This window comes from Rhamphochromis sp. 'chilingali' (genome assembly GCF_963969265.1).
Source record: "Rhamphochromis sp. 'chilingali' genome assembly, chromosome: 3".
Lineage (NCBI taxonomy): Eukaryota > Metazoa > Chordata > Actinopteri > Cichliformes > Cichlidae > Rhamphochromis > Rhamphochromis sp. 'chilingali'.
Window position 1 is genome coordinate 34,355,917 of NC_137931.1, and position 243,793 is coordinate 34,599,709.

Here is a 243,793-nt window from a genome sequence, read left to right on the forward strand (position 1 = left end):
AGTCAAACTCTTGCTGTCCCTGGGAGGTCCCTACTAAGATAAATACATATTCATTAGTTAGACCACTTACTGTTATCTTTTTGTTTACACTGAGATTACAAACAGTAAAGGTCCCCAAAATACAGCTCTTTATTTCTCCATCTGTCATTAAATACAGTTCACTGAACGCGTTTTTGCCCAGTGGTTCCCAAAGTGGGTGAAGATGACCATAGGAAAAATATATAATATTATGTATAAGTATATAATACATATACTCATCAACTCCTCGTGAAGTGGTAAAGAAACTGAAAAGTCTAGCAGGAAATAGAGGCCCTTCACCTTCAAACTAAAATCTACACCTTTTGAAACATGTTGGTTTCAAAGGCACTTTTTCCGTTTCTGGTTTGATTTTTGGTTTTCTTTCACAACCAGTTGGTGGTTAGTTGGCAAGTGTTTGCAGACTAATTGGCATCATCTTGCAAACTATAGATAACAGCAATCAATAAAAAGAAGAACGCGCAGGATGTTCCATGAGGATGAAGTAATGCTTCATCAGCATGAGGTCCAGGACACCATTATCACACTTGCATCTAGAAGGTTTCAAAGTATGGCAAACTAGCTACTGTAGCAGCTTATTAATGTTAGTGTGCTTTATTGCCAACGCTTTCAAAGCCACGTCACTATTACTTTTTGTCTTGTGTGCAGTTTGTGTTGTCACCTGCTGACTTGGTGGACTCGGTACTTGAGAGTGTTTGGATTTCCACTGGAAAAAAATCAATTTCCATAACATGTGTTAAACTTCCATAACTTTTTTTTAACTAAAATAAAGAGTCAAGGGGCAACTGCTGTTGTGCATCAGTACCACAGAAAACAGCATTCATGCTGAAACGCATTCACAGGCTTTCAGAGGCGTTGAGGACGCTCTCATCTTTTAAGATTTGTTACAGTCTGCTGACATAATGGCAGTAAAAAAAACTTATTTTTTTCATATTCATAAAATTCTTATATATATTCTTATATATTTAATTTCAGCCCTACTTGCCTTCATTAATGTTGCCAGTTACTGTAGGAATAGTGAACGTCTGTGTCCACAAACAGTTTTTTATCTTCTTTTTTTTTTTTTTTTTTTTTTGACATATTCGATGAAGCCCAGCATTTACACCACTCACACTTCTCACTGCCTGTGTGGTTGGGAGATGAGGCTGATGTCACTAACATGACAGTAAATGAAAACGTTTGGAATTACTTTACCACAGACGCTGATACTAAAATACAGAAAAGCAATTACAGAGTGTAAACGGATGAAAAGGTTTTACAAAAAAAAAGAAATGACAATGATGTATATGTAGTATCGAAAACGGGTTCTGATGTTATGTCAGCAAATTTCTTTTAGGGTGTAAGTAGTTAACTTCATGGATTATCACTGACTGAAAGCATAACTTTTTCTAATGTATTTCAGTGTTCCTCTCAGTAATATTAAACATCGGCTGTAGAGAGAAATAATTTATAAGGGCCCGCATTCACAGGAAGCTGTATGTGATCTGCATAAGGCTGACTCAGCTCTTGTATTTTTAGAAATGCTATACAGTACTGTTCAGAGGTTTTTGGCTCTTAAAATTAAGTAAAAACTCTTCCAAAAGTAAAGATACTTCATACAACATGCAGTAAGCAGAAATAAAATGAGGCAGGTCATTTGTTCCAAGCATCTTGTGGAACTTTCTGCAGCTGTTCCGTGGATTTAGTCTCCGTGTTTTGTGTCTTTGTGTAATCCATATGTAATCTATGTTCGACTCTGTGGTGTTGTATTCAGGGGTCTGTGTGCAGGCAAATAATTCACAAGCAGCTGTGAGACTCTTTTCAAAGGCAAACTGAGGAAAGTTTCATTACTCACTGTAGAAATACCTGAAAGGAAAAATAAATTCTCAATATTCGCTTATCAGATTTCCTCTGGAGGCGTTCATTTATCATCCGAACGAAGCAATTTATAATTCATCTATATATGTGCCAACATAAATTTGATAATTAGTAACAATCTCTCAGAACATTAAACTTTAATGAAAATAAATTAATGGCAAAAACCATCAATAAAGAAATTTTAACTGGAACTGTTGCATTTTATATGACCAGACTTCCATTAACTGTCACGTATCTAAATATCCTTATACGTGTTCACAGTGATACTGCCCATTGAGGGCAAGGGCAAGTATACTGACTGTGATGCTGGGAAATAGAGGCTCACTGCACAGTGCTGCCTTTATTAGATTCAACAGTAGAATTACCTGATCTTGTTTTTTAATGGCTGACAGATTACATGTTACTCCCCGCTGCCTGCCTGCTGTCTTTAAAGACATGTGATTGTCAGCCAGGTGGAAAACAAAGTGATGATTATGATTCTGGTCTGTAGTTCTCGTGTTACCCTAACTCACAGTTCCACCTGGCTACATGTGCAACAGTATCTTTTCATTTGCCATGTTTAAAAAAAAAAAAGAAAAGAAAAGTTAATACTTGTTACTTTATTGGAATTATTATTTAATAATAAATTAATTATTATTAGTTATTATTCTGTAACATGGCCTGAAATGTCATTATCACATAATTACTCATTAACAGTATAAACTACACACACACAAATAAATATATAAATGAATAAGCCAAAAAAACACTTCAAAGTGATTAATCTGATGTGCAGGTAGAAATGCAGACTACGTTGCTCATCGTCACACACTGGTTTTTGGTCAAGTAGTCAATATTAATCCTACAGGATTTGTGTTGGAGCGCCACCACTGGTTTTCATCCATTCTATACTGGGCCATAATTGGACAGATTAGGCAGCCAAACTGTAAAACCAGTATTTAATGCTATAGCAATATAAACATCTGTATACTTAACTTATTTTTACATAATCTGTTCATAACTATTCCACAATTTATACTACCCTTATCTGTATATAATCTACTCTTATAGCATTTTCTGCTCTTGCACTTCTGATTAGATGCAAACTGTATTTCGTTACCCTGTATTTATACATGTGTAATGACAAAGTTGAATCCTAATCCTAATTAGAAATTTATGTTAAAATCATATACAAATAATGTATTACTGCACCAAATCTAAAGGACTGAAGTAAAACCACAGACAGCATACAAGAAATCACATATTGGCTTGTATATCAAGTCTTGTTATGAAGCCTCGATAGCAGCTTTTTAGCCATTGCCATCTTTGCGCTTTTAAACCAGATGTGATAAGGGGAAGGGGAAAGCGGGAAGTCATTAGCCAGTGAGCATACCCTGGATAATCTTCCTCTTGGAATGACCGAAATGTACAAAATGAACTTGATGTTTTAATCAGCATTACCTGATATAAGTTACTGAGCCCATAAACCAGAAACGGTACGTATTTATTTATACAGAAAAAGAAAGTCTTTTTGCAACAACGGATCACGCCCCTCTGGTGGCCTTTAAAATAAATGCATGTTTAGGGCACTTTTGATATACTTTTTAGACCTTTTTTTTTTAATGCAGTTGAAAAACTGTTTGCACATTTAAACGGAACTTGTGTAACTCGTGTATGATAAGTGACCTTAAAGGTTATTTTATTAATCTTTTTAGCTGCTTCACAGCGAGCTGTTGTCACTCACTGCTGTTTGTTGGTTTGTTTGGGACATTTATGGCAAATGGCCTGTATTTGTATAGTGCTTTACTAGTCCCTAAGAACCCCAAAGTGCTTTACACGTTCAGTCATTCACCCATTCACACACACATTCACACACTGGTGATGGCAGCTACATTGTAGCCACAGCCACCCTAGGGCGCACTGACAGAGGCGAGGCTGCCGGACACTGGCGCCACCGGGCCCTCTGACCACCACCAGTAGGCAACCGGTGAAGTGTCTTGCCCAAGGACACAACGACCAAGACTGTCGGAGCCGGGGCTCAAACCGGCAACCTTCCGATTACAAGACGAACTGCCAACTCTTGAGCCACGATCGCCATTTATGTACTTATTTAAATGGTAACAATGCAGGGATTGCAACAAAAAAAAAAGAAAGAAGAAGAAGACATTTGTGGACTTTTCCACAATCTTTGTTTCAGCTTGCATTCTTTGGCCAGATTTACTAATGCCCTGCCCCAGCACAAACTGGGTTTGGCATAAAAAAAGTGTTTTCTATTTACAGAGTGCAGTAACAAGTGTATGGGAAGTCACAGTTTCACAACTGACCCTGTTGCATGAAATTCCTTCTGAAGTCGCAACATATAGGGGGGAGAATATTTAAATAAAGCTTGTAAACTTAGTTACCAAAGGTTTGCGATATGTAGTTAATGGTTAATTGCACCAGTATTTAACATGTCTTATTTTTTGCACTTAATATCGAAATGAAAAGAACCACCCCATTGTGTGGAATTTTTTACATGATCAGAACAACTGATTGAACCATCCAGAAGTTTCACATGGTTGTTATTTTCACACACAGGCGACTACGTGGTGATGACCGTGTACTTTGACCTGAGCAGAAGAATGGGCTACTTCACCATCCAGACATACATCCCCTGCATCCTCACTGTGGTTTTGTCCTGGGTGTCCTTCTGGATTAAAAAAGATGCCACTCCAGCCAGAACAGCTTTAGGTACAGTGAACTGATGACACCTGAGGGTCTGTCTTTAAAGGAACAGTACTGCACCGCATTAAATACATGGAAATAATACAGGAAGCATTACTTCAACATCCCACTTACAAGATTTAAGTTTGCACTTTTTGGTTATGTGTTTTTGAGGATTCATCTTTATGTGCTTCTCAGATATTTGTCACTAAAATCACTCCATCTGTCTGCTCTTTTGTGTTTTTCTCTTTCGTGCATGCTTTCTGTTGTTGTGCAGTCCTGTGGAACATTTTTTGTGAAGGTAACAATTTTTATTTGCTCTCTTTTTCTCCATTATTCACATCTGAGTGAGGAAATATTGACCCAGCCTTGAGTTAAAGGATTGGATAAAATGCTGAGTTTAACCACTAAAATTTCAAATTTATAAGCCCTCTAAATGTAGCTGTGTAAGCTGTTTTTACCACTGTTGTGTGAAATTATATTTTTGCTGATGAATGTGCTGTTATTGGAGCTAAAAAGGAAAATGCTACAGCTCGGTGTCACAAGGCTCCCTGTATCGCCCACCATCACCGTGTTCGATACTGTTCGCTCACACAGAGTTAGAAAATGAACGAGTGCTTTTAATCTGTCATCTTTGCTCTAAAGCATGCCGATCAATCGCTTGCAAGTCGGGAAGAAGAATGAAGATAATGAATGGATCTTAGATGTAAGCTGATTGTAAATGTATCTGGCAAGCCAGGCCAGTGTGGGAGTAAAGATAAAGCCCCTTTAGGACTCAGTCAAGGTCAGAAAACCTTTCAGCTGACTTAAACACTTACACTTCTAACTTTGTTTAGTAGCATGCTTATACTCTATGAACATTTCTTTACAGAACCTCATAGTTTCACACTTTAAGCTGTCAGTAAAAAGTAAAATGCCTCCGAGACGTTCCTCTCATCCAGCCTGCTTTTCATGCTGTTGTTTAGAGGAAAAACTCTGTGTCACAGCAACAGCAGAAGTCAGGTAAGCAGTGGCAAGCAGAGGCTAAAGGAAAAGTGCGAGATGTCCGCCTAAAATAGATGGGGCCAGCCTGTTACCATAGGAACCTCAGTGAAACAGTAACGGATGTTTTTTTTTTTTCCTTTAAAGGCATCTCTTTAAAGCTCACAGAGGAGCGAGATTGGCGAGCGAACAAATGAAATTATTCAGAGATGCTGGAGGGATAGCGGTCTTCATTATATCTAATTAATTCATCGTTTGTCACATAAATGACACATTTGGCTTCTAACACGACTAAATAGCACAAGCAAAATAAAATAAAGGCCTACTGTAACTAATTTAATACAGAGCGAGCCACGACAATTAATAGGAAAATATGAATTAATACAACATAAGAAATAACTGTGTGTTTGGAGGACTGCACGTAAATACGCTTCTGTAATTTTTACATGGGATGAATTCCCACACGTGTTGCTCATTATCACTCTTCATGCCCATCAGTCGCATCAAACCCCAAACACAAGTGTTGTTGTTGGTGCTGACAAAGGATATGTTAATCAAAAACATTCGAGTGATTCAGTCACCTACTTTGTCACTTTTTTTGTTTTTACGTGCTATTAGTATGATTGCTCATGATTATTATTATTTATAATACAGAGGAGGTACAGGAGTTAGGACAGTCTCCTCACAACACGAGGTTCCTGAGTTGGAACTCTCCATGTGCAGTCTGCACGTTCTCCTGGCGTCCTCCCACAGGCCAAAGACATGCATGTTAGATAAATTGGTGATTCTGAATTGGATATGAATGGTTCTCATTGTCCCTTTGTTAACCTTGTGATAGATAGACTGGTAAACGGGTTGTACACCTCTCACCTGGTGACAGCTGGGATACGCTCCAGCTCCAACCCACCCACACCTGCCTTACACCCCATAAATCGAGATGGAGCTAGGAAAATATATAGAACTAAAACAGAGGATGAACTGAGAGGCCTGTTTTGAACACGCACAGCTACTCTAGAGTCCAAAACTAAATATGTGGAGCTGGTGATCAGCACTGAAAGGCAACTTTAACGAATGGGTAAATGGGTTCTTTGCTTGTGGTGATCTGTTGTGTTTAAAGCAACAGTATCACTGATCTCTTCACTGCGACTACCTTGTCTTTGTGTACTCATCGGTGTTTTCAGTGCTGCACTTTCATTGAAATGAAACCATCAGTGTTCTCTTGCGTCTCAGCGTCTAATGTGATCATAAAGGATCTCGAGGCAATCACCTCACAGATGTGTCGATATTTATGTCGATGAGAATCTCTCGGTTGTGTAATCCTCGTCCTGCCTGGCTTTTGCCGGACTGTCTGAGACACTGAACACGCAATGCTTTTTTGAGTTGTTTTTCCACAGTTATTGTTATAATTCTGCATCACCAGCTCAAGTGTCTGTAGAGATTTTAATGTCGGCATTGTGTCACTTTATAGTGATGTGGTTAGCAAGCGCAAACAACAAAACTCAGTTTGGACCAAAGTCACATTCCAAGTGGAAACAGATCCAAAAAACTTGTGTTTGACTGAGACGACTTTTGTTTGTCCTTCAGGTATAACCACAGTTCTGACCATGACCACTCTCAGTACTGTGGCCAGGACATCACTGCCCAGAGTGTCTTATGTCACCGCCATGGACCTTTTTGTCACCGTCTGCTTCCTGTTTGTCTTTGCTGCTCTGATGGAGTACGCTACGTTAAATTACTACTCGTACAGCGTTCGAAGACCCAGCTACATGGAACCGAAAAGACTGGTGAGCTAGTTTGTGCATTTCAAACAGATGTGTTAAATAGTCTCACTGAGTTAGGTCGGTGAACTCTGAGGGAAAAAAACGGTAAAATGTATGCACAGGATTATTGTCACATGTTAGAAAAGTAGTTTTTTTTCTGATAGTGCTTCAGTTCTGTTATCAAAGGATTGAAGTAAGAAAAGTGCTCAGAGATGAGATGATGTGATGGTGCCTTATCTACGCGCTTTGATGGGACCATCACTATTTTACAGGACAGGCGGGCCATCAAATACAGCGAGAACAGAGTCTACCTCATGTCCTGTGCTCTCATCTTACACTTAGTGTCGCACATGAAAATGTTTCCAGACACTGTTAGTGGACACACAACAGACTCAGATGTTCTTTTAGTTCGTCCACTCATGTCAGCAAAGTATCTACAAAGTATCTTTCAGCTTCTTTTATCAGCATCATGATTGCAGTGTGAAAACGTTCCCTGTCAGATTTTTAGACATCATTTCTGACAGCTTGCAGATTAATCAACAGGTGGAAAGCTGTTGAATTTTACTCTTTCATTTTGCCTCAAAGTTTCCTTACAGGGGAGGTTATTATGAACGATTATTTAAAAAATAGATATAAAGACATTTTAATTCGGACTTTAAGAGGCTACTGCCCGTGTTATGGCAAAAATGATTTACTGCCACTGCTGCACTCACTATTTCCCTCATGTCTGGAGAACATGTAGATATTAGACATGTTAAGAGTTTGTCCAGACTGAGCTGCCCTAACAAGGGTACAAAAACACACAGTTGAAAAACATAATCAATGGATATAAAGACGTAAGTTATTCTCCCTCAGAATACTTTAATCTTACTGAGACTAAATGGCTACAAATTGGACCTCAGATCTGTAACCATCAAACTTTCTGGACAATGTTCTGCTTTAAGAAAAAAAAACCTTCTAATGTGATGGGGGGAAAGCATTTGGTACTCAAAAGACTTCTTGTATTTTCAGAACTACTCAGTCCTCGATGTGAGACCTCCTCCACACACAGTCATCGCTTTAAACAACTCCATGTACTGGCAGGAATTTGAAGACCCTTGTGTCTACGAGTGTCTGGACGGAAAAGACTGCCAGAGCTTCTTCTGCTGTTTCGAGGAGTGTAAAGAAGGCGGTTGGAGGAGAGGCCGCGTCCACATAGATGTACATGAACTGGACGCATACTCCCGCGTTTTTTTCCCCACCTCCTTCTTACTCTTCAACATCGTCTACTGGGTAGGCTATCTCTACCTTTAGCACACTGAGGGTGCCTGCTCGGTTTCAGGAGATGGACAGTGCAGCTTAACAGAGGTAATTCAGTCTGAATAAAAGGTAACACCAAATAAACTCTTTCCTGTGGACCCTGAAGAAGTTACCTGGAGATGAAAACACAGTCAGGAGGACTGTGTGTTTGTGGTGTGTGTGTGTGTGTCTGTGTCTGTGTGTGTGTGTGCAGCCCTGTGCCTGGCAGAGATTTCAGCCTCAGTGGCTTCAGGTATGAGAATACATCACAATAGTGACTCTCTTCATATGCTGTACACAGAGGGATGTCAGGATGGACAGTGCACTAACGACGACTTGAAGACGAAGAAGAAAATGTGTCCCAGACTCCTCAGTCAGGAGGATGGCTTGTGTTGTAGGGAATGCTTTTATCCAGTCATCAGTCAGATCCAGATGATGAAAATCCAAGGATGTTCAAACCACTCATAGTGCCTTCCTCTGGAGGGGTAGATACTATCTGCTACAATAATCAGGGAATAATGATTTATTAAGAAAAATAGAAGAGCCTGGCTTTGACTGATTATGGCTATTCTCATTCAGAACCCCATTTAAAAAATGGCCATTTCTTGGAAAACACAAAGGATTATTAGATTCTTATCACTTCATTATGACTTTCAGCCACTAGACATGGCTCATCCCTCCTTCGTCACAACACTTTGAGTTCTCTGTATGTTATAAAGATCAGGCTGGTAAAAGGACGATTCAAATGAACTTGACAGCCAAGATAACAGCGTGTGCTTTACTGGTATATTTTTAATACATTTTATGGTGTTAAACCAATTCTTTCAATGGTTCTTTATACTGTTTGTGTTACTATAGTAACAAGTCAAACTGTGGGTTTTACTTATTCTAAACCCAGAGGGGAGAGGAAAATTAAATTACTGAAGAAAAGTCTGTCTTTGGCACAAAAGACCAGCCAACAGAGATCAACAACCACATGTATGCGCTTATGAAAAAAATACTTTCATTTGAAAGACGTGCTTTTTCTATATTCTGCGAAATACACCTGTTGAATTCCTTGTATTAGATAAGAAGACTTCTTCCAGGACCTATATATGAATTTAGAGCTCACAGCTGGATCGTTTAGGTTAGCATAAAGACTATCGTCTTGGAGTTTATGAATTTTTCCTCCCTGCAATTTGGTTTTTGCACATACGAGAATAAGTCTACTCTGCTTCACTTAGTTTGGCAGGACCAACATCAGTCACACCAATAAATCTGTAGGAACATGACAAAGATGTGGCTTCAGTTAAAATTATCCCATTTAACTCTAGAACACTAATGTGCAGTTTTGTAACATTATATTTAAGTATAAAACATACTTTCCATCAAAATATATTAAAGTACAACAATACATAACAAATTGAAGTACTCTTCCTTTATTTCCCCTATGATCTAATGAAATAAAACGGCTCTAGAATAAGTCAAAAATTTAGGAATCATTAAAAAAAATGAATAACAAAAAATACAAATAATGGAACTGGGAGCTTGTTTTTCGGTCCACCCAGTCCTGAGACATGTGAGCCTTGTCTGGTGAAGGCACAGTCTCCCTGCATTACAGAAAACAGTGAGCGAGAGAAACACAAAAGCACTTATTCTGAGAGGAGAAAATGATCTGCTTAATATTTTTTTTTTTACCATAAAAATTCTATTGGACATTACCACTAAATGATATTTATTCATTGTGTGAGTTAAAATCACCCAACATTCGTGTTCTAAGGTTGAATTTAAATACATATTCCTGGTACAAAATAAAGTATGTCATAAAAAAGTAAAACTTCATCAACTTTTAATGCAAGAAGGATCTAATAAAGCTATGCCAGCTCCAGATTAATAATATGCAGTTATTAACACAAATAACATTTATAATATCCAGGGATGCTAGGCCTGACCTAGACTCATTTTAAGTTCCCACCAAAACAATAAAAACCAGCTTCCCTCTTATCTAATAAAAACCCAGAGACAGCACAGACAAAATATACAAGACTGCAACCTACCAAACAGTAGCATAAAGCATATAACAATAACATGAAAGAGCTTAAATAATACAGCAGGTCAGGTTATAACAGGCCAAACGAAACCCAGAACCTGCTTCAATCAATCATCGAACTCTGGACACGGAGGCAAAATATTCTAGAATGTGTAATTTTTCCTTTAAAAGAAACCTTAGCAGTGAGTTGTTGTTGATCAATGTGAGTCACACATATGGAATGAACCTGAAGTTTTCTTTTACATTTGCAGTAAGATGTGGAGGCTTTGGAGGTGGAAAATTTTGGGGTTAAATGTATTTACAGACAGCAGGCGCAACAAAACTGTTTATGTCTACCAGCTGGATTGTCACAGATTGGGCTCCTTTGAGATGAAACACCCTGGGAGCCGAGGCAGCCATGCTTATAATGGAAGTGTTCTTTTTCTACATGAGCATATTCACACCGTGTATTGGCGTCACACAGCAGCCACTTCTTAGCGCACACTAGATAAAGTAACTAGGCAAAGAATAGTGTTTGTTCTGCTGTTTAACTAATGCCTAGGTTCAATATAATGGGTGTCACTGGTACATAATTGTAGGCACAAATACAATAATCCTGCTTATTACAATCACCAATCTCTGTTTGCATGCAATAAACAGTTACAATTACGCTGAAGAGGCTATGTTAGAAATAGAGTTATCGTTTTAATATGGACTGTTTGTATCATAATTTGATTTCCGTGTTTCCACCTGGCATTAGCGACCGTTGAATTGCCTTAGTGTAGCCCACCCTGAGCTGAGACGAACACCAGAAAGACGTATTTACCTCTGATAAATAACCTCAGCGTGGTGAAGACCTCACTTCAGCAACGGTTACTCCTTTGCTTTTGGCAGTAAACCAAGTCGGAACTTTTTATATCCCTTTTTCAGCTTTTTTCTTTTAATTATATTTGCTATGTTTGTGCCAAATATTTCACACAGGTGCCCTCTCATTTGTTTATTCAGACACGCCTGAGCAACCCTAAAATGGTTATTTTAATGTTTTAATACTGAGGAAACAGCACGGTGTGGTATGCTGGAAAAACACTCTACGAGCGTTGACACTGAGTTATGGTACAGGAACGCATACGTGAATAATGAATTCAGAGCTTTTCTTATTTCTTTATTTGCATCAGTTTAATTAAATGACATCTTAAATGGGAAATGTCAACTTGCAAAAGAATATTGAAAGAACATTTTCAGGATTTCCACACAGAAAAAGGGTAAACTATGTCAAGAATGGTGTAAAGTGCCGCCCACTATGCCAGCAGCTAAAATGAATGAAAATGAAAATGTTGGTTTGCGTGCTCAATGTGTTTCTTCAACAAACACAAAATGCTGAAAGCAGTTCTTTTGATCTCTTTATTTCTCAACTTGAACAGCCACGTATCATTTTCTCTGTCCTAATTTGGGGGCAAAAATGTACTTTTATGATCCATGTTTGTGTTAGCGGAGCTGCCCAGATGTGACAGTGCCCCGACTCCCTTCTGCTGACACATGAAGGGCGATGCAATAAGATTTTGAGTGGTGCTCTACCTTACACTCTTACACTACATTATCATGTAAAGATGAAAAACAAACAAACACATGCTTCAGTTCTTGCTTCTTGGAGGCCTCGCTTTGCTTTTGTCAAACAGGTGATTGAAAAAAAGGCGGACATGTAAAGGGGATCTCACGCTAGTTCTGTTTCACCGGCAGAATCACCAGGATTCACCAGTCGGTCAGTTTAACCTGCCAGATGAGATCTGCCTGTTCATGGACTCTCCACGCTTTGTATTATCAGGCAACAGAAACTAAAACAACAGAAACAGACATGGAAGTGGTATCATTTAACTCACTAACAGGTCAAACGTTACTGTGAGCTTGGCTCTGTATGATGTTCGGACGTTTCTGTAGGGGTTGTGTATTGCTACTTATGTCAGAGCTCATCTCTGGACTTTACATAAAAATGGAAGATGTTCTTTAAACTGTAAATGTGAAGCCAAAATACTGGCAGAGCCATCTTGTACTGATCATTTGTAACTGTGCAGTAATGACCTGGGTCTGGAAAACATGACAGTTTGCAATTAACACAGAATATTTCATATTTTTATCATTTCTAGTGAAAAATATTTTTAGGACGTAAGTAAGTTTCTGGCTGCATTGAGTCACTGAGCTCTTAGGTCACTAGGTATAATATTAACAGTAACTTAGTTAACCTTCAATGTATGAACGTATGAGCTCGTATGTCTGCCATCACCCATTGGATAGTGAAGCCTCGATCGAAGCTTTTTTTTTTAAATAGCAGATGTCAAAAGTCAGACATTTACAGTTACAGGCAAATGATAAATTGTCACATTAAAATATAAATAGTTTTTTGGCCCTTTTGACTCTAATGTGTACCTTAATTTACAAAATTTTTGTTGTATTTGTGAAAATGTTAAACTTGCAGAGTTATCAGTTAACACTATAAAATACTACAATTTTACTTACCAAATCGGGAGCGCAGACATTTTGGGCAATCTCTTTGATATTTGCCTTAAAAACGCACAAACATGCTATAGAGGTCTAACTCAGTGGCCAAAATTGGCTGAGGTGAAATCTAGCAGATATCTAGTGGCAAAATCAGCAATCACCAGCCACTCAAAGCAGCCACACACCTAATAATGTACAACTTCAAGCCTTAATTAAAAAAACAAGAACAACTCCACTGCAATTATTATGGAACAATAGCAGCTGCTTAAGCCAGGCTGGCTGTAAACACGTTTATTTCTGCAGCAAAGCTGCCCAAAACAAACCTCATGTGGAAAAATGAAGAATATGACAGAAAACATGTTGTTTGGCTCATGTATGAATTAAACTCCAGCTGGCCGTGTCACCACTAAGATAATTGAGATATTTTGGCTTCACTTCTGAAGAATTGTCTACCATCAAGAAATTCTTTTTTTTTTCATGATATACATGATAAAACACTTATGAGTCTCCATGAGGCACAAAGCTATGATTTTATTGAGCATAATGAAAACTAATATCCGGTCGTTAAGTCTGACGTCACTAGCCGTGTCTGGGCCTAAACTCCGCTGCAGGTCCATATATCAAACGATCACTATGGCATTACTGAGAGTTGAAAAACTGTCTAAAGTCTTTCATCTTTAATAAAATGATCAGCGTTCTGCTCTACCAGGTGTAACAATTGAGTTTAACATCCAGGCATCCATGAAAACGGAATTTATGACATTTAACGGAGTTAGAAGTTAGCAGGAAGTTTGCTCGGTAGCTTCTATCTAAATACAATATAGCATGTCCTGACTGCGGGGTTTTGGAAACAAATTAAAACATACAGCTCTGTTATCACTTCCAACATAAATGAAGACAGAAAACTAAGCAGTGACGTTTGTAGGGTTACTGAAGTTGGGCTAGCTGGTATATAATGATGTGCTACGTGACCGCTAGCGACACAGCTATGTTAGCATAATATAAACACGCTAACTTTTTTTCCACTCGATAAAAGTTAACGTGAGTGTTCTCAGGGGTCAGGAACAAATGTAATCGCATGGCAGGATGCTGTAAAAGGACCAAACGTCAGCCAGGAGAACAACTGAGATAATCCATCCACAATACGAGGTTAGTCATTCATATACTACTGCATGGGCTGGGCTGTAGCTACATCCTAAGGTTTTAAAAACTGAGCTTAAATAAATGATTAGCGGTAATAAAAACATTAAACATGTTAACAACACAAAAGCCATATTAAACGCAGACTACTTTAGGCCCGGAAGTAGGATTCGTCACGTCATCACTTAACGACCGGATAGTGTGCCCTTTTAAATTGAGACGTCATTTTCCACTGACTCTACCGTGTGCTCTCTCCAGTGGCATTTGAAAAATTCTAATTTCTACCATCAATGTCATATTTTCTAGTTTTCCATGGACAGCCCAAATTATTTGGTATTAACTTTTGAGCCTGCTGGAAAGGAAAGGGGTAAACACAGGGAGAGCTACAGGCTGTGATTTGATGCTGGGCCAGTACTGGCATGTGTGTGACTCCACACTGAACCGGTGAACCAGCTCTGGGCTCTGTGTCATCTGAGGATGAGCAGGTCTCAGGCAGATGGGGAGGCTGAGCTGGTGACAGACAGGAAACGTATCCGTCACCAATGTGCTGGGAAAGCTCTTGCAAAGAAAGCTGTGTCAAAATCTTTGCAGTATCGGCGCAGCTTTGATGAGCTGAAGTATATCAAACCACCGAACTTACTCAAAGCCACATTCGGAGTATTGTTGCGACAAACAAGCCAAAGACATTTCTGTTTCATATTCTTCTCCGACGGCTGAAATAATGCTCAAGGAAGCTGGACTTTTTTTTTTCTTTTTTGATAAATGCTTTCCATGTGCTCAGTGCAGTACAGTGAAGTGTCATTGGAATGAAATCTATGAGTGTAACAGTAATAATTAGCCTATAAATGCTCTGAGGTGGTCTGTGTCTTTTTTCCAGTTTGTCCACAGCTGTATGATTTGCAGCAGAAACCCCACTAACAGCTTCTGTAATTGCTGAAGAGGCTTCAGTCTCTGCTGATGTACACAGTGTTTTTTCTACCACAAGCTTTCATTTACAGCCACGTTTTTGCTCTCGCCAGTGTTTTTTTTCAGCAGTGGTTTCATATTTTGGTCGTCTCTCCTATTTAACACAAATTGAACTGTACACTTTTCTCCTGCTTTAGGTTTTCAGATTTGTGGCTCAAGTGTGACATACAATAGATGTTTCATTACTCAGTGGTATAGTCAAGTGCAAGTGTTGAGACTGTACTCCTCTGCAGCGTGGTGTCCTGTGAGTTGGGTTCTTTTGTTGGGTTGTTGTTTTTGCTCCTTTGGCTCCACTGCATCTACAGTCCATTTCCGATGCTCATGCTATTTTCATACCCACGGTTCTTTTTATATCTAAAATGTGCATTACTACTGAGGACCACAAAATATGGAATAAAGTTTCTTTTTCATAAATGAACATCATTGTGCTTGATTCTGATGTTTTAATGTTAACGTTTTAAGGCGTTTACAACCTGGAACAGAGGAATAGAGCGGAGGGCATTTGCTCAAACTGGAACAGACATTTTTTTTTAACTGAAATTCAAATATAATCATTGGATTAATTTACATCTTAAATATATTACACTGAACAAAAATATAAACGCAACACTTTTGTTTTTGCTCCCATTCCCCATGGGATGGACGTAGAGACCTAAAATTCATTCCAGATACACAATATAACCATCCCTCCCAAACAGTGGTCACAAATCAGTCCAAATGTGTGGTAGTGGGCACATCTGCCATATTGAGATAATCCATCCCACCTCACAGGTGTGCCACATCAGGATGCTGATCTGACATCATGAGTAGTGCACAGGTGTACCTCAGACTGCCCACAACAAAAGGCCACCCTGGAATGTGCAGTTTTGTCTCACAGCAAAATGCCACAGATGCCACAAGCAATGAGGGAGCGTGCAATTGGCATGCTGACAGCAGGAATGTCAACCAGATCTGTCGCCCGTGCATTGAATGTTCATTTCTCAACCATAAGCCGTCTCCACAGGCGTTTCAGAGAATATGGCAGCACATCCAACCAGCCTCACAACCGCAGACCTCGTGTAACCACACCAGCCCAGGACCTCCACATCCAGCAGGTTCACCTCCAGGATCGTCTGAGACCAGCCACCCAGACAGCTGCTGGAACAATTGGTTTGCACAACCAAACAATTTCTGCACAAACTGTCAGAAACCGTCTCAGGGACGCTCAACTGCATGCCCGTCGTCCTCATCGGGGTCTTGACCTGACTCCAGCTCGTCGCCGTAACAGACTTGTGTGGGCAAATGCTCACATTCGATGGCGTCTGGCACGTTGGAGAGGTGTGCGCTTCACGGATGAATCATGGTTCACATTGTTCAGGGCAGATGGCAGCTGAGAATGTCCCAGTTCTTGCATGGCCAGCATACTCACTGGACATGTCACCCATTGAGCATGTTCGGGATGTGCTTGACCGGCGTATACGACAGCGTGTACCAGTTCCCACGAATATCCAACAACCTCGCACAGCCATTGAAGTGGAGTGGACCAACATTCCACAGGCCACAATTGACAATCTGATAGACTCCATGCGACGATGTGTTGCACTGCATGAGGCAAATGGTGGTCACACCAGATACTGACCGGTTCTGGGTCCCCAGACCCCCAATAGCGCAAAAAACTGCACATTCCAGGGTGGCCTTTTGTTGTGGGCAGTCTGAGGTACACCTGTGCACTACTCATGATGTCAGATCAGCATCCTGATGTGGCACACCTGTGAGGTGGGATGGATTATCTCAATATGGCAGATGGGCCCACTACCACACATTTGGACTGATTTGTGACCACTGTTTGGGAGGGATGGTTATATTGTGTATCTGGAATGAATTTTAGGTCTCTACGTCCATCCCATGGGGAATGGGAGCAGTAACAAAGGTGTTGCGTTTATATTTTTGTTCAGTGTAAGATAATTTCCAGAAAAAAAGAAAATTTCAAAGTTATAAAGTCAAAGTTTTGAGATGGCTCTGCCAATCAGGAAGCTTTGTCATGGTATGTCTTTTCCTTGTTACACAGGAGCAGAAGGTGCAAGTCATCAGCTATCAGTGCTACAGCTGCTGGTCATGAATGAGCAAACTGGTTTTAAAAAATAATGTAATCCTTGTGTTACTAGCTAAATCGCATGCCGTTATTAGCACAACAGCAACTTCTTCATGTTTATATTGCTAGTTTACTGATGCCATCACTATTTGATTTTGAGCGCCTGTATCTGAACCATCTGTTTCCAGGTACTAAAGAAATGATGTTATTCACGGAGCTTCCTGATTGGTACACCTAACTGCAACTTAGTAACTCCAAATTTGAAGAAAACAACAAAGATAATTTTGATTTATTCATTTGAGTTCTTCCTTTCAGTGGTGGAAACAAGCTTCCACGTTAAAGCGAGCTAAAAGAGTAAAATAAATTTGAAAAGTTAAAAAGATATTTGTCAGTGAATGACGTCACTCATGTCTCTCAAGGCTCATTGTTGTAATCCCAGAAATTATCTGAAAATCCATAAATGAAAAGAAATGTAATAAAGTATAAAACTTACAAAAAAGAAAAGTAATAGCACAAAAATGCAGAACATTTAGATACTGCAAAGTATGTGCAAGTAGTAAAGTGCCAAAAAAATGAAGGGCACCAATAATCTTAAACACCATTTACAATGACAAGGGTTTGGAGTAAGTGTACAATGATCTGCCACACCACACAATAAACATAGCAGAACTGACAGTGTCTATGAATTTGTAGAGCTGGGAGAAATTATTTGTAATAAAATGTAAACATTTTAGGTGCAAACGCTGAAAATGAGCAAATCAGCCAAGAGAGTCTGAGAAAATATGGAAACACAAGATCATTCAACAATGTCTTGCTGCATGGTTTTAAATCTTTTCTATTTAAGTCTTAATCTGCAACAGAAATCTGAGTTTGTGTCTAGATTTGGCCTCCAGGAGCTGCATGAACTCAGCTTAGAGGTTTCCTGCACATGAACAATGATGAAAAAAGCTGTACAGGACTGAATGACAGGTGAATAGGTTTAAAACACTCAAACAATAAACACTGGACTGTAATGAGCATGACGACTAGATCCACTTTCATGCAAACACACCCACATCTAAAAACCGCTCTTGGGGAGCTCAGTGACGTCTGTGATTTTTTTTTATTTTGTGGATTAATTGGAGACCTATTTTTTTGGCAGTGACACAGTGTTCTCGACATGCTTTATGGGTTTTGTTTTGTTTTTTTAACAGTTTTCACAAAATCAGCTGCTGTTTAGGATGTGATGGATTTCATCATTCACTTCCATTAGCGATTACGCTACATGTGTAGCATGCCCAGATCCAACTGAACCCTGCACACACTCTTAATGCAGGCCAGCACATAGCCAAACAAACTTCAACCTTTAGTCTTCAGGCTTCTAGATGAGAACAAAAAGCTTCAGGGATTCAAAGTTAAAATAATTAAGGAATCCTTAAAAAATAAATTCAAAATGCAAAAGAGGATGAAACCAAATGGGGAAAAAAAAAGTCACACAAGCCAGGGAGCATAAGCAGCAGCTGTGTGAAAAAGTGTTTGCCCCCTACCTGGTTTCCTAGTGTGTTGCATATTTGTCACACATGTCTCAGATGAACAAACAAATTTTAATATTAGAAAAAGATAACAAAATGCAGTTTTAAATGATGATTTCATTGATTTATCCAAACCTACCCTGTGTGTGTCCCTGTGTGAAAAAGTTATTCTTGTCAAATCATGAATTGTTAACACTTTTAGAAAGCTGAGTTCAGTTTTACTAAACACACTCAGGCCTGATTACTGGAAGAACTGTTCAATCCAGAAGCCACTTAAATAGAACCTGTCGGTTTCTCGGGTGTTTCTTTTGATCGTGGCATGATGTGTTGCTTTTTGCGATCTTTTAGCTTGCTTCACTTTGTCAAAGTCACTGATGGAAAGGATTACAAAGCCATTTCTAAGGTTTTGGGACTCCAGTGAACCACAGTGAGAGCCATTATACAGACATGGAAAGAATACTGTCACGGCTGCCGAGGCGAGCCGTGTGGATATAGAAGGAGGACCCAAGATGCAGGCAGTGGATGAGATACCGGTGGTTTTATTTACAGAGGTGTAGTGGCAAACAAACAGTGGGGCATAACAAACAACTAAAGACACCTAAACTGGGAGAACTAAAATAACAGACCTGGGAGCATATGACAACGGATGATGAATAGCAGAGAGACGCAGACGAGGAACAGGACTCCGTGGAACACAGGGTAACAGACTGAAACAGAGTTACACAGACTGACACGGAGGAACACAGACGAACCGGCAACAGGCAGGAGAACACACAGGGCTTAAATACACACACCAGTAATCAGGGGATGAGAGACAGGAGGGCAACACAGCTGGGAGGAATCTGGGCTGACGGGACAGGGGAAAACGTAAAGTGATCACACTCACATACGACGCGGACCTTCACAATAAAACAGGAAACTCAGATACATGGAACCAGACAAGACATTGAACTAACCAGAAAGATTCACAAACAGATGGGATGACACCATAGACAGAGACAGACTCAAAGGCAGACCAAATATAACACACAGAACTCAAACAATAATAATCATCATAAACTAGAAAATGATAACTAAAAGCGCTGGGTCACCGACCCAGGACCATGACAGTACCCCCCCCTCAAGGGCTGGCTCCAGACAGCCCAGCAGAAACACAAAAACGGACCAAAACCAAAAAAGAAAAACACCCGACCAGGGCGGGCGGAGGGGGCCCAGGACGGAGGGACAGAGTCCAAAAAGGCCCAGACGGTCAAGTTCAGGAGGCCGACCATGCAAATGGCAGCGGGGCCGGTCCCAATGCCGGCCACGCAGTAGGCAGTGGCGTGGAAACAGTTCTGGGGGCCGACCGTGCGGACGGCAACAGCGGCGTGGAAACAGTTCTGGGGGCCGACCGTGCGGGCGGCAACAGCGGCGTGGAAACAAGTCCGGAGACCGGCCACGTGGAAGGCAGTGGCGGCGTTCAGGAGGGCGTCCACGGTGGCGGAGATGCCCAACAGGCGGCCAGGCAGATGACTGACGATGTGGAGGTGGTAGTAGGGGACCTGAAGGCTGCGTGGCCCCTGCAGCCCCAGGTGAAGCGGAGGCTGGACCAGACGGGGACGCAGAGGCTGGACCAGACGGGGACGCAGAGGCTGGACCAGACGGGGACGCAGAGGCTGGACCAGGTGAAGCGGATGAAGCCGAAGCATGTGCTGGACCAGGCGACGCTGAGGATGCTGAATCCGGACCAGGCGACGGCGTGGAGGATGCAGACGGAGGCGCTGCAGCAGGTGGCGGCATGGATGAAACTGCTGCTGCAAGCGTGGATGAGGCTGCTGGTGGAGCAGCTGGTGGCTGGACGGGCTCCTCGGGCCCCCCAGCTGACGAAGCAGAAGGCTGGACGGGCTCCTCGGGCCCCCCAGCAAAAACAGTCTCAGAACCAGTGGGCACTGGAGCCCCTGGCACACACAGAACAGAACCAGCAGGTGCGGAGACCTCTGGCAGGAACGCAACAGAACCAGCAGGCACACGGGCCTCTGGCAGGAACGCAACAGAACCAGCAGGCACACGGGCCTCTGGCAAACACATGGCAGACTGCAGCTGCACAGAGCATTGAGTCTGCTCAGGCAGCAACGGCCGGGTGCGGTCCTCAGCTGGCTTCTTAACCGCCAGGGGTCCAGAGTCTGCTGGGGGCAGAAACCCAGCCTCTGGGGAGGCCCTGGAGTGAATCTCAGTCTCAGAACTGGCCAGCTTTTGAGGACTGATAACAATATTATTTGGTTTGTCTCTCTGATTAGGATTCAAGGTTGTGGAACAGTTCTGTAAGGGTTGGATAGACATAGCTTGCTGTACCGGAGGTGTAGGGGAAAATGATGGTTGTGAAGTTGGAAACCGAGCTGACGATAAGGCTGATGATTCCTCTACCAACTGAGCTATTGACTGGGCTAAGGATTGAAATAAGGTTTGTAGTAAGTCAGGCTGTGGATGTGACTGTGCTATGGGAAGCGAGGCTGAATGTGGTGGAGGTGGCGACTGAGCTTCGGGCCGGGCGGCTAACAGAGCTACCTGCTGGGCAGCTGGCTCAACAAACACAGCCCCGGAACAAACAGTCATTCGAGCCGGCGAAACAGACGGAGTGTCCCTTCCACTCACCACAGCCGGCAGTTCCGAAGTCCCACTCTCCGGCTGTGGGGCGACGCGCCGACGGCGCGACCGTCGCCTCCTCCCGGGCGAAACCTCCGGCGGGCCGGGCGAAACCTCCGGCGGGCCGGGCAAAATCTTCACCGCCAGGCTGGGTTGGGAAGCGGTAGCGGCTGGAGGGCGAAGGTGCAGCTCATGAAGGAGGAAGTCCCGTGCCAGCGGGTGAAGCGAGTCTAGCAGCCAGGAGTGTGCAGAGAGTAGCTGCTGTAGCCTGGCTTCTACAGCGCGGTGGAACTCTTCTTCCTCCTGCTCGAGCCACAGGTTTACCAACCTTGCGACCGTGTCGGTTACCTCCTCCCGAAACTCCTGGGTAGGTGTGAATGCTGCTGGGTCCATGTTGGCCGGTTCGTACTGTCACGGCTGCCGAGGCGAGCCGTGTGGATATAGAAGGAGGACCCAAGATGCAGGCAGTGGATGAGATACCGGTGGTTTTATTTACAGAGGTGTAGTGGCAAACAAACAGTGGGGCATAACAAACAACTAAAGACACCTAAACTGGGAGAACTAAAATAACAGACCTGGGAGCATATGACAACGGATGATGAATAGCAGAGAGACGCAGACGAGGAACAGGACTCCGTGGAACACAGGGTAACAGACTGAAACAGAGTTACACAGACTGACACAGAGGAACACAGACGAACCGGCAACAGGCAGGAGAACACACAGGGCTTAAATACACACACCAGTAATCAGGGGATGAGAGACAGGAGGGCAACACAGCTGGGAGGAATCTGGGCTGACGGGACAGGGGAAACGTAAACTGATCACACTCACATATGACACGGACCTTCACAATAAAACAGGAAACTCAGATACATGGAACCAGACAAGACATTGAACTAACCAGACAGATTCACAAACAGATGGGGTGACACCATAGACAGAGACAGACTCAAAGGCAGACCAAATATAACACACAGAACTCAAACAATAATAATCATCATCATCATAAACTAGAAAATGATAACTAAAAGCGCTGGGTCACCGACCCAGGACCATGACAAATACTATGTGGACTGATGAGACAAATAAACTTTTTAGAAGGTTTGAATCCTGTTACATTTGGCATAAAACTAACACAGCATTTCCGAAAAGGAACATCATTTCAACATTAAATTATGGTAGTGTTAGTGTGATGGTCTGGGGCTGTTTTGCTTCAGGACCTGAAAGACTTGTAAATGGAACCATCAATTCTGCCGTCTACCAAAAAGTCCTGAAGGAGAATGTCCGGCCATCTGTTTGTGTCCTCAAACTGAAGTACACTTGGGTTAACCAGCAGGACAATGATCCAAAACACACCAGCAAGTCCACCTCTGAGTGGCTTACGAGAAAACAAATGAAGACTTTGGAGTAGCCTGGTCAAAGTCCTGACCTGAATCCGATTGAGATGCTGTGGCATGATCTTAAAAAGGCAGTTCATGCTCAAAAACCCTCCAATGTGGCTGACTTACAACAATTCTGCAAAAATGAGTGGGCCAAATTTCCTCCACAGAGCTGTGAAAGGCTCCTTGCAAATGCTTCATTGAAGTTGTTGCTGCTAGGGGTGGCTCAACCACTTATTAGGTTTAGGGGGCAATCCCTTTTTCACACAGGGCCATGAAGGTTTGGATTTATTCCCCCTTTAATAATAAACACCTTCATTTAGAAACTGCATTTTGTGTTTACTTGTGTAAATCTTTGTCTAATATTTAAAATGTTTGATGATCTGAAACATTTAAGTGTGACAAACAAAAAAATAGGAAATCATGACAGGGCAAACACTTTTTCACACCACAGTATCTCTTTGATTCCTTTCCTTGCTTCCTTTACTTGCTTCTCTTAGCTTTGTTCCTCCACTGCATTTATCAGCAGAGGAGGTTATGAGCAGAGGAGGTGAGGAAGGAATATAATGAGAGAAGAGTCCAAGCAGCAGGCAAAATGAGCAAAATGAGGTGGTGATACTGTAATATTTATCTGACCTTTGCATTGCCTTTAGTGGTCATTATGAGTGTGTTAACAAGTCGTTAACTCAACTGAGCTGGTTTATAACCAAGCCACAGAGGAGGAGCAGTGCGTCACCCAACATTTGATTTGGAAAATAAACTTCTACAGCTCCTAAATCAGATCCTTCCACTCACTAACTCTAGTCCATGAGCCAAAAAGGGTAAATTTGCTGCTGTTCCTGACAAAACAAATGACAGAGCCATTGATTAATTGCCTTAATGCTGAAAATTAAGCACCACACAGGGAACAAAACAGAAAAAGCTATTATATTTTACCCTAAATATCATAACAGATAATAGTCTTTATTCTTAATGTGCAATTAAAATTAAACTATAGCAGTGCTGATGTAGGTTTACAACAGCAAACAGGGCAAAAAAAGGAGCAGAGTTGCTAGGTCAAGACTATCCCCTCTAAGGCATAATCATAATTTTCATATCTAAATTAATGACGGAGTAAAAGCAAAGGTCTTGGAAAATCTCAGAAATGGTCCAGTAGGTATTAGCAAAGCGGAAGACATCAATCAGAGTAACAGTAGTGCAGCACTGATGTGCAGTAACGTCTGCTGTGAATTGTCTGTTGGGCTCCTGGTGCACACGTTGATTCATTCAGGAAACAGCGTGGCTGCACACTCATTAACGGTCTCCCTCTCTCTTTGTGACAGTGGTGGAGTGCTCCAGCTGTAGCTGTGTTTTGCTGCTACAGGATAAAGAAAAACAAGAGTAGTCCATTTCATTCACAGATCAGCACTGTGGCTCCGTTCCCCTTTAACTGCCAACAAATTGCAGGTTGCTATGGTAACAGAGATCTCGCAGACAGAGGTGGACAAAGAATAAGTCCAGGATGGGAATTTGACTCTATCCCATGCCAGCTTGCTCACACAGACAACACAAGCACTCCTTTTTCTTTCTTTCTTTTTTAGGCAAACAGTGTGCGTTGAAGTATTGGGTATCAGAGCAGATAGAAACAAAAACTAATTAGGAATACATCATCCACAGAACATTAATCTACAAGATATAGCTGATCAGGTCAGACAGCATGTTGGGAGTACTGAGATATTCCCAGTTGGTTTAAAAAAAAGAACATCACCATGCATCAGAAGTAACTCTCACCTATAGACATGTACACACTGCAATTTTAGCAATCTCCTAAATTAATTGCAAGCCACCTTGTGCAGCATGTATCCAGTAAACTCAAGTAAAACTAAATACATTATTCTCAACTCTCTCATATCTTCCCAAACTGCAGTCTCTGTATTAGTTGTTTAAGTTTAGCGAGCATTCTAGCAATGATTAAATTTTATATTGGATTCTGATGACTTCTCCTCGTCATCCTCCTTTGGGGAGGTTTTATCAGAGTCTGAAGCTTCCTCAGTCCTCTTAAGGTAACTTATCGATAGGTCTTCTTGTGTCTTGGGTGGTTGTAGCTCTGTATGCTGTATGAAGAGCTTTAATTGCTTGAGTAGAAAAGTGTTATATAAGAGCCAGTTCATTTATCATTCACCAAGGCTGAACAGGTGCACATGTCCAACTGTTAGATGTGTGATGTGTGTGTAAACCAATGCAGATAGCTTTCAGTTTCACTGGCTGCCATATTCATAAAGCTGGTTAGTTAGCTTGGTGATTAGGTACATGACCAATTGTGACTGTGACATAATGGGTGGATAAAACTGCTTTTCACTGGTAAATGTTAAGAAAAAAAATGTACCCACATGAAAAACACACTTTACTCATCCCAGTATTTTTATATACTACTGTTACGTTCCCCTAAAAAGGTCCAGGTGATGAAAGAAGGTAACAAAAAGTGTCCAGGTTGAAAAAAGGAGACAGGTAGGCAAATGGTTAAATTAAAGGGTTTTATTAATGTTTCTATTAATAAATAAACTAAAAAAGACAAACAAGCCTCTGTCACCTTTTAAAGAAATAGAACAACAAAACTCAGGTGTTGGTCAAGGAACTGAAAAGTAAGTCTCTCCACTGGTGCAACACACCAAGACTCTCTCGCACTAGGGCTACGTCCACACGTACATGGATATTTTTTGAAAACGGAGATTTTCAGTTTTCGTTTTAAAAAATTATACCGTCCACACGTAAACGCAAAAATGAAGGAAAACGCTGCTAGGAACATCCCAAAGCAACAGGTGGCGATATATTCCTAACCGTGTAGAAATGTTGGCCAATCAGAAGTCTAGAAGCCTTGGTGGGAAATAGTAAACAAAGATGGCGCGTAGAAGCAAAACCGAGTCCTATGTGTGGAGGGACAGTAACTGTGTGTGTATATGTAAGCATTTAAACACTGCAGAGAGTACAATTAACAGTATTTTGTCTAAGTCGCCCATTGTAGAAATTCATTTCACCGAAACAATAATGTGGCGCACAGTGTGACGTCAAAAAAGGCGCACACCTTTGACGCTGTGTTTAATGCAAAAATGGAGTTTTCGAAAATATCCACCCTGGCAGACGTTTTTGAAAATCTCCAAAAACGCCGTTTACGTGCGGACAAAGGTGCAAACGCATAGAAAAATCTCAGTTTTCAAAAATACCCGGGTACGTGTGGACGTAGCCTAGAGCTCACCTTTCTCTGGCTCTAAGTCAGACCTTCCCAAAGTGTGGGGCCCGCCCCCTAGGGGGGGCGCAGAGCCATTGCAGGAGGGGGGCGCGGCATGAAAAGGGAAAAAAAAAAACCCAATGCTTGGACACTGCTAGTAAGGGCGCCCACACAAATGCAAAGCAGGAGATGAAGCATCGCTGAATATGTTTCCAAACCAACTTCATTCTAAGCCAAAGACTAGAAAATATGGTGAAGCATATCTTCCCTTTGGTTTCACCTGCACAAGTGCCGAGGTAGGTCTCCCCTGCAGAATTGGTCTTTCCTTCGTCGGGAGCAGCGCTGGGCTGTTTAAATCACAGACAAACAGTATCCCACATTCTTGATTTTTAGTTCACAAACATTTCTTGTAATGACTAACTACTCCTGACATTTTGGAGATGTTAGCTCTTTATACAGTAAAGTTACAGCGGGATACAAATAACATCAGGCTGATCCTGCCACGATTTGTTCCCCCTGTCTAAATCACGGACAAACAGTATCCCACAGTTTTTTATGTTTTTAAACCCATTTTGCACAGAGAGGCATTTTTTTTGAAAAATTTATTGATAGCAATGTTGAATATTATTACACAGGAAAAAAACCAACTACATGTAAAATAATTAAACCCTGACGCCTCGGCCTTTCTAAATAGAGGGACAGTAACTGCATGTTTATATGTAAGAGTGTAAAACCTGAAGATAGAGACAAAATACTGTTTATTTGCCATTCTGCAATTCCTCTCATGTAACCAATAACGTGGCGCACAGCTGATGTGAAAAAAGGCACATTCCTTTGACATTGCATGACGAACTCTGTATTCCTCGTCCACACGTAAACGCAAAAAATGAGTTTTAAAAAATCTCAGTTTTTGGTGATTCGAAACGCCGTTTACTTGGACGAAACAGCTGCGTTTTCAAAAATACCCGTGTATTTTTGAAAACGCAGCGTAAAAGAGTTAGTAGTTTATTTTCTTACTACCTGCAGTTTACTTGTATTTGCTTAATTGTTTACTAAATGTTTGAGGTGTGAAATAAACCGCAATTGAGCAAAATATGTGTGTGTGTGGTTGTAGGATGTGATAGTGCGTGCGTGTGTGCGCACACACACGAACATTTTTCTGTAAAACATTTTTCTGTAAAACAAAGGGGGGCCCAGCGAAAAAAGTTTGGGAACCACTGCTATAAGTATTCCTAATTGCTGATGGAGGTCAGCTATACAAAAAAAGATGGCACCTAAGGCAGGAGAGATGTCAGGACACACCCACAAAAGGTCAGTTTCAAAGGAGGCCCTGCTAGGGCCACTGAATGCTGAACAAGTTGAAATGGCCTCCAGTGGTCACAAAAAGCATCTCCATCTTTAATTAATCCAGATTAATCATTAATTAGTGAAATCAGAGTCTGTTTTTTTAACTTAAATGAATGGACATTGTATCCGGGTGCAGCCGACTAGGAGCAGATGTAGCAGAGAAGGAAAAACCTGGAGCATGTAGATAGTTAGCTGCTGGAATAACTTCTTTCTCGCCTTGCTCTGTTTCTCACAGGAAGTCTAATCACGCCACATTACACAGACAGCTGAACTCTGACAAATTCCCAGGCAACATTTTCAGAACTACGTCTACAAAATCACATGATTTCATGTATCAAACCATTTAAATTTTACCTTTTTCATGTCATGTATGCATAAAGGGAACTCTGCAACAAAGTACTGAGCTCAGATCAATGTGAAGATGTTAGCTCAGAATACCCAGACTTCATCAGGAAACATATCTGCCTGCTCATCTCTGTTTTTTCATGCTTCGAGAGTCAACTGAAGACACGAGTTTCACCGGCTGGTGTTTCTGGGAGATATCTGCTGTGTCTTTTTTGTTTTTCTTTTTAATAAATTCTAGCAGACAATTATTCTGTAGAAAACAGACTGACTTCATTAATACAAAAACACAGAGTGTTACAACATGAAGAGCTACATAATGTAAAATCAAGACTGACACAAGTGTTAAAAAGGAGCTTTATCTCAATTATTAGCAGAGCTTCTGTATTTCCATTTTCACGGCACATGAGCATTCTTGATTTTCTCTTGTTGCATCAAACTTATTTTTCACAATAACAGCTTTAAAACCTTTTGAATAAAGAAGGCAAAGATATAATTATGGCCATACAAGAAATTCAGGAGGGGCTTTTTTAAAATATTTCCCTCCTGCACTGCTACAACATACCTTAGAGTTCCTCCACTTCACAAATCTTCTTTTCAGTCCTGGGTAGATCTGCAAATGCCACTGAATTTTGAAAAACAAACAAACAAAAAGTAGCCAAAAGAGTTTCTGAAAGTTGAACCTTGCATAGCGCGTGACTTTGACACCCACACAACTCAGCTTTTTCATCATGCACACAATGCCTAGATAAGAAATCCAATTAAGTCGATGCTGCTCAGTCTTTTTCCCCCATTTCTGCAATTATCTCATACATGTCTATAAACAATAAGCCATTGAGAGAGTAATACATTTTTGTCATAGATATGCAAATGCGCTGTTATTAGGGAATGGAACAGTAACAAGGCGCGTGAGTTTTGATCAGCATCGATCACAGTTCAAGTTCAAGCAGGAAGAAACCCTAGTCATGCAAACGTCTCGTCTTGCTGGTTTGGTGGGGAAACAAAAGGCCTGTGCTGACTCCTGCTTGAACGTCGCGTGCTGTGGCAGATAATTATCAGAAGTATCTTCCGCACACTGGAGAGGGGATCCAAACTGTTTAGCTTGAATGGTGTCTGTTGTGAGGCCTCCTGAGTGAAAGTGTGTAGGTTTGGGCTCCGACCGAGCGATTCACCAGGTGAATGTGTCTGATTATTTCTTCCTGTGTGGGTAAATGTGCAAATCAGTGAAAGCGGCTGCTTTAACATTCAATGGAAAGAATGCACACAGTGTCTTGACCCTCTGTGGCAGTTGACTGCAAGCCGTGTTCAATCACTGCACGTAGCGGTCGCCTAAGAATCCTTAACATGCAATGGCTTCTGCAAGCAAAGATTTGACATTTTTTGTCTAACCTTATCAAATATACAGTGTGTATACAGTGTGACACACTTTAAAGGCCATGGCGGTGGTTTTATTAAGTGCTGCTACTGTCAGCTGTTCCTGTGTGACAAACCACATGGGTCACCATATTCCACATTTTGATGGGGATTTCTGTGGTTCCAGCTGGAAACTACTAGTCAAATGTGTAAACCACTAAGTTATGAGGCCACCAAATTACCAATCCTATATATATGTACATCATTCCTCACCATTCCTCATTCAGATCAACATCCATCGCCGTGTTGCGGGGGGAGCAGCCTGAATAGGGGAGTCCAGACCTCCTTCTCCCTAGCCTACTCCTTCAGCTTATCCGAGTGAACACATAGGTGTTCTCTCCAGTGTGTCCTCTTGAGCCTCCTCCCAGAAGGACATCCCCAGAAAACCTAACCAGGAAGGAATCCAGGAAGCATCCTAGTCAGATGCCCAAGCCACCTCAACTGCCTCCTTTCAAATTCGACAGGTAATGGCTGAACTCATCACGCTATCTCTAACTGAGATCCCAGCCAACCTTTGAAGGAAGGTCACTTCCGCTGCTAGTATTCGCAGTCTCTTTCTCTTAGTCTCTAGCCAGAGCTCATCAGTATAGGAGAAGATAGGGAAGTAGGTTGATTGTTGAATTGTTGTAATGTTGCATGTTAGATCTAGTTTTTCTCCAAAGGGAATTTGTGCCTTCCGCTAGAATTTTTCCACAACCTCTGATTTGTCAAACAAATGTGTCATATCAAAATGTCATCCTACTTCTCTGCTAATGTTTTTGGTTTACTGGGATCTGGTCATCCTACAGCAGGAGGCTCCATACGTCCTTCATACCCGGTCTCTGGTGTTATTCAGTAGTCTTTCATTGTTAAAAATGAGGATGAATGGCAGTCACAAGCAGCCAAACAAAGCTGCACTGTTTTCCGTCATTTCACTAATTAGCTAATTATTTTAGCAAACAGTGAGGTGCGGACGACTTTTCATGGAAATAATCAATAACACTAAAAGTGTTATTCAGCCTCATTAAAACATGCTTTGAAATGAGCCTCCTGTACAACAGCAATTTGCTGTTTTCAGACCATTTCAGAATGAAATTCACAAACTGCATCTGCTTTGTCAATAATATTGAAAGCCTTTTTCACAGCAAAACTGCAAGATGTTACCCACCCACCACAACACAAAGCTGCACACAGCATGGGATTATTGTCATAGTAATCATCTTGTTTACTTGTAAAAAAAAAAGAAGAAGAAGAAGAAGAAACAAGTAAAAAAGAAAAAAAACCACCCATAGCTATAAAACATAAATGGATAAATGTTTTGGATGAGAACTAAAAACAGAGCTCAAATACCAGTTAATGCACACTTTAAACCATTCTGTTTTGTTTCCTCCTGCAGTTTCTCTTGCCATTGAAAATCATACTAAGGTTTAAGCAGCATGTTTCACTTTCTACAGAAATAACAGTTTGAATAGTTACTTAAATATTACTTAACTGTATAGTTTCACCAAGTTTTCATGTCAGCTTTAATGTCCACAGTTGTCATGCTGCTCCAGTCTGCCTTGCTAAATGTTGGTCCCAGGCAAAGCAGGTTTATGATGTAACTCACACCTGTGACGATCAATGAACCTAGATCCCTACTGCTGTCTCTGAAAGATGACTTATAATCTGATTTAGCACCATGTTGTTTGGTTAGTCACCCTTGACCAGACTGAACAACACCAGTAAAGCTGAAGTTAATTTACAAATACATCAGACATTCATGAAGCACAGCTGACAACAGGTCATTTTTGAAACTGTTGTTCACCCATGAAGCAAAGTACTGAATAGATGTTAAAAAATGTAAATGTTGTGTATCAGTTACTAACGATACAACCAAATCGAATGCCAAAAGTATGAAATCAGTTTCATACTTCATACTTTCATAATAAAATAAATGCATCTTTTTAACTCATATATTTTAGCCAACACATTTACTGAGTTTTCATAGTAAAGAAATATTACTTTAGGTATTGTGTGGCTTTCAGTGGCTAACTTAAATATAGACAGCAGCAGAATAAAAGTCATACAATAGCTGTGTCCAAATTCAGAGGCCGCATCCTCCTGAGGCTGCATTTGTAGGCAGATTATGTCACAGCGATGCGACAAAGGCTGTCCAAATTCGTAGACTCCGACAAATGCAGCCGACAAATGCGCCCTCCTTCTCCCCAGATTTCAACGATGGGCCGGGTGTAACTTTTGTGGCCCCACCTATCCCAGAATTCATAGCACGGACAAGCTAAGTTTTAATAGTTTTAATATTACTCTTTCTGGGTCACAAAATAAACTTTTAAGATATTTTCAGGCGAGGATGTAGCCGTGTAAACTTCAAATATCTGCTCGATTTATCAAGATATCACATATTTGCAAAAGTGCTCCGACGTTTTCGGAGACGTCTGTTACCCACCAGCTTCATAGGTGACCGGGAGGTCGAGGCTCACTAGAGGCGGCGAGAACAGTGAACTCATCATTTTCAAACCCCCCGCGGTCTTTCGCTACTCAGGTTAAACATGACATATAAGTCACTTAGATAACTTAAAAATGTTATTGGTTGGCTTTTTTCAGTGTTTTATTTTGAGTAAATCAGTTTGGGTGAGATTACAGCTGAATAAACGTCAAACAGAAAACTGGTTAAACAGAAGTGTGAGATGGTCGAGAATTTACGCCATTGTCCTGTTATATTTTAGTTAGCAAGGAGCAGACAGCTGAGCTTATTAAACTCCACCGAGACAGCTGGTGATGCAAATCTGAAGACTAGACTGTCCAGTTTCACAGCAGATCACTTCCGGTTTTCTCAGTCTTTCTCAGCCCACGTAGACCACGAAGGCCGGGTTCTCCGAAGGATGCGGCCTCTGAATTTGGACACAGCTAATATGCTGACACAATAGCAAAAGCTAGCTTTCACAGCAATGGCGTTTGACTGAAAAAAAAAAAAAAAGATGAGTAAGAGTCACACGTGTCACTAAATTTGTAGACTTTTGTAGATGGTGATTACCAAACAAAAATTAAAGCCGAAATAAAGTTATGTTATGAGATATAAGAAAAAGAAGTGCACAACTCATAAAGGAATCAATTTCTCATCCACCACATGTGAAGGGAGCCATAAAGATCCATATGTGCACGCTGAAAAACATTCTGCACATAGAATGAACTGAAGCGCTACAAAGAGTATTGAAAGCACATGCTAGAGCCCTTACAGCAGCATCATGAATCATTGTGCAGCTTGTTCATAACACAATGCATTATTGAAAGCTAATAATAGCTTAAAGTACACCTTTATCCACGCACTGCATTTATTATTTGTCATTCTTTCAAATGGGACAGGTTTTTCACACAAATGACAGCTAAAAACTCCTCATCGTCAGTAAATGTTAATCTAACAAAATCACACATGAAAGTACATACATAGCACACCGTGCAGGTTTACTACCCATATTAATTAAAAGGAAAGCCCTTCTATGAGGTCAGTCATGGGCGATCAAAGAGGGAAGTGTTTAATTTGGTCTATATCGTATTACTTTGTCTTGTAAGAGGGGATCAGGGTTTTTTAAAATAGCCTTTAACGTGAATCCTCTTAAGCTCCCTCACTCCACTCTTAATTACAGAGGGCAGAGCATGTTTAATCCCTTCTTGATGAGGAGGAGCATTAGCTGTGGATAGAGGAGACTTTTTTAGAAATCAAATGAATTTCCCCATTGAATCCGTTTAATTAAGAGAAACGATAGTATCACAAGTAACCCAAATACAGCAAGATCAGCAAACAGGCAGCAAACAAGATATGAGCAAATGTTATATTCATAAATAGAGATCTTCCCACCAAAATAATAAAATAAAAGTAAACTTATTGTGTGTTTATTGTGCATTTTTCTTATGAAACATTTGTGAATATCTTTGTCACAAAGTAGTACATTTAAACTTAAACTGATGAGCATAGTCATTTCAAGAATGCAGTCTGGTGATGAGAAGTTACAGTAGTCCAACTGTGAATGAGAAATAATTTTGTAGTGGTTTTGAGTATTTTAAAATGGCTGTGATTAGGTTGGGTTAACTGAAGGCAGCTGTATAATCACACACGTTACTTCTGTGCAGATATGTTATATACCCCAGACTCGAGATGATTAGGAATAAAAATGTTCAGTGACAGTTTGCTTCTATTGTGTGATCGTATTTATAAGATGCAGAATATCTGTTTCTCTATTTTCTGTCTCTCTGGGCAAGCTAGGGTCTACATGTACCATATGCTACAGCCTAAGGGCAGAGTTGTAGTTCAGGGCATTGGGTTTGAGAGGACAACTGCTGTTGCCTGCTAAAGTTGTCAGCATGTGGAGTGTAGCTCATTTGTGGCATAGCTGCCATTTCCCTTGGACTGTATGTGTTTTTATCCCTTTTATGTGATGAATATTGTAGCTGGACTTGTTTCCCATTTCTCTCCATGATTTGATTCATTATAATTTAGCATTTTTACTGGTTGTCATCTTTTGCCCATGCCTGAGAGAGTTGGTCAGACCTAGATCTGTGTGGGAGATGAAGACTCCTCGTTGTTTACGTGAACACACTGGAATTAATCAGATAACTACACGCATATTTCCTTTAATAATGGTGTTCTGGCCTCTGTAGTAAAATGTTGTGAGCATCATGAGTGGAGTGCTCATTATGCTCACAATAATGAGCATAATGAGCACTGAGTTCTAGCAGGACAAGAACAGAGATGAATTCACAAGATACTTTGTAACCTTCACTGGTGCTTGTTTCTCTAGTATGATGAGCTCTAACTCCTGACTGAAACTCTTCAAATAAACAAAAGAAAGGTATTCAGAGGAATCATTCACCCTGGACTGGGGATGAACTAATAAGACACTACTTTAGAGTACAGAAAAAAAGATATGGAAATTCAGCTTGGAAAATTGTGGTGAAATAACTCAAAAAGAAAAACGTATCCTGTGTTAAGGAAAGATTTTTTATTTATTTATTTTTAAACATGTTTACGAGCTTAATTGGAGTGACAAATTGTTTTGTGTATTAGTTGAAGTTCTGATAAAACTGGTATGACACTCAGGCTTGAGACACAAATGATCTGATAGACGACCAAATAAAGAATATAATTATATACACACAGGATGGGCAACAACAGACAGCTAAATCAAATCTCTTAAGAGGACATGGGAAGTAAAACTAAAAGTAAGACACAAATGACTATCAAAACACGTCAGAGAGTAAAACAAAAAATGCATAATGGAGAGTAAGACTTGCCAACAAGATACAAGATGATAATTAAGAACTTTGAAGACAAGAGAAACAAAGACTAACCAGACGCTACTATTAAAAATAAATAGTGCTGTCAGCATTAATCTCGTTAAAATGACATTAAGGCCATAACCGCATTAACGCGGCAAAACTCTGTTAGCGAGTTAACGCGGATCGCCCCGTGCAATGGGCTGCACGATGCTAACGCTTTAAAGAGCTAACCACGCTAACACGTTGACACTGTGCACGGGGCAATCTGCATTAACTCGCTAACAGAGATTTGCCGCGTTAATGCGATTATGGTGTTAACGTCATTCTGACAGCACTAAAATACATAATTTTTTTTTAAAAACTACAAAATAATAAGTTCAACATCAACACTCAGATTGTAATTGTAACTGAAAATGCTAAATACTAAAGAATTTAAAGTTCACGAAACGCAAAACTCTGAGTTTCAAAACCAGGGCCATTGCATGCTGGTACCCTTTGGTACGCTGGTGCCTAAATAACTACATTTCTGTTAGATGACAGCAAAGCTAGCTAATATTAGCTTTCCAATATTTAAGCTGTAATGACTTCTTTTATCATTTTGCTGCATCCTGCTGTGTGAGCAAACATTACTGATGTGAAAACTAATAGAATTAGTTGTTATCTAATCCCATCATTTCTAGATCCACGAATTGAAAATGTCACGCTTGGTTAATGTGAATCCTTTCATTTTTATAACATAAGCTGTATTTGACTTTAACAGCCTACTTCTCTTTTTGTATGCGTGCGTTTTCTGTTTGTTTTTTACATTTACAAATCTCACTTGTACATAATCAAATAAGTGTGTGATTTCTACATTTAATATCTGGTGCAGTAATTGTGCTTTTAAATTGTTTTTGTTGTTGTTGTTGGGGTTTTTTCCACAGTGGAAAAATTGATTTGTCATAAAAAGAAAAATCCTTTCCGCAGAGACTGGGAAAACTGTTCCACCAGGGCTCCACTCATAATATTCATATTACTGTACTGCAGTGGGTGGAAAAAAATGAATTTATTTGCATTTCTTTTTGCCAGCTACATGAAAACATGTCTAAAATCTGTGCTATACTTGACTGGTCTCCCAGCGAGACATCCCAGTGAGCGCAGTGAGACTGTGGAAGTGACAAATCAACTGTGCACACAATGCAGCAATTTTGATTCTATGCCTGTGCTTCAAGAGTTAAAATGTCGAGTGCAAAAAATATTGTCGGGGCTTCAGTGAGCCTCTCTCTTTGGTCTTTAGACTTTGAGTAAAGTGTGACAGGAAGTAAATCCATCTCTGCTTGTGATGTGATCAACAGTAAATAATGTGCAGGAAGCCGAGGGAGACGCACAAAGTATATTTAACATGCTGATCACTGGGATCCATCAATCATCCAGCACAAAAACGAAAATAATCTCTGGATGGCTGGAAATGTTTGCAGAGTCAGGCCAGTATAGCGTGTGCACTAGTATCCATTGTTTACTGCCGCTGGTACAACCTGCTTTGTCGTCTCCATGAGCAAACTGTGTATTCTACCAGTGTGGCACAAGCAGCACACGTCATAGTGAAGAACCTGTCCAACCAGCGAGCTGGCACTGTTGTGCTGTAGATCTCTGGTGCATCTATTAATATATATTGCTTGCTTGATTGAAATTCAAGTCCCCGCTCACCCACATAGGGCTTTTGAGATACTCGGCTTATCTGTCTTCTCCTCAGGTTGATGTTGAGTGGAGCAATTACGGGGATTAAGCAAGGTCATAAAGTTTGTGCAAGACTGATAAAGGCTTAATAAGTGCATCAAAACTGAGAGTATTGAAAGAAATGTGAACAGACACACCCTCCAGTCAGAAAGGCAAAAGAAATGGGGCAAAATAAGTGAAAACACCTGTTTGGGTGGAGTTTGGAGCAACATGAGTAAAGAATCACCTGTGTGACATTAAGGGAATTAAAAATAGGTTTGTACTGCAAGTCAGTACAAAGCACATTAGGACCACTTTAGCTAAAAAACAAAACAAAAACAACAAAATTGTTATCCTCTCTGCAAGGACAGTAGGAGGATCTGAAGTTTGAGTCAGCGTTAGAAGACTCATTTTATTGTTCTATAAGCATTAATATGTAATCATAATAGAGCATCTACTTTAGACATTAAATATTTAAACATTTTAAACATAATTTAATGAATTACTGGAATTAAAAAGAGTGAATGTTGTCTCCAGGAAGTTTAACTGGTTTAGAGTGGCAAGGTAGAGTGGGTTGTGTTCAAGTTAAAGAACACGGGTGCAGATTTCCAGTTAAGGTTGATTTATTCAGCTGTGGTTATCAGCAGCTTTATCACAGCCACACATGGTATATGGGTGGCACGTTTAAGGAGTGTCAGTGTTGACATGGTGATTTCAAAAATGTAGGACATATCAAACTTCTACAAAGAAAAGTCTATAAATGGATGAAACATACCACTATACACAAGTGATTGTGTGTTTTAATGATAGAGTTGTACCATTGATAAGACTGTTAACCCACACAGTTTACCTTTCAGGCAGCTTTTTTCCCACCTTCAGATATGTCAGACTTTTTTCATGTACCAGCTCTTTTCCAGTTTTATTGGCCAAAATATTTAAAGTGCACACTTTTAAAACCGCTGCTCTTTTTATTGTACTACTTTGCTTCTTTGTCTGCAGCTGCTGCACTGCTCTCAGTGTGTATTAATGTATAATCTGTTTAGATTGGTTCCCCCATGGTAGCTGTAGTTTATAGCTGTGTCCCAAAACGTAGGCTGCATCCTTCGGAGGCCGCATTTGAAGGCAATCACAGCCAGGCCACGAAGGCTGTCCCAATTCGTCGACTCTTTCAAATGTGGCCGACAAATGCGTCCTTCATTTCCCCGAATTTGAAGGATGGGTTGGGTGTGTCCTTCATGGCCCACCATATCCCAGAATTCATAGCATGGCCCAGCCAATTCCAGTTTCCAACAATGGTGGCCGCTACTAAGTTTTAATATTACTCTTATTAATCTTTCTGGGTCACAAAATAAACTTTTAACATATATTTTAACGTAAAAATGTAATTGTTTGGCTTTTTTCAGTGTTTTATTTGCTCCGGAGTAAATTGGTTTGGCTGAGATCAAAGTTATTAGATTATTAGATTAGATTAAATAAAACTTTATTAATCCATCGGGTGGGTTCCTCCGGGATTTTCACACAGCTGAATAAACGTCAAACAGAAAACTGATTAAACAGAAGTGTGAGACAGTCGAGTATTTACGCCAGTGTCCTGTTATATTTTAGATAACAAGGAGCAGACGGCCGAGTTTATTTAACTCCACCGAGACAGCAGTGACGCAAATCTGAAAGCTAGACTGTCACATTTCACAGTCTCGCACTTCCAGTTTTCTTGGTCTTCGAAGGACCCGGGCCACGTAGACCGTGAAGGCCGGGTCCTCCGAAGGATGCGGACTACGTCCTTTTCTTGCATTCATCAATGCTGGGTTAGTGAAAGATGGCAGCAGCTTCCACTCTTCTCTTAACTCCTCCATTAGCTTGTTAGCATAGCATAGTTCATCTCATGTTTCGCATTTGTCAGCAAAGCATTTCTCAGTGTCACTCTGACAGAGTATGTCTGCTTTAAACCTGAGTAATGCATAGCTAAAAAAAAAAAAAAAAAGTATTTCACAATGGGTTGGAAAGACACAGACAATCCCAAGAAAAAGAAGGTATGAAAAGGTGAACAGGGCTGATATTTTCATGAGCATCACAAACTGCTACAGTTTTGTTATCAGAATGTTATCTGTTCAGTCCATTAACATATGGGAAGCCCAGGAGAACCAGATGAATATTTTATTTTATCTGGTACACGCAGGCAGGCTGCCTGACTCAGCCTGCTCAGCTGGAGAAAGGCCCAAAAGTGCAGAACTCTGTGGAAACCTCCTGAAACATGGCAGACATTTCTCAGCGTATGCATCAGTGAGCAGCTCTGATAGGAAGTCATCCTGATCTTTGAATGTCATCTCCAGGTCTCCTTAACGCAGCCATGCTCTGTCTAATCAAAGGAGCTTTTACATCTGAATGTTGTTCAGGCAAAACAGGAAGGATCATGGTTGTGCGTCACTTCTGAGCGTTTAAAGGTGAGCACATCACATCCAGGGAGGAAAACTAAGAGAGCAAAGGCCATGAATTCTCACAGTAGTTGTCTGATAACAATAGTTTAAAAATTGTCCGTTTATTGTAATACTCTCTTTGGATTTCTGGAAAATATTATTGGGGTCAGTGACCACAATAAATATGCTTCAACTGTCATTGAGAATGACCAAACTGAACACCAGATAAGTGGCTCACAGAAGAGCTGGATTAGCTCCAGCTCTAACAAAATGTCAGCAGTTATGCAAAACAGCAAAGCAAACAACAGAAAAAGTGTCTCCGTGTCAGCCAGGATGCAAGCCTCTGCAGCTGTGTCAGCCTAATTGGACAAATGTTGTCAGAGACCTCAGTCATTAAAAGAAAAATTAAATGTTTGTCGGTGCTGAAGAAAAATCTTTGTTTTGTGTATGACCTATGAAGCTTAATTCTGTAATAAAACAGTCAAAAAGTCCAAACTGGACTAAGAAACAGAGATTATAAACACCCAGAGGGCTTATTGCAAAATGAGAAATGGATAAGTAAAAAGCACATGTGAAATTAAACTAGTAACACTGATGAGATCAGAAGGGAAAAAAGCAGGAAGTAAAACAAAAACAAGATGCGTGAGGAAACTAACTTTCAGAGTAAAACAGGACGTAACCTTGTAACAGCGTTTGCCAGAAGTGTGAGATGAAGACCTAATGCCAACATGAAGACAGAGATGGGGGAACACAGAAGACGTGAGAGGAAAGCACTAAAAACTCAGTAGATATGACAGGGTGCAAAATTCAACCAAAAACAAGAGCTTGCTGGCTCAGAGATCCCCCTTTGGGATTTTGGATGTTTTGCAGTATCGATCACCTGAGGGAAGGTGTGAGTGCAGGTTGAAGCGCCTGGGAAGGGATACCAAGAGTCACCTCCACAAGGGACAAATTAGATGAATGAGGGATCACTTTTACAAATTTTTTTTCATCATCTGGCAACCACAACTCTCTGTTTAAAGGAAAAAAATCAGGGTGATCCACTGAGTAAATAGTGAAGTATTTCAGATCCTGGTAGATCTGCTGGCAGACGGGCTGTCATTGTCATCCCATGCTAAAAACACTCTTGACAGCATGTGACTGTGTGTGTCAGAGAAAGAGAGGTTTTAAAGTTTAGTGGAGATGAAAAAAGCAGGTTGAGCCTCCAGCTATAGATGACTCTAAATCCTGAAACACATTAAATACATTAATGTATAATGATAGAGCTCTCTGAGGTCTTTAATTAACTACCCGTGATCCTGAGCACAGTTCGACAGGGGCAACAAAGTGGATGCTACATATTTCCAGTGACTCTAACCAGCTGAGGTGTCCCCCACTTCACGTTCCCCTGGGAGTAAAAAGTGTTAATATGGAACAGCAGTCCTACAGGAACTGCATGCTGTACATCGATCTGTGCTGCTGGAGTTTTGCTGGCCTGGAGCCTGACTCATTAAAGGAAAAACAAGAGTCAGTTTTACTCTCTCACTGCTGGTAAACGGTGAAAGTAGAGCTGTGAATGTAGCTCGAGAGAGTCAGTCTAACTGAAGAGCCAGAAAGCATTTCCCACACAGAAACAAGAAACGCAGTTTGTTTTCTACTGTACCAAAACCCTTCCTCTTCTTCATTCAGCTGCTTCTTTTCAGGTGTCGCCACATCTGCACATCTGAGCATCTGCTTCTATCTCACCCTATCCCTAGCATCCTCCTCTGTCACACCAATCATCTGCATGTTCTCTTAACTACATCCACGAATCTTCACCCTCTCCTCTTTGTGTTCAGCAAACAGTAGCAGTTTGCGGTGGCACCCTGATCAACTAACGATTGATTAGGGAATCACATTCTTCATGAGCTGCACGTTTGACTTGGCAAAGATTCTGTCCCGGATCCCATTTATCTGGGCTTGGGACCGACACTAGGAGTACACTGGCTTGTGCAGGTTTTGGGCTTATCCAAGGAACTTCAGGGTTTACTCTGCTAAGTAGGTGGTTCACTTACCAGACTATATCGCCATAGTACCTTTTGGAGCTGGTTAGGTTCCAGATTAGGGATCAACAGTCAATCCTCTGGAAAATAGCATCACCATTCCTGGAAGGTCTTTTGACCTCTGGCTGCAGAATAGACGAGTCTAAAGTTTTTCAATAGTGTCTAAAGTCTGTGTTTCCCTGATGAGCATCTGTAATAAATATAAATTCTTACACGCAAATTTATTCCTCGATTTATTTTTTCGTTCTCCTTTTGGCTGTTCAGGATGTTGGGCTGTACAACGCATACAGAAAAACAGATAAAGTAAGAAGATGCTGTTCAGTGCATTGAGAGCATTTACATGATGAATATGATTGCTGAAATAAATCAGTGAGTTTACATGTACACAATCCACTAGGTGGTATACAATGCTTCGACCACAGTCTACAACTGCTTTCTTGTCTCATCGGTTCTTTGCAGTTAAATTGATGCTGCCTTTGACACAAACCATTAGAAAATCCCTTTCACTGGATCTTGTTGTAAATATAAACAGAAGTTTGGTAAACCACTGGTGTAATGTTCGTGATTGGTTTTCTAAACAGGCCACTTTTTTCTTTTTTTGTTTCTTTTTTGTCTGTTTCCAAAAGAACGGACAGTCTGACATCAGCGAGCACACCTTCAAATGCTTACACTAGTTATTTTACCCTGTGAAGCCATAGCACCATGTACACCATAATGGACTGGTGACATTTTTGTTTCAGAAATTTCTTGCATTTTGGTCAAAGCTCAGATAAATCTGGTCCCTGATGGTCTACACTTTACTCAAAGACACCACTTTTCCGTGCTTTGAAAAATATGGCTGCAATGCTTCATATAATGCCGGTAAACTGAGCAGTCAGGTTACACATCACGTTACAGTGAACTCAGACTCTTGGAGGAGTGGTCACACAGTTTCTTTGGATTTCTGTGCAGCAGGTACAGTTCACATGTTCCATCCCAGTCCGATGTGCGTGGCCAGCAGGTAGCACATGCCGATCATGCATGTCATTATCATCATGGGGAATCCCAGCCTGTACAAAACAAGAGAAGAGCAAGTTAGTTGCAATGATCAGCACTTCAGTCAGGATTATTGGAATAAAAAGATTTACGGGCTGCAGTAACCTGCATGTGGGGGCCTGTCTCTGATCAGGGCATATACAGAAAGTCAGAAACAGCAATAAAGGAGGAGCAGGGGGACAGGTGGGTTGTCAAGTGGCTTGCAGATGTGCCCTAGATTAGCCATTTGAATTAACAGGATAGTATGAATTGTCCTGGACTAGATCTATGCTTCACTTGTTTTCTTTTGTTGAGATAAATATAGTTAGCCACTCAGAAAAGTCACAGAGCTCAACCTCCACCAATATGACCATTTTAAGGAAAATTATTTGGAGTCTCACCAAATGCTCCCTCTGTCCACCAACTCTTGTGTAATTTGTCTCTTGCCTTGGAGAAGGAGCTGGTTAGCAGTGTTTTTGTAGTTGTTGTCATCATCTTAAAATGTATTCATTGTTCCCATCAGTGTGTGTCTTCTATTATTTTGCTATTGTTGCATGATTCAATGGAAGCTGTTAGTTTAGCAGGAATGTAAGCTCCAGTACACACAGAAAAAGAAGTCAAGAAATGTTGTTTACTACTTTTATTATTTTCTACTATATACCTTTCACTCTTACTGAAGCAAACAGCAATTTGCTTCAATAAGTGTAAAGCATCGTGTAATGTCACATGAAGTCATAGCTTCCATTTATATTTATCCTGGTTTATTCTCTCAAATTTCTCCTTTAAAAAAATATATTACCAAAGATGGCATTAAAAAAATCCTGGCACTAAAGCTAGGTTTGAAAAAGTAATAAAAGACCTTTATCTTACAGGGATTTTTCTTCTCTTTATTATCACCTCTCTTTGTGAGAGACATATTTTGACCTTTGGCAGCCACAGACAGTCCAACTCCTCATATAAAGAAAACCAAATTATTGCAAAATCCAGTCTTATTGATGTGTGACACTTTGCTGAGCTCCACAACTTACTCTGTCTTCACTCAGCCTGCAGCACAGGGAGGTCAGAGCTGCACAGCCGCTCAGAGCCGTTAAAAATTCAGCGTCTTGATCAAGGACACATCAGCCTGCAGGTGAAGGCTTGTCTTCCTGCACGCTAAAGCTAGCAGATGCTCCGAGACATGCACATTGCGTACAACGGAACAATCTAAAAAGTCCTCGGCTGCATGCACACATCTCATTAGTCCAAAGTTGTTTATTGAAACAGAAATGGCTTCACATGGTGACATTTTTAAAGGCCAGCTTTCTTCTGAATGTAATGACTGAAATGTAGTCCCCTGGATGAAGCATTGGTGGTGACTGCTGCCATGTATGTTTCTGCTTCTCACCCCTGAATTAGTCTCCTTAATTAAAATGTGTCCTTAGATGACTCCTGAACTGCAGATGGCTCGTGTTTGGATGTCTACCATGTCCTATATGGACACATGGCAGCTCCGAGGGCCAGAGATCTGTTCATCCTCACTCTGTGCCACGGATCACTTTGGAGGATAAAAACTGCATGTATATTCAGCGTGCCAGCCATCAGTCTTCATCAAAGCAGAAAAGGACTAATTAAGACTAAAAAATAAGAGAACATATCATTAAAATATCATTGAGAGCAGATGTTGCTCTCACTCTGACAGCCTGAAGAGAAAAAGTTTGGGCCAAATCAGCCTGGAAAAAAAACATAAACATACAGCTGCTATATTATCTGTGTTAATCTTTATATTAGGATTAAAGACAAAATGATGACAGTTCATTCAAATGCAATTATTATGACGATAAACATTATATTTGGCTTACGTGTGGTTTTATGTGTATAAAGCACACAGATGCTTATATGAAATGGCAAGGTTAACCGTGCAAGTCTGATTGTCAGTGAGACAAAAGGTTACCTGTCTCTTTGCTGTGTGTATTTTCAGTTAACCTGGACATGACCTCTTCTTAGAGGATCTCAAGGAACTGAGATGACCATTTGGGTTCAGAATGAGTATCTGATGATCACTGCAGCTGCCCACAACTTTGTTTTCTTTTTCATTTTCTTATGTTTAGCTGCCTTTACGGGTCACTACGGTAGTCATATATGGTTGTCTGCTGAAGGCCAAGGCTTTTAAAGTTCTCATCAGAGAATTATCTTCCTCTGATGATGCAACTCAGAGAGGTGACACTGACCTTCAGCAGCTCATCAACCAGTTTGCCCATGCCTGCAGTGAGTCTGGGCTGGCTATCAGCATCAAGAAAACCAACAAAATGACTGATTATTTTAGCTGTTTGGGTTCTGTCGTCGCCAGCAGCAGCCTATAGTATCATTTACTAGGCAAAAAGACAAACAAGAGAGTGTGGGAGATCAAAAGAATCACCTAGAACCATTTCACCTTCACTGCCTACAGCAAATAGTCGCTAACATAACTGTGCTTAAACAAGCCAGCTCTCAGAGCATGCTTCTCCACCTCCTGTCAGTGTCGATCGAAGCCTATCTCGATCGACATGAACATCAGGTGACCAGATGTCCCCCAGCATCTCAGCAGGTCCTGTTTGCAGATGGGACCTGAACATCAGGGGAACGACACTAATCATCACAGTTTGGCGTCACAGTGCTGAAGGATTGAAGAAGGGCAAAACAAAAAAAGCTGCAACCAATAGCTAAAGGACAGGAGCCACAATAGCAACCAGAGACAACAAGCTCGAGCCCTTGATCCACACTTCAGCTATGTTTGCAGCACTTGCAAGGATCACATTACTGAACCACTGTTGATTCATGTTATATGATACTGCCAAAAAAACCTACATTACTTCTATGATAGCATGTAGGTATTTCCACCACACATCTAGTGTGTGTGTGTGTGTGTGTGTGTGTGTGTGTGTGTGTGTGTGTGCGTCAATGCAATATAAATATTTGCCAGTTCATCTACTGATTGAAATGAGACAGCTACCATCTATTTCCTGTTCTGTTCAAAAGCGTCTGGATGCATTTCTCTCTACCGAGATGGGTTTTGTTTTTATCCTAAAAGGGTACATTTTGTCAATTTAAGCTTTTTTTTTGTTTCTTTGTTTTATATGTCCTCTTATAAATACAATATGGGGTTATGAGATTTGTAAATCATTGTGTTCTGTTTTTACCTGTTTTATACAGTGTCTCTACTTCGTAGGATCTGGGTTTATATGTGTAAGTGCCTGTGTGAAAACTGCAGTCAGTGTACCATGTCTGCTGCTCAAACTAAATTATGAGGTTTCCAGTGAATATGCTTGCAGAAATGGCAAATAAGTACTTGGACTGAAGAATATTAAGACTTTATAGGCACTTCAGCACTTTCATGATTTTAAGACATTCTGCATTTTAAGTGTAACAAAAAACCAGTTTCAAAGTTTCTCAACTGAGTCATAATGGTCATTGTCATTTTTGAGTGATTATCATTATTTACGCATCAGTAGCAAAAGTGGGGGAACTGTGAAGAAAAGATGAAAATAATATAAGATTTACTAAAAAGATTTTAGATAATATATATTAAGTTTAGAATTTATAATTTTCTTTTTTCTGATAATAAGTAAATAAGTAAAAGATCTACAGAAGAAAGCATCTTCTGTAGTACTGGTATCACATCTCTAAACTTTCAGTATGGTGAATGTCTTTTCTCTAGAAGGTGTAAGCATTTTGCAGTAGTAACATTCTTAGTTTCCTAACCAAACGTTCTTCATTTTCATGCACCTGAAAGGAACTGTCTTTTTCTTTTCTTGTCTACCATCGCCAGACACTGCTAGTTACTGTGGTGACCTAATCAGATGAAAAGCACCACCTTCAAGACACTGAAAACTCTGACTTCAGGCTCAACATATTTCAATAACCTATTAGTCTGTTTTCCTGTTGGCCCCCCAGCTCACCAGTGGTCCCTTCCAAGATTTAGATCACCATGTGGCGCTCTCAATCTTGGGGTTGAACTGCAGCTGCAGCTGCCAGAGTAGAGCCAGAGCCAAAGAAAATAGTTCCTTTTCAGTGCTCCATAGAATGCCTTTCACCTTATTTTCCATATATTAATAAAGAGTTTCCTAAGTCCAGTCCTTTCTCATCAATTTAGGTTTTTGCACATGACAGTTTGCAATCAAGCCGTGGTAGATCTGCTGCATGAAATTCTGTCCTGATTAAACAAAGACAAAAGCAGCCGATGATCTGTGTTGAATTTGTTGATTAAAATGGAAGCTCTCACAGGTTTTATTAGCAAGCCAAACACACAAAACGTTTAGTGTAGCTGTCAATATGCACCCCGACAGCTACTGGAAATAATATTGTGCAAAAAGATGCAAAGTGGTTAATGCTACCTATTTTGTGCAGAGGTCAGCATCCTCATATGTTGATGAACCACAGAGAAGGCATGGAATAGAACAGGTCTGTCAGTGCTCTGAAGCACCTCCAGACTGGACAGTAACGCAGCATTCAGCTGCACAGATGTAGGGCCATTTCAGCTTTGGTGTTTATATTGATTTGTAATGTGAGAATTCAGTTCTTTGACTACACTGCTCGGTTTCTGTTAATACCACATGCTTTTCATTTAAACTACACTATAATCACATATTGCTTGTGGGAAAAATGAGCCTGTCTGGCTGTTATCGCTGTCAGACAGCCTGAGGTCACCTCTGCATGAGTGAATCCCTTTCTACGGAGCAATACCTATTTCCCGATCACAGGCACATCATGAGGGGACACGGGGCACATGAAAAAGACACCACAATATACCACAGAGAGGAGCAGGGTTCACCTTGTCTAAAAATCCCCATCAAACCTTGTGATCTCACACAATGACTTAATTGCATATGATGGGAGCTCTTTGAAAGTCCTGATGCAATCTCAAAGACTCTTTAGATAAACCAATGGGCCGCGCTTCTCTGACTGTGGAGGCTGTAGGACAGAGAGAGCAGCGCTGCTCCCCTGTGATAATGGTTGACCTGTTCTATTCAATGAGCACAAAAAGCACACTGGTGCAGTGTTTAAGCTGTGAAGCGGTACACAAAAAAACCTCCAAAAATATGTATGAGCGTGATTGCAGTGTTTATTAGAAATAAAGCTAAAACACCTGCCTCTGTAGTGCAGAGGCAGCTTTTCTGTATAGATTTCCTGCAGGTGACTGTACATGAGCAACATGTGGTCCAAAAGAACAAGACACTCTGAAGCACCTTACATTGTCTAATGTCATTTGTTTTTGTGTCTCAAAACTGTAGCAATTTGCTACATTGATAGGCATTTACAAGTACATTTTGCAGTGGGTCTATTCTAGAGTGCTTGTAATGCCACGGGTGCATTACAAGCACCCGTGGCAGTTTCTATTCAACCGACCAACATACAGAGCTGTTACTTTAGTGATGCACTTTAGGTTAATGGTTTGTGGCGAGGTGGATGATAAGGGCCTTGAGGCACGAAGGAAGCAACAGGGACCATGCTAACTGCTGAGCTATTCGAGGCTACTCATTTTCCTTTGTGATGGCTTATCAAAAAGGCATTTGTGCCCCCGTGGGCTCATCTGGCCCCTGAATTCATCCTCCTGATACAGCACTAGTCAATCCCAGCTGCCCAGACTTCGCTCCCCCTTGCCTGTCTCTCTGAACAGCAGTGACCCTTGCCACAGACATCCAATTACAGACAGTGCTTCAGCCAAGAGCAATGCTCCTGTCCAATAACTGTAAACACAGCTAGAGCGGGAGAGAAGTAGAGCTGACGGGTTGCAACTGTTCCCCTCCATTTCAATGAAATCCTTTGCAGACAGACGTCCCAGAGTCTTTTTAGTGCACTAAGAAATTTGTCAACGAGCTTTAACCAACTCTGACACATTTTCCACCAATTACTTCACTGGCTTTAGCGGCGTGTCAGAGCCAACTGAGCAGGTAACGAAGGCTGAAAAAGTAATGGTGGAATTTTCTTAATGCCAAAGGTCACCTGAAGTTGTTCTTTTTCTTCTCAGCCACAGTCTCATTAGCTGTAAATAGGAATATCAATGAAGCAACCTGCTACAGATCAGATTACAATATTAAAACGTAGTAGTAACATAGTAACATATCCTGTAGCTTAGGTATGTGGGAAGTACAATACTTCTGCAAGTCTTTAGAATAAATTACAACTCACTGAAAACAACAAATTGAGCATAGCGTTAGTTGAGTTAGGCCACAAAGTCACAATCCTGGCTGATCAGCTGAGCTGATTAGGGTGTGCCTTTCAGAGTGATGCTGTGCACAGTGTAGACTTAAGGACCCAAAATGCTGAACGCAGGAGGATTCCAACAGAAAGCTGATAGTAAAATCCACAAGGTAACAAAAAGTCCAAATACAAGAGAAAATAGACAGTGTAGACAGCAAGGCAAATACGAGGAGCCAGAGAATTTAAACAAAAGGTGAACAGGACAGCACAGAAGAAAACACACACACACACACACACACACACACACACACACACACACACACACACACACACACACACAGGAACATAACAGTACAAAGAGGAAGTCTATTTATGGCCCTTGGTCTATTGATTGGAATGAGGGAAAATGGGCGAAGAATTACAACGAGGTGAAGACACACAGGATAATCACTCAAGGGGAAGCAAAACCACACAGGGAATTGAAGAAAACTTTCACAGTAAAACAAGAGACCGGTACATGGAAACTAACTTCTAACAAAATATCAGACCAGGGAACACACTAAAACAGAGGAAGACAATGGGAAATGTAGGAGCCATTCTTGGGTTAATACCTTATGTGGTCACTAAAGGTCACCTTTTTCTGTTTTGATTATGTAATGTAAAGGTATTTAAGGTAGACGCACGTAATCGGCGTCAGGTGTGTCATTGAGAAGGCAAACAGTTTGTGACGTTGCGCTGTTATGCTAAGTCGATACAGAATAAAGACCAAAAAGGACAAGATACATACTGCTGGAGTTATTGGGCTGTGAACTTAATTCATGCATACCAGTGACATCGCGTCACCCCCGTTAACGACCACCTCAGTGGCTTCAAGCGTAGGCTTAGCCTCTACAGGAAACATCTGAGAACTAAAAGCTAGAACATTTGGTTGGTCCCTGTGGACCTATCCCTGACTCCTCCGGTCCACATCCTTTGGGCATTTAATGGTGTGAGAATGTGTGTGTGTGAATACTAGAAAGTACTGAGTAGAAGGCATTAATAAGTTCCAATCAATTTAGCATTTTCCTTAAAATCAAGCCAGGATTACACAACTTAAACAACTGCAGCATCTGCAAACCTCTTAGCAACCCATCTCTTCCTCAGCTCCTCCTTTTTATATCACAGAATTTTATCGCTGTTATATGATGAAGCCCAGTCTGTTCTGTCTGGGGGTGCTCGGTCCTGCTCTCCTCGTCTCCAGATTTTCACATGGAAGGACTGGGAATGGGAACATCAATGTTCTTTAGACTACAAACTGAAATGTCACCTTCACGGCGGCGCTTCAGAAAATGTTAGGTGGTAAGTATAGATAGAATATCAGTATAAATGTTGTCTGTGATTGATATGATGAAAGCACTGTCACTCCATCCAGTGAAAACACTTTCAGATCTTTGATGACAATAATCTACAGTAAGCCACAGACACCGCGTTCAGTCATAAGTGTCACAAGTTTAATGTTAAATCAAGTCTCTGTTCAAATCTGTTACACAAATCCCAAAAGAAATCCTCTGACTTTGTCTCTTTTCAACCCTCACGGGCATTACATTTCCACTGTTCCTAAATAAAATAGCGATGCAGTTCCAACCCAATGGCATATCAAGTCTAATCAGACTCATATTCATGCTTTTTTTCAACATAACTGACCCCTTCGGCTTCTCCAACATGCAAACCATAAAGCGTGTCTGACTGCTGTGTCGCCAGGGTGCAAATTATCAGTGAGCAGGTGGCAACCTGATAGGAAGCCTGCTGACCATCCAGCCTGCGATATAACCACATTTTCTGCCATTCATTCGACTTTTTTTCTTGTAACCACCCTAGAGTTCTGAAATCAGGCTCCACGGTTGGACGGTTTCACTCAGTATCAGTTCAATCAGTCACACATATGTTACACTGTTTATGCCTCTTTCATGGTTCAGCGTGACTGGGGGACTTCTATTTCTGTTGACATGAGAGAATATTGCTGCAGGTTGACTTCCTCCACACTCACTGTAGTAAACATTTCTCTACAGGGTCACTGAAGAGGACACAGACTCAAATCACTGCTTGCACTACATAACAAACCCGTGCGTGTCGTGTTGTTTCCTGGAGTCTGCTCACAGAACGCTGCACCTGCTGCACAAAGACAAACTAAACGTGTTCTGTCACATGATACTCAGTGCAACACATTTTCTCTAAATGTTCTCAGGCTATTCATACACACTGTTGGCAATTTCTAATGAAACATATGACGGACATAAATGTGTAAGTAGCCCCTCAGGCTGAATAGCCTATCGTATTTCAGCACCACAAACCAAGAACAGAGGAACTTTTCAAACTTGCTGTTTATGACCTCTTTGTGCATGGGACTGCTTCGTGCTGTTAATGGCGCCTTTGCTTACTTGAAGAACTCCATGAAGGAAAAGCCATATCCATGTTGCTCAGCGATGCCTGCACACACAACATTGGCTGATGCTCCTATCAATGTGCCATTTCCTAAACAGAAAAGAGAAAAAAGTCAGAGAAAACTTTTCTTTAATGTCAGGTGTGTTTCCAGAACCACTAAAAACTGTAATTAAACCTATACTGAAAAAGGACAATCTTGACAAGACACAAATGAGCAACTACAGGCCGATCTCCCATTTTTAAGTAAGATCATTGAAAAAGCAGTTTCTCAACAGCTCAGTTACTTCTTAAAACAGAATAACTGCTATGATGCCTTCCAGTCAGGTTTTAGACAGAGCCACCGCACTGAAACCGCTCTGACCAAAGTGTTTAATGACATATGTCTGAATACAGACAGTGGAAAAATGTCAGTCTTAGTTTTGCTGGATCTCAGTGCAGCATTTGATACAGTTGACCACAACATATTACTCAAACGACTGGAGAACTGGCCAGGTCTTTCAGGAACTGTACTAAACTGGTTCAAAACATACTTAGAAAACAGGAAATACTTTGTATCAATAGGTAACTTCACATCTGAGCAGACAAGTATCACATGTGGAGTCCCCCAAGGTTCCATCTTGGGACCCCATCTGTTTAACATTTACATGTCCCCACTGGCACAGATTATAAAGAACAACAAAATAAACTATCATAGCTATGCAGATGACACACAAATATATATCAGGCCCTGTACAGGCTCTTGGTAAATGCACTGAGGAAATTAATGACTGGTTGTGCCACAATTTTCTCCAGCTAAACAAAACTGAAGTAATAGTCTTTGGAGCCAAAGAAAAACGATTACAGGTCACCTTCAATCTATACACCTAAAAACCACAAACCAGGCGAGAAATTTGGGTGTAGTGATGGATGCAGACCTAAACTTAGAAAAACACATTAAGACAATAACAAAGTCAGCTTACTATCACCTCAAGAATATTTCAAGGATAAAAGATCTGATGTCTCAACAGGACCTGGAAAGACTAGTCCATGCATTCATCTTTAGTAGGCTTGATTACTGTAACAGCATCTTTACAGGTCTACCTAAAAAATCAGTCAGACATCTACAGCTCATTGAGAACTCTGCTGCTCGAGTCCTCACTAAGACCAAAAAAGTGGACCACATCAGTCCAGCTCTGAGGTCTTTATGTAACCCAGTGTTAATTTGGTTATCTGATATTGTGTGATATCGTTAGCTTCATAGCATAAGTGCCTAAGTCATTGACTTAGTCAAATGACTTAGGCAATTATGCTATGAAGCTAACGATATTCAGTATATATGTATATACCTATATTGGGTGTTATAAAATGTTCTTCAATGATTTTGAGTTTTTTTTTTTTATTGCTATTGGTTTGCGGCTGCTTTACGACAGTCGACTGTGGTAGTACATCCTAGCGGGAGGGGCTATGAGCTCACGTGGCTTGTAGCTGTGCCAGAGAGCAAGCTGGGGTGAGCTAGCGGGGAATATCGCCTTCTGCAGTAGCCTTGAAAAGGACTATTGTTCGTTCTCCTGCCAGACGCTTCGCTGCTGTGCTGCCTTACTGCTGTGCTGCCTCGCTGCTGTGCTGCCTTACTACTGTGCTGCCTTACTGGTGCCATTAAAGGACAAGCGGCCGCCATCCCTTCATCCATCCGGACCTTGATTATTTGGACCGAAGTACTCACACACACGCCCGCACTCAGTGCCATACACTCTCTTTATTTTGCTGGCCAGCTAATACCATTTGTTGTTTTTTTTGTTTTTTTTGTTTGCATTCACAAAGACTATCCAAAGACATTTTGGTTATTGTCAAATAGACACTCTCTGATTACAGACTGAGGAGGTTGTGGTGTTACAACCCCAGGACTGAGAAAAAGGACTCTTTACATAATATATTCACTTGTCTCCTGGTTAGGAAAAGTGACTATTGATGGAAATATTTTTCTTCTTCTTGTCTTTGTTTACATTGTATCCCAGAGAAGTTTTAAGTTGTTCAGGTTGAAACATTTGCATTTAAAGTCGGTTAAGTTTCCTTTGATATATCAGTGTCAAGCTGATGTTTAAGAGGGTATGTTAAGGACAGATGTGCTCCAGTCCATCAATCCTTTAAAGTGCTGGACACCGATGGTAAATTGCCATCAGACCCTAAATAAATTGTCCTCTGCTGTTATCCATATTGCTTCACTCATTCTTTGGTGAGTAGACGTATTGGTTACAACTAAGAGTAGTAGGAAAAAAATTGGCGCCCGAACAGGGACTGGAGCGCATCACTAACTTTATCCTGAAGCACATGCACAGACATCTGTGAATTCATCTACTGCTTTGCAGAGAGAGACAATGGAGTTTTGTGACAGGTATGGTTTTGATCCAGAGTACACTGTTTTGTTAAAAGGGGCTAAAGCCGAGATTAAACTACAAGAGGTGCAAAGAGCATTCGCTTTGCTGGATCACGTTGTCAAAATTCAACAAATAGATAGTCTCCCTGACACTATTTTGTGTCAGTTCATGGAGTGCATTACCCCAATGCTCTTAGATGGAGAACATTCAGCAGATGGGGAGTGTTGGGAGGTTATTCAGATAGATGAGTACTGTCCTCAGGGACCTGACAGTTTTCACCTGGCGCATGATGTGGTCCCCCTCGCTCGAGCAATTGATGATGTGACTGCTAGTTTCAGAGAACAAGTAAACGAACTGGCATTAGCATATAATGTGAGCCCCATGACTTTAAATCAGGCTGCAGTGAGCCACATGTGTGGGAAAAATGATACATATAAGGGGTTAGCTACCTCAACTCCTGCCTTGGGAGTTAAAACTCAGTCCACACCAGGTCCCAGGTCAACTGCCGCCTGTGATGATGGCCATGTGCCCAAGGCTAAACAGGCACTTGATGCGGACTCCCTGCTTGTTGATCCTTTGCCAGCGGAGGTTCAGAGAGTCATTGTGGAGCACATTGTAAAACATGACTCGCCCATGCACACTCCCTCTGGTTTTGAGCTCCGCTCATTTTCAGGAAACTCTCCAAAACCCCCTAATGAGGTAGAGTACAGGGTATGGCGACTTAGAGCTAAACAGGTACTAAATGACTCTACCCTTTCCGAAGGGCAGCAGCGCCGTGTTTTCCTCGATAGCTTGGCTAGCCCTGCTTTGAATGTGGCCCTTTCTATTGGGTCTCAAGCATCACCAAAAGACTATCTCGATGAGCTTGACAAGGCTTATGGCAATGTCACTGGAGGTGAAGAGCTGTATATCCAGTACCTAGAGACTCATCAGAATAGTGGAGAAAAGGCATCTGATTACTTGCGCCGACTCCAGACGTTGCTGCAGGAGGTAGTTGACGGTAATGGCATACCTAGAAGTGATTTTGATGTTCAGCTACTAAAGCAGTTCCTCAGAGGTTGCTGGGATGACTCTCTAATTGCCACTCTGCATCTAAAAGAAATAGTGGGATCTGTACATCATGTTATTCCCACTTTCTCAGAGCTGCTTTTTAAAATCAGAACGCATGAGAAAGAGAGTCAGTTAAAAGAAATGCGCAGGAGACGTTACATGAGCGGCACCTCAACTAAAGTGCAGGCTCGAACACTCGTAGCCACAGATGACGGCAGGCATTCTGGCACACCTCCCACAGCGCTGGATGCTTGTACCAGAGAGCAACTGGAGGAAAAGAAAAAAAAAAGAGGAGTGGAGGAAGTATGTTCGCCCCCTTGTACATGCTTATAACTGTACAAAACATGACGCAACTGGAGAAGCGCCCTTCCTTCTGATGTTTGGTAGAGAGCCACGCCTTCCGATTGATCTCTGTTTTGGACATAGTCCACGTGGCCACAGCACCAGAACACATATTCAGTATGTACGAGAACTAAAGAGTAGGCTGAAGTATGCATACGACCTAGCCTCAAGAAATGCTGAGAAGAGACAATTGTTGAACAAAAGACGCTGGGATGCTAAGGTTACTGCCCTTCCATTGGAAGTGGGTGACAGAGTCCTGGTAAGGAATCTGAGCCTAAGAAAGAAACACAAAATCTCTGATAAGTGGGAGCCTATTGTGCACATCGTTGTTAAGCAGACGGATGAGTCTATCCCGGTTTATGTGATTAGGCCAGAGGATGCAGAGGGCAGAGAGCGAGTTCTGCATCGTGACATGCTTCTTCCCTGTGGGTTCCTACCGGTTAACCTGCAATGTGACAGTCAGGATGTGCTAACCAGTTCGGTTCAACCTCTCATGAGAGTGGATGCAGGGAGCAACACAGAAGAAACTCGGCTGGAGGAGGAGTTTGGGCAAGACGAGGAAATAAACTTTACATCCAGCCAATTTCCTGACAATGACTTGTTGGCGGATCAAAGGGATGTTCTGGGAGAACAGGAGGCGTCCCAGCCACAGTATCCTCTGAATCCTGGGGCACCTGAATTCATTGTAGATCTGACAGGATCGGAGACAGCAAACGATGAGGAGGTGCTCAGCCCAGCCCCAACATGTGGTAGGCCACAAAGGAGGAGAGTGCCACCGGCTTATCTCAGTGACTATCAGGTCGGCTACAAAGTCGATTGTAAGCATCACAGTTTCAATGTGCCGATGACACTTGCATTGCTCAATAACTTTTTCCTGTCATTACAACAACAGATTGCTGGGTTAGTGCAATCTCTGTCGGGTGATAGTGACGGGGACGTCACACTTTAAGCAGGGGTGGATGTAACCCAGTGTTAATTTGGTTATCTGATATTGTGTGATATTCAGTATATATGTATATACCTATATTGGGTGTTATAAAATGTTCTTCAATGATTTTGAGTTTTTTTTTTATTGCTATTGGTTTGCGGCTGCTTTACGACAGTCGACTGTGGTAGTACATCCTAGCGGGAGGGGCTATGAGCTCACGTGGCTTGTAGCTGTGCCAGAGAGCAAGCTGGGGTGAGCTAGCGGGGAATATCGCCTTCTGCAGTAGCCTTGAAAAGGACTATTGTTCGTTCTCCTGCCAGACGCTTCGCTGCTGTGCTGCCTTACTGCTGTGCTGCCTCGCTGCTGTGCTGCCTTACTACTGTGCTGCCTTACTGGTGCCATTAAAGGACAAGCGGCCGCCATCCCTTCATCCATCCGGACCTTGATTATTTGGACCGAAGTACTCACACACACGCCCGCACTCAGTGCCATACACTCTCTTTATTTTGCTGGCCAGCTAATACCATTTGTTGTTTTTTTTGTTTTTTTTGTTTGCATTCACAAAGACTATCCAAAGACATTTGGACCCTAAATAAATTGTCCTCTGCTGTTATCCATATTGCTTCACTCATTCTTTGGTGAGTAGACGTATTGGTTACATTTACACTGGCTGCCTGTCCGTCAGAGGATAGACTTTAAAGTTCTGATGCTGGTCTATAAAGCTCTGAATGGTTTAGGACCAAAATACATCAGTGACCTCCTGACGCAGTATGAACCTTCCAGATCCCTCAGGTCATCTGGATCCGTTTTTTTATCAGTTCCCAGAGTCAGAACCAGACACAGAGAAGCTGCATTCAGCTTTTATGCTCCATATATCTGGAACAAACTCCCAGAAAGCCTCAGATCAGCTGAAACACTCAGTTTATTTAATTCTCAGCTGCATTTGAATAAAACACCAAATCCACACTTTTAAGCTTAAAATTCAAAACTTATATTTTAACTACTGATTTTATCTACTGTTTTTTTGTTTTGTGTTTTTTCTCTGTAATCAATTTTAAATCGTGCTTTTTATTGTTTTTGTTTTTTAATGTCTCTGTAAAGCACTTTGAATCACCTTGTTGTTGAATTGTGCTATATACATAAACTTGCCTTGCCTTGCCTAAACTGCTTTTTATTACTTCCCAGCAAACAGATAATGCTACAAAGCTGGACGCTCATATTAAACATGGCTAAAGTTGCAAATAAACAGGTCAGTGTCTCTGAAACGCTGCACTGTTTCACATCCTGTTTCAAAAACATTTTGTTTTCTATTCTTGGATCTGATTGGCATTAAATGGAGGGTCTCTCTTTGTACGGTTACAGAAGAAGCTCTGCTCTGATCACAGCACGCCCACCCACCTGCTCAGTCTGACTCAGAAATACTTCCATCAGTTTGCTTAAAAACATTTTTGGAGGTTGACCAGAAAAGAAAACTTGAAATACTATGCATTTCCTGAAGAAGTAGAGCCGTGGGTATTAGTTTTCTTTTTCTCAGAAAAAAAACAAAACAGCTAAAGACCAGAAAGTCAGCTTCTGCAATCAGAGCCCACTATGAAGGTGGATCTTTAGCTGATTAATGTTAGAAGATGATGATTTTTTTTTATCTGTAAAGGGAAATGAAGACGAGTTAGAAAAGCACATTTCAGTGATGTGTAAATAACCAATCTCTGAAATGTTTGTCTTGTATTGACACTTGAAACAAATCTCTACTGTAACTACTATTTCAGAATGGGAAATTATGTTTCTCAGTTGGTTTCCTCTACTGCTGCAAGAGGAAGACACACTGCACAGAACCATCACAGCCTGTTTGCAGAAGCTCAATAGAAGTAACAGGAACGTGTGCTTTTAAGGAAGAGAGACCATAAAGAGACAGGATGCTTGTTTTAGGAAGAGAGTGGAGCGAGTGGCTGCATCAGCGTTTAGTAGAAGATGAGTAAGGACTCGTGTTCAACTCGTGCAATGCTGCTCTAGAAGAACCCAATAATAAAAATATAGAGCTGAGCAAAACACAAGTTAACGTAAAGTATTTCATCATTATGAGCATGAGTACTTTACAGTCTTATAATACTGTTGATCACTTTTCTGACTTAATCTCATAAAGCATTGCTTTAACAGTCAGCACGCGTACCCATCCTGCAGTTCAATACTGCCCACATCTCAAAAGGTGTCAGTGTGAGGATGGAGCTTGGCAGGGGCAACATCACACTGCCAGTCGATAAAGACCTGCCACAGTGCAGTTGATTAAACTGAAACACTATGACAGCTCTCTCTCTCCATTTGTGTCCTTCCCATCGGAGCAGAGTCACAGTCGGATGAAGGGCTGGCCACTGGGGCGCAGAATGAGCCTGACTGAGGCGATCTCTGAGAGCCCTGAGGCTGCTCCCACAAAGAGCGCAGCCTGACCTCCCCGGGGAGCGACACAGCTGTACAAAGTGTGGCTGTCACCTGGAGCATATGTTGTCTTCTTCTGGCAGCCGTCATCAATAAAGATCCACACCTTTCAAACAGGGATAAACTATAAAGTCCCTGATGTCTGTGAGGGAGTCTGGAAGGCTGTTGTGTATTTTTCCCAAAACTGACATGCAATGCACTATTTTTATAATACAGCATATGAGGCCCAAGAAGCAATACTTACCACCCAGACAGGCTCCCATAGCCAAAGCAAAGATGAGCGGTTTAACTGGCAGGTTCACATCTGCATCCTGACTCAGGTTGATGAGAACAGGAATCTGCAGAGACAGATTTAAAATCATGAAAACAGCTCTTTCTTGAAATTTTACATACTCTGTTTTTAATATGGCGAAATGTTTTTTTTGCTTTTTTTAACTACAAGAAGGATGTGTGTGTGTGTGTGTGTGTGTGTGTGTGTGTGTGTGTGTGTGTGTGTGTACATGTTTAGACACCTTTGTGAGGACAGAAAATTGGGATGTCACTATACTTGTGGGGACCAAGAGTCACCACGAGGCATTTTTGAGGTTCAAAATGTGGTTTTAGTGTCAGGGTTACAATTAGGTTATGTTTAGGCTAAAGGTTAGGCATTCATTTTTGATGTTTAGGGTAAGCGGCTAGGGAAAGCATTATGTCAATTAGATGTCCTCACTAAGATATGAAAGTGTGTGTGTGTGTGTGTGTGTGTGTGTGTGTGTGTGTGTGTGTGTGTGTGTGTGTGTGTGTGTGTGTGTGTGTGTGTGTGTGTGGTTATGACGCAAGTGCTATACAATAACATGTTTATGGACTCCATGATGAATAAAGCCTGACTGTTCTCCTTTTGGAAAAGTATTATTATTTATCTGAATTCTTTCTAATACCCAGCAGGGGGCGACTTCTCCAATGTGAAAGTACATGTATATGAGTGTCATGACCCTGTGCCTTCTCGGCTGACTCTGTATGGCTACAAGTGTTTTTGTTGTGCTGCATCTCTCTCTCTCCCCTGCACTGCGCTCTACCGGGGCGGAGTCATGACGGCTCCAGCCCCTGGCTCGAACACCTGCAAGCAATCATATCACTCACTTCTTAAGGCGGCTGCTGAGAGTGCTTCCTCGCTGGATTATTGTGTAACACTCGTCAGTGTCATCACTTATCTGAGCCTTTTTCTGAGTTTCTGTCGTGCCACTACTTACCTGCCTTTCCTCTCTGTGCCAGGATTCTCGCCAGCCTGAGGACCGCCGTTGGTGAGCTAAAGCCGGAGTCCGAGCTACCTGAGCTTCAGTGGATTTTGTACATAGCCCTCTTCTTCCCGTGCCTGTGCTTCCCGGAGACCCTCTTCCTGTGCCCCCTCACCTGTATATATTCGCACCTGGTGTCTGTGTGTGTAAATAAAACGTGAACTTTAGTGACGGTCTGACTCCGAGTCCCTCCTGAGCCTGACAGAATAATCCAGCCATCGCTATGGACTCAGCAGACCCAGCCGCAGCAGCGACAGCCCCCATGTCTCTGGAGGAGCTTCTGCACCGACACGAACAAATGCTAGTACGGCTCAGCGGAGACGTGGCGTCTCTAACTCAGGCCTTCGCCCAACGGATTCCACTGGCCGACGATCAGCCTCCTGCGGCTCCTCCCCAGGTAACACACGCTCCTGCCGTCACTGCAGCAGCCACAGCTACTCAGGCTGCTAGCGCGGTAGCTTCAGTAGCCTCCCCGGTTTCGCTGGATAAGCTTTTACCTTCACCTGAGGCTTTTTCTGGGGAGATGGGAAAATGTGCGGGATTTTTGTTGCAGTGTTCCATGCAGTTTCAATTACTGCCTCATGTTTTTGTTTCTGACGGGGTAAAGATCGCTTACGTCACCCAGCTCCTACGTGATCGAGCCCTGGCCTGGGCGCAGGCCCAGCTACAGGCTTGCCCCGGAATGTCTTATGATGACTTCCTGTCTCGCTTCAAGTCGGTGTTTGATAAAGGCTCTAGTACGGAGGCTGCTGGCTATCGTTTGATTAATCTGAAGCAAGGTAGGCGAAGCATGGCTGACTTTTCTGTTTTCTGGACTCTAGCTGCACAGACCAAATGGGGACCTGAGGCCCTGAAGACCACTCTGTTAAATAATATCCGCGAAGAGCTCAAGGATGAGATAATGATGCGGGAGCTTCCTGCTTCTCTAAATGCTTTGATGTCCCTGTGTATTCAGGTGGATGATCGCCTGCGGGCGCGCCAGAGCTCACGAAGACAGCAGTTTCGCGAGCCCCTGGCTTTTCGGGAGCCCCAACCCGACGCACGGGAGGCTAGAGCTTTTGGAACCGAGGAGGTACCTATGCAGCTGGGACGTTCTCGACTCACCCCTGCGGAGCGACAACGCCGGTTTTCCGCGGGTGAGTGTTTGTATTGCGGTCGCAAGGGGCATTACATCTCTGCCTGCCCGGCGCTGGCAAAAGGAGGCGCCCGCCAGTAATTGAGAGGGTACTGGTGGGCGACCTGTCCAGCAACAAGCCTCTTCCCCGTCTCTTGCTGCCTGCTAAACTCACCCTCCGGTCGTTGTCCCATTCCCTCTCTGTGTTAATTGACTCTGGTGCAGAACAGAATTTCATTGATGCGTCGCTAGTCTCCAAGCTCAGCATTGGCACACGACCACTGCCTCATCCTCTCCGCGTGTCCGCCCTGTCTGGTCACCGGTTGCCTGACATAACGCACGTCACCCTACCTGTCACACTCACTCTCTCCGGTAACCACGTTGAGAACGTTTGTTTCTGTGTGTTTAAGGCTCCAGTAACCCCGCTTGTACTAGGTTATCCATGGCTTTCACAACACAACCCACACATCGACTGGAGGAAGGAGCAAGTTATGGGGTGGGGTGTGGGCTGCCACATGACCTGCCTTCGGGCCGCCACGCCATCTGCTCCCTCTCTCCCCCCCCGGGAAGCCTTCAAAGTCACCAGAGCTGTCTTCGGTTCCTTCCGTCTATCATGACCTCGCAGCAGTTTTTAGTAAGGATGAGGCGGGTTCGCTTCCACCACACCGGCCCTATGACTGTGCCATTGATCTTCTCCCTGGGGCGCCTCTCCCCTCTGGCCGCCTCTACAGCCTCACACAGCCCGAAAGGGAAACCATGGAGAGATACGTCAACGACTCTCTGGCTGCTGGGTTAATTCGCCCGTCATCCTCCCCCGTGGGGGCAGGTTTCTTCTTTGTTGCAAAGAAAGACAAGACGCTCCGGCCATGTATTGATTACCGCGGCCTCAACAAGATCACAGTAAAGAACAAGTACCCTCTTCCCCTCCTTAATTCTGCTTTCGAACTACTCCAGGGGGCCACGGTGTTCAGCAAACTGGACCTGCGAAACGCTTACCACCTGGTGAGGATCCGGGAGGGAGATGAGTGGAAGACCGCTTTCAACACTCATATCGGACACTATGAGTATCTCGTCATGCCCTTTGGCTTAACCAATGCGCCCGCGGTCTTCCAGGCCCTTGTTAACGATGTTCTGAGGGATTTTTATTAATCGATGTGCTTTTGTGTACCTTGATGATATTCTCATTTTCTCTAAGTCCCAGGCGGAGCACGAGAGTCACGTGAGGCAGGTCCTGCAGCGCCTCCTGGAGAACCGGTTGTTCGTGAAAGCGGAGAAATGTGAATTTCACGTTGACACGGTGGCCTTCCTTGGCTATATCATCTCTCAGGGGGATCTCAAACCTGACCCCGAGAAGGTCCGGGCCGTGGTGGACTGGCCTCAACCGCCGAACCGCCAGCAACTCCGACGGTTCCTAGGATTCGCCAACTTCCACCGACGCTTCATAAAGGACTACAGTAAGATCGCCTCACCTCTCACTGCGCTTACCTCTCCCAAAGTTCCTTTTCAGTGGGACCTCTCTGCTCAGGAGGCCTTTTCCCTACTAAAGGAGAAGTTCACTACCGCCCCCATCCTCCGTCAGCCCAACCTCAGGCAACCGTTCGTGGTGGAGGTGGATGCTTCGGACTCTGGAGTGGGAGCAGTTCTGTCTCAACGATTTGAAGGTACGCTCCATCCCTGTGCATTCTTTTCTCGTCGTCTCTCACCCGCAGAACAGAACTACGGCATCGGTGATCGGGAGCTGCTAGCGGTCAAACTGGCCCTGGAGGAGTGGAGGCACTGGCTTGAGGGCGCGGAACACCCGTTCATCGTGTGGACCGACCATAAGAACCTTGAGTACATCCGGTCCGCCAAACGCCTAAATTCACGACAAGCCAGGTGGGCCCTCTTCTTCACAAGATTCAATTTCTCCATCACTTACAGACCAGGGTCGCGCAACGAAGCCCGATGCACTCTCCCGTCAGTTTTCCAGTACGGAAGGAGACTCCGATCCAGAACCGATTCTTCCAGCTACCTGTGTTATTGGAGCTGTCACATGGGAGATCGAAGCTCTCGTGCGCGAGGCCCAGGATACTGACCCCGACCCGGGGACGGGCCCCCCTGGTCGGTTGTTTGTCCCTGCTGCTGTCCGACCTCAGGTACTCCACTGGGGCCACACTGCCCGGTTCACCTGTCATCCAGGAGCCCGCCGCACCATCACCTTCCTCCAGCGGTTTTTCTGGTGGCCCACCTTGGACAAGGACGCCAGGGAGTACGTTATGGCGTGCGCCACGTGTGCCCGGAACAAACGTCCCAACCGACCACCCGCCGGGCTTCTTCAACCACTCCCCACGCCAGGACGGCCATGGTCTCACATAGCGCTGGACTTCGTTACGGGGCTCCCACCGTCATCCGGTAACACCACCATCCTCACTATTGTTGACCGTTTTTCTAAGTCTGCTCATTTCATCGCCCTCTCCAAGCTCCCTACAGCCCTGGAGACCGCCCAGCTGCTCACCACCCACGTCTTCCGGCTTCATGGCATTCCGATGGACATAGTTTCCGACCGGGGACCCCAATTTACCTCTCGGGTTTGGAAGGAGTTCTGCATGCAGATCGGCGCCGCGGTCAGTCTCTCTTCGGGCTTCCACCCTCAGAGCAATGGACAGGCCGAGCGTACCAACCAAGAGCTCGAAGCGGCACTCCGCTGTGTCGTCTCTCTCAACCAGGCCACTTGGAGAGAGCAGCTCCCCTGGATTGAGTACGCCCACAACTGCCTGACCTCTTCAGCCACTGGACTGTCGCCGTTCGAAGCCTCATTGGGCTACCAACCTCCCCTGTTCCCGGCCGTGGAGGGTGAGCATGCAGTCCCATCAGTACAACATCATTTCCGCAGGTGCCGCCGGGCCTGGCGGTCCACCCGAGCCGCTCTGCTGCGGACGGCGGAGCGCAATAAAGAGATCGCTGACCGCCACCGGATCCCTGCGCCTGCCTATACAGTTGGGCAACAGGTATGGCTCTCCTCACGCTTTGTTCCCCTTCGTGCAGAGTCGAAGAAACTTTCCCCGGCCTTCATCGGTCCGTTCGAGATTGAGGCCCTGGTCAATCCGGTATCCGTCCGTCTGAAGCTGCCTCGCAATATGCGTATCCATAATGTTTTCCATGTCTCCCAGGTCAAGCCCGTGCTCTCCAGCCCGTTGTGCCCTCCTTCCGGGCCCCCTCCGCCCGCCCGGCTCGTGGATGGGCAGGAAGTGTTTAACATCACCCGCGTTATGGACTCGCGGGGGCGGGGCGTCCAGTACCTGGTGGACTGGGAGGGCTACGGGCCAGAGGAACGTTCCTGGGTGCCCCGGTCGGCGGTTCTGGCTCCTGGTCTGCTCCGCGAGTTTCACCGGCGGCATCCGGGTAAGCCGGGTGGGTCGCCGAGGGGCTCCCGTTGAGGGGGGGGGGGGTACTGTCATGACCCTGTGCCTTCTCGGCTGACTCTGTATGGCTACAAGTGTTTTTGTTGTGCTGCATCTCTCTCTCTCCCCTGCACTGCGCTCTACCGGGGCGGAGTCATGACGGCTCCAGCCCCTGGCTCGAACACCTGCAAGCAATCATATCACTCACTTCTTAAGGCGGCTGCTGAGAGTGCTTCCTCGCTGGATTATTGTGTAACACTCGTCAGTGTCATCACTTATCTGAGCCTTTTTCTGAGTTTCTGTCGTGCCACTACTTACCTGCCTTTCCTCTCTGTGCCAGGATTCTCGCCAGCCTGAGGACCGCCGTTGGTGAGCTAAAGCCGGAGTCCGAGCTACCTGAGCTTCAGTGGATTTTGTACATAGCCCTCTTCTTCCCGTGCCTGTGCTTCCCGGAGACCCTCTTCCTGTGCCCCCTCACCTGTATATATTCGCACCTGGTGTCTGTGTGTGTGTAAATAAAACGTGAACTTTAGTGACGGTCTGACTCCGAGTCCCTCCTGAGCCTGACAATGAGAGTGTACAAAAGTATGAGAAAACAAACCTACGCCTGAGTTGAGTTAAGGCCTCCATATACCTCTAGTATTTCCTGATAGGATCTTATTTGCTGGTCTTATTCATTATTGTTCATATTTTGAAATATGTACCAGTTTTGACAGCTGCTTTATATCAATCTACATGTCTGCCCCTTGTTAGGGAAGCAAACTTTAAATGTATTTTTGCAGGAATGGGTAAAATAGTTTAAAAAAAATGCATTTGAAATGATTATGAACAAACAGTTGGATGTTTTTAAGGAGAATATTTGTTTGTCCTCTTCCGATGTACCTCTTGTTTCGATGCTCTCACTGCAAGATCGGTAATTTTTTTTTTTTTATATATACAGACATGAGTGAAGTATCAATAGTTTCCTGTAACTCTGGCACAGAAAGCAAATAAGTGTAAATGCAGAACTGTTGCTTTGAAAATGCTTCTAAATTGATTCATTCATACATAAATTTCCTAATCTCAATCACTGCGGACTGAAGGGGGAAAACAAATCTTTCCTCAGCCTCACTCTATTGTGCCAATCAGGACATCTTTCTTCTTATCAGCGGTGCACTGAATTGAAAAGTGACGCGCTTTGAAGTGCTCTTCTTTTCAGGTAGAGCAATTCTTGCATGGACCTGAAACTATGGGCGAAAAAAAAAAAAAACAATCAGAGAAAAGGACATTTTCAAAAAACCCCATGGACACACTGACTAGTCAAAAAATGTGATGGTTTAATTCTCACAGGCAGCATCTCATTCTGTCAGTGGGATAACGTCTTTCTCCTTTCTCAGTGTCATTTTAATTGAGCACAGAGGCACTCCTCTGAAACATTGATCTCTGCTGAATCTATTAATTTGGGGGGAAAAGACAGCTGACAATAGACGTGGTGAGGCAGTAGCTGTTCAGACAGTTTTTACAGAAATAAACCTCCAATTATGAAATGATTAACACATGTTGAGCCTGTTTTTTTCCTCCCACATCTGATTAATACATAATACAGCCCTAATCCCTGGTTGCATCTCTGCCTGTTATGTATTTTTTAATAAGAACCCCCCTCCCCGAATGATACACACCTTTTAACTTCTGTATCAGCATTTAATTGCTGTAGCTACACATTATAAATCGTCTCTCTTCCATGTCACAGAATCTGCATGTGACTTGTTTGTGTAAGAGTGTGATATGCTGCAGCTGTGATATCAGGCTCAGGGCTCTTACCATGGTGGCAGTGAAGGGAATGTTGTCAATGAGAGAAGAAGCCAGAGCCGAGACCCACATCACCAAGATAATGGCTATAGCCAAGCGCTGGTCTTCTGGCACCGCCTGACAGGGGAGATAAGAGTGACAGATAACTGCTACTTTTATTGCCGCTCACACGCACACACCCTCTCTCCGCCTTCGCTGATTTAAATCAAACACAACAATTATGTTCAATCTCTGACACCGAACCCCTCCTCGGGGAGCAGAAGCTGAGAGGATGAAGCTGTTTGAATGTGTGACACAACCACAGGTGGTGGCTTTGAGTGTTATCTGTGCTGTAGGCGCACAGCGAGGCTGGTTCACCGCATGCGGTGTGATTTGAACCCTCTTCATGGCGACAGTAAGGAAAACAGAGTCTCCTCCTTTATTTCAGCTGTCCTGCAGCCCTACGAAGAGAGAAAGGCCATGCAGCTCTCACAGCATGTTGTCCATGGTTCTGGGACACCGAGTGGGTCACAAACCACAAATAGCACACTACCTGTCATGTGTCATTATTAGGCTCGCAGGGGCCCGCAGTCTAAACACAAGCTGACGTAGCTATTACTGGTGCAATTCTCTGCTAAGAGACACCTCGCTTGCATGACGCACAGAGGCAAGAATATGGGTGAAAATTACTTCAGACCCCTTCAGCTGCCTGCAGGAGTCAGATGCAAAGAAAATAATTGAATTCCGAGCCAGGCAGAACAAAAGGATCGATATGCATGGAATGCAATATCGCATCACCTGTGCCCAATTATCAGCGATGCCAGTCGCACAGAGACCTGAGAGATGACTGTAAAGGTTCAGAATCAAAGGGGAAACTTACTTTTATAAGCAGTGCTGTCTGTTCTCCGATATAGTCAATAAGCTGCAGCTGGGCTAAAGCCTGAAAAGGGAAGAGGAGAAGATTAATAAGGGAAAAAAAAATCAGAAGAGAATCACTTAAAGGTGAGATTAAACCGAAAGAAGAAAAGCAATTTGGTTTCAATTTAGTGGCTATTAAATAGACAGAGACAGATGTATCCTTGTTATCATTCCTGAGATTGAATATTATTCATGTGCTGGTGAGCACTGCTTCACTGACTCTACACTGTGTTGTAGTTTTGCCCACAAAGAGAGAAACAACAAAGCCCTCACTGTGCTGACAGGACACTTTTCTTTGCATCCTTTCATTGAAGCTCATGGGTGAAAATACAGATAATTACTTTGCACATTGCGAGCTGACTGCCAGCTGCACTGTCAATTGAATCTATGCATTGATTCTGTTTTTCCTTAGTGTCCTGTGAAGCTGCTCGTCAGAGCAGACCCCAGCTAAACCTACATTTATCTTTGATCTGGATGCTCTAATTAAAAGTTGTTGTTTGGCATCAGTTCTTAGTTTTCAATGTTCAATTTGTGGTCCAAAATTTCCTTGGAAAAAAATAGAAACAAGCTTTCCGTTAAATGCCAGAAGCTTGGCCTGTATGTTAAATACCTCCATCAAAACGAAGAGGCCGGCAAAAAACAGCAGCGTGGCCCACTCCACTCGGTGCAAGATGATCTCAAAATCCTGAATGTCTGCCAGAACCAAAAGCCAGAGCGCACCCAAGATAGCGATCCAACCTGAGAGAGAACAAGAAACACCATCTGACATCTCCCTTTACAGCAGGAAAACATGTTCATATACATAAAAACTCTGAGCACTGACTAGCAGATTTTCACAGATTTATATTAGCAGATTGCTCACACAGTAAAAAACAAAACCTTTATCACATGTTACACATGCAACCACTGTTTTTAAATATCTATCCATCTATCCATCTAGATAGATAGATAGATAGATAGATAGATAGATAGATAGATAGATAGATAGATAGATAGATGCCGTTAATGATTAAAAAAAAGAAACTAGCTGGTCTTCGACTTTCTCTCAAATGGATGAATTTTTATGAAGTTTGATGGATTTGTTTTTAAGGTCCCACCACAGGATTTCAGTCAGGCTGAGGTCTGGACTTTAACTAGACCAGCACCTTGATTCGTTTCTTTTTCAGTCATTCTGTAGAATTTTTGCTGCAGTGCTTGGGATCATTTTCCTGTTTCATGAATCGGTTTAGGCAAGTTTTAGCTGTCAGAAAAATGGCCTCATATTTGATATGAGTTTAGTACACTTTGGTATACAGAGTACTTCTTGGTCAGCGTTTGTAGTGTTTGTGTTTGTCCTGATATCATGTGTTTGGTTTACTTCAAACATGTTGCTGTGCACTATGGACAAAGATCTACACTTGGGCTTCATCTGAAATTGTTCCAGAAGTCGTGTTGTTTGTTTAGATGTAGCTTTGAGAGCCTAAGCCTTGCTGCCATGTTTGTCTTAGAGAGAAGAGGCCTTCTCCTGTCAACTCTTCCAACCAAGCCATACGTGTTCAGTCTTCTTCTAATTGCTCTGTCGTGGACTTTACCATTTTAAATGGCAACCAGGGCCTGTAGACTCTGCAATTAAACTCTTGGGTTTTTTCCAGTTACTCTGAGCACTGGACAATCTGAGCTTTTTGGTGAATTTATTGGGATGTCCAATTTTTTGGAAAACTGGCAGCTGTCCTGGATAGAATGAGCCTTATAACTGTTCACTGATTGGTGGACAGCAACAGTTGCTTGGCATGGTGTTAACACACACCTGAATGACCCAGACCAGCAAACCACCACAACGTCTGCTTTTATGGAGGTGCTCACGCTTACTGATGATCAATCAGCTGCATTTGATTAGCAGCACAAGGCTGCTACTTGCCCTCTTAATTCCTATGGAAAAAGTAAGGATGCACTTGGTTTTTCAGCACGTTGCAGAGTCCTGTGAAAACTACATCCACAGTAAGGAGACACTAGATCAGGGGTCCTCAATCCCAGTCCACGAGGGCCGGTGTCCCTGCAGGTTTTAGATCACACCTAAATCACATGATTAGTTCATTACCAGGCCTCTGGAGAACTTCAAGACATGTTGAGAAGTTAATTTATCCATTTAAATCAGCTGTGATGGATCAAGGACACATCTAAAACCTGCAGGGACACCGGCCCTCGTGAACTGGGATTGGGGACCCCTGCACTAGATGAACAAAACTGTCTGAGAATATTGAGAATATTTGGGTTTTGGCACATGTACTCAGTAGGATCTAATAAACAGATCATCGCAATGAAGTGCTACCCGCTGGAAACAAAGACCAAAGTATTTGGTTCGTCTGTGTGGGACTGATGAAGTGTTCATTATCACAAAAATGTCATTTCATGACATTGCATTCAGGTGGATGGGAGTTGGCACCAGCCTGCTGATATTTACAATCAGTGTTTCTGAATGAGGGAAGGGGGTGCATCCACTTGGAGAAAATTTGATTAAACAGGTGAGCACCAGTAATTGCCTTGGGTGAGGCCTTAGGGGAAATAATTTCACAACTAAAGGGAATTAGTGAAGAAGGAAGTGCCATGGAAGGACACAAAAGAGAAAGCAACAGAGGGTGGTTTATGTTCAGAGAGGCTGATAAGAAGATGGAAAAACAAACAATATTGCAGTTTAACAGCATGTTTACATGTTAATAACCTGCTAAATTTCTGTTTTTATCACCAATTTTAGTTCTCCAAAATGCCTTTACTCTGAAGGCAATAATAAAAATGAAAAAATCATCATAAAGTTAAAAATAGAAAGTGATTCTGAACAGCTGGGCAATGCGAAATGAGGTGCAGAGAGAAACATAAAAAGTTACATATCAATATTCAGTTTTGGGATTCGTAGCTTCTGTTTTGCTCAGACTGCACCCACCTTACATGTATAATCCATACACTGCCTAATTTATTTATTACATTCATATAGCCTTAACCAGAGCCTTTAATTCATACTTCAGTGGGGAAACAAAGAGACCCTGCAGAGGCAGGATGACCAAAGTTCATTAGGCAAATAGCATGAGTCCAAACGGGGTAAACACAACAGGAGGAACAATGAGTAAAGTGTACACAGGGCACTTTGGGAGATAACGATTTAACAGACTGAAAAAACACTAAGGAGAGGAGCATAACAACACACAGGAGACACTAATGAGAGCAGGAAAATGAACACAGGAGGGAAGTACAAACACAGTGAGAAAGACTGAAGGAACAAAGACAAAAAATAGGAATTTAAAATTAGCCAGAAGGGCAGAAAAACAAGTCCCGTATGTGAGTGACTGCTGTCTGGGGTTGTTTTACGCTACGCCTTTAAGCACTTCTTTTACCAAAATACTCAGGTACTGATGAATGCATTGGGGGGCTATTTGGGGTTCAATATTTTGCCCAAGGCCTTTTTGTCATGCAAACTGGAAATCAAAGCACTGATGATTGAATTGGTAGATAACCTGCTCTATGTCCCAGGCCACAGGCTCCCCCTGAGGTTCTGGCCTCTTCAGGAGTATCCTGAACTACCATCAGGCAGAGTTATGCGAGTCTGTAACAACATTACCCTGGCCGTGCATGTCAAAATCACATGAATGCCACGATCCACAGGGATGCTGGGCACTCATCAAGTGTTTCAGTGTTGCAGCTCATCAGTGTAGTTTCATTTGACACATTTTAACGCTCAGTTAATGAAAGTCAACTTCCGCCATAAACTTTAAACTAGCTCTGGTTCAGCTAACGGAAAATAATTACAACTCCACTTCATGAATTTCTATTTCTCATCACTGTAAAGACACCTTTGATTTCCTCTGTGCTGATTTTTACCTGATCTGTCTTCTGTACGGGAATAAGCCGCAGACACGCCTAAAGAGCTCTCCAATTAAGAAGAGCTTTAAGGTGAGTCTGAGCAGCTGACAGCTGCTGGGAGCACAGCGTCTGAGACAAGAAATATGCTGTAAAAACGTTTCATCACTGCTGTCTTTAAGGCATAGACCAAAGAAAGTGAACACAAGGCATCCTTTAAATGTTAGAATTTAACCAACATAAACAGTTTCAGTCAAATAAAAAAAACTAGAAATTCTCATGAAATTATTCACAAATTACAGATGTAACCCACAACACTGCAGACACATTAGAGGGATCAAACGAGCAGCCAATAATCAGACTGAAATGAAATCTTAGCGTGTAAAGTTAATGAAGCTTTAGTGAGGCTCAATTTTTAAAAGCCATGTAAATGAACAGCCTGGGACTGCTGCAGTAGTCGAATCTGACTCTCACCTGCGTGTAATGAGAGCTGTGTTTGGACCTGCTCCTGTCCCTCCACGGGGACAGAGAACATGCAGCTGTGGGGTCATTCCCATTTAACAAATGTCGCGGCGCAGCGACCTGAGCAGCACCTGTAATTAACCGAGCGTGTTTGGTGGCTGAGTGGCCTCAGCGGCGAGGCGGGGGGATGACAGCAAGTGTATGATGACGGCCATCTTCATTTAGGGACAGTGTTAGCATTATTAAGATGCTGTTAAGATCAAGGAAGTGGGACAGAGGATGAGGGAACGTGGTGGGAAAATAGAAGAGAGAAAGAGAGGATGGGGACAAAACACATAACAGCAGTTAAAAATAAAAAGATACACACAGATATACAAAACACTGGGAGTAAAAAGATGTGATGGCAGATGATATGCTCAGTGCATCATGGGAAGCGCTCCAGCAGCCTAAGCCTATAGCAGCATGAGTAAAAGATGGCGCCGGTGAGGTCGGCTGCCGTCACGACTGCTCCGACCACTTTTTCTTTGTCTTTGTTTTTTAAGTTAGTTTTCAGCGTTTCTAAATCGGCAAAATCATCACCATTGGGTACATTAGGTATGACAGTGACACTCTTGTTTCTATTGGTATACAATGTACTCACAATTCGAAGTTTTTAACTCCGGATCCGAGCTGGCCGAGTGAGCTCTCGAGGGAGAACAAAGGGAAGCCGCAGCGGCCTAGAGGGAAGCAAGCCGGCGTCAGGAACAGGCTGAGAGCTCGTGCACACCGCACACCTCTGCCTAGCATCCTGCTCGCCAACGTCCAGTCACTGGAGAACAAGCTTGACGACCTCAGGGCCAGGATAAAGTTCCAGAGAGACATTCGGGACTGCAATCTCCTCTGCTTCACCGAGACATGGCTGAACCCAGCGGTGCCGGACCACACCATCCAGCCGGCCGAGTTCTTCTCGGTTCACCGCATGGACAGGACACGGGACTCGGGGAAGTCAAGGGGAGGCGGCGTGTGTTTAATGGTGAACAACAACTGGTGCAACAGTGCGAACGTTGTTCCTCTCACACGCTCCTGCACACCAAATCTGGAACTACTGTCCATCATGTGTCGTCCTTTTTATCTACCTCGGGAATTTACATCGGCCATTGTAAGTGCCGTTTATATTCCACCACAAGCGGACACGGTCACCGCCTTATGCGAGCTGCATGAGGCACTCACACAGCACCAGACACAACACCGGGACGCTGCGCTTATTGTGACGGGGGACTTTAATAGCGCCAACCTCAAACGCCTCAGCGCCGAACTTTTATCAACACATCACCTGCCCCACCAGGGGTGAAAGGACACTGGACCACTGCTACACTACGGTCAAGGACGGCTACAAGGCACAATCCCGCCCCCCGTTTGGCAAATCTGATCACGCCGCCATCTTCCTCATGCCAAAATACAAACAAAGGCTGAAACAGGAAGTTCCGGTTCAGAGGAAGGTCGCGCGCTGGACGGATCAATCGGTGGCCGTGTTACAGGACGCACTCGATGACGCAGACTGGGGCATGTTCAGAAACAGCTCCGACGATGACGTCAACGTGTTTACGGAAGCGGTTGTGGGATTCATCGGGAAACTAGCGGATGATACCGTGGAGACAAAGACTATCACAACGTTTCCCAACCAGAAGCCGTGGGTGGATAAAACCATCCGCAACGCTCTGAGATCCCGCACCGCTGCCTACAACACGGGACTCACAACGGGGGACATGGACCCGTACAAAGCCGCGTCATATAACGTGCGGAGGGCGGTAAAAGAGGCGAAGCAGCGCTACGGGAGGAAACTAGAGTCACAACTCCAACAGAGTGACTCTAGGAGGGACTAAGGACAATAACGGACTATAAAGCACCAACAACCGGTATGACGAACGCGGCCGTGACTCTGGCAGACGAGCTGAACACTTTCTATGCTCGCTTCGAGGCTGCAGCTAAGGTCTCCAACAATGCTAGTGTTAGCGGCGGTAACGGCTGCAGACAGGAAGATACTGCCAGCACCGGAAACGTGCTCGTCATCTCCGAGCATGAAGTAAGGAGAGCCTTCAAAAGAGTGAACACCAGGAAAGCAGCAGGACCAGACGGCATCCCATGTCGTATCCTAAGAGACTGCGCATACCAGCTAGCTCCTGTGTTCACTGAGATATTCAACATCTCTTTATCTCAGTCGGTGATCCCCACATGCTTCAAAGAGTCCATCATTGTTCCTGTCCCGAAGAAACCCCACCCTGCTTCTCTCAATGACTATCGCCCTGTAGCCCTCACCTCAGTAGTGATGAAGTGCTTTGAACGCCTGGTCAGAGACTTCATCATTTCTTCACTACCAGACACACTGGACCCACTACAGTTCGCTCTCTCATCTCCTCCACACATCACTCACTCACTTGGACACTAGAAGGGGGAATTATGTTAAAATGCTCTTCATAGACTACAGCTCTGCATTTAACACCATAATTCCCTCCACACTCACCACCAAGCTGGAGCATCTGTCATGGTCGGACGGTCCTTCCCGGAGCGACCTGTCTGTGTGTGTATGTGTGTGCTTCTCTCTCTCTCCTCCTCCACCCAGTGGCTGACACACCTGCACCTAATTTGCCATCCAGCTGTCACTGATCATCCTCGTTGTGGACTGAGGTACTTAACTATGTGTCCGGATGGCAGTCGACGCTGGATTGTACTGGAGGCTCGGTAGTAAAGAGTGTTTTCTTACTTTTAACATAGCCTTAGCCGGCTACCCTTCTCACCTGTAGCTGTCGTCACTTGTTTATAGGAGGAAGTGATACGGAGCAGAAGGTTGGAGAGAAGGAGTCCGCTGGATTAAGCCCTCGGAGGAGAAACACACTCAGATAATCACTTGGGAGACTCACCTGCACACCACTGGGAATTTGGAGATGATCACCGTTGGATTTTTGTACTTCGCTTTGTGACTGTTTTTGAGCACTGTAAATAAACGCACTGTTTGCTTCGCATCCAGAGCTCCGCGACTGAGTCTGTATTTCCCCCATTACCCGTGACAGCATCTGGGACTCAGCTCATCTATGTGTCAGTGGATCTCCAACTTCCTAACTGGCAGACCACAGGCAGTAAGGATGGGCGGACATGTCTCAGCCTCCACCACTCTCAGCACTGGAGCCCCCCAGGGGTGTGTTCTGAGCCCCCTGCTGTACTCTTTGTACACATATGACTGTGTGGCCACTACCAGCTCCACCACCATCATCAAGTTTGCTGACGACACCGTCGTGGTGGGCCTGATCTCTGATAACAACGAGACGGCCTACCTGAAGGAGATTAGGAATCTGGAGAACTGGTGCCAGAGGAACAACCTCCTTCTAAACGTCAGTAAGACAAAGGAGCTGATAGTGGACTTCAGCACTAAGCAGGAGAGGAACTACCAGACCCCCGTCATCAACGAGTGCCCAGTGGAGAGAGTGGACAGCTTCAAATACCTCGGAGTTCACATCACGCAGGACCTGTCATGGTCCTGTCACATCAACACCGTGGTGAAAAAGGCCCGTCAGCGTCTCTACCACCTCAGACGCTTGAGAGACTTCCAACTGCCCTCCAAGGTGCTCAGGAACTTTTACTCGTGCACCATAGAGAGCATCCTGGCAGGAAACATCTTAACCTGGTTCGGGAACAGCACCATGCAGGACAGACGAGCTCTACAGAGGGTTGTGCGGTCAGCTGAGCGCACCATCCGCTCCGAGCTCCCTGACCTGCACTCAATCTACAGCAGGCGGTGCTGGACCAAGGCCAGGAAGATCGTGAAGGACCTCAGCCATCCCAACAACAGACTGTTCTCTCTGCTGAGGTCAGGAAAGCGATTCCGCTCCCTGAAGACCAACACAGAGAGACTGAGGAGGAGCTTCTTCCCGCAGGCGATACGGTCTCTCAATCACACCACCACACAGTACTGACCCACACATATGGTTCTTACACACACACTGGACTTTCTGGACTTTGTTTTTGCACAACACTGGTCACTATATTCTTCATTTCCGGTTAATACTTGTACAGCTGCTGTTATTGTGTATATATTTATTTATATTTAGATTTCTTCATACATTCTTATATAGTTCTATATTGTGTATTGTGTATTTTGTTGTACAGTTATTTTATTTTCAACTTTAATTTATATATTTTATCTTATTCTTTCCCAGTTAAATTTACCCTTCATTCTAATTTGTGTTGTACAGTTATTTCATTTTTAACCTTAATTTATATTTTATTCCTTCCTAGTTAAATTTACCCTTTTTAATTTTTCATATTTATTTCCTATCTTATTCATAGCCTTTTCCTTTTTTGTTTTCTTTAGGTCACGAGCAGTTGTCCAAGCATTTCACTACATATCGTACTGTGTATGACTGTGTACGTGACAAATAAAATTTGAATTTGATTTGATTTGATTTGAGTAAGGGATGTTTCCACAGCAGTGGTACCTGATAGCTGAAGGCTCTGCCTCCCATTCGCAAACTCTAGAAGCACAAATAAACCTGCAGTCTAAGAGAAATGCTCTGTTAGGATAATATGGGATCTTTAAAATATGACAGAAACTGATTATCCAGGAGAAAGGTTTTAAATTCAATTCTGGACTTAACAGGATGCCAGTGAAGAGAAGCCAGTATGGGGGAAATGCGGTCGCTCTTTCTACTCTCTGTTCAGGAGCTTTTAGTTACTCTGAGATGGGGTGTTTCTGATTTTGGCAATATTGCACGATTTTAAATGTATTTTTGATAGGAAACATTTTTCATGTCTGTGGCTCTTCGGGGAGAACCCGGACATCCAAGTAAATTGGGTCTTTCAAAGAAGTGGTAGTAAAGGTGGTAATCCATGCCAAGCAGCACGAATCAGAATATTAGAGATGACTATTTCGCAAACTGCTGTGAGATTGTGTTGAACTTGATAACCTGTTGGTGATAATCTCATGTTAACTCTACATGCTGCAGCAGATATTGGATACTGAGGAGCAAAGTCATGGTGTGCTGTACTCTCCTCTTTCTGTCTTTATCTGTCTTTGGGTTACTTTATGTTTTACGTCATCGGTTTGTTTTCTCGTGTGACTTCAAAATCAATGCCCAGCTCACATTAACTTTAATCTGTGATTGTATGCTTTCAGATTTGCATCACTGAAGTGTGGTTTTAAGCTATATTTTACACAGCATCCTAACTTTTTATTATTTTGTCTTTTCCTTTGATCTCGTCGGATTATTTGCTTGCCTTTCATGTGCTTTCTTTACTTGTTTCCTGGTTTCTGTTTTTACCTTTTGTAGCTGTTTTCTTGGACTGTGGTTCATCATTTTATTTTATTCTAAATTCTGGACCACGTCTGTACCTTTGTGCAATCTCCTAACACAAACAGCTGTAAGTGGTTAAAATTTCTTCTGGAAACCTAAAATAATAATACTTAATTTTTAAAGCAGCTTTTTATGTTTTTGGCTTTAAGGAAAAAACATGCAAAGCTGTCTCTATTAAGAGAAGCAGAGACATATGTGCAATAATGCATCTATGGAACAGCAGAGACAATCTTTCCAGCACTCGCTGTTGTTTAATCAACATTTTATAATATACTGAAACAGAATGGAATAGATGCAAGTCGTAGTTACTGCTTAACCCTGATCCAAATATATAACAGGCGCATTGGTTAGTCAAGCACAAACCCTGACCTGCAGACCTATTATCAGCATTGAAGGAAATGATCTTTGGAGAAGCTTTGGAAAAGTGAAAAATCCCACCGGGCAACAGAACCTTTCTCTTGTGACTGTGATTACACACCTGAGAGAGTTTTTAAAAAACAGAGAATTCAAAGGGATCGAGAAAGCCCGAAAAGAAAAAGGGATTTGATTTCCAGCAGTATGCCTGAACATGTGGATCCACTGGGACCCCGGGTTATCCGGCACTGCTCAAGAGGTGCAGTGAGAGCTACAGAGACAGAGATTTCCACTTGAATGAGGGAGAGAGCACCTCATCTAGCTGTAGGGGAGGCAGTGGGTAGCAGCTCACTGTGAGAGCAGGGATAAAAGTCCAAGCCAGAGGGGGGGTGCTGGGGGTGGAGTGAGACCGCACCGCAACAAATCAGGATTCAGATTTGGGGGGAAAAAACTGAGGATTGTAGTGGGTTAAGGTCGTAAACTAGGCTTCATGACTTAATTAGATAGAATAGCAAAATAATAATGTAATAGTAATATAATGGTTCGCTATCACACACACACTCCAAAGGATGTATGAGCAATTACAGGGTTCAGTTTCTTGCGCCAGACTGTGAGGAGCCAGGAATCAAACCACCAACCTTTGGATTAATAGGTAATCTGCTCTCCCCTGTGGCTCAGCAGCCATTGACTCATGAGTCATCTGAAACAGTGGAGGGGAGTTTCCACAGCAAGCTCCTCCTGTGTGTGTCTGGGTTTTGAATGCTAGTTACTCAGAATCTGATGGATTCATAAAACTTAAAGTTTAAAGCCCAGATTCAGGGTTCCTGCGTGGTCTGCAGGTTCTGCCCAGACTATTAAAAAAAAAGGTGCTGCTGTTGGTTCCTTCAGCTTCTCCTCTGCTGCAGAGTCCATGAGAGTCATATATCTGCTTAAAAAGGCAATATTTGCTAAGCAGATGATGAATTGCTTTTGAACGAAATGCCACAGGGAGTTTGCCACACTGAGGAGCCAGTGTGACCAGCTAACTTACTTCCACCTATAAACACTTCTGCAGTAGACCCTCAAGAATAAAGTGCACAGTAAAAGTTTTACAGGTGGCATAGCTCCAGAATGCAAAATGTAACACAACAGCAGCAATTAGACTTTCAAAGCGATAAGTATTTTACTCTTTAGTAAATATGTATATGAGGACGAATCAGTCAGGGGTGAACGGTTCTGAATGTAAGCAAAGAGTGTTTCGAAATCGTATGATGCTTTACAAAATGTATCAGAAGAGAGAGATTTTCTGTAAAAATGACAGGGGAGCTTGAACAAAATAGAGATTCTGACATATCTTTTTCAATATGTTACATCTAGTGGAGGTTTGTCAAACTTTGCACTGCCTATTTTTGCCCCAAATTTTGGTTGAGTGTCTTAAGACAGCCTTTTGCAGCTTTACTGAAATTTTGTTCATCAGTACAGGCTTAGAAGCTCGTGGAGGGATGGAACACGGTGGCCTTAATTGCAGCTTTGTAGCCATGTAATTTGTTGGTTTCATTTGCTAGTCAACCCATTATTTACTCTCTTTTAAATTGCAAGGGCAGAGGAAGCTGTGCTTCATAATTACATGACGGAACCCATAACCACCCAGTGATGCCCGTAACAACAGTGCAATAATGAGAGAGTGCGGGGCTTACCAAGATCGAGATGAATGCTGGGAACGAAGGAGTTGAGAAAGAACATGAAGATCACAACGCCAAGGACGGACACACACTTCACCAGCAGAACTTTGTCAGTAATTCTGTGCTGCGTAGGAGGAAAATGTATTTTTTGTGAATGGTGGAAAAGCTGATGTTATCAGAAGAATGACAGGATTTGTCTTAAGCGAACTTTCAAAGACTAGACCTACTTCATTACTGAGATTACATCAATGCACCAGTCACAGTGATTGAGGAAAATGTGTGAGGTGAAGAATCAAAGCCTACCTTCTTCTGCAGTTCTTGGATGTTTTGCTCCCAGTTCTTATCCTCCTGAGAAATTTGTCTGTCAGACACAACAACATTTAAATCTCACATTAGGCGAATGCACAGTGTCAAAAAACAAACAAACAAAAAATGGAAAAAGTATCATCTCATAGAAACAGGGTGCTTATTTTTAGCAGTTTATAACCGTATGCTGAGCGTTGTGTAGTGTGAAGGATTTATTTCTGCATTTCCTGCCCTTCAAAATTTGTATTTATTTTCTGTAATTGCTATGATGGTCCGGAAAGCAGGCACAGAAAAATAGGAACAGGAAAAAAAAAAAACTATTTCTGGACTGAACTGAACATGTCATGCTTGGTGCCATGCTTGTGTTTTAAATAATTAGAGGGGACCTATTATGCTCTTCTCCAGCTCCATATTTCTAATGTTGGGCTGCTAGAGTTTACAGCTTTGTGTGATTCAGAATTAGGAATAATCCTCATTTGTTTGAGCTTGGATTTGGAGCAGCACCTAGTTCATCCAGTGTCTGAAAAAGATATTTAAGCTCCTCCTTCCTTTAGCTAACTTTCTTCCGATATATTGATATTGCACAGATCCAGGAGCAGTCTGAAGTCTGAGCTTCAGGGTCATGGGTCTAACATACATGCACTGACGTTAGGGAGACACACTTCTAGATTTATACTTAATTTCAGAAGTAAAAACAAATGCCGTATTTTTCGGACCATAAGATGCACCGGATTATAAGGCACATTAAGCGAAACAAAACAGTCAGATAAGTCAAACTTTACTCAATTCATTATACTAATATAGCTGTGTCGCTAGCGATCACGTAGCACATCATTATATACCAGCTAGCCCAGCTTCAGTAACGCTACAAACGTCACTGCTGTTTAGTTTTCTATCTTCATTCATGTTGGAAGTGATAGCAGAGCTGTACGTTTTAATTTTTTCAGGAATCTCTCAGTCAGAACATGCAATATCATGTTTAGGTGGAAACTAGCGTGCTAACTTCCTGCTAACTTCTAACTCAGTTAAATTTAATAAATTCTGTTTTCATGGATGCCTGGATGTTAAACTTAATTGTTACACCTGGCAAAGTAGCAACGCTGATTAAAGATGAAAGAATTTAGACAGTTTTTAACTCTCAGTGATGCCGTAGTGTTCGTTTGACTTGGGGCCTGAAGCGGATGGAGTTTGGACTCAGATTACTCCACGAGGCTCCTGAGTACAGTAGCCATAACGCTCCGACAATCCATCAAGCGGTGTGGCTTCGTAGCTTACCAAAGTCAGACTAAAACATTTTTGACAGATTTCTGAGCGGCGTGTACTACATAAAATCCATTCGAGGTCTGTAAGCACAACCAGAATTCATACATAAGGTGCACCGGAATATAAGGCCCATTGTCAATTTTTGAGAAAATTTAAGGATTTTAAGTGCGCCTTATAGTGCAGAAAATACTGTAACAGTGGAAGTGGAACGTGCAGTTACAGTGTTACTATTGCATGCAAGAGTTTTATATGATTGCTACTTTGTAACCGACCACACATCGCGGTGCTATCGTGGCTATGTCACATTTCTAGGCTTTAATGAGCCTTTTCCTTTTTCCTTTGTTACTACAGCGGCCCCTTGTGGTCAAAGTCAGTCTTATTCGTCTGTTTTCTTGGTGGTCTCGATGTGTACACCAGCCAGGTTGCGTCAGTGACGTGTGTCATCATCCCAGGTCTTTTGTTTAGTTTTTATTGAGTTCTATCGAGTTCTTCTTGTGTTCTGTCACCTGTTATTATACAGTGGAACCCCGACTTAATTAAATTAATTTGTTCACAAAGTATTTGCAGTGTGTGCTTTCAGTAATCACACCAGCCATGAATTCTCTTGATAAATCATGTATTATTGATTAGTACTGATAACTGCATCTAGTGAAAAGATCTGTACGAAGCAATATACAGCAGGTTGGCTTTTGAAAAACGACATTAACAGTACAGACAATGTGATTCTTAATGTTCTGTGTTCTTGTGCTTTCTTTAACCTTTGGAAGGTCTTCATCATGTTTCGCAGCAGACTCTCCAGGTTGAGGACTTTTTGCATTAAAAGACATTTCACAGCTGTCTCCTCTCGGCTGGCGGGGTTTATGCGCTGAGCCGTTTGCCTCCAAACCAGGATCTCATGCTTGAGTTCTGCAGGGCAAAGAGAGAACGGCACCTGTTCAGTGCATGTACGACACACAGACTTCAAAGTTACAGTGATGAAGCTCAGCAGCAGAATGCAGTACGCTTATAACGGATATTTGTCTGGTAATATCTTCTACAGCTGAGAGAACATGGTGATGTTTTCAGTCAATATGCCCAATATGTGAGCCCCCACAGAGGGCCTAATGCAGCCTGGCGATGGGTGCATTGACCAACCCAGGAACCGCCAGTGCTCAAACACAGATACAGCCTGAGGATATGGGACCCTTATGTAGATATCAGTAGGTGCCATCCTTTTTCAGGAAGGTTGCTAGGTGACCATAATAGGATCTAAGCAGTGCAGGGGGAAAGAGGAAATAAAAACATTTCCTGTTAGCAAATCTGCACAATTACCAGCCGTGGCGGGGGGTTTGAGCTGATCCAGCCACATGCACTCTTAGCAAGACCAGGCTGGCAGGAGAAGAAGAAGAAACTCCACGGGGTCAGATTTAGGCCAGCATCGAACGGTCACCGTGGTGATGGGTAAAAGCTTGCTTTAGTTTGCCCGCTGCTCAGTGTGACAGAACAGCTCCGAACAGTCGGTGTTGCTCACAGCTTAAATGTGAGGATTGTGGTGACCACTGAGCAGCCTCATGGTCTCTGCTTCAATCATCCCATGCTGGGGTCATCTCAGAGGGGGGAAGTCTGATAGTGTGGGTAAACAATGATAGGAGGTGACTGTGTTTCCGGAAGAATTCTTAACAGTTTCAAACAAAATTTTTTCTTTTATTGTTGTTGTTGTGTTTTGTTTTGTATGCTTTTTATCTATCTCCCCAGAGTCTTACAAGCCAGATCTACAGTAAGTCAGAATGATGGAGGACAGTCATGCTCCAAACCACCACAGTCTGTCATCCTTTCTCTCTCTCTGAACATTGTTCCAAGTCTTCAGGGATGGCCAAATCATTTTCTTTCCTGTTGCTGGATAATTAAGAAGATACATAAAAGGGCTGTGGTACACCAGATTAGATGAATAGTTTTTTAATAGAAAAGAAAGGAGTCCCGTGTCGCTATCAGGCTGCTCTCTGGATGAGTGAGTCTGTTCACTGCCAACTAGTCAGAGCAACTAAAGATCAGAGTAAAGGGGTTTTCTCACATGAGCCATGTGGTGTTGGACACACTGTGAGTCACCAGACCCTCGAGGGATGTTAGCTGGTGAAAAAGGAGATAAAGGCATTCTACCCCAGTAAATGATGTCTGAGTTAGGTTATCATCACAAATACTTTTGAATTTTAAAGGTCAAAAAGTTAGTTTTATCAAATTGATTGTAAACTTTGTTCACCAAGAGGCCCAAACTTTGGCATCGAGGCTCTGAGCTCATGTTTCCACCGCTGAATCCCGTGCAGGTGTGTTTTTAGAGTTTCTTTAACCTGCCTACATTTGAAGAGCATCTGCAAGCCACTTTGCAACGCATCTTCACCCCACTTCATGTCAAACCTTTATACTGCTGCACTCCCCACTTTCATGCTCATGCGTACACATGGAAGGGTCCCACAGCCCTATCACCAAATATACCGTTATGTGAAAAGGTTTTTCACAGGTTTCACAGTAGCTTGTAGATTCAGCTTTAGTTTTCTTTTTGTTAACTTTAATACTTAGCATGCTAACGCTTGGGGTTTTTCCAGTTTCTCTGAGCATTGCACGGTCTGATCTTGGGACCGTCCACTCCTCGGAAGATTTTGGGTTCAACAATCCTGAATACTCAAGAGCAAAAAACTGCACAATTTTTGTTTTTACAGAGGTGTTCACATTGTTGATGATCAGTGCACCTGACTTACCCTCTTATTCCCTATTCAAAGAGTAAGGCTTTACCTGCAGAGAGTCAGGAAAACTTTCTTTTTCACATATAAATGACTGCAGAGGGAAATGAGCATCTTTCAACTGTAGTGGTCCCGACTGAGGTAAAAACGTTGAAGACAGAGGTGGTGGATGGATCGAAGCAGCAGGCAGAGATGGAGGGCAGCAGCACTGCCACTGAGGCTTTTATATATGATGTGAAGAGATTGAAGAATGTTACACGTGCATGATGGGCAGCTTGGTTTGACTGTCGAACTGGATCACAGGCTTTGTTCCAATTATAAACTTTTTTTTTTAAACCTTGACTGATGTGGAAATCTGTATCACCCGGCTCTGAAGACTACTCTTCAGCAAAAAGTATGAATATTTTACAATTCCACTCCCTTCTCAATAAGGCGAACACAGTACTTTTTTTGGTTATTTTGTATGTTTTTGTTTTTTGTTTTTAGTATAAAAAGGAACAGGGAGTTCTGTCCTGTGTTCCTAAATAACAAACCTCCAGGAGAGGCTCCATTGAGCATGACCTTTTCAGACCTCTCCAAATTAAGTAACCTACTTTAAATAATACAATAAAAAAAAATCACGCACACACACAACCATGAACTATTACATCACACACACAGAATCTTTTTGCAGCAATATATGATCCAGAAATGTAATATCGGAGATGGCAGAGATATCTAACAGTGTGAGTGGAACAGTGTGGAAATTGAAAAAGTGAAAACTGAAGGCAGCACGCATCTCAAGTGGAAATTAGAGGGATGAGGCTGTAATGCCGAGTTAATTATGTTTGTGTGAGGCCAGTGCCTGAGAAGGTTTATTGGGAAGCTATTGTGTGCAAAGATGTTATTGGGAGTTAATACTCTTCTTAATAATACTCAAAAACCATCACAAATGATTTCAGGTTGTGCTGTATCCAGCAGGTAACTATATTTTTTATAACTCGAGTCCACTCAGCTTAATAACCATCTAAAAAAATATTTTTCATGTAGAAAAACATAAATTAACCCAAAAAACTACTTTTTAAACTGAAAAAATGTTAAACTCGGACATGTGACATCACCATTTTGATTGTTTGAAACCATGTTTGACCATAATCAGTGGATCTGACTGAGAAACAGAGGGATGCTGGTAGAGTAGCATCTTGTCAGTCAAAGCTCCGCCCTAAGACACCACAAGTATTATCATCTTTTTTTACTCTACTGCAAACATTAGAACATTAGAGCCAGAATTCATGAAAGTTAACTTTCTTACAGTGTTTAAAAAATTACAAAATTACATGTAATTACATGTAATTATATTACTTAGAATTTTTTGAGTATAGGTGTCACCCTCAGCAGTCTACAGGATTAGAGTATCAGTCTATGAAAAAAGCAGTGCTACTTACCAACTATTTCAATGGACTCTTTGTTGTAAAGTTTTTTGTTCCAGTAGAGCATCCGCAGGAAAGGAAATGAGGTAAAAAGGACGAGGCATATTCCGAGGAACATGTAGCCTGTGAAACTGGCAAAATCAATCCCCTGTAGGAAACATAATGAAAATGTGTTAGACATTTGCCGTCTGGTCGAATTTCACCCAAACATGACAAACTGAGCCTGGGCTTAGGCAAAAAATGTGTGCATGCAGCGATGGACTTTTATGGAGAGACACAGTGTGAAAAAAGTCGTGTGGTGTTCTGAGGAAAGAAAACTCAGAGTTCAGGAAAGCAGCTACCTAAAGTGTCCTCCCACACAAGTGCATTATAATGATGTCAGACTATGTTCCTTACTATATAAAGGGCCTTGAGAGCACTGAACTCTTGAGGATAGCAGGAGGTGCATTCACACTCCAAACTGTAAGTATGAGCCGCACAGCGTACCTGGAATTTTTGATTTAAGAGCGAAATGACACAGAATTTGATTATTGCACACAAATCGGTGCGATCTTTCATGTTCTGTCTACACTCTCCTTTGTAATTCCTGCTGCTCTATTTTCCTCGTCGCTTCAGTTTCCCACGCTGTCAGATTCACTTCACTCATCAGCCTCTGTTCCCCGATCAACCCTCCTCCTTCCCGTCTCCACCTCACTCACTGCATTTCACTCTTTATCTCCATCAGCCATCTGCTCCACCACCTCTAGCCACTATCTCCTGCCTTCATTTGGGATTCTGCTCACTGATGGTCCTCTCATGTGACTCCCAAAAAATACATTTTTGGGATAAAATTTTCCTCTTTTTTTCCAAATGGTCTCTCCCTGTTGTAAGGAAACTTAAAGTGACAGAAAAACAACAAAATATAAATAAACACTTGGGTGTTTCTCATTGAGCAACATTTAAAGACACTGCAAGTAGCTCACGCTGCCTTTATTTCACATGCTTTCACAGTATAAAGAACACGTTTCTGATATTCAGTGATAAAACTGGTTAATAGTAAAAGGGTGATGCAACTAAACATGAGTGGAAGTGTCTGAATTATTAAACAGCAGATTTAATCCACATATTCCCTTTGGATCACAGAGTTAATTTTGTCACTTGTAGCACATCCCGGCTACATCCTGGTTTATGCGCACCCCCATGGAGACCTGCTCTCCATCTGCAGTGACCTGCAGGGCAGCCTGGTGGACTGAGAACAGCTGCTTGCATGAACCTGCTGTTTATGAAAAAAATTCACAATTCCTGTTAAAATCTCGGTTTCAGCGATGAAACTAAAAGCTGAAGAATAATAAAATGTTGTGTGCCCGCAGCCTAATGAATACAATATGTGCTTGCGACGGTCACAAGACCAAAAAGAGAGAAACTTAAACTTGTTGATGTGATTGTATTTCTGTTTGCAGCCATAAACTGCGACCCCGGTATGTCCATATTTCAGAGCCAATGTCAACGATTCTGGTTGGAGGGGATCCAATTGGCAAGGAAAGTCCCTCTGTGAAATGATACCAGAGTTTTCATATGCACAGTGGTACCTTGGATTGCAACAAGCTAAAGAGACGGACACTGTGATGAGGAGCAGAACCTAAACGCATACACACTTTACGGACGTGCCTTTCTTTCCATCTCCAGATCCCTAAAATCCCCTCGCCACATACAAGCCAACAGGCAAACTAACTAACGGGTAAGCAGACCGCGCACGCACAAACAAGCTGTGCTTATCGCGGGCCAGACATGACTGAACGAGTGTGCCGTGGCTGTAACCCTGCAGTTCTGTCACCTGGGAAATGGAGCCAAGACAAACTGGACAGTGGGCTGTGGAAACCTGGCGCTACAGGAGCTACAGTAACCCAGAGACCACATATTGCTCGCGTCGGCAAAGGCCAAAATGTCACATGCACTGAACAGATGTCACATCAAGCAGTTGTGAAAATGTCATGTCTTGTAGAGATTTAGCATCATGCTCCTCTGAGTATACAAAGAGTGAAGGTTATGAGAGGAACATGCAAGTCAATGCCCTTTTCAGACAGCGACACTCTGCTCTGATTAGCTTAGTAAAATGTTGTCACTGCTGTTTCAGCTTTGTCCAAACTTGTGCAACAGATGACAACTTGTGTCTAAGTGGGTTTCCAAAAGGCTCAGGTAATGAATAATGGCTGGATTTTAGTTAAGCCAGAACATGGATCATCATAGAATACAGATCAACTTGACAAGGCAGTACTGGTGTAGTACTGGGACTGCAGACTGTGGCAGCTTTTCACTGGGAGTGACCAGGATGGAAAAGATCATACATCAGAGGGACAGCTGAACCTGAAAGTTATTGGATGTTTCTAAAAGTTAGAGGCAAGGATGAGATAGTGTAACATGTGCAAAGGAGGGACACGGTAAAAGGAAGACTACAGAGAAGATTTATGAATGAAGGAGGAAGTAGGGCATGCAGGGTTGGTGTGACAGAGGGCTAGGATGAGATGGAGGCTAATGATCCTAAAGGGAGCATCCAGAGGAAGCAGAAGGAGAAAGTAGTTATAATGTGCTGTAGTAGAGAACTCCCAATTTCTAAAAATGGGAAAAGTTCCACTTTCTGACTTCTTGGGCTTTCCAGAATAAATGGAGCCCACAAAAGTAAAAACAAGGGTTAAGACAATTAACTTTGGATTTTGTACCTGGTTTTGATTGCAGGAAATACTGTTTCTGTAAGTATGAGGGACATAATCCAACCACAAGCCACGTTACAACATTCACAAAACAGGAAGGAGCAGAGAGTTTTCTATCAACAGCTACATGGCGCAGGTGTCCATCACTACAGGCTGCTACTTCCACACACGTGGAGGTTTCTGCTTTGCTTTAACCACACTCCTAACATCCTGTCATAAAACCTCACTACACCGATCAGGATACGTAAGCAGGATGCTGGCATTTCATTAGCAAAATCAGCTTCATTGTAACAGCAATCATCAATACCGATTCAATATGCTATATTCCTGAAAAATAAAATAAAATGTGGGCTACTTAATAGAAGCACTCTGATTCATTGAGGCCTGACTCATTGCAAATACTGCTGGTTCATTTTGATTAACAGGAAGGGAGCCGGCTCTCCATGGATCTCTCAGAGGCTAAGCAGAGTGTAACAGCCACTTTTGAGGGGTTTCTGGTGCAGCCAGCAGATATCCTGCTGTTCATTCTGAACTTTATCCACTAAAATGATTTAGTTGAACTCAAACTGAAAGAGGGCTGCAAACCAGAAAGCTTCCGATACTAAAAATGTTTTCCGTTGACTGCAGATCCTGCATATCCTGACACATTAGCAGAGATGGGATGATTGAAAACACTTTTATAACACATCATCCACCACTGGAAAAAAGCTGGGTGTTACATGGTTTCACACATTATTGCATCAGGAGTGGCAGTCTTCCTCACAGGTTTAATCAGAGACTAACCCCAAAGCTGGGGTCACATCACATGTAGATGGCTTTACCAACACACTGTAAGCTTATACTGCTACAAACGTCACAGGAAGGTGAACGAATAGAAGGTGTTATGCTACACAGCTGTCACAGCTGCTGCAAATGATTACATGTAAGAAAATAAGGGAAAATGGCTGTATGGACTTTCACACAAACACTGTACATGTGTAAATGCAAACCTTTGACCAGGAACAGAAATAAAATCAACCTGTAACGCTGGTCAGCTGCACTGAAATAAGAGGAGGTAGCAGCTTCTTTTCCCACCGACATCTTGACATCTTTAATTCTTGTGATTTATGATAGCTGCTGCAAAAATATAAATTGGATTCATTGCCACTACATCTCCATTCATCACCTACACATCAACGTAAACAAGGGTCACCACTCACGACTGTATAAATACATGGACAGATTGCGCTAAACAAAGATTGCAGATGTACAACCCTGCAAACACAGATGATTACATTTGCTCACAGGACAGGAAAAAGTCTATATGTACAGTGTACATGCGTGTGCGTGCTGGAAATGCAGCATCAGGCTGTTAATTCCTCAGTTTGTATGAGAAAATATGAAGGCTTAAAAAACATGCAACCTTTAAGGAAACACTAACTGTACACAACTGAAAAATATTATTTTCATTATCATCTCCTGTAGATCGAAGTTACATTCAATTAAAAAAAATAATTCTGTCCCTTCAGACTGAATTATTGTACAGTCTAATACCAAGTTAAATATCATGACTGACTTTAGCAAACATTCTCAAAGCCTGTTTATAAAACCTCAGTATTCAGTCTGTTCATGCTGTAACACAGACGCTTTTCCTCCTCCGTGCAGAGATTTTACCTGCTGACTGAAATCCTCACAAGGTCCGGTTTGAAAAACAGATTTAAATAAAGGAAAAAGAACAGCTGTTCAATAAAATTTTAAAAAACTGATAATGATAAAAGAAAAGGTTTGTCATTATTTTTTAACCATTATTAATCATCATTTTTAATCATGAGCTTATAACTTAACTTTCTACCCCATAGCCCTCCAGTTGTGGTCCCCCCCAAATTCAGTTCAGTGGGTCATTCAGTAGGTCATTCAATGGGTCTTTCATTTGGTCACTGAGTGGGCCATTCACGGGGTCGTTAAGTTTATGGAGGAGGTTGAGTAGACATTTCCTGTGGTGATCATCAATGTTCAAGTGCATAGTGTGGAGGATGTCATGATGCCTTGAGGCAATCAGATGTAAAACACAATATTTCTGAGTGTTTTAAGTCAGATTTGACCCGAACACGACAGGGAGGCTAAGCTAAGTATGGTTACTTCAGGCTCTAAGAAGCCAAAAACGCAAAATGTGAGATTTGAAATTAGGAGTTCACAAGCCAGTGTGATATGCATCGTGTAAACTTTTACCAAACACCTGCAAGATGTTTAGCCTCAATCCTTTTTTCAGCCAGTACTAACAAGTAAATCTACCTGTCAGTGTTGTACACATCAGTAATGTCTTTGCTTTGCTAGATGATTACTGTATATTCGAGCTGTGAAGGTGCCTACTTCTCTGCGCAGGTCCTGATTTGATACTATAATCACATTGGGCGGATCTCCGACAGCTGTGGCGGCCCCTCCAATGTTGGTGAAGATTACTTCTGCAATCAGGACATGTCTGGGGTCTAGATTAAGCACCTCACACAACCTGCAAAATCAGACAGACAGAAAAGCCCTTTAGTCATGATTAGATTACAAAGGGTGGGGTAAATAGAGAAATATGAAAAGGATGTTGGTATTGATCCTTTAACCTTTTGTGCAGGACAGCCACACTCAAACCAAGTGGACAGCAGTATGTGTGTGTGTGTGTGTGTGTGTGTGTGTGTGTGTGTGTGTGTGTGTGTGTGTGTGTGTGTGTGTGTGTGTGTGTGTGTGTGGAATGTATTAAAAAAAAGGCACCTTATAGTGACGGGAGTAAAAAGCATCATAGTGGTCACGTTGTCCAGAAAAGCAGATAAAATGGCAGCAATGAGACAGAGGATGATGATCATGGGCCACACTCTTCCTCTGGCTAACTGGTAAGCCTGCCGAGTGGAGACAGATAATGAGGTTGGGTTGTTTATTATCGGCACCGCCAAAACAGCTGACTCAGAAAACACATCCGGCACAGCTTCGGACCAGTTCTGACTGTTCTTTGGTGTGTTTAAAAAGTCAAAAAATATGTAAATCTTTCCATAGTAGCACAAGATATAATATCATTAAGATTCATAAAGAACTGCACATGGATTCCCACTTTAAAACAGCACTCTTACATCACCAGGTCAGGATGGCCACCTTTCAAAGGTAACGGTGTGATGTGTGAGAGCTGCTGAGCTCTTCTCTGAGAATACATTTTAATTTGGCGTGGCTGCTTCTTCTCCAAGTCGCACTTAAAATTTACATGCTTGCATGATCTCACTGTTTTCCAGGACTCGCTGTACCTGACGCACAAAAGCGCTCGTCCTCGTTCACCATGTACAGCGCACATTCGGTATAAAAGTTTGCTGTTTTTCTGATGGGAGACTTTGACCTTCTTTGAAAAAAGAAGACGGATGTGTTATCTTCAATAGTAGAGCAAAAGAATAATTTGAGAATGTGTATTCCTCTGTCATATGGAGGACAGATAGGACTGTGAAACTGTAGCGCTTTTTTTTTTACAGTTGCAGTTAAAGAGCACTTCTTCCCGGAAAAAAACCCATAAAATCTGATTATTTTGAAGATTTAGTTTTCTGAACTTCACCTCGAAACACAACGAATGTCATCCTTGTCAGCCTTTACTGCTGTTACTGTATTTTTAGGTCAGGATGTAAAGATAGATTTGCAAACTTGATAGGTTGTCTGACGTTGGAAAGGTCCTCCTTTGTGAACCTTTGTGACATTGGATAAGTCAAAATCAAAACTACAGTCGTGTCGTGTGTTGCTGCTAATTTCAGAAATAGCTCAAAGCCTGTCGAGACATCTCACAAGCGGGCAGCTTATTTCATACACTTCCGCTCAGCATCCTACAGCCCCTTAAATATCTTGAGGTTATTTTTTTAATCTAGCGAGCGCACACAAGACATTCATCCGAAGTGATCATCTTGTGCTAAAATTATCTTATGCAAAAAAAACAAGAAATATTTTGTATCGACAAAAACTTGTCACCTTCCAAATTTAAGTAGGTTGAACAGGATCCCACGTGATTGAAAGTAAACAGAAATTTAAAATCAATTCGATGCTGTATGTGGGCCTTTGTGTTCTTACTTACAGTCATGTGACAAAGAGAGTTGTCATCAGCTTGTGGAACCAGCAGCAATAACCTGAGGTAAATGTGACTTCATCAATCTCTTTTGGCCCGTTTTTCTTTGCAGCATCGCTTCAGATCATTGAGGATTGTGGATATTCATGCAAAGCTCATTTCTTTCAGATCAGGGTCCATTCTGTTGTACGTTTGCTCCTGTGCTTGAGATCAATGTCCTGTTTCATGACTTGGTTTGGGCCAAGCTTTAGCTGTAGTACAGAGATGGCCTCTTATTTGACTTTAGAATACTTTGGTTTACAAAGAAGTCCACGATTAATTCAATGACTGCAGGGTGCCCAAATCATTACCCCTCCACCACGGTGCTGACAGTTGGTATGCGCTGTTTGGTTTTCTCCAAACATGCTGCTGCACATTGTGGACAAACTTCTCCACTTTGGTCTCCTCTGTTCAAAGAACATTGTTCCAGGAGTCGTCAGGTTTGTTCAGATTCAGCTTTGCAAACCTTAACCCTGCTGCCATCTTCTCTTTTAGAGAGAAGCTTTCTCATTCAGACTTTTTCTAATTTTCTCATCAACATCAATTAGTAATATTATCATTATTATTATCATAAATCAACTTACCTTCACTGCACAGTAATCGAAGAAGCCAGTCTCTGAGAAAATGGCCACCAGCACCATCTGTGTTGTTGAAAAGAAGAATTTTCCTTTAAGTAAGATTATATCTCCCTGTGAGATTTCAGAAACGGCCCCCTAAGATAATAAGATGCTGTTTATCTTGGATGAGATGGTCAGAATGAAATATGTGCCTGAGTTCCAGGGTTCATTAATACTCGTGTCTCTTTATTACCTTCCTTATTATCATCGCGATGAGTTCAAAAATGTTTTTACAGGTAAGTTCGAGGATTTGAAACTGCTTTTAAATGGATTCCAGAAATGTCTCAAACTCCCTCTTCATAATTTTATACCATAACTGACATATTTAGGACATGTTTGTTTCCATGGAGACTGGATTTTTTTTGTTGTTCGTTTCACTCGCCTCCATAGAAATGTATTTCGCTGTCAGACATTCAGAAGACTGATAGAAAGGGCGCAGAGTGCAGTTGAGAGAGTCAGAGAGCTCTTTTTTTAATGCTCTGAGATTTGTTGAGTCAGTGAACATGTGAGGAGTTAATCACCATGCCAAACAGAAGAGCCAGCGTCTCATAGTCGATCCACTCCACCACTGTAACAAGGCTGGGTCTCTGTGGGAGAGACAAAGAATGTAATTACACAGATTTATCAAGAATTTCTGGATCTGAAGGGGAAAAAACAAAAGGACAAGCTTAATAAATGATGATCAGACTCGTTAACAGCGTTAAACTTTTGGGTACGGCTGTGTCTGGATGCTGCTATAACTCCTCGCTGGCCCAGTTCCTGCTTCATTTGCCGAAGCAGACAAAAGCACAGGTGGAACTAGGACCACGAATGACTGCTCTGTTCCCAAAGCGTCCCGCTGAGGTGAAAATGTCCACTACTCTCAAACTTGGGCCAGTGACTAAATTTGGAAACACATAGATGTTAATGAATGACAAACTTTGAAATTAATCATGACATTTCAGAAATTAATCCTGCAGTTTCCACTGGTTTTGTCTGTATTGTGTGGCACAAAACGTACTTACGCCTGAATAACTGTTCAACCATAACTCAAATACATGAATCATATGTTAAAGCGTTCATAATATGTTCTGAATGTACCACTGCATCCCTAAAAAATCAGTAAAATCAAATAACGAGAGAGACTTACATTCCCGATGATAGACAGAGCAGCTAAGGCTGCCAAAGATCCCAGCATGGCAGCCAGGGTGCGGTGCACAATCTGAAAGGACAAAACATTTACCACACTCACTTCTAAACAAACGAGCACTCACCTTCACATTAACTCTGTAAATATTTTTAAGCAGTGTAACATTCCTGTTCGTTCTGATGCCGTCTCAGTCATCTCTCGACTGATCTGTGAGGCATCTCTGGAGGAAGGAATGGTTTGAAAAAAAAATTCTGCAGCCATTTCTTGAAAACGTTTATTGTTATACAGTAGGAGTCACATGCCTGGCTCTTTTGTCCATCTGCATCACCATCCTCCTGTGGCTTTGACTAATGAAAATAATAATCCTAATGTGAAAAAAAAACACTGTTTTTTAGGACATTTTAAATACAAATTAGTCTGTTTTGTTGGTAAATAAAATACTTCTTCATTTTAATTGTTTAATTTGAGGGAAAAGGGCAGAAAACAGTATTAGCGCTCCAAACAATCACAAATAGGCAGGCAAACACTGATAATTATTTACATCTGTTATTCTTGTGTGTTCTGTTTGATTTATTGTTACAGAGGAGGTCTTCTGTGAGGTTTTCTGCTGCTAGCATTACTGATATTTTTCTGAGGACTATTATATATAAGAGAAAGCACCTGCGTGAATGACAGCTGCAGCGACTGGGACGAGGAGTCAAGAAAGTCTCGTGATCCATAAGATCTATGATGTTCTGTCATTTTCATCTATCAAAGTCCACAGTGCTATTCAGAGGCGCTCATTACCACACATGCAAAAATATAATGCATCTTAAAATGAGTGCGTGATGAGCACAGATGATCCTTTAACATTTCATGTTGTGTTCAAAGGAGAGACGCTTGTTATTTTGGGATTTAACAGTAACATTTGTGTGAATTATTTATTATGTAGAACAACTACTGTGTATATAATGAATATAGAAAGCAAACTGTTTAACGATGAAAACGCTGCTTTTTTTTAGAGTAAATCAGAAATATTTTACTGACACAGTAAAAGTGCATTCGTGTTGCAAAACCATCAACATTTGACTCTAGGCACAAAAAGAAATGAATGAATGTTTTTAAAAGTCAAAAAAGACATTTTGACATCTGAATTACTCTTGATTTTTAAGCTTTAATTGCATAAATTAATGTGAATTTAAATGTGCTTAACATTTTTACAACATTTTATGCCACTCTGTGTGTTTCTTGCACAGCGTAAGAGGCTTTCTTTAGTCTATTTTATTTCCTTTAGTTACCATGATTTTATTGACAGATCTGAATCTAATTTTATTGGTAAAAATAAGATTCTGCTGTCAGTTAAAAACAACAGCATCACAGTCGCAGTGTCTTTAATGCATTACCGACCTTTGTGAACTGCTCAGCACTAAACTGGGTCTTTTCACTCACAATGAATAATAGCTCAGACGCTCTGTAGACATTTATAATCTATTTGTCTTAATACTTCTGCTTAAATAATGAGTAAAGTGGAACAAAAGCAGCGAAACTTTCTTCAGCCTCAGCCTGTCTCAAAACTGACAAAATAAAAATTACATCACAGTTCTTTACTTCAGATCTTTTAGAACATTTCACTGAAATGCCCATTTAAAAAAAAAAATCACAAACTGGTGCCCAATTACCAACACTGACAAATCCCTTTGTTTGAGCTCAGCATTCAGAATACCCTAAATGTGAGAGACTGCATATGCACTCACTCATTCGGAGGCTGCGTCAAGTTATCAGACTAGAGACTAAAAGCATAATTCTGTGGAGGAGTGAGACATTAGCAAATGGAGACCTGACAGCGCCGAAGTCAGACAGCATCCTGATGTCTGAGCGCTCGTGCACTGCATGCTCATCTCTTTCTGAGACGATCCCTCTGTCTTTGAATTACAGCTTCTGTGAGAGGATCTGTCAGTTACACAAGCGACGCATGAGCGAGCGTGCAGAGTAAAACTGCGCTGTCATCTCTCAAGGCCTGCGCTTGACTTTCATGTCCCAGCGACCCCGTCGGTACAGTTTAGTGAGTTCACATGCTCTCAGACAGAGGAGTCTGTCTGATTTAAACAAGCAAACGCTGAGTGGAAGTAAAACTCATATCTAAAGCCACAAACCAAGAACCTCCTCAAAGTGATAGCGGTTTCAGAGATTGATACTCATCTGATTATATAAGTCATATATTAATCATCCATTAATGATGCAGATCAGAAAAGTATCTGACTGCTGCCTGAAACATGCATTCTTCTTAGTGTCCAGCAGGGGGCAAGTGCTCTGGTTGCAAAAAGACTTGGTTGCGTGGATGTTAAAAAGCTCAACCAAAACAAGACATGATGCACTGCTGGTCATATCATATCAAGGTCTTGAGTCAATTTACAGTGTTTTGGGAGTTTTGTTTATCTAAATACTCTTGGTTTTCTAAGTGTTTGTATTGTTTTATGTATTTTTCCACTTAGTGCATTTAATCCGCTCTTGTTTTAGAGTTTAATGCATCTGTGTCAAGTCTAATGTTCACTCTCCCGCTGAAGGAGGGAAGCATGCAATCTGTTCTGTTTGTTTGTTTGTTAGCAGTCTATGGTCTACAGTTTCCAAGATATCCTGCTCAAATTTTGTGTGATGGTAGATATCAATAACAGCTTGAGCTGATTTAATTTTGGCAAAAATCAGGTCAAGGTCACACCAAATTTGAAATTCAGTACGAGCATTTGACCTTCATTATTAGCACCCAAGGTCAAAGTTATCCTTGGAAAAAAATTCAAGAAACCACCACTTAGTTTTTTCAATCCAATGCCCTTTGATGTCACAATGACTACAAAATATTGCAAAATCACACACTGGATATCTGAAAATGTCACGTTTTAACAGCTGAAGATTTCAGCCAATTCTGTTCCAATCATATGGGTAAAGATAATAAAATATATATGACTTTATTATGTAATGCTTAAAGCTCATAGGTCAAAGGTTGCATGTTAGCATGCTGCGATATAAACATTGTAAAACATCGAAGTTTTAGTATAGCCCTTGACCTTTAGGGGGAGCTCTATGAGCTTATTTCACTTCCTGCTTTATTTTGAGCTTCAGCGTTCCTTGTGCTTTGCTTTTGTCTCCTCTTCTGTGATTTAGTTCAGCTGTCTCTCGTTCTCCCCACCTGTTTCCACTTCCTCTACTGCCATACTGTGTGTAAATTTACAGTTGCTGCCTCCCCCTTTGTCAGAGCATCTGTTCTCCTTGGTCTAGTGATTCTCCTCAGTATGTTATCAGGTTTTCCTCATTGGGCTCTGTTTTGCAATCAATCAATAAATGACTTTCTTTAAGTTCAGCACAGTCTGTGGTGTCCACAGACCCATGTGAACAGAGTTCATCTTTTAGTTAAGTGAATTCTTATTGGAAAATACAACATATAATATGAGGAACACAGTCATTTTATAGTAATGACACAGAAGTAGCTTTTTTAAAAAACTAATAACATAGCTCCCCATTTCTGTTTGGCTGCTGTCATCTGTCTGATTTAATTGTGTTGGGAGCGGTCATCATTCAGTGTTGCCAAATCCCAGTCCAGTACTATGTGCAATCATAGACACACTTCAGCACCATTAACTGAGGAGGGCAAAGTTTAGTCAATTGTCCCGCTCTGACAGGTGCATCGAATCTAATAAAGTTAACACAAGTGGGGCGGCGCTGCCACTGAGGCACATACTGCACATGCTCACTGGCAGAAGAAGTCTAATCAGGCGAAATAAAAACACCTGTGTGGCAATGAGATACCGGTGAGGCTCTTTTTTTTCCCATGACTTGGCAGAGTAGGAAAAGCACAGGTGCTGCTTATACCGTTAACGATTGCTCTGCTCTATTTCAAGTGTCCCTGCAGGCCATAGGAGTGTGACAGTGAGCCAGCATGAACAATACCAGGAGCCTGAAAGTGGAGCAGCTGAATGGAATTCAGCCATAATCAATTTTATAAATCCCACCTGTTTTCTTTTTCTCTGACAGTGAAATGTTTTTAATTCTCGGATTAAAAAATGATGTCTGAACTAAACGCAGCTCTGGAGATTCAGTTTCCCGGTCCTCATTCTGACTCAATGAGCATACTTCTGTTTACTTTGTGCTCGTAGCATAATATCACACATGCGGTCCAGTGTTCTTGTGTGAGTGTGTCGTTGTTGTTCGCGGGCCGCGCTGAACTGTGCGTTTCACATTTCAAACTCTTCCACAGACACCGAAAACAAGCTCGTTCATCATCCGTAGAAGAGCGTGAGCACCACAGGCTATTTACCTCAAAGATGATGAGAACATAGACCCCAGCTAGGATGATTCCAGCGATGGCCACCTGTGTCTCCACGCTGACGTAAAGCGGCTGGTGGGTCATGGATAGCGGCACCACCTCGTTATCCTGCAGGAACGCCTGAATTGTGATGGCGATGGGATCACTGTGCAAGAAATTAAATGGCAACAAGAATGGTGGGAATGATCATCTTTCATTGCTTTTGCTGGAATTACGACCGTCTGTCAGAAATCTATCAGCAAAGACAAAACACCAGAAACACCTTAAGTCAAGTTATATTGTTTAATTTGCTCCTTTTCGGTGGGTATCATAGCGCTTTCAAAATCAATGCCACCTATCAAACACATTTTATTCAATTAATTGTTTTTCATTTACATTTATTTCTGTGGGACTAATTCACAACACCAATCATTATAGTACATCACATTCAGTAAAGTCTTTATAAAGAGACAAAAGGACAACACGCTATGCAGAATTCCCTTTCAACAGGAAGAGACCTCCAGCAGAACCAGGCCCAGAGAGGTGCAGCCATCTGCCATAACTGGGGGGAGTGAGGGGGAATAGAAGAGGAAAAGAGGGACCACAAACAGCACAAAACTCGAGCTGCAGAAGAGAGAAGTTAATGACGACAAGGCGCAGCAGTGAAAAAGGTCTCAGTGCATCATGGGAAGTCTCCCACCAGCCTGAGCCTATTGCAGCAAAACTAAGGGATGGTTCAGCCATAAATATATGACCTTTATCAAAAAGGAAAGTTTTAAGCCTAATCTTAAAGAAGAGAGGATGTCTGTCTCCTGAATCCAAGCTGGGTTCCAAAGAAGGGCCTGAAACCTCTAGGCTCTGCCTCCATTTCTATTTTTAGAAACTGTAGGAACCACAAGGAGCTTCTTAAAGCTGATAATAAAGAATTACATCAGTCCAGCATAGAGGTAACAAATGCGCGAAATACTTTTTCAGCATCCCTCTGAGACAGGATGTTTGTAATTTCAGTGATATTGATAAGATGAAAGAAGGCCATCCTACAGAGATTTGTTCAGTGTTTGAGCCCCAGAAGCCTCAGAGCTCAGACACCCAGGAGGGATCTAATCAGATGCTCAAGCTGGCTCCTTTTAAAGTGAAGGAGCAGCAGTTCTACTTCAAACTCTCCCAGAAACTCATCTCAGCCATTTGTATCTGCAGAGCTCCTGACCAAAGGAACGTAGATCAAGTCGAAAACATGTCCAGGCTTATCAAGCAAAAAAAAAAAAAAAGGTCAAAGAAAGTGACTTTAAAAAAAACCAGAACAGAGAGTAAAGAGTTGCTCTCTTGAACCAGCAGACTTGCTCGCTGGATATATTGTGCATGTCTCTGACACCAGTGGCTTCTAACTGGGATAAATGTTACACACTCTAAATGATAAATGCACACACAAAGAGTCAGAAATATGACAGTAAAGGTGGTAGAAAGCGTGCAAACTACACTGCTTTGAAAGTCAGAAAGGTTAGCTTTAAAATTATTATTGGTTTTGTTGTTTTTGTATATCACATAAACAACCCCAGTGATAACCAGAACTATTTTAGGCCCATGTGACCATTAAAACCGAGGCGGTCATATCAATACACTGTCACAGTATTCTGAGTACCTGTTGAGCATCTCAAAGGTTTTTGTTTCCACTATCTGGTCGCTTCTTTCTGCATGTAGAGGGATGGTCCAATTATGAGTCACCTGTTTACAAACAGCACAATATAAATGAGGCAGAATCTCATTAGTGTAATAATACTGCGAGGAAGTTGGAGCTCGAGGCTGCTCTCACCTGCTGAGTCCTCCTCCGCCGCTGTCCTGGCTGCTCGGTCTGCTCTACCTGAATGAGGATGTACTCCTGAGTGGTCAAATCTATCATCCCCCCTGCAAAAGGCCCGGCCACCTGTAGCTTCAGTAAAGCATTGTCCCGAAAATCAGTCACATTCATTGCTGTGAGACGTGGGTGGTCAAGAGAAAAATCCAGACACATTGAATGGTTGGGCATTTGAAATGAACGGGGGCATTAAATCCACACCTAGAGTGTGTTAGCATGGCTCATACTCGATGTAAAACAACCCTGCTTCATTTTCCAGCCCTCTCCTCTTTGCTGTGATCTCAGAACTAGTAGGGCATGTCTACGGTAAGTCACTGGAAAGGATACAGAAACTCTCTGTGGGAGAGACTGCCAGCATCCTCCAGGGGTTGTCTCGATCAGGATACATGCTGAAGAACAGCTGGAACCAGAATAAAGTCATCGATATATTTTATAAAGAACATATTTTAAACAGGATCATAGCAGGTAATTTTAGTGACGACACACTGTGCTTTATTTACAGTGTTTACAACTGAAAACAGCTCTGATGCTCTGCATGGCTGGAGCTGCACTGTCTCTGCAGACAGCTCCGCTTCCCCCCTGCATCCACTACCAGCCAGTCATCCTGCCACACCTCTCCCTCCTATAGCTGAGCCACAAACCACACCCTACCACCACAAAGATGCACTACACAGATTCAGTGAATGCAGTTTTTATGAAAATGGTCTAAAATGTGGTGTTTTATTTGATTTAATCCAGTGAAGAGTAAACAGACCAAGAGGTGATTAGCTAAGGTTAGTATTAAAAAACAGAGGAAAGCAGCTGACCTAGCTATCATTAACTTTCAGTGATTTCAGTAATACCAAACAGCTTTTTTTGTAGTAATTAGGTTTTTACCATGTTATACTTTCCATTTTATTATGCGGTGGTGTCTGTTCTACGGGGACATATATACTTACACTGCAGAGAACAACAAATGCAAAGATGGTGGCAGTTTTGGAGACTTTGAAGCAGCATCTGGAAAGACCAAAAAGTGGGTAGTGAGTTAAATTGAATGAGCTTGGTGTGATACTATTGGTTTTAAACCAAGAGGCTCAGGCCCCATAAAACGGTTTCAAGATTAATCTGTAACATGATAATAATTATCTTTTTCCACTGGCCCTACTTTTCCTTAAGCACTTTTATCTGTTTCTCTGAGGAATAATGGCATCACACTGAGGGATCAAATGGAGAAAAGAAGTTGGGACTCACTTCACATTGCTTGTGAACCTGAAGCTGAGGTTGAGGTTGTCCAGAGGGTCGTACTTCTCCGAGGAGCTGGAGTGCGATAGCGACAGGCTGGTGACCTCGCTGCCCAGCCGGTACCGCCTCTCCACGTCCAGGGAGCCGTTGTTCCAGGGCTCCTCCCCTCCAACAAAGCTGGGGTCATGTAGGGTCATGTAGGTTATGCTGGAAAATGAATAATCACAGTCTCAGCCCCTCATCAATCACTACACCTCAATATAAAAAAATAAACACAACACTCAGCAGCTGCAGATCGCAGAGGTCTAAAATTAAAAAATGTTTCTCCCATCATCCCATAAGTCTGTTGTACAACCCTGTAAGAAGGGCAGTACAACACACTTGTAGGATGAGTCATTTCATTTAATACAACCACTAATGGTCCCCACAAGTATTCAATTCTTCAATTCAATTCTTTATTTATTTGTCACATGTAGTTATAACTAGTACAACACACAGTGAAATGTTTTTTCCGGCTAAAAAGTACTCCCCCCCCCGACTGTGCATCTTACTAAACTTATAATAAAAAATATCTATATAAAAGTATAAAAATGTATAATATCGTGCAAAATATTACGCTGTAATAGTTAAGAGCTAAAGTGTACGTATTTACATAAATACAGATGTATATGATAAAATACAAATAAAAATAAGGATAAAACTCAAAGGAAAATTATATACTATGTATGGAATTGTCCATCATGTTGTCCGATTTGTGTTTTGATTGAGGAGTCTCACTGTTTGTGGGTAAAAACTCCTCCTGAACCTTTCAGTTCTTGTTTTCAGGCTACAGAGGCGTTTCCCTGACCTCAGTGGCCTGAACAGTTTGTAAGCGGGATGGCTGGAGTCGTTAGTGATCCTGATGGCCCGGGATCTGCACCTTTCAGCGTAGATGTCCTGCAGTGTTGGTAAAGATGTTCCCATAGTGCGTTCAGCTGTGCGCACGACCCTCTGCAGGGCTTTCTGTTGCTGTACTGTGCAGTTCCCGTACCACACCGTGATGTTATTACACAGGATGCTCTCAATGACCCCGGTGTAGAATCTCCTCTGGATGTTCTTGGAGATCTTAAACCTCTTTAAACGCCTCAGATGATAGAGGCGCTGTCTGCCTTTGTTGATGAGGAAGTCCGTATGTGTGTTCCAATTAAGGTCCTCGTTGATATAAACACCGAGGTATTTAAAATTAGAGACTTTCTCCACAGGGTTTCCATTGATCTGAATTGGGGTGTGAGTTTTCTCGCCTCTCTGTCTCCTAAAATCAATCACCATCTCCTTTGTTTTGCTGATATTCATGGAGAGGTGGTTTGCCACACACCACTTTGCTAATCCGTCCACCTCGCTTCGATAGGCCCTCTCGTCATTCCCGGAGATGAGTCCTACCACCACAAGTATAGTAAACTTCCAATTTTTGGTCCCCACAATGATATGAATGCACATTCACTCACACACACACACACACACACACACACACACAGTCCCCTTTTAAGGAAAAATATTCCCGATTATAAAACTGCTTCTGTAAAAACCTTGGAGTTTAACAATGACAATTTCCAGATAACATATAATAAGACATTACAAAAAACATGTTTATAAATTTTTTTTAAACCTATTAGTCATTTAAGTGTGTTTTTTGATTACTAAAGCTTATTTTTCTTGAAGCTACAGCAGATCATCTGCCTCCACCTCACCGTATTCCAGCATCCTCCACTGCATGTCCTCCATCACTACATCCATTAATCTTCCCTGTGGTCTTCCTCTCTTCCTCCCTCCTGTTACACCTGTCTCCCTCGCATTCACACACATATATTCTGTCTTGCTTCTACTGACTTTAATCCTCTTCTCACCAAAGTATCCACCTCTACAGGCTCTCTTCCAGCTGCTTCCTTTTCTCACAACAGATCACAATATCATCTGCAAAAGTTAATCGTGACTCCTGGCTGACATCATCTGTCACAAAATGGGCTGCATGTCCACATCTGTGTAACTGTTTGTAGAAAGCAGTGTCACAAATGATAGATTCTGATATGACCGTTGTACAGGTCAGTAGTAGATGGAACAAAATTATTATAAGTGAGGTTCTAATATCTCAATTAGCTGCTCAGTATTAAAAATATATATTAACTTTTGCAGTATTAAAAATACTGAGCATGTCAATGTAGCATAAAACTTGAAATTTCTAATACATTAAGTTGCTGGCTGGTTGTATGTTGTCTGAGAAGCCTCCTTAGAAATACTGCATAAGTAACTCTGATCATATTGTCTTCACTCTGATGCTGACTGATAACCCAAGCTCAAAACTAGCAGAGTAAATTTGCACAAGTTTTTGTTAAGCTCAAATGAAAATGCTGGCTTCACACTGCATGTTTGTATGCGTCTGCGTGTGTGTGTGTGTGTACATAAACTATGAAGCATCAACCTAAAAAGTCAATGAAGCCCAACAACCTGCAGTTCCAGTTCTGTCCACTAGAGGCTGGCTCCAAAGCTGAGCCAGTGCCCGCACACTCCCATCTTAAAATTCCTTTAAAAATAGTTTCATTCTACATGACAGCTGAACTGAACTGTGCCTGTTTGTCCAAATATCATCACTTCTGGCTTAAAATAAAAGCCTGACAGCAGCTAAGACTCACACAGCGAGACTCCACAATCAGGATGACCTTGTTTTGTTATAAACTTATATCCAGTTTATGACTCATGCACTGTAACAGCTAAGAACTGCTTGCTAACAATTGCTAAGTAGCTAAATACGGTGGAGATTTTATAAGAATCAACTAAATAAACTGATTATTTATCTTTTTTACCTAATCCCACGTGTAATTATTATTTTTGTTTCATTTTGAGCATCTTAGGGTTTAGAGCAATATGCCCATGAAAAGCCTGAGGAAAGACTCACCTGTCATCTTGAGAGAATCGCAGCAGAGGCGACCTCTCTGTGAGGTTGGCTGAGTTAGTTTTTCCTCTGAGGATGTTGACAGCACTGAAATTTTTCCTGAAACTACAAATGCAACAGAATACAATTAGTTTTTTAAAAAGGGGTTAGAAAGTAACCAAACAAAGCGTTTCTGAAATATGATCCATTGAAAGGCTTTATCACCCTGCTGCTGCATCCAGTAACCTCTTATAATCAACAGCCACGCATACACACTATATTTGTTTTCATCTGTCATATTATCACATGCTGAAAGTGCAGCATCAGTGGTCAAGTTTTAAAAAAAAACCTGTAATCCACTGTTTCAGGGAACCTATGAGGTGACGGCTGTTATAATGTGTCCAAACTGACGTAAACCTTTGAAAATGTAAAGTCCCCCACAGCTAATCCTATAATCTTCAGGTATTTTAACCTTTGCTTGCCAAAAGTTTTAGGTGATTAAACCAGTCTGTGACAGAATCAAGTTCTTTTCTTTTATATAACAATATTTTTTTACAATGTAATGGGCATTGATTACTGTATTATTATAAGGCTCAAGAAGTCGGGCGTCTTTTTTGTGACATTTCTATTAAATTTCTATTGTACTGAGAGAGAATTCTCCAGTTATAAAATATACCTCCTGTATTTGTTGTTATTGAGTTAGTGGGCATCATTGAACTCCTCACAGACAGTTTTGTGAAGGTGTTTTGAAGTAATGAATGTGGCAAGTTTAGTGGATAAAGGACAAGATTACATCTGGCAAGTCCGCCCCATTAATCCCTCTGATACTTTTATACACCCATAAAGAGATTTACTGCATGTCTACAAATGTTTTCACCTCCCTTTTTTCCATATTTCCACTCTGATCCTGTCTAGTAGATGTGACTTAGCAGAAACATTTCCCTTCACTGCGGAGTATTTAAAGGATATTAAGCAAAAAATAGTTGGTCTGTTTGGAACACCTACAACCAACAGCCATCGTGACCAACTCACTGATGATACTAGACTTAATTTTCACTTGAGAAACTTCTACCATTTGAATTTCCTGCAAAAACAGTGTCTGTTTTTTCAACTTTGTCTAAACTATTGTTTTACCTTCTCTTTGGAAGTGGCTTAAACCTGTATTCTATCAGAAGGTCACTAGGGGGTGAGAGCAGATTTTGATCCTGTAGAAGTTTATGGGAAAATAAATTTTTGACCTCTGACCTCTGTAAACACTGTACTCTTGAGTTAAATATTTTCTGTAAATTTTGGTCATACGATGTTTCAAAATAGGGGATTATCTATGATGTGAAACATCAGTAAGCTTGCAGGTTAACAGTTCCTCTTCACATTTTCTTTTTTTTCACTGCGCACATTTTTCAGGTCAAGAATTCAGAACACTTGTCCTCTAAATGAGCATCCCTTTATGTTCCCACGGTCTGTCATATTTCCTTGTTTTAGTCTCCCTTTTGTTTTTTCCTGTTTTATTTTGTCAGTTGATTTTCCTGCCTCCAGGAAATCTTTGTATTTCCTCTAATTCCTTCATTGTTTCTACTTGGGTGTTGTCCTACAACCTTGTGTATGTGTAGTGGGAAAAAAAGTCTGTCTAGTTTTTTTTTATTATTAGTCCTTTATTTAATAAAAAATAGCTCAGCTCACCATCGTCTTCTTATGTCTGTATAACTGTTAATACTAAAACTATAGCTAACTATAGTTAGCTTCGTAACCATTAAGTCATGTGGCCCGATCTGTCACATGACAGATGTTCAAACCTCAAAAAGCTCAGAGAGAAAGCTGCCCTCTGCTGGAGAGCACCACTTATTTTATTGAGCACCTACTGTCATGGTCCTGAGTCTTTGACCCATTGTTGTTGTGGTTTTGGACTTTTTGACTCTTTGGATTCTGGTTTATTTAATATTCTAAAGTGTAGTTTATATTTCTGGCTTTGGTTCTTTTGCTTTGTGTAGTATTTGTATGTTCTGGTCTTTAGGTTTCTGTTACCATGCCTGCCCTGTGTTCCACTTTTTATCATTTACAACTTTAATTTGGTTAATGAAGCAGAAAAATACCTCACTTTAATCCCAATACCACCACAGCCACAGGTTTGAGATTAACCCCACCCCACCCCGGCTATTTTAGCTACCCACCGACACACACACGAAAATCAGGCCTTATACATGTATATTCATGCATCCATGAGAGGATTTGGCCAGCAGAGCATGTGTAATATGTTTCTGCATGTGTGGTTTAAATTCTTGTTATGTGTTTATTTCAGATAATCCAGTAAGAGAGAATGAGGGCTTCTGCTTAAAAACACAACAAACAGTCTTAACCTGCAGGTTTTAGATGTGTCCCTGATCCAACACAGCTGATTTAAATGGCTAAATTACCTCCTCAACATGTCTTGAAGTTCTCCAGCTGCCTGATAATGAACTGATCATTTGATTCAGGTGTGTTGACCCAGGGTGCGCTCTAAAAACCTGCAAGACACCGGCCCTTGATACCTGGAGTTGCCCATCCCTGCCCTACAGTATCTTTCCCCTCCAATGGTGGATGTAATTCATGAATGATCATGAGAACACAGTAGTTACCCGTCCTCTTGTCGAATGGGGACGAAGCCCTCAGTGTGGATGACGCATTGTCCTGCAGACTGCTGCAGCTTCTGGGTGTCTAGCCTCTCCGAGATGCCCTCCAGCAGACATAGTTCCCCGAAGTTCCCTGCCACCGCCTTCGGTGACCTGAGGCTGCTCCTGCTCTGGTGGCCTTGGGATGCCGTCTGAGACATTTCAATCTCCAGGCTGGTTTTGTTCTCCAGATACATGGTGAGACTGCTGCAGGGGGAAAACAGTGGCTTTATCCTTCTTTAAGATGCTGTGACTTACACAAAAAAGTCACCGATTGCTGTTCACTCACAGACTGTGTATATAAAAGAGCAACTCCTCATGGTGTCTCACAGCACTTCTTTTTGTTTATTGACATATAATGATACAGCATTGATGTTTTTGGAGCAGAGAGTTTTCACTGTTGCCTTCTTAGCTTTTTAAAACCAGGTGTCAAAACCATGGAGTCTGTCCAACAGTGAAACTGTAAAAAATGCAGTGTCAGTCTTAAGTTAGGCCAATCCTAAGGTATCCCCTGCTTTATGTGCATTTTTAGCTCTAATGGGGCCATAATTTCACAAAATCAACACCATGTTTTATTCAGTAAGGTTTGGAACCTGTGACTGAGACCATAAACGCAGCAAGAAGGAGTTTACTGTGCTCTGGGGATATGAGGGGTGCATACTGGCGACAAATTCTTCTTGCAACCAGAGGAGTCGCCCCCTCCTGGACATTAGAAATAGTGCAGTGAAACAATAAGTGGTGATCCAGGCCCTTCAAGGACTTTGACAAATGTTTTTAGGGCCTAAAATTGGGATGTGTCCAAACATAATGAAGGCCATGAACACCAACATTGCTCCTCAATTTTAAAGCAATATTAAAGCAGCACAATAACTCGTGCTGAGCAGCCACCAATCCCACGTGTTGATATGCTCCTTTGAATTTTTACCCAGAATGCACTTTCTGAAGGAAACAATGAGCTAAAAGTGCTTAAAGGTTTTAAAGAGTGAAGAGAGAATACACTGGTGTCATCACTGATTTAATGAAGAAGTGGTGATGTGATCCATGCTTTTGTTGTTGAACAGCAGCTATAAAATCCCAGCAGTGATTGTGGTTAAATCTCTAAATTATACTTTGCATTCATGTGACGAAGTATTACATCGCAGCTTTGCATACCCAGACGGTTACATTTCCATTGCTGAGTTTCCTCTGTGAGTGAAAGGGACCAGCAGAGATCCTCAGAACTGCTTCATGCCAGAGTCTGATATTCTCTATGATGGACATTCAGTGGTTTTCATGATAGAACAACACAGCAGACACGGTCTTCATCCGTACAAAGGCTTCATGAGTTTAAGGAGATTATTTCTCACATCAAAGTCTACAGGAAGTCACATGTGACTTTTCCTGCTATAACACCACTTTCAAGGAAAGACTACACCACAGTCCTGCCACCCAAACACTATTTCATACTGATCTGCATTGACCAGTTGCATCATAGAATCAACAAATATTTCTATAACAGAACTAAATATTCATTTAAGTTGTTTGTTTGTTTTTTAGGGGGAAAAGCCAAAGGAGTCTGTGCATCTCTGCGACATTTTTATTATTTTTGATTGTGATCATTCCTGTAACAATTTTCCTCATTCTAAATTTGGACTAGAGAAGTATAGTCGGACGGTAACAAAGAGAGGGAAGGTAGTCAGAACAGAGGGGATTGGACTACCAGAAGGCAAAAGTTGAGGACAGGTACAAGTACCTAGGAACCCCACAGGCAAACGGGAGCCATGAAGAGGCCATTAGGAAAGCCACAACCACTAAATACAGTGGGGCAAAAAAGTATTTAGTCAGCCACCGATTGTGCAAGTTCTCCCACTTAAAATGATGACAGAGGTCAGTAATTTGCACCAGAGGTACACTTCAACTGTGAGAGACAGAATGTGAAAAAAAAAAAATCCATGAATCCACATGGTAGGATTTGTAAAGAATTTATTCGTAAATCAGGGTGGAAAATAAGTATTTGGTCAATAACAAAAATACAACTCAATACTTTGTAACATAACCTTTGTTGGCAATAACAGAGGTCAAACGTTTACTATAGGTCTTTACCAGGTTTGCACACACAGTAGCTGGTATTTTGGCCCATTCCTCCATGCAGATCTTCTCGAGAGCAGTGATGTTTTGGGGCTGTCGCCGAGCAACACGGACTTTCAACTCCCGCCACAGATTTTCTATGGGGTTGAGGTCTGGAGACTGGCTAGGCCACTCCAGGACTTTCAAATGCTTCTTACGGAGCCACTCCTTTGTTGCCCGGGCGGTGTGTTTTGGATCATTGTCATGTTGGAAGACCCAGCCTCGTTTCATCTTCAAAGTTCTCACTGATGGAAGGAGGTTTTGGCTCAAAATCTCACGATACATGGCCCCATTTATTCTGTCCTTAACACGGATCAGTCGTCCTGTCCCCTTGGCAGAAAAACAGCCCCATAGCATGATGTTTCCACCCCCATGCTTCACAGTAGGTATGGTGTTCTTGGGATGCAACTCAGTATTCTTCTTCCTCCAAACACGACGAGTTGAGTTTATACCAAAAAGTTCTACTTTGGTTTCATCTGACCACATGACATTCTCCCAATCCTCTGCTGTATCATCCATGTGCTCTCTGGCAAACTTCAGACGGGCCTGGACATGCACTGGCTTCAGCAGCGGAACACGTCTGGCACTGCGGGATTTGATTCCCTGCCGTTGTAGTGTGTTACTGATGGTGACCTTTGTTACTTTGGTCCCAGCTCTCTGCAGGTCATTCACCAGGTCCCCCCGTGTGGTTCTGGGATCTTTGCTCACCGTTCTCATGATCATTTTGACCCCACGGGATGAGATCTTGCGTGGAGCCCCACATCGAGGGAGATTATCAGTGGTCTTGTATGTCTTCCATTTTCTGATGATTGCTCCCACAGTTGATTTTTTCACACCAAGCTGCTTGCCTATTGTAGATTCACTCTTCCCAGTCTGGTGCAGGTCTACAATACTTTTCCTGGTGTCCTTCGAAAGCTCTTTGGTCTTGGCCATGGCGGAGTTTGGAGTCTGACTGTTTGAGGCTGTGGACAGGTGTCTTTTATACAGATGATGAGTTCAAACAGGTGCCATTCATACAGGTAACGAGTGGGGGACAGAAAAGCTTCTTACAGAAGACGTTACAGGTCTGTGAGAGCCAGAGATTTTCCTTGTTTCAGGTGACCAAATACTTATTTTCCACCCTGATTTACGAATAAATTCTTTACAAATCCTACCATGTGGATTCATGGATTTTTTTTTCACATTCTGTCTCTCACAGTTGAAGTGTACCTCTGGTGCAAATTACTGACCTCTGTCATCATTTTAAGTGGGGGAACTTGCACAATCGGTGGCTGACTAAATACTTTTTTGCCCCACTGTACCTACAGAGGGTCAGGCAAGACCTGAAGTGAATGGGAAAGATACAGACAATTGGCACCTATGCCCTGGCAGTGACCAGGTACACTGCTGGGATAATAAGCTGGCCAAAGGAGAAGACAGAAGCCACTGATATCAAGACGAGGAAGCTCCTGACCATGCATGGTCAGGTCCAGCACCCTGAGACTGTATGCTAAGCCAAATAAAGGAGACCAAGGACTGGTGAGTGTCAGAACCATGGTCCAGGTTGAGAAAACAAACATTCACAAATACATTAGGAAGATGGCCCCAACCGACCGCCTGCTCAGTGAATACCTCAGGCAGCAGAAACCCAAGAAAGAGGAGGAAGAGGAAAGACAGGCCCTTGCATGTTATGTACCACCAGCAGATAAGGGAAGTGGCTGACATCCAGAAATCCTACCAGTGGCTGGACAAAGCTGGACTGAAAGAAAGCAGAGAGGCACTAATCATGGCAGCACAGGAACAAGCTCTGAGCGCAAGATCCATAGAGAGTGGGGTCTGCCACAACAGGCAGGACCCCAAGTGCAAGGCTGTGTAAAGATGCCCCTGAGACAATCCAGCATATAACAGTAGGGTGCAAGATGCTAGCAGGCAGGGCATACATGAAACGCCATAACCAAGTGGCCGATATAGTATACAGATACATTTGTGCTGAAAATGGCCTGGAAATCCTGAGGTCAAATGGGAGACACCCCCTATGGTGGTCGAGAATGACGGAGCTAAGATCCTGTGGACAAGCAGAGGAAGATGGCCGTAGCGATAGTGAATAACAGCAACATCATGAAGAAGGAACACAAGAAACTTGAGATGTACCAAGGGCTCAGAGAAGAGCTCGAGAAGAAGTGGAGGGTGAAGGTAACAGTGGTCCCAGTGTTAATCGGAGCAGTTGGTACAGTGACTCCCAAGCTAGCAGAGTGGCTCCAGCAGATCCCGGGACTGCACTCCTGTTCCTAGGAACAGCTAAGATACTGTGCAGGACCCTCATGGCCTCTGGTAGAGGACCCGAGCTTGAAGGGTAATGACTGCCCACAGGGGCGAGAGTGGAATTTTTAATCAGTCATTTGGCCATTCAAGATATTTGGGTTGACTGTTTAAATCAGTTGATAGATTACTAAAATATGAATCAAAACTACAGTGAGTATCAAACCCTGGTATGACTTGAAACTATGTTACCAGCTCTAACCAATAAGATTGCTGGAAAATTCCAAAACATGTGATGGTGGTCAGTGTTAGAGTTTGTATTGTTGATTGTCATTTATGCTTAGAAATATTTAACCATATATGCTTAGAGGTGTATAATCAATTGTGTAGTGATAAGTTGTGTGATCTTTAACAGGCTACAGAGGCTTGGTGTGTATTCCACACTAGAATGCACACCTACATCCTGGGAGCACGGGAAGAGGTCGCATCTTGTCTTAATTGTTTTATGGTAGGATTAACGTAGCTACGTCTGTTCTAGTCTAAGTGCTTTTCTGTTTAGATGAACTGCTGGACTTCCTCACCGGGGGGGGTCTAGTCTACCCTCTTCCTGACCAAGGATGTTTGACCCTTTGATCAGCAACACACACACACACACACACACACACACACACACACACACACACACACACACACACACACACACACACAGGCAAGGTACTCTTTGTTTGTATGTAGACGTCGTATGTTAATGAACCTATGCATATTCATGTAACCTCAATAAAAGGACAGTGTTACGGGAGGACGGACGAGAGCAACTGGGGTCAAGCGAAGGAACGGTGCCTGTCCGGTTCTCTCCCGTGCACGAGAAACATGAAGAAGCTTGCCTACTTGTGTCTTGCTTTGCAGTGTAATTATATTGTCTTCAACGTTCCAGCGGATGGGTTCAAGCTACAAACCTATCAGTCAGCTGACCTCCATCACATGTTTACATTGTCTCCAGCAGTGTCCGGATTCAGACCTAACATTTATAGGAATTTTCTTTGTGGAATAATAATGTTTTGTTTTGTTTTTTAAAAAGAAGAAAGAAATCCAGCCAGGAAAATTCTTTCTTCCGGGTAGAACCAGAATTACTGCCATTTATTGTACATTTCTTTAACCCGTCTTCATCTGTCGCTGTTATATATACTTCCCTCACCCACTTAATACAGACATAAAAGGGAAAAGCTGTCAATGAACACATTCTAGATGCCAGTTTCTCATGGATGCTCCCATCTACACATGAATAAATAATATTCATGATGCTCACATCAGATTTCCTCTTAGTTTTAATGTTTCCATCAAAGAGGTGGCTCAGCCTTTTCGTGTTCAGTCATTTGTTTCAGCGTTAAAGTTCAAACTTGGACCACTTATTGTTCGCATGCATTTCCTATGCCTCATATTACATTTGTTCTGCTTGTCCCATGCTTGTGATGTGCCTCAGAGAGGAGAAAGAGACTTCTGTGTGACATCTTGCCTGCAGGCTGCATGTAAACGCAAACACAAACTGCTTTCTTAAATTCTCCACCCTCGTTCACAGCAATTAGAAATTCAGCAGGACAGGAAGCCGTAACGGCACGGTTCTCTGACTCGGATGTTTGTTACTAGTGGTTTCTTTCAGTTGTAGTATTAGGTAATGTCTAAGCTGTGAAATATAAAAGAGCACGTTTCATCCATTGAGCAGACATCATTTAGAAATCAGTGGAATGACTGAGGGGATTTTTACAAAGCTACAGCACTACTTATAGAGCAGGATTAGGGCATGAGGCTTAAAGCCCTGAAACAAAGGCCAACACTGTAGTGTAACAGAGGCACATCCAGGCTTTAAATTCAAGCTTTTATTTTGTCAGGAAACAGGTGAAAAATGTCAACCTCACCTTGATGAATGAAGACAGAGAACGAGGACGAGGACTAAGACAAACAGGATGATGATGAGGAGGAGGATGGCAGTGCTCAGTTGATGCTGATGTTGAGCCAAAGAAAGCGGAACTCATTCAAACTGATAATCCGACAAAAGGTAAAGAGTGATGGTCTCACATCTGCTGGGGCTCGTTCTTTTCGATGTTATTTGAGCACAAAGACGTGATGGAAGGCTAGAGAGGCTGAGGTGTTTCGTGTCCTCTCGGGTGCTCTCCCAGAAAGGAGGGAGATGTTCCTGAGGCGCAGGCTCTAGAGGCGCTGAGGAGGGTGGAGGTTCTTAACAGAAAGCTTTCCCATTCAGTCGCTCTTACTCCAGTTTTTTTTTTCTTTTTTTCTTACAACCAAACCGCTCCCACCCCCCTGCTTCACATCCGCCCCGAAAGCACATCCGCCCCTGCTCTAAACAGAACTTGAAATGTGCATATAGATGTTTTAATGTTAATGCTGTTTTTGTGTGATAAATTATCAGAATATTTGCAGTTTTTCTTTTTTCTTCTGGGATGGGGGGGGGCTGTCATGTGGAAAGCACTGGGTCTAACTCATCACAGCAGGGAGCCTCAAAGCCATAGATTTAAGGTGAGGAGGGGTCAGCGAGGTCAGAGACGGACAGGATTCGGACAAACCCAAAATTCTAGTTTCAAAAACGTCATGTTCTTTGTTAACGTCATTTACATCTCATCACCCAAGAGAAAAAAAAATCTCAAAAATTGTGGTGCTGCGGCTTCTATGGTGGATGTTTATGACTAAAAAATGAGAGAAAATGGCTTTTTTTAAATTATTCTTTTAACAAAAGAGAGAAAATGATTTGAACTGTTTGTGAAAGTGGAGAAAGAAAAACTGATTAATTAAATATCATTGAAAATGGTTGCTGACGCGAAAGGTTACTAACATTCCTTTTGTTAGAAGTCAGGGGTTTTTATATTTTAAAAATGGGAACTTTAATCAATTTAAATGAAAACGCAGAATTTAAAAAGACAAAAGAGAGAAAAAAGATTCACAATAAAACTTGATGCATCTGAAGCTTTTTTTTTTCTTTTTCATTGTGCTAAACAGCATCTAAGGTCAGGACTGGGCAGAAGGATCTGATTTAAAAACTATTTTTTTTTAATTTCATCTCTTTGTTTTGTGACCTTGTTTTTCTACATTTTTTCTCTTTATTTAAATAAAGAAAATTGAATTTTAAAAACAACTGAGGCTTTTTAAAATTCAAGGATTTGCAGAACGCTTCAACAAAACCAGGGACTGTATCTTTAATTTAATCTCTTAATATATTTGCATTTGACCCAACACAGCTGAGCAGATTAGGATTTTAACATCCTGCCATCCATGAGTAAAAGCTAGTGAACCAGACTAACAGGACCTAAGTAATTAGAAACTCCCACCACTAAAACCTCCAGCCTATAAAAATGATCTGTTCAGTGAACTGAACACAAACAGCGATACAAATATATTTCTCATAAGTCCCCAAAAATGACCTTAAAGAGTTAATTCTCAGAAGTCTGAAGACAGCGTCTCCCATTGAGCGGTCTGAGTCACCTGGTCTGGACTCGGGGCTGCCTGTGAGGATAAAGCTTGACAAAGAAGATGTCCCGGGGGGGTGAGGGCGGCTACGCTCTGGTCTTGTGGGCTGATGTGAGATGTCGTAGTGAGAACAGAGAAATCACATGAACGACAGAGAGGAGAGTAAACTGGGAGTCTGACGGAGGTTTAACCGGCGTCACCGCGGCGTCAGAGTGAAGGAGCTTTTCGCTGCTTTGTGTTCATCTCATCAGGACTGAGTGCTGGATGCTGACTGGTCATGACAACGGAGTCATGTGATGCAGGCTCACACAAAGCAGAAGTTAATGTGAACTCGCTTTAGTTACACACTCATGTCCATGAGCCCGGCTGAGCAGCAGGCGTTCAGAGATGTTCACTCAGTGCCTTGATCTGAATGCTTGTTAGCTGTCTGCTGAGCCAGAGAAGGTTTCTGAGTTGGTGGCACATGATCCTCTTGATCTACAGAATACAAGAAGAGTAAAAACAGTGCAGGCCTCTGAACCGAATGTGAAGACACTATCTGATTGTCAGCACTCTGCTGAGGAGCCTGATGATGTTCAAGTGAAATATCTAAGGGTCAAAGTTCACTTGTACACTGTTGAGGCCATTTAGACGTTGCTCTAATCTGCAGCAGTTTGAATGTATTCTTCTCCTCACTTCCTGTCACGTATCTCCTGTTTCACCGGTGGAGCTTCATATTAGACAAAGTTTCTCATGATGAGGTCAGTGTGTGCACAATATTCCCTGTGAGCTGCAGACTGCTCGAAACACTCAGTTTATCCCAGTTTTTTTTTTTTACTCTTTGCCGTGCATGAATTCAATCTCAGAAACCTCTAAAAGGGTGACCAGCCTCATAATCAGAAGACAGTTTCTCAAAGAGAAGCAGAGAAGTCAGAACAGCTTATTTAAATTTCTGGGTGAACTAAGGGGCTGCAACGAGGCCCAGACAAACACCCGAGGATCCAAACATTACTCTTGCATAAATGTTTTAAGATTTAAAATTTTAGTTTGTCTTTTTGGGATGAGGTGTAAAGTTTGGACTGTAATGAGAGAATCAGAAACATTTAAAGCTTTCTGAAACCAAGGAATGAAAGGAAGATATTTGGGAACTGAGGAAACCAGGTAGTCTCTTTAACAGTCAAACCTTGTTAAAAGAATGCAGCACGGCATCCAATTCCAAATGAGCTTTTCTTCTTCGAAAACCAGCCTCATTTCTCAGTTTAACATTTGGTACTTTGTCTTTGGCAATAAATTTTTTGCAGATCATTTCATTCTGTTCTTTCATGTGACACAAAAACGTAGTTGTATGACCAGTATGGAGTTTTTAATGTCACTCCCCACCCCAACACTCTTTCATGTGTTGCCTTTCCAGGAATTTTTTCTGGTTCACTGATCCACATGACTTCAGCCACTTTGAACACGTACGTTAGACTGCACCGATCCGCTCCGTTCAGCTGAAGAGACTAATTCACGTGTTTGTATTCGGCATGTCTGACTGCTTTGATGTTTTTTCACCAGTTTGTCATGTGTCATTCACACACAAAGCATTTCAAACTGCTCCACCCTGTATGAAAAGTGACATGCCAGGAGTACAATTTGGCGGTTTTGTGGGTTGAAAAACAGGAAAGTGCTCCTGACAGGAAGACTACGGCACAGAAACGGCCCTCTTATTTTACAATGCTTATTTACAGTGATGAGTAAAAAAAAGAGGGTTGGAGATGATAAAAACCTTTGCCACCCACATGCAGTCACATGGGCTGCCTGCTCACCCCGAGCAGCATCCCTCAGTCCACATGATCTAAATACAGCAGCCAAAACCTTCAGCCCTCTCCTGAGGAACCTGCTCCCAGTTCAGGAGACAGACATCCTCTTCACTCTTAAGATCAGGCTTCAAACTTTCCTTTTTGATGAATTTTGTAGTTCCTTTGCTTCCATCTTTTCACTCCCTGTGCATTTATATGACACCACTGCATTCAATGATTCAGTTTCATCTCGGTGCAGGTACCTGGGGCTTCTTCTTCACTACAGTGTTGCCTCTACACACGACTCGCTAGGTTTCCCATAATATTATGTCTTGACCTTACTGTGTAAAGTCCTGTGACATAACTTGCGTTATGTTTTGGTATTATAGAATTAACATTAAACTGCTTAGCATGATGATTTGCGGAACGCAGCGCACGCTCTCACATGACCACGGGAACCTTTTTTCTTCTTGCTGAAACCTAAATGGCTATACTTAGCTGTAATTCCCCAGTAACAGGTTAAAGACTGTATCCAAAGATGGACATAAACATTACCGTTTTGCAGCCTTGAGTGTTTCGGTTGAAACAGTGCATCAGAAGTGATGTCATTCACAGGCCACACCCTAAACAATCATTGGTTCATCTTGTCTTTTACACTGCATGTTCTGGAATTTACGGACCATTCTAACCAGTTAGTGAGTTGAAGTCCCACTAACTCATCTTGTATTACCTTCCTGTGGATACGATTTTATCGTGCATCATCACAATGGACGGGTACTTATGAGTTTCTGCTAGAAGCCTCATTCACAGAGTCATACAAGCAGTACTTTCAGTACCGAAGCACTTTATCCAACATCCACTCGTACTCCGACAGATGCACTTTCAGTTCAGTACTTTGCCCAATTCAGCTGTGGATCGAACCACCAACCTTCCAACTGGTAGGCGACAAACTTTCTCCTGAGCCGCAGGGTGCAACACTGCAGCCTTGAATGAGGCGCAGTAGTTTTTTTTTTTTTTTTTAATTGTTCTGTTTTTTTTTTTTTTTTAAAATACTTCATCCCATTATTTTGACATCGTTGCACTGAAATGATAACAGAGGGCTGGTGTCACCCCAGGTCACCCTTCTGCTACTCCCCTAGATCACACTTCTAATTCCAGTCCTAATAATCCCTTGCAAAGATTTGAAATTGCATTTATTCTTATATAATATTAAACAAGTTTGCCACTTTTGCCTGACAGGACACTTTTTCCACAATTGAGGCAGGAATCTAATCTGAAATAACCAAAACTAAAAAACAAAAACACATTATGACTAAAGTGCTTTAGTAGAAATATGGCGTTTCCAGAAAGTAATCCGCTTGAATAAAGGTCATTTAGGGGGAAATATTAACCTCCACTTATGTTACAGACTATATAGGAAACAGCTGGAGATGAAGGGCTCAGCCATCCTCCCTCTCTGCCTGAAGCCTGGACTGTAGTGAAAAGCACCTGACTCCCAGCAGAGTACTGTACGTGGTGAAAAAAAGGACTAAGTCCACAAAGAATGCTAATGATTTCTAAGCCAAGCCTTCAAGGCTTCATAAAACAGAGGCCTTTTTTATTATTTTTTTTACCTCTCGTGACGCCACTTAACTGTGCATGATTATGCAAGGTGGAAGTCAAAGCCGAAGACATTTCAGAGCGGTTACTGGAGCTAAAGACACCATAAGGAGTCTGTACGATCGTGTCTGATTGCCTTTTTCCCAGGACATGAGAGAGAGGCGCTGCTCTCCCGGTGCTCAAGCAACAATCCCCCACAAGTAATCACGGGAGACTTCTTTAACACTCCGCCGCCATCAAGCTGGGATGTTTGTGCCGCATATGAAAACGGATTCTTCCAGAAATCAAAGAGAAAATCTGATCGGCTTCTAGCTAGAGCACCTCCTCTTGTAAGACGAGGACAACAGAAAACAAAAGGATAGAGCGGTTTCATTAGGGCGGCCTTCAACTCTTTCCAAACATGACATTTATGCAATAACCTTAATCTGCAAAACGATGTCTGACAGGAATAAAACTGAGAACTGAATGTCATTTTGATGTGAGCTTGTAGTGATTTGTGTTTCACACAGAAAACATGGGATTAATCAGATTACATTTAATAAGCAGGAATGAGACCTGTGAATACATGGCACAGTCGCATTATGTACATTTGTTAAGGAGATGGTGCACAGATATGGTTGTGGGGAGGGGCGGGGTATAGGAATCTTAAAATGACCCTTCAGTGGGCTCGGACTGAGCCTGGTGAGAAACACTGACTTTAAGTTAAAAACTTTTTTTAAATTTATTATAAAGAAACACCAAGAAACAAAAACACTACTGTTTTTCGCACATGAACTTCTATATACACCCTACGGAGAGGAAACTCACACAAACCAGATGGGATCTACCACAGTGCTAGGCTAGAGCCTGTTTTTTTTTAGTTCAGCTGGAATAATACACAATTCTGTAACACAACAATCAGAAACTAACCCAGAGTGAGGCCGTGTTCGTTCCTCTCTTTAGCTTATAACGCTTTTAAAGCTCATTGCACACCCCCGCCACCCCCACACACAGACATTTGTGTCTTTGCAGTGTTTCTATGTATGTGTGCATCGACACACGAGACCAGCAGTCTCTCTGCGGCCCTTCAGTGTCCCGTTAAGTAATCCTGGGTGGAGTCGGACGCAAACGAGTCTGCGTCCTCGTTGTCGGAGTCCTCGCTGCTGTCGTCGGCTGCGGGCTCGCCGGACAGGGCGATGCGGGCGTAATCGTCTGTGTCAATGGACTTGCAGAAGTGAATGGCGTACTTCAGCTTCTCTTCCAGGACCTGTTTACACGAGTACCTGGGCAGCTTGAGGAGGAAGAAACACGTGTAGGACTCTGGCAGGAAGTGGTCGGGGGGGTTGTACTTATCCAGCACCTGAAGACAAACGCGGAACATTAGTTTTATATTTAGAGCTTTATTTTATGTATTTGAATCAGGGCGAGAGATGTTTCTGCTGATTCTTTAGTCGAGAAAAAGTAGTAGTAGAAAAAAAAAAGTGAAACAATTTCAAGAACAACGTTAAACATAAATGTTCATCTTTGCATGTGCACATGCGTCAGATTAGTTGCAGCCTGGCTACATGTCACGGTTACACGTCAGTTTACTATGACAGTATACAGTACGACATTTATGCAGGTAGTTGGTGACGCAGAGTCAATCATTTCACTCACGAAAAGCGTGAAAAAGAATCAGGGGACAGCTTTTAGGTTTCTCACCTGGACCACAAAGTCTCTTCCTCGGAAATCAGCGATGGTGCGCGGCAGACGTGTGCGGCCCCAGACGAACCTCAGGAATAGAGACCTCTCTGTGTTTGAGAAGGACTCCATCACGTCCCAGAACCACTGAATGAGAGGTGCTGTCGGCTCCACCCCTTTATAAGTGGCCACTGACTTCAGCAGGTGCAGCGGGATGTCCGGGCTTCCGCACACCTGCGAAGAAACAAACGCACTATAAAATCTGCACACAACCTGGGGACAGATGTGGCTTCACAGCCTAGAGCTGCTCTCCCTCACCATTGTTTCCAGCTCGTAGCCAGTGAAAAGTGACAGCAGGGGGACGGGGACCACTCGAGCCATTCCCTCACGCACTGCAGACACTTGCTCATCGAACTCGTGGAGTCTGCAGGAAGACAGAGGGAAACTCAAACAAATGCACAGCTGTTTTCACACATGCACTGCAGACCTCAACGTTTATAGGCCTTAGAATGATGAGATATCAAGCGACCTTTAACCTGCCAGCTACCCAGGGCATCAGTTCAGATTTTGGTGCATTAAAACTCAGTGAGTGGGCGTCATGATTCACTTTATCCAGAAACCTCCATCACCTAAACCACACAGTATTTCCTGCAGTATGAACAAGTCTGAAGCAGACTACTTCCTGCTGTGGACTTAATGTGAGAGAGGAGAGCTGTGGGAGATTTGTTAACCTGATGCTCTAGAAACTGTCCAGAGCTTATTTGTGAAAGTAGATTATTTGTATGCAGTGAGCATGTTCTCTTACCTGTAGTTGATGGCCAGGCGGACGTATTCTGCGCGGTTCTCCAGGGTGATGTGGGAGTACTTGGAGCTGAGCTGGATGTCTTGGCCGCTAGCATTGGGCACGGTAAAGGGCAGGGTCAAGGCCTCGAACTCCTCAGGTGTGGCCTCATTGTCCCGAATGTACATCAAGCCAGGAATAAAATCCTTATCAACCTGGGGAAAAAAAACAGAGCAAACAGAGCAAATCACTGCTGGGAATTTGAACTAAACTGAGTAATAAACGTACAATTTAGCTGAACTTTATCCGCGTGTGTGTGTGTGTGTGTGTGTGTGTGTGTGTGTGTGTGTGTGTGTGTGTGTGTGTGTGTGTGTGTGTGTGTGTGTGTGTGTGTGTGAGAGAGAGCGAGCATGTGCCCACATCTCATTAACACAACACAGTTCCCGTGAGCGCTGGAGTGATCCATTTTTTGGAGTCTTGTGCTAAATTCATTTCCCAGCTAACCTTTCCAATATCTCAGGGGCAAAACCACAAAACAAGGGCAGCTTTGTGAGGTAGAAGCCCTTTTTTCCACTCCACTGTTCCCCCAAAGACGGCTCAGGAGCTCATGATCAGAGTTTAAGGGCAGGAGTCGACTCACACCATCTCTGAGACAAAAGCTGAGGTTATGCCTCGCGACATTCTTCACTTCAGCAAGTATAGATTCTAACCTTTCTGAGGAGCAGCACAGTGTGAGTTTCGAGAAACATCTAGAGAGGTCCGTACCACTGCAGAACAGCGGAGGGGCTTAGGTTTTAATCTCAGGAGGAATATATACGAGTGGGTTTCTCCTCCATGTTATAATGCACGTCATGTGGTTTGTTATGTCAGATATTATACAACATTTTCAGTCTTTCACCTTTCCAGCTGCAGGGAGGAGGAAAACCTGAATTCTGAGCTTCTGTCTGAGTGTTTTGTGGGTACCGGCCCCAAGAAAGAATGGACAATATGAAGCTATAATACGCTTTAAATGGCCCTTGTGTGAGAACAGATGTGGCTTTGACTCAGCAATGATTTTGCTGCCTCGTGTCAGAGTTTAAGAGTTGTTTATTCCTTTTACAATCATTTGTAAATCAGGAACAAAGACACAAAAGCAAAGAGATGCCTGTAGCACGCAGCTGATGCTTAAGTGCATCGGAGCTGGCATGCTGCAACTACAGAAAACCTGACTGCTTTCCATTTTGAGCATTCACCAACATTAAAAAAACAAAAACGGAAACGTATCATTTTAAATGCTCCTGAGTGTCCACGCTCTCTGCTCTGAGTGCATGATCACTTCAAATTCACTGTGGTTTTGCTTTTGATCTCTTTACTTTCTCCTTTTCCCCTTTGTCGCTTCCTTCGATGCAGACTCTTTCCACTTCTTGCTCTAATGCTGGGTCAAATTTACTTGCTCTATTGATAATTACATCTGGAAAAGAATTAGTAACTACAACACCGTCATCATTTTAAGCCTTTTTGTTGAGAAGCATTACATTTTATAGCCTGCATGAGTGAAATGGTTATTGTCCATGTCTGCACTTCCTTTACTTCACTAACCTTTACTTCACGAAACTATGTTTTTTTGTTTGTTTTTTTTGGGTTTTTTTGTGTCCCGTTTGGATCTTTAGCCTTCAGAATTGTTGTCTTAAGGCCAAGAAAGAAGCCAAGCGGATTTATTTTACCAAGTGGATCATCATGGCCTTGCCATATTGGTCCATTTGATTGACCTTTATTATAATTATGAATTTATTTTATTTTCAGTTGCTACAAACGGGACAGACATGACTGGGGGATAGGACAGGGAGAAAGAATGAAAGAAAGAGGGAGAGAAAGAAAACCAAAGGGGAGAAACTATGTTTGTTAAGGGAGGGCAGCCAGTTTGCTTCACAGGTGAAGTCAGAACTAAAAACGGCCAATGAGCTTCTCCTGCATTTTTGTTATTTTTAAACTAACCACTGGTTATGTGGAAACCTGCTACATCCCCTTTGCCTTTTTTGCCTCCTCAGACAGCAAAACTCTTTGCCCAGCTGTTCTACTTATTGCAGCATCCATCCTTCCAGCTTCAGACAGATAAAGAGCAAAACAGAAGCACGGTCCTCTTTTGGTTGTGGTCCATGTAAAAGGAAAGACAGTGACAGCAGAGGGAATCAATCCAACTCTTAACCTCTTAGGACCTGGCGTCCACATATGCGGACATCACATTTTGGGTTGTCTAGACCAAAATACTAATGGAATAGTTCAGGTCTTAGGAGGTTAATAGTGTCTTTAAAAAAAAAAAAAACAAAACCCAAAAAAACTACAAAGTATACTTATTTATTTTATAATAAGTTAAAGCAAAAATGAAAACAAACACGCCTGTGAGGGGGCTGTGCACGTACCTCACTGAGGTCAGCGATGGTCAGATTCATGCCTGCCAGCTGTTTCCAAACAGGCTCTGCCAAATTCAGGCTAAGAGGGCTTCCAGTCCGGATTGCAATCCCTAGGAGCACTCCTGCAGACGCAGCAAGGCAGAGGACATTACCCACAGATCAAACATGAACACTGAGCTGTGCGAGGACGCGTGAACCAATAATAAAAATTATGTGTACTAAATAAAACAAGCCAGGTGCTTTATCAGTGAAAATGCAGATGAAATATTTACACTTTTTATACTAAAAGCATATTTTCAGAGTTGGTTTATCTGGGATTAACACCCCAGTCCTGACTGGGAGATTAACTGGATTATACCTAGGAAGCGGAACATGCTCATGTGAAGAGCGGACTTGGCTGCGGGGTTTAGCAGGAAGCAGTCCCTGTTGGCGCCCGACTCGTCGCGGCCATTTGGGGTGACAATGAGCAGAGGAGTCAGTGCGTTCTGCAGCTCCTCGCACATTTCAGCGATGGACTCGCTGTAGCCTCCACCGCAGTCATCCACAGACTCCCCTGAGAAAATAGGTGCAGCGTATTTAAAACAAGGGTAAGAAAAAGTTTCTGACAGTTCGGAGTTTAAAGGGAGGCGTGGGCATCACAGCGTGGACACGTACCTACAAATTTGACCTTCCACACGCGATGAGGAAGCAGCAGGCTGTCGGGGCTAAAAGAGCTCATTTTGGCACACATCTGACCAAACACAGACTTTGTTCCATCAGGACCTGCCAGACCTCCTTTGCTACGGGAACGCTTCACCTGTGGGGTGAAGAAGAAGGGGAGGAAAGAAAAAAAATAGAGATTAGTTTGATCTGGTTCTGTTGTGGGCTTAACAACTTCCTGCTAGATAGAGAGGAAGTCCTGATGTGCATGACCAGCTCGTTATGACAGCTCCCACTACAGATACAACTCAAGTTAGATGAAGGGGAAAGGGGTGGAGGAGGAGGAAAGACTCCCTACAGACAAGCTGGAGAGCAGATCACACACCATGAAACAATCCCCTTATGAAAGACATCACATGTAACAGTCAGGAGCCAGTCTGGAACGCAGCCTCACAGGGAGAGGGAACTACAGTAAGGGGGGCCGGAGACTTGAAAGTAGACCAAAGTGAGTGATTATGTGAGCTATATGCATGTGTTTCTAAAAGTACCTGTATCCTGTTCAGCTCCACCACAGGTCCGTGCTGTCTGTCCCTCACCATCGTGGCTTGAACTACCTTCCTGAAAGCCGCTTCCTGTTCAAATAATTTAAAGAAATGTTTTAGTGCCTGTCACATCATGGAATTGGTTTCTCAGTACCGTGCTGTCCCACCTTGCCCTGGGAGATGAGAATGCCCCTGAGTGTGTCGAATCCCACCGAGGGGCCATGGCCCGTCTGACCGAGCCGGCCCTCCAGGTCAAACATCGGTATGCACGGGCAGAAAAGCTCTGAGATGTGATGCAGCAGCACCAGCCTGTTCCTCAGGGCCATGATCGGGATCTCCTGCAGGTGGTTGTACTCCATGGGAACCTGAAACACAGCACACGCTCATCTGGTTGGATCTGGCTTTCATTTTTTTTTTTTTAAATATATTTTTATCTGCACAACTTTAATGCCATCTACTGGAAGCTGAAACCTAATTTTTTTACCTCAATTTCTACCTTAAGTGAGTGTAGTACCTGGGCAGGCAGCTTTCCTGCATTAGTGGGCTTGCTTGTGGACCAGGCCAGAGTGTGAGCAGATCCACAGGCCACCCTGTTGATTTTCTTGCCCTGCAGTGCAGCCACCAGCCGCGGCCTCTGGATGGCGTTCGTAGTCCCATCTCCAAGTTGGCCTTCATCGTTGTCACCCCATGTGTACACTTCTCCTGAGCCAAACAAGCAACAAAACCTTTTGTGAAGCTAAATCTAACTCAACATAACCGATCTGCTAGGTTTAATGATAAAGAGAATTTGTACCAAAAAAAGCACGATCGCACAGAAAACATTCTTCCTACCATCCTCTGTGCAGCACACACAGTGAAGGGACCCCGTAGCGATGGCGATGACTTTCTTCCCTTGTAGCCCTTGGACCTGCCTGGGCCTTCGAACGTGGTCATCAGAGCCATGGCCCAGCCGATGGTAGTCACCTTTTCCCCTTTAAAAGGACACATTAACACACCACAATGAGCCACCTCATCACAACCAAATACAACACCTGAACTTGACAGCTCGTCTCTGTACTTACCACGTATACACAGCTCCAGACTTCGTGAGAGCCACAGAAAACTGCGAACCACACTCGACTTTGACCACTCCAAGGCCGGTGAGAGAGTCAATCTGAAAAGCAGAGGGACAGGTTAACTTTCAATTTTTCAGCATTGAAACGTAACTCACGTTTGTGGCTTTTAAAACACCTTGATAAGGTCTTCCTCTGTAGAGCCGACATTACAGGAATAAAACGCAGAACTACGTCATCATTTCATTTGCACTCTGCCACTGTTTCTATCCTGTTCTGTCATTATGAGTGAAACAGTGAAGCTGATCATGTTAGGGTGAGGAGCCGAGAAATCCTGTTACATTTACTGAAAAACAAAAAGGCGACAAGGCCTCAGAACCAACCTGTGTCTGTACACACAGAGCTTTAAAAATAAGAACAACGCTACATATGTCTAAACAAGCAAAATACTCATTATACATTAATATAACGCAGCACATTACATTTTGGTTCCCTGTCCTTTTGTGTTTACAGTGTACAAATATTACCAAACAGAACAACAAACCCTTCCGTAAATTCAAAACAATTTCGGTAATGAAAAACTGCAAAGCTAATTCTGGATTCAAAAATTTTTTGTGTACCAATTTTCTCATGATAAGTATGGTCAAAGGTTTTGGGGTTTTTATTATTTGAAATTAATCCATCCATCCATTCGCTTCCGCTTATCCTTTTCAGGGTTGCGGGGGGCGCTGGAGCCTATCCCAGCTGTCATAGGGCGAGAGGCAGGGTACACCCTGGACAGGTCGCCAGTCTGTCGCAGGGCCAACACACAGGGACAAACAACCATTCGCACTCACATTCATTCGCACATTCACACCTAGTGACAATTTGGATTTTCCAATTAACCTATCCCCACAAGCTGCATGTCTTTGGACGGTGGGAGGAAGCCGGAGTACCCGGAGGGAACCCACGCAAACACGGGGAGAACATGCAAACTCCATACAGAAAGACCCCGGCCTGGTGTTGGAATTGAACTCAGGACCTTCTTGCTGTGCGGCAACAGTGCTATCCACCGTGCCACCGTGCTGCCCATTTTGAAATTAATATTATTTGAAATTTAAATTATTTTTATTGAAATTCACAATCTTTAAACTGTCACGTTCAGCAATTTAATAATTATGTGGAAAAACAAAAATAAAGATTATTAAAGCAAGTTCATATCTCTGACCCTTTGATATGATCTCAACTTTCCAGGGTGGAGAGTCAGAAACAGAAAGTTGTGCTTCCATTACAGCCTTTTCATGGTCTTCACCCTCAGGACCTTTTCTAACAGTCTTCATCTTTGCATATCCAGGTGGTGCCAGCATAACTGTTGTACACCATGACAGGTGACACCATTCTCTTGCCGTGGCCTTTAAGTCATCTTCAAAAGCCAATCTTACCACACCAAAGAGAAGATATTTGGCAGCATGACACACCCTTCTATGTATTTAGCAAAGCTGCTACTTAACAAAATTGGTAGTACCTAAAAAAGTGCAGTCTGGCCCCATTTTACATGAACCTATTTATCTATTTTTTGGGGGCACAAGAATTTACAATAAATACCTTTAACTAAAAGTTGTGTATACTGACTTTACAAAGAACAGAAAACTGATTAGGTGATTCAGACTCTGGTCTCCCACATGAAATAACTAGAAAACTGAGGTATAACTGATGCCTCTGTTCACCTCCAGTACACACTGCTCTGTAATCCTTCTTACCTTCATGGGGATTTTGCAGCCATCACTGCCTCCCCGGCCCAGTTTGCCATAGTCCCCATCTCCCCAGGACCAGACCATGTCATCATCAGTTAGACATAGTGTCTGGGCATCCCCGCTGCCGCAGGCGACATCAATGACTCTGTGACCCTGCAGTGCATCCACCTGGATAAAGCACACACAGTTACTCTTTACAAGTTAAGCACATTTTATTTTTATTTTTTTTTTGAGTCTTGTGAGAAACTGAGTCGAGTGACCACAGACCAGCTTGGGTTTAAGCTGGTCCTCGCTGTCTCCGTGTCCCAGGCGTCCATAGCGACCCTTGCCCCACGTGAAGAGCTCTCCGCTGGCAGTGATGCAGGCACTGTGAGCTCCTCCGGCTGCAATATCCACCACTTCCACTCCCCTCAGAGACTCGATCACACGGGGACGGTCACAGGGGCTAAAGACAAAAGGACGCACAGTTAGCACAAAAATTTACTTTACTGTCCAAATTTTTGAGTGAGGTTTAGTTTTATATATATGTATGAACTATAAACTTAATATGAAAGAGGTTTTCTTATTTTTAGTGCATGTAGTCTTAACCTTCTGTTCCCATGGCCGAGTTTCCCGTCCTCAGCTTCACCCCATGAGTAGACTTCTCCCTCAGAGGACAGTGCCAAGCAGTGCTTTCCTCCAGAGTTCACAGCCACCTTTCTGATGAACACGTGCTGAATCGACTCCAGCAAGGTTGGGGTCGACACAGACTCAGTGCCACCGATACCCAGCCTGCCCCCTGCACCATATCCTGTGGCATAGAGCTGAGCATCGACAGAAAATAAACTGGTGTTAGAACCCAAAGCAAAAATAAAGGTTGAGCTGACTTTACGTACACAGTCTGTCGTATATTTAATCAAGCCATGCATTTTTACATGACAAGTACATGACTTTAAATTGCGATACTTGGAGTATGAAATATCACACGATTAAAAAGGCTGGTTCTGTCCTGGGTGTCAGACTGGAGAACCTGGAGGTGGTGTCTGAGAAGAGAATGCTAAAAAAAGCTTCTTTGTATCATGGACAACCCCTCCCACCCCATGCACGCCTCCATGATGGACCATCGGAGCATATGCAGCAAAAGACTAATCGCCCCGAAATGCAGAACTGACCGCCACAGGAAATCCTTTGTGCCGGTGGCAATAGGACTGTACAACTCATCCTCGCTAACAAAGTTATTCTGTTTCCATTCAGACCGTGCAATATCACCCAACAGTTTTTCATCGAACGTTTGTTTCATCTCCCCATCATAATGCTACTCTCTTTTATTCATTTGCACAATACTATGCCACTTTTAGAATCACCTTCACTGATAGCTGAGATATTTATTTTTCAGGATATCATTATATTGTTACTTGTTAGAGTTATTTGATATTATATTTTGCACTATCCTACTGTATATTACTGTATACTAGTATTCTATTGTATATCCTATTCCTCTGTCCCTCTTGCTGCATTGAGCATGTGTATGACAAAAGAATTTCCCTCGGGATAAATAAAGTTCTTCTTATCTTAAAATTTTCTGCACAGATTAAGTTATGAGAGCTCAGAAATGCTGGGGGAAAAAAAAAATATTTTTGTACTCTGAGGAAAATATTCATAGTATTAATTTACTTCCTTGAACGGCTTCATTGAATATACTAAAGCTGGGGGAAAAAATGTGCTAAAGTGGGAGGTAGTGATGCATTTTTATGAATGACCCTACAGTAGTCGTGCAGCAATGGTTCAGCTGATATTGTCGATGTATGCTCTGTGAAGGGTTACTGGCACAGAGGTTTTCATGACAGGTAAAAGCAAACACACCTTTCCATCAGCAGTGACAGCAAACAGAGTCTGCTCCCCACCAATAAGCTGGATTGGCCGCAATGTGGCGAGGGCTTCTGTAGATGTAGGTACTTTGACTTTTGCCCCCTCAATGCCCCCTAGCTGCCCTCTGTGGTTGTGCCCCCAGCCGTAAATGGTGCCACTCCCCCCGGCAGAAAGCGTCCAGTCATCTGGGCGCCGGTTCATCCACTGCACAAGCTGCTCGTCGTGCTCGCGCTTGAATAAGTCGTGACTCTCATGCAGGGTGTTCATGCTCTCGTGATCTGCCATGAGCTCGCGAATTTTCTTTGTAACCTTTAAAAGGTGAAGGAAAATGGATTAGAGAGATTTTCAGGGCAAAATGAAAGCTTGCACAGACAACACAGCTGTGCAGACGTACCTCATCCAGGAAAGGTCTGGGTAAAGATGTTCTCTTATCTAGAGCCACAGCCACTCTGGAGGCAGTGCAATATCGGCGGAACCAGGCCCACTTATGTGTCTCCGCACAGCAAGGTAAGGTATCGAGCTCGAGGTCACAGGCAAGAGCAACCAGTACCTGGGCAAAGTGTTAAAGTTATGCTCTGCAAAGGAAAACTATGGTGTTACCGTGTATTTAAGAGAACAACTGCGTGTATACCTTGAAAAATGGACTGTGAAGCAGCTGTTTCCCTCCGCGGACAATCGGGTCTTCGTACTCATACTGCCTCTGCAGAGCCTCAGGCAGCCCCTTGACCAAAGCAGCCAGAGCACTACCTGTGAAGCTCTGAAAAAAGAAAGGCCATCGGTCAGTCGCATGTGCTGAGCAACCACATGTATAACTAACACTCGTCTTTTCTTCAGGAAGAAATGTTTTTTCTGGACTTTTTCTTTTCTTTTTTAGCTACAACATCTTCACGAGAGTCAAATATTTTTTAGCTCTCTTTTACAGGCCAATAATTTACCATAATAAATGGATAACAAATATTCCAATTAAGCCATCGGGCAGATATCTTAATTATGACAGTGTACTCACCATAGAGCGAGCCTCTCCTTCACTGTCGCCCAGCAGCCTGTTTATGTTGATTGACTGACCGAACTCTGTGGTCAGAAGCTTCCGTAGCCTCTGCAGAGCCCACATCCTGTGACCAGCAGCTACACAAAACAAATTTAGTTCTGTGAAAATTTATTTCGTACTTTATTAAGAAATAACCTGGTGAAGCAAGAGCACAATTCTGTACCTAGAGCACTGAGCTGAGCACAAGCAGCAAGAGAAGCGGCTAGACGGGGCACGATGCTCCTATTGGATGCAAAGTTGAGCCTAAAGTCCAGGAGACATATGACCAGATCCATGGAGGGGCAGGACAAGATACAGCGATCAGACAGCAAGTCTTTGGGACCTGAAGAAGAAGAATGAAGTCTGACTGTCACAGACATACACTTTAAAAAATACCATCATATTATCACCAACTGGTTTCTGGACTCTACATTTTAAAGTCTCAACATTAGCTTTTGGGTACCACAGTGCTGTTGTTTTTGGGCCATATTTGGATGAGGATGGAGGTCCACATCAGCTGACACCAGAAAGCCTGGTTAACAGACTGCGTTCAGATCAGAGACTCTGATTGGCAGAGCTGAGGCCTGACTAGAGCTGGGCGATAGAACGATAACGATATGTATCGCGATATAACTTTTACTCGATAGAGAAATTAAGCTATCGCGATAGACCTCGTCGCTCTTGTCCTCTTAAAAAAAAAAAGATCAGCCAATCCAAATTAAGTAGCGCAGAGCCGAACCAATCACAGCCGCAGCGTCACGTCGCGTGACTTGTTACGTACAGCACAAGTGCCAAGCCGCACGTGTGTTTGTTTGGGAAGCAGCCAGCGGGTAATGGAGGAAATGAGTGTGCCGACTAGAAAAATCAACCGAGCGTGACCGAAGAGAAAACAGATGATGGTTCCAACGCCGGAGAGATTGTCGAACGGAAGAGCCATAGAAGTTCCGTAGTGTGAAGGTATTTCGGCTATTTCAAGTCTGACAAAAAACAGAGTAGCGTGCACTGTAAATTGTGCCGAAAGCAAGTCTGGAAATACAATGAACTGGTGCATGCGTCACACTGTGCGCCACGTTATTGTTTCGGTGAAATGAATTTCTACAATACTGTTAATTCTACTCTCTGCAGTGTTTAAATGCTTACATATACACACAGTTACTGTCCCTCCACACATACGACTCGGTTCTGCTTCTATGCCCCAGCTTTGTTTACTTTTTCCCACCGAGGCTTCTAGACTTCTGATTGGCCAACATTTCTGCACGGTTAGGAATCTAGCGCCACCTGCTGCTTTGGCATGTTCATAGCAGCGTTTTCCTTCATTTCTGCCTTTATGTGTGGACGGGATTATTTTTTAAAACGAAAACGGAAAATCTCCGTTTTCAAAAATACCCGTGCACGCGTGGACGTAGCCTCAGTCTCTGACTGGAAGCGCTAATTCATCATTCGGCTTTTGTCAGACTAAAGTAACTGTTAAAACTGTTTGAAAAGCTAAGCTATACAACAAGGAGAGATTGAGAATTTCCTTTTAGTTCTCAGTTTATTTGATATTGACAAAAGTTAGTCAGTTTTGTCTGTTCTTCTGTAACACAAACTAAGATTTATTTTTAGAATTAATATTTTGTTTCTAAGTGGAATTGACAATTTAGTCTGTTTCGTTTGTTCCATTTTGAAACTTAAACGCTTTAGCGGCTGCCTTTTGTGTAGTTTGCAATATTTGCCTTTATTTATCTGAAAAAGTCTCATGTTCCTTAAGTACATCTACCCTGTTGAACTTATTATGGGAAATAAATATTTAAATCAAAACAAGCTGCTGATTATTTCACATTTTACTTGTGAGCAACGGCACATTTAAATCTTACAAATATAGTTATTTGGCTTATATCGTGATAGATATCGTTATCGCCTGAAATGAAAAAAACATATCGTGATATGAAAAAATCTCATATCGCCCAGCTCTAGGCCTGACACAAAATTAGTAGCTACCATCCACTTGATGCTGAAAAATAAAATCAACGCTGAAGTGCCAAAAGCTAAAGTTGTTCAAACGTCCACTTGAAACTGGCACCAGCAATGAGTGAGTCCCTACTGACACCAAATAAAAAACAACATGGGTTTCCATCCTACAAAAAACATGTTTAGCCTATAAAGCTATTATAAGAGCTGTACAAGGTGGAGGCTGCTGCTTGGGCACACACCATGACAGTGTTTGTTCAGCATCAGTGCAATAGTAAACGTTTACAACCCTAATAATAAAGAACTATTATCAGAAAAGTTTGTTATCCATCATGTCTTACCCGCTGCAGGCATGATGGGGTAGACTGTGAAGCGCCAGCCCCACCCATTAACCGACCCATCACTGGTAAACTTCCATTTGAGTTCATCTCCGGGGATCCTTAATTCACTTGACCAGTCAGACCACTCCCGACCTGAAACGCAAAGCTACATTAATTTTTCATTTCTTGTATTTTGCGAGAGTAAAGTTTAATCTCTTCCCCTCATCACCTGATCTGACAGAGACAATCCTGTTGGCTCCATCCATGATTGTTAGCGGGTCGTGGCGTCTCTCGGTCGAACACTGTCGGTCAAACTCTATCCTCAGACCCTCGGCACCTGAAGAGCAAAACAGAAGTTGCTGTTTATGTCCGAGAGAGTGATTTTACTGAGATTCAATAAGACCCTGATAATGATCTCTGCCTTTCAAAGGTCTTTTTTTTTTCCTAACCTGGGATCTTTACGGTGCCGCTGGTCGATGTGTCGTCTGTGTAGGGATGGCTGCTTTCTACGACGACTGGCTGGGAGGACAGACGGCCGCTCTGAGAATCTGTAGCAACATCCTCCAATTCAGTGACGCATAACTCCAGCAGCATGTCAGCAACCTGCAAGGACCCACATACAGAATGTTAACAATTTGCAGAGCGATGCACGCACAGCTTCCAGGGAATATATGACAGTACCTGTGGATACGCTGTGCCCATGCCAGACAGCACTGCAGACAGGACCTCCTTGCCTTTCTCCCCAGAACGACAGGATACTGCAAGCTTCAACACGTCCACCATTACTCGTGTGTCATCCGGCACAAGCAGACTGGTGAACTCATCCAGGTACTGAGGCTCCGGACCAACCACTTTGCTCTGACTCTCAGAGTCCTGAGGAGAAGCAAACAACAGAAAAACCTTTAAGCTAACAACACTTGGCTCAGGGCAAAGTCTCTGCTTGCCACCAGACTGACTTACTTCTTTGGTCTTCGCCATGGTCTCAGCTATGATGCTGGCTGCTCCGGGGTCATCAGTGACAGGGATGAAAGGACGTGAGGAGGCTCCACAGGCTGATGGAGTTACTGCTGATGACGGGGTGATAGCGTCTTCAGATGAGGGAACCTGTTCATACACACCAAATTCACCCAAGTTCACCAAACGCCAACAAACAACAATATTTACTGCACACGGTTAACAAGCTCCCACTAAGAATCTTCATATCTGAGAGTAAATATACATCTAATATACTGTTTAAGGTCACAGACATTCCAACTTTTCCAAGTCCTATACTGCCTCGTTCTTGAGTTACTGTGTTCACAAAGTTGGATGTCCACGCTGCCCCTGTGAGGTGACGGCAGTATCCCATCAGCTTTTAACAGCTCAGGGGTAAAAACCACACAAATCTGTTCTCCATAGAGAAGGGCCCATCTGGGGTTCAAACTCAGGACCCTCTTGCTGTGTGGTTAGGCTGTGAAAAAAGTCAGCTTCACCAAAGTCTCAGTGCTGTGAGGATCAAAAGAAAACTATCCACCCCAAAAAGTCACAGGCCTGTTTGTTATAGGCCTGTTTGTTGCGGGTGACTACTACATATTTCAGACACACCACTCTCTGAGAGGAGAGGAGGGCTCTTTGCACAACAAGGAAGTTTAAAAACATGGATAAGTAATGGTTTCAGGTTGTTTAAATGAAGCTGGATCATGCTCAGAGATAACCATAACAGTTATCTTTAGAAAGAACACCAAGAATGGAAATGTTTGCAGAAACTTAAAGTCATAACTCTCATCAAGGTCCTGTGAGAGCTCCAAGATTGGACCCAAATGCAGTTTGCTGATGACTGCATCCCCACACCTGGTTGTCATGGACAAAAAATGCACACTGAGTGTTTTTACAATTTAACAGGAAATCAGCAGAAAGTCCAGCTGAGGCAGCGCTTCAAAAACCCAAACAGCACGAGAACAGCCTCACTGACATTTACTAAACCGTGAGGTTTTTAAGAGGCAAGGTGTATTGTGTTCCTGACCTCTCCCTTCTTGTCTTGCCAGGGATTTGGGCTGACTCGCTCTTCAGCTTCTGGTGGAACGGGAGGATCTTCTTCATCGCTCACGCTGGATGAGGATGAAGAGTCTGATGGGGGAATAGGTGAAGAGGAAGGACACTCTGTTGGCAGGATCATGCTGGCCGGCATGAGTGCACCCACCACTGCATCTCTGAGGGAACACACAACACAGTCTATCAACGTTTAACGCCAATTAATGATGACGACTCCTGCCAGTCAGATACTTAATTTATTCAGAAACATCATCATCTTCTCCTGTTTAGAACGGAGTCAGCCAGTTTGGTCATACATAATTAAACGAACAAGATAGAAGTTACAGCATTCAAGCCCTGAATAGCTGCAGGATATAAGTTTCATATCATGTATTGTTAGTTGAATTTCTTTACCTGTTTTCTTTTACTTCTCACATTTCTATCATTTAAGGAAAGTACATTTTCCATGCAAGTCTTCCTGCACATTAGAAATAGATTTTTCAAACCGTGCACACAGCCTACCTTGCATACATGATTTGAAGGGCTGACAGCACATGAGACAGAGCCTGCTGTTTGGCCAGGTTTCCATCCAGACTGAGGAGAATTTTGGCCAGTGAGGGTCGATTAGACTTCACGCTGCTCTGCCCACTCAGCTTGTTACTCACTGATGATGAGTCACTGTCTGACTGGACACCTACAGAGTACAACACCAAAACAATGAGACGCACTGTCATTGATGGGAGGCAGCGTAAAATAGCTCCAGCTTTACTTCCAGGCCTGTGTTTTCTACCACCTGCAGCTAAGAAAAGTAACTGCTGCTGAAGCCTGATGCAGATGTTGATATGGTCGTGTTTGGGTCCTGCACACAATGAGGGAGACAGACAGACTCTGTGAAAGATGGATGTTGAGAGCTTCCAGATTGAAAAGCAAAGGCCGTACAGAAGAGAAATATATTGTTAATTTATTGCTGTGATGACCCATACTGCCCGGACGTCCTGAAGGTTGTGCTTGTTTTATCTCTGTTGTGTCGTTCTTTGTCGTGCAGCTCTTGATCTGATGGTAACTAGCTAAATGAGCTACACCTGGGCCCACTGAGAGAGACCATAATAGGAAATGAGTTTGCTTTTTAGTTTCAAATTTGAGTCAGCTCTCAGATGGGTAACCCCCATTATTTCAAGTGTTAGACAGTCCTAAATCTCCTACAGCACAAAAAAGGTCCAGAGATGCAGTTCAGGGACTCCATTAGCCGAGGGGCAGCCTAGCAAAAAGCTAGCAGCTAAAACCACAAATGTAACCATTCGCCTGTCAGTCAAAGTGTGATAAAGCAAACTTTAGGCCTTAAGCCAATTTAAACAGGTGAGTTAAATAAAAAAGTCACGATGCTATATGATTGTTAAAAAGCATAAAATTAGATGGACCTTTTAGCATCTTCCCCTGTCTATGGGGGACTGACTGACATTAAGAGCCTACTGTACACAGAGGAACTGCAGGCTTTTTAATACTTCAAAACTGAAGGTGAAAAATTAAGCCGAAAGGTTGACGTCTGACACAGTGTCGTCTTATGGAGGTGGTTTTAGCACTTTTTGTTCAAGAAATGGTCGATGTATGCCCCATCGTCTCAATATCCAACCCCTGCAGTTGCCCTACTATTACCACAACTGGCAATATAGGATGTGCAGAGCTGGGCGCATATTTAGAAAATAAGTGAACTCAAGAGCATCCATCAGATGTTTTTTAATAGCATATATTTACCTTAAATGCTGATTAAAAAAAAGACTCTTTAAAGCATCATTGCTGAAAAATTGCTTGGCTGCACTGAATGACTGCACAGCTCCACCTTGTGGAGAAGCTGCATGTAAACAGCAAGGCTTACCCAGGTATGACGCTCCGAGGGAGTCCCTGGCTGTCTGGAAAAGAACTGGCTCATGAACAGAGGGGGTGGTCACATCCACTGTGGTCCAGGCCACACTGTGGGATGAGCCACATGCCACCCGAGTGATTTTCTGTCCCTCCAGACCCTGAACCAGGGTGGGCTTCCTGTTAACTGTGGTAGTACCATTTCCCTGCTGCCCGTGGTCATTATCACCCCACGCATACACCTGACAGAGAAGCATAAAGCCTTTAATTAGATGGAGTTTTTATTACACCTGTTATTCGTGTATGTCACAAACAAAAGGTTACGAGATACCATCAAACATTTCACACCACCTTAGATTTCTGTACATTTGACACATTTCTGAATCGCTTTGTTTCCTGTAAAGTGAAGGCTCAGTGCCAAGCTTTTACTTTCAACAGTCTCTTAAAAAACATTGACCAGCTGCCTCTTATCATTGGAGGTGATATGTTAGTATAATCAAATTTGTACTGAGGAAAACTATTAAACAAGGTGAAGAGAGAAAAAAAAAAAAATCAGTGTGAGAGCAAAAGGTCAGAGCTAACTGCTCAATAAATCAGGTCTTGCTGCAGGAACACAAACTCACATCTGGAGCAGAGCCACGGCACTAAATGATCAGACTTTGAAGGGTGTGCTCTGGTTTCTAACACCATTTGTTGAGGTCAGTACAAACCTGTCCTGTGTCTGTGACAGCCAGACAGTGCAGCGCTCCGACAGCAACGTGGACAATCTTTTTGCCCCTCAGTCCCTCCACCATCTGGGGCTTCCGCACATGGACGTCGGTGCCGTGGCCCAACCGGAAATAATCGCCTTTGCCCCTGTTTGGAAACAGTTAACGGTCAAAGAAAGCCTGAGGACAGATAATGAATGATAACCTAAACGTGGAACACATTCATCTCACCAGGTCCACACCACTCCAGATTTAGTGAGAGCCAGGGAGAACTGTGCTCCACACTCAATCTGGCAGACGCCCTGCCCGTTGAGCCTTTCGATGTTCTGTGGTACGTTGCAGCCTTCGCTTCCTCCACGACCCAGCTTCCCAAAGTCCCCATCCCCCCAGGAGAACACAAATCCTGAAGAAAAAACCCCCAAAACATTACGGACTAGAAACTGGAACCCAATTGTGTCAAAAAATTTTTTTTTTTTTTTTTTTTTTTTTTTTTACTGGAACCATTTACAAGTTCAAATTTTGCCTCTCCTGTCAGCTTTAGCACTAGTGATAAAATAACCAAATAAAGACAAGAAAAAGACTTAACAAGACGAGCCTATAAAGTTTGTAAAGCTTCTCTTGGCAAAGCAAATGGGTTTGGCACAACAGAGCACTCTGGGGATGGTTCGCTTGCTAAAGCTGTCGGACAAGACCGTTTTAAAAAAAAGGTTAAAAGTTAAACACTTGCATGAGTGTATTTTTTTTTTTTAAGAGGAGGCTTGATCAAAGTCTAAATGCTGCTCTTCACTGTTAGTTGGTCGTATTTTGCTGATAGAAGAGAACAGACTTCACTGATCCATTACAAAGCCAGAAAGAGCTGCTGGGATTTCTGCCTGTTGGACAGTTTTTAAATGACAGAAGTGATTGAAGATAATATAGTTACTAGTTATTTTGTAATCCTTTACAGCACTTTGGTTGATGTTGCTTTATACAGCACATTAAATGTGCTGTATAAATAAAAACAACAACGATATTTTAGTTTCAATCCAATTGCATTAGTCGGCGACAATCACAATGTCAACAGTACAACGTGACTATGTTGCCAAATCCAACAGCTGTTAATCTGTAGGGCTACTTTTAAGGGCAATAAGAGAAATACCTTCATCAGTGAGGGCTAGAGTTTGAGCATCCCTGCTCCCACAAGCCACTTGGATAACACGGTGTCCCAGAAGTACTTTCACCTGAACGACAGACAGAAGAGTAAGACAATCAAATCACACGTCATGCAGTTAAGTCTGTATGTAGCAAGCAATCTGTCTGCTGCTTCAAAGCTGTGAATTCTACTGTGTAAAGTGTGTGAATTCATCATAGACTATACTGGATGCAAATTTCATCTTTCTTTGATCAGCTGATGACACAATGGGCAGCCATGTGTGTAAAGTAAACAAAGGCTGAGCTTACCAGTTTGGGCCTCAGCTGAGTGGTGTTGTCCCCGTGTCCGAGTCGGCCATATTCACCCAACCCCCAGCTGTACAGCTCCCCGCTGGATGTGATGGCAGCGCTGTGAGAGCTGCCACAGGCGATGTCACGGATGCGCTTCGTCTTCAGCGCCTCAATAAGCCGGGGCTTGTCACAGTTCCTAAAGGAAAAAATAAAGCAAACAAATAAAAATCAGACTCTTCTTAATAGTCCTTACTTATTTCTATTTCATTAGAAACTGCTGTCCATGAAGCACATATGACGATATAAAAAATTAACTACACATCTCGCTGACACAGCCTGCATCAACTAAACTGCTTGGAACATTACGTGGTAGAGGAGTTAAAAGGAGTTTACGGTTAGGTCATAAGTTGCGACATAGACTTAACACAGCTTTAGCCCCTGTTGGCCTGCCTTCACTACAGCATATATCTGCACCCAACAGCTTTAGCTAACGTTATAAAGAAATGCCCAAACTGACTGACTCCGTTCTAAACAAGAGAAGATGATGATGTTTCATGACAAAAAGGTGCATTGTAAGTGTAATCATCATATTGTGCTGACTGTCTTTTTTTTCATAATCAGTGCATGCAACAACTATAATTAAGATTTAAAGCTGATAAATCATGAAAAGGTTTATTTAAGAATAAATCACAATGACGATTAAGGACGAGTACAGCTACAAGACTATATGAAGGCAGTAAACTGTCAAATCAAACTCCTGAAGTTGGAACACAGCTTGTGAAATCATGAGCTCAATTTATACTTCAACCTTACACTGAAGAAGATCTACAGGACCTTCAAAGCTGAAAAGATAAAAGCTATTACCCTTTTAGGAGTGTTTTATTATAATTAAACTGAGCCAATCGGCGTGTAGCTCCACAGTGTATGAGCTGTTGACTGACTGTTGACTGTCTGAGAAACTACACACATTTTTGTTATTTCTTTTATTAATTCATCACTTCATGTGGATATTATACAAGTCATAGTTTGCTAAAAATACACAGTGAGTTTAATAAAAGGTGCGTTAAGTATCTGGGGTGTGCACAGTGGCCACATTCAATGACTTACATTCTACTAAAGTGCCCAAGCTTGCCGTCGTCTCCTTCGCCCCAGGAAAACACCTTCCCGTCCACAGTCAGGGCCATAGCGTGGCGTCCTCCTGAATGCACAGCGACCTTCTTTATCACGTAGTTACTGAGGGCGGTGATCTGACGGGGGATTGGGATGGTCCCACTGGAGAGGCCCAAACCCAATCTGCCATTAGTTGCCTCACCACATGCGTAAATCTTCCCCTCGACAGTCACTGCAACGACGACATATCAGTTACACACTACTGTAGCACAACACGTGTGAATGGACAGATCTTCAAAAGCATTTCTATTCATTCCTCACCTGCAAAGAGGCTTTTGGAGCCACCAGCCACTTGCACCACATTGAGTGCAGACAGGGTTTCGGAGAAGGATGGCACTTTGATCTGTGAACAAACCGAAAGAGATTAGAGAGTGCAGCTCACTCACACCCAAAGGATGTTTTCCTGTCCATGCTGTGTACACACACACGCACACGCGCACACACACGCACACGCACACACACACAATATATATCTGGAAAAAACAAACATCAGATGTTAACGTGGAGGGGGAAAAAAGTTAAAATTTGAAGCGTGTAAATCACTGGTTAGTGTTCATACTACATAGTTTTTAATTTGGGACAAAGGCACACAAGCCCTAAACTTTCAATTACTGATTCATTAGGAGAAACGGCACCTTGGAGCCTTTGAGTCCTCCCAGTTGGTCCTTGTCATTCAGACCCCACACAAAAACTTTGGTCCTGATGGTGGCTGCGGACTCCAGTCCTGACGGCTTCTTCCGAGCAAGACTGAAAAGTAAAGCGAGAGAGGCTGAATATGGATTCACATTTTTCCTTGTTTTAAAATAATAATAAAAAATTGTAATAAAACATTGTTGCACAGTTACGTTTGTCACAAGTTTAAAACCACTATCAGGGAGTGCTGGCAGACTGAAATAGCTGCTAAATAGAATTTGATAGTAACAAAGGTCTTACTCTTTTTAACCAGAGCCTGAGGAAATAACAGAATCACTGCCACAGAGCACAGTAATGGGATGCCCTGTGATTCTAAGTAGCACTTATGCCATTTGTGCTCATGTAGCTTGTGAATGGCGCTCTAACACACTGAACAGTGTCAATAACACTATAAAGGAGCCCCAAGCATGCTCAGGTTGATCTACTCAGGCCAGGGCCGAAGAGCTAGCCTCTCTGGGTGGACGTGGAATATTTCCCCCTGTGCCTAAAAGTCTCTGCACAGTAGCAAAGGCCATGGTGAGCTGAAGAGCAGCAGCTGAAAAATTTCTGCCAGCCAGTGTTTACCTGGCCTAGTGTGGGCGCCTGTCCCTATCTGGCCAAAGCTGGGGGAATGAGGGCCACTGGGGGAAATGTAAAAAGGAGGGTCCTTGGCCATTCGTAAGCCCCCAGTGTGGGCACTGAACACGCTCCACTTACTCAAAAACGTCCACAGGCAACTGAGTGAACTGCAGCCAGATCTGCTTTACTGCTACAGTCTCGAGGGCAGTGGTTTTTTTCCTTTTTTTTCCAAAATCCATGGACAAGTTCAAAATTCTCCAAACACAAGTCGCTGTCAATGACTATAGATGACTGCTGACTAACAGTCAGTGGGCCAGTGTGTGTAATCTACGTGACCTCAGATCCCCATTTCTATTGATATAAGCCATAACAGTGGAAGCATCTGACCTCACTAAAACATGATGCCCTTTCAGCCAAGAGAGCAAATGTTTTAGCGACTGATAAACTGCCAGCAGTTCCAGACAGTTTATGTGCATGAACTGTCTGTGGGGGGCCTAACAATCATTCACTGTTCTCCCCTCATAAGTTCACCCTGGTCCACAAGGGAGGCATCTATGGAGACCACCTTCCTGGCTAAAACCATGCCCAGAGTCTGACCTGAGCAGTCCATGGAGGGAGTCACGATGACGGTCTAATCCCAGTGAGGCCACTCAGAGCTGAAAACCTCTCATGTACCCAGCAGTATCTCTGCTAAAGAGGAATCCATCAGGCTCAGCAGCCTCTGGCACTGTCTGAGGGTAACAGAGCTGCCCTGCAACAAAGAGCTATGGTTGACTGCATCGTCACCAGTCTGTCTGGAGAAAGTCTTCACTGGAGGGCATCAAGTCTGAGCGCTGTGAAGTTAATATGTTCAGTGGGTCTCAATACGCTCTGTTCCACATTTATCTGGAAGTCTAAATTCTCTTCCTGTTGACAGGTAGGAGCTGGCAGCAGCCAGTTTTTGATGTGTGCTGCTACTCAAATGTCCTTTTGCTGAGTAGTACCCACTGCTGCCTCAGTGCATCTCACAAACATCATTGGGTTCGGTGACAGGCCACATGGTAGAACCACAAACTCACAGGCTATCCCCTGGAAAGCGAATCGCACATATGTATGATTGGAACCTGGAAATAATTCTGCCTCATCTCACCTCCCAGCTGCAGTTTTTTCATCATCCTCTTCTTCATTGTCAGAGGCCAGGAAAGGGACTGTAGCCAGGTCTTCATCCTCAGCTCTAATGCGTCCCACAATGCCGAGTCCGTGAATCTTGCAGTCGATACCAGAGCTGCGGCATTGCTTGATTGCAATCTCAATGTACCTGTGATACTGTTGGGGGTGTTTATATAAAGTTATTACGACACTTGAGCTTAGGGGGAAAACAAAAACAATTAGAAGCTGTCAGTTATTGAAGCAGACAAACCTCAGTGCAGTCACAAAGGAGGAGGACAGTGGTGTCAGTGGGATTGATGTTAATTGTCTTGAGTTCAATTAAGTTGTTCAAAGAGTTTCCACCTGCGTGATAAAAATGTCAGAATGATCAAAATGCTAAAAAACAAACAATTGGTCTCAAAGTTTAAAATTAAAACTGTCATCTGCTCAAACAAAAGGGAAAAATACTAAAATCAGTACAATTTTACATAAAACAAAAAACATCTGAACTCACCTGACACCACCACTAACGAGGGCATGTAGCTGCTGTCCGCCGGGTCTACGATCATCTTCAGCCTGTGAACAAGAACGTCTGGGAAAAGCTCAAGACGAATCCAGTGCTGCAAAGAAAAAGAAAATATTAAACGTTAATAAAGCAAACTAATCAGGCTGTCATCCGGCCTATTAGACTATGCAATTCGCTCTTACCTTCCCCTGTGAGCCAGAGGACTGCCAACACTGATCACTGCAGTCGATGAGGCGCGAAGCCTGGTTAACCGACGACGACACGTTGAGGCTCTTGACGGCTCGAGACCAATCGTCAATCAGCATCCCACGCTGGCTGCTGTGGTGCTTCTTTAGCTGTTTTCCTGAACGCCCACAGAAAGCCGGAGACTGGCCTGTTTGTGGAGAAGGTGGAGGACAGGTTTATGCACACGTACGTAGAACCACCACAGAATTTTATGTTGGCGAATGTAGGACTAACCAGGCTCATTGATCCTGCCAAAGGAATGTCTGGTGTTGTGTTTGCGTGTCTTGAAGCAGTTGTCACAGAAGTCAAAGTCGTCACAATTTTTACATTTAAATCTGGGGCCATTAATAGGAAACATCTGGCAGCCGTCACATCTGGAGAAAGCAATAGGGTTTCATGTAAAATGTTCAGTTCAAGCAAAATCTAATTCACCTATTTTCCTTATGGGTCTTGGTCCATTTATTTCACTGCAAGTTTCTTAGCTTTGAAAGCAAACTATAGACCTCCCTCTTCTTGAATATACTCACTCTGTGCTGCTCAAAGCATCAAAAAATTAGATCTGAATACCTCAGCTTCAAATGTACCTTTCCAGAAATAATGACTCGGTTACTCAAAACCATGTGCAAAGACTACAGATATATTTAAAATAAATAAAAATAAATTCCCACGTGAAACTGCTCAGAACAAGGTAAGTGGATCTTCTAGAAATATTGGCCTCGTTGCTCAGAAGGAGACTTTCCTCGCAGGTTAATGCTGAAACACCTGTGTGGGATGTGGTTACTGCTCAAGTACAGTGGTCATTTTATTCTGATGATGTTGATTTTCAACATCTGCAGGAACTTCATGTAGCTGTGATCTGCTTGACTGACCCCTTCGTCTAAAGCTTGTTAACAAATTGACACCAAGCTAGTGGTGGATGATGTCTTAGCAACTGTTAAAATATAAACAATTAGTTTAACCAATAAGTATTTCTGCTACTAAGCAATATATAAAAATCTGGACAACTAATCCCTCACATTGCTACTCACAACATACTAAGATACCAATTTAGTACATCTTTACCTCACTCCAGGATGAACACTGGGGACCAGTTCCATCTCAGACAACAAACCAGTCCAGTGGGACTGCTGTGGAAAGTCGACAATCACATCTTTTCCATTGGCACTGAAAGCTAAAAAACAAACAATGAGGCTCTATTAGCACAATAAACTGTGGATTCAAGTTACAATAACAGAAGAAAAATCTGTTGTTGTTGTTGACTGAAATAAAATTTTCAATTCAATTCAAAGAAAAACAGATGATACTCTGTCTTAAGACTGGAGTGACTCTGCTTACCTTTAACCACCCCCACACTCCTGTGTGTGACAGAGCCCCACTTGTACTTTGGTGTTGTGACTGTGGGCTTCACCCTCACTTTGTCACCAATCTTTATGTGAGAAGGAGAACTCTGTGGTGGGAATCCTGAAACGGCAAAATCAGAGACACGGGTTTCTTATGTCTATTTACTTCCTGTTATTAGCATGCCTGCAAAGCATCACATTAACTGTTATCTTACCAAGCAGCTCGATGTGGATGTAGCGAACCCAGTATGTTCCTCCTTTATTTTGCCAGTCACACTGCACATTCAAGTCATGAAGCCCATCTCTGTCCAGCTTAATCACTTTGCCCACATCGCCATCATACACTTCCTCGTACGTTCTGCAGCACTTCACCATCATCCCCACCTGTAGGGAAGCCGCTGAGTCGTAACACCAATTCATCATGTCTTTAAGGCAGATTCAGAAAACATACAAAAGCAAACACTCTCACCTGAATGTTCTCTCTCACATAAACAGCGTAATCATCGTTGCTTTGGAAATCAGATCTCTTCTTAAATATCTGGCTTTCAGTCACAACTGCACCTGAAGGCTAATGTGACAGACACGTATTTTAATCATATATGAAGGTATTAATAATTGAATCTGACAAGCTGAGGGACAGGTAACTGTGAGGGTCACACCAGAAATAAAAGAGTAAGGAACACACCACAGAGAATGCCGGCTCTGCCTCCTCCAGCTCCTCCAGCACCTCCTCATCTGAGTATTCATCAGACACAGTGTCGGCATCTGACAGCTCAGTGACATGAACGTCTGGATGGTCGAGCAGCCAGCTCACCAGAGTCTCAACACCTGATGGATATGCTCAGTTACTCTCCTGAGGTAAATGTCTAAACATCATGAGGCAAGCAGGCCTTGTTTTATGAAAAACAAATCGGTATCTCATACTGTATCTTTTCAAAATCAGCTGTTTGTTTTTTTGTTTTGTTTTTAAAATGCACAAGAACTTTAATATATATTTAATGGATCCACTGAAAAATGTTACCTTCATATTATTAACATTTCCTGACCTACAGGCCTTTAATGTACGTGGGTACCTTTTCCAGATATGTGTAATTTCACATTAAATTATCTATAGCGCTACCAAGCACTCATGTGATAAGATACCTGGGATACCGGAGGCATTGCCTGTAGTCCCAGACAGAGATTTCAAGGCAAACTCGATGTTTTTCCGAGGGAATCCCATCTCCATGAGCTGGCCAACTATTGGTAAGGGCGGGATAGGGGAGGACTTCTGTTTCTTCTGTTTGGGTGGTCTGATGTGCTGCGTGGTGATGGGTGTGGTGGCTTCACTAGAGCTGCTTTCCTCAAACAGCGGCGAGGATGGGTGGGCAGATTCCACAGCCAGGTACTGACACACTGCCAGAGCTGCCGCCTGCACATACATATAACGTCAAAGTCACACCGAATACATCAGCAACATTACCGCTGACACCAGCTGTCTGCAATCAGCTAGACTGACATACCTCCATCTCTTGCCTGTCAAAAATGGCTTTGATGGGAGAAGGCTGTGTGGCGGCAGAAAGCAGCTGCTGCAGGAGAATCAGTGGAGGCAGAGGTCCCTCAGGAGACAAGTCGCCCACATCAGGAGATGAAACCACTGGATCCTCTGCACATAGAGAGACAGACAAGTTCTGGACAAGATCTAGATTGAAAAAAAAAAAATTCTGGTGGCTACCAGTGGTACCCCTCAGCCTCATAGTAGATGCACCTATGGTAGAAATTTTAAAATCCTATGTTGCCTATTTCTCAAGTTATTGCATTCACAAGATTTTCCTAAACTTGATCCGTGCCCTCGACCTTAAGGTTAAATCGAACTCTACATTTTCACTTCAAAGGTAAGCAAATAAAGATTTAAACTCTGATCAGCAACTTGCTGTACATTTTAAGAAAACACCCACAGTGTGCAAGGCCTTCAAACCTTAAATGGCTAGAATTTGCTCCAAGTATGGAAACACATCTGATATCTCAGTAATGTCCTGTGAACTGAACCTTGAAATCACTAAACTGCATCAAACAGCAGTAATAGTCCCTAATGATCAAACTTCCTCAGTCCATTTTTAAGATGTACTAACCTAGCCTTTCACTGGGTGAGGTCTTACCACTGGGATTGGGTCCTATGTCCACCACTGCAGGTTGGGAGAGGATCTGCCTGAGTTTGTCCTGATGAGACAGCAGGGCCCGAGCTGCCTTTAAAACATAAAGCCTCAGCTGCTGGCACCGCAGCAAAGAGAGGTCCACCTGGTCGGCTGGAAACAACAGCATTGATTACACCCACTAAACTTTCAGTCTGTGACCAAACAAACGCTTTCAGTGTCTCAAATATTGCCAGAATACTATAAAACATACTGCTGTAAACAGAGTCGATGATTTTTCTTAAAAATTGTTCGTTTGTTTATTTCAGTTACATGCAAGGCAATCAAGTCTGCACCTGTAAGCCCTCGGCTAAGTGACTTTTTCATGCGTTGTTTTTCCAGTTTGCTTCCAGCCAGGCTGACCAGCTGGGCCCAAACAGCCAACATGGGTTCAGTGAATGGCAGGTTCTGCACACTGAAGGATATGGCAGGAAGCTAAAGAGTAGAAACATTAAATAAAGTCAGACTGCTAAGTGGAGCCAGTTTCAATGCATCTGTGAGTATCTGAGCATTCCCGCACCGTTTTAAGATGGCTGAGCAAGCAAACTCTGCAGGTTCTCATCTCATGAAACTGGACAGTGATGCGCCCTTTTGGGGTGATGCGTGTGACCGTTCCCTCTCCATACTCCTCGTGAACGACTTGGCCACCAAGCCTGAGGCGCCCGTCGATCCCACCAATCACCGCCAGCACTGCCATCAGACTGCCCACTCTGGGACCCTCCAAATCAGGGAAACACTCCTCCAGGAAACACTGACAGTTCTGGACATTTATAATTATCGCTTTGTTAGAGCTGACTGGCAGAATAAAAGCACTGTTGTAAGTTAACATTTAAGCAACACGGTAATTGGACTCATAATGCCACAATAAATCTTACCACTTCAGATTGGCAGCTTGCCATAACATCTGCGATGGAGCTCAGCTGGTTGTTGATGTAATCATTTATCAGGCTGTTCCACTGACTGAGAGAGTGCAGAGTACGCAGGACAGCCACAATCTCCTCTGCCAGCGTGCTGCTGTGAGTGGCTGTTAGAGACGCCTGTGGGCGGGACTTCCTCCTTCTCAGGGAACCTTCTGAGAAGGAACAACCAATTAAAAATACAATGACAACAACAGCATTGCATTTGTTACTTTAAGCCTGAACCATTGCAGCACCTCGGAGGAGTGGCAGGTCTGATGAGCAGGTGCTCAGCAAGCTTCCCAAAAAGCCAAACAACTTCTCCACCAGGAACTTCATGTCCTGAGAGCGCTCCGTTTTGTCCCATGAAGGCAGGACTGCCTGAAGGAGACGTAGTGCCAAGATCTGGAAACACAGGGTGAATGAGAGAAAAGATGACATCTCCACTCAGATTGTGTGGCTAATTTACTGGTTGATCAACAAAAATAAATTATGTGCTTCTGTAGAAACTACAAAAGCTGTTTCTTTAACTTGTTTTTGGACTGTAGGAGTGAGAAGAAGCAAAACCTTTCATCTAAACTACAGTTAATGGAAAGATTAACTGTAAATGTTGAGAATCTAATTCTTCGTGATTTTTCTCTTAGTTTGACAAACTGCAGTTAACAAATCTCTGTTTAGAACCCAAAATAATTTAATAATATGCTTCCTATAACTATATTTAACAATGAACAACACATTTCTCTACGTAACAGGATAGAGTTTTCTAGTACTAAAGAATGGCATCATTAATAGCAGAGGAAGCAAATCCTGGTACTCAACCTGTCTCTGCAAGGTAATAGCATTGAAGGACTGGTGTCCCTCAACAATTCGGATGAGCAGTCCGATCCACGCAGAGGTACTGAGGGTGCTGCACATCTGCGGCATGAGAGCAATGCTGCGTATGAAGCCGAGGGTACACCAGCTCCTGTGCTGCTCCCGAGACACCAATCTGTGCGCGTGACAGCCTGACAGCACAAAGGAGGTCAGGTTAGAATAACATGCTGTTCAATATAAGACCTTAGGAAAAAGAAAACGGCAATCCAATTACCAGACTTGTCATTAGCGCCACTTTCCACAAGCATCCTGAGAAGGCCACACAGGGTCCGTGTAGCATCTGACTGAAGCACCTCAGCATGGATTCCAGCTGAGAGTGACAGTGTCTTCAGCAGGTTGACTGTGCTGGTTAGCATCATTGCCGTAGGATGGCTGCTCTTCTCAATCAGCTCTCCCTCTGTATAAAGGACATAACAGGTGATTACTGGAACATCACACTTTACCTGTAGCTGTGAGGATCTCTACTGAGCCTGTCCTTTAAACTGACCTGTGTCGTCCTCTGTGTCCGAGTCCTCAACAGGGGGCTGTGCTGCTGGTGGTGGCTCTGCAAGTTTAAGGTCATACTTTCCCTCTTTGCCCATCCTGTAGGAGTTGGTGCTGCCTGTATCCCACTGAACCCTGATCCAACCGTCCTCACCCAGCTCCCCAATGACCCTGCCAAGACCTGGTGCTGGGCCGTCCTGGACAGACCACGCACATAATGTTAAATATGTCCATAAAATAAGCAGCTAGAGTAAAAACTGATTTAGGTACCTGATCGCCCCATTTCCAGTCGACTCCCCTCATGACTCTGGTACCTATCTTCATCATGGCAGCCAGCTCTGGGCCAGAGGCAGGTAGAGGTGCGGGAGCTGCCTCTTTTCTGGACTCCTCCAGGACTGTCGCTGAGCCTCCATGTGCACATAAACTCAGGTCCTCATCACTGCTGTCTGTACTCGGTCCTGAAGCATCAGAAAAGAGGCATCAAACACCGAACAAACAATATGTACACACTTCATTTCATTCTGGGTTGCCTTTGACTGGACACTACTCACCTATCAGTCTGAGAATACTCTGAGTGAGGGCCAATATGCCTGAATTCAGCAACAGACTGAGACTGTTAGAGCCGTGTTTCAGGGACAGCATGTGTATCATGGCCAGAAGGAAGCGGGCCTGCGGAATGGTTCCAAGGCTTGGTCCCGCCGGGTTCTCGTTTGTGATGGTTTGTAAAGGAACTGGCTGCACACCTGGTCACAAGAACAGGTGGTCATTCAGCTGGTTTGTCTACAACAGGTCAAGAATAGTGTGAAATGAATTAACCACTTATTTTTCAGCACTCACCTAGCTCTTTGAAGCGAGCGCTTGCTTCAAGCAAGATGTTACGAACGTTCTGGATGGCCCAGGAATACAACTTTCCAAACGTCACCTCCAAAAGCATGCGGTTGAAGGGAGGGATCAGATCTACATCCTTCAGGCAATCAGACAAGGGCTCTCTGAGAAAAAAAACACAAACACAAAAATTGCACCAGGATTACATCATTAGAATAACTGTCATGTGATTATTACAAATAACTTCAAAAGAAACAAACAAGAAGTGTAATTTTAACATGGATTTGAACCAGGTGATCTACCCAATGTTGGTCCCTTCTGGTATGATTCTTTGCCAGCCGCAGAGCATTGCATACTGCACAGACGGCAGCAAGAAGCTTTTAGAGGCCAGCTTCAGCATGGTGTCAATGCCTTCCAGTCTCACTTCAGCCCTCTCCAGCTATAAGGAAACAGAATTAATCAAATTTCCGCCTGTTTTATATACTCTGCTTTAAAACATTGTCACACACCGACTCCCACCTGCTTGAGAAGACACTTCCTCATTTTCTCCACATCCAGTGGCTCCTCTTTCAGTGCAAAGTCCACGATGGTGGCCATGAGGCTGGACTGAGAGAAAGCACCTTGAACGCTGTGCTTCAGCCAGCGATACTTCTGGACGCTGGCCACAGTGTTAAGAAGCGGCTGCCACTTGTCTTGCTGCCAAGACATGCAATAATAGGTTGACAACAAACTCTGTAGACACACACACTCCACTGTCCTGCTCTGATATTTTAGCTACAACTGCAAGGGATGAAAGTGCAACATAAATGTACATAAATAAATCTACAAATTCAGACTGAGCCAAACTTTCGTTGTGTATGAAGGTGAATAGATTTTAAACTGAAGCCATCTTCTTTATGTTTTTTTGGCCATTTTTTTTTATCTCATGAACTAATCCTGTTAAACTACCTTGGCTGTTTTGTCAGTGGGTGATTTCCTGTCAGCAGGAGCGGGGCTGATGTGAACATTAAGTTCCTCTTCATTGGTCCCTTCATTCTCCAGCTTTGGCTCTTCAATATCAGCCGACTCTGATTTCTTAGGCACTACAAAAAAAAAAAAAAGAAAAAAAGATAACATTCACATTCAAAAGGAGTAGATGGATTATAAATTAAAAAACCTGTTACCCTGCAGTAGATTCTTGATGCCCCACCTCTTTTTTTCCTACGATCCCTGATGAGCTTCTGGGTGATGCTCCTCCAGCGTGGCTGGGAGCTCAGCAGCTTCAGTTTGGACACTATAGACAGGTCGTTGCTTACAGCTGGACGCAGCTCATTAAATAAAAAGCGCAGACGCTCAATAACAGGGGCGCACACCTCCTTATAAGAGCGGCCTTGGTCCTGATGGGTCTATGATAAGACAAAGCAATCATTGCATTAGCATTTCCGTTCATCTTCCTGCTTCCTTTTGCATCACAGCTTAACTGCGCATAACGTGTAAATATTTCACAAGCAGAAAGCATACCTTAATTAGAGAACACTTTGCCTGGTAGACCATGCGGCATACATCAATCACAGATTTAGGGAGGGATCTCTGCTTTCCTTGGTCCACACCCAAGGCACATTGACTGACAAGTGAGAGCGCAACGTGACCTGTGACAGGAAAGATTTTTATTTAAAACTTCACATGCAACTCACCATCGATCAGTTTCATTAGGAAATATCTTTGTGTGGTATTAGCAGTGTTACATGAAGGAAACTCATGTGAATCTCAGTATAATTAAATACAAGAAGAAAAAACACATTTTAGTGAGCCATAATTAGCCTCTAATTTCTCCTCAGGTGACCACTCTGGGTTCAGTTGCTAAGTTACCGAGGTCTTGATGCTTGAGGAGGCAGCAGAGCAGCAGGCGACCAACTTCTTCCACAGGGTGCTCTGGGAGGAAGGTGATGGGCGCAATAAGATGGTACTGCTTACAGCAGCGCTCTATTTGGCATAGGAAGTCCTAAAATATTCCAAACAAAAAGCAAAACATGACATTATTACCCATCAGCCTCCTTCTCACTGTGAAACAACCTCTTCAGGCATTTCTGCCTTGCTTGTACCTTCACAGTATGGTCCTGAGTGTTGTTGTCAGCAATGGCCTGCAAGAAAGGCTGTGCGTGATCGCTGAGAGTTATTCTGCGGGAATAAAGTTTGGTCTTATCAGGAGTGGTTGTGCCCAGTGAGCTGCAGTGGTCTTCGTCCTTCTCCTCATTGTAGTTGTAGTGGATCTGACTGGTCTGCAAACCCCCTGAAAATATGGAGGACTGGAGCCATTCTGTGCAGAGAGCAAACACTTGTGTTAAATTAATTCCAACCTGAAGTGTGAATTTTTAAACCAGGCTGATGTAAAACCATTAAACCTACTGGCACATTCAATCTCCATGGGGGACAGGGGGGTGCTCTTGGCCAAGTAGGAGGCGTGCAGACCCAGGAGCAGTCCCATGTTCCTCTCAGTGTCAATAAGTGGAGAAGAAAGGCTGCTGAGGTCTGGAGTAGTGACCGTCTCCTGGTTAGGCTGAAAATGATAAAAAGTCCCAATATCAAAGGCTAAAGCCACCAACAAAGAAAAGAAGTTGTGTTTAAAATAAAAGTACAACTGGTACCTCCATATATTGGCCAACGCAGAAGGCCTGCATGGACTCTCTAGTGTCTTCAAACTGCAGAGCAGCTTCCAAAGCAACCACAGGGTCCTCTCCTGCAAACTGGGCTGTTAAACCGCAAAGAACAAATGGCATGAGTTCTGACATCAGTTCTCTTATAACCCTTTGACAAAGTCCAGCCTCTGAGCTTCCATGTTTACAACACTGAGCACTTAGGGTGTCCCTGTGTTACTTTAAATAATCCTGGATGTCACATTACATTCCAAAACTACTGTTTAGTCTTACCCAGGACACTGTTTCCTGTCAGTGACTGGGACTGGGCCTGAAAGTCTTTGATGTCATACACTTTTCCATCTATTACAGTCCAAAAGCCACCATCTTTGTTGTGATTCTCCAGGTCAGCCTTGCGGATGAGTGAAACCTCCTCATTGTTCTTGGAGCTCTGCCCTGTAAAGAAAGACCCTGCCAACACAGCAGAAAGTCTAGTTACAGTCTAAAAAGAAACGCACAGAGTAGCATCTCATCTTTGCCCTAAAATTTAGGATGTCACTCAAGTAAAACATAGATGTTGTTTTACCCATAATTCCTGGCCAGGCCAGATCCTCATTATCGTCCCTCTCGTGTCCTGGAGCCAGGTGGTTGAAACGGTCCAAGTGTTCCAGGAGTCCAGCCAGGAGAGGGATCGAGCCGGTCTCCTGCATCAGACCAGCGTCAATGGTGAGGAGAAGGATGATGGACACCACCAGCTCAGGGAGAAGCACTCCTACCAAAGAACAAACAGTACAGTATTCAGTACTGTGTTGCAAACATCTCTAAAGCATAAATATGCTGGAAATACAAATCTGAGGGAAATTTTTTTTTTTACCAGTTAGATCTCCTTCGATGACACGAGAGACCTCGGCAAAGTGGCGGCAACCAGTAGAAGCGATACTTATTGCCACTGGGAGGATGTCTCCAATGTGAGTGCACAACAAAGCGATGTACTTTTTTAACAAGGAACCAACACCCAGGAGCTCAGGATCTAGAAAAGCACCAGAGAAATCACACACTGCATTTCTGCAACTCATTCTTAATTAGCGGTGGGGACTAAAACCATTAAAACAATTACTGTGAAATAACATTTCCTCAATAGATATGAGATAGTTAACAAAGTCAAAAGCACTCATCCCATGCATGTTTGGACACCGGGCACAGTGCCGAACCAATCAGCTGGTTGGAACAGAAGGCACATCAGGTTAGGTTGATGTCAGATTTATGGCCAAACCACACATTGGATGCATATGAGCCTCACTGTCCACCTCACTGAGACAGCACTGCTTTGCTTGTAACCTCTGTCTACACAAACGAAAGAGCTAGAAGAGACTTACTGTATCCATTAACATTTTCTGTGCCATTGACTCCCAGGTAAAGCTTGCTGACCAGCAGCCTCTGGAAGCGCAGCAGTAGGTCCAGAGATGCAGAGCGCTCCTTACTGACATGCTCTGCCTCCAAATAGTTTGAGATGCGACGAGCAACATCTTTTAGCCTTGCAATGGTCTGGGAGGCGATGTTTCTGCAGAAGTTAAATCCATGAATATGCTAGCAGGGAGTGAAGTATTATACCACATTATAGGAGTATATGCAGCACAATTTGTGAAGGTACCTCAGGAGTTGCTGTACAAGCTGCACAAGGGGCAAGCTTTGCTTCCCTGCCGACTCATAGATGCCCGTGTTGATGAGGTCTTTGTCCAGCATGGTGCGACACCGGTGTATGGTGGAGGCATTAGCTTCCTGTTCATCAATCTCCTTCTCTTTCTGAGCCTCCTTCTTTGCTTCAATGTCCTATCATGAAAAAAAATATAATACACAAAATTATTACCATCATTTAGGATGTCAGGGAGCACATGGAGATGTTCGATGGGCCGGTTCTGGTCCTTGGTCACAAATTTTGTCCATGTGTGCTCTAAAGTGGGATTTAGACATTGTTAAATGTATGCCACAGGCAAATTGTAATTACAAGTGCTTTTGAAACACTACGCTGTAACCTGATGTGCACCTCCCCAGAAACGCAATTACGCATTGTGGCAACACAGCCTTCAACAACTGTCAGAGGCCCATAAGGTACCATTATTTCCTTCTATGCACTTCCAGCTACAACTTCTGCTGCCACTTTTCACACTGAAAAAAAAACAAAAAAACAAAACTAAAATCGCATTGCACTGGCATTCTGTGCCGGGGGTGCCAACAAATGAGTGAGCCTTGTGTCACATATACAAATATCAGTCAAGAGAGAATTTACTCAGCATTTCAAACAGACAACCAAGTGCTGACTCGTGCATTTACTACACTGACCTGTATCTCAGCAGTGATGGCTGCATTGAGTGCAGACTCCAACCCTCCATCAGCCATTAAGCTGCTGACCAACAGGTCGATCATGAAGCGCCGGCCGGGACTCACACTCATCTCATTTCCAGATGCTAGAAAATAAAAATTAAAAACTCAGCCTTTGCAGGCACTTCCATCAAACCGATCACAGGTAATGGACTATTAAATGTTTATTTTCATACTGAATCAGTGTTACCAGATGTTTTGATTTGTACTCACCAGCATTAGGCAGGAGTGAGGACAGAGCCCTTGCCCTTTCCTCAGCTGTGGGTAGCAGCACGGACCAGCCGCTCTGGAGGACAGCCTGGGCAGCTGCTTGAACTGTGTTGAGCACCCCAGCATTGCTAGCTAGGACCACCACTGTTTGTTTCAGGTTGTTGAGCAGCACACTTCCAAGGCCCAGCCCCAGCTCCTCTGGATCCACCTGATTACTGATGGCTGCATGCAACTGAGGAAAAACAGTGAAGGTTTAGGGCTGCAATAAATAATTATTTCCTTTCATTTCTTTGATTGTTCAGTTCGTTGATCATTTAATCTTTGAAATGGGAACCACAGGACAGAAGTATGACCAAAAAAAAGAAAAATAAATAAATAAATAAATAAATAAATATAATTTGGGGAAGTCTAAGACAAATTTGGACTTTTCACTGAATCATCCCTTTAAGCATGTCAAGAAAATTTGAACCAAGTCCAGCACAACATGACTCAGGCCCGACTATCAAAAAAAAAAAAACCCCCAAAAAATAAATAAAAAAAATAAAACTCACACAGTGAAATTCTTACTAAAGAGATGGAGTCTTCTTCCACTGCAAAGTTATTAATGTTAACTAAAAAGTAAATGCAGATGTGAAAAAAACAGAACTGCTGTTCAAAAACAGCACATACCCACCAAAACAATTCTGTTCCTCTCCAGTAATATTGTATGATATAGACTTAATATCAAATAATTTGCTCCATCACAAAACAAACATGCAGAGGAAAAATTCTACTTCTACAAGCATTTCCAATCAAACCACACCCGTTCAAAGGCCGTTTCCTACCTGGAGCCTGAGCAGGTTGAGTGTGGCGACTACCATGCACTCCTTCTCCTGCGGAGGGGGCCAGTCTGAGCTGCCATCCATGCCCTCGCTGACCTGCCGCAGGAGCAAGTCCAACTGCTCGAAACTCATGGGGCAAACATCCACTACGAAGGGCACACGTTTCCCCACAGACCACTCGGAGCTCGAGGACCAGGCAAAGCTCTGAAAACAAGCAAATGGTAACTGATCTGTGTCTCGTTCTTTACTAACATTATGAGACCAACAGTGATGGTATCTTACCTGTCCGGGTCCACAGGAGATTCCAACTATGTGTTTGGAGTTGAGCCCCGGGAGAGCTTTAGGCTGCTTCTTATTGGAAAAGAGCGTATCAAAGTGCTGTAGCTTGTCATTGCTGCCCCAGCTGAGCACCTCTCCATCATCAGTGAGGGCCAAGCAGTGTGTCGACCCCACAGCTACGTCCACAACTTTCTTTCCTGATTGCAAACAACACGTTTGTTGTTGTTTTTTTGTTTTTTTAGTTTTTTTTAAATAAGCTTCTGAAAATCAATGTTAAGGTCAAGCTCACTCACCCTGTAAACTATCAAGCAGCTTTGGGTATCGGACATGCTCATCGGTGCCGTGACCAAGGCGCTGGTTGTCTCCCTTCCCCCAGGTGTACACCTGGCCATCTTTGGTGAGGGCTACTGAAAACTGGCTTCCGCAGCACACCTTTACTATGTCCAGATCCTGCAGCTTCTCCACCAGCTTGGGTGTCTTACAGCCGTCACTGCCTCCTCGGCCCAGTTTACCATAATCTCCATCACCCCAGGACCACACCTGACCTGTGGTAACAGATTGAGGAGCTAAACGCTGTAGCCTGGGTGATTTCTAGTGGCTTCTATTATTAAAAATCAAGCTAAAAATGGCCGATATGCTGGCTACCAAGAAGCAAGAAACACACCAGCTGCTACTGTTGCTAATGGTTTTGTAATAGGTGACACAGGTCGGACACAACAACACTAAGCAATTCACATGAAACTTTAAAGGGGGTTCAATTATTTAACTAACAGACATTTTAAAAACATTAATTCCTGGATTTTAATTCCAGCATTTTTAATCACCCACAGGAAGCATGCTTACCATTCTCTGTCACAGCAAGAGTTTGGGCATCACCACTCCCACATGCCACATCCACCACCTTCAGCCCTTTGAATGCCGTCACTACCATGGGAGTAGTCTGGTCCTCACTGGAGCCTAGAAACCCCAACAGATTACAACTAATTTTAGTAAAGACAAAGACACCAAAAAAAAAGTCAAGAATATCTATCAGGGGCAGTTGATTTGGAGCTCACCGTGGCCAAGCCGACCATAGTTCCCTCTTCCCCATGTATAGAGCTCGCCATCAGCAGTGATCGCAGCACTGTATGTGCTCCCACAAGCAATATGCACCACATGCTTTCCGGCCTGTTTTCCATTGAAGGTTCCAATCATTTTAGGTTCTTCTAGGTATCTGAAATAAAGTAAAAATAGAAGGCTAAATTTTTCAGGAAGCTCATTACCATTAATAATTATCATTTATATTTTTATTTTCATTATGATTTTACTAATAACACAGATTCTTTTAAAATGAACTGGCAGGGTTGGGGGATTTCACTCTATCATCAGAAGCCTTTGATTCTGTCTCTGGCCTACGAGCACAAAACATTAATAGAAATGTCCCAGATTTTGGGAAATAATGCACCACCTGTTTCATCAATAATTTAACTTAAACAGATCTTCAAAATCTAATTTAATGCTCCAAAAACCTACAACTCCACTGTTATATCTGTAATAGACAAACACATTCAGTGTAATAAAGTGGTAATATAACAGCGACTGTCACGAGGCTGAAAATGCAGCAGCTCGAGTTCAAGTCCAACCTGATGCCCTTTGTTGTATGTCTGTACCTACATACTCTCCACTAATACACCCCCCCAAAAAGGTGGAAGCACAAAATGTGTGTAAGCCTTTTTAAAGGATGGACATGTTTTTTCTCTGGTTGCTTACGTGGTATCTCCATGTCCAAGCCGGCCACCATCACCGCACCCCCAGGAGAACACCTCCCCGTTGGACGATAGGGCCAAGTAATGCTGCCCATCAGGATGAGCTGCAAGTTTCACAATCTTTCTGGAGCTTAGAACGTGGATTAGCATGGGAGCCTGCAACAAAACAATTCAGAGTCTCAACCTGCTGCAGATGCAGAGATGAAACGATCGACCTCAGAGAAACTGACAGAACTGACCAGGGTTGTGCTCTTGTAGTTCTGGCTGTAAACAGCACCGCTGCTGGAAAGGATAAGAAACCCCTTTTCTGAACAGACAATCTGTGTGACCCCGAGGCTCGACAGGGCTTTGCACTGAATGGGTGCATTAACATTGGCATAAAGTTTCCAACCCAAGAGGCCCCAGGCAATCACTTCCTGCAAGGTTCCCTGGAACAAAACAAGACAGTATTGGTTTATGCTTGAGCATTAACTACTTAGGCAACACATATTCAAGTCACATATTCAAATCTGAAGGTGGGGGTCTGAATAATGCTCGTAAAAAAGACAGATTTAAGTAATACTTAAAAATGTAAAAAACAACTGAACCAAACACTTCAGCAGTGACAGCTAATAAAAAGAGGGGTCACCTTGTGTGACGTAGGCGAGTTGCAGTGTGGAGGGCTGCAAGGAGAAGCTAGGCGGTCCAGGTGAGCCATGATTACTACAGCAGTCTGACGAAGATCGATAGCCAGGTCGTTATCCTGAGGCAACGTCAAGTATCGCAGGAAACTCTCATTTGGACTCAGAGGGGCTGTGAGGATCTGGAAACCACAGCAAAGATCCATGAAATATTAATTAGCTTCATTCTCAACCATGAATGGAAAAAAAACAAAAAAAGAAAAACAGGGCATTTTAAGACGTGTTCCCAAGAGAGACGTGAATCAACACAATTTATATCGATAGCACTTTATCTGTTCTTATGGTCTCGATTTTCCTGCATGTTGTTTATTATAACAGGGTTATAATTTTTCTCCCCCCGTTTAAAATAAATATAAAAGATCTACCTCTCTAAATCAATGAATTTCATTTAGTTTTTCATCTGCCCTCACACTGCTTTTTAATGCAGATTAAATAGCTGCTGTTTGGAGATGGAGGCTGGCACTAAATCAAAGTAAAAACATGAATTATTATTCATTCAGAGCCAATGAAAAGGCAAAACTACAGGTTGTGCAAGATATTTTGTTAAAAGTCCAATTTGAGAACATATATTCAAATTAAGCAAAATATAGTTCTGAGCTCTATGATACTGCAAACTGGACAAGAAGCACAGTTTGAAGAGGAAGGCAGGAGATTTAAAAGCATCCCAGAGGACAGCAGGACGTGTGAACTATGTGAATTAGTAGCAGTTGAGAATGGATTACATTTTTTTTGTGTAATTTTCTGATTATGGCATATTTTATGAAATATCTGAGACAGTTTGACAAACAAATTGGTGCTTTTAAGTTGGCCGTTTCCATTTCAGTGCTAGGGAAAGACTTCAAGTTGGGTTATTTGTTTCTGATCTCTCCTTTTACTGGTGTCATGTTTTATGCATGATATGGTAATAAAATAAAAATTGAAATCAATCTCCAGTCAGCCCATGTCTTATTTTCTTTTAGAAACCAGCTGGGAAAAGAAAATTTCCACCTCAGCTTCCTCTTCAGGAACGGGCTCCTCCTTGCTGCTATGTATGTTCTGAAAGCGCTGCAGGAGCGGCAGTAATGGAGCACTGGTTCCCTGCGTGGAGCGCTCATTGTCCATCTCTCTGGTGCCACTTTCCCACAGACGCAAAAGCAGCAGAACAGCAGACAGCAGCTGACTGGTAGGACATAACAACAGATGAGCAGAAAAGTTAGATTTGGCATTAACAAATAAACAGGTAATAAGGAGATCTGGTTACCTGAGTGTTCCCCTCTGAACAGCCAGCTCCAGCAGGATGGCCAAGGCTAGATGTTGATCCTGAAGGGGAATGTTACATTTGATGCTGGCACTTCCATGTACATCACTGTTCACAAAGGAGACAAGAGATGAGAATCACACAAAGTTATGCAATTTATAAGACGAGATGTTATTTATCTTGCAAAATTTGGGGATTAAACATTATGTACAACTGATAAAACAACAGACCTCAAGAACTTTGTGGCCCTCTCGACAACCTCCAGCCACACTGATGACACAGTTCCCTCATCAAACAGTGTCGCCTCGGGCAGCGCTCGCAGGGCATCCAGAGACTCCTGAAGCAACTCACTGCAAAGATCTGCATCATCTCCTGCAAAGACAAACATTTTCATGTTTAAAACACTGCAGAGTAGCTACATTATACAGTACAGATTAAATATAAAGCAATAAGAAGGACAGAGCATTTGTAGCATTTTTTTAAGCTGCAGAGACTGCAATTTCCAGTGCTTTCAAATGTTTAACTATTGAGGAACCAGGCCACCAGAGTTGTAACAGGGTCTAAAATGTCAGTTTAAACACTGAGGTGACCCAAACTGTGCACTCCCAGTGCGAGAGGAACTGAGGCTCACTGGATTACTGGCATTTCTGACAGCAGCATACCAGAACTATAAGAAAACCAGTATATGTGCAATCAGCTAATGTGCCCAACGTTGACATCCGTTAGCTTCCCAGCGTTTACAGACTCTAGTCTGATACAGCAGAACTCACAGTAAAGCTGTTCTTATGTACCGTATTTTCACAACCATAAGGCGCACTTAAAAGTCTTAGATTTTCTTCAAAAAGTACGGCGCGCCCTATAGCGTGTTGTAAGGAGGACGTAGTAGAGAACACCATGAGAACGCTAAAGGGTGAAGTGTGGGCGTTGATCGTATATACCGGACAATCGCACATACCTGTCTAAAAGGACAGGTATGTGCATTATGTGGAACATCGTTGTTTTAACAACCCTGAAAATGGCAAAGAGACACGCTTATGAAGCACAGTTTAAACTGAAGGCCATCAGCTATGCGGAGGAACATGGAAATCGAGCAGCCGCGAGAGAATTTAAGATTAACGAATCGATGGTTCGCAAACGGAGGAAGCTAGAAAACAAGCTCCGGCAGGTCAAGAAAACGCAGCTGAGTTTCCGCGGACATAAGGCGAGGTGGCCCGAGACTCGAGCGGTGGATCATCGAGCAAAGAACGAGCGGGAGAAGCGTTTCGACGGTCACCATTCGGCTAAAAGCAGTTTCACTAGCTGAAGAGATGAAAATTGAACATTTCCAAGGAGGTCCGTCTTGGTGCTTTCGTTTTATGAAACGGTGCCATTTTTCCATCAGGACCGGGACTACGGTAGCGCAGCAACTTCCAGCGGATTATAAGGAAAAGCTGGCCATCTTCCGCTCTTACTGCAGCAAACACATCGGCGACAAAAACATCCAGCCCAGCCACATCACAAACATGGACGAGGTCCCGCTCACTTTTGACATCCCGGTGAGTCACACTGTGGAGAAGAAGGGGACCAGCATGGTAGCGATACGCACAACGGGGCACGAAAAGTCTTCTTTCACTGTTGTGCTTGGCTGCCATGCTAATGGACAGAAACTGCCGCCTATGGTGATTTTTAAGCGAAAGACTTTGCCTAAAGAGAAGTTTCCAGCAGGAATCATCATTAAAGCAAATGAAAAGGGCTGGATGGATGAGGAAATGATGAAAGAGTGGCTGAGGGAGGTGTATGTAAGGAGACCAGGTGGTTTTTTCCACGCATCACCATCGCTCTTAATCTGTGACTCTATGCGTGCCCATCTCACAGCCAATGTGAAAAAAATGAACCGTGAGCTTGCTGTCATTCCGGGAGGCCTGACAAAGGAACTCCAACCGCTGGGCATCGGTGTGAACCGCCCGTTCAAAGTAAGGCTGCGAGCGGCCTGGGAGCGATGGATGACCGATGGAGACCAGTTTCACCTAGAGTGGAAGGCAGCGCCGGGCGAGTTACGCCACAATTTGCCAATGGATTGTAGATGCTTGGGCTAACATGTCTGCTGGCACTGTTGTTCGAGCTTTCGCAAAAGCCGGCATCATTTCCGAGGAGCCGCACGGCACGGAAAGTGACTCTGACAGTGAAGAAAGTGAACTTGGCATGTTTGATGGAGATTTAGCGCAGCTGTTCAATTCAGACACAGAGGATGAGGACTTCGATGGGTTTGATTGATGATAAAAATGTGAGTACCAAACTTTGTTTTGCTCCTGCTTTATTTTTAAATACAGTGGGGCAAAAAAGTATTTAGTCAGTCACCGATTGTGCAAGTTCCCCCACCTAAAATGATGACAGAGGTCAGTAATTTGCACCAAAGGTACACTTCAACTGTGAGAGACAGAATGTGAAAAAAAAAAAAAATCCATGAATCCACATGGTAGGATTTGTAAAGAATTTATTCGTAACTCAATACTTTGTAACATAACCTTTGTTGGCAATAACAGAGGTCAAACGTTTACTATAGGTCTTTACCAGGTTTGCACACACAGTAGCTGGTATTTTGGCCCATTCCTCCATGCAGATCTTCTCGAGAGCAGTGATGTTTTGGGGCTGTCGCTGAGCAATACGGACTTTCAACTCCCGCCACAGATTTTCTATGGGGTTGAGGTCTGGAGACTGGCTAGGCCACTCCAGGACTTTCAAATGCTTCTTACGGAGCCACTCCTTTGTTGCCCGGGCGGTGTGTTTTGGATCATTGTCATGTTGGAAGATCCAGCCTCGTTTCATCTTCAAAGTTCTCACTGATGGAAGGAGGTTTTGGCTCAAAATCTCACGATACATGGCCCCATTCATTCTGTCCTTAACACGGATCAGTCGTCCTGTCCCCTTGGCAGGAAAACAGCCCCATAGCATGATGTTTCCACCCCCATGCTTCACAGTAGGTATGGTGTTCTTGGGATGCAACTCAGTATTCTTCTTCCTCCAAACACGACGAGTTGAGTTTATACCAAAAAGTTCTACTTTGGTTTCATCTGACCACATGACATTCTCCCAATCCTCTGCTGTATCATCCATGTGCTCTCTGGCAAACTTCAGACGGGCCTGGACATGCACTGGCTTCAGCAGCGGAACACGTCTGGCACTGCGGGATTTGATTCCCTGCCGTTGTAGTGTGTTACTGATGGTGACCTTTGTTACTTTGGTCCCAGCTCTCTGCAGGTCATTCACCAGGTCCCCCCGTGTGGTTCTGGGATCTTTGCTCACCGTTCTCATGATCATTTTGACCCCACGGGATGAGATCTTGCGTGGAGCCCCAGATCGAGGGAGATTATCAGTGGTCTTGTATGTCTTCCATTTTCTGATGATTGCTCCCACAGTTGATTTTTTCACACCAAGCTGCTTGCCTATTGTAGATTCACTCTTCCCAGTCTGGTGCAGGTCTACAATACTTTTCCTGGTGTCCTTCGAAAGCTCTTTGGTCTTGGCCATGGCGGAGTTTGGAGTCTGACTGTTTGAGGCTGTGGACAGGTGTCTTTTATACAGATGATGAGTTCAAACAGGTGCCATTCATACAGGTAACGAGTGGGGGACAGAAAAGCTTCTTACAGAAGACGTTACAGGTCTGTGAGAGCCAGAGATTTTCCTTGTTTGAGGTGACCAAATACTTATTTTCCACCCTAATTTACAAATAAATTCTTTACAAATCCTACCATGTGGATTCATGGATTTTTTTTTTCACATTCTGTCTCTCACAGTTGAAGTGTACCTCTGGTGCAAATTACTGACCTCTGTCATCATTTTAAGTGGGGGAACTTGCACAATCGGTGGCTGACTAAATACTTTTTTGCCCCACTATATGCACACTTGTATGCTTGTGTGTTGTTGATGATGACGATTACCGGTAATAGAAATGTGAGTAAGGTACCGAACTCAGGTTTGCTCCCGCTTTATTTTTAAATACGCATACGGTACTTGTATGCGCCCTATGATCCAGTGCGCCTTATGTGTGTGTTAAATACAGTAATGGCACACATAACTGAGACTGCGCCTTTTAGTACAGTGCGTCTTATGGTCGTGAAAATACGGTAGACATTTCCAGTTTTCTTTGTTATGGGCAAGAAACGGTGAAACAAAAACCTCTGATTAAGAATGTAACTCAGACATTCCTTTAAAACTATTTCCTTTCTCCTTCCCCTCGCTGCTAAAATCTGATTTTAAATACGCAGCTACCGACATTAAATAGAGTTTATCCATATCTTAATTTGGCTTATTTCACGTGTTTAATGACCACTCAGAGAGAAAGCTGTGATGTCACCTACCAAAGTCCTGTTTCTGTAACCCTTGACCAACATGAGCCCCAGTTTGAAGCTTAAAGTAGTTACATATCACCTCCTTCCACTCAAAATGTTACTGCTCAATTTAATTGAAAAAGAGCAGTTTTGGGCCCAGAATAGTGGCTAATTTTGAACATAAAACCTGTGTTTGAAGACCAACCACCAGTTTCTGCCATCTTGCCTTCACCACAGGATAACTGTGATGCAATTAGTCTTTCAATGTGCTCTTTGAAAGACTAATTGTTATCCCCCAAGAAAGACCTGGTCAGAGACGCTGAGGGATCTGAGAGTATAAGGAGACCATTATTGATCATTCCACAGGTTCACCTGTGAAATCCTTGTAAGATTTACTTCCTCTAGTGCAGCTATTCTGTAATGTCATACCAAAACGAGTTTGAGCACTGGGCTAGGGAGGTGATCAACTCACTGCTGCAAAGTAAAACGGGTGTGCTTGATTCGCAGTGGAGGAGGAGGAAGGAGGAGGAGGAAGGAAGAAGAATCATAACAGAGATTAAAATTCACCCCCCCCCCCCCCAAAAAACAAACAAACAAACAAACAAAAAAGAAATATCCAAACAATCAAAAAAAAGCCCAAACAATTTTTTTATTTTTTTAAAAAGTGTGTTACACTTCATTGTTCCTAAAGAGTATTTCCAGGAACACGGCTAAAATGGGGATAGGAGGTGTCCGTGTTGCTCATGTTACAGGAGGGCTATGGAGGACAGGGAGGCACTTTGTTCCCACCCAGTCCCCGTGGACACAAAGCCCTCACAATGTTAACAAAAACGGTTAGTTATGTCTATAACTTCTGTTCCCTGAAGGAGAGGAACGAGGTACAACACATAAGTATGGGATATCACGCCCTCGCGTGTCCTGGCTGAAGAAACCTTTATTCACGCCTTTACGGCAGATGACGTGTGATGACACGCGCAAGGCCCCGCCCGCACATATAGCCGCTGCCATCACCGTCATCCCTCAGTTCGATAGCCGCTCTTCACCGAGCCAACTGCTCAGTGGGGCCACCCTGTGTTGTACCTCGTTCCTCTCCTTCAGGGAACAGAAGTTATAGACATAACTAACCGTTCCCTTTCAGTCGATTCACTCGGTACAACACATAAGTATGGGACCTATATACACGCCCCGCAGAGCAGCCACCGAACCGGAACGGGACCACCACCTCCTTAGTGAGTGGTAGACCCAGCAGAAAGGACAGCATGAGCCACCGAAGGGGCTGTAACGTCCAACCGATAAAACCGCACAAAAGTGTGCGGCGACGCCCAATTAGCCGCTGCACAAATATCAGCCACAGGCACCCCTCTAAAAAGAGCCCATGAGGTCGCCATCCCCCTGGTGGAATGAGCTCCCACCCCGTGGGGCAACGCAAAACCTCCGGTGCTGTATGCCAGCGAGATAGCTTCTACAATCCAGTGGGACAGCCTCTGTCTGGACAGAGCTCTACCTCTATTCGGATTAGCGAAGCAGACAAACAACTGGTCACACAAACGCACATCCCGAGTGCGCTCAATGTAGGTGCGTAGCGCACGCACCGGACAAAGAGAATGCACCCTCCTCTGCTCCTCAGATTCAAAAGGAGGGGAGCAAAAGCTCAGCAACTCAAACTCCATTGAACTATAAGATGCAGGCATGACCTTGGGAAGATAGGCGGCATTCGGACGCAATACGACCTTGCGGCCATCAGGAGAAAACTGTGTGCAGGCAGGATGCACAGACAGCGCATGAAGGTCCCCCACTCGCTTCGCCGAGGCCAAAGCGAGAAGTAATGCGGTCTTATATGAAAGAAGTTTCATATCTACCGACTCAACGGGTTCAAACGGAGGGCCACAAAGGGCCTCCAGCACCAAAGACAAGTCCCAAGCCGGGACACTGGACTTAAGCACGGGCCTCAGCCGGCGAACCCCTTTCAGAAAACGCACGGCGAGGGGATGCGCACCTGGTGTCACCCCGTCAAAACCGATATGACAAGCAGATATAGCCGCTAAATAAACCTTGATCGTCGAAAACGAAAGGCCTTTATCCAACAGCTCCTGCAGGAATGTCAAAACATCCACAATAGAGCACTGAAATGGGAGAGTGTGGCGGTCCTGGCACCATCGCTCGAAGGCTCGCCATTTGTAAGCGTACAAGCCTCTAGTAGACGAGGCCCTGGCGCTCTGAATCGTCGCTACCACACTAGGTGGCAGACCCTTAGCAACCAAGTTTAACCTCTCAGCAGGTAAGCATGAAGGTGCCACAGATCCGGGCGCGGATGAAACACTTCCCCCCCCGCCTGAGAGAGGAGATCCCTGCGGAGAGGAAGCTGCCAAGGACTTGCTGCAAGCAGGCTGATTATTTCTGCATACCACGACTTCGCGGGCCACCAAGGGGCCACCAGGATCAGAGAGAGGGAATGCCGACGCACCCTCTCCAGAATTGGAGATATCATTTCCACTGGGGGAAATGCATACAGGAGCACGTCTGGCCATTGGTGCGCTAGCGCGTCCAAGCCCAAGGGTGCATCGTGGTCGATTATGGAGAAGTACAGGGGGCAGTGAGCATTCACCCTGGAAGCAAAAAGATCTATTTGCGCCTCGCCAAATAGATCCCAAATCTGAGCCACTATTGAAGGGTGTAACCTCCATTCTCTCACCAGAGGACCCCCCCTGGAGAGAAGGTCCGGCCCCAGGTTCAGGTGGCCCGGGACATGGGTGGCTCTTAGAGTCAGAAAATGAACACTGCACCATAACAGCAGAGAGCGAGACAGCTGCAACAGGGGAAGAGAGCGTGTTCCTCCCTGCCTGTTTATATAAGACACCACTGTTGAATTGTCCGTCCTGACTAAGACATGCTGGCCCTGCAGGACTGGACGGAAACGCTTTAGAGCTAAGAACACTGCTAACAGCTCTAAGTGGTTGATGTGCAGCTGGCGCTGAGCCGCGGACCAGATCCCTCTCACTGACGCACCCTCGCACAGCGCTCCCCACCCACTTAGGGAAGCATCTGTGGACACCACCTTGCGAAACAACACCCTCCCAATCCGAGAGCCCTGGTGCAGTAGCCCGGGCTCCCTCCAAGGACGGAGAGCTAGCATGCAAGACGCAGTTACCGGCAGCCTCCTCCGGAGGTGACGCGAAGCACACAAACGGTGAGAGAGAGTCCAGCGTTGAAACGCTCTCATTTTCAACAGCCCAAGCGGCACTACGGCGATCATAGATGCCATCATGCCCAACAAGCGCAATATCGTCTGGAAACGCAGTCTGCGTCCCAGCTGAAATTGAGCGAGGCAGCGATGAAACGCGGCCACTCTGTGCTCTGACAACCGTGCGCGGCTGGAAAGAGAGCATATTTCCAGACCGAGAAAAGCGATCTGTTGACCTGGGATTAGCGAGCTCCTCTGAAAGTTCACAGAGAACCCCAGTGTCTGAATGTGTGACAGAACCCGCGACAGCTGCGTCTCCGCCTGTTCTCTGGAGCAAGCCACGAGAGCCCAGTCGTCCAGGTAGGCCAAGATGCGGATGCCCCTCTTCCTGAGGGGCGCTAGCGCTGCCTCGGCACATTTCGTAAAGGTGCGGGGAGCGAGCGACAGCCCGAACGGCAGCACTAGGTATTCGTAGGCTACGCCCTCGAATGCAAACCTCAGAAACTGCCTGTGTTTCGGGTGTATAGCGACATGAAAATAAGCATCTGTTAGATCGATTGTCGCAAACCAATCTCCCGGGCCGACTGCACTCAGGAGCTGTCTGAGTGTTAGCATCTTGAACCTGTACGTTCGCAGGTACGTGTTCAAGACTCGCAGGTCGAGGATGGGACGAAGCCCTCCCCCTTTCTTCGGAATGACAAAATAACGGCTGTACCAACCTTTGTCCGTCTCCGAAGCGGGGACCACCCGTATTGCTCTCTTCTGTAATAGCGCCTGTATTTCCTCTCTGAGTACCAAGGCTGCCTCGGGGTTGACAATCGTGTTCACGACTCTTTGGAAACGAGGCGGCTTGACCCGGAACTGCAACCGGTAACCCATGGCAACGGTTTGCAGCACCCACGGAGAGGGGGCGCAAGCGCGCCACTGAGGGAAGTGAGCAGCCAGCCGGCTGGCCTGCAGCACTGACGGCGGGGCGCCGTCGCCCCCCAGTGTGTCTGCAGGGGACTGCATCCCCTGCCTGACCTGGCTCATTTCGCCTGCAGGTTGAGCATTTGAGATTGTTTGAGAGTAAACAACACTCTTTATTGATTGCAACATGGGAACATGTACATTTATACATTTTGTTGGGTGCACCTTTTCCGGGGCATAACAATGAAAAACAGCGGGAACACTCGATGTGGTCGCTTGAACATTCAACACATCTGAACCGTGTGCAGGGGTTATGTGCTTGGGAGACCGCGATAGGGAAGTGCAGCGCCTTCTGGGGCTGACAACCTGAACAGAACTTAAGCGGCACCTCTTGTGCGGCAACAGAGGGGTAAGAGCAGCGTCTCCCTGCTGCCGGATCCCTTCCCCACTCGCAATCACAGCTAGGAGGGCTGAGGCTTCTTCCTCCTGGGCGTCGGGTCCCGTCGGGGGCCCGGGGGAGGGCCTTTGCCCCAGGCCGACTGGCGTGGAGCTCGGGCCGGAGTACGTGCTCTCGCCGGCGGCCCTCCCACTCCAGCAGTGGGCGCCGGTCTCTTGCCAGCTGTCAGAGGAGCGGCGGGCCTGTGAGAGCTAGCAGTGGGCTTGGGCTGGCGTCTGGGGATGATGTCGCGCAGAGCTTCCGTCTGCTTCTTCCTCAGATCGAATCTAGCCTGAATGGCTTCAAGTGAATGTCCGAATAACCCAGCCGCAGACACTGGTGCGTCCAGATACACAGCTCTGTCTCTATCAGGGACGTCGGAGAGGGTCAGCCACAGGTGCCTCTGCGCCACCACTGTCGAAGCCATCCCTCTGCCCAGGGAGAGCGCTGCACAGCGAGACGCACGGAGGATGTAATCCGTGGTGACTCTAACCTCGTTAAGAAGAGGTGACAGCGGGCTGTCCTCCGGAACCAGCGATCCAAGCTCCGCCAGGCACATTGCTTGGTACGTCTGGAGCATGGTGACGGAGCTCATGGCTCGAGCGGTGCCGGCCTGAGCCCGATAAATCTTCTCCAGCTGCGAGGCCGAGAATCTGCAGTGCTTGGACGGCAGAGTTGCGGGGCCACCGACACCATGGTTATGGGACGGGGCCAGATAAGCAGCCAGAGACGGCTCCATAGGGGGTGGGTTAGCTAAACCAGCTCCCTCGGCGCCGTCCAATTCCATGTACTGTCCATAGCCGGGCACAGTGACGCGGGTAGACAGAGGTTTGTCCCATGACGCTGTTAGCTCGCAGAGAAAGTCTGGGAACATGGGGAGGCAGTTTTTGGCCGTTGCGGGCTCCGGTGGAAGGAAAAAACCCGCAAACCGCGACGGCTTCCGAGCTGGTGGAGGAGAGGGCCAGTCCACCTGCAGCTTCTCAGCGGCACGGCGAAACAGGGAGAAAAGAGAGGTGTCATCGTGGCCGACCGGCGCAGCAGCGGCGGCATATTGGGTCGACAATGAGCTCTCCTGCTCATCCTCCGACAAACCATGGATGTCCAGGCCGATGTCCAGCACGTCATCGTCTTCCTGGGGAGCGCTGGCGGGCTTCAACCCAGGCTGAAGCCCGTCAGCGCTCCTGCATGGTTCCGGTCCGTCATCGGCTAACCCGTCAACGTATTCCATGTGGTCAGCCCAGCTAATCGCGGGGACATCGACCTGAAAATTTTCGTCTTCGGACTCGGACGAAGCCGGGGCTCCAGACTCGGAAAGAAGAGGGTCATGCCGTGCGACAGCCGAGCGTCCCAGCACTCTTTCCACAAACGTCACCCGTCTTTCCAGGGTCGAGCGTCGGAGCTGGCGACAAAACGCACAAGCTTCGGGCTCCGTCAACGCTCTCCTAGCGTGGACGATCCCCAGGCAGACAGGGCAGGCATCGTGCTGGTCGCTGTCGTGCAAAGAGAAACCACATCCCTGAGGACAGGGGCGAACAGAAGATTTCTGCTTTGCTCGCTTCGGTTTGGAGTCCATTCCCAAAACGCAAAGCGAAACGCTGCACAAGAAAAACTTGAAAATAGCGCTCCGCGGGCAGCCTACGCACCAGCTGGGCGGTGGAGGCTAACACCAACAGGGGCAGTTAAGCTAGGTTCAAGTTGGCAGACAACGGAGCTAACTAGCAGTAGCTAGCTAGCCCAACTCAGCAGAGGTGTTCTCAGCGAGGTGAAGAGCGTAAGAACTGAGGGATGACGGTGATGGCAGCGGCTATATGTGCGGGCGGGGCCTTGCGCGTGTCATCACACGTCATCTGCCGTAAAGGCGTGAATAAAGGTTTCTTCAGCCAGGACACGCGAGGGCGTGATATCCCATACTTATGTGTTGTACCGAGTGAATCGACTGAAAGGGAACAACACCTCCACTAGCAAAGCTGAAAATGAAGGGAGTGAATGAATAACATGGTCAAAGATTTACGCTTGAATAAACGTAATCAGAATCTGTGACTAATTTACATCAAAATAAAAGTTAATAACTGAATATTATTAGTCATTTTGAATTTATAGCCTGAGGATGATGATTATAATTATCATTATTATAATACATGAGACTAAAGCAAGACACTCGATCCTGATTTATCTGCCTGTAATGGAGACCACGCATGATGACAGAGTTACATTTAACGACATCCAAAACAGCTATTTTGGATTCATTCTTGTGCCAAAGCAGCAGGATTGCCTCCTTGGCCCTCTTCTGTCAGTCTGTCGTCTAGCAGCACGACTAAAAACACAGCCTTGCGAAAGATGTTTGGTTGTTTACGACGAGCAGCTTCTAATGTGGCGCAACGCATTCTTCAGCAGCTGTTAAGCAAACTTGCACCACCATGACAACACCTATCATCACCGGCGCCGAAGGACAAAATGTCTTCACTATCAGCACTTCTTACCTGATCTCCATGCCCGGCGAAGGAAAGCAAAGGCAAAAGAAAGAGCTGCCCTGGAGCCGACTCTGGCCAAACCTTCCACACCTTTACTGGCTGGACGAGGGCTGAAAAGAATACGAGCACATACGGATCAATTAAATATCATCATATTATTATCATCATTGTAAAAACCATACTATCAAACAGCCAACTGAAGCCCACATACAGAAGATGCATTGGATTTCTTCTGTCTGTGTGTGACTTTTACTTCCTTTAGAGCCTTGTGACAAAAAGTTTCACCATCTTAGCTCAAGCTCAACTGAAGAGCTAGGGAGGCTTCGGAAAGGATGAAAAATCCACTACTGTACAGGTTTAAGTCCATTTGATTTATAACACAAGGAAAATTAAGATTTTGTCACAAAAAGGAATGCCTAAGAGAGATCATTTTAAATTACAATTGTGTTCCTTTCATAAATGCTGAAAGCCAAAAATCTATTTAAAATTTGATGAACGGTTCACCCCTAGTATCATCGCTGTGATGCAATCACAGGGCAGCAACAGCAGATCCTAAAATGAGGTTTTCAATTAGAAATAAAAAAAATCAAGTCTGCTCCAAATAAATGCCTGGAACTAAAAGCCCTGCACAGTAAATATGGAGCACATTTAGAGTACGGCCTACATTTACTATGCATATGAGAGACCTATTGGAGCATGCCTAAGAGGCTTACTTAAAGAAAACACAGTGTGCACTTACACTGAGCTGCAGGGTTTAACTTTCAGTGACTGGATAGACACACCATAATAGTTAAGAGTATACAATACTGTTTACTCTTACTCCACTTCCCCATCAAAACAGAAGCGAGACTTCAGAGATGGGTACTGGCTATGCAGTCTCAGGAGGATGAAACTGCTCCAGCTGAAGGTTACAAAGCTACTGGCACAGGCGGTGAGCACTGATGCTCGCTTAGTGACTACTACTGAGTGCCGGGTTCCTTACGTCACCCAGGTCACATGTGTTACTTTCTTGGTACTCTGTCTCAATCTCTAATCATACGATGGATATCCAGCTATTTCACACCTCCTCTGGCAGTCAGGAAGAATGAAACAGTAAGTTTGACACAGTTTCTATTGGCCCTACAATAATCTACTTTATCCCTTTATGGCCCATTTTACAAGCACTTTAAAGCTTTAAATGACCACAACTCCCTCCCTCTGGTAAGGAAGCTAAGATAAATTCAGTTATGGTAAGAAGAGAAGGAGGACATTATGGGGATAATCATGATAGGATAAGGTATTCATGGTACACTGCTCTCTGAACATGGACACACACACACAAAGAAAAAATTAAGCTCCATCTAGATCATGAGTGGGGGAACTCCAGGCCTCAAGGCCCAGTGTTCTGCAAGTTTTAGATGTATCCCTGATCAAACACAGCTGATTTAAATGGCTAAATGACCTCCTCAACATGTCTTGAAGTTCTTCAGAGGCCTGATAATGAACTAATCATTTGATTCGGGTGTGTTGACCCAGAGTGAGACCTAACACCTGCAGGACGCCAGCCCTTGAGGCCTGGAGTTGGACACCCCTGCGCTAAACGTTGCCATACTCCTCAACCACTGTGGGCTAGAGAGAACATTAAAAATGGTTGCTGAAAGTTGAGGATTATTATTTTTATTCCATTTTTAGTCCATCAGTCATGTATAAATGTTGGCACAGACTCAGAATGCCTCATTCATCGACTTCAATCGTTGCTTTAACCTGCAGCATGTGCTGTAGAAGACATGAGTGTATAACCTTCCAGATTACTACACTTGACTAATTGCACAAACCCGACGGACCAGTTCACTAGTCCAATGTGGCTTTACAGCTAAGGATAAAAAATAAAAATAAACAAAAAACAAGACAAATCTTAAATAACCACCACCCCCACCTCACTCCAACTCTCTAACTCTAAAAATATTCATAGTATGAAGGTCAAGTTTTGCAAGGCGTCATTGTACAAAAAAGATCAGCTGATTCTGAAGAGGTCAGAGAGGAGCTCATTGACTCTCCATGGAATTACCCAGTTTCTAAATCTGCCTCTGTTCTCTCATAAGACCAATGTTTTGTGCACAATTCCTGAGAAAGGAAACATTTTTATTTACCTCTTGTTGTCAGCAGCTGGCAGTGGTGGGCTGGGCGGAGTCTTCCAGCGGACCTTGTACTTCTCCTCCATCATGCTGTGGCTGAGAGAGATGAGATAGCGCTCCAGGATGACGAGACGCTGGCGCAGACGCTGGGCAGACAGGGTGCTTTTGGCCATCTGAGCAGAGAGCTTCTGCTGGTCCTCAACCAGAACCATCAGGCAGTCCTTCAGTTCCTTGTCATCTACACACACACACACACACACACACACACACGCACGCACACACACACACACACGTACACACACACGGTTCAAAGAAAAGAATAACATAGTAAAAATAAGTGAGTGCACTGGCATGTCATTTGTTTATGACCAGAAACACTCAATTTGCAAATAAGCTACAGGAGTGAAGTCACTAGTTTTGAGTGATAAATCTGCATATCAGCTAAAAAGAGGTCATAACATACTTCCTGGGATTTCCCCATCTTTGGTCCATTTTAATGGGTCTTTTTGTTTTTGTAAGAGCTGCAGAGCTACACACCATGTAATCTCTCTACAAAGTACCTGCTCAGCAGCTTACCTGAACGATTGAATGAGTTGCTGTCTTGTAGCTAAAGTCATATCTACTACATACATTTAGTATGCCATTTTATTATGTTTTTGCTTGATTCATTTATTTAGTTACTTTACCCTAAAAAGATCTGCTTTACTGTATGAGATTCAGCTTTTTTGTTGTTTTGGGTTGTTTTTTTTTTGTTTTTGTTTTTTCATTTTTTGGGAAATTAGTTGCCATCTCAAGTGTGAAGGAGTTTAAGTAGGCTCTCGTTCACAGTAGGGGAAGATGGAGTAGGAGACTGGTGGATTGGTGTGACATCTGCAGTGATGTTGACACTGTACTGATCTGTTATGAGGCTCAGTGTGGAAGTAAAGCTGTCAATTTATTCATCGATCTATGTTCCTACTCATACCTATGGTGACAAGCTGATACAAGTGGCGAATATCAGCTTAGTGTCTGGGCTCAGCCTTAGAGAGGAGTTGAAGAGCCTAGGTGAGGAGGCTTGGGAATGCTTAGGCAACCCTTTGCAAGAGCTGGAGAAGACGGCCAGGGAGAGAGGTCTCCGTCTAGGCTGCTGACGCCAAAACACAGGCCCAGATAATTGCTAGAAAATGGATGGCTGGCTCAATGAATGGACTAAAAAACAAATAACACTGAAACTAATAAAAAACTTAAGTGAAACGAGCAAATGGACTCATTGTCTAATAAGTTAGTTGACAAATCATCAGGCAATAAACATCCTGGATAATCATCCTTTTAGGCCCATCGAATGACCATAATTTACAAAAAACAAACATGTCGTACTCATCAATTACCTGAAATGAGCAAAAAACTAAACTCATCAGGAAGTCCCACCCTGCTGGACATTTAAATGAATGCAGATTTAAGATCCCACTTCCAACCCCGGGTATAGCAACCTAAGCTTTTTGGTTAGATGCTTCAGGGTTGCTCAATTAAAAAATAAAATAAATTTTGTCCCACTGAGTTTCATCACAGCAAGTCCTGAGTTCTGATCTGACTCAAAAGAAAACCTTTTTGTGTCTAAACCACAGCGCTGCAGGGAAGGCGAAGTGGGCCAAAATAGCAGTTCTGAAATCCACTTAAGCTTTATGTAAGCCAGACTGTCCTGAGGTTGTATGAGCCACACAGCAGTCAGCTGTGCTCAGCTGTCAGAACAGATATGGATCCTAGTCAGACTCTCTGCTCAGTCTGCATTCCTCACAGCTGAAGAAATATTAGACTCACAGGAAATTATCACATCTTTAATAAAAATCTAACAAGGGACAGAGAGGAAACCTGCAAAGATCTCACATGTCAACATCCTGGCTTCAACGCAGCAGCTCGGGAAATTACAAACATCCAATGGGAAAGCAGGAAGTGTGCCGTTTGAACTTTAAGCATCAATGACAGAGCACTTGTCCATGCGGCGATCCAGTTACACTCACTGTACACACCAGCCCAACTTCCTGTCTCAGTCAATAATAAAAAAAAGGAGGAAGCAACCAGGCAGACAGTATCAAAATCTGTATTAACTGGCCCGCCTGCTCGGTGCTTATCTCCTGCCACCATGAACCGTCCCACCCAGCCCCACCAGCAAACAAACTGGGTGAGAGTCTGTATCCCGCTGTGAACCAACGTAATGCCAACTAAGATTAAACTCTGCAGGGTAAAAATAACCACTCAGACCAGCAGACTTTAGGTTGTCATTTCAGTTTCCACACCTCACGTGCCAGCAAAACACACACACATCAACATGGCCAGACACACCGCCAAACAGTGAGAGATGAGCCGTTAGCTAAAACGAGATTTATGTAGTTCACATGTAGGTGTTACGAAACCCTCTGCTCTCAGCGTAGTATTAATTACCCTACTTGGAAACGGAAAGGCATAAAATGACAGGAGTCACAGGGGGAGCACGAGACTGCAGCAGGAATTACTGCAGCTAACCCGACTTTTAAACTCACTCAGGTAGTTTTCTCACCTGGCTGCCGTCCCCAGTCCCATGTCTCAATGATGGAGTGATGCACCGACGTCGACGTCTCCTCCTCTTCCTTCTTCTCTTTATCATTGGGCTCATCCTTCTTCTGAGCTCCAAAACAGTCAGTGCAGTCTTCTATAAAGAGTCAGAAGAGATTAGGACGTTAACCTTCATCCTCAGCAGCAAGGTTAAAGCACTGCTGTCTGTCCCAATCTCAGGTCTCAATCCTCAGACGGCGTGGAAATAGGTGTCACATGTCACACATAAATACCTGGGTGAGCTGATTCTTCTCCGTTGAATGTTATCTCCTCATCTTTTACCATCTCATTCCACATCTCACTCAGACCCTCTGGAGAAAAAGCCCGCTGCCAGAAGGAAGAGAAACACAATCAGTGCAGTGCAGAACAGAAACCTCTGCTTTTATTAATGCTGCATGGAGACATATTTGACACCACCTCAAAGGTTTTATCCACAGCTAAAGGAAAATTTCCAGCAGTGAAGTAATTTATTCGAAAACAACAATTTCTACTTACATACTGTGAACCCCCCCACAAAAAAGTCCTGACCTGAGCCACACAGTGGTGCGTATTAATAGCGTTCGGTTTGTTCTCTAGTCACTTCTGCAGACACATTTCCATCACGTTATCAGAACACAACAGCTAATATGGATCCACTCTGATCATTCATTGATCCAAAGTTTTTCCTCAGAGGGTCAGACACTGACTTGGATACAGGCTGAGTTACATGCTGAACGAACTGTGATAACAACAGAAATATTATCCTACTGGATAATCCTCTTATTTTGAAAATTCAATTGCTGCTAACCATTTTCTTTAAGGGTGCTCAAGGTCAGCTCAAGATGGCCAAGAGCATTATTTTCTCCATAATCAGGTCATTCCACATCATTTCCCTGAATTTTATTCCTCGCTAAAGAGTGTACACAGAGGTCCTTTCATCTATCTGTGCAGCCTTCACAACTCAAGAGTACCAGAATAGCTGTTTTATCTCAGAGTATCAACCGACTGAAGAAAAAAACCATTTGTGTGTCATCCCCTTAGTGCTACAACACATATGCATGACATTGGTTTGCTCTGAAATATTCACAAGCTGAAAGCCAAATGTTTCCTCATTCTTAGACAGATTTGAACCCATGTTAGCTCAGAGACTGAGCAGACAGATAACACTAAAGCTGCACTTCCTTCAGTGCTAAAAGAAGCTTTTATGGTGGGAAAATGGTGGGTCCTAAAATCAAGTCCTGATAGGATGATCCAAATTAATTTTCAAGTTCCGGGTAGAGAGACTGCAGCCTGTTAAGTCTGTGGTGTATTCACTGAAAGAGTTCATAATTACTAACAACAAGGGTTTGTTTGCACAACACAGACATTCAAAAAAAGAAAAAAGAAAGATTTTCTGGTGATGTACTTTATTACAGGCTGAACCAGAAAAACAATAATCATCTGCATGAGGTCTGACGCAGATATGTAATCAAGGCTTCTTGTAGACTTCGACCTTCATAGAAATTTTCATAGTGGCCTCTATAGAGCCATTTTGTATCCTACATGCCTCTGACCTAAAATCAAAAATGTAATTTTCATCCATTCTTATGCATGTGTGAGGCACAAATTAATATACAGAGCAATTCCACTCAAGCCCTGAAAATACAAATACAGAGGAAATGTCTCTGGTTTTAGTCAGAACTAATCTCGAGAGGCTCTGCTGCAGATGTTTACTGCCCTGTGAGCCAACTGTCTGTATTATTGTAATGCACCGTTTTTCCTGTTTTGAACCTCTCAAAATTGGGCTCCAGAAAAACACCAACTATTACATATAAAAGAAAAAAGTGACACAAACACCGAAACCAGTTAAAAACTCAACTAAGTCTGAACATTTCTTAAGAATAAAAAACTAAAGTGAAATGACAAAACCCTCTCTGCAAAGTAAGTGAAATTAAACTTAACTGAAAACTAAAGGTTTCAAAATATAAAACTCTACTAATTCTGGTTCTGACATGACAGCAGTCAGTCATGTAAAATACAATCAATAAGGCACCACGATTCTGAAATATTTAGAAAACAAAGAAACAGCTAGGGGACAACAGTGAGTATGACACACTGACATGGGGTAACGTTTCCCAGTTAATCTGGAAAATTGATCTCACAGCTGAGGTAAAGATAAGAAACATTACAGATCATCTCTTCTCCTCAGTCACTTGACAGATCAAGTGACTGGGGGGGGAAAAAAAAAAACAACAACCAAAAAACAAAACCCACCACGATAAATATTATTTTGTGCCACTGCCTCCTTCTCGTGTACATACCTGCAGGTCTATCTTCAGCCATTTGTCATGAAATCTCAGCTGAGCATCAAGGGTAAATGATGGAGAAGGCATCTTTCCCTCTCCTCTCTGGGCTGCAAACGCAGCCAACCTGCAAGAAAACCATGCAACAAGGAGTGCTATAAAAAGACAATTTAATAAAGTCACTGCAAGGTGGGAATCCACAAATAATGACAATGTAAGTACATGAAAATGGACTGAGCTTTATGACCATCAATTACAAACTTTACTTTCCAGGTTTGTTTCAAGTTAATTAACTTAATATGCTACTTTTTAGTGACTTCATCCTAGGTAAAGTCAGTAAAATCATTAAAAGCATGTCTGTTTTTATCCTGACGATTATCGCTCAAGTGAAGACAATTAGATGGATGAGCTCAGCGAGGTAACGAAGAACCAGAGGGAACACAGTGAAAGCAGTTTGATGTGCTTCAAGAAGACCTTTCTAGTAGGGGTGGGCGATATATTGAATATAATGGATGTATCGCAAGTTTTTCTGCGTATGATGGCTATACTCAATGGTTTTATCGTAACCATCGAGTATAGGTTGCCATGGAAATATTAAGCTGTCTGCATGAAATTTAATATGTTTTTTTCCCTTCCACATGCCACGAATGCATTGATTCCCATTCCCAAGTGGAAGATTTTGGTCGGAGCGTGACAAAACTTGCAGTTTCGAAATCTGCAAGATCTCTGCTTTTAGACAATGCACAATTTGCTTCGTTACAAAAAGTCAAGTGAGTTTGTGGCTTTGTTTTCTGTGTTTAGGGACATTTTGCAAAATTGCGTAACTGCTCTTTTAATTGTTTGTAGTTTTCACAGTGTTTAGTGGTTGTAGAAATGGTTCTCATGAGCTTTTAACCGAGATTCTGAAGTTTCTGTGGATACCACACATGCCGATCTTTACATGAAAAACTTGATTTCATGAAGGCTTAAAACTGCAGCTCACCCCCTTAGCCCACGTTACCACAGGTGCTGGGGCTCAAGACATATCGTGATATATATAGTGTATCGCAACAAAGCCAAAAAATTTTGTGATATTAGATTTTTCTCATATTGCCCAGCCCTACTTCCTAGGCCGCAGTAATTACTTCTATTCTAGTTTCCAGGTGGAAAGGAATGTGAATCTGAGTGGAATTATGCTGCTTGCGATGTGGTATAATCTCAGACATTTTCATGCAACGCAGTGTCTCTGTTAGCTGTTTGAATGTGTCTGTGTTTCTTCTCCTCCATCATGGCTATTCAAATTCAGTTGGAATCCTCACACTATTTTGATTCCTTCACTGTTTGATGCAGAAGTCATCCAAATAACTGTGGCTGTGGATAATACATTGACCACTCTCTGCAAAACATCTGTTCCTCTTGTGCTGCCTGATCCTGTAATACCTACACTTATCCGTTAGATAATCCATCAATATAATGGTGATTTACACTGTTGCTCATATGGCTGATACACAGGTATATGCTCCATTTAGCCTATTTAGTAACAAAATGCATTTCTTTCTTTAGATCAAAGAGTCCAGATCTGAAGCTCTTATTATTCCTTCCATATCTGACCTGGAACCTGAATAAAAACCTTGAAAATCTGCCCTCAGCATCAATCTGAATGTGATCTTTGACTTTGAGCTGTGCTTTCACACACAAATTAATAAGGCCGTACTGGCTAGCCTTCCCCAGCGAAGAAATACATTTAATAAATTTTTTTTTACATCTCTAACGCATCTTGATAAAGTCATCAACTCCTTCCTAGCATCAGGTTTAGACTTCTACAATTTCCTCTACTCGAATCTGTGCCAAAGGTCCCACATCCACCTAAACTGCCAGAGATGAAACCACATCACCATCCTCGATGCCCACACTGGCCAACTCTTAGGTATCAGATAGATTTTAACTTAAATTACTTTTAAAGCCTGCTTATGGATTTAGTCAAACCTTATGAACCTCACACCCTCCTAACTGCTTCTAAAGCTTGTCTCATTAGAAATGGTATCACCGTTTGCTGTTAGAAAAGGAACTGAGACAAACTTGGGATCTACTATAGATTACTGCCATCACACAGTGGATATTTAGAAGAAGACTATTTTTCTTCTTCTTTTAGCAGTTACCACATCATATCACCTGCATCAACCTCGCTCTATCCCTAGTATCCTCTGTCACACCAACCCTCTGCATGTCCTCCTTCACTACATTCATGATGACGTCACTTGGGGTCCTTATGCCAGACAATTTCATCTTCAATATCCTTTGTTCAATATGTCCACTAACCACTACAGCAGTGGTTTACATATTTGTCTGACAAGATCATTGGATGGTCCCAGGAGGAAAATTTGGGCTGCATCAGGAAGTGCATCTATCATAGAAATCTGCAAAATCAAACGTGCTTAACATGCTTAATTATATTAATTTTTTGTTATTTTACCCTACTGGCCATGTTTGTCATGCTGCATTTATTCTACTTTATGTAAGCCCTGTTTTTACGACTGTAATTCAGTTTTGTTGGCTGTTTGACACAGAAAGTAGTATACAGCAACGACTATACTAGTTTAGCGTGTTAATATCATGTTAATGTTACTTCGTTTTATATAAATATTCGTCTGTGTGTGTAGAGTGACAGTAAGGAAAGCTCTCCATAGTCAGGTAATATGAAAAGGCGTGTAAACAAATGGGAAACTTGGACTCGAATATTCACTGACAGATGATGCATAAAAATGTGATTAAGCAGTAAGTGGGTTGAGCTTTAGCAGCTGGGTTTGAAAAACAACTTTACATAAGACAAGAAAGACTCATCCATAACAGGGGTAGTAATAATTATAACCTAATCAGAGCCTAAATAAGGCGTTGAACGACGTTAAATAACATGAAGGCGATTATGATTTGGGGCCAGAAATGTTTCAGCTACATAAATCGCTGGGAGGAAAACAGCAGATCGCAGCATTGCATGCTAGCAAAAGCAGTGATAACCTTGATGTTTTGACGCTATTTCCCCACACATGATAACAAACAGCAGTCAGAGAACACCGCACACTGACACAGCATCACTGAGCTCATAAAGCTGTACCTAACGCTGGGCAGCGTTAGCTTGGCGCTAAAGCTAATCACTTAGCCTGCTAGCCAGCTAACACTAGCCCGTGCTAAAGCAGCTCTCATGCAGGCGCTGATAAACGAGCTGCTGTGAGCTGACACCGAACCGAGCGACACGCAGCGGGTCACGGAGCTCAGTAACACAGACAGGAACATGTCAGTTTTCAGCAACAACGCTGTGAATTACCTGCGGTTTCTTCTCAATCTGCTCTCGTCCCCTCAGCTGCTCTGCTGCATTAACGAGACCTTCATTATGGGCTTGATTGACGGATCGCGAACTAGTGCACGAGACATGGAAACAAATTACGTAGTTTTAACTGCCTGCTTCAGTGCGATGCATGTGTATCACCACAGCGTACCCACGGGCGGGGTTTATTGCGCAAGAGGCAGCAATGTTGATTCCACTGATTCCAGTGCGGCCGCCCTGCGCGCAGAGCGGTGTTATAAAATTAACGCTACTTTCAGACTTGAGGCGGGACATAGGAGAGGCTGGGCTGACCTGGGGTGAAGCTGAGATGTCCGCTGGGTGTCGCTGTGGCTCAAAGAAACGGGAAGTAAACAGAGCAGCAGTAATGGCCTCTGACTCAGGACTACCGGCAGTTTCTTCTCAAAATCTGGGAATAACAATAGCTATAATATCAAGTTTCATTAATGGGTCGACATTTGTGCTGCAGAAAAAAGGGATACTACGTTCCCGCCACAGAGGTAAAGCACAGAAACAGTAAACGTGGCTGTTTGTGGAATAATAAAGACTGACTGAAGTTTTGAATGTTCTCCAACAGGAAGGTCGTACCTCACAGATGTGGTGTGGTGGAGTGGGACACTGTGTAGTGAGTATCATTTACAGACTTGGTGTGTTATTTAGAAAATTATATGTCTCACACACCTGTCTGTGAATCTCTGCAGTGATTACGGGTCAGGTTGGTAATTTCCTGGCATACAATGTGGCCCCTGCGGTGGTAGTTACTCCTCTGGGAGCCCTAGGAGTGCTGTTTGGGTGAGTTCAGTTGCTCGTCATTTGGTTGTTTGTTTCTTAAGTATTCAGCTCCACGTGGAATCTTTTTGGGCTAAACTACAAACATCATACAGAAGTTTTAATCAACTCCTCATGGGCACGAATATCATGGTCATTTTGAGCTATATATGTACAACATACGTCTTTAATGTCTTTATAGGTCCAACCATAAATCTATATAACCCCACTAATATTTTGTTTAATTCTATATAGTACCAAATCAACCACTCTTCTTGCTATATTTGGTAGAATTAATTTAAGCTGCTTTATTTCCTGGCACTGACCCCGCTTTTAAGTGTTATCCACTAATTTTCATTTAGGATTGTGGTTCCAAAAGCATTTCCAAAGCATTATGTTATCCTGCTTTAGTAATTCCAAGAGCAGTTTTAAGTATTAATGTGTGTTTGGAGCATTAACTTTTAACAATCGAATTGGGGTTAAGATGAAGAATTTGGAGGTAGTCGGTCTTCATCATTAGTCAATCCACTTTTTGCAATCTACCAGTACCGTCGAAGCAAAGCAGCCTGAGAGCATGATACTACCACCACCATGCTTAACAGATCGTGTAGTGTTTTTAGGTTTGAAGGACTCACCTTTACTCCAAACATACCTTTTGTCATTTGTTAAAATAGATAAAAATGTTCTTGTCTGACCTTTTCTCCAGGAAACATTTGACTTGTCCACCTGGGCATTTGCAATTTTAAATCAAGCTGTTGGAGGTTTTGATTTTGGAGCAGGGGTTTCTTTCTTGGTGGTTCCCTCTCAGTTCATGGCGATGTAAAATTTGCTTCACTGTGTACAGCGATGCTGGTGTTACAACAGGTTCCAGCTTATGGCATGCTTGAGCCTTGATGGTTCCTTGGTTGTTCCCCAAAAATACTTACCAATTTCCTCTCATCCAAGGGAGACAGTTTTGGTCTTCGTTCAGACTTTAGCAAAGTGGTGATATATCTGAGTAACTTGTACTTATCTACGGTTGTTTGAATTGATAATTCTGCAGTTGCTTAGAAATGGATTCAAGAGACCTTTTCAACTTGCGTAAAACTACAATTTTTATTCTTAGATCTTCACTGAGTTCCTTGGATTTGTTCTGAGTATTGGTCAGTCTATTGAGTGTTGTCAAACAAATCCTTTTTAATGCTGGCAAACAGCAACAACCAAAGTCAATCATGACCACTAACAAGAAGTTAACAGTCCTTGGCCTTGTCAACTTCGTAAAACCTGCAGCATCACTTATTAAAAAATTAAAGTGAGTGTGTATGTTTATTTGTGTTTGTATCTATATTTTTGACTCTGTCTGGATTACAGAAAATCCAAAATAAATTCAAACTTGTGCACCCAACTCTTCTTTTTTTGAAGTCGTTACAGATTTATGTTCAAAGAAATAATTAAAAGTCAACGATCGGAGCTGAATCTGCCCCTGCTGATGAGAAGCTAGATACACCATTTCATTTACCCATTAACGCTTAAATTTAAGTTAGATTTGGCTTTTAGAATTGAAAAAGTGAAGAGGATGGGGCCTAGTAGTGAGCTATGCGGAACACTTCCTGTGACTCACCACAAAACCAGACCAGATGTTCACACTTACAGCATCGTATATTGGCACACATTTATTTCAGTAAAAACAAATCAAAAACTGTCACGGGTCACTGAGCAGATAAACAAAAAAACTGACACCACACAGTGTCAGATCTCCACCCAGGCAGTGGGACATAAAGACAGCACTATCAGTTCCCTGCAGCCAAATAATGTTTGTTTGTTTTTTGAGCATCACATGATCTTGCTGTGTGGCGTTTATATCGTGTCTTATGTTCCTTTTCTTTTGCTGTTTTGTTTGTATACACTGAGTAACACGTTTAAATCCCCTGCTTTCCAATGGACAACAAAGTTTTCTGATTCTGAAATGGTTTTTAAGGTATAACAGTGATCATCCTTATTTCTTTTTGTCCACTGATTGATTATTTATTTGAGACTTGGGAAAACGGTTATTAAAAGACAGAAATCACAATTTCTGACAGCAGAATGTTTGTGTTACTTTAACCTGAGAGGATTAAACTTCTCGCCCTGTTGAATCAGTTGTTTCTGTTGCACTTGAAGACATAAATCCTTATATCCTTATCACTGCCACACCTCTCATCTGACAGGTATGTTACCTGAAGTTGTAAATCTTCTACTTTAGGTAACATGCCTGAAGTTGAAGATCAACTGTAAAAAGCTGATAATTTTTTTGTTATTTTAAAAATAAAATCATGTCTGTCAGTCAACGCCAGCATCTGTAAATCATATAACTTAATGAAACTGGATCACCGGTTGTAGGTGTGTAAAACTGTCGGGACACAGCCAATAAATCTCAGCCACTCCTTTCAGTAAAGGTCCTCTTTATTTGCTGATGGGAGTCAACAGTATGATTAATATTTACAGCCTTTAAACTGTTGGTAGTATTAGTGAATGGTTTAAATGATACTGCTGCATCATTTAAACCAGGGGTGGGTGAACTCCAGGCCTCAAGGGCCAGTGTCCTGCAGGTTTTAGATGTGTCCTTCATCCAACACAGTTGATCTAAATGGCTTAATTACCTCCTCAACATGTCTTGAAGTTCTCCAGAGGCCTGGTAATGAACTAATCATTTGATTCAGTTGTACTGACCCAGGGTGAGATCTAAAACCTGCAGGACACCAGCCCTTGAGGCCTGGAGTTCCCCACCCCTGATTTAAGCTCTACAAGAGAAGAAACTGTTTAAACACTTTAATTTCTTGAACTTTTGACGGTGTGTGTTTGGGTGCTGCAGGGCTGTGTTGGCCTCCTGGATCTTGAAAGAGCATTTAAGCATCCTGGGGAAGCTCGGCTGTGTTTTATGCTGCTGCGGCTCTGTGGTGCTCATCATTCACGCCCCGACAGCAGAGGCAACTTCAAGGCTCGAGTTGGAGGAGAGGCTCCTCGACCCAGGTAACGCAGAGGGGCTCTTTATTTGCTGTTTCCTTCACACTGATTATGCACTTAATCAGTCATTCTGTTTTACACCAACATTATGTATATGTGTATATACACTTCCTCATCTGACTGATCTGTTGTGTCCAGAAGCTTTTCAGTAGGCCATTAAATACCAATATACACTCCTTTACTTTGCAGACAGTAAAAAGGACTATAGTTAGTGTGTAATACAACTTCTCTCCTGCTCCTAAAATAACTCTTGGTTTCTCTTGTTGTCCTGCAGTGTTTGTCACGTACGCCCTTGTGGTGGTCCTGCTGCTGATCATTCTCATCGTGTGGGTCGCTCCGGCTCATGGCACATCTAACATCATGGTGTACGTTGCCATATGTTCCTTGCTGGGAAGCTTCACAGTGCCGAGCAGCAAAGGCCTCGGCTTGGCGGTTCCGGACGCATTCGGCGAGGGCCCGTCAAGCAGCAGGGCTCGGGCGCTCTTCCTGGGCTTGCTGGGCACGCTGGCTGTCAGTATCCTCACACAGTTCTTCTTCATCAACAAGGCGCTGGAGTGTTTCAGCTCCAACATATTTGAAGCGATTTACTATGTGACGTTCACGTCCACCGTGATTTTAGCTTCCGGTCTTCTCTTTAAGGAGTGGACCGCGCTGACTATAACAGACAGCCTCGCCATACTGTGTGCTTTAACCACGGTGTGCGTCGGTGTTGTTTTACTGCACATTTCCCAGGAGGCGCTGATTACGTGGAAGAAAAAAGAGGAAAAGTCAGACTGATTCAGATGCCTTTTAATCCTTTACATCGCATCTGCGCCAAAGTTGAGTTCCTGAGACTTTTTCCTACCTCCAGTTTGAATGACCAAAACAACATAAGATATATAATTAGTTTATTTTATCTTAAATATGTTTGAAGTAACACTAGATATGATGTTAACGCTTTCATCTAGTTAACCCTCAATCAGCTGAATTATCTTATGACACCTTTTATTTTAAAGAAGATTATATTTTTAATGTTTCTCTCTGTGTTTCTAATGCCTTTATCTACGACTGAGTGAACTTTAACAAACTCTAAATCATCTGGTTTGGGGATATGGAGTTCAAAGATTTTGTGCAGAAACATTAAAAATCAGGGGTCCTCTTTCTCTTCTCCATGTGTTGTCCAATGTAAAATATCACAGTTTAATGAAAAAGAAGCAGAAAATTTCAATCATATCAAAGCCTGCAATGTTAAAAACCACTTTCCATTCTCCTCATCGCACCAGTGGTCCAAATCCTGTTTTTGTTTCTTTTGTTTTTTTAAAATGAAAAAAAAAAAAAAGAAAAGTTGGAGGACGTGTAGACTGATAGAACATTTTCCTGCTTGAAAAACTCTAAAGAGCACTGGAATCATAAATGAGGCATTTCATTACAAGCTTAAATGTGGTCTGAGGACCGACAGTTAATTTGTCACTGTTGTGTAAATAACTTTCTTCCTTTCCTCCAGAGTCTTGCCCATCAGGCTTTTACAGGCTGTCTCAGTTCTTAGAATCACCTCCGTGAGTTCAGGCCGCCTGTAAATTATTGAAGGTAACTCCATAAGCTGCCTCTTCAGCTGTGTGGAGGACGACTGAGTATTCTGTGCAAAGGAGAATTTTGTAACACATTCCTTCTCTTCTGTGGCCACTCGCTGTTTACACGAATACATTAAAACTTGAATAAATTAATTAATGTTCTACTTTCATGCCTGGTTATTTATATGAGTCATTCCTCCTGAGATTACTAATGCACAGACTCAGAGCAAACATACCAGCATGTGAACATCATCAGAAGCTCTTCACGGAAGAACAAACACACAAGTGGACGTAAGATGTGCCTCCATCAGTGTCAAACCCTTAATTTATATCCATTTTAAATGCAACTGACTATAACTCATAATCCTTTAAAAGGGAGATTGATTAATACTTTTAAATCACACAAGATAAGCTAAATTCTACTGAAATAGCTTACAGATTAGCTTTTCATTGTCTTCTGTTATTTAGAGGGAAGGAGGCTCCAGTCCAAATATCTCACATGATGTACAGGACCAGTCAAAAGTTTGGACACACCTGAGGAGCTTGGATGTTCCTCTGGGACAATTTGAAAACTGTGAGGCACATAATGAATCTCTCTGACTATCACACCAGTGAACACAAAGTCTGGGTGTTAAATTCAGCTTATTGGAGGTCACTGAAGACGTCAGCAGATGTTTCCTGGCTGTGACTTTATTGTTATCATAAACTATTAAGAGTAGATCATGAAAAATGATAAACATGACGAGCACATCCACACTTATGACTGTCTTCTAATCTTCCCTTTTAACTTAAACGGGCCAATAAACTTGTTTACTTTGATTATAATGTCTGAATACAATTGAATGAATATTACATTCATGCTTGAGTTTGTAAGCTGTGCTATAATGCAGCTCAAACATGAAATTTTGTCTCATAATCTGAAGATTTCAGGAGACGGTCTGAATAGTTTGCATAGACGATCAACTGAGTTGGATATTATTTTAGTTAGTCAAACATAACAAATATAAACTACATATTTGAATAAATGAATAAGTTCCTTCCGTCTTTTTAAACTGTAGTGACACTTTCTCATTTACTGTTAACTAGAGACTGACCCAGCATGGTCAATTATGACTCCGCGCATATTTATGGTTCCCTGTTCTGCAGTGAACCATGGTGATCAGATTTCCTGCTGTAGAGACCTCAGATCTGAGTCTTTTTGCACAAACTCTTTGAAATTTTCCACATTTCCAAACCAGATTTTTGAAACTGAAGCAGCCAAATAACAAAGGATGAAAAGCACCCTGAGTGTGAGGACTTTAGTGCAATCACATTATTCAGTTTATCTCAAGTTTGGTGCTCAAATCAGACCAGCATACTGTCTATCTATAATTCACTCAAACATCGAGTTAAAAAAAACTGTTTAAAAATGTTTAAAATGAAAAATTATACGATTCTGTTCACATTTTTATACCCAAATTCAAGCCAGCACAATAGACTCCTCGGAGAAGTCAGAAATTATCTGAGCATAGGATTTAACCACTAAAACTAATTTTTCTGATCAGGAATGCAAGAAAATAACTGGAATTTGGCATCCTTACAAATGTTTTATTAGGTGTTGTAAAAGAACACATTTTAAAATTAATGAAGAAAAAAATATTTTTAGTGTTACAATATTATTATTAAACAGCCTGCGTATACTGGTGGATTACTTATTAGAAAAACATAAAAATGATTTTGGTAAATACCAATACTGTTCATTTATGCCAGCTGTGGCATAAACCTTACCCAGGCTGGTGGTTTAATGAACATTGTTAAGCACCGAACTGCAAGTTTTTATGTCTTTATTTCAAAGACAAACATTTGCATGCTTTTTAAAACCGCTTAATTAATTAATAATATTAAAACATCTATAATGTCTGCCACAGATAAGCATATATAGGTATGAGAAACAAAAACAGGCCATTCAGGTTTCAAAGGATGACATTTAAAATACATTGTTTTGGAAAATTACACCAAAATGTTTTGAAGTGAGACCTGTCTGATTAGAAACCACATTTGCAATAAAATGTATTATTTAGGAAGTATAATTTGTTATTTTTTATTTGGGATTTTTATTTCATTTTGACTTTTTATTTTATTTTATTTTTTTAAATATTTTTATTACTTTTCCAACAACATACAAAGGTAGTTTCCAATAATATGCTGTTGTAATAGAAACCCTTTCCCCCCACCCTCACCTCCCACTCTGCTCTCTTCCGAACAAAGAAAAAAAAGAACAAGCTCACATGAAATATATATACAATTGTACCATATGTGGCATTTATATATAATTCAAGAAAAAAAAACAAAAAAAAAGAAATAAGAAAATATAATCAATAGGAATAAACAATAAAAAATAGCATGCACATGCTAAACAATTTCCTCCTACTCCACTCTCCTACATAAGTTGTTCTATATTTACTACTTTTAAAATTTTTTTAAATGGCTTCCAAATTTCATCAAAATATATTAACTTATTTTTCAGAAAGTACGTAATCCTTTCCATTTCCATACACTGTGTCAAGGAGTTTATCCAAGCGCCAATAGCAGGAGGAACTGATGTTTTCCAATTTATTGCAATCATACGTTTTGCCTGTAATGTACAATAATCCATAAACTTAATTTGATAGGTTGTTAATTTAATATTTTTAGGATACACTTGTAGTAGCATCAAAAGGCACAAACAATTCTACATTCCCATATACAATGAAAAAATGTTCCACGGGCTTCTCCACATTTAAAACATGTATCTGGTATTCTATTATTATATTTATTCAGTTTCACCGGTGTTACATATGTTTGCATGATCCAATTGTATTGTAGTAATTTTAAGTTACTGTTAATCGATTGTTTTTGTGCTTTTAAGCAAATTAACTTCCATGTCTCCTCAGAAATATTAATATTTAGGTCCTTTCTCCAAGCTTCCAACTTAGAAACTGATGTTTCTGAAGAGGCAGAAACAATCCAATTATAAAATGTTGAAATTAAGCCTTTATTACCACCTTTTTTCACCATAAACTCCTCTAGCTTACTTAACTGGGGAAAATTAAGGGATTTATTTTGCATAGATGAAATAAAGCTTCTAATTTGTAAATACTTAAAAAAGTGTTTTTGGGGGATTTGAAATTTTGAGACTAAATCCTCAAATGAGACCATTACTCCATCACAAAACAGATCACCCACTTTCTTAACACCTTTTACTGCCCAATCCTGAAACCCTGCATCCAACTTTCCTGGTACAAATAAGGCATTTCCCCAGATGGGGCTAAACTGAGAGAGATTGTTCTTAATATTCATCATTTCTTTTATTGTAAACCAGACTTCAATCATGTTTTGAACTATAGGATTATTTGTTTCTTTCTTTAACTGTTTGGATTTTGCAGAATATAAGTACAAATTTAATGGCATTTTAAGAGCATTTGCTTCCATCCCCACCCATGACAGGGTATTTTGGGATGAAAAATAAAATCTTATTGTCCTTAATTGAATAGCCAAATAGTACCAGTAAAAGTTGGGGCATTTCAACCCCCCTGTATCAAAGGGAAGGTACAACAAAGACAAACGAATACGAGGCTGCTTCTTGTTCCAGATAAACTCTCTGATTAGTGATGTTAATTTAGTAAATAATAATAATAATAATAATAATGGATACTTTATTGATCCCCATGGGGAAATTACTTGTTTTTCTCTGCATTTGACCCATTCACTCAGTGAAGCAGTGGGCAGCCCACTAAGCAGGCGCCCGGGGAGCAGTGTGTAGGGACGGTACCTTGCTCAGGGGTACCTCAGGGTAGCCGTTAAGTGGATTCGAACCGCCGACCTTCCGATCATGGGGCGACCACTTTACCTACTGAGCTATCCCTGCAGGATAATCCAGCAGGAGGAGCCAGTGGGACATTTTGAAACATATACAACAGTCTAGGTAATACATTCATTTTAAGAACACTTATCCTTCCAATAATAGATAGTGGTAGACTTATCCAACGCTCCAAATCTTTGGAAATTTTCTGTAGTATTATATTATAGTTAAGTACCACCACATCTTTTAATGAAGGAACTATTTTAATACCTAGATAGATGAATTCAGAGTTAACAGTAAAGCCAGATACATTCTGATTTACGTTTTGATTGTACCCTTGATTAAGTAACATTAATGATGATTTTGCTACATTAACTTTATACCCTGAGAAAACCCCAAACTGATCTAATAAATCCTTTACAGCGGGCACAGAATTTTTTAATTGCTTTAAAAATATTATGATATCATCAGCAAATAAAGCAATTCTATGTTCCTTTCTACCAATCCTAACACCTTGTATCTGTCCGCTGTTTCTAACAGCTATTGCCAGAGGTTCAATAGCTAAAAGGAATAAAAGTGGAGATAAGGGTGAACCCTGCGGGCACCCTCTTTTAATATCAAATTGTTCAGAGATTATCTCATTTGTCTTAACCTGAGCCACAGAGTGACAATGTAATAGCTTGATCCAATGCAGAAATACCTTTCCAAACCCAAATCTAACAATGACATCAAAAAGATATGACCGCTCAATTCTATCAAAAGCCTTCTCCGCGTCAAGCGGAAGAATGGCTGTATCGTCCTGCTCACTCTGATTATGAAGAATGTTTAAAACTCATCTTACATTATGAAAACCCTGTCTATGTTTAACAAATCCATTTTGATCATCCCCTATAATAACTGGAAGAATACTTTCTAATCTTTTAGCAAAAATTTTACAAATAATTTTAGTGTCTGTATTGATTAAGCTTATAGGACGCATATTTTCACACTTATTATTTAGTTTTCCAGGTTTAGGAAGCAGTATTATCAGGGACTTCCTTAATGAGTCAGTAAGATTGCCATTATTAAAACATTCTATATACATATCTAAGAGGGGCTGTGCTAATTTATCTTTAAAATATTTGTAAAGGTCAATTGGCAATCCATCTGGACCAGCTGTTTTGCCAGCATTTAAGGAGTTTATTGCATCTATAATTTCATGTATACTAATTTGCCTATCAACATTTACTTTGTCTTTTTCTGAAATTTTTGGTATTTCAAGTTTATCTAGAAATAAAGATTGCATTCTAGTTACATTATTGAGTTCAGAGTTATATAGCGTTTCATAAAATCTTTTAAATGCATTATTTATCTCTAATGGGTCTACTATAGTATTACCATTTGAATTTTCTAATTTTGTAATTGCCTTTTCAGATTCCATCTTTTTTATACGCCATGCCAGGAGTTTGCTGGGTTTTTCACCTTGGTCATAGAATTGTTGCTTTAATCTCAATAAATTAACAGCTGCTTTTTCACTTGTCATTTCATTATATTGCGTTCTCAATAGTAATAATTCTTTTACAATATACTCCTTGTTTTGACCTGATTGAAAGCTAATCTCTTCTAACTTTTTTATTCTTACTTCCAGATATTTTATCCTTTGATTTCTTTCTCTTGTTTTATTACTAGTATAGCTTATAATTTGCCCTCTTAAGTATGCTTTAAAGGCTTCCCATCTTACACTTGCCGATGTTTGATCTGAGTTATGTTCAAAGTATTCATTAATTTGCTTGCCTAAAAACTCAAGAAACTGTTTATCCTGCATCCACTTCAGTTGAAACCTCCATTCAAATCGAGTCTTGATCAGTTTTGGTTCTATGAGAGTCAAAGTAACGACTGCATGGTCCGAAATTACTATTTCCTTATACTGGCAATCTTTTATAAAATGAACCAACTCATTTGATACCAAGAAGTAATCTATTCTAGAGTACGCTTTATGTGTACCTGACCAGCAAGAATATTGTAACTTGGTTGGATTTTGATCTCGCCATATATCACTTAAATTTAACTCCTTCATGAATTGTTTGATCACCTTTCGTGTTCTATTGTGAGTATTATCCATGCCTGAGGATTTATCCTTCTGTGGATTCAGAGCACAATTTAAGTCCCCAGCAATTATACATTTACCTTGCAAGTCTGAGATTTTAAGAAATAAATTGCTATAAAAGTTTGGATTATCTTCATTTGGGCCATAAATATTAATTAAATTTAGTCTAGTGGAGAGTAGATTTCCTTGTATTATTAGAAAACGTCCATTACTATCCTTAAGCACGTGCTCAACTTGAAAAGGTATAGATTTATGAATCATTATCATGACGCCCCTGGAATTGGAGGAGTAGGGCGCTGAAAATATTTGACCTGGCCATCTACGTTTCATTCTATTTGTCTCACTATCTAGCATATGAGTTTCTTGTAGAAACACTATTGACTTTTTATTTTTAAATTCAGTTTGGTTTCAGTTATTTTCCAGAGTGCTTATTTATTTATTTATTTTGCTTCAATTTAGTTTTTAATTGCTTGAAAATCTTTTGTTTTAGTCTTTCTAATTATGATTGTATGAAGCAATGACTGTTTTCTACAGTCATTGGTATGAAGGGCATAGAGAGGCATGCCCTTTTGAAAGCAGCTGACTGACAGTCTCAAAAACATTACCCTCAATACCAAGTGTAATAAAACTGTGATAAAACGAATAAATGCTAAATCATAAGGATATCTATATTATTATTTTATTTTTAGTGCGTTTGAAATCTATCTATCTATCTATCTATCTATCTATCTATCTATCTATCTATCTATCTATCTATCTCTACATATATATAGATATTACATTTAGTTTTAGCAGTTTAGTTTTACTTAACTATCATAACCTTAGTAACCACTGATTTTCTTTTTAATGATAAAGCGCTGCTAGGTTTCCCCGGTAGACCTGATGATGGAGATGGAGTTTCCAGTACGCCTGCGGTTCCGGGTCCAGGTGGTTCCGATGTTGCGTCCCGCCTGCGGTGCTGGGTCCCGCCGGCGGAGGGCACACCGCTCCGGCCGCGTGTCCTGTGCGAGGCGGAAGGAGCGGCGCGCAGTGCGGCAGCAGCGTCTGGAGGCTCGGCGTGTGCGCGCTGGTTGAACGCGGAGGGAGCAGTAGGTGATGCGCAGCCACGGAGCCGGAAAGCAGACTGTTCATCAGCGAGAACCTTCTTGTGTGTGTGGAGCTGAGCAGCCCGCGGTGAGCAGGTAATAATCCGAGCTCTGTGCTCGTTAAAGGCGGCGCAAAGAGACTCTCAGTGGCTTCATTCACTCTGCGTTAGCCAACCAGTCAGCCAGCTAGCCTCCGCGCTAATGAAGCTAATGCGGCTAGCGGCGTATAGCAGCATTTACACGCTTTCTTTATTTCTGCCGGTGAGTTAAAGCACAGATTAGTGTCCACACAGGGAAGACTCAGTTAAACACCAAAGCAGCCCGTAAAAAAAGAGACCGCCTGAGGCTAACTCGACATTAAGCCTCACCTATCGCGGCCAGGTGAGCCTCCCTTTCGTATCACTTCCTGAATTCTTGAGTACTGGAGATGGGTGATTTACATAGCAGGTGACTTAGTTGCACAATGCTTTTGAATGTATCTCAGTACAACACCCAGAAACCCTTCAGGTTTTACCGAGAGTCACTCGGATGTGCGTGAATGGGAGCAGACTGTAGGTAGGAAGGACAGCAGGTAGATGGATTCCTCCAACTCCTCAGGTGATGCTTTTCCAGGGTGTAGAGTGGACTGTGGTCACGGTAGGTTCCTGCTGGGGTGCTGACGTTAAACACTGGTCTTTATGAGTCTCTCACTCCAGCCTGTGGTCTGTTCTTCTGCTGTCAGGTGTTTGGGTCGGACAGAACTGCACCTTACCGGGTCAGCACCTGCGCTGTCAGCTGGTAAATGTGACAGACCGCATCAACACATCCAGCCTCACTATGGCTCAAGACAGGGGCAAATATGACTTCTACATTGGCTTGGCGCTGGCCGTCAGCTCCAGCATCTTCATCGGAGGCAGTTTTATCCTGAAGAAGAAAGGACTTCTGAGGTTGGCGAGGAAGGGGTCCACACGGGCAGGTAGGGGTGCTTTTTTCTGAGCATCGATGCTGGTTACCCCAATCCTTGAGGGGACCCACACTTCAGTCTTCTTTTTCTGTTTGTTTGCTTGTCTGTTCCCCCCTCACAGGCACTCCCTGTGAGGGGTGTTTCCACACATGCTTATCCATTGTGACATTTCAGGCTTGTCAGGTTCTCCTCACCTGTGCAGGGTGTGTTTAAGTGTGTGTCTGCATGTTGTTTGTGTGCATGAGTCATGAACACTCTTAAATCCTAGCAATCATTAACTCCAGCGCTCTGCTCGACCTTCAGTTCACGTCCATCGCCTGACCTGCAGTCAAAGCAAGGAGTTGCATAATTCAGGTTTTTCTTACATGCAAGTGACATTGAAATGAGGAATCACGTGGAAATGAAAACTTTTCTTTTGCTTTTCAGGGCAGGGAGGTCATGCGTATCTGAAAGAGTGGCTGTGGTGGGCAGGTTTACTATCAAGTAAGTGATAACGCTGTGGCTCAAAATGAAATGAGATCATTCAGATGCAGGTGTAGCAGACATTCTCCAGAGTTGGTGCATAACATATTTGCATATGTTGAGGTCATATGTGGTTTCAGGAGCTGGTATTTGTCTTTGTGGATGCACCACCTGGGCTCATGCTGATTGCTGATGCTGTTTGAAGGAGACCTGCTGCTGTTGTTATTTTGACACATTCAGGACTTCTTTTGCGTCTCCTTCACTTTTGTTATCGTTACAGAAAAGCTCAGAATTGGTCTTTGGCAGATTGAACTGAAGAAAACCTGCCCAGATTTATTCTTTCTTACTTATTTAATTCCATTCTCTTGAATTACAATTCAAATTCAAGGAAGAACACAGTTTTCTTTTAATATTAGATATTTAAGTTCTCCAAGGACTGATTAACCATGTTAAGTAATCACGATCTCAGTCTTACACTTGATTTTAAAGCAAACCTTGTTTTTTTCGCTCTCTTGTCATCCTTTACCAGTGGCGGATGTTCATATTAAACATGTCCAAAGTTTCTAATGATGAGCTCAGTGTATTTACAATAATCCTTCAAAGCTCAGACTGCTCCAAACACTCAGTTTATCACAGATTTGTTTCCTACTCTGGGATCAGAAAGTATCCTTAAAGGGGCTGAAACGGCTTATTTCAGGCAGTCGGTGAAGTCTGACTACACAAGTGAGATAAATTAGGATTATTTTGAACTGTGAATCATGCAGGGCTACTCTAGGAAAGTCCAAAAATAAAAACAAGGACCTGGGAATGAACGAAAGTGTTTGGTAATAACAAATGAGCTAAATGTAATCTCATTGTTGAATCAGATGGTATATTGGTGCATGTATTTCATTATTACAGATGTAATAATCCAGCTTCATCTCGCTAGCTTTAAGATATTTTGTCACTGTCCCATTGTCAAACCCTTTCTTTCTCTACTACCTCTGTTGCAAAATGCCCTAAACCTCAGATAGTATTACAGTGTTTGCATGTCTCTGTCACAGGACAGTTCTACTTTCCTTCATGTGTGGAAATAACTGTCTGTTAACCTTTTGCAGTGGGGGCTGGGGAAGCGGCCAACTTCGCCGCGTACGCCTTTGCTCCTGCAACGCTAGTCACACCGCTGGGAGCCCTGAGCGTGCTCGTCAGGTACTGATGAGTGCATGTGTCTCATCTACCTCAATGTTTTGATTGTGTAAGAGTGTGTGTGACCTGAAATGAATTTATTTATTTATTTATTTTTGGTCTCAGCGCCGTCCTGTCGTCATACTTCTTGACGGAACGGTTAAACCTGCACGGGAAGCTTGGCTGTCTGCTCAGTATCCTGGGCTCCACCACCATGGTCATTCACGCGCCGAAGGAAGAGGAGATCAGCAGCCTCGAGGAGATGGCGGCCAAGCTGGTTGACCCAGGTACAGAAAAAAATTCTTCTCTGTAGATCGTGTCTACAGATATTTCCTCCAAATATTCATCTTTGCTTCACAAAACATGATCATGCCTTACATGCAAAAGGTCTCAGGTTCGATTCCTGAAGGCAGCACAAACCCAGCTTCAGGGGATCACAAGCCACTATACTCCCAACACCGGTCCCGGGCGCTAACAGAGATCTGCAGATTTTCACTGATCAATACAATGTACAAAAAAAAAACAAAAAAAACGCAAGTTGATCTTTCAGGAAACTTGTTATCCTATTTTGCATCGTTCTTCTGTTTCACTGAGGAAACTGGCTCCAGGCAATCAGGTGGAAGAAATGTTCAGTTTCTTTGTTTACCAGCAGCAGGTTTCAGTGAACCACACCCTCTGAACAACTAAAGCGTGTATTTTCACTTTTGTGAAAGCGCATTCAGCAGATGCTACAGTGGGGCAAAAAAGTATTTAGTCAGCCACCGATTGTGCAAGTTCCCCCACCTAAAATGATGACAGAGGTCAGTAATTTGCACCAGAGGTACACTTCAACTGTGAGAGACAGAATGTGAAAAAAAAAAAATCCATGAATCCACATGGTAGGATTTGTAAAGAATTTATTCGTAAATCAGGGTGGAAAATAAGTATTTGGTCAATAACAAAAATACAACTCAATACTTTGTAACATAACCTTTGTTGGCAATAACAGAGGTCAAACGTTTACTATACGCCGAGCAACACGGACTTTCAACTCCCGCCACAGATTTTCTATGGGGTTGAGGTCTGGAGACTGGCTAGGCCACTCCAGGACTTTCAAATGCTTCTTACGGAGTCACTCCTTTGTTGCCCGGGCGGTGTGTTTTGGATCATTGTCATGTTGGAAGACCCAGCCTCGTTTCATCTTCAAAGTTCTCACTGATGGAAGGAGGTTTGGGCTCAAAATCTCACGATACATGGCCCCATTCATTCTGTCCTTAACACGGATCAGTCGTCCTGTCCCCTTGGCAGAAAAACAGCCCCATAGCATGATGTTTCCACCCCCATGCTTCACAGTAGGTATGGTGTTCTTGGGATGCAACTCAGTATTCTTCTTCCTCCAAACACGACGAGTTGAGTTTATACCAAAAAGTTCTACTTTGGTTTCATCTGACCACATGACATTCTCCCAATCCTCTGCTGTATCATCCATGTGCTCTCTGGCAAACTTCAGACGGGCCTGGACATGCACTGGCTTCAGCAGCGGAACACGTCTGGCACTGCGGGATTTGATTCCCTGCCGTTGTAGTGTGTTACTGATGGTGACCTTTGTTACTTTGGTCCCAGCTCTCTGCAGGTCATTCACCAGGTCCCCCCGTGTGGTTCTGGGATCTTTGCTCACCGTTCTCATGATCATTTTGACCCCACGGGATGAGATCTTGCGTGGAGCCCCAGATCGAGGGAGATTATCAGTGGTCTTGTATGTCTTCCATTTTCTGATGATTGCTCCCACAGTTGATTTTTTCACACCAAGCTGCTTGCCTATTGTAGATTCACTCTTCCCAGTCTGGTGCAGGTCTACAATACTTTTCCTGGTGTCCTTCGAAAGCTCTTTGGTCTTGGCCATGGCGGAGTTTGGAGTCTGACTGTTTGAGGCTGTGGACAGGTGTCTTTTATACAGATGATGAGTTCAAACAGGTGCCATTCATACAGGTAACGAGTGGGGGACAGAAAAGCTTCTTACAGAAGACGTTACAGGTCTGTGAGAGCCAGAGATTTTCCTTGTTTGAGGTGACCAAATACTTATTTTCCACCCTGATTTACGAATAAATTCTTTACAAATCCTACCATGTGAATTCATGGATTTTTTTTTTTCACATTCTGTCTCTCACAGTTGAAGTGTACCTCTGGTGCAAACTACTGACCTCTGTCATCATTTTAAGTGGGGGAACTTGCACAATCGGTGGCTGACTAAATACTTTTTTGCCCCACTGTATATTTGGAATATTTTCATTTCCATCAGACAGGAAATGGAAGCTGGAATTTACCTGCGATAACTCAGGAATTGTTTGAGTCACTTTCTGTTGTTGTAACACAAAGTTCACATCTGAAGCAAAAAAGTATTTAGTATCCACTGTTAGTTTCATTGTTAGCATTACTCTTTCTGATTATTTGAATGTGGAGAATATTTGGTCAGGAGCAAGATCCAATCTTTATAATACAAATCTAACACTTCCTGACTTAAGAGTCATGTGAGAATAACAGGTCATGGAAAAACTTAAATAACTGAAACAATAATGTAATCTCTTTATTTCAGCTGGTTAAGATGTTTCTTTCTGTGAGTAGTTTTAGTTATCTAACTACTCTCATATGAACAAATGTGTTAATATGCAAAATATGAGGGAAATAAATCTGTTTCTATGGTTTTGAAAAGCTAAACTTGTGTCATTCTGCTTCAGTTGATTTGTTTTAGCTCAAAGACTATGTGAAAAAAACCTCACAAAACAGACTCCTGCTCTCTGGAAGTAAAAAAAAAAAAAAGATTTGTGTGTCACACGTTAAAGTTGGAAGGGCTACATTAATTTTAACTGTTAAACGTTTGTATGTTCTCCCTGTGTGTGCGTGGGTTCTCTCTGGGTACTCGGTGGGGTTGGGTTAATGATTCTAAATTGCCCATATGTGTGAATGTGAGTGTAAATTGTTGTCTCTCCATTAGTCCAGTGACAGAGTGGCAACCTGGCCTAGGTCAGGGCAGGGCAGGGATAGCTCAGTAGGTAGAGTGGTTGCCCCATGATCGGAAGGTCGGGGGTTCAATTCCCCTTAACAGCTACCCTGAGGTACCCCTGAGCAAGGTACCGTCCCTACACACTGCTCCCCGGGCGCCCAATGGCTGCCCACTGCTTCACTGAGTGAATGGGTTAAATGCAGAGAGCAATTTCCCCACGGGGCTCAATAAAGTACAATAATGTACACACTTTCTTCTTCTTCTTCTTCTAGGTGTACACATTATGGCAGCTGGGATCAGCCCCCTGCAACCCGGAATTAGATAAGATTGGATTTATTGAAGTGAAGGATGCTGAGAATAGTGATGGTTTGCAGATGCTTATTTTCTTGAAATGCTCCCCGTCCCACCTCTTCTCCTTTTCTTTCTCAGGGTTCCTTGTCTTTGCCACCCTCGTCATCATCGTTGCACTCATCTTCATATTTGTTGTGGGTCCCCGCCACGGCCAGACCAACATCCTAGTCTACATCACCATCTGCTCGGTAATCGGAGCACTCTCTGTGTCCTGTGTGAAAGGACTGGGCATCGCCATCAAGGAAGCGATCGCCGGGACGAGCGTGGTGAAAAACCCGCTGGCGTGGATCCTGCTCCTGGGTCTAGTGGGCTGTGTGAGCACGCAAATCAACTACCTGAACAAAGCTCTGGACATTTTCAACACCTCCCTGGTAACGCCAATCTACTACGTGTTCTTCACCACGTCCGTGCTCACCTGCTCTGCCATCCTCTTCAAAGAGTGGGAGCACATGGGAGCGGACGATGTCATCGGTACACTCAGTGGCTTCCTCACAATCATCGTGGGCATCTTCCTGCTCCACGCCTTTAAAGACGTTAGCGTGAGCCTGGCCACGCTCGCGGTGTCCATGCGGAAGGAAGAACGAGCGTTTCCCACAGCCAACGGCATAGCATCTCACACCGCCTACGAACTGCTGGACGAGAAGTCGGCCGGAGACTTGGAGGAGCGAGACACGGCTTCGCATTTCGACAGCGTCTCCAGAAGGAATGGCACGATGACGTCCTTGCTGGATCACTAAGGACCTCCCTATTCCAGAAGACTCGGCCGCGGCTCTGATGTAGACGTGGAGCGCGAGAATGAGACAATCAGCGATCCGGGGCGTAAACAGACCAGTGGATTGTAGTTAATGTTTTAATTTGCCTTACTTTTCTTGGAATATGGCTCATATTCATCTCTAGTTAAACTTAATTTCATTCCTGTGTAGCGCTGTAAATAAGTTTTATAAAAAGGTTTTATGGACATGCACCTTCATGCACTGACTTCCTTTCTATGAATCAGATGAAGTTTTAATATATATATATAAATATATATATACTTTATGAAGTCCTGCTGACAATGACTACATTTGATAGGACGTTCTATGATTTGAGTTGTCGTCATACTTGAAGGTAACGGCAGTTAATGTTGGGAGTTCTGAACTTTTTCTTTGCAGTTTTTACATTAAAAGCTTGACACAAACCAACATTTGTTACATATTTATTGAATTAAATGATTAAAACATAAGGCACAGTGAATAAATGCTGAACATGAGCTTGAGCTCTGTTACTTCAGTTCCACTTAAAATGTTTAGCATGCAAGTTGAACAGTGTAGAAAATATAAATTTACCATCACCCACACTTAAAATAGATTAATGCTCACCCTCAAACACCCGCCACCGCAAACCCTTAAATACGTCAGATAAAAACTACTTCCTCTCTCTGATCTACTTCTGTCTGCAAGTATAAAACAAAGAATATCCAAAAAGGGGAAATATTCTTTTCTGATAAGGCACAAATGAATACAAAAAAGAAAAAGTGGCCCAACTTCTGACACATGATGGTCCTCAGACCTAAAGGGCGATATTTGTGGTGATGCGGACAGTGTTTGAAACTTCACGCTGGTCCACAGTGTCGACGGCCACCTCAGCTGCTGGCGAGCGACTGGTGTATCGGAGGCTGGAAGCATCGCACGTGCTCGACCGGCATGTTCTCGCCGTCGCCAGACTTCATGTACTTGTTCAGGATGGCGAAGATCTCGTTGTTGAGGACTTGGAATCTACGGATTCTGTCCACCATCTTCTTTAGAGGCTGAAAGGGAGACAAACACGGGAATGAGCTCAGAACAGGTCCCACTTAATCACATTGCTGCTTTTATGTCAGATCCTATTTCACTGGTGAACGTTTATTTTAAACGTGGCCACAGTTTCTAATAGCACATAAAGCCAACAGCTCAGACTGTGCTAAACGCTCAGTGTTACACAGTTTTTCCAACTCTCCATTCTGAGGTCACAGAGAGAGCAGGGTGTATTTATAGTACCGTAGGTCAGCCCTGAAGTTGACAACACAATAATTCCCAACATTATTTTTCTTAACCCCCCCTACGGGCTTTTGGATCATCACAGGAAATAACAGTTTGTGATACGTTTTAGCCAGATAACTTTTCTCTGCAGTTTCTCAAGAGCATTTGCATCAGTTGCATAAAAAAACAAAAAACAAAACTGAACTTCAGACATAAACATTGCAGTCGTGGTGGCCATCAATGCCTCTGAGCTTGTGCATTTGGTGGGTTGGAGTTTGCCTGACATCTTCTGCAGTCTCATTTAGTGGCTTGTTGTAGAACATGAGGATGTTCTGAATGAGCAACTTCAGGAAAAAATGCCAACTCTTTCTTGGGCTTTAGGATTTATTTCTGTGGAACTACAGAAAAGCCCCGCTGACCTGCTGTTTAAACCTTCTGTTTATCTGGGACAGCCAATTATAAAAAGCTCCCATAAAGGGGGAGGAGCTATAAGAGCCTGTTTGATATTTGGTGTTTCCAAATGGCAGTGGAAGAACAGGAAATTGTATGCAATTGTGTATAAAACAGCTTATTATGAACTTTAACAGTGTTTCAGTTAAATCTGAGGATCCAGCTGGGAGATGTGAGCTGAGCACCAAGAAAACGGGACAGTTAGCCAGGCTCATTTCAAGGTTAAATCCAGCTCCCGGCAGTTCTAAAACAAACTCATCTGCTTAATCCACACAAACGCTGAAGAGTGTAACATCGCGGAGGGTTACCTGCAGCGACTATCTGACGACTTCAGAACCTCATTCTGTGTTTTCATGTGCAGCCACGCTGATTAGCTTCCCCCCCCCCCCATGTACTCAGTGAAACCTGTGGGTTTGGTTCTCAGTGACCTACTTATCTGCCCATGAATGCATCACAATGTTGCTGGGTCAGTGTTGCCAACGCACAATACTCAACAAAGAGTTCATCAACAATCACGGAAAACAAAACGCAACAAAAATTCCTGAGAGGCAGGTAAGCTCCTAGCAAACAGAACCATCACGCCCATTTCTCTTTCATCGTCCTACACTTCACTCCCAACTGATTCAAAACTCTTTCATAGTCCGTGAGGGAAAACCCCCCCCCCCCCAAAAAAAACAAAAAACAGTCCATTTATGATTCAGTGGGTCACGCTGAAGCCTTTTGTGCTCTTTGCTACATTCTGAGGGGATACACTCAGTAACAGATTTCAACATAAATTATTCAAGTATTTTTTTTTGACAGAAATCCGAGTTCTGATTTCAACTTCCCTGCGCTGCCTCCGCAAGGACCAGAGTGCTGCAAAACTGAAGAAAATGAACACCTGAAGCCGCTCTTGTGATCGCCGACACGCTTGTGCTCATGAAGCAGAAGGACGGACGTCTGCAGATTCACGCTGAGCTGTATTTAGCTTTCTGTTAGCAGTGAAATTCATAATTCATAATTTTGGACTCAAAGCAGAAACACAGCATTAGAAAACAAAAACAACAGTTCAGTGTGGTTTGCTCTCAGTAATGTACGAAGTTACTTTAACTGTTGCAGTCTCACACCTGAGACGGATCTTGTTTAGTGACTTTAAACGCTGCGACATTATTGGCTGCTCCACGACAAAAATTAGAGGTGGAGGATCTGAAACTCATCAAGCTCATCTTTCATGCTTCATTACCAGTTCTTACTGTGGTTTTTTACAAAGTATTTATAGAAAAGTATCACTTATTTACAGAGGTTAAAAAAGGAATATAGCTTTTTAAATCTGAGTCTCATATGATCTGGTGTGACTGAAGCCAGATTACATCATTATCAACACCCTAAAGGCTACAAAACGACAACAAACAGAAGTCATGTGAACCTAAACTCACCTTGATAAATTCCATACGGGTCATAATCTTTATTAACTTTGCACGTCACGTCACGCAGGGCGCCATCAGCAGATTTTATTATCTAATGTTCAGAGTTCAGCCGTGCGTTTAACAGCCTGTTGTTGAGGTTTCAAATCATATCAGCAGGTTATGGCATGAAGCAGAAAAGTCAATCACATTTTCTTGATGTGTGTCAAAAATAATAATTAAAAATGAATAAAAAAATCTAACTGAATTGAAGACATACGCAGGTCTTTACTTATATTCTTGGTACATTTGCTATTTGAGATGGTGTGCTCATTATTTTGGATGCAGTAACTGGTGGAGATGCTCGGGGACGTCAGGTGAGGGAAGATGCGTTAAATCTGCACCTTATGTATGCTGTATTTAACAGCCGTGCTCATGTCTTTCAAACTCACCACGCTCTTGATGATCTCATCCTTCCCGTCGTGCTTCTGCACCTTGAGGAGGTGGTAGCTGAAGTCAAGGATGTCAAAGCGTCTCTGCTGTCCCAGCAGGGCGATAATCATGCAGCCTGCCCAGTGGAGGCCGTCTCCAAAGCACTGCCTGGAGGACAGGAAGAGGGTGTGTCAGTAAATATTAGGTGAGAGGAAGCGTGTGCGTGTTTGTGTTCGGCCACACTCACTCCACTGTGAACTCGTGGGCTCCCACAGGAATGCAGTACACAAACTGCATGGCGCTCCAGAGGCGGTGGAACTCCACACACTCGTCCACGTGCATCACGCCGTTGCTGGGCAACGGCCCACGCCACACAGGGTCCTCCAGGAAGCCTCGCACACGTGTGAGGATAACCTCAAACATGGACAGACCGCAACACAGGCGCTCTTTGGTCAATAGGTCGCCCTCACGAGCGATGGCTATTTGCTGAAAGTAAAAGCATTCAAAAGATCGTCTACCGGTCAGCATCCTCCATAAGTGTCACATGACACAGGAGCAACTGTAGCTTATCTCTGTCTTAATGGTGTGTTCAGAGGGAAACAAAATAAGTTGGTTTATTGCCTGATGTCATCCTCAGGATAAAGTCCACACGATGAAACACATTTATATGGCAGCAAATTTGTTCATGAAGTCCTCCTGGAGAATTTATTTAAGTTCTGAAGATGTTTTAACTCCAGCTCTCAGCTGTACTGAGAAGAAAGTAGTTTCCTCATTGGTTGTTAGAGACAAACATCAGCTGGTTTTGAATTGGCCCTGAAACACTCCAGCATTTGTATTTACATAACTAACCCGAGGGAAAGTGAACACACCATCCGACGGCTCTTACCTGTGGTGTGCCGAGGCGTTCTATCAGGGGAACCATATGCAGCGCCGTGTATTTGGCCTCCAAGCGCTTCATCTTGGCGTCGAGGCGCTCCCCCTCTACACAGACAGACAAAGAAATGCATGAAGTTTAAGTTGAGGATTGTCAACCAGTGGAAATTTGTTCTTAAGAAAGAGGTTTAAAAAAAATAAAAAAATAAAAGCTTACAAGAAATAGAAAATTCAGACTAAGAAAGGAAAAAAGTGAAAATGTGCCAAAACGCAGTCCGACAGAGTTGTTACTTGTATAACAAAAAAAAATTAAATAAAACAAAAACTTCTCACAATCAGCTGTTTTGTTTCTACATTAACTTTAGTAAATTTAATGAAGCCTGCCAGAATTTGACCTTCATATTAAGATTTTTCCAGATTACCAGGTCCTGGAAATACACAGGTTGTGTAACGGAGCTTTATGACACCAGCAAGAAAGGCAAAAAAAAAAAAGAAAAAGAAAAAGTGTGATCAACATCAAGTGGAAAGTAAATGCACAAACCGCACCTTCGTGCATGGGCTTACTCATACTGAACATTTAAAATAAAACATTAATGGAAAAATATTATCACACAGATGGAATCACAGTTAGAAGATGAGCTTTTTATGAGCAACCACCGATGATTCATCAGAAACGGATCAAACATCCAGGGTACCCTGTGGCCGTTTATGCTCCTCTACGTCACAGACGTTAAACTGCTACAGCTTATTCAAACTACGATTTACAGAGAAAAACAAAATCGCGCCGAGCAAAAATCGGATTTTGTCATCGATTTTGACACGAGTTGGGTATAAAATTTATTTGGTTGCAGTTCATGTAAACAGACAGTAAATGTGTTTTTCAGCTCTTAAAATTTCTTCTGGATATTTCTGAATTATGAGGGTTTAAAAAGATGTTGGAAAAAGAAAATTAAGAATGTGCCAAATTTCTATTAAGCCCCAATGCAAGTCTGGAAATATTCAGAGAATGAAGGTAAAATTTTGCTTGCCTGGAATAAGCTAAAGTTATTGTAAACATCAAAAGAAAAAAAAAATTGAGATGAGAGGCACAGATCGAGTTTGTTATTAATAGAAAATCAAACGCACACATGATGGCTACAGCATCCAGTTTGGGTTTATAAAATTTTAAATTTATGGGATTTTAATATTTAAAAACAATCATAAAAATTAGCAATATTTTCAGCCAGAACAAGATGCAACCTCTACAATGTTCTGCAACCCATGAAAACATATCAGTAAACCACAGTATGGCACGCTGGTGTCTCTGACACACACACACACGCATGCACACCTGCTGCAGATAATGCTGCGCTGGAATAACTGACTCTCTGTAATCCCGGCTGAAAACCGTACCCAACAAAAGCACTCTTGACTCCCGCTGAACTAATGTTTGCTAGAACACAGCACCCAGCTGTTTTCAAAATTGTTAAGCTTTTCCTAAAACAATACTTTAATGATGGAAAACAACTGAGTGCTGCATCTCAGCATCTCACCCTTGAGCGACGGGAAAAACCAAGGAGGAAATTTACATGGAAAGGTTTCGTTTTTTCAGCTGGTTAATGAGTCTCATTGTTAGTCAACTTTGGAACCAAAAGATGAGATCATGAATACACGCAGATGAAATGAGCCTCTATTTAAACAAACTTGTCTTTGGTTAGAGAAAAAAAAAAAAAGGTGGGGGTTCATACAAATAAAATAAGCCTTATCCAGAACAAGCTCAGTGCAGCTGCTCCTTCATGTCAAAGCAGACAGACATCGAGAGGATTCTGGTATCTGATCAGGATCCTTCCATCCAAAGGTAGAAAACCCAAAAGGAAGCACAAGAGATCATAAATCTCATGTGGCCAGGAAACACTTCAAGTTCCTCCAGGACGATTTGAAAAATGAGGCAAATCTGGATAAATCCTGCTGCCAGAATGATCTGAGCGGAGCGATAACAGCAGAGCATGGACGGACAGACGGATAAAAGGGTCAATGTGATGAAGTCCTTGTGACCCTTTTTAGATTACTTAAGCAGGATGCAATGAGCTTAAGGTCGCATGAAGGGAAATTAAAGAGTTTTGTGATTTCGGGTTATGGTTAAATCGCTGGGAGTCACTCTGGCACCACCAGAATCCGCCTTTTATTCAACAGCGAGCAGAGATTTCAGACGCTTGAATCATTGTTTTGGACCCAGAGCAGATAAAGCACGGAGACAGTTTATTGATTACACTGTATGAACTGCGCAGAGCAAAGAGCACAAAGTTATCAATAGGAACCCATCTGCCTGTTGACTTTGCCTAGAAATTTGTCCATAAAGTTATAAACAAGTCCAACCCTGCCCAGGAACAACTGTGACTTGTGCAGGGACTACAAAATATTACACATTCTTACTTTGTTTATTAAATTTAGGCCGCTTATTCAAGTGGACGTTTTAGAGATCTGGGATGTTAATACATGTGTCTGAACTGGAAAAGTTTTTGGGTCCCTCCTGCTGTTTTGACTGTGCAAATAAAATTGACTTTTCCTCTCAGTATTTACCTTTGACATGGACTCTGGGAAGAATGTTCTGGAAAGGTGCAGCATGCAGCAAATCACAAACTTCTTCCTGTGACTGGAGGGAAAACAGCAAAACTTTAGAATAGGAGGCGACTGCATGAGGAAAAAAAATAATGAAAACATCTGCGGAGCATCTTAAAGTCGCCAGAGGCTCCCGATGACCCCGCGACCCGTACCAGGCTCTGCTCACTCAGCATACAGAACAGGATGGCGTTGCCCACCTCCCTCAGGTTCTGGAAACACACAGTCTTGAGCTCAGCGTACTCAACGATGTCCTTCAGCTGGTGGTGGAAGAACTCCAGGATACCTGAATGGAATTACACTGCAGTTATCACATATCTGCTACAGATAACAGCACTCAAAAGTAGATTACAGCAGGTATGCAGCGCTCCCTGATAAGCACATGAAGGGCAGGTTTTGTGGGCTCATGTTTGTTCTGTTGCTGCTCCCTCAGTGGAGTAAAGAAAGTCAAGATAAAGGTCTCTGTACTGAAACGTGTCCACCGCAACTCTTTGATTACTTTTTTTGTGCCTCCTCTTCCTGGTGAACGTCCACTGATACTTCCTTTCCCATTAAGGAAAACCTTTACGCCAATCAGTGTTTTGCCTACATGTCAGACTAGGTGCTTCTGGATCATTGCTGGATACACGTAGATGTGACGCAAATCTTTTGACTGAACAAGGTCATCTAACAAAAGGAAATGTGACCAGTTTTTCTCCTCACATTTGAAAGCTTTGATTAAAATGTTAAATACGACTCATTTCCAGCAGTTTGCTTCATTTGAATGAAGCGTTCGCTCCTGACTCACAGCTTCAGATTTTACTCCGACTTGTTCTGCAGATTCAGTCTGTGCGGCTAAGACCCTGACACGACTGACAGAGCAAATCCACTGTGCTCAGAGGTTTTGCCTTTTCTACCAGTTAAAATGAAAGTCAATAAAATGCAGTTTGAACGCTAACACACAAAACAAGCAAAATCCAGCACTGAGACCAAAAAGCACCAGATGTCTCCACGCAGTGGCTTATATTCACATGTATGGGTGTTCTTTGACTCGTATCAAATATCACTGTTATCTTTTTCTACATGTGCAGTATCTGCTGAGTTTTTTTTACTGCTTGTATCAGACCCAGACATTGTGTATCAGCTGGCTACACTTTGACATACCCGGGGAACCGTACTCGTAGCGTGGAAGTCTGCAAATCTTGGGCATCACCTCCATCAGGGTCTTCACATACTGCATTATGGTGCCCTGAAGCTGTAGAAACAGAGAGCTTAACTCCACTTAAAGGGAAGTGAACTCACAAAGAATGAAGCACAGTAGCATCATGAAATCATAGCTCCTGCACATCATTACACACTCACCAGGCTTTTGACAACCTTCAGCAGCTCCTCCATCACCACAGCAATGCCCTGGTAGCCCAGCAGTCTGCACATCACCTTAATGTGTGGGGGGCCCAGAAAGTTTCTATAGGAGCCAAAAGTGCTGCTATAGGCCAGGTTCAGGGTCTACATGCAGAGAAAGACATCAAAAGACATCAAAAAGGTTAGTATGAATATTGCACACCACCATGCAGGGACTTTGTTTTGAGATATTTAAAGGGGGGGATGGTGAAGCTCTGAGAAAGCAGTCCACCAACTACTCTTTCAGAGTCTGCTTCTCTTTAAGGGAGTTCTTTGTCCCCACAGTCCCCAAGTGCTACGTTATAAAGCAGCTTAATTAAAAAGAAAAAGCCAAAATAAACCCAAAGAACAGCTGAGGCCGGAAAAGAAGGTCATAGTAGAGGAGAGGGTAAGTTTTCCTCTTGTGTCATCACAGTGTTAAACATTTGAGAGGATCACAATAATCAGACACACTAACCTGCTGTTGTGAGCTGATGCGTTGTAAATAAAAGTGAAAGGAATCAACGAATGCTTACATTAAATTCCATGGCACTTTTAAAGCGAGTAAAATGGGAACATTTTCCACATTAGGATTATCCTCTGGGGACCACGAACAGCAATACGACAATCTGGCCGCCAGTTGTTCAGAGCTTTTGCTGTGGAACAAACAGTTAGGCAGATGGTCTCGCCAACTGAAGCACATTTAAGCTCCAGTGTCAGATATACAAGATACTCTGACATAAACCAAAGTGCTGCCCGAAGGGGAAATAACGATCAATAACACTATGATGTCTCTGCATTAACTCGCTGGCATGGAAAACAAAATCAAAGCAACCAAATTTGCTAACATATAAAGATTGATTTGTCTGCACTGTGCACTTTTCCCTTACATACACCACAGATTTTTAGTCCTCCCTCTCTCCTGTCAGCAGTGAGGTGAAGCTCTAATCCAGCAGCAGCGGCGATGAGGACACACCGATCTCTGCGTCAGTACTGAGGTTAGAAATCTCCACAGCAGCACGCAGCATCAGAGCGGCGACACAAGAAAAGATTTTTTAAGTGAGTGACGAGCAGCAGCAGCATTACGGGATAATCTGAGCAAACACCAACATGTGCTGGCACAGGTCTCCCGGTAAGTTTCCGTTTTATGCTTTGAATTGATGACGGTGGTCGTACTGGTTACTTGTTACAGCCAATAGTTATAGAAACGTCAATAACAAGATGCTTTTTTATGACACCTCTGAAAAACCACAAGATTTCTTTACAGTTGTAAAAATGTGGCAAAAAGAAAACAAAATGAAACCTGTGAGATTAACTTTGTCTGAAAAGCACCAGTATTTAGGAGGGTTTAAAGCATCATTTGTCATCAGCATTTCTTTTAACTGAGCCTGCAGTGAGCACCAAACCCACCCTGCACTGGTTAAGGGCAAAGTGAAAACTTTTAATCATTTTTACATTTGGGTGTCATTTTATTCAATGCACGTAAAATATTATTCAATACTGAAGATTAAGTTTAGATTTTTAAAGCAAAATAAACTCTTGCAATAGTTAAATATGTCAGCAGGTGCTTTGGGTCAAAGTGTGATTTTATAAAATAAATTTCAGGATTTATTAAAATATTGAAATAAAAAGCTCGTAAACTGGACAGCTCAGAAAAATAAATTTCCATTATGCAATTTGCATCATCTGTGCATAATCTCAGCTCCCTCCCACCCATCTGTTCCAGATAACTCTTTGTACAATGCTTATTATCCTCCGACATTGCTTTGTTTCCCCCTCGTTATGCTTTATATAACATGGTGAGGATCGGCTGTGTGGTCATGACATTTTTCATTATGCTAAGCTCTGTGCATACTGCAAATGGGAGCAGGATTTAAAGTCAGGAAGTAATTAGACCTTTTATTGAAACCATAAATTGGTGAGTTTTTGGATGCGTTTTTGCCCACTTACGTCAGAACAGTCCTAAGACTTAATGCTGCTTTTCCACCAACTATTTAGAACCACCTCCATTCACTTCTATCTGAAACGCAACAAAACACTGACATTAAAGACCTGAGACAAAATCTGGAACCGCCGCCGACGGCGACCAATATCAGCATCAAAAGTACAATTGCATAGATGCTATAAGCATTAAATAAAGAACAGCCACTGATATCAGTGTTTACATTTTTAGTTGTTATAGATCAAAGTAAAGCAGATGTGTTATTCCCTTCTATAATCCTTAAAGGGACAACAGTGGCCGTGCAGTTTGAGCATGTGTTTAACTGCTAATTGTACATAAATAAAATGTGCATGGGTAGGTGTATGAGAGTCAGGCCTAATTCATAAATTCTTAACTTGGATCACGTATGTGGTAATTCTCTGGTATTTGTCTGGCATATTATTATTGTTTTCATTTTTCTTTTTTAAATTTAGTGCACACGTTTTTTTGTTTTTAGCCTCAAACCTAGTTGCGACATAAATGGGGGCTCATCCGGGATCTTTGGGACTCTTCTGAGGGGACTGAACATCAGGTTTCTTTCTCCTATAAGGTGCGTCAAGCTGACTATGTCTTCCCTGTGAGCGAATTCAAGCATTTCAGCTCTTTAGATGTGCTGCCTCCACTAAAACATTTACTTACTTTGTTTACTTATTACTTAACGCTGTCTCGAGCCTCGGATGCCTGTTTTTGTGGAATAAATAATGGTTGCTACTTATGTTCTAAGGAGTAACTGGATTAAGAGCTTGAGAATCACTTCTCAAATCTGGTTAAAAGTGCTTTGCTTCTTAAAGGGAACAAAAGTGCTGATCGGTGGAAAAAAAAGGAAATGGGTTAAAAAAATATGGGTGGGAAGGAGCCAAAATTAAGAGTAAAATGTGAAAGCTTCTGTTGTGCAACATAACTAGGATGGTGACTTAATTAAATGTTATGAATCATGACCAAATGGCTCACTGAGCCAAGAGAAAGCTTATTATTGATGAAGTCTTCTTATATTAGCTCTTAGATGGGGAAAGAGCACAGAAATACCTCACCCTGTCATCTCAAATTAGTCCTTTCAGTGTCTCACTGTGTTCCCATCTTCCTTTTTTCCAGCTCAGTTTTACATCGCAAGCATCAGACAGCTGCAGTAACTGAGGATGCACTTCATTCCTGCAGACTCCATCTTCTCACAATGGTGATTGCAATCTACAACATCTCCTCCACCTCAGCCAGGGTGAGCTGGCCATCCTCCCCCACCTGCATTGACACCTTCTACAGCGTCATGTACGACCCCAACTGGAACAGCCTGTTCATGGGCTACAAGCGCAAAAGCTTCATGTATGAGGATCGTATCCCTGTCAGTCAGACCAGCACACACCTGGCCAATCTCCTCCCTCAGACTGCCTACTTCTTGTGTGTGACGTGTCAGGCTGCCAATCCGGTGCGGGAACAATGCCAAGTGTTCAGCACTCTGAGCGACAGCAGCGAAGGTCACGACAGAGCCGGCTGGGAGCTGGCAATGGCCGTATGGCTCATCTGCTGCATCTTGCTCCTCGTCATCGCCAGCATCCTGTTGTGGAGCTGTCTTAACAACATCTGTATCCTCCCCGGCCAGGCCGCAGCCGGACACCCGGTGGTGACCAACTCAACCTGTCAAGGCATGTCCACATCTGGAGCCCTCTACACTACGAGAAGCAGCAGCCAAGACAGCATCAAACTCTCCAACATCATGCAATCACCCCACCTCTCGGCGCAGCCTACGGGTCACATAATTACCCAAGACCATGAGTTGAGGACGCTGGCTAAGCTGTCCGGCAGCGAGCCAACATGAATCAACTGGATTAAGGTCATCACAGCATTGTTCAGATTCAATTGTCACCGAGTATTTTCATCCACTCACAAAATCCTATTTGTGTGTTTTTCCTCAGAGGAAACATTTCCAACCTATTACAGCAAGGTTTCAACACACACGCACACATGCACACCATTTTAAATAAAAAGATTTATGCTTTTAAGACCTAAAAAAAATTACAAACCAAAAATTAAATATCATTAATATGGCACTCATCTTTCTTTTGGCACTGACAAAAATTTATCCATGTAGAAAAATAAAAAAAATCTGTCATTTAACGCGTCGCCTGCGTGTTTATAGAACGGGCTCAGACAGAAACAAATGTTGTCTGTTTAATCAAAGCTTCACTATCCACAAAAACATTAAAAATAAATAAAATTGTTTTACTCATAACTCTGTAGATCATTCTTTTATATTCATGTCATTTATTTATGTCCATAAATAAACCAAAAATATATATTTTTAAATGTATTTTTTAACCTCTCCTACAGTGAAATTACAAAACCCTCTCAAGCCATATTTGTTCTCCCAAAGTAAAAACAACAACTACTTTTGGACATGTCTGGGAGTGATTTTGATTTATCCAAATATTATTTACATTATTTTGATTGGATATCAAAGTATTCTGCAGTCCAATGAAAAAAGACAAAATCCTTGATGTGTGATTTATAAAGATGATATGAAAAGTGGATTTGAATTGCCTTGGGAACCCCCCCCAAAAAAACATTAGTAGCCAAAGAGTGTTCAGTCAGCGTCTGTCATAGTCAGATCCGCCCCTCTCTCTTCACGTCTGGCTTCAAGAAGCGATGGTGAGAACGGTCACCTCGATGCTTCATAACAGGACTTCACCGACCAGTGAGTGACATCACAGCGGCCACGTCCATCTTTTATACACAGTTTCTGGTCTTATTTTTAGACACAGGAACACACAGACATCAACATCATGAGTGTGAGGACTGAAACAGTCTGACAGCATCATAGCTACACTATCAGGTTAGCGCCCCCAGCGTGTTGGTCCACATAACTACACGTTAAACAGAAGAACATGTGATTGACTCATGTGCTGCATGGAGTTTTCACATTTCATGACATTTAAGGCATTCATTTCCTCCGAGGGGACGTCTGAGCACGTGCACACACTTCCCAGAGTAATGCTTTCACCCTTGTATTCTGTGGATACAGTTTGACAGCGTATACTGAATATCTGAGAGTCCACCCCTGTAATATGAGGAGATAAAGTGTGGGAGCTCTAACAGAAAAATGTCCTGACCTTTGACCCGTACAGGTACTGAGGCTGAGCGTTGGGTGGTTTATCCCTCTGGAACTCCTGAGAGAAGGGCAGGATGGTGCGCACAAACCTGAAGGCAGAGTTGGAAACATATCTCCATTAAAATAACATCGGGATTGAAAATACAAGACCCACACAATTACTCCCTTTTCCCCCCTAAACCTTTGAGAAGCACAATCTGATATTTTATCTAATAAAACTATAAAAAATAAAATAAATAAACAGCTGTGAACGTTTATAAGAAACTGCCTCTTAGTTTTAGCTCCAGCTACTGGCATTAATATATGAACATTTTGGTCTTTCTGTGACCTTCACCGTGATTTTATTCTGAAATGTCACCTGTTGGTAGACCCGTTGTAGCAATAGTTGGGTAAGAAGTCGTAGTTGAGCTCCCAGAAGACGTGCAGTGTTATCCTGCCATAAGGGGCCGACACGTTGTGGTTGGCTTCGCGAAACATGGCGTCAAAGCTGTCCAGAGTCAAGAACTTGCTCAGGAGCTTGTGCGTCATGCGGTTGACCTCCAGAAGGCCTTCCAGCTCCTTTAAACAAGTCACACACCACCAATATATATTTTTAACTAAGTCAAATGAAAAACCCCAGGAATCATCAGCTAAATTAAATTACAACTACATACCATGATGGAGGTTAGATCCTCACTCTCGAAGCGACCGATAGCCAACTCCATAGATTTGTAAAGAGCAGCAGAAACCCTCTGAGTGATGAGTCTGTTGAGATCGATGGAGCGGCCTAGAAGCTGAGGTTCACAGCCAGTTAGTTAGAGACAACATGAAGGTGGGAGTACAGCGAGGTGGAAAGCACGACAGCGTGCAGCTTATACCTGGACGTGGCGTTGCTTCAGCAGAGTCTCGTAGCGGTTAGAGGACGGCCAGGGAATGTTGGCTCCTTGGTTCTTGCAGTCAGATCTCAGCCGTTTGTCAAGCAGAAGACTGAAAGAGGATTCACATAAACACAGAGAAGTCAAGGTTTGTAAAAATCACACCTTTAGGCCTGCTCCTTATTTCCTGGCATGTATATCTGGTTCACTTTAATCATGACCAGAGTTTCTAATGACGAGGTCAGTGTATGTACACAAACCTCTGTGAGCCATAAGCTCAGACTGCTCTAAACGCTCAGTGAGGGGCAGCCAATCAGAACAGAGATGGCTTCAATGGGGAGAAACTAAAATAGTTTGCTTCAGAGACATAACACAGGGGCTCCCCCGAGGTCCAGTGTAGGATAAAGGAGGATTATTCTGAACTGTGAATTATGCAAAGCTATTGTGATAGAACTGGAAGTGAGCCGAGTTTTGAACCGTTCCCTCGGATCCCCACAATCCTGGAGGGTAGAGGTGCATTTGAAATTGTCCGACTATGTCCTGTTTGTGTCTGTCATATTTGACATTTGCAATATTACAAATATTAAATAAATAATTTGTACCTAAGCACATGTGCTATAGCACCTTTATCCCCTTCATCCTCCCACAGAGTTTTTTAATACCCTCTGCTACGTTCACACTATCACTCTAGCTGGACGACAAATAAGCTAGCTGTCGTTGAGGCCTTGACAACGTAAAAACATTGGAAAAGTGATCCGACTGCTTCTCAAACTAATCATGCTACTTGATTACTACTGGAATCAACACATTAGAAAACAGACGAAGCAATCAAATCCTTTCTTATGAGACTGTGTGTCTGCACATAAGGGGGAGAGGGGTCGACGTACCTTCCAGCTAGAATCTTGTAGTACCCAAATATCTGATCAGCAAGCTTGTAGACAAACTGATCAAAGCACAGGTTAACCTGAAGAAAAAAAAAATGTTTAAAAGTTTCAACATAGATGACCAATGAAATAGTACTTTCTTCTGGTTTAAGGAGAAAAATTATTTTCACAGATTTTTGTAAAGAACCGAGCCAAATCCATTCTACATGCACATTAACAAAGCTCTGCAAGCGGCTACATAATGAATAGAAATGCAGCTACTCAACAGCTCATGAAATGGACAGGAAACTGAGATTAATGAGGTGACTATAGGAGAGCTTGTAAGCAACAAACAGGATATTTAGGAAAGCCGTGCAGTCAGAGGCATTATGAGCGCGGTGATGCAGCCGCCACATATCTGAGATCATGATCCTTTACCTCTGCCTCTATTTCATCGTAGAGGAACTGCTTCTTGAATTTGGTCAGGGCGTAGTGTGCGCTGTCGTTGTACAAATCCAGAGGATATAGCACATACCTGCAGGGGATTAAGATGTTATTCTAGAATTAAACACACCCTGCAACCGTGAGAGAATTAATCTGTTCAGCAACAAGGATAAAAGCTGAGACGTGTAAAATAAGAAGCTTCATTTAGCTGCAGCAGCAGTTGGTTAAAAAAGGAAGCGTTACATCAAACTCATCAGTTCGATCGTGTTCACTCGAGGTTAACCATCGTCGTTCAGCGCCGCTCTTTGGAAACTAGCAGAACTGATACGCGCCACACAGACATCTGCTTAAATATGCACGACCTGCACAAAACACTTACTCTCCATAGTAAATAAGAGTAAAACACAGAGTTTTTCTTTTCTTTTTTTCCCCAAAAATTTTGGGTGAATATTTGAAGAATTATAGCACGTATGCTTCCTGCCAGCTGATGTGCTTAATGGCTTATGTAAAACCTGCCTCGTATCAACGTAATCCTGCAGCAAAGATTTAAAGCAGACACGAAAACATTCACGGATAATCCCAATTTTTGGGATTTCATCCAGGGTCCTATTTGAAAATGGAAGATGAAAAGAAACAAGCGCTGAAGTTGTCAGAACGCATCTGTCCGATCGCAACCGCCAATCGCAAAGAGCCAGACTGTGACTAAACATGAAGTTTAGTTAGAGAAGGACAAACGCAGTCCTCCGTTTTTGCACCAAGTTGCAAATTATACCATGGAGAATATCTATTTCCACTGCTGTGAGAAGAACACCAAACAATCAGCCCATCTTTCACATAGGATGAAGAACTTAATAATAAGAATGGGAGGGAAACTGTCCAGTAGTTATCAGAGTTGGTGGTAACCAGTGGAAATAAATGTTCTTGGTTACAAAAGAAGCATATTTACTCCATCATTGAAGCCTCCTTAGTCTCCAGGATGTGATCGGTGAGGATCCAGGGCATGGACATCTCGATGGGGAACTGGATCCTGCGACCCATGGTGAGTTCCAGAAAGAACTCTCTGAACCACAGCTGGGAGAGGTCACAGCACTGCTGCAAGGTCTCTGAAGGGAAGAGAGGGGAGATGGAAGAAGGTTACATCAGAGTCCCCTTCCAAAAGCTGTCAGGGGCCTCGGGCTGGTGATGATATTTATCGTTTGCTGAACAAAATGATTTGAGTTTTAGACTATGACTTTCTGAGTGTGTGAGTGATGAGATGTGTGGTTGCACTTTTTAAACAGAGCTTCAAAGTCCTGTACTTGAAGTTATGAGTGCTCAAAAATTATGACTTTTCAAGCCAACCCTCTAATCCCAGAAATGTTCATTAAATATCGTTAAATATCCAAAAGTCGTAATAGGAAAATAAAATAAGAATCATCTTATTCTAAGGGAGGCAGAGATGAAACGTTCTCAGGTGTGACTGATTGCATCTGCCTCTTACCGCTAAAGTTCAGCAGGTGAGTGTAAAAGAAGGACTCGCGGTGAAATCTCTCGATGTCCAGGATGGTGGGGCCCTCCAGGCCGCTGCGCAGAGTCTTTTTTGAGCCACTTTTTTCAGCAATGAGTGACTCCAGCATGGTCCTCACCATGTAGAGCTGCATCAACAAAGAGAATTGAGTAAAGGAAGACCTCATTAGTGCCGGCGCCCTGCTGACTGTACTCACAACCCTGCAAACACTAATCTCATTACAGGTGGGCAGCCGGTATGAAAGCTCCGTGTTGCTTTCAACATTTTCATCATCTCAGTCATTCCATAGTGGTGTGGAAAAGTGTTTGCCTCTTTCCTGGTTTCCTAGTGTGTTGCATATTTGCACCCCAGGGTGTGGTCCTGTCAGAGCGCAATGGATCGGCGCTTCATCATGTTTATTTTTTTCCTCTTAAGCTAAGGAATAAAATACTGTAGCAGTTCAAATATTCCAGGTAACTGCTGTATCCATCTCAAATTAAAAGTGCTTTAGCATGGATAGAAACTCTGTTTCTTAGCAAGGCTTTTATTTTGAAAGAAACATGTTCGTTTTATTTAAAATACGGTACATGAGATTATCTATGGTGTCATCCTCTGACATTTCTTATTAATTCCCATGTTAATTAATAAAGAATAACTGAGGACAGGATGTGAGCGGTCAGTTATTATGCAAAACTGCCTCCACAGGAAGCAGAATTATATAATCCTGGAAACAAATCAAAAGCTAACTGTGCTGATGCGCTCTGGTGCGTAAACAAATAGTGCCACACACCTGCACACACCTGGAAAACAGATTAGTTCTTGGAAATGACCCCTGAGCTGATAAATCTGTCTGCAGTACAGAACATAACAGATGGTACTACTGAGTCTGACATAAAACACAACTTTAAACCCAGCACCACACAGGATGAATGGGTATAAAAAGAACCCAAGGTGAGGTGTGCGGTGTAACTGCCGATGGTGAAAGCAGAGGTCTCAGAGCCACAAACTGAGTACCGTAAACCCAAAAAACGTCTTAGTCCAATCCCGTAACACCTTTTACACAGAAGATTCACAATTCATTAAAAAAAAAAGTAGAAAACAAAAAGTAACCATCTTCTGAAGCTTTCATACTACAAAATATCAAAAGCAGGTAAGAGGATCTTTGAAAAGCTAGTAAATCCAACATCCCCTTCCAATTCTCAGTGAGAGGTGGTGATAGCTGGGCTGATGGATGATGGGTTTCCAGGTTAGGAAAAGTGCTGGAGGATCACCTACAGTGATTTACTATGCTACAATGCATTTATGTACTTTTGTAACTTTTTTGCTTTTCACTCATTCATTCAAATATGCAGTGTGAAACATTAGAAACATAATATAGAATTATACAGAATATATACAGAATTATTGTGGATTTTGATTAATTCGTCACCATTTTATCCACATTAAAAAGGCTCCTTACAGTAAATACCCTCTGCAAATTTTAATGTCAAACCTTCACCACCAGGGGGCAGTGCTCTACCCGTAGGTTTGTTGCCGTTTTCAGACGTAACCTTTGATATCTCGTTTTAGTCCTACTTGCATTTTCTCGAGAGGCTTTACTTTATGCCGCACACCTTTTCCTGTGTTCTTAATAACTTACACCACTGTGTGGTATACACTGGTACTACATGAAAATGCAGTTCAGCCAAAATGTAACTATACGCAAAACGTCTATGTAGCATCCTGCATCCTCATACATTAAAATGAGTTATGATAAAGAATGTCAGTGAGGTGAGACCTGCGTGCTGGACGGCCCCACGGCGCGGCGAGGAACTTTAATGTCAAAGCCACCCTTTGGATCTTTTTCTCCACGGAGGGCGGGGTCATTGTGAGGCTCCCGGCCGGTCTCCCAATCGCACACGGTCTTTCGGATGGCCTGGAGGACGCTGCAGAAAGAAGGAAAAACAAAATACTTTTGAATGAGACGGTTTTACTTTGTGTCTTCAGCCAAAAGGAAGACGCACTTAGGCCTTTACTGGAGCACCAACGAACCGAAAATGAGAATGTGTATAAATGGTGGTTAATGCAAAAACCACAATATTTCTATTCAATATGTTAACAAATGTAGTCTCAAACACAACTTAATAACAGATGAGCTAAACATGGTAAATAAATTGACATTAAGCAGGAAATTATTTAGGCAAACAGGTTTTACTTGAGCAGGATGGCCAGATATTTGAAGCAATAGTTTGCCAATTAATTTGAGCATTTTTAATTATTATTTTTTTGTCCATCTCAGACAACGAAGCAGCTCGCAATCAAATTACTAGTGAAGAGTCCCTGCACTCTTATTTTGAAAGCTAAGTTCAGCCCAATGTGTCCCTGTGGGCTCACTCACTGGCTGGATCGTTACTGAAGCGGTCCTCATTATCAGTTAACCGCCTCTCCAGAGAGAGCTTTGTGTCCTGTGGATGGATGATCTGCAACACAAGCTTTGTTCTGCTCTGGAGATCTCTAAGGACTGTGGGGTGGAAGTCCAGCACAGGATGGTGCAATCAGCTGAGTCCCCCATGTTGTTTTATTTGCATCACAAAGGCAATTTAAACATTTTCGGGGGGGGGGGGGGGGGGGGGAAATCAGCGCTTTTTAATAAACCATCACATCTCCCACAAACTGGATCTAAATCTGAGTGCGATCTAAATCTGACTGTAATGCGATTCGAACCTCTGGATGACATTTTTCTTCTTCTTGATAGCGAGGCGCAGCGGATCACGCAGAGTGACCTGAGCAAAGTCCTGCAGAGCTGAGTAGATGGTGTGACGGATGGCGTGGTTGAACACGCTCTCCATGCGTCCCATCAGCACCTGCAGTCCCTTTATCATTGCAATCACCTGTAAAAGCACAACAATGGATCAGGGACAAGAATTCAAGTGGATCAAAAGACCAATCTTGTCATTCCATGAAAAAAAAAAAAATCAATCAGCATCCAAGTCCTGATTCCTTCTGGCTCAAAATCTGCTTCCAATATATTCATATTTTAACACTCTGAATGCAGCTTATGTGAAAATGAGGAACAAAACTGTTGTTCATGTATTCTCTATAACAGCTTGGACAGATCACATCCACCAAGAAACTTAGAAGGACGCTATGTACAGTGGGTACATAAAGAATACGCTGATTCTGGTAGGTTGCAGTGGGAATGTTTTTCCGGTCTGAATGATTTCACATGGAGTGACCATTTAAATGTGTGCACTGATGTGACAGACCTCTACGAGGGCAAACTTCTCCTCGCTGGTGTAGTTGTATCTGGTGGCCCTCTCGTACTCCTCGGCGTTGTCGGGGCACTCTTTATTGGAGTACTTGTCTGTGGGATGTACCAGTTTCCAGGAATACTGCAGGAAGAGTTGGGAAGGGGGGAGGATTACTCTTACTTTTATAAATACAAACATCTCAGCTGGAATCACTCATCATGCGTTTTCTCCTCACCACTTCCATAACATGAGCGCTCCACTGTGAGAGCAGCTGCATGCCCTGCAGGGCCAAGTCAAACAGCTTCCTGTACTCAGTGTCAGTCTTCTGGGCTTCCTGACGCCCTGACCCGGTCACCACCTACATCAGCACACAAACAAACGTCATTTAAGGCTCAATCCACACAATCCTGACTTTCTCACAGTATAGATTAGTGCTGAAAAAAAGAAAATCAGCATAAACCTAAATACCAATAAAAACGGCCCTCTTCGAATTTATCTTTCCTGCCCTTATCATTCCTGTGTTCAGTGTATTTCTGACCCACAAGTCAGTTAAATTCCCATCTCAGTCACACTAAACAATGACCCCTGAAAATCCGCCGGGTTAAGACATCTGCTGAAAAGCCTCTTACATCACAGCTGGGAATTTAAACATACCAATGAACATAAGAAAGCTTTAAAAGCTGGAGTGTGTTTCTCTCTGGTGAAATAAAGGTCAGCGGGATACTGATCCTCTACAGCAGCTTATTATGACAATAAACCTGCACCGCATTCAATCCAATACCTCGCCGATGATCTTTAACATCCGAGGGAAAGCCACACTAACCTCACTGTTGCTGTAGCGAGCGAGCTCGGAGATGAAGCGCATGTGATCGTCTCGGATCTGAAGCATCTGCTCACAGATGTTGTACTGAGGGCTGCTGGATATGGACGTGCAAGTCCACCTAAAACATAAGAAAGAGGAGAGAATCAGAGCAAGGAATTATGGGATAAATGAGTGATGATAAAGAAAAGCATCCATAGGAGAAAAACAGCTTTAGGTGCCAGCTGCTAAGATTACGCATAAAAACAAATGAAACCCGATAGAGAGGTGGTGCATGGATCGAGTAAAAATGTCATTTTGCTGCAGCATGTTTGTTTTAAAGGAGAGCGTGAGACCACACGCCTGCCAAAGTTTGCCAAAGTTCAACTCGATCACAAAGATGAAATGCTACAACGCACCGACACCACGTCAACCCTTCACACTGACTTATGAAAAAGTCACATAGTAAAAACTGTGTCCGTGCTGTCTGCAGCTGCCTGCTCCTACAACAAAGCACATTCCCCGCCTGGGGGGGACGACAACATTCAGCTGAAGCAAAATCATCAGTCCAACAACTGCTGAGAGATTTCACTGAGACTACAAGACAAGAAATCAAACTGTGGCTCACATATTTTAGACAAACTGACATCATCGTCCCTACAAATATAGCGGACCAGGTGCCCAGACCGCATTTTTATCCCTTGTCCCATTTATCGGGACAATGTCCGACATTTTGAATAACTCTAGTAGAAAAAGTGGACACGAGCTTCAATAAAAGTCTGCAGCTCACAGTTTAAAGGGAGAAATCTGTTCTGAGCAGCATTAAACTGCTACACTTTATTCAAATTAGATCCCATCATGCCGACGGTCACAGCTGGTTGGAGAAAGAACTGCGATGAACGAAAAGCAAATTTCGTTTTTGACTGTTCACGTTTGGAGCGGGAGAAAAGAAAAAGAAAAATCATAGTTTTAACAGTCTGTCAGCTCCTAAAATTTCAGCCACGCAGCTGTCTTCTGCTCTCACCTGGACTTGTTCTCTTCAAAGTGAGCGCTGGTCTTGATGTACCGGGACAACTCAATCTGCATGTCTCCAAACAGCGGCACCACCTGGAGTTGCTGCGAACACCAAGAACACACGAACCATTTAAAACCGTGGACAGCAACCATGATGACAACCACAAGGTGGAAACTAGCATTTTAAACACCGATTTGACGATCGATAAAGCTAGCATTACCATTAGCTTTTTACATGTGGGATTTTATTCCATGGTTTGAAGTTTTGGTATTTATTTCCTAAATACATCAAACAGCCGTAAAAAGAAATCTTATATAACGTATCACTCATCATCGGTTTTTTGTTTTTCCAGTCAAGAACAGATGTGTTTGTGTTTTTTGTTCATGTCACACGTCCCACCGTACCTTGAAAAACTTGTCGATCTTGCTCAGGTTTATTCTCTTCTTGGCATCCAGTTTGTAGATGTTGCTGCTGTTTCCATCCATGAGGTACAAGCCGAAGCCCATCACCTGGAGAAGAGGAGAGCTGTGGTTATCCTGTGCACAGCGCTCTGGTTTAAAACGAGCCTCCGCAGCGTCACTTACTTTGAGCAGCATGTGTTTCTCGCTGGGAGTGAGGTACAGCTTGTTGTCGTAGTAATCGGCACACAGGTTCACGATATCCGCCAGCAGCTCTTCATATCCGTGGATCACCTCCAGCTGCTGCTGCAACGACTGGCAGAGGGTACACAAGAGTTTAATATTAAAGAAATATTTACTTGTCAAATCCTGTGTGCCAAAGAATATGGAGAAATGAGATTTGACGTTATGAATGCTGCAAAGAGTGTTTTACACTCTTTAGACCAACCTGGGTGATTTTGTTGTGATTAGCCAGAAACATGGACAAATTCTGAGACTCCTGAATGGACGAAGGCTCCGACATCTTTCGGAGAAACTGAGCGGCTCTGAGCAGAGGAGAGAAACGGTGCATTCGTTTTAAAGACCAAACACAGCCTCTCTATACCAGAGAGAGACGTGAACACATACGTGAGCTGCGCTTGAAATTCCCAGAGATCAACTTATGTATTTTACATCGAGAAGAAACACTGACGGGAGTGCTACCCCTGAAGTCAAGCTCGCTGAGATTCAAACGTGACGGAGACTTTTACTAGATGCACCTATGGTATCAAATCGAGACATTATATGACGCGTCACTTTGTTCTGGCATTATTGCATTCACAAATGTGACCGCCCGCCCAGTATGGAGACAATAATACCCATCAGCCTCTTAACGCTGAGTGTTAAAAAGGTCATCCTGAGAACTCCCTGATGTTAGGCAGGCAAAACTGGACTGATTCATTTTCCTCAAACGTCCTAAAATGTGGCTAAAAAGCTGAGCAAGTTAAAAGGGAGAAAAAAAAAAAATGAACATGAACTTTTATCGTGTTTACTATGAACACTTTGACATCATACTGAAGCTCTGAATGTCTGACCGCATGTGGGAAGCTCTTTTACCGATTTCTGTTCAGACACTTTGCATCTGTAAACCTGCAGACACGCAGACAAATAAGTCAAAGCAGAAGCAAGGAGGGTCGAATGAGCCTCTGCTCTTTATCATACTCCATATGATTAATTCCATATATTCCAACACCGAGATCAGGAAGGGGATAGTAAATGGTTTCCAGGTTGCTGACTGATGCTGCCATCTAGTGTCTGTGGGGCTAACTGGCCTCGTGAGTGCAGGAGAGCGTGTGTTTTATGGAGTACCGTTTGTACGCCGAGTGGTCGTTTTTGACGCTGCACTTCATGTTCTTCAGCTCATCCAGCACGGCAAACATGTTGATAAACTTCCCGAGGGTCAGCAGGTACGCCTCGGAGACAAAGTCCTTCCTGCGCTCGGTGTGACACAGACGGCGGACCTCGCCGCAGAAACGATCGATGGCTGTGCGCTGCGGGAAAATAAAGCAGCTTTAGAGGATTTAGAGACGGCCGGTCATCATCAGTATCTGCTGATCAAAGAATTGATGATACCTGGAAGTACATGAAGTTCATCAGTTTGGTGACTTCAGGCTCCAGCACCTCGACAGTCTTCTCATAGATCTCCACTCTGTTGGGCTGCTCGTTGCATTTCACCTGAGAAGAAAGAAACAAACGCAAAGAGCAGCGTTCATCTTATGAACCAAAGAAAAACATGACCTTTTTCTGACTGGGTCCTAGTTACAGCAGATTCAGTAAGTCGAATGCTCTCTGGAAGCTGAGACTTCTCTTAAAGAATCAGCAGAGACAGAACAGTCTGACCCTCCTCCACCTCATCTACTCTACTAAAGTTAACTCTTTTTGCCTCAGTCAGCCCTCTGTTGCATCGTCAGCGTTAGCACCGCAGTGTCACAAACCAACATCCCAGCTTTAGGTGACCATCAGATGTGCACAATGCAGTTTAATCAAAAGGCTCGACTATGAAATTGTTTGTTGTTGTTTTTTTTTAATGTTTTACTGTTCACGTTTTCATCATCCAATCAGTTTAATGTTCATCAAATAAAAAGAAATTTCAGCAGAAATCAACACAAAAATAAAAACAATATCATTACATCACATCTATGATCAACCTGAGATCCACTACAAGACACCAAAGACAGGAATTAAACAAATAATGATTCCGTTTTTGTTTTTAGTTCAAATGATCTGGAAAAAACCTAAAGTCCCAGTTAGCATCAAAATTAATAATAAGCATGAATTAGGCTGCTGGGGGATTCCCATGATGCATTGAGTTTTTCTTTTTCAGTCACTATGTATTAACAGACCTCTCTGCACTGAATCATACATGTTCCCTTTCAGTCGATTCACTCGGTACAACACATAAGTATGGGATATCACGCCCTCGCGTGTCCTGGCTGAAGAAACCTTTATTCACGCCTTTACGGCAGATGACGTGTGATGACACGCGCAAGGCCCCGCCCGCACATATAGCCGCTGCCATCACCGTCATCCCTCAGTTCTTACGCTCTTCACCTCGCTGAGAACACCTCTGCTGAGTTGGGCTAGCTAGCTACTGCTAGTTAGCTCCGTTGTCTGCCAACTTGAACCTAGCTTAACTGCCCCTGTTGGTGTTAGCCTCCACCGCCCAGCTGGTGCGTAGGCTGCCCGCGGAGCGCTATTTTCAAGTTTTTCTTGTGCAGCGTTTCGCTTTGCGTTTTGGGAATGGACTCCAAACCGAAGCGAGCAAAGCAGAAATCTTCTGTTCGCCCCTGTCCTCAGGGATGTGGTTTCTCTTTGCACGACAGCGACCAGCACGATGCCTGCCCTGTCTGCCTGGGGATCGTCCACGCTAGGAGAGCGTTGACGGAGCCCGAAGCTTGTGCGTTTTGTCGCCAGCTCCGACGCTCGACCCTGGAAAGACGGGTGACGTTTGTGGAAAGAGTGCTGGGACGCTCGGCTGTCGCACGGCATGACCCTCTTCTTTCCGAGTCTGGAGCCCCGGCTTCGTCCGAGTCCGAAGACGAAAATTTTCAGGTCGATGTCCCCGCGATTAGCTGGGCTGACCACATGGAATACGTTGACGGGTTAGCCGATGACGGACCGGAACCATGCAGGAGCGCTGACGGGCTTCAGCCTGGGTTGAAGCCCGCCAGCGCTCCCCAGGAAGACGATGACGTGCTGGACATCGGCCTGGATATCCATGGTTTGTCGGAGGATGAGCAGGAGAGCTCATTGTCGACCCAATATGCCGCCGCTGCTGCGCCGGTCGGCCACGATGACACCTCTCTTTTCTCCCTGTTTCGCCGTGCCGCTGAGAAGCTGCAGGTGGACTGGCCCTCTCCTCCACCAGCTCGGAAGCCGTCGCGGTTTGCGGGTTTTTTCCTTCCACCGGAGCCCGCAACGGCCAAAAACTGCCTCCCCATGTTCCCAGACTTTCTCTGCGAGCTAACAGCGTCATGGGACAAACCTCTGTCTACCCGCGTCACTGTGCCCGGCTATGGGCAGTACATGGAATTGGACGGCGCCGAGGGAGCTGGTTTAGCTAACCCACCCCCTATGGAGCCGTCTCTGGCTGCTTATCTGGCCCCGTCCCATAACCATGGTGTCGGTGGCCCCGCAACTCTGCCGTCCAAGCACTGCAGATTCTCGGCCTCGCAGCTGGAGAAGATTTATCGGGCTCAGGCCGGCACCGCTCGAGCCATGAGTTCCGTCACCATGCTCCAGACGTACCAAGCAATGTGCCTGGCGGAGCTTGGATCGCTGGTTCCGGAGGACAGCCCGCTGTCACCTCTTCTTAACGAGGTTAGAGTCACCACGGATTACATCCTCCGTGCGTCTCGCTGTGCAGCGCTCTCCCTGGGCAGAGGGATGGCTTCGACAGTGGTGGCGCAGAGGCACCTGTGGCTGACCCTCTCCGACGTCCCTGATAGAGACAGAGCTGTGTATCTGGACGCACCAGTGTCTGCGGCTGGGTTATTCGGACATTCACTTGAAGCCATTCAGGCTAGATTCGATCTGAGGAAGAAGCAGACGGAAGCTCTGCGCGACATCATCCCCAGACGCCAGCCCCAGCCCAAGCCCACTGCTAGCTCTCACAGGCCCGCCGCTCCTCTGACAGCTGGCAAGAGACCGGCGCCCACTGCTGGAGTGGGAGGGCCGCCGGCGAGAGCACGTACTCCGGCCCGAGCTCCACGCCAGTCGGCCTGGGGCAAAGGCCCTCCCCCGGGCCCCCGACGGGACCCGACGCCCAGGAGGAAGAAGCCTCAGCCCTCCTAGCTGTGATTGCGAGTGGGGAAGGGATCCGGCAGCAGGGAGACGCTGCTCTTACCCCTCTGTTGCCGCACAAGAGGTGCCGCTTAAGTTCTGTTCAGGTTGTCAGCCCCAGAAGGCGCTGCACTTCCCTATCGCGGTCTCCCAAGCACATAACCCCTGCACACGGTTCAGATGTGTTGAATGTTCAAGCGACCACATCGAGTGTTCCCGCTGTTTTTCATTGTTATGCCCCGAAAAAGGTGCACCCAACAAAATGTATAAATGTACATGTTCCCATGTTGCAATCAATAAAGAGTGTTGTTTACTCTCAAACAATCTCAAATGCTCAACCTGCAGGCGAAATGAGCCAGGTCAGGCAGGGGATGCAGTCCCCTGCAGACACACTGGGGGGCGACGGCGCCCCGCCGTCAGTGCTGCAGGCCAGCCGGCTGGCTGCTCACTTCCCTCAGTGGCGCGCTTGCGCCCCCTCTCCGTGGGTGCTGCAAACCGTTGCCATGGGTTACCGGTTGCAGTTCCGGGTCAAGCCGCCTCGTTTCCAAAGAGTCGTGAACACGATTGTCAACCCCGAGGCAGCCTTGGTACTCAGAGAGGAAATACAGGCGCTATTACAGAAGAGAGCAATACGGGTGGTCCCCGCTTCGGAGACGGACAAAGGTTGGTACAGCCGTTATTTTGTCATTCCGAAGAAAGGGGGAGGGCTTCGTCCCATCCTCGACCTGCGAGTCTTGAACACGTACCTGCGAACGTACAGGTTCAAGATGCTAACACTCAGACAGCTCCTGAGTGCAGTCGGCCCGGGAGATTGGTTTGCGACAATCGATCTAACAGATGCTTATTTTCATGTCGCTATACACCCGAAACACAGGCAGTTTCTGAGGTTTGCATTCGAGGGCGTAGCCTACGAATACCTAGTGCTGCCGTTCGGGCTGTCGCTCGCTCCCCGCACCTTTACGAAATGTGCCGAGGCAGCGCTAGCGCCCCTCAGGAAGAGGGGCATCCGCATCTTGGCCTACCTGGACGACTGGGCTCTCGTGGCTTGCTCCAGAGAACAGGCGGAGACGCAGCTGTCGCGGGTTCTGTCACACATTCAGACACTGGGGTTCTCTGTGAACTTTCAGAAGAGCTCGCTAATCCCAGGTCAACAGATCGCTTTTCTCGGTCTGGAAATATGCTCTCTTTCCAGCCGCGCACGGTTGTCAGAGCACAGAGTGGCCGCGTTTCATCGCTGCCTCGCTCAATTTCAGCTGGGACGCAGACTGCGTTTCCAGACGATATTGCGCTTGTTGGGCATGATGGCATCTATGATCGCCGTAGTGCCGCTTGGGCTGTTGAAAATGAGAGCGTTTCAACGCTGGACTCTCTCTCACCGTTTGTGTGCTTCGCGTCACCTCCGGAGGAGGCTGCCGGTAACTGCGTCTTGCATGCTAGCTCTCCGTCCTTGGAGGGAGCCCGGGCTACTGCACCAGGGCTCTCGGATTGGGAGGGTGTTGTTTCGCAAGGTGGTGTCCACAGATGCTTCCCTAAGTGGGTGGGGAGCGCTGTGCGAGGGTGCGTCAGTGAGAGGGATCTGGTCCGCGGCTCAGCGCCAGCTGCACATCAACCACTTAGAGCTGTTAGCAGTGTTCTTAGCTCTAAAGCGTTTCCGTCCAGTCCTGCAGGGCCAGCATGTCTTAGTCAGGACGGACAATTCAACAGTGGTGTCTTATATAAACAGGCAGGGAGGAACACGCTCTCTTCCCCTGTTGCAGCTGTCTCGCTCTCTGCTGTTATGGTGCAGTGTTCATTTTCTGACTCTAAGAGCCACCCATGTCCCGGGCCACCTGAACCTGGGGCCGGACCTTCTCTCCAGGGGGGGTCCTCTGGTGAGAGAATGGAGGTTACACCCTTCAATAGTGGCTCAGATTTGGGATCTATTTGGCGAGGCGCAAATAGATCTTTTTGCTTCCAGGGTGAATGCTCACTGCCCCCTGTACTTCTCCATAATCGACCACGATGCACCCTTGGGCTTGGACGCGCTAGCGCACCAATGGCCAGACGTGCTCCTGTATGCATTTCCCCCAGGGGAAATGATATCTCCAATTCTGGAGAGGGTGCGTCGGCATTCCCTCTCTCTGATCCTGGTGGCCCCTTGGTGGCCCGCGAAGTCGTGGTATGCAGAAATAATCAGCCTGCTTGCAGCAAGTCCTTGGCAGCTTCCTCTCCGCAGGGATCTCCTCTCTCAGGCGGGGGGGGAAGTGTTTCATCCGCGCCCGGATCTGTGGCACCTTCATGCTTACCTGCTGAGAGGTTAAACTTGGTTGCTAAGGGTCTGCCACCTAGTGTGGTAGCGACGATTCAGAGCGCCAGGGCCTCGTCTACTAGAGGCTTGTATGCTTACAAATGGCGAGCCTTCGAGCGATGGTGCCAGGACCGCCACACTCTCCCATTTCAGTGCTCTATTGTGGATGTTTTGACATTCCTGCAGGAGCTGTTGGATAAAGGCCTTTCGTTTTCGACGATCAAGGTTTATTTAGCGGCTATATCTGCTTGTCATATCGGTTTTGACGGGGTGACACCAGGTGCGCATCCCCTCGCCGTGCGTTTTCTGAAAGGGGTTCGCCGGCTGAGGCCCGTGCTTAAGTCCAGTGTCCCGGCTTGGGACTTGTCTTTGGTGCTGGAGGCCCTTTGTGGCCCTCCGTTTGAACCCGTTGAGTCGGTGGATATGAAACTTCTTTCGTATAAGACCGCATTACTTCTCGCTTTGGCCTCGGCGAAGCGAGTGGGGGACCTTCATGCGCTGTCTGTGCATCCTGCCTGCACGCAGTTTTCTCCTGATGGCCGCAAGGTCGTATTGCGTCCGAATGCCGCCTATCTTCCCAAGGTCATGCCTGCATCTTATAGTTCAATGGAGTTTGAGTTGCTGAGCTTTTGCTCCCCTCCTTTTGAATCTGAGGAGCAGAGGAGGGTGCATTCTCTTTGTCCGGTGCGTGCGCTACGCACCTACATTGAGCGCACTCGGGATGTGCGTTTGTGTGACCAGTTGTTTGTCTGCTTCGCTAATCCGAATAGAGGTAGAGCTCTGTCCAGACAGAGGCTGTCCCACTGGATTGTAGAAGCTATCTCGCTGGCATACAGCACCGGAGGTTTTGCGTTGCCCCACGGGGTGGGAGCTCATTCCACCAGGGGGATGGCGACCTCATGGGCTCTTTTTAGAGGGGTGCCTGTGGCTGATATTTGTGCAGCGGCTAATTGGGCGTCGCCGCACACTTTTGTGCGGTTTTATCGGTTGGACGTTACAGCCCCTTCGGTGGCTCATGCTGTCCTTTCTGCTGGGTCTACCACTCACTAAGGATGTGGTGGTCCCGTTCCGGTTCGGTGGCTGCTCTGCGGGGCGTGTATATAGGTCCCATACTTATGTGTTGTACCGAGTGAATCGACTGAAAGGGAACGGTTAGTTATGTCTATAACTTCTGTTCCCTGAAGGAGAGGAACGAGGTACAACACAGGGTGGCCCCACTGAGCAGTTGGCTCGGTGAAGAGCGGCTATCGAACTGAGGGATGACGGTGATGGCAGCGGCTATATGTGCGGGCGGGGCCTTGCGCGTGTCATCACACGTCATCTGCCGTAAAGGCGTGAATAAAGGTTTCTTCAGCCAGGACACGCGAGGGCGTGATATCCCATACTTATGTGTTGTACCTCGTTCCTCTCCTTCAGGGAACAGAAGTTATAGACATAACTAACCGTTATCAATCTCTGGCTCTCTTCTACAGCATGTCTTTTATCCTGTCTTCCTTCTGGCCGCCCCTCCCTGAGCCTGGTTCAGCTGGAGGTTTCTTCCTGTTAAAAGGGAGTTTTTCCTTCCCACTGTCGCCAAAGTGCTAAAAGGGGGTCATATGATTGTTGGGTTTTTCTCTGTATGTATTATTGTAGGGTCTACCTTACAATATAAAGCGCCTTGAGGCGAGCGTTGTTGTGATTTGGCGCTGTATAAATAAAATTGAATTGAATTAGTTCATTGGCAAATGTGACAAACTGATATCTCAGCTTTAAGCTGCATCATCACTTATTCCTCTGCTTATTGTTAAATATTTTCTCTTTTTTGTTTGTTTTTTGAAATTGTGAAAAATAATAAAAGTGTGACGATGAAACAAACAGAACAGATAAAGGAAGCAATTCAACAAACAACACCCAATAAAGTTCCTGTTATACTGATAATAAGGTATATAGTACATTAACTATTAAAATACATACATTTAAACTGGAACATACAAAGGTAAGAGGAAAAAATGAAAAAAATATGGCATTAATAAAAAGGACAAATTAACCCAAAAGCAAATTAGAACTAAAATATCAAACTTTTTACTCTTTTGTTTTTGATATCTACAATTATTTTGTACCTCTGTTGATGAATTTACCAGTGTGCATATATTAATTAGATCATTCACTTATTCATTCACTTTTTTCAGCACTCCTCCTTGTAGAGAAAAACAAAAATAAATACACTTAAGATGTCTGATGTCATTTTCTCTCTACACACTGACTCACTGCCCTGAGAACAACCAAAGCAGTAACGCGCTCTGTGGTATTACCTGTGGTATTGCACGTGAGCAGCTCCTCCAGGTGTAGAGCATGACAGCGTATTCCTGCCCCTCCTCCAGCATGTCGTTCTACATGAAAAAAACCAGTCACATCAGCGATTAAAGAAACGATCTACAATGATTCACAACAAAGCATGCATGCATTGAAACCCGCCCTGCCTGCACGCAGAGACCCCGAACCATCATCCCTCGCTAATGGGACACAAAGCATCGTCTGTCCCCGGGTCATTTCCTTCTGGGTTTGGATCCTGTTTGTGTTTGCCTGCCAGACAAACACCAAATGGTGGGAACCTTCCCAGGCCCCGTTTCCAGCAGGCCTTTGACCCAATTCTGACAGATTTATTTTTCCCAGTAAGTCAGAAGACAAAAGCGAGCAATCTGAAATCAGAGCGAGTGTGAACAATGTACTGTACCATGCTGGAGTGGATGGTGGCCTGCTCGATGTACGTGGCGATCCCGGTGACGAACGCGTTCCTGTCCTCAAAGTTGGTGTTGAAGTTGGGCTGTGATGGAAAGACGGAAAATGAAAGGTAAGCATCGTATCACAGCGCTCACACGGATAAAGAACATCTGTATACTGAAACCAAATCACTTTCGATTTCTTCTCCTCTGAACTTCATGTTGAACACTTCACAGCTGGCCACAATAAGCCATCATTAGCTTAGATAATTATATCTAACGGGGCGATTTCATCGTATTTCTGGAATCTGTGGAGCTTGCTGATACACCTTGCTGGTTCTCACAGCGGTTAAATGTACTTCACTGAGGAATCAGTGGGTTAAATGTGTCCATAAGGTATGCTCATACACTGCACATGTTTGCACTTACATGTGGGTGTATGTTTATGTTTGTAGTGACCCAGCATCATTCCTATTATTTATGTTAAGAAGTGTGCTTCAAGGTTTCCTGAGTACTGACCTGGTACATGACGGAGGAGGGGAGGGGCTCGATGCATGGCTGCTGGTCGGGGAGCGGCAGCTCCTCCAGCAGGTCCACGTTGGAGAGAGCATCCTCTAAGGTCACTGCAGTCGTCATGCTGCTGAAAAGCACAAGAAAAGAAACAAATTTACACTTTGGACATAATTAGTAAACTTAAACTGCTGCTCATTATAACATCTGTGATGATTTCAGCTGAATCAGGTCAGAATATTTTCTACCTTCGAAGAACTCCATGTGGTTCAGCCCAGTGATGTCGTATTTTAATATTTTTCTCACTTTAAAAGAAGTTCAGTTTGATTTATTCCAGGCTTAGTTTTCCCGTTATTATAATGTGGGGCAAAAGATACGATCAGAGCTGTTATTAACATTAAATGTCCCATAGGCTTCAACGCTCAACCAAGTGCAACATTAGAACAACCAAAGTAAACCCTCAGAGTAAAGAACATCTTAATCTTATACCGTTTTATGTTTTTTAACAGCCAACACTTTAGCTACACAGGAAATAAGTCAAACGTGCCATTGCCTGTTACAGTAAATACTTCTACTGTTTTATGCTGGTTGCACATATTGACACCCTCTGTAGCTCATCACACTGTTACCAACCTGCATGCAGCTGCAATGACAATAGCACTAAAACAAAAAGTAACACTGAGGCTGACGTGACTCATCAGTTTCTCAAGTCACACAAACTGTTAATAAAGTGCAACGTGACATGAGTTATTGTTTCGTAATTTAATTTACCCTGAGAGAAACATGAACAGGCACCGAGCGTAATGTCAGATGTTTGGCTGCAGATTACAAACGTTAGTCTTGCACTGGTGCAGGTAGAAACATCATCCACCAGGTCACTGGTGGCCCATGTAGGGTTCGAGGTGGAGTTTGGATTCAGTCCGTTAAGAGCTAAAAGCTGTGAGACTTTAAGTCTGGATTTTGTTTTACCCTCATGCTAAAATAGGCAAATGTTCAAACTCTAAACCAAGACAGATGTTGAGAGGCCAGAGGTAAACTAACCTACTAACCCACAGTGCATTCTCTAAAGTAGCTCCGCTAACACGGCTTAAACTAAGACAGCAGAGATTTTATTTGCAGGAGGCAGCTCAGGTGCCAGGTATTAACCTGTCGGCCGGTCTGTCAGCCTGCAGGCAGCAGAATAAGGGAGGGGTGGGGGGGTTGCTAAAGTCATACTGAGGACCTCAAACACAGTGAAACGATGCAGCGGCAGACAGAGAAGCTTCACACCATGTTTAGATTCCCCTTTATGCAACAGCCTCAGACTGTCCGGACACTTCCTGTCCAAAGCCTCAGCCAATGAGGTCACTGCTGAATCATAACCTCAGCACCGCTGAAAACAACAATCTCACTGGGCTACTGGGCTATTACGTTCAACTTCAGTCACTGTCTCGGCTACAATGACAAACGTGTCTAATGTGAAAACGAAATAATGGAGATGAAAGTCAGACTGTTTTACCACATTCAGTTTTACAATGATTCTCTCGTTCGGCCTTTCAGCGCAACATTTCCTTTTTCCTCTCCACAAAAGTCCATCGTCATTCTGTCCAGTTTATGCAGTTGAATCATAGTTCAAAGTTTAAGTAAATAAGATTAAATAGCGACGAGTTTCTCCTTTTTTAAAGTGTAATGAATCTACTATTAGTACTGACCAAAATTCATTTCTTTGGCGATGAGCAGCCCACCCAATCTGACAGCAGCTTTTTTATTTACCTGCTAATCTTGGCACAATTTTCCTGCCTCAGTTCCATTCAATTTTATTTATACAGTGCCAAATAATAACAACAGTTGCCTTAAGGCGCTTTATGTTGTAAGCTAGAACCTACAATAACACAATCATATGACCCCCTATGAGCAAGCACTTTGGCGAAAGTGGGAAAGAAAAACTCCCTTTTAACAGGAAGAAACCTCCTCACCCATCTGACCACAGGACTGTGTTTCATGAGCGCAATAGTGTGCCACATGTCCCAGTTATTTTTTTAAATACATCATCAATGACTGCACTGGCTGCTCATTTCTTTAAAGATATTTTTTTATTGTTTGACCGTTTGCTTTCTGACAAACTCTGGTTCGTCAGAGCCCGTTTCCTTTTTAAAACTTTTACAGACGTATTTAGTGTCTAATTTAGTGCTTTCTGAGAAATGTTTTTGATTTTTTATACTTTGAGCTTATTTCTGTGTTGTTCCCAAAACCTTCAAGTGTATAATTATATTTCATTTATTCTGCTGATGCCTCTCGAGTTTTGCGTGTCACTTTAATCGATTCTATAATTTGAATTCATTCTATAATTTATTTTTGAAAGATTTTAGGCTTATTTTAATTCTGTTATTGTGTATTTAGTGTTTTTGTGATGCATCCTGATGCTGCATGTGGTCAACAGATTTAGTTTAAAAGTGGACAGATGAGCTGTATTAGGAGTAGAGCTGGGCGATAGAACGATAACGATATGTATCGCGATATAACTTTTACTCGATAGAGAAATTAAGCTATCGCGATAGACCTCGTCGCTCTTGTCCTCTTAAAAAAAAAAAAGATCAGCCAATCCAAATTAAGTAGCGCAGAGCCGAACCAATCACAGCCGCAGCGTCACGTCGCGTGACTTGTTACGTACAGCACAAGTGCCAAGCCGCACGTGTGTTTGTTTGGGAAGCAGCCAGCGGGTAATGGAGGAAATGAGTGTGCCGACTAGAAAAATCAACCGAGCGTGACCGAAGAGAAAACAGATGATGGTTCCAACGCCGGAGAGATTGTCGAACGGAAGAGCCATAGAAGTTCCGTAGTGTGAAGGTATTTCGGCTTCAAGTCTGACAAAAAACAGAGTAGCGTGCACTGTAAATTGTGCCGAAAGCAAGTCTGGAAATACAATGAACTGGTGCATGCGTCACACTGTGCGCCACGTTATTGTTTCGGTGAAATGAATTTCTACAATACTGTTAATTCTACTCTCTGCAGTGTTTAAATGCTTACATATACACACAGTTACTGTCCCTCCACACATACGACTCGGTTCTGCTTCTATGCCCCAGCTTTGTTTACTTTTTCCCACCGAGGCTTCTAGACTTCTGATTGGCCAACATTTCTGCACGGTTAGGAATCTAGCGCCACCTGCTGCTTTGGCATGTTCATAGCAGCGTTTTCCTTCATTTCTGCCTTTATGTGTGGACGGGATTATTTTTTAAAACGAAAACGGAAAATCTCCGTTTTCAAAAATACCCGTGTACGCGTGGACGTAGCCTCAGTCTCTGACTGGAAGCGCTAATTCGTCATTCGGCTTTTGTCAGACTAAAGTAACTGTTAAAACTGTTTGAAAAGCTAAGCTATACAACAAGGAGAGATTGAGAATTTCCTTTTAGTTCTCAGTTTATTTGATATTGACAAAAGTTAGTCAGTTTTGTCTGTTCTTCTGTAAAACAAACTAAGATTTATTTTTAGAATTAATATTTTGTTTCTAAGTGGAATTGACAATTTAGTCTGTTTCGTTTGTTCTATTTTGAAACTTAAACGCTTTAGCGGCTGCCTTTTGTGTAGTTTGCAATATTTGCCTTTATTTATCTGAAAAAGTCTCATGTTCCTTAAGTACATCTACCCTGTTGAACTTATTATGGGAAATAAATATTTAAATAAAAACAAGCTGCTGATTATTTCACATTTTACTTGTGAGCAACGGCACATTTAAATCTTACAAATATAGTTATTTGGCTTATATCGTAATAGATATCGTTATCGCCTGAAATGAAAAAAACATATCGTGATATGAAAAAATCTCATATTGCCCAGCTCTAATTAGGAGGTGTTTGGTATGCTCTGCTTTGCTTTGCATTCTCACTGCTGCTGACTGTCTAACGTCACTGATACCCAACAATCAAAAGACCTTTTGCAATCAGAACTGACAGCGAGTCCAACAATTCACACCAACTGACCACCAAAACAAAAGCTCAGCGGTCACAGCGTGTGCGGGATCACCGAAGGGGTCACCGAGCTGCTGATCAGCAGATGGAAACATACAGTGGGGAAAAAAAATACGCAACTAAATAGATTTTTAAAAGTCTGCATCAGCATAAAAATCAGCCGATTCTTTGTGTACGGCAACTTGACTGCGTTTCTTTGTGCCATCCAAAAGTTTACTTTCATTCGATGAATACTTTCCAGGTTACACGCCTCAGAGCATCTGCACATGAAACTTTCAGGGCTGAAAAACTAATTTAAGCTCCATTAGAAACTGCAGCCAAATTAATTTTAAACCCACTCCAAGAGTCACAATCTAAACACTAAATCTGGTTTTAGTTCCGCATGTTTTTCCCCTCTAACCACCTCAGAGTATGATGGGATGTGTTATCACCATCATCATCATTTCAAAAGGTAAACCTTCAAGCCCAACATCACAAATGTTCCATATTTTATTGATTTTAGATGTAATGACACCCCCACCCAAAACAAATCATTTAAAATTAAAGGCTGAAAGTATCATCAGGATTTATGAAATGACTGTTTGGGTGGTGATTTGGGAAATAACTGTCAGCTGGGGTGGTTCGTCTAAATCTGTAAACTGTTCTGGTGAGCTGGAGCCACGGCCCCACCCGTATGACTCATGGGATATTTGGTGGTTGATGCTAAGAAAAGAACATTTAATCATGGCTTCAGTGTTGTCATCCAACACCGAAGAACAATAGAAGCTCATTAATCTTAATACAGTCAGATACACAAAATTATAAAACAACTGTGTCAGAGTTATCATCTCCTTTGGTGTCATTTATTGAATTTGATGTTTGAAGTCTAAAGAAACAAGACATTCACAATTTATTCAATTAAAAGGCCTCAGCAGCATATGGAAGAACCATAACAACCGTGCACCTCTTCCTCATGCTGATCACTAACTTGGTCACCATACCAATAAACGACACCAAACACGTGTCGGTAGCAGAATGAGCTGTTTAGCATTGGCACAGCCCACTTAACTCTGCTGCTCAACCCACAAATGAATTTTCAAACAACATATATTCTTAGTTTTTGTGATAAGCTTATATTCATCATCAAATGCATACCAAAGACCTGGATGGTGGAACACAAGCTAAGGCATGCACTCCATAGTGATATCTATAGAACATGTGCAGCTGCTCTTCTGATGCACATACACAAATAGTTGCTTGGCACTGTTTAGACTTCCTCACATTAATGAGACTGCATAAAAAGTTTCACAACAAAACAAAACAAAAAAAAGTGTCTCTTTGAAAACATTTCACCTCCACTTTTTAAAAAATGTTTAACTATACAATAGCTTTGCATAATTCACAGATCTCTCTCTCCCCCCCCCCAAAAAAAAAATCCTCTTTTATCTCAGTGGAGCCTCAGTGAGTGAAACAAACCGTTTGAGCTCCCCTTCCTTCCCAGAACTGGACTGCCGCTAGTCTGGTTTTGGTGAGTTTGGAATCCCCGTCTTTAAACTAGCTTTATTGTGACTGGATGCCTCTGACAAATAATTTGAGTAGCAGGAAAGTGGAACTTCTGATCCTTAGATTACCACATTAAACATATCAGCTCTCTCTGACATCACAGAGATCCAAAAAGTAGAGCAAAATGTGATAAATTGGGTGCTCAGAGCAGTCAGGGATTACTGTCCAAACACTGAGCTCATCATTAGAAACTTCTGCCATGGGAAGAGGAAGAGGCAGACAGTTACAGTCTAGATGGTGACACGTTGTCTTTTCTTAAGAAATCTGAGACGACAAAATGACTGAGGTTTGTGACATTATTGCAGTTTTTATTAAAAAATAACTGCTTTCAACATAGAACAAAATATCTGTAAGGCTGACTTTTGCAATAGCCAGCAGTCAGAGTTTGAATTCATATTGACTGACAGCATTGATTTTCATTGATTGCACTGCAATCTCACAGTCATTTTTTAATATCAGAGCCAACCAACGCAAAAATGCAGTCCTGTTACTTTAGCTACACTGAGGTGGAGCACAAGAAATACATTTCTATGCAACTTGTGCTCTTATTAAATGTTTTCTTGACCTGGGAGTAAAAATAGATTTGGCTCGTTGCAAAACAGTTTTACAAAAAAACAGAAGGAAGTCAGCTGGGAATAAATGCAAAGAGCTGATGATTTATAAATTAGCCAAACAAAGATGAACTGCCAACAGTTAAGTAAGCACCATTACAGACTACAGATCAGTCATCAAAAACTGGCAAAACAGGGAAGTATAAACCACAGAGAGAGCATGTGATGCGTGGTCGACTTCAGTACGGGGGAAGAACTCCTAATTTACCCTCATGTCCACTAAAATCGAAAGTAACCAATAAAAAAGGAGATGCAAATTTCAACAAAGATCTTCTTTTTTTTTTTAACTGAAAAACTGCTGCAGAGGGAAAAAAGATGTAAGCACAAAGAACAACTGCTGCTGAGTCTGCTGATCAGCTTTAACTCAGGAGGGAAACCATGTCCTGTATGTAAGAAAAAAGGAACCTTGACTTCAGTGCACAGTTCCTGTTAACATGTCTAGAGTTATGTCCTCATACAAGCGTTATTTTAGCCTGTTAGTTTGTGAGCTGTTGCACACACTCCTGAAGCTGCACACCATGTGTCTGCAGGCGTAACAGCGCAATAAGAAGATTAAAACCACCATCAAGCTTGTGGCCGAGGTGCGCTAGACAGACGCAAACGCAAGCTAAACATCAGCCGGGCAATTATCATAAACGAGAAAAGAATCAAGAAAGAAACAAGAGGTACAATCTGGCAAAGTGCTGATCCCAAAGAAAACTGCCTGTATGTTTGAAGGGCAAAGAGCAACTGTAGGTGGGCTGTGCATGAAATTATAAAAATTCACCGGACTTCCTACAGCGTCACCGCAGTTTTTTCAACTCTCTAACCTCCGAGGTCACAAAGAGGGGATATCCCTAATACGATCATCTCCCTCCCACTCACCAGCTCTTTAAACCTTCTGCTTGTGAGAGGCAGCCAATCAGAATAAAGTTATCTTGGGGGAGGGGGGGGCTAACGGCTCATTTTACACAGAGACTGAGATTAATGCTAAATTATCAGATAAAGGAGGATTATTTTGAGCTGTGAATCAACCAAAGCCACTCTAGGAGATGCCAACATAAAAATTTAGAGGTGGAATTAGAAGAAAAGAAAAGTGGAAGTATGTGTTTTTCCTGTAAAATGACCTTTTAATGTTATTTTCTGCAAACAGCAGCTGTGCAGCCTTCTTTTTTAAAAGAAGGAAGCATCAGTTTCTCTGACTGTATGCTTGGCACTGCTGGAGTGTAATTGTCACACGTCACATAAAAAGATAAAAACACTTTAAACAAAGAGCAGCGGATCACACTCTCAGAGGATTTTCACATCAGCACGCAGGGAGGAAGCCACATACGCTTCATATTCCTCTCAAGTGAAAAAACAAACAGATGTAAATCTAAACCCTGCACAACATCAGGCTCACATGTGTTTCCAAACATGGCAACCAGGCAACACAACACAGCTGCGTCGACTAACGCCATTCGCTGGGTGCATGAAACAGTACCAGCCTGAAGGAAGTCAGAGATGTTTTTCATGACAGAGGTGTGAAAACAGTTTTGCACTTTCTTATTTGCAGGTGACAACACAAAGCTTTTGGTTATCAGTGCAGAATCAATCTGGCAGTCGAATTAGCTGATCCATCCGTCCAAGCAGCAGGGGCGGATCTACTGTGGGGCCAGCAGATAATCGCTTGCCACCCAAAGTGCCACCCTCATTTTGCACATGACAATGTTGTTTATTACAATAAGCTAACATTAACCCTTTGAGCCTAGCTACAATTAACAATGAATATAAATGATAAAACTAAATATATTGCATACTGCCCCCCTTAAAAATGGGAAACAGCTTTGTTTCTTGTTGTCAGTAGCAACCGATCGTGCAGATTTCTGATATTTTGTGTAAACGTAAGCATGTAACAATGTAATTATTTCTAATAAAAGATGGTGAAACTTAAGTTAGACTTGTGTTTCTAACTGGTCCACCTCATGTTGTGTAGCTTTCTGGATTTTATACTTACTGGGCTACATAGTAACCTAAAAATTTGCATTTTTTAATGTAACTGGCGTGTTTAATTATTGGGGCTAAAGCCAATATAAAAGTTACAGGCTAGGTTTATATGAAACACATGTATATGTGTATTTTAACCACATATTAAAGAATCTAACATTTTCATATGTGTAACAAAAAAAAAAAAGGGCTTTGATTTTGCCACCCCATCTGATTTCCATACCACCCTCAGAAAATTTCTCCAGATCCGCCCCTGAAAATCATCTTTGAAATATCCTCGCTGCACGACACCTACAACATCATCCCGACCCAAACACTGCGATCCTCGTGTCTGTGCAGGCTGGATCGTGTTTGTCTTCTGTATTTTATTTTCTGATTTCCTGATAACCTGCTTTTTGTTTGACTTACAGAACTTTGCAAAAATCGCGAGTTAATCTTGATTCTTGAGTAGTGTCGTTATGATAAGTTATTATGACTAAGGAAAATACTTGTTACCATTTCTATACCACAGGGTAAAAACATTAAAAGATAAATAAATTAGAAGGCCTTTCTAACCCTAACCCCCTGGCCAAATGGTACAATAATCGTCATTTTTGGGTACAAAGGTAATCGACTACAGCAATCTGTAAAACACAGTGGTGATAGCGATGTTACAGAAAAGTCCCATCACATTATGATCCACGACGGAGCATCTGGAAAGTATCTAATTTGCAACGGCTTCATCAATTATCCCAAACACACTACCCTATGCAGCGAAAGCATACCTGGATAGAAAAAACACAGGGGAACACTATCAGTCATGAATGGGCCTTCCCAGAGCTCAGACCTCAACATCACTGAAGCAGTGTGGGATCATCCTGACAGATAACAGAACAAAAGGCAGAAACATCCAAAGAAGAGCTTTGAATGTCCTTCAAGAAGCCTGGAGAACTATTCCTGAAGATCCTCACAGAGAGCTGCTCAGAGACTTAAGACTCTGCTGAAGGATAAAGACGCTCAAACCAAAACTTGACTTCCAAGCTCATTAGAATTACACAAACTATGTTTTTACCTTATATATTGTATTTACATCTATGGTTTTCACACATTTCACTGCCCCCATTTCCAGTTTTACCAGAATGAAGGTCAAGCCTCAAACTGCAAACCCTACTTACTTGTTTACTTTTACAAGCAAAAGATGGAGAGATTTTTTTCATAAAAGGTGATTCTGTCTTAAGAGGGCCAACAGATTCACATCTGCAGAAGTTAACAGATATAAAACACAGAAGCCTCTCAGCCGCTTCCTGCTATGTTACAGTGTGAACAGTTTGCTATAATCTATTACCTGAGGTTTATTATTTAAAGGCTTACAGGATCACAAAAATAAAATAAAATGGCAGCTTCTACCAAAACAACATTAGATGTAGTCTAACTCACACTATCTTGCCTCATCACCAGCCCTCCCTCCCGCTTGCCTTCCTTCCTTCCTTCCTTCCTTCCTTCCGCCACATCTTCCAGCACACACTGATAAGTAAAGCACTTCATAAAAAGAGTAATAACAGGGCAGTTCTTTCTCCTTACAAATCCTAACAGCACCCCCCAATGTTTTAATATTCCCAGTAAAGCCCTTTCAATGGCTTTAGAAAGGTGCTCTGTTATATGAAGTTCATCCCACAATACACACATATCCAGTCATCCACCCATTCACACACACATTCACACACTGGTGATAGCAAGCTACATTGTAGCCACAGCCACCCTGGGGCGCACTGACAGAGGCGAGGCTGCCAGACTCTGGCAGAGACACAGACCTCTGACCACCACCAGTAGGCAACGGGTGAAGTGTCTTGCCCAAGGACACAACGACCGAGACTGTCCAAGCCGGGGCTCGAACCGGCAACCTTCCGATTACAAGGCGAACTCCCAACTCTTGAGCCACGATCGCCCCCACGATCTGGCTCTCTTGCACAGCATGTCTTTTATCCTGTCTTCCTTCTCTCACCTCAACCGGTCGCAGCAGATGGCCGCCCCTCCCCGAGTCTGGTTCTACCGAAGGTTTCTTCCTTTTAAAAGGGAGTTTTTCCTTCCCACTGTCGCCAAAGTGCTTGCTCATATGGCGTCATTTGATCGTTGGGTTTTTTTCTGTGTTTTATTATAGGGTCTACCTTACAATATAATAAGTGCCTTGAGGCAACTGTTGTTGTGATTTGGCGCTGTATAAGTGAAATTGAATTGAAATAGATCTGAAAATTACTGTACGATTATATGAACTTTCTATAGAAAGTATTTAAATATAGATATAATTTCTATATAATAACCGATGTCCTGTAACCGATGCCCTGTTAGAATGCCAGGGTTTTGTGATGTAAAACAATGACAACAAGATACATCACTTCAGGACCTTTTCCACCATTAATGTGACCTTTAACCTGTACAATTCAACTTAAAAAAAAAAAAAAAAAAAAAAAAAAAAAAAAAACACACACATAAGGAAAAAAAAAAAAAAAAAAAGAGTGAGAAACTTCAATAATAACCTAACGGCATAAATACGAGGATCCTTAAACAGGAACTGTGTTGGGCAACTGATTTTATTGCAGAATTCAGCGCATTTTCTTCAGGTCCCTCCACAGAAGAGCATGACACTGCCTCCCCCGTGCTTCACCATAGGTATGCTGTTCTGTGGTCATGTGCAGTGTTGCTTTTGAACCAAACAAACCATCTGGAATCATATTTTCATCAGTTTTTAGTTGTTGGTGAAGTCACTGTTGTGTCATGTTTTTTTCAGGTATTGATGACCATCTGAGAGCAGCAAAAAATTGATTTTAAATCAGAGTCAATCTCCTCTGACTATTTGGCATTAATCTGAATGTGCTTGGTTAATTATCCCCACCCATATCCACATTTATAGGTGGGTGCACACTAGAGCTGGGCGATAGAACGATAACGATATGTATCGCGATATAACTTTTACTCGATAGAGAAATTAAGCTATCGCGATAGACCTCGTCGCTCTTGTCCTCTTAAAAAAAAAAAAAAAAAGAAAAAAAGATCAGCCAATCCAAATTAAGTAGCGCAGAGCCGAACCAATCACAGCCGCAGCGTCACGTCGCGTGACTTGTTACGTACAGCACAAGTGCCAAGCCGCACGTGTGTTTGTTTGGGAAGCAGCCAGCGGGTAATGGAGCCAGCGCGTAATGGAGGAAATGAGTGTGCCGACTAGAAAAATCAACCGAGCGTGACCGAAGAGAAAACAGATGATGGTTCCAACGCCGGAGAGATTGTCGAACGGAAGAGCCATAGAAGCTCCGTAGTGTGAAGGTATTTCGGCTATTTCAAGTCTGACAAAAAACAGAGTAGGGTGCACTGTAAATTGTGCCGAAAGCAAGTCTGGAAATACAATAAACTGGTGCATGCGTCACACTGTGCGCCACGTTATTGTTTCGGTGAAATGAATTTCTACAATACTGTTAATTCTACTCTCTGCAGTGTTTAAATGCTTACATATACACACAGTTACTGTCCCTCCACACATACGACTCGGTTCTGCTTCTATGCCCCAGCTTTGTTTACTTTTTCCCACCGAGGCTTCTAGACTTCTGATTGGCCAACATTTCTGCACGGTTAGGAATCTAGCGCCACCTGCTGCTTTGGCATGTTCATAGCAGCGTTTTCCTTCATTTCTGCCTTTATGTGTGGACGGGATTATTTTTTTAAAACGAAAACGGAAAATCTCCGTTTTCAAAAATACCCGTGTACGCGTGGACGTAGCCTCAGTCTCTGACTGGAAGCGCTAATTCGTCATTCGGCTTTTGTCAGACTAAAGTAACTGTTAAAACTGTTTGAAAAGCTAAGCTATACAACAAGGAGAGATTGAGAATTTCCTTTTAGTTCTCAGTTTATTTGATATTGACAAAAGTTAGTCAGTTTTGTCTGTTCTTCTGTAACACAAACTAAGATTTATTTTTAGAATTAATATTTTGTTTCTAAGTGGAATTGACAATTTAGTCTGTTTCGTTTGTTCTATTTTGAAACTTAAACGCTTTAGCGGCTGCCTTTTGTGTAGTTTGCAATATTTGCCTTTATTTATCTGAAAAAGTCTCATGTTCCTTAAGTACATCTACCCTGTTGAACTTATTATGGGAAATAAATATTTAAATAAAAACAAGCTGCTGATTATTTCACATTTTACTTGTGAGCAACGGCACATTTAAATCTTACAAATATAGTTATTTGGCTTATATCGTAATAGATATCGTTATCGCCTGAAATGAAAAAAACATATCGTGATATGAAAAAATCTCATATTGCCCAGCTCTAGTGCACACACTTATGCAAACATATTATTTTAGTTTTTCTACTTTTATCTCCACCCCCAAAAAAGGTTTCAGTTTGTTTTTCTGTTGAATTGTGTAGGTTAATGATCACATGTAGGGTTCTGAAGTGATTCATCTGGTGTCATCCTCTATGATGCGGTTTTTATATCTACTTTATCTCAGGCATGGTGCAAACGAGCGCTTTGTTTTTGCTTATTGGTTGCTTCTTTTGAATAAAATAGAAGCTCAAACAGGAAGGAGGGCCTGACACTGCAGAGTATTAAAATATGTAATATAGTTTATAGCTTAGAATGATTTTTTAGCAAGTATTTATATTTTATGCTGTCTTATAGAAATAAATATCAAGTTAAAAAAATAATTTTGTTTATTTTGTTGTCTGATAAAAAATTCAACAAAATTAGAAATTTGAGTAAAGTTGAACTCACTGTCTCTGCAGAATGTAAACTGTACATCAACTGTAGATCAAACTCCAGCATCAGTTTGAGCAACCGAGACATCATTTCTCTTTCAACACATGAACACAGCAGTGAGTGTCAGCACAGTTGGGGGGTATATTCTGGAACTTTCAACTTTAGTCTCCAAACGCCGAATAAACCAAAATACCTAACTAAAACGCGTTCAAAGGATGACTGAGTTGATTTACTGGACCGTGAATGCAGCATCAGGACACAGGGGAATACAAATAGTTCTTGAACACACCTCTCCTGACTGTAATTCCCAAAGGAAAAAACAGAAGAAGAAAAAGTCGAGAAAAACCCCAAATGTTAAGCCTCACGTTTTAAACTCGGCGGTTTTTAGTTTGAAAGTGAAAAACTTTGACCGTTTTAAATCTCTGACCCCGGCGCCTCTCTCTGAAGTCCAGGTGTTACTTTTATCAAGTAAAATTAACTCGTCGGTAATGAAACGCGATGACAGTGTGTGATTAAAGCGGTTCTTTGGTGTGAGGCTGTCCTGCCTCCAACAGGACTCTGCGGTAAAAATGGCTCTTCGTGCCGTGGCCTGAGATTAGTCACAGCTCGGGCCTCGAGCAGGAAAACGGCTCTGCGACAAGCTGTTCACCTCCTTAGAGCTGATTATCTTTAGATCCGAGCCTGTTTTTACCGCATGGAGCCCCAACAAGGAGGAAACTGCCGAACCGAAGCGGCACAACTTTTTCTTTTTCCAGCCGTGGGCGAGTTAGCTGGAAACCAACTCTGCGATCAATCGTTTCTACTCACCCGGAGTTGTTGGTTTGCAGGGAAAACTTGTGCCTTTATAACCCGACTACAGCGCCATAAAGCTGGGAAGTTATCCCTCTCGCGACCCTGGAAGTCCCGACTTTGGACGGCTTTAATCCAAGAATCGCGTCCTGCCCTCGGTCCGTGTTATTATCATGGGCGGGGGACAGAAGCAGAGCTGGGAGTTCCTGTCCCTGAAACAGGGAAACTCAACAGGAAACTGAAAGAGCTGCCGTGCTGGACTCCTCCGCTAGGGCCGAAACTCCGAGGATAAAAGGTGCAGTCGGAGGAATGTGCCGTAGAAGTCTGTCAAAGTATGGAGGGCGGTTAGTGCCACAAGACACAGCCAACAAGAATCTGCTCGAAGTATGGTGGGTGGTTAGTACCCCAAGGCGGAGTCGATATCAATCTGTCAAAAGTAGATGGAAAAAGTGTTTGTGTAAATGGGCGAATAATACACGTTGAATAAAATGCTTTGAGTGCTCAGGCAGAGTAGAAAAGCGCAGCATAAGGACTTTTTCCGTTTATGGAGAGTAGTTATTACCACAAGATACAAACAAGAAGAACCTGCCCAAAGTACGGAGAACAGTTAGTTCCAACAGAACGAAGCCCGTGGAATGCTGTAAGAGCCTGCTCCATGTATGGGGGTTAGTTGGTGCCACAAAATAAAGCCAACAAGAACCTTCCCCAGTAGGAAGTTTTTGTGACTTTTTACGGAATCAAACTCAAAGTAATGTAAGTACTTCCAAGCTTTAGCTCTTCTGGACTCCATTTTATTATTATTCTGCAAATGGACACAATTGAAGTAGAATAAAATAAAATAAGCATAGGAGTTTGGCTGTGTATAGAGAGCGACTAGTGCCAAAAAATTATCACATTGTGGTAATATACCAAAAGAGCCTTGTGAAGAATGGAAACCAATTAAAAAGGTGGAGCTTCAGAAATAAACTAGAATGCTCTGAACTCTTTAATGAACTTACCAAGAAGGTGAAGACTGACAGAGTGAGCCAATCCTGAGCATGACT

The 243,793-nt window shown here is 42.9% G+C and overlaps 6 protein-coding genes across 13 annotated transcripts in view; 3 read left to right on the top strand and 3 right to left on the bottom strand.

Moving 5' to 3' along the window:
* Positions 1-8,609, top strand: part of gabrg3 (gamma-aminobutyric acid type A receptor subunit gamma3) — a gene marked incomplete at both ends in the record, with an annotated part of 87,575 nt that extends 78,966 nt beyond the window's left edge. For 2 of the 3 annotated variants that reach the window (XM_080877538.1, XM_080877539.1), the window contains 3 exons: positions 4,450-4,602; positions 7,141-7,340; positions 8,328-8,609. In XM_080877538.1, the coding sequence (XP_080733664.1) occupies positions 4,450-4,602; positions 7,141-7,340; positions 8,328-8,609 (635 nt within the window). The remainder of the gene's footprint in view (positions 1-4,449; positions 4,603-7,140; positions 7,341-8,327) is intronic. The other variant, XM_080877540.1, reaches the window with a different exon arrangement.
* A 32,097-nt stretch (positions 8,610-40,706) lies between these two features.
* On the bottom strand, positions 40,707-111,005 carry oca2 (oculocutaneous albinism II). Of its 2 annotated transcripts, none has more exons than XM_080877197.1 (24): positions 110,629-111,005; positions 104,339-104,575; positions 101,751-101,852; positions 98,831-99,028; positions 98,539-98,596; positions 97,928-98,000; positions 97,559-97,716; positions 97,388-97,470; positions 95,761-95,914; positions 91,473-91,544; positions 90,865-90,930; positions 90,311-90,367; positions 88,370-88,494; positions 87,980-88,118; positions 82,959-83,091; positions 79,579-79,726; positions 77,555-77,612; positions 77,267-77,375; positions 66,233-66,360; positions 65,585-65,644; positions 64,738-64,842; positions 57,414-57,507; positions 50,062-50,155; positions 40,707-41,523 (listed from the first exon to the last, which is right to left on the bottom strand). In XM_080877197.1, exons 2-24 carry the CDS (start codon positions 104,566-104,568, stop codon positions 41,436-41,438), a joined length of 2,532 nt encoding a protein of 843 aa, XP_080733323.1. In that variant the 5' UTR covers positions 104,569-104,575; positions 110,629-111,005; the 3' UTR covers positions 40,707-41,435. The 2 variants fall into 2 exon arrangements, with proteins under 2 accessions (XP_080733323.1, XP_080733322.1); XM_080877196.1 differs by having other exon boundaries at positions 104,339-104,578; positions 110,629-111,003.
* Positions 111,006-116,071: 5,066 nt separating this feature from the next.
* herc2 (HECT and RLD domain containing E3 ubiquitin protein ligase 2) lies at positions 116,072-178,113 on the bottom strand. 3 transcript variants are annotated; one of them, XM_080876994.1, is made up of 91 exons: positions 177,888-178,113; positions 174,605-174,713; positions 172,559-172,652; positions 172,291-172,422; positions 169,773-169,995; positions 167,653-167,753; positions 156,570-156,711; positions 156,343-156,447; positions 156,090-156,261; positions 155,051-155,224; positions 154,662-154,850; positions 154,427-154,578; positions 153,733-153,890; positions 153,521-153,634; positions 152,971-153,222; positions 152,681-152,874; positions 152,402-152,602; positions 151,581-151,809; positions 151,329-151,453; positions 150,640-150,818; positions 150,365-150,549; positions 149,863-150,018; positions 149,575-149,760; positions 149,283-149,444; positions 149,001-149,104; positions 148,762-148,912; positions 148,458-148,672; positions 148,225-148,357; positions 147,877-148,004; positions 147,566-147,761; positions 147,325-147,458; positions 146,896-147,072; positions 146,679-146,815; positions 146,389-146,540; positions 146,103-146,294; positions 145,822-146,009; positions 145,556-145,748; positions 145,283-145,465; positions 145,015-145,199; positions 144,453-144,600; positions 144,175-144,371; positions 143,820-144,059; positions 143,596-143,734; positions 143,267-143,413; positions 142,631-142,773; positions 142,272-142,539; positions 141,814-141,956; positions 141,598-141,696; positions 141,344-141,512; positions 141,124-141,249; positions 140,851-140,959; positions 140,023-140,162; positions 139,746-139,936; positions 139,552-139,657; positions 139,309-139,400; positions 139,039-139,214; positions 137,294-137,405; positions 136,920-137,001; positions 136,596-136,830; positions 135,507-135,684; positions 135,205-135,286; positions 134,298-134,469; positions 134,070-134,214; positions 133,376-133,601; positions 132,025-132,196; positions 131,495-131,681; positions 130,453-130,596; positions 130,174-130,365; positions 129,942-130,095; positions 129,722-129,829; positions 129,514-129,645; positions 127,407-127,565; positions 127,202-127,320; positions 126,827-126,952; positions 126,590-126,745; positions 126,190-126,504; positions 124,936-125,150; positions 124,615-124,792; positions 124,354-124,515; positions 122,624-122,715; positions 122,394-122,533; positions 122,077-122,264; positions 121,730-121,927; positions 121,569-121,652; positions 121,036-121,177; positions 120,740-120,934; positions 120,391-120,503; positions 118,016-118,206; positions 117,529-117,634; positions 117,232-117,444; positions 116,072-116,890 (listed from the first exon to the last, which is right to left on the bottom strand). In XM_080876994.1, exons 2-91 carry the CDS (start codon positions 174,674-174,676, stop codon positions 116,618-116,620), a joined length of 14,484 nt encoding a protein of 4,827 aa, XP_080733120.1. In that variant the 5' UTR covers positions 174,677-174,713; positions 177,888-178,113; the 3' UTR covers positions 116,072-116,617. The 3 variants fall into 3 exon arrangements, with proteins under 3 accessions (XP_080733120.1, XP_080733119.1, XP_080733118.1); XM_080876993.1 differs by having other exon boundaries at positions 144,175-144,368; positions 149,283-149,459; XM_080876992.1 differs by having other exon boundaries at positions 149,283-149,459.
* A 129-nt stretch (positions 178,114-178,242) lies between these two features.
* On the top strand, positions 178,243-197,277 carry LOC308393326 (magnesium transporter NIPA2-like). 3 transcript variants are annotated; one of them, XM_080876998.1, is made up of 9 exons: positions 178,243-178,405; positions 178,483-178,530; positions 178,607-178,697; positions 181,504-181,661; positions 190,918-191,151; positions 191,566-191,622; positions 192,699-192,789; positions 192,892-193,052; positions 196,175-197,277. In XM_080876998.1, the coding sequence occupies exons 1-9, from the start codon at positions 178,273-178,275 to the stop codon at positions 196,831-196,833; spliced, it is 1,632 nt and encodes a 543-aa protein (XP_080733124.1). In that variant the 5' UTR covers positions 178,243-178,272; the 3' UTR covers positions 196,834-197,277. The 3 variants fall into 3 exon arrangements, with proteins under 3 accessions (XP_080733124.1, XP_080733123.1, XP_080733122.1); XM_080876997.1 differs by lacking the exons at positions 178,243-178,405; positions 178,483-178,530; positions 178,607-178,697; positions 181,504-181,661 and adding an exon at positions 190,106-190,292; XM_080876996.1 differs by lacking the exons at positions 178,243-178,405; positions 178,483-178,530; positions 178,607-178,697; positions 181,504-181,661 and adding an exon at positions 190,369-190,832.
* On the bottom strand, positions 197,276-242,951 carry cyfip1 (cytoplasmic FMR1 interacting protein 1). The gene is made up of 31 exons (XM_080876995.1): positions 242,769-242,951; positions 229,183-229,303; positions 228,678-228,767; positions 228,256-228,333; positions 220,969-221,070; positions 220,705-220,886; positions 219,806-219,902; positions 219,544-219,672; positions 219,364-219,468; positions 218,969-219,060; positions 217,969-218,086; positions 217,381-217,503; positions 217,161-217,286; positions 216,619-216,785; positions 215,693-215,840; positions 213,910-214,063; positions 213,376-213,532; positions 212,424-212,520; positions 212,010-212,086; positions 211,126-211,234; positions 210,922-211,041; positions 210,627-210,826; positions 210,270-210,357; positions 205,170-205,313; positions 204,972-205,062; positions 203,984-204,114; positions 203,790-203,862; positions 201,244-201,338; positions 200,605-200,843; positions 200,378-200,525; positions 197,276-197,882 (listed from the first exon to the last, which is right to left on the bottom strand). Exons 2-31 carry the CDS (start codon positions 229,297-229,299, stop codon positions 197,718-197,720), a joined length of 3,762 nt encoding a protein of 1,253 aa, XP_080733121.1. The 5' UTR covers positions 229,300-229,303; positions 242,769-242,951; the 3' UTR covers positions 197,276-197,717.
* fndc9 (fibronectin type III domain containing 9) lies at positions 205,333-210,257 on the top strand. Its single transcript, XM_080877000.1, has one exon. The coding sequence runs from the start codon at positions 208,172-208,174 to the stop codon at positions 208,976-208,978; it is 807 nt and encodes a 268-aa protein (XP_080733126.1). The 5' UTR covers positions 205,333-208,171; the 3' UTR covers positions 208,979-210,257.
* Positions 242,952-243,793: the final 842 nt, after the last annotated feature.

Bases quoted from the DNA above. Each gene is read 5' to 3' on its own strand.
- herc2 (XM_080876992.1), bottom strand. From the start codon at position 174,676: ATGCCTTCTCCATCATTTACCCTTGATGCTCAGCTGAGATTTCATGAC. The intron at 151,454-151,580 runs GTGAGTACAAAT...TTTATTTTCTAG, and splicing joins CTCACTCCTGCCTAATGCTG to CATCTGGAAATGAGATGAGT. The intron at 139,937-140,022 runs GTTAGTCCTACA...CTCCACAAACAG, and splicing joins TGGCAGGATCAATGAGCCTG to GCCAGTCTCCGGCTTTCTGT.
- LOC308393326 (XM_080876998.1), top strand. From the start codon at position 178,273: ATGGCCTCTGACTCAGGACTACCGGCAGTTTCTTCTCAAAATCTGGGA. The intron at 178,698-181,503 runs GTGAGTTCAGTT...TGGGTGCTGCAG, and splicing joins GCCCTAGGAGTGCTGTTTGG to GGCTGTGTTGGCCTCCTGGA. The intron at 191,152-191,565 runs GTAGGGGTGCTT...TTTGCTTTTCAG, and splicing joins GAAGGGGTCCACACGGGCAG to GGCAGGGAGGTCATGCGTAT.
- oca2 (XM_080877197.1), bottom strand. From the start codon at position 104,568: ATGTATCTGGAGAACAAAACCAGCCTGGAGATTGAAATGTCTCAGACG. The intron at 88,495-90,310 runs GTAAGTTGATTT...TCCACTCGGCAG, and splicing joins TCGATTACTGTGCAGTGAAG to GCTTACCAGTTAGCCAGAGG. The intron at 57,508-64,737 runs GTAAGAGCCCTG...CTGTCTCTGCAG, and splicing joins TTCCCTTCACTGCCACCATG to ATTCCTGTTCTCATCAACCT.
- cyfip1 (XM_080876995.1), bottom strand. From the start codon at position 229,299: ATGACGACTGCAGTGACCTTAGAGGATGCTCTCTCCAACGTGGACCTG. The intron at 219,903-220,704 runs GTACTCCATAAA...TCCTCTGCTCAG, and splicing joins GACCACTCGGCGTACAAACG to AGCCGCTCAGTTTCTCCGAA. The intron at 219,469-219,543 runs GTAAGTGACGCT...CCTCTTCTCCAG, and splicing joins AGAAACACATGCTGCTCAAA to GTGATGGGCTTCGGCTTGTA.
- fndc9 (XM_080877000.1), top strand. From the start codon at position 208,172: ATGGGGAAAGAGCACAGAAATACCTCACCCTGTCATCTCAAATTAGTC.